Genomic DNA, 288,358 nt, shown 5'->3' on the forward strand with positions numbered 1-288,358 from the left:
AGGTTAATGAGTCAAGATTTACATGTTTTTATTCTGTCAAGGGTATGCAGAAAATAAAATGGTCTCCTTGGCTATTATACCATCGGCAAAGAAGACACATACCTACCATAAGAGTCAAAGAAAAATAATATTGAGTTCAAAAGGGAGAAAGAAGAGAGGAAGAGGAAGAGTAGAGAGGGGAGGCAGGGAGAGGGAGAGGGAGATAGAAGGGGGTGGCAAGTGAGGGAGAGGGGAGACAGAAGGGGGAGGGTAGGGAGGGGGTGGGAGAACATTCCATCCACGAAACGGGTTGAGGTATAAGCAAGATGTGGCAACGTCTCGCAAGACTGGTAGGGGAGGTGCAGGGGGAGGGAGGGGAGTGGAGAGAGTGGCGAGGGAAGGGAGGGAAGGGGTGGAGAGGGAGAGGAGAGTAAACGCGATGGGGAACAGCTGGTGTTACGTTTTTCCACGGGCATCTCAGGAAACTTGTGATTGCGTATTCTATTCCAGTTGACGCCAGAGTTTATTAAGCTGAGAGGGAGTCACTGGATCCTGAGAGCTTTAACCGACTACAAGGGATTAAATATTGATTCGGATCCTCCTTCTGATCACTGAATTGACAGAAGTATTGGTTTTTAATTCCTTCAGCCGTATGACGCATCTCGTTTTACTCTTGTTACCACCAGATGGCTTCCTTCAACTCAAAACAGACCTCTTGTAGTTAAGGGGCTCATATCTAACTTCATCAAGACTGAATATATTCGTCTGGCTGTAGCAGGGATAAGCAAACAGTTATATTATCGAACTGAATGGATTAATAGTGACAGAATTAACTCTCACAGGTTCCAGTCATTCACTCTTAACAGCAAACAGTCGTATGGCATGAGCTGCAAGCCTAGAATAATGAAGTTATTCTTATCGTGAGGGATGTAAATACAAGTTTAAATGTTCATTCAGGTATCCATAACCGTACAGAACATTACTCCCTACTTATAAATTACAAAAGATTTTATGTAAGAAATAAATTAAAGATATATTTTCCCAATCCAAATCACAGAAAACTTTTACGAGAGGATGCACGCTATACCAGAAGTCACGCCCATCTTCATCCTCATCATCCTCATCGTTTATTTCATTTACACAAGTGGTTTATTAACACTAAGGCTTCTGTCTCACTCTTGCCTAAAGAAAATCGTCTGGCATTAACTGGACTAAAGTACTAGAATTAAGCCAACCATGAGAGGATTAACAGTGACGATGTTAACTCGGCTTCCTATACCTAAATCGTCCTTTCTTAGATGCTGTAGAGTTTTTCCTACCATGTAAGGGTTAATGGTGACAGGAGCACTCACAGGCACTTCCCCACACGCCCACCTGAGGAAAAAAATAAAAAAATCCAGCATTAGATGATCAGGATACTTGAATAATTTGCCCTTTCCACAAGAGAACAATATTTTCACCGTAAATGTAGGTCTGTTCCTAGGTACTCATGTATTAAAAAAAAAAAAAAAAAAATGCTCGGTCCTCTCATGGTCGACATAACTCTACAGCCCGTATTCTTGTCGGTTAAGGAAGCTCCCTAACACCCCTTCCTTAGTGGTTTGTTTTTGGATATGGGTGGTTAATATCCTTCTTTACGTTATTTATGCAGAGTATGGTGATACTGGAAGAATTTACAGAACATACAGTAGAGGAGTACAGTAAGGTGTAATAATCAAAATAAATAACTCAGAAAAAGGTGTTAGGGAGCTTCCTTAGCCGACAAAAATACCGTCCCAGGACTGTATACCAACTAACGTCAGACTTACGTATTCAGCTTTGAGTCATACGAGCCTGAGAGTGTTAATACTGCCACCATCAACCCCGCCATGGTCTGAAGTCCTAGCAGTGCATTCCAGATAACACTGTTTTCGGGTGTGAGTGAAAAATCATGTTAATACTGTCAGCATATACGTTTCTTACAATTAGAACAACTCTAATATTCTGTTTCTGCTGATCCAAACGATATCATATTGCTCAGAATCAGTGCTAGACAATATTCGAGATAGGTCAGTGTATCGGGGGGGGGGGGTCATCACCTTTGACGGTGGCGTGCCTTCCAATGGGGGGCGGTGGGAAGCGAGTGGAGCCAGCAATTCATAGTCTCCTCCAGTAAAAATATTTTAAATCAGGACAAAATATGGCCTTATGCAAAGGGTAGTAGCACCAGAGCACCACTCGAAGGTTCAGGATGCAACATTCCTAACAACGTTCTTTAAAATCAAATACAGTATGTGTGGTGTGTGTCGTTTTCAGTCTCACCTAACTGAGAACCCTAAGCAAGCATATTTTTTAAGTTTCTTGCCAACGAGATGAAATAATTTGTTAATAAAGTCAGCGTATTTCAGGTGTTTCCACAGTATAAAGCCATACCACAGAATGAAGCAAGGATGGGTAAACATCGTCATATGATAAGTTTTGGGACAGTATTACGAATCTGTCAACTTGGGTCGTCTTCACAATGTGATGAACATCGTTAGCAGCACAGGTTAATTGCTGCGTCTCGTAACTTTCAAAATGAAAATAATAAATACCGGTATTACGTTTTAATTCACTTTCTGAATAATCGTCTGTGTCAGCGTTTCTTAACCTGGGGTGCTAGCACCCCCAAGGGGTGCTGAAATCAATTTTAGGGGGTGCTGGAGAATGCTGCATTAATGTTTTTTTTTTTTCCTTATTGGTGTTGCATAGTACTGGCATCCTTGATTTTTTTTTTTTTTTTTTGAGAATGTATAAAACAAACTGTTAGGCAGTACTTCATCTTACTTTAACCCTGCAGTAGTGTAGCAACTGTAGTCCCAGTAACTAGATGTAACGGGGTGCTGGCTGGACTGAGACCTTATTACAGGGGGTGTTGAGGTCGGAAAAGGTTAAGAAACGCTGGTCTGTGTTAAACCACTACATGTTTGGTGAAGCCATAAATTTCTTCAAAGCATCGTTCGTTGCGTTCACAAGACAGTGATTATGGTGCTTGAAAACGAGGTACAGTACTTCAGTGACAACCTCCATTAACCTCTTTTTAAGAAGAAGTCTCCTATTGAGGTAAGTAATCCTCGTCTGGTGGCAGCCCCCCCCTCCCCCCCCCAAAAAAAGACGTCACCTAGTAGACGTTAACACTTTGATTGCTAAGTTTTCTCTCATCTGAAGTAATATCGGTATCAAATTTAAGTAACCTTGTGAGTGTGAAATAATCCTTATATATATTGTTCCGGCTAGCGTCAGATATTTTCTTTTCAGAGAAATAATTGCATTTGGTTATATGGTTACCACCCAGCGTAATAAATGGTCTGCTGGGCTACAAGAAAGCAGTTGGCTTGTTATTTGATGTACTGTCACCTGAAGGCAGCACTAGTTCAGTGAGTGGAGTGACGACTTTACGAGAATGACAAACTTTATCTATATTCCAGGTAATACCAGGTGATTTTATTCAACTGATAGACATTCATCCTTCAAACGGTTCAGCTCATCTGCCCGAGAATGTCTTTATCATTATATTCTAGCTTACATCAGACAATTTCATGCATTTTAGCAGACCCTTCCCCAACAACCCTGCGCTCACCATAAAGAGTTAACGAGAATTTTAATTTACCTCCAGTTCGAAATTTCCTCCCAGTTGAATAAAATCCCATGACGAAAGCTAGAATAAAACAGGCAATACGTCAAGGTAGGCAAACTCCCCAGCAGTAACAACGTACCTCCATCGAATAACTTCTAACAGGTTTCCAAAAGACACCGCTGTCAACGAAAGCGTTATTGAAGCGGCACTGAAATACATATAAAAATTGTTACTCTGGTCTGCCACTCCCCTACACGGACCTCCTCATTTTCCCTCTCTCTATTAGCCAATTTTTTTTTTTCTTTCTTTTACCCATCAACACTAACCATGGGTGGGAGGCACTCATGCATCATCGCAACAATCATTTTTGCACGGATGACTTTTTAATTTTTTTTTACATCTTTAGAACAAACTCCGTAATAATCATGAAGCGAGTCAGCAAAGCCACAGTTCAGAACCTCAGAAATAAAGACGGATGCTGAAATTATGCTGTTTCTTCCGATCTTCCGCACTCCTTCCAGCGAGTCTCCGTTATCTGAGTGACGTCTAACGTTTTTCACGAATGAGGGCCGAGATGCTACCTTGACTTTCCTTGCCAAAAACTTATTGCTGGTGTCGTTATTCGTGGCCTACCGTATGTTATTATTATTATTAATATTATTATTATTATTATTATTATTATTATTATAATTTTTTAATCTTTTCATTAGTATTATTCTATCCCGAGACGATTTCATTCAGCCTGGGAAAGACTCTTCGAAATGGAGAGGTTATTTAGGCCTCTCTCCCTCCCTTCCATACTAAAATATAAATCATTGAATAAAGCCATTTAGCGGTAGCAAAAATAGAGTAAAAAATATATTATCGTGGTTTGTTCAGAAGGGGGATGCTTTTTTTTTTTTTTTTTTTTTTTTTTGCCACAGCCTCTAGATGTGAACCCGGTGGACTGCAGGTTGGATTTTTTTTTTTTTTTCAGTCCATTACCAGTTTTTTTTTTTCCCTCCAGTATTTCCAGGGAGAGTGATGGAGCAGAGAGACATTTGTATAACAGCTCCATCACATACAGGCGTCCCTCCCTAGCAAGGCAGAAGGGCGAGGAAAACTGGAAATATTAACAAGCCCAGGATCAATACGGAAATAAACTCTTGACCATTTCCCTTCTCGTAGCTCAGATTTGTTTGTCAAGAAATTACAAAGAAAGAATACAAAATCTTCTCATGTTTTACTTACAGATGGAGCAAACCCTTCTTAACACTTTAGCTGCCCACGATTACTGGATTTTAATCTGTATGAACTTTGCATACAATCCTGGGTCACGAAAAATCTCTCTCTCAGGAATAACATAATGGTCGAAAACACAGAACTTCAGATTTTTTGAGTTTACGACAAACACTTTCAGCAGCCAAAGAGTTAAATATATTCTTGCTGTTTCTGAGCTATATTATTTAACTTTGAAGGGATTTTTCTAAGTTTGGGGGTTAGATACAGCCTTCAATAACTCTTTCTATATAGGGTGTTCTCCTAAACTCAATAACATCGTCTAGGAGTAGGTAGAATTTAAGTATCATCGTGCTGAAAGAGTTAATATTTTAGTACAGGCTGGTTCGTATATAGTGCCCACCAATCTTGTGTTTCGTTTCAGTCTCCTATTGCTGGGGTGGGCAGATATTTTGGCTGCCTCGAGAAATTAATAAGCCCTCAAGCATTCAATGGACATGGAAATAAGGAATTATAATATTAAATTGGTTAGGAAATCGCTGGTAACGAAGACTGAACCATTGCCACAACACGAGAGAACTGGGATGCATATACACCACTCTGTAAATAAGAGTATCATTCCTACCTCAACATTAATTCCATCAGTAAACACAAGATGATATTAACACGCCATAGGAGGAAATGCACTGGCAAGGAAGAGAGGCTGGGAAAGCTTCTATGGCCATGAGAGCAGGGGAGGTTGATGATGATGGAAGGGTTGATGAAGATGATGTATTGTGATGAGGGTGATGTTGAGGATGATGTAGTGGGTGATGTAGTGGGTGATGTGGAAGGTGTAATGGGTGTTGTAAAGGGTGATGTAGTGGGTGATGCAGTGCGAGATGTAGAAGGTGATGTAGAGGGTGATGTAATGGGTGATTTAGTGGGTGATGTAGTGGATGATGTAGAGGGTGATGTAGTGGTGATGTAGAGGGTGATGTAGTGGATGATGTAGAGGGGATGAAGATCGAGAATGATGTGGGGAGGGTTATGATGTAAAAGTTTGTAATTGAGATCAGTGGTGTGTTCTAGGAAGAGGGGGTAGTTAATGAGTAGGGACAGAAATACCTGGAAGCCTCTCACAGGATGCGGCGTCGACAATAGATACAATGATAGAAAGACAAATAGGGATAGAGATAGATGGATGGAGATAGACAGAAAGACAGAGAGACAGACGTGTAAGAAGGGGTGGAGGGCAAAGGGAGATGAGGGTATTGGTCTGTAGGGATGAGGGTGGGGAGTAAGGGTGGGGGAGAGGGAGGGAGAAGAAGAGAAGGGGGAGAGGGATGGGGGGAACGGGCAGTTATGAAGCAAGGGACGGAGGAATGGGGTTTGGAGACAGGTAGAGAGGAAGATGGAAAGAGAGGGGGTAACAGAAAGTAAGGAGTGGGTATGGAGAGAGCGGAGAGAGGAGGAGAGTGGATGGAGAGGTAGCAGGAAAAGGGAAAGGGGGAAATGGTATGTGAGAAGGAGAAAGAGGAAGGGGGAGGTGGTAAGGGGAAGGAGGAATCAGGTAGGTTATGATGGGCGGGGGGGATGAGGGTTACCACACACCACCACCAACGCCACCACTACCACCACAGTCGTTACGTTTAAATCCCATCTTGCTCACTGCGCTATTTAATATATACAAATCCACCTCGATCTTCATTTCCTGTGATGTATATGAATTCGAAAGTCAATAGTTTACGTTTAGTCTTCAATATACCTTAAATAATAGTGTCATTCCTACAGAGAGATATAATAATAAATGGTGCACAGTGCTGCCTCTAGCGGCCAGGTAAGAAATCAATACGCACGTCCATATGAGGAACTCCCTACCACACCTAAAATTTTTTACAGATTCAAAGTCCTTCGTCAGTAAACGTGAATGTTATGCTCTTTCAAACTCTGTACAAAGTGGAGAACAAATTGTGCCATGAATTGGAACAGAGAGACTCCAACGACCTGTACAAAGTGAACACAAGTGGCAAGGGAAGCCAAGGTGGGGGGATTCAGACGCGGCTGAGTATATCAAACATCCAAGGCCTTATTTATGAAGAATCTTGGGAAATTTTCATAACAGAGAATTTTCCTACTAATCAATTATATCCGGGAATAGTTGTCTATGGTTGTATTTCTCACTTTATTGTTTATTCAACAAGCTTGTCTGAGGAGTGTTTAGTAGCTGCTTGAGTGGCGTTAAGAACATAAACATTTTTATTGCATACGCAACACAAGCACAATAAAGCTTCTGAATATAACGCCATGTCTTGTTGTTGTGGGAACTGGAGGTGGGTGGGGCGGGGCAGGGTTACCAAAGCTGCGGATTTCACGCCCAGTGTGGCTATATGAAATCCAAGGGGACAGTGACAGTGATTTTTGAGTACGTTATTGAGTGTGTATCAGGGATGGATCCAGGGGGGGGGATGGGGGGATGCATCCCCCCCACCGACCATGCATCTTTGAATAAAGAGGCAATTTCAACACTGAAATATCAGTATGTCGCGTCAAGTCTTTGGTTGAATCAGCGAATCAGACCCCCCCACCGAAAATTCCTGGATCCACCCCTGCTGTGTGTATGTAGTTGAATCTGTGCCATTGCAGCCTGATGGTGTACTCATGCAATTACTAGGTTCTTGCTTTCTCCAGACGATTTTATTCAGCATATAAAAGTTCCCTAGTAGTAAAACAGATATATAAATCCTCCAGTCTCCTCAGGTGAATAAAATCGTCTGGCTGTAGCAAGAATAATATAAATAACATTGTCGGAGATGTGAGGTAGTGGTGGTGGTGTAAAAAAAAAAAAATAACGTCGTAGGAGAGATGCGGCGGTGGTGGTGGTAGTAGTGGCATAGTAGTAGTTGTAGCACCAGAATCATCTAAATATGAACCCAGTAAACTGTAGGCTGAAATAGACCACCAACCTCCTCTCAGTAGACTGGGGGATGTGGGACGGTGGTGTAGCCAGGCAGTGGTTATGTCGGTGCCACCACGTGAAGGCGTCCCTCTTCAGCGCAGGAGTGAACATTCAGCTCCTCTAATTCGGTGACGCTTTTCCTGATTCTTGCCACCTTTAGTCGAGTTTATGCAGCTCAGGAAAGATATTTTGTCGAACTGTAAGGGTTAGACACAACATTCATTAACCCGTCACTTACTACGGGCCCTAAAATCAGTGTATATAACAATAATTAAATATAAGACTCACTTCAATGATGAACGTAACTCATCCCTGCCATATTGACTTCACTCCCAATTCTTTAACTTAGATGAAGTTTTATCTCAGTTTTGCAATAATATTGTTTTTTAAAAGTTGGAATTACAGCGAAAGGGAGATCTGAAATCTACCAATGCACTGTGAAGCATATGCAGTATACTCTCAAGTGTCTGGAGTTTATCAATTTTCTTCCGCTACTGAATGTTTCCTATTAATAAATCTACATGCAGAATATCTATTATGAATCTTCAGCATTTCTTATACATACAGTGAGTCAGTTGAAGCGATAAATGGTATCTTACTAAACGATAATATGCAGCTGCAAAATTCTTTATCAGCATCGTGATGTCTTTCAGCATATACTGTGCAGTACAAAAAATAATAAAGTTGGTACCCACTGCAGCAACAGCAGCAGTAGTAGTAATAGTAGTAGTAGTAGTAGTAGTAGCTCTAGTAGTAGCAGTAGTGGTAGTAGTAGTTTTAGTAGTGATTGTTGCTCTTGTATTAGTAACAGTAGTAATTGTTCTTATAGCAGTAGCTGTAGTAGTAGTAGTATAGTAATGGTAATGTAGTAGTAGTTGTTGTTGTAACATAAGTTCATCCAAAAAATAACTTGTAACTATTATATTACGCGCTGCAGCACTGGGCTACATTTGGGCTTGTTTAGGTTGATAACTGGGCTGGGATCTGATTGTCTCACCTGGCAACACTGGACAGTGGGAGGGAGGAGGGGAGGTGGGGCGCCTGGCAGGTAGACTGGCTGGTTAGTGCAGAGTTCGTCTCAGTGTGTATGGCAAGTATGTGCGGGGAGGCGGCGTTGCGCAGTGCAGGGTGAGGAAAGACGCGGATAATGCCTCGTGCAGTGTTGTGGTGTATGGTGGCTGTGGTGGGGGTAGGGGGCCAGTTCCGCAATGATCGTGACCAGGAATACTATCGCGACGACTACTATCGCTACGGCGACTATCGGAAGGACCAACCACCCCCGTACTCAACGCCTCCGTCCTTGCGCTCACAGTACAACAGCGGAGACACGTACTACGGCACGGACCGACGCTACGACACCCGATATGATGATCCCAGCAAAGTGCGCGGCTTCGATAATCGGTACGAGGACGAGAACTACCGGTACAGTGACGGGTATCAGGGAGGGTACTTGGGACGTGGACGGTACGATGCTAGAGGGCGTGAGAGGCCAGGGTACGACGGGCGGCACCCCTGGGATGAACACGATAGGAAGTGGGGTGTACTGGATACCTGGAGGCCCGACCTTCAAGGCCAGCTGAGGCCCTCCGAACAGCCAGGTAAGCCAGACACGTAGGAGAGAAATTAGATCACCTGGGTTTTGATCCACCTCTGGACCATATATATTAAGGATTCAGTTTGCAGATCCCCTACTCCCTTTTTTAACAGTTTGCAGATCTCTCGCTCCCTTTTTTAACTCAGTCCACATTAACTTGGCCTATAATTGCCATCTCTCTTGAATTCGAAGGTGTAGCAAGAGACTGGCCCTAAAATATACTGTACACCTAATCATCGCCAGAATACAGTCACAGGTCCGTCTTTTTCCTAGGTTAAGGACGCTTCCTAACGCCTCTTCCTAAGCGATTTATTTTGCTTTATTACACCTTGCCGTCCTCTTCTGTGTTACGTAAATCATTCTAATATCACCATACTTTGCATATATAACGCACGAAACGATAACAGCCAGCCGCATCCCCCCAAAATTAATCGGTATGGAAGAGGTGTTAGGGAGCTTCTTCTTTAACTGCCAAGAATATGAGTCCAGGTCATTACAAAATATATGAGTCGTAGTATTGCCTTATTTTATCACTGGGCTACCGGAAAATGCAGAAAACTTATTGAAAAAGTCCATCAATTTGCGGTGGACAAATTATACGATACCTAATTAACGTTTTAGGTGTATCAACATCGGAAAAACCAGGCGGGGAGGAACAGAGGGCTTGCCTTCCAAAATATCCAATCTTCAAGAGCATTTTCTCGGTAAATGAGTGCTTGAATCTCAGAAAAGGTACCAGGTCACAGATTCCCCTTTCTTTGATTTTCCTTGTACAGTTTGATGCTTTTTTCATTTATTATTATTATTTTTTTGAAGTTTTGCCAGCACAGAGAAGGATGCTGATGTACTTTAGGTTGCCGTAACCTACCTTTGTCTCCCAGCCCTGCCCTTGTTAATAATGAGTTTAACCTGTCGGCGAGGGAAGGAAATGCATAAACCTAATAGTACACGTGCTGATGAAATACAAAAAAACATCCTCCAAAATCGTCTTCTGAGGCTAAACTACATGACTTTTTTATCATCATTTTATCCTCTCTTCCTATCAGTTAACGGGGATGGGTAGGAATTAGAAACTACAAAAATATATAGGAAAATTATCAACAGTGTCTACAGAGAAATGGCCCACATGTATAATCCTTCGAAATTCTCGCCTCCACCCTTTTTTTTTTTTTAATGACGTTATGTACGCTGTGTTTGATGAAGTTACATTTTACTACATTATCATCTGCTCATCTACTGTCCTTTAAAAATAAAAGTTCATACCGGGTACCTATCAGCTTCGGTTTAGTATGCCATGGATCTGTTTAGTACTCTGCGTCATGTACTTAACATTCATATAATTATCATGCAAAAGTGGAAAATATCAATAATGTGATCTTTGGTGTACTTCATTTGCTATCCTGGGCAAATAGTTGTCATAATGAAGTACAACTAATAATTAACACGGGAACTCATAAAAGGTACTCAACCATTTCACTGAATAATAATTAATGCAGTCTAATTTTGCTCCCCAGTACTTGACTGAGTATAGCGGGTAAAGTCAGCTGCATGTCAGCTTACTGTCTACATTATTTTTTCTTAATTGTTAAATCTCCTTTAGAGTTTTCGATTTAAATGATAAATGACATTTCAGAATCACATAGGTACTGTCTGATCATAGTGGCAGATGTTTTACAAGACCAACCAGTTTTGTGTTACTCATATAACATTCATTCATATACAATAAGGTACGTACATATATCATCTAGGTTATTCATGTTCTTCATCTCCCTCCCTGTGCCCTGAAAGGAGGATGGCGGGCTGCAGAAGGGCAATTTTAGCTTCCACACCACTGGGTTCACATTTCAGATGAGTCTTGAGCGACAGCAACAACAACATAGCGTTCCGACAAGCTGTGGTTCACAAGGTTCTATTCCTGAGGCTAGGTTGGGTCTTTTCGCTCACGTAATGCCAGAAAAGGAAGAGCGACCGGTCATACTTGCTTTAACTGTGTGGACTGGGTAATCCCGCTCCGGGTTCTTACGTTCCTGACGAGGCAAGAGAGAGAGAGAGAGAGAGAGAGAGAGAGAGTAAACAAAATAACTATCCGATTTTAGCCAACCTATTTTTGAGAGTAGGTTAAAGATCAAGGTTGTAGGCTTAGGTCAAAGTCTGTCTGATGGAGATCAGGTTGAACAGCTTTTTCTAATTTAGGCCGAACTTGGGGGAAGAGTTAAGAGTGAGGCAAGAACAAAGTGCTTGGATAACACACACACACACACACACACACACACACACACACACACACACACACACACACACACACACACACACACACACACACACACACACACACACACACACACACACACACACACACACACACACACACACACACACACACACACACAAAGGAGCAGCTCATTTTAAATTGTAAGGCGTAATATTTTGCTTTAATCCTTTCATCTTTAGGACGTCATTCATATCTAATCCTTTCTACTGCCAGATAATTTTATTCCCCTTTAGAAAACACTCAAGTAATGGAGGGATCAGTGAAATAACGTACATAACACCTCTAGCTTGGAAAATATCTCGTGAATTAAGTAAGGTCTTTCATACACAGCTATAATAAAATAAAATATGGTACGTCATGGTAGTGAAGACGTTAATCAGTGACAAAATAGAAAATAAATTGGCTACAGTATTTCAAAAGTATTCGTCTCTGTATGTAATTTAAAGCAGCTGTCAATCCCATCTCAAAATAACCCCATGCTGTTACACTCATACACCTGACACACTTGGCAAGCAAAGGTCACTACAGCTCTTACCTATATATTTGAGCTTGATGGTCTAGTGTTAGTATGCCCCAGTCGGAATGACGGTCCCACCAACGTGTATGGGTTTGATCCACAAGAGACGGCTGTAGGTTCCCTTTCATACATAGCCAGGAAGGAGAGTAGGCTAATCTTCCACCCCTTATTGTACAACACTACACTAGCCTACTCTCAAATCCCTATCGAAGTATATAAAATGGGAATGGCTGTTATCCAATCCCATGCACCCAAATCCTACATTTCATTTGACATGGTCGTAACATAAATGCATCCAAGCTTCTCATTAAGTTCTGTGTTCCTGTCTCCACTTTCTCTTGCATTATTAACACAATGAACCCGAAAGCGTCGCACATATTTTATTCTTGATGCTACCATTCGTTTTTAGTCAGCCTCGTAGTGCACCCTAGTACTGAAGGAGTGAATGAAGGCTTAATCTAACCCATCCTCTTCAGACACTCTCTCCTGAGACGAAAGAAATCGTTCAGATGCACCAAGAATAATCTGAAACAGACATCTCCGTACAGACAGGCCTAAGCTTCCTCTCTCCTGTACCTCTCTTGTTTATCCATCAACCCCTTTCTTGATACTGGTCTTATTCTCTCATCAGTTATACTCAATAGTACCTTCATGTTCTCTTCATTTATCATGCATATCCATTTATTATGTTCTTATCCATCCCACTCCAATGACGGCCTTTTAAATTTAATTCTGCTGCTTTCCAACAGTTTTCCCTCAGCGCAGGAGAGAACTCTCCACCTGAAAAATAAATAGTTTTTGTTAACCATATAAAAACCAATGTTCCTAAGCTGCATAAAATCACCTGGAGGCGGCACGAATAGAACTATAAAAGGACGTCACAGTACTGAAGGTGTTAAGCAGTCCTATAACCTCCACCTTCACTCCCCCACCTAGACTCTCGTTCTCTGCACCCATCTCTCCACGCAGCTCAATAAACACTACACAAAAAAAGATAAAAATAAAGCTCATTCCTGCACCCGACCGTGACCTTTCTTCTTGTCCTTGGGCCGGTCAGTCTCTAGGGCAACGTTTCTTTCCTCCGCGTTCCTGTTCGTTCACCATTACAACTTGTGTCTGTATATAAATTAATCCACTCTCGGCTGTGAAGTGTTTGCTGGCTGTATTTTTATTATTTATTTATTTATTTATTTTTGCTCTCTCCATACAATTTGATTAAGCTCAGCACATATTTCTAAAATTGAAAGGCTTAGGTATATCTTTCAGTAATTCCCTCACTCGTGCACATCCTTCCAGAAGTAAATAAAACTGCTTCGTGGTTGCCATACGGAAATGAATAATACAACATCCAGCTCTCTAATGCAAGAGTTAACCATTTCTCCCATTCCTTCACGTATGCAACAGGTTAACTCTGGAACTGTCCCCCTCTGTATATCCTACTCCCTATGACCCCCAGTCTTTGTCCAGGCATCTCGAAACGAACGGATCTTGAATTTGGCTCCTTGTTATCTTGTTTCTGTTTTTCGTGGGGGGAACAGTCTTACGGGCTTCTGGCCTTTGGTTCCTTCTTCCTTGCATTAAAAAAAAAAAAAAGGAGAATATTTACGCCTACGACCTATGAGCCCCGGTGTTTAGGCTACGAACTGAGGCAACGCACAGACACTTTCAGATCTCCCGTCCGTCACTCACTTTCACTCTCCTCGCGGCTCGCTTGTCACCACGTCTCTCATTTTCGTTTCCATTCACGATCATGTAGCTGTAGGTGGATTGTCTTCACCTGGCTGAACCAGGTCACACTCATAATCTTAACACGAATCTTTAAGTTGAATAAAATCGTGTGGTATTAACAAGAATGAAGTTGAAAATAGGTCACTGAACTGGGAATGAAAGGGTTTGGCTGTGACAAATAATAATAATAAAAATAATTGAATGAATACATAAATACATAAATAAGTAAATAAATTTATAATAATAATTATAATGATAATAATAAAAGCATCAACAACAATACTACTACTACTACTACTACTACTACTACTACTACTACTATTCTGGAACTACTACTACTAACTACTACTACTACTACTACTAGTAATAATAATAATAACAATAATAATAATAACAATAATAATAATAATAAAATAACGTGGTAAGAAAGTTAACATCACAGGTTCCAATAACTCCCTAGCAGCTGAATAAAACCGTCTGGGTCGGGTTATGTATTTTTCCAGTTTCTTTCATCTACTCACAGACGATTTTCAGTATCCAAGGAAAGGCCTCGTACTGAAGGGGTTAATGAGGGCTGCATTTAACCTCCCTCCCCCAGGATCGAAAAGTCTCTCATAATGTGAATAAAATCGTCGGAAATAAAATAAAAAATAGACAATCACATAATTTAGGGCGTCAGTCCTGTGGATAATAATGTGGGATATTTTTCACTCCACCCAAAGTCCCGTATTTTCGTCGCTTCAGGAGGCTTACTATACTCTTTTCACTTCCGTTTGGCTTAAATTATCATCTCTTCTTCTTAATCCTGAGTTATAGTTTTAGATTAATACTAAAGTGTAATGCTAGTCACGAAGAGGTGCTATGGAGTGATATGGAGCCATAGTGCTGTCTTCTTTCTGCCAATGAGTTACACAAACGAGAAATAAGCTGTGCAAGGACGAAAATCTGGGCCAAGTTAAGGTTTGAATAATTTTTCTGCCCGCGGTAGGTCAGTATTCCCATCAGTGATAATTAGGCAGGTCAGCAGCAGAAAATGGCATACAAGAGATTATTGAAATGAAGTAAGCGAAAAACATCGTTAAGGTAAATATGCTAGGGAGCTACCTAAGGTGTCCACACACACACACACACACAATATATATATATATATATATATATATATATATATATATATATATATATATATATATATATATGCAGCGAGAGAAAGAGAGAGAGCAAAATAATAGTTGCACATGCACTCATGCACTCATCTGAGGCAATCAGCGATATAAAATAAGTACAGTTTTATATAAGTAAATAAATTAATAAATACGTAAAACGGTGTTAGGGTATTGAATACATAAATAAACAGAAAATGAAAGTGTGGTGTCCTACTAACCTTCATGAGTGAGCTTCAGAAATCTCACTATGGTGACACCGTTCTTTTTTGTTGTAGTCTTGCTGTTGGCAGACGATTTTATTCAGCTGAGGACAAAACCCGCGCAGAAAAATGTCTAGAACCTCTCTTCGTTAAAATATCTTAATTAAATGTAGCCTTGCAACCAATACTCGATTTTATTCAGGTCTGAAGCAAGTCCGAGTGGTGCAGGAGTGAAAATGAATGCTGTGTGTTGTGGTACTGTTTGTCTGCCTTGTAATTATAACCCAGTGTAATTTGCATCTCCAGTCTGTCATTTCTTTTCCTTTACCCAGCCTAACACCGAAAGATTTATATCGAACTTAAAATTGATCATTAGTAGTGAAGGGAGTAATTAACCTTCACCTTACCTCTCAAGTGGAAACATTTACTTTGGAGACAGCAAGAACAACATAAAAAAAAACGTCATAAGATATGAGGGGTTTATTTTATTCTTGCGATTATATTCAGATTTAGTGGTGAAGATGTGAGATGACGCCTTGTGCTGTGTTCTTGTCTGCTGTGTTTTTTTTGCTGTTTTTGTGTGCTGTGTTATTCCCTGCTATGTTATTATGTGATGTTATGGTGTTACGTTATTGTGCGCTGTGTTATTGTGTGCTGCGTATAGTAGTATGTTATTGTGTACCATGTTGTTGTACGTTGTCTTACTGTGTGCTGTGTTATGGCGTGCTGTGCAACTGTGTGCTGTGTTGAATGTATGTGTGTTGTGTTACTGTGTGCTGTTGTTGTGTATTGTGTTATTCTGTGCTGTGTGCCTCGTTAATGTGTGCTATATTATGTTCTGTGTTCTAGTGTGCTATGTTCTTGTGTGTTAATTATAAGCTGTGTTGTTGTGTGCTATGTTGCGTCCTGTGTTAATGTGTGCTATGTTATGTGCTCTGTTCTTGTGTGCTATGTTATGTGCTGTGTTCTTGTGTGCCATGTTGCGTGCTGTGTTAATGTGTGCTATGTTATGTGCTGTGTTCTTGTGTGCCATGTTGCGTGCTGTGTTAATGTGTGCCATGTTGCGTGCTGTATTAATGTGTGCTATGTTGCGTGCTATGTTAATGTGTGCTATGTTGTGTGCTGTGTTCTTTTATGTTATGGTGTGTTTGTGTTCTTGTGTGCTATGTTCCGTGCTGTACTAATGTGTGATTTTAATGTATGTATTATTGTATAGTGTGTTATTCTCTGCTATGTTATTGTGTGCTGTGTTAATGTGTGCAATACTTTTTGCTGTTATTGAGTGCTGTTAATGTGTATTGTGTTATTATGTGCTTGTTTTGTGTTATGTTATTGTGTCCTATGCTATTTTGTGTTGTTAGTGTGTGATATGCCACTGTGCTTCATTATTGTCTGGTGGTTTGTGTGCAGTATTACCGATTGTTGGGTTGTGTGCTGTGTTCTCTTATTCTGTACTACCTTATTGTGTACTGCGTTGTGTGCTATGTTAGGTAATTGTGTGCTTTGCTACTGTGTACTGTTTCCGTGTGCTAAGTTGCTGTGTTATATTCTTTTGGGCTACGAACTTGTGTGCTGTTTTGCGTGCTAATTCTGCAACCACCTCAGTCTTTGCCGTGAATGCCTCCCACTGTATTAGCTCACTCATGGTCGGGATAATTCTAGCCCAGTATTTCATTACAACGGAATTTAGACGATTTCCTTTAGCTTGGAACGAATACATGAGTTGATCGTGATTATAGTGACCATTAGCTCACAGGGTTGGGACATCTCAAGCGTTCTAATGCAGCTAACCTGAAATTATTATTATTGGTATTATTTTTAGTTTCCACCCGTTACATAGGTGGAGACTATGTATTGTTCTCGCTGGTATTATTATCATTCCCGCCTCAGAGTCTCGTGACGATTCCAGGAGAAGTGGAGACTGTGCAAGGAATCTGAAGGGCTCAGGTTATGTGTCCTGGCATGGGCACTTGCTGATAGAAAAAAAATCCAAATCCTTTACGTGCACCGGAAAGGCATGTTGGAATGAGTCTTATTTGTGAAGAAGTTGGTCGTGTCTACTAGAGATTTCGATTCGACCTGCACAAGGAATCTAAACGTCCCAGGTTATGTGTCCTGGTATGAGCCTTTGCTGATAGAAAAAAATTCCAAAACTCCCCCATGGGGTCAAAGTCATTGTAAGAAACAGTAGGTGACTACCCGCAGGACAGTTAGAGTTCTAGTTATTATTATTATTATTATTATTATTATTATTATTATTATTATTATTATTATTATTATTATTATTACTACTACTACTACTACTACTACTACCACCACCACTACCACCACCACCACCACTACTACAACAACTACTACTACTACTACTACTACTACTACTGCTACTACTACTGCTACTACTACTACTACTACCACTACTATTATTATTTTATTATTATTATTATTATTATTATTATTATTAGTATTAGTATTATTACTATTACTACTACTACTACTACTACTACTACTACTATTACTATTATTATTATTATTATCATTACTACTACTACTACTACTACTACTACTATACTACTACTGCTACTACTACTACTACTACTACTACTACCGTACTACTACTAAATCAACTATTACTACTACTGCTACTACTATTTATACGATTACTACTACTACTATTACTACTACAACTACTACTACTACAGTACTACTACTACATTTACTATTGCTACTACTACTATATCTACGATTACTACTACTACTATTACTACTACAACTACTACTACTACCGTACTACTACTACATTTACTATTACTACTACTACTGTTACTACTACTACAACTACTACTACAACTACTACTATTATTATTATTATTATTATTATTATTGTTGTTGTTGTTGTTGTTGTTGTTGTTGCAACGGTATTGTTGTCGTTGTTGTCGTTGTTGGTACGGTATTATATTATTATTATTATTATTGTTATTATTATTATTATTATTATTATTATTATTATTATTATTATTATTACTACTACTACTACTACCACTACTTCTACTGCTACTACTACTACTACTACTACTACAAGACGGGAGTGAGTATAAGAGCATGAGAGTGTTAGGCTACACACGACTCCCAACGTCCGTTAACACTCTCACACACTCATGACTCACTCTTGCCCACATATATTCATTTGACACTAGATGAAACAAGGGACTGGGGATGACGTGATCCTGAAAGTTAATGATGATAGTATTTGCACCCTCAGGATCTATCCAGCTATTGCCAGACGCCTCAATCCCGTAAGGGGTTGCCACAAACAAATCACCTCCATGTCGCCCTGGCCCCCGCCATTTCACTGCCCTGCTTCTAGTTTACACCCCCTCTCTCATAGACTGTCAGGATGTTGTGACTAATTCTCAGCTAAATAAAATCTGGGGTTAGTTGGAATGATATAGCAGAGTTTGCCTGATCTTGAAATTCACTGGCTATGCTCACTTGCAGCTGAAAATAAAGAACAAGGGAAGTTTTCTTGTGCGGTTGGGAAGCTTACTAATAATTCTTCCTTACTGGTTTATTTCTGACTCTGCTTCGTTACTATATTCCAGTGTGTCATTCATGCAGTGTTTGTTGATGTTAAAAAGATATAAGAAGGAAAATGGATAGTAATGCGTAGTTTGGAAAAGAAATCGTAAAGGGAGAGGTACTAGGCATGCGATGAGAAGAAGGGCCCAAGAGTTGTCGTATCATGAGAGAGTTAACTAGGCTGTCCCACACTGAACGACCTTGTCCAGTGTGAGTCATGCTTTTACACTACCACTGCACCTGCATCACGCTGACGACACGACAGTACTTCCCCTGTCCTGTCTTGCTCATAGTTTACCTCTTCAGTGCAAGTCCGTAATGTCATGGAACCAGGTGCGTGGCTCTGGGCTGGGTACAAAAGGAAGATGCGCGGATTTCTGTTCGGCATGCAACCTGTAATAGATGGATCCCCAGACGATGTACTTGTGCTAATGGTACACTGCAGTACTTGAGGCATTTTCAGTATGCGATATGGAGAGGTGTGGAGGATAGGCTGGAATGTCTCGATTGGAGCGACATCCACTTGGAATGCATGGAGTTTTGTCACTTAGGGCAGACGCTGAGCGTGGGAGGAGCCGAGGCTAGCTCCACTGACAGAATGTTAAGTGGATGGAAGGAATATAGAGAATGTTACTTCCGCCGACCACGACGTGGCCAAAGACACTAAGTACAAAACGTATGAGAAGTATTACAGTGTGTTATATCGCTGTGAAACCTTGTCAGAGAGAAGATATATAGATTGACTCACACACAAATGAGAATGTGAGATGCATGAATAGGATCTCAAGAAGTGACAGTTAAGAAGAGTGTGCTGCAAGAGAGATGTGGCAAAAGAATTGTGAGAGGTGATGCGAAGTGAAGCTTGAGGTTGTTTTGACAAATTGAGAGGAGGAAGGAGAATGACTTCCTGAGGAGGTTCAAAGGTGTAAATGGGAAGAGAATGGTGTCCAGAGGTAGACAGAGAAAGATGTGCTAAGAGGTCAGGTGTGGAGACCTCAAGTCTAAAGGACTGAACAGGGAAATGGCTGGTAGAATACGACACATGCAGACGCGACTTGGTGAAAGAATTTACTGTTGAGTCGATCGAAAAAGTAATGCCCAGAAGGAGTCTGATGATGTCCAAAATGATCATTATAGCACGGGATGTTCCGATCTGATTGATGCTTATCTTCTATACGTGCATATATTAATAGTACTGACTAGGAATGTCAAAAAAGCAATATGTATGGAATCCTTAAAAACTGTAATTTATCAATGTGGGAGAGAGTTATCTGGGAGTTTGAACTGAATATCGTTTCTTATAGTAACGTCACACTGTTTCGCGCGTAAATTTGCGCCTTTACGTTTTTCGTCGACCATACAGTACATAGGCTAGCATGGTCACTGTATCCATAAACGCGAATGTATATTTATCCCTGATGATTTTACTTAGGTTATGGGAGACTTAGAACTTGAGGGGTTAGCGGTTGTCATTATTAATCCCTTCAGTAGGAGAAGCCGTTCCAAACCTGAATTAAATCGTCTGGGGGTAGCAACTATAGCATGCAAAATTGTGTTATAGGCTGAAAGGGGTTATAGGATTATTTATCTTCTCCAAACTGACAAATGGTGAAAAAAAATGCTGAAGTTGCAGTACTTTTTCTTCTGCGTTACTACAAGCTCAATGGTTAAAAAAAAAAAAAAGAAAAAAAAAAAACAGCAACAAAACTACAGTTCAGATATTTAATGTAATTTTTGTAATATTATGTAGAGGAAGGTTTGTTCAATTACTTTCAGTTAACCCTCTACAGGTGGGGTGCTTCCTCACAACGAAGTATGTTTGGGCATCTCTAAATGAACAGATCTTGATTTTGGTTCTTTTGTTCAAGTTTCTTTGGGAGGAGCAACTATAAGCAGGTATTCACCCTTTGTTTACGCATAATACAAGGTTTCTTCAATGTGTGGGATTTTGAAGTGTATGAACTGTGTGTGTGTGTGTGTGTGTGTGTGTGTGTGTGTGTGTGTGTGTGTGTGTGTGTGTGTGTGTGTGTGTTAACTTAATAACGAATCAATAACCACACACTCGATCTCTAACCCTTGCCTCTCGTCTCCTGTAGGCCTGAACCTGCCCCTTGCGGACATCTTCGTCACAACAGACTCCGGGAAGGTTCAAGGGTTCTATGTGTACCTGTACGACAAGCCTGGAGTGCGGCCCCAGGAGCGCCCCGTGGCCAAGCCCATACACCAACAGCGGCACCTCATGAACGTGTCTGTGTTCCTGGGGGTGCCGTACGCTAGGCCCCCCATAGTCGAAGGCAGGTTCAAGGTAAGGCGATTTATTATTATTATTATTATCGTTATTGTATTATTTTTATTATTATTATTATTATTATTATTATTATCATCATCATCATCATCATCATCATCGTCATTATCATCATCATCGTCATTGCTCCTTTTATTACTGTCATTATTGTTTTATTAGTATTATTATTAATGAGTCTACTTTGTGGTTCGGGGTGTCATTCAGGTATACTGATTGGATATAGCGATGCCTGTAGGTAATTCTACACTAAATGACATGCCAAATGATTTCATGTACTCTAAGAAACCTGATGTATTGCATAACCTTCTACTTTGGGTAATAACCATACAGCCAAGTAATGGACGCCTTGTGGTCTAGTAAATCAAGTCCCTTCGATCAATAGCAGCCCACCTTAGTTTATTTTCAAGATGGGGTGGCTTGTAGCTCGTAAAGTGCCACTCGGGACAAGGGACTCTGCATATGGATTCAAGACAGATACAGTGGATGGTGCTATAAAGGCCCAGATACTAAACAGATGTCTATGTGTTTAGGCTGCATCAGAATTGGATGTAGTTGTGTCTGTATTTACATTAAAGCATGAATATGAGTAGGGTTGGCATAGGAGCAAAATTCAAGACTAAATGTGGATGCAAATTGGATTACTGAGGAATGTGTGTGAGGTTCAAAGAGTGGATAGGATATGAAATGGTCTGATGCGACGGAAATGTGAAATAATAAGGACTGTTGACAATATGGTAAGAGAGAGTGCGCTTTGATGGTGTGGTCATACGGAGAAAAGGAGAGAATGGATGCAGATAAGAAGGTGAAATGGGCATAGGTGAAAGAGTTTGTAGGTGGGAAGACGAGTGGTTGACAAAGAAGGTGGATGGATATGGTAAATTGCAGTTTGAGAGAATTAAATATGGAATATGATATCGTTAGGGAACTCAAAAGAGGTCGAGATGATTGGGTGAATTATGTACAGAGTAGCACTTGATAAGGGTTTGGCACATCTTTTTATATTTCATAGTCGACGGACTGACCCAGACTGACAATTGGACGGAATGTAAAGTCCATCAATAAGGAAAACTATTACCAAAAAGTCAAATGGCTAGGCATATGAGATGAAGCCAGGATTCAGCGGCTTGTATGATGTGTGTGAGTGAGTGTCTGGGTAGCCTATATACTTTTGTAAGCTCTCCAATCCCTGACTAACCCCATCCAAAGTTACCTTCTGTTTCAACAAATCATCATCCTACACATTATCTACATTTACTTTCAAACCGCGTTGCTCAGAGACGTCCACAAAACACCACCAATTTGTGAAGCTCCTGTTTACTATTAGCCTGCAACACATTATCACCTTAATATACTGCAATAGATGTGAGATACTCCATCCTTCACCAGTAATTACAACCCTCCACCATCTCTCCACAACTTGAGTATTAAATAGTCTGAAGTTAAGAAAAAATACTGATAACACGTAATGGAAGTGAGGAGCTGAAGAATAAAAAACGATTCGCCCACTGCACATGACCTTCACCTTCGATCACGAGACAATTTCCTGCACGTATTATTGCTTTGTATCCGGGGAAGGGAAGGAAGTGGGAAAGAGGAAGCTAACGTGGGTAAAGAATCATGGATCTTATTGTCTTGGGCTTGGAAGGTTTTGTCGCACCTGTTTCATTTTCTTTACATGGAGATCAGGAGTGAATGGAGAGTAATAGACTGACTAGAAGAGTATGTGAGAGTGAGGTGGATTGGAGAAGAAAGAGAGGGAGGTCTAGGAGGACGAGATGGAGAGGTAAGGAGCAGGAGTGTGTAAGGGCGGGTGGCGTATTGTGTGAGAGATTGGCGGGTAGTGTGACTGAGAGTGATATAGGTGGGACAGGGAGAGGAAGACGAAGAATTAGATGAGGAGATAAGGTGTGAGAGTATATAAGGGAGGGAGACGGCTAGTGGGAAGAGGAGTAGCATTTGAGTAGGGGAAAAATCGCATGGGGATTCTTTTGTCTAGGCCATCTCTCAAACGACGCAGTCAGGCAATAGATAGATCAATAGATGGATGCTATTTAAGTCAGTTTAGTACAGAGTTTGACTGTTTGCCATCATAGACGAGAATATTACCGTATCATGAGCAGAAAAAAAGAAAAAAACTGGAAAGGAAGACGCAATATTGAAAGCTTCCTAAGGTCACGAGACTTTGGGAAAACTCAAAATATACTAGGGTTCCTAAATGTATTATGCCACACAGTTTATCACTTTATACAATGAAGATTTACTAATGCGTTTGCACATATTAAACTCATTGTACTAACGTGTTGCTACCATTATAGGAGAATAAGGAAAATCCCTGTACAAACGCCTAATGCCCGTACGCAACTGTATGGGAAACACGCGGTATACTGTAGACAAACTTTACTCACCAGTCTAAAAAATAAAAGGAAGGAAAAGTTAAGTTTTGCGTGATAGCGGATATCCTGCGAGGACTGGAGGGGTTGTGGTGGTGAGGAAGCGGCAGGAAGTGGGAGGTGAGGGAGCTTTGTTTTACTCACTTCAGTGCTGGTGAGTGGGGGCGTCCACCATCCACTCACCTGATGTTGTGCTACCTCTTGTTAACTCTGTACTAGCCGATTGGTTTTCTGTATCCCAGGAAACCCTTTAACTATATAACCAAATGAACACCTGACGGTCTGGTAAGTTAAGCTTCAGCCGGACGTGGGAATAAGGGTTTTTGTCCGATTTTTTTTTTCATATAATGCCAGACATAGGTAGGCAAATGGTCACTCTCGTTATAAATGTCTGAACCAAGAACCCTAGCTCCGGGCCTCAACCCTCCTGATGTGGCAATAATGGACTGGACCTTTGCGTAGCGTCTCCTCTATCCCGTTCTGTTCGTTACCTAGAACTGAAAATAAGGACCTGGTTGTAAATTGACGTTGCAATCCGTATTCTGGGGAATGTTTGGGTGCTTTCCTTGTCATTCACACTACTTGCGTTTCTATCTTTATTCTTCAGAATGTAGAATTAGATCTCGTAGTCATAGTCTACTCTGTAACAAGCAGCCTCGAAAGGTCCATTTGGTCTGTTGCTGTTTGCTTTCCATTGTATTCCTTTGTATGTGTTTGTGATTATCCCCTAAAAAGAGAAAAACAATTGACCGTGCATGCTGGTTTAAACCCCGTCAATTGTTCCTTCAGCAGAAAGTAACATCCTCGCCAGCTAATTTTTCCTATGTCCCCTTCCTCCCTTCCAGCTTGGTTGCAAGTCCCCAGTATTTTGTTCTTCTCTTGGAAGGAACAGTTTTTGTAGGCTTATGGCCTTTGGTTCCTTCTTCCTAGCATAAAAAAAAAAAAATGGTGATTTCCCTGTCAGTCACACACACACACACACACACACACACACACACACACACACACACACACACACACACACACACACACACACACACACACACACACACACACACACACACACACACACACACACACACAGCCTCCAGACGTTTGTGTTCAACTTGGCGAGACACTTTTTCAACCACATTTATGGAACAACAGAGAATACAAGATGGAATTAGCCTGCATGCCGCGTCACATAGCACATCCAACAGCAAGACACAGAGGCCCATGAAAAGTAGCACAACTGAACGTTAAATGTTGCCCACTAGCCCTCATATTCACGATCCCCGATAAAAATATTGCCCTATGAGACTGAATGATTTCGTAGTTAAAAAGGAAATTAGTAAATGGTCAGGGTGAGAGAATCAGTATGTTTCAATCCATAATAAGTCGACTACAAGACCAGGCCAGTTCATTCAAAGAAGAGTGATAAGTCGATTTAACCCCTTCCTTTTATTTGCCAAGTACGAACCGAGAAGGGGTGTCTAATGAGAGCAGTGCATGTGAAAGTGGAGCTGTTTCATTGGCATCGCCCGTTTCTCTCAAGAGTCTGTTTATGTCATCACTGTGAACCGAGAGCATACGGGAAATATCGAAGTAAAGCCTAAGATAGTACTCATTTTAAATGTCCACCAAGGCTTAGATTACACTCAGAAATTCAGCACACATACAACACGGGCAGCTACAACAATGGTGCAGAGGCTAAATATGATACTGATTATCGTAAAAAAACAAACAAACTTGCAATCTAGAACAATGTCTTAACATAGCAAATAAGGTTATGTCGATATAACTAGTTTGAAATTAGGCAAAACCTTCCGCTCATTTCCCTTTCCTGGTCCTGTTAACTGAAAAAAAGAGTTTTCGTGGGAGAACAGCTCACGCACCGGCACAACGAGGCATGTCACTGGCCAGTCTCGCCTCAAAACTCTGAAACTCTGTAGCCTGCCTCCAAACCTCTTCACTCCTCTTACAGCAACATGAGACAGGGTGATGGAAGGGTGTCTGAGTAAGAAGCTTCATCCCATCAGACACCCAAGCAAAACCATGTGCAGGCCTCATGCGCACAACACCTGAAGTCTCGGTGTGTGGGTGGGATTGAGGCGGAGGCAGGCAGTGTGGGAACCTGGGTTGTCATGCAGAACACCCACAACTGCACCTGCTTGTGAACATTGATTAACTTGGAATTCGCACCAGCCAGAAAAAAAATACCTGCAATTTGTATTTTCACACAGAGATTTGCAGAATTTGTACGGTACGGTGTCTTTTTGTAATGGAGTATTTTTTTTCAACATATTTTTTCATACCCTATCTTTATGTAGTGTTTGAGTTTACACTTCAAATACCGTCACACATGGAGACCGCAATTTTACCGCTATTTTTAACCACACTGCCGGTCATTCCTGAGGCACTGTGTTAGGACTGGGAGGTTGCCGGCTGTAAGGATAGTGGCTTAGGACAGATAGTTTCCCCGCCCATATAAGGTTAGGAATGGTTAGAAGCGTTAGATGACAAATTTGAGATAGCAAGAACGAAGTGTAGAATACGATAATAATAGTGATGGACGAGGTAGTGGCAGGTGAGGGAGAGGTGTGTATAGCATTCTCTCTCTCTCACACACACACACACACACACACACACACACACACACACACACACACACACACACACACACACCATGCCTATTTTTTTCGACTTCATTGCGGTGTGTGGCCTGTATTAATTTTGACTGAGATTTTTAAATTTGCATATAATGGAGAAACCTGATGTGACAGAGAAATTGGCTAACTGGAGCATCACTAGTCAGTCACGCTTCTGTGAAATTTCCTAATATGATCAGTAATGTGTGTGTGTGTGTGTGTGTGTGTGTGTGTGTGTGTGTGTGTGTGTGTGTGTGTGTGTGTGTGTGTGTGTGGGTGTGGGTGTGTGTACTGCCCTAATCCTCCCACAGAGAATGACCTGCTGTGTTCTGTTATATCTAGGTCGCCTTTATATCCAGCCAGCCCGAGAATTGAACTCCGATTCTTTCAGTTGCAAGCTGGAGATGCTAACAGATGCATCACCAGCTCCCCCAAAAGTAAGTATAATAGGAGCAGAAAACATACAACGAGCGTGGATACAAACAGCATCGTTATTCTGACACGCCAGCATAAATTTATCATCAGAAGTCTGAAAACCAAGCTGAGTATATAACCCGTAGTGGAATAAGTTCGGTACACACAAGAGTTACGGGAGGAAATGATTTTATTTAGAGCATGACTGTGAACTCTGCATTATTAAGAGCAATTCTGGGTACAAATTATTGGCCCGCTGAACAATAAACCGAGCGGCAAAATAGTACCAAGGACGCTGTATACAATTCTTGGACGAGTGAGCATGCAAGGTCGTCCCGCCCAAGCTAGTTCAGATGTGTTCAGGTGCAGCTTTGTCCTCTGTGTGTTGCTGTCATAGTGTCTCGCTTCCACAGCCTCTTTGTCTGCAACGATAAGAATCCCCAACATAATAAGCTTCACTGGCTATTTATGGAGCACTTAGTATTCCATGGTATTCGTTCTAAGCTGATTTATGTGCATCCCAGCGAAAATAATTCCTAAAATGGTGACCTTCATTTGGGATAGACGGAGATCTCGAAGAAGAGAATTCCGAATATGGAAAGCTTCACTGTGGATATATGGATGGCACTAAGTATTCCAAGCTAACAGTTCTAGTGATAAATCGTGCTAATTGTTCGTGCACTCGCCAACATCACTGCCGAAAGCGACTGTCGCAGCGGAAACAGGGGAGTGAAGGCTTTTCCTGGTTAGCATCTTACCAAAAAGCAGCGACTATGTCAGCGGTCTCTAGCAGCAACCAAGACTCCTTATTTTATTCTGCCTATCACCAAACTATTTTATTTTGCTCAGGGAAGAATTATAGTGAAAAAGGTGACAAATAATATCAATCGTGGCTGACTGATCTCTGTAACGGAGGATGCAGGCTGGGCAAATGTAATCCTTATCAGAGTTCCGTAAAAGATCGTCAAAAAATGGTGCTTATTTACACTTTGGCGCTCTTATCTTTAACTCTGGATCAATTACGTCTCTGTTTTTCTTCAGGCTAATGTCAGACGATTTTAATAAATAAGGGAAGATCTAATTAAAGGATGGGGTTAAATGAAAGAAATATTGAACCCCTCCAGTTAAAAAAAAAAAGTCATTAAACAGAAATATAAAATACTGGAGGCAGGAAAAACCACACTAAAACATGTGTCAATATTAATACTTAGGGGAAAATGAGAGGAAGCAAAACACACACACACACATACACACACACACACACACACACACACACACACACACACACACACACACACACACACACACACACACACACACACACACACACACACACACACACACACACACACACACACCACAACGACCCTCATTACGACCATTAGGAGAGAAAAACAGGGAAACAATTGTGCTGGTAAAAGACGTGTAATTTTCAAAGTAAGAGGAAGTAAGGTGTGGGTCGCACTAGACGTCACCGTTGTCTGAAAACTTGATATTTGATTTTACCACGCAGAGACAAAAATCATTATAATATTAAAGGCAGAGACGTGGAGTGGAGCGACGGGGAATGTAAAGATACCTGAGTGAGAGGAAGTGCGAGCGGGTGCTAATGTGATTGCTTCAGATACATATTTGAATTCAATGCGGGGAAAAAAAAAATATTCAGAAATGTTTGGGCAGGCAAAAAAGAAAGAAAGAAAGAAAGAAATACCTGATATTCAAAGGTGCTGTGGGAGGAAGGACGCTGTGGGTAGATCTGATGTTACTGTGGTCTGTTAAACTGCACACTTGATTTTGCCATGAAAACAAAAAGTCATTGGAAACATTTGGGTGCGGTAAGTTTAACACACACACACACACACACACACACACACACACACACACACACACACACACACACACACACACACACACACACACACACACACACACACACACACACACACACACACACACACACACACACACACATTATCAAACTCTGACTTTCCAGACAGGGAAGGAATGAAGTTACAAAAACTGTCATTAGATATCTTGGCCAGTATTTACGATAGACAAACCTCCATTGCACACAGATACAGTTTTACTTGGTCGTGTTTTTCTGTTTTAATGTTCACTCTAGTTTGGCTGTGAGGGGTTTGGTAGCCGTGTCTGTGAAGCTGCAATATAGCCAACAAGTCCTGTACATACCTTAAGCTCGAGAAAGATTGTATTGGCACGAGATGGTTTGGTTCTGTAATGTTTTGTAGCTGTGTGGGTGATGATAAAGATATGAACAGCCAATCTTGTGCACAATTTAGCAAAGTTAGACAATGACTGTAGTGGTTCTGGAAGTGTTCGACAGCTGCATGAGTGACATTAATCGTTTCATGGTCGAAACTATCTATCTGTCTACCTATTGCCAGACGCCTTAATCCCGTTAGGGGTGGCCACAAACAAATCGCCTCCATGGGCGAAACAATTCCATTATTCTATTCCAGCTAACGCCAGACACTTTTTATCCAACATATATTTAGTTACTGGAGCCTAAGTGTTGAAAATATACAAAACAGTCTTATACACCTTAAGATGAAGAAAGTTTGTGAATATGGCTCAGCTGTTGGCGTGTCTGGTAATACAGTACCTCCCTTCCTGTGCATTGATTGTGTCTCGCTCCACACGTCTTCCCTCGCTCCCCTCTCACTCACTCCTCTGTTCTTACCCTCTCTCTCTTCCTAACTTCCCTCACTACTTCATAACTACTCCCCCCCCCCTCTCTCTGTTTATCTATCTATCTTTATCTATGTATTTACTAACTTCCTCCCTAAACACATGCCACTCTCAGAATTACTTTCCCACCTTCGTGTTATCTAACCATCCCCTTCCTTCTCCCATCTGTAAACTTCCTTATCGAAACTTTCCTTTTATCATCCCTTTCACTGCGTAATTATATTCTCATACGTACAAGCAAATAATAATAATAATAATAATAATAATAATAATAATAATAAAACTATCCATCTGTGCTTTATATTTTCAAACACAAGACGAAGGCTAGCCAATCACTAAATCACATGTACTGGTATTAACCCTATGTGATATTCCAGTTTTGGTGTTGGCAGTTGGTGTTATTCTACTCAGGTGTCAATTCATCCTTTGTGGTTATTTGGTAAACTGAATACCGAGTAGGGGAAGTAATATGGTAACGTAAATGATGCAGTGGCCGTGTTTTTGGTGTTGTTCTACTCCGGCCCCTCTAACCGAGCAAGCCTATCGACCACAAGCACGCAGCCGCTAACCTGTGCCAGACAGCGTCTCGCCAGGAAGCGCAGGGAAAACGGAGATATAGCCCCCAAGAAGATGAGCCGTGTATCGATGTTATGTATGTGTAGTTGTCTCAGCCCGAATTTTGACTAGCCTACTGTGGAAATGTGATTGAGTTCCCCGCCTGGGAGTGTTCTTAGCCACATTTAGTCAAGAAGTCAGAACAGTGGCCATGTATCCCAGTGCGATGGGCGAATAAACGACTACAGGCTTTCACTGAAATGATATAGTTTAGCATTAACCTCTTTCATCCGATTAAGTACATTAAACAGAGGATTTTCACTGGAGCGAAGTCAAGTGCTGAAGGGCTTAGGAACGCTCTCAGTTTATCCTTGTTGCAACGAAAAGCCTCCCAGATACTGAGGAAAACAGTCTTGAGATAGCAATAATAAACTGTAAAATGCCTTATCAGTCTGAAGCAGTTATTCTGAAGTACGAGAAGACGCACTGAAAGATACAGCATAATATCGCTCAGGCTACATTTCGTCGAAGGTGGGGGTTACTTTTCCATTTTCTCTTTGCTGCACCTTCACTCAGAAAGACCCCACATTCTTCCTCCCATAATGTATCAGTTTCAAGGATCCTGCATCATCATCATCATCACCATCATCATCGTCATCATCATCATCCCGTCCTTATTTTATCTGTAATTTATAATATCCTTCAGTTAATCGTCTTTCTTAGTGCATCTTGTAGTTCCTTTCTCATACTTATCTTCAGTCAGTACGACCCCTCTCTTTCCCTTCAGTCATCTTATTTCATTATTTCACTTTTTACTATGTGCTTTGTCGTTCCATTTACTGTATAGTTTCCTTTCCTACGCCTAACTTCACTCACTATGACCATCGTATCCTCTTTTAATCAGCTTATCTCACGCCTGTATCTTGTATTATCACCATCGTCATTCCAGCCCTATTTCGTACAGTGTGAGGTAGTTATGGGTCGTAAGGTACTCATACTTTGTCGTGAACTTAAGTTGTGTATAAAAAGACTGTTTGTGTATAAGATTGTTTGATTGAATCCTAACCCATTTGCGCCCAGTGTTCTCAGTATAGGACGGAACTGGGCATTTTCAGAAGTTAATAAAGAAGGGAACTCAGGGGTAGGGACCTATGAGCTTCGCGACTATGAGCCGATAGGTGGAGGGCAGTACACTTAGTACCCTTCCTGCACAATCCTTCACATGAGAACCCTGGGAGCTAATGGGCTAATTCATACAGCTACCAGTGACGTTACAGTTCAACTACTATTAATGTTAGAGACTTTTGAAACAGTGAACTCCTATGGGGACGTGATAATTAAATGAAACTGGTTAAATTTTTATACGAAGATACCACACACAGCCACATTAACACCTCCTACCACTGGGCTCTCCTACGTTCAGTAAAATCGTTTGGTAGCGTCAATAATAACTACTGAAGGGCGTCATTGTGTTAAAGAAAAATGTGAGGATATGTGTCCATGTGGGTGTGTGTCTCTGTTCGAGTATCCGGCCCACGTAGCCGTCTTTGCGGGTAACCACAATAGTGTATTTGGTGATGGTGGTGGTGTTGGTGGTGGTGGTGGTGAAGGTTGTTTTGTCCTTTGCATTCGAAGGTTGCAGAGCGAGAGTGGGAGAGACAGACCAGTTACTTTTGGTGGTGGTGTGTGGTGATGACAGTGGTAGTGTTGGTGGTTGTGATCATGGTGATGAAAGTTGTTCTCTCCTTTGCGTCTGAGGGTTTAAGAAGGTAGGGATGGATGGTGGTTAAGGTGGTGGTGATGGAGATGGTGATGGTGGTGATGACACAGTTTTGGTGATGGAGGTATGGTCGTGCTGATAATGCTAGTATTGTTCCAGTGATGATAGGGGTGGTGGTGACAACGTTAGTGATGAAAGCCTTTCTGTCTATCTAATGCAGTTTGTTGGTTTCAGTGGTGGTGGTTGTAAAATGAGTGGTGATGGAGGTAGTTGTGAAAATGATAGTAAGTATAGAGGTAGTGGTGGCACTGCGTGTTAGTAATGGTTATAGCGAGGTATTGATTTTAATGATTGTGTTAATCTTAATGGTAGTAGTGCTGGAGGTAGTGGTGGTGGTGATACTGACTGTATTAATGGTGTCAGTGGTAGTGGTGGTGGTACTGACTGTATTAATGGTGTCAGTGGTGGTGGTGGTGGTGGTGATACTGACTGTATTAATGGTGTCAGTGGTGGTGGTGGTGGTACTGGCTGTATTAATGGTGTCAGTGGTAGTGGTGGTGGTGGTACTGACTGTATTAATGGTGTCAGTGGTAGTGGTGGTGGTGGTACTGGCTGTATTAATGGTGTCAGTGGTGGTGGTGGTGGTGGTACTGACTGTATTAATGGTGTCAGTGGTAGTGGTGGTGGTGGTACTGGCTGTATTAATGGTGTCAGTGGTGGTGGTGGTGGTGGTTTTATTAGTAATGTCATTGGTAGTGATGTCAGTGGTAGCGGTGCCAGACGTTATACTTCGTAATAATTTTGCTAGGTAAGCATTTCACCCTAGACTGATTTTGATTTTAGTGCACATGTAGTGTTGCGAACACACACACACACACACACACACACACACACACACATATATATATATATATATATATATATATATATATATATATATATATATGTCATAAAGACTTTGTAGTTAATTGTAGAGAAGTATATGTTAGACTTGTGGTCGAGCGGCTTTTATATCTTGTAGTAGTTTCCCCACCAGATGTCATGTAGTGACGGGAGAGGTAAAGAATAGTATGGGACTATCTTTATTTGTCTTGGAAATATTAAACAGGTATAATAGTATAAGTCCTGGGTAGCTACCTCCCTGTCTCGCTATCTCTCTCTCTCTCTCTCTGTTCTCAAGCTAATCTCCGTCTCGACCTCTCTATAGGGTCGCTTGTCTCCTTCTGTCTAGCCTGTTCGGTGGCTAATCTAGGTCTGAGCTCTCTTTCCTAAATTCTGGTATAGCAGGGGTGTGTCACATGTGTTCCTCGTGGGTGGACTAGATCTTTCTCACGAGAGGACTGCTGACAGCTAACTGAATCATCTCCTTACTGGCCGCTGTCGTCAGCTTTCCCCCGTGTAAGCGTTTAGCGCTGCTCGCTTCTCGCAAACACAACACCTTCTCATCATTTGACTTCCTGCTTCTATCTGTCTCTCTATCTATCTATTTATCTATCTATCTAGTATGATTTGCAATTATAATATGGAGACCTACCACATTGCTCTGCCGCGCAAAATGGCGTACCATCGACATTTAATAGTCATAACATATTAATACATATTATATATACATTATAATGAACTTATAAGCTAATTAAGTGAAATACATAATATTGTAAAGTAACATAATTGTATGAATATTGTATACATATATTATTCATAGTAAATAGTGATTATTCAGTAATATTACATTTAAACAAGTTGTATACATATTTGAATAAATGCAATGGTTGTTGTATAACACTTGTAAGACGTGCATGTACAACAGACGTACGCATATAATTGTGCAATGGTAATACTGCTAGGTTATACATTACATATTTGAGTTATCACTTTAGTAATGTCTAATATTTCACCTAACTTGTATGATGATACTGGTAATATAGAATTGTGCTATAATTGTATGACTTATAATATTGTACTAACATTGTGGTACTACATAATTGTAACATTTTATGAATTGTTACCAAATATTGTGTTAATGCATAATTGTGTTGGCCTTATAATTGTAGTTACATAAAAGTTACATCTTGTTAATGCAACTGTTTTGTCGTTACATAATTGTTACATATCGTTTGTAGGTACATAATTGTTGTTAAAGTTACATAAAAGTTACATCTTGTTAATGCAACTGTTACATAATTGGCAAAGTGTAACATAATGCAATCGTTTGTCGTTACATAATTATAATATGGAGTAACATAATTGTAATAACTGCAGTCCTAACATATGCTGCGGTCGATGATAGTGATGATGTGTCGTGCCACTTGTATGTGGAGACAACAATTTGCTTTTTTTGTTTGTAGTTTATGTGGTATTTTGGCTTATGTAGTAACATTTACACTTATTTTCATTTGTTTGTTATGTGATCTTACTTTATTTCTCTTTTTTTCTTTCTTACTTTTCTTTCTGTCTTTTTTGTATGTATTGATTTTCTATAGTTTGTTTTTCTTTGCTTGTGTACACTTTTTTCCATTTTGTTCATGATTACATAATTACTGGCTAATTTTCCTTGGATACTTTTTCAAAGTTTAGTTTATATTGCACAGATAATATAAAATGATATTATATAGTCCCATATTTTGTTATTTTATATAAAAAAAAATATATATACATATATACAGTATTAACTATACACACTGACTTGTTGTTCACCTGTACCTATCGTGAGTAATATGTGTGTCAGCACTGTGTGGAAATCATTGTCTTCACGATTGTGTTGAAGATGTTCACTCTTGCTAACGGCATTTGTGTTGGCCATTTTTTTTTTTTTTTTTTTTTTTATAGTTTACCTTGTAACTTAATTTGTATGTTTCCACTAGGTAGCTTTAATTAATAAATGTTTAATACAGTTCTTTTAATTGCTCACTGAGTAACTGTGATGGTATATTTTCTTTATCGCTTGTAGATATAATAATGTATAGTTGTATGTATGAAACACGTATTTTATGTAGGTATGAATGGTAACACTCGTTGGTAGTAAATAAATGTTATAATAAATGAATGAATATATACAGTGTAGAATATTTATTGTTGGTGATTATTTAGTGTTTGAGTTATGGAGATAACTGAAGTAAGTATGTGTATTTAAACTGTAACTATACAGCACGTTTTATATGTTTGTGCAGAAGCTTATGGTCTATCACTGTGTATTGTATAAATGAAGTAACTATATAACTTACTAATTTTTACCGTGGTGGGAAATGGTGTGAGTGGTGGTGCAGGTGGTGTGTTGACTGACGTGGCGTCTGTTCAGCAAGCACGCATGATGACCTCAACTTCCCACACTGGTAGCTGTGGTGAGTGAATGAGTAGCGATGAGTAACTTGAGTGAAGACGGGTGAGTAAGACGAGTTGTGAATATGGACTTGATGTTTTGCTGTCTTGACCTCTTCACACCTGCGTAAGCGGTGGGGGTTGGGTGGATGTAGCAGAGAGAGGAGGGTGAGGTCTGGTGGTTATGAGTTGTGAGTCGTCTCTCACTCTTCGTTTGTTTGTTTGTTTGTTTGTATGTTTTCTTTCTTTCTTGATGTATTCTTGGTCCTTTTTTTCTTGTGATTTACTCGTTGTAGGATGAAGACCGCCGCTACTTGTAGGTGCGTGTAGAAGATTATACAGACGACGTAGAGTTGTTAATTGTAGTTGATTGTAGATGGCTGTAGTTGATTGTAGATGGCTGTAGTTGATTGTAGATGGCTGTAGACTTTGTAGAACTGAAGCTAACCTTGTAGTCTCGGTTGCTTTTGTAGAAATTTGCTTTTAATTCGGAGACGATGTCCGCAGATTTGCTGGTTTGTCGTTAAGCTACTTGCAAGGCGTCGAGTGATCTCTTGACCTCTGCATCAGCGTAATGATCTGGGAGACGGAGGGGGCAGGAGCTGATATTGTTGGTTGTTGTCAATCTTGATATTTTGTAGGAATTTAATGTTGATTCGTAGACGAGGTTCGTATACGTTCGCTGCTACCAAATGTCATAAAGACTAAATGTCATAAAGACTATGTATTTGCTTGTAGAGGCGTATATTTTAGACTTGTGGTCGAGCGGCTTTTATATCTTGTAGTAGTTTCCCCACCAGATGTCATGTAGTGACGGGAGAGGTAAAGAATAGTATGGGACTATCTTTATTTGTCTTGGAAATATTAAACAGGTATAATAGTATAAGTCCTGGGTAGCTACCTCCCTGTCTCGCTATCTCTCTCTCTCTCTCTGTTCTCAAGCTAATCTCCGTCTCGACCTCTCTATAGGGTCGCTTGTCTCCTTCTGTCTAGCCTGTTCGGTGGCTAATCTAGGTCTGAGCTCTCTTTCCTAAATTCTGGTATAGCAGGGGTGTGTCACATGTGTTCCTCGTGGGTGGACTAGATCTTTCTCACGAGAGGACTGCTGACAGCTAACTGAATCATCTCCTTACTGGCCGCTGTCGTCAGCTTTCCCCGTGTAAGCGTTTAGCGCTGCTTCCTCGCAAACACAACACCTTCTCATCATTTGACTTCCTGCTTCTATCTGTCTCTCTATCTATCTATTTATCTATCTATCTAGTATGATTTGCAATTATAATATGGAGACCTACCACATATATATACATATATATATATATATATATATATATATATATATATATATATATATTTTACGTGTCCGACTCTGGACAAAGGCTTCAGGGCCTATTTCTCGGGGGCAGTGACTCATCCCAAGGCCCAGTAGTCCTCCTACACCTCCACATGTCACCACTTCGGGTATCTCTCTCTCTCTCTCTCTCTCTCTCTCTCTCTCTCTATATATATATATATATATATATATATATATATATATATATGTGTGTGTGTGTGTGTGTGTGTGTGTGTGTGTGTGTGTGTGTGTGTGTGTGACTGTATGATTACAAGCCCAATGATTATAATCAGATCTTAGAAGAAAATGTATGCACATACTTCACATATTTATCTCTTCATCTTGAGGATATCGGCTTTATTCGATTTAGAACACCTTGTTATTGAAAGGATCGCGAGAGGGTACGTACAGCAGAGTAAAGCGGAACGTCTTTCTTGAATAAAAAAAAAAATAATAATCACGAGTGCAAGAATATGAAAAAACGTCCTCGTTGTGAAAGAATGAAATTTTTCCAGTTTAAATATTGCCATCATCATTATCATCGTCCTACCTCATCTTCTCACTATTTCAATCGGAAAGGTAGGATACAGAAGAAGGACAGAACACACAATGGCTTTATGGATTTATAAGAAATATATGTGTGTCTCGATGGTGGAAGAGGGATGTGGAGAGAGTGCTGAACAGAAGCCTTATGATCGGGGAGTTACCGCAGTGTGATGCAACTCTATCACGCCCTTCACCTTATGTTGACTCACTGCTCCTCATTCCTTCCTTTTCCTGTAATCCGTCTAAATACTTTCTCTTTATGCTCGCTGTTTGCTCTTTCCTAATTTCCTCCAGTCACTGCTATTCTCTCGCACCTCTCATTATTTCTGTAATTACATTTCCGTGTGTTTGCTGCTTTCTCTTTTTCCTACTTTCTCTGGTCATCATTTATTTTTCTTCTTATTCGCCACTTCCTCTTCTGAAAATTATCTAACTTATCTTCGTGTAACTCCTCAAAGCTCTTCATTTCCTGTCCACTTGATTCCTTTCCCTAAATCCTCTAATATTTTTTTAATTATTCCGTCTCCATACGTCCCTCATAAGCGACGCCGTTTATCGAACCTGATGCATTTTCTTCTGTTAAAAAAGTGCCCCTCCCCGTAAAACAAATAACTCAGAGTCAAATGACCACCCCCTACAGGATTATGGCGTCTGGCAATAGATAGATAGATAGAAATAAGTGATTGTTTATTGAACCTTAAACAATGAGACGCTGCTCCAGAGTTTAATATTTTTCATGATGGTGTAAAGAATATAATCATCCAGCTTTTTGTCGTTCCTTCAGAGTTAGCGAATATTGCTTTTAACGATTAAATGTCGAGTGACTAAATAACATTGTCCGATTTAGCATTGTCAATATGTTAACTGTTACTTTGTTTTTTTTTGGTAAAAAATGCTGTAATGAATTCAGTCCTTCAGTGAAATGCGAGACTGATTATAGATTAGTTAATGGCGATATTGCCTTACGGTTATTTCCTAGCATAAAATAAATAAACAAACTGATATTAGCTAGGAAAGTATGAAGGCATCGCAGTGAAAGCTAAAAATATATATTGTTTTTCCCCTCTTTACTACTAGGGACCTCTCGTAATCTGGAAATTGGAACAGTAAAATCATAGGCTTTTTGAACTGAAGGGGTTAATGGACATAGGCTGTAATGGGGAGACTCCCTTACTACTTCATTTTGTTGGAAAAAAAATTAATTGGTATTGAAAATGAAATATTATGAGACATCTTACTGAAAAATCTAATACTGTGTAACTTTAACAGGTGTGTGTGTGTGTGTGTGTGTGTGTGTGTGTGTGTGTGTGTGTGTGTGTGTGTGTGTGTGTGTCTTTTATTATGAAGTTATCTGTTACGAGTGACGGGTGTATTTATGATAGTGGGGAGTGAGATAGTCATACGAGATAATCTGCTACTCTGGTTAAGATCAAGGACGTGTTTGGATTAAGTCATTAACAGCACAGCTCAGAGGTATCAATGGAAACAAATGAAGGCGTACTGCTGTTATTGCACGAAGGCTAATCCTCGTGTGGAAAAGAAATGTTTCAGCAAGGAAAGACTATAAGCTATGAATAAATTAGACAGGCAAGGAAGATGGACAAACGTGGTGTGGAAATTGATGTGGTGGGAAAGGAAAATGTATTGAGGTCATTCGGCCATGTGATGCAGGCGAAGAGTGAAAGATTGAGTGTTTGGTATGTAAAAAGGATGCCTGCAAGGAGACGACGAAGAGCAAGGTAGAAAGTTCGAGGCCCATAGAGGGAAAGTTATCGCACCGTATCATCGTATCGTTGATAAAGGCTCCAATATGCTTGCACACGGCAGCTTTGGTCGCTTCATGGCCACTCTCCACGCTGCTCAATCTATGACATCCTCCCTGTTCAGTCCCATATCCCAGTGTCACACTCTATGACCTCGTCCCAGGTCTTTTTCGGTCTGCCTCTCGCAACACTACCGCCGACGTTCACACTTCTCACCTTCCGCACAGAGGAGAATATGAGAATGGAACGCCTGGAGAAGGTATCTAGGTTACCCCTCACAGGATGCAGAGTCAGGGCACTAGACACGTACGCAAACAGATGGACGGACAGACAGATAGACAGATAGGTAGGTAGATAAGTGCTGTTTGATATGGTTAGTGATTAATGGTACTAGATATGAAAGAGTGTGTAGAGTGAAGGTTGTGTTTGCTCCTAGAACTTCAGAAACATGGTAACTGCGGGTGGGTGAGTGGTGGTGGTGTGGTGGTGGTGATGGTGGTGGTGGTACTGCAACTATAAGGGCTTTAATTATAGTGAGGGTAGTGATGATGCTGGTAGTTGTATGCGGATGGTGGTAATGGTAATAGTGAGGTTATGGTTTGGTGTTGCTATTGTGGTGGTGGCAGTATTGTTGTTGGTGGTGGTGGTTATGGTAGTGGTAAGTGTTGAGGTGGTGGTTGTGGTAGTGGTGGTGGGTGTTGTGTGGTAGTGGTGTGTGTTGGTTTTAATAGTGTTTTAATAATGGTGGTTGTTGTGGCGGTGCTGGTGAGTGCTGTGTTGCTGGGTGTTGTGGTATGGTGGTGGGTGTTGTGGCGACAGTGGTAGGTGTTGTGGTATGGGTGGTGGTTGTTGTGGTATGGGTGGTGGGTGTTGTGGTATTGGGTGGTGAGTGTTGTGGTTTGGGTGGTGGGTGTTGTGGTATGGGTGGTGGGTGTTGTGGTATGGGTGGTGGGTGTTGTGGTTTGGGTGGTGGGTGTTGTGGTTTGGGTGGTGGTGTTGTGGTATGGGTGTTGGGTGTTGTGGTGGTAGTGGTGAGTGGTGTGGTTTGGGTGGTGGATGTTGTGGTATGGGTGTGTTGTGGTATGGGTGGTGGGTGATGTGGTATGGGTGTGTTGTGGTATGGGTGGTGGGTGATGTGGTATGGGTGTGTTGTGGTATGGGTGGTGGGTGTTGTGGTATGGGTGTGTTGTGGTATGGGTGGTGGGTGATGTGGTATGGGTGTGTTGTGGTATGGGTGGTGGGTGTTGTGGTATGGGTGTGTTGTGGTATGGGTGGTGGGTGTTGTGGTATGGGTGGTGGGTGTTGTGGTATGGGTGTGTTGTGGTATGGGTGGTGGGTGTTGTGGTATGGGTGTGTTGTGGTATGGGCGTGTTGTGGTAAGGGTGGTGGGTGTTGTGGTATGGGTGGTGGGTGTTGTGGTATGGGTGTGTTGTGGTATGGGTGGTGGGTGTTGTGGTATGGGTGTGTTGTGGTATGGGTGGTGGGTGTTGTGGTTTGGGTGGTAGTTGTCGGGGTATGGGTGGTGGGTGTTGTGGTGGCGGTGCTTCCTGTCTGTCGCCCAGGGGTCAGTAGGGGTGAGAGCAGCATCAGGTGACGGGGTGAGGGGAAGCGTGAGAGCACCGTGACAAAGAAACCTACCAGTCCGGAACAACGAGTGATGGTGGTGGTTGTGGTGGTAGTGCTGCTGGTGGTGGTGGTGATGCTGGTGGTGATGGTGGTGGCTGTGGTGGTAGTGCTGCTGGTGGTGGTGGTGATGCTGGTGGTGATGGTGGTGGCTGTGGTGGTAGTGCTGCTGGTGGTGGTGGTGATGCTGGTGGTGATGGTGGTGGTGCTGGTGGTGGTGGTGATACTGGTGGTGATGATGCTGGTGTGATGCTGGTGGTGGTGCTGGTGGTGGTGGTGCTGGTGGTGGTGGTGCTGGTGGTGGTGGTGCTGGTGGTGGTGGTGATGCTGGTGATGATGCTGATGGTGGTGGGGGTTTAGGCTGATGTTGGGTGATGGTGTTGATGATGCTGATGATAAAGTCAGCTTGTTTTTACCCAACTGAAGTGGGCCACTCCCTCAACTTGAACACTAACTCGTTGTTGCATAAAATTAGATGAGATGCGAAAGAGTCTCCTTGGTTACTTGCCAAATCGACACTCCAGTCTGCATAAACCTGGCTATGAACTGAGCTAAGAGGGTTTAACTAGCTTGTCGGGTCAGAATAAACGGGATGTAATGTTGGGTATGCTGTCGAGATGGTAGTGATTGTGGTGGTCGTGGTGGCAGTGGTTGGGTTGTGCTTTGGAGATGGTGGTGGTATAAAGCACACCAGAATACTGTATATTGTCCCTTGAGAATTAGCCTTCCTCCTCAGGTCACACACACTCTAGGCTGCCTTTCATTTTAACTTCCTTCTTCCTTATGTATTATGAAACTTATCTCTACATCAAATCCTTTATCAATACCCCTCTTATGTTCTCTTTTTTCTCTCGCTCGCTCGCTCGCTCGCTCGAGAGAGAGAGAGAGAGAGAGAGAGAGAGAGAGAGAGAGGGAGGGAGAGAGAGAGAGAGAGAGAGAGAGAGACAGACAGACAGAGAAATTTATTATAATGTTTATCGTGGATATTGTACAGAGTATAGTATAAATAAGAGGGTGAGAGCACTGAGTCAGGACAAGACACGATCTGATTCAGTCTGAAGTGTGTGTGCGTGTGTGTGTGTGTGTGTGTGTGTTTGTGTGTGTGTGTGTGTGTGTGTGTGTGTGTGTGTGTGTGTGTGTGTGTGTGTGTGTGTGTGTGTGTGTGTGTGTGTGCCCGTCACCCCACCAGCATTAGTGGACTGTAGCTGGAGCGATTTTGACGTCAAATCTCAGAGTTGGAGCATTTACCTTCAAACCAACTTGGACAGAGTAATGGTATAGTAGTAGTAGTAGTAGTAGTAGTAGTAGTGGTGGTGGTGGTGGTGGTGGTGGTGATGATGTCAGTGGTAGTGATAATGGTGATGTGCTTTGGCAGTGGTAGTTGTGATAGTTGTGGTAATGCTCGTGATGATAGTGGCAATGGTGAGGCTGTGCTTTGGTGATAGTAGCAGTAGTGATAGTAATGGTGACGGCAGTGGTGTTAATGGTGGTGAAGGTGATGATCGCTGTGATACTATGATGAGGTTAGGCTTTTTGGTGGTGCTGGTGGCTGACATGGATGCTGTAATTGTCTTTTGGTCGTGATAGTAATGGTGAGGTTGATGGTTGTGGTGGGGATGATGGTTGTGGTGTGAGTTTTAGAGGGCCTTGGGTGGTGGTGGTGGTGGTGACAAGAGTGGTGGGTGTTGTAGTGTGGTGGTGGGTGTTTCTGGTAGGCTTTGATCGTAGTGGTAGTGGTGGGTGTTGCGATGGTGGTAGTAGTGGTGGGTGTTGCGGTGGTGGTAGTAGTGGTGGGTGTTGCGATGGTGGTAGTAGTGGTGGGTGTTGCGGTGGTGGTGGTAGTGGTGGGTGTCGCGATGGTGGTGGTAATGATGGGTGTTGCGATGGTGGTGGGTGCTGCGATGGTGGTGGTGGCAGTGATGGGTGTTACGGTGGTGGTGGTAGTAGTGGTGGGTGTTGTGGTGGTGGTGGTAGTAGTGATGGGCGTTGCGATGGTGGTGGCAGTGGTGGTGGGTGCTGCGATGGTGGTGGTGGCAGTGATGGGTGTGCGGCGGTGGTGGTAGTAGTTGTGGGTGTTGTGGTGGTGGTGGTGGTAGTGGTGGGTGTTGCGGTGGTGCTGCTTCCTGCCTTGTGTCCGCGGGTCAGTAAGGGTGGGAGCAGCATCAGGTGGCAGGGAGAGGTGAGCCGTGAGCCCTGCCTAACAAAGCCATCCACCACGCTGCAAGAACTGGCAACACAGGATTATGACTCTGTGTTACCCCGCCAGATTCACGAACAAGCGAGTAATTCCTTCTCGTAACTCTCTCATGCTTCACCTTTGTTTTCTGGAACCCACTTCACTCTATCCTCAAGTGGGAAAATAATGAGAATGATGATAATAATGATCTGGGATTTATATTTTCAGAAGGAACAGGGGATATGAGGCGTATCTGTGTTTTCCTTTCTTTGTGCTTACGAAACAGAGAAGTTTACGAAAATCGTGCTCTTGTAACTTACGCCTTTTTTTCAGTAGGACGAACTAGGGACACGACGGGGATGTTTACCGCTCGCATGCTCGTCCTTCCTACACACACACACACACACACACACACACACACACATTATAATTTCCAGTCCTACATCTCACACAAGACTTGGGAGAATTTTGTATTTTATTGTCGTTCCTGGGAGAAAAAATCGCAGTTCTTGGAGGGCGTTGACCGCAAATCTGCATTGGAATCCTGGCCTTGCGGATTAGTGATGGAGAGGGAGAGAGTTCACACCCGTATTCTTTAACTTAATCTTCACTCATTCCTTTACCCCCTTTACTAACGCCGATCTCCCCTACGGTACGTAAAATATTCTAGCGGTTGAGAGAACACGTAAATAAAATAAGTAAAAAACAAATACCGGTAATGAAATAAAAATAACGTATAGCTAGACTGTTCCTTCGTGAGTCACATAGTTTTTATATTACTCCTACTGTCTACACAAGAACTGATTCGAATATGTAAATTAGAACACATTAATAGAGAAAAGAACTAGTAGGGGCTATAATAGAAAAGTTCCTCTTATTATATACAGAACAAAGTCATCTAAACTAGCAGGAATAACTACTACTACTACTACTACTACTACTACTACTACTACTACTACTGCTACTACTGCTACTACTACTACTGCTACTACTACTACTACTACTACTACTACTACTAATCCTTGGGTTGAAGGGGTTAAAAAAAATCTGGTCTCATTTCCAAACCTTCTCTCAAATGAAGGTTTCTTTTGAGCTGAAGAAAAACGTCTGGCAGTAGGAAGGAGAAAATGTTCAGCATCACTCTCTCTCTCTCTTTCTCTTTCTCTCTCTCTCTCTCTTTCTCTCTCTCTCTCTCTCTCTCTCTCTCTGTTAATAAGCCTACGAGAGGTTGTCAGATTGATGAGATGATATATAACATTCCTAAGCCCTTCACTACAGTACCATTAATAAGCTGAATAAAATCGTCTGATATCAGGAGGAAGCTTACGAATAATCTCCTCGAATCTATCTATCTATCTGTCTATAGCCCGAAGCCCTAATCCCGCAAAAGGTGGCCGCAGACAAAACGCCTCCCAGTCGTTCTGTCACCCACCATTAGACTGCCCTTCCCCCAACTCACTCCCCCCTCCCTCGCGTCCAAGAGGTTAAATAGAGTTGATTGTGTGCTTTAGTGAGTCAGGGATGTTTGGATTATCTAGGAATAATATCAGCACGCGATATCGTTCCTTTGTTGTGATCTCACCGCTTATTATGAACTACAATACTAATAGTCAAATATCGTAAAAATGAATTACTAATAGTCATATATCGTGCAAATGCATTACTAACAGTTATATATCGTAAAAATGCATTACGAAGTCATATATCGTATAAATGAGTGTGCGAAAAGGAAGGCAGGAAGGCAAATATACAACTTCTGAGGCCTTAAATGAAGAAAACTTGATCAAAAAGTTATCGGTGCATTCCGCGTGAACCAGTCTGGCAGTATAAACGATGGATACTGCATTATACAAGTCGATTTTGCTCCATGTTAATAGACTTCTTTTCATTACAGGATGAAAAATATCGCTTGCCCGAGACATTTTCTGCTTTACCTACAGGAAGGCTTGTTACTGTAATGCACATTCACGTCTTTGATGACTGTGAGCTGTATTGATCATATAAAATGTCATTGGGCACCTCTAGCGCAGTACTAATAACGAGAAAGAAAGAACTCTGGCCCCTCCTGGTTGCGTGTTGTTTTACTTGACGTGCAGTGAAGTTAGCCACGTCCTGTCCTCACAGCCGGACTAAAACTGACTTCGACAAATTTTGCGGCCGTGCTGACACCTCTGCACACAGTCTTAACATTTTCTTGGTCGCGTCTCCTCTAGCAGGCTTCTTCCAACACCTAGAAGATTATATTCGGCTGACAGTGACTTACAGGAACCTGAAAGTGTTAATGTTGTCGCTTCTTCCAACACCCAGAGGATTATATTCAGCTGACAGCGATTTATAGGAACCTGAAAGTGTTATTGCTGTCACCTCATAACTGTTTCTTGGATGAGACAACACTAAGTTTCGGTTTCAGCTAATACCTCAAAATTCCATTCAGATGTGTGTAAAGGATAGGCGTCCGACTGTGTTACGTGTATGGTTATCAGTGCTTTAGTTCCGTATAAGCAGTAGCAGCTTGGTAAATAACACGCCGTACTCGTATTTGGGCAATCAACACTGTACCCACGCTCAAAAAAGCACTGATGAACAAATAATCCTCTCAGTGTCAGGTCATCATTTGTACTTTATTCTTGCCACTGTCAGACAATTTCATTCAGCATAGGAGAACAACTATAGGTGAACTTGAAACAGCCACCCACAACAATGGTATTAACATGTCTCCAGATTGATAAGACATAGGATATTAAATTCAGTACAGCCTCAGACCAAGGATGAAAAGTATGTTGCTAATATATGGCATTATTCACACAGTGGTAGGTGGTGGCGACCATCATTCACTCACATGATGTAGTGCTGCCTACTTCTTCCTTAGCCTTTATCATTCTTTTTCTGTGCCTGCCCTCCTCTCTTCAGATCTCTTCCATCTTTCCTGTCACTTCTTATTGTTTTTCTTTCCTTACAGGTGGCTTCACATTGAGTGACAAGCCAAATGGTTTCCTGTAAGCCAAGAAACCATTTACAACGCTGGGAGGTAACCATATAACCAAATCATACGTGCTCCCTATGTGTCAGCAAGTGGGTTGATGGAGGGTTAGTGCCCCTCCCGTAAAACAAATAACTCAAAGTCAAATGGCCACCCCTTACGGTATTATGGCGTCTGGCAATAGATAGACAGATAGATTCACAGATTCCTTGAGCCTCGGAGGTACTTTTAGAACTGGAGATGGCGGATATCCTTCAGTAATTCCTCCGCTACAAGAGGTCTTATGTTAACTAAATATAATCGCCAGGATGCAGGAAATATAAAGCGATTAAAAAAAATGTCACCACAATGGGTAATACACACAGAGTAAAGGGGGAAAAAAAAAGGAAGGAAAAAACATGTCAGTGACCTTTTAAGTAACGGCCTCTTGTCGCCACTTCCACCACGTTTGTAATAACAGGAAGACGTGTGTGTGTGTGTGTGTGTGTGTGTGTGTGTGTGTGTGTGTGAGAGAGAGAGAGAGAGAGAGAGAGAGAGAGAGAGAGAGAGAGAGGTTCAATGTCAGCGTCTACATACAAATCAAACACTTAAGCATATTTTCAGTTCGAGGTTTGCAATGCATCATTCATACACAGGAAAGAAATAAGGCGAATAATTTCCAAAGCTCTTAGGTGTTTTAAAAGGTGTTAAAGGGACAAACGAGAATGATTATATCCACAAAAATGTCATTGCCTGCCCTGTGTATTATAGGATATTTTTTATCACTTACCCATCTCAGGTAATTACACAGGAACACAGAATAATATGCTTTGCGAACTTTGGTAACTTTCAAACACTCTGAAGTCGAAAATACATGTCAAAAAAAAAAAAAAAAAAAAAAAAATCGTAGCTTCCTTTGTAATTTTTTCCGTAGTCTACACACGGGCAAAATATAATGCATACTTAATTAACTCACCTGTAGTATCAACTAACAAATGACTGCTACTGGTACCACTACAGTAATCGAGAAATATTGCTAAGGAATGGGAGGTGCAGGCCATAGACTTCCCCTCCTCAAGTCTTACCCTCATTATAGCCGTCTGCGGTGATGATCCTTATGCAGCCAAAAGCATATGTGTAATTTAAATGAGAAATTAATGTCCACGCTTAATCATTTACTCTAATACAGGTTACAGGGGAGTATATTAGTGTTTTCAGTGCATGGATTATTTTGTAGTTAGAGTCACAGCCACTTTTTAATATTAGTCTGAGTAGAAAAACAACACTATTACCTTAGAGTTTCAAGAGGGTAGTTTCTTGGACTTAATATATCTCATGACTATTCCCACTCACATGAATTTTACATCCAGTCATTTTACAAACAGCAAAACCGTGAAAACCAGTCTCTACTAAGCTGTTTTATATCTGCTTACTGCGAGAGGTTTGCATCAGCTGAATTTAATCGTCTGGCCATACCCACATTATTCAGTAAGTCTTAATCACTGAACCTGTTAATATCAATATGATTTTAATATTCCACCACGAGATATTACTCTCCTTTGAACAGAATCGTCTTTGGCTTCAGTCACATTTTTAAGTGTGTCTCAGTTACAGAAAAAGATGCGTTTTAACTTTCCCGGCAGTAATTATGTTCAAAGTTTTCTTTTGGGTTTCTATACTTTCCGTTTGAGCCTGACTCCCATTCACTTACCGGAAGTGAGAGACAGTTCTGGATTTTTTTTCTTCACGACCTAAATATCACCTTTACAAACACCTGCTGTGGATTCTTTTACGAGCTTTATCATGGACAGTAATGACAATTCGTACAGTATAACGTCTGATTAGTTAGTGATACAACGTTCATCTGGCAAATACTGATGTTGGATATTTTTATATAAACGTTTATGAGATTTTTATTATGTTAATTAATGCCTTTCAACAGCATGAGACCTTATTAGGGTAGCTGAATAATACTGTGTTCACATGATAGTGCCGATTAAAGCCGCTTAATTGTTATGCAAAGTAATTTTATGTACGGCACACACATTCCTTTATGTCTGTTGTCTTCCTCCTTTTCTGTGTGACATTATCTCTCTTCCACCACCATACAGCATATCGCAGCAGACTATTGTATTTATATATTTTATAATGTGTTTTATAATCCGTTGGAAAAAAGAAGCAGAATGATGGTGATGATTTTATAATGCCTATAGCTGATACGGAGCTGAATCATACTATGTTTACATAACAGTGCGGCTCAAGGCAGGCGGATTATTATAGAGTGCTGAGGCGGCAAAGAGTATATCAGCTCAGCAGGTAAACAGTTTATCCGGGAAGAAATGCCGCCGCCTGTCACAGCAGCACTAGCGGTGACGTTACTGCTGATGCTGTGTGACGTGCGGGGCTTCCTATTGTTATACACTGGAGGATGTGAGGATGTTATTCACCCCACCCGCTGCATCAACACTGTAGTTCATCCACCTTAACATTCTCACGGGCAGGAGGCGGGACAGCTCTAACTTCACATTCAGACTAACGCCAAACGATTTTATTCAGCTGGGAGTAAGTGTAGGCGCCTGAAACTGCTAGTACTGTTACCATTACCGCTCTTACGGCTGGGACAACACTTCTTTTCTGTTCCTGCTAGCGCCAGACGGTTTTAGAAACTCTCGAGTGAATCACAGGAGCCTGTGGGTGTTGACTATACGGAGATTCTCGTCCATATGCAGCTAATCTCACGCAGTTCAGTGGCAGCATAGGATACCGATAACAGTTTCGTTTTACAGCCTTCGCATCGCAAGAGTACATTACAAACAACGTAATATAATATGACTGTTGTTACTACTTAGCATTCAAATTAGCAGTATGGCAAATTTAGGCCGGGTTAAAGTAGCAAGAGTATAGTGTACAGCTACTTAGATACAGTGATTAATTTCTGTATTGTCTTTGCTACTAAACGTATTACTTAACTTTGGAATGTATTGTGGGGTGATAAGTGAAACTGCCTTTAACCCTCCCAGTATAAAAAAGAAAAATCCATCTCAGACTGAAATAAATCATCTAGGGAAAGAAAAATATATTGAAAAAGACGCCAGCGTACTTCAGTGGACGATCGCACATTCCACCAAATTGTAATAAAGAAAGAAAAAATAATAATAATGAAACGAAGAACTGATACTGGCAGCGGTATCAGTTCCTTTACTCTTCTTTATTCCTTTGTGTTAGCAGGTTTAAAGAGTGGCATATGGAAGCACATACCTTCACTCACCTGATGTAGTGATATCTTCAGGTGGCTGCAGCGAATGACAGGCCAAATGGTTTCTTGCAGCTCAGAAAACCTTTAGTACGTTGGGTGGTAGCCATTACAACCAAGTGGACGCCGCTGATGTAGTGGATAAAAGCGCCTCAGTCGGATGTGGCCCATAAGAGTTTATATCCGAGGGTTGGTTGGAATTAATTGCTCACATAAAACCACTCAGGAAAGGACGACTGGTCACTCACCTTAAATATCATGACCACGTAGCCTAACCCCAAGTACTTCCCTCTTGACAAGGCAACAGATGACTGGATGACAAATAGAGAGAGAGAGAGAGAGAGAGAGAGAGAGAGAGAGACAGACAGACAGACAGACAGACAGACAGACAGACAAAGAGAATTGCATTTTTTACGAGAAGGAGGGGTGCGAATATTTGACACACACAAAATATCCTTTAATATATATTTTACTTTCTCATAACCATTCACTCATGAAGCTTCGCAAGGATCACAATGCAAAATAATGGACGAGTGAGGAACGCGCTGTGCAAGACATCAACAAAGCGAACATTTATCACAGGGGTGTCTGCTGGGCACTGGTGGAGCGTGGAGGATGACGGAAGGACAAACCAAGAGTGAGAGCGTTAGGAGAAACACTTGAGGTGCTTTGGCCATGTGGAGAGGATGGAGAGTGAGAGACTGACGAGAAGAGTGTATGTGAGTGAGGTGGAGGGGGAGAGTTGGAGGGGGAGGCCAAGGCTGAGACAGAGGGATGGAGTGGAGAGGTACATGAGAGAGGGGGGGTGAGCTGGGAGCAGGGCAGTGAAATGGCGAGGGACAGGGCGACATGGAGGCGACTTGTTTGTGGCCACCGCTTACGGGATTAAGGCGTCTGGCAATAGATAGATAGACAGAAAACTGGTATTTTCCATGTGTTTTTAATATGGGTTTATCTCTCCATGTGATTTTATTTACCATAACAACAGACTTTTCCAATTGGAGGAGGTAAATGGGGACTTCCCACTGTAACACGCCTACCCTATGGCGAATGTAGTAGCAGCAGCAGCAGTAGTAGTAGTAGTAGTAGTAATAGTAGTAGTTAGTAATGGTGATGGTGGTGGTGGTGATAGTGGTAATGGTAGTAGTAGTAGTGGTGGTATTTGTAATAGTAATAGTAGTATTAGTAGTAGTTGTAAAAACAGGTCCTCGAAGTGAAAGCGTTAAAACAAGTGATCTCAGAAGTGCCTTTAGTATCACATTGAGGGACAAATGGACAAATGAAAGGACCGGTGAAGAATATGGTATAGAGATTAATACTTTCGTCAAAATAGTAAGAAACGGTCGTGTTCGGGCAAGTGGTAAGAAGGGAAGGTTAGATACTGACTAGGAGAGTATAAGAGAGCGTGATGGTTGGGAGGAATAGGAGAGGGAGGCCATGACTGGGTGGAGCGAGGCTAAGGACAACGTGGGACGATAAGGAAGGAGGAATATAAAGGGAAAGGTGTGTTGTGGAAAGAGGGTTCGTGCCTGAGTACGGAGAGAAATGCCTAGTTATCCTTTTGGCCAAGCTACTCCTCTCAGGATGCGGCGACAGGCAATAGATAAATAGACAGAATGTTAGATTTATGGACGTAATGACAGATCGGTTGTCTGCCTGCATTCGTTTGGCAAGTATGGTGTGGTGGTCCTTTTGTCGAACACACAGCTCATATGATGCAGCGTCAGTGGATAGATTGATGAAATGGGAGATAGACAGTTAGACAGACAGACAAAAACAAACAGAGAAATAGATAGACAGATAGACTGATAGACTCTGCCCCTAGCTGTTTCCCAAGTGTGGTGTGGCGGTTTGAGCGAGACTGTATAAGACTGATGGCAGCATTATCACTCACGACCCTGTTATCATCAGCGATAACACGATAACAGCCGGACCCACCGCGTGTCTGACTCACAGTACTAGTATGACGCCTTACACCATTCACATATTTCAACTTAAGCCCTTCCGTCTGAGGACATATTTTAGATTTAACTCTTTCTACTCTCCAGCGACTTTTTATTTGGCTTAGGGAGAGAAATCAGGCTTTGAAAGGAGTTAGCGGAGACTATTTCAAACCCAATCAGTACACATGGTTTCTTCGAAGTTAACAAAATCGTCTAGAGTTATTAGGAATACGGTTAAAAAATGTCTCGGGAGGGGCGGACGAAATTTTCTGTGTCGAGTATTACTAACCTCAACTCCTTTATCACTAAGAGTAAGAATGACGGTTAAGGTTTGTCAAGAATGGCCTATACGCCAAGGATTCCCCAAAGTACCTCAGATTGTGTACCATGTGTTATTTTCATAGATAACGGCACACTACCAGGCTCGTGTATTTGGAAATGTGGAATATAATTACAAACATGAACTGACTGATAATATAAAGACTGTCAAATATCTTTAATTTTTCAAGCGCTACTTTCGTCATTTGAGAAATGGACATTAGTTTCAATTTGTCGCGTACCATGGCGAAAACTCAAATGGTTCACTATACTCTTTTCACCTTAGCTTGGCCTAAAATTGCCATCTCTCCACCATATATGGTGCGTCGTAGCAACTGAATAACAGAAGAACATAGCGCTTTCACGGGGCGTTCCAGAAAATGACAAAAAAAAGATTAAGAGTTTTCTTTCCACCTTCCGATTTAAGGTTTAAGCATACGGCCATACAACTGTAGGGGTTAAAAGTCTCAGTCAAGTGTATGGTAACTTTTATCTTTTTCAAGCCGAGGATCCCATTAATATTCTGCTGTTGCTATTACCACGCGATTTTAGACAGCTTAGGAGAGGTCGCTAGTAGTAAAGGAGTTAATAAAGGCTGCGTGTAACCTCCTTAGTTCAAAAATCTCTCTAAAATTGAATAAAATCACTTGGAGATAGCAAGAATTAAGATTAGAAGACATAGTATTGAGGGGGTGACATTACCAAATGAAGCCCCACCGATCAATGAATAACAAACGGTACCCTGTTTTCGTCACTATCTGATTGTCATTGATATCTGATACGGTAACACTTTTTCTGTCACCCATACACCACACTGTTCCGTAAGCCCTATTCCATACACAGTTCTCACGGTTATGGATGATCATGGGTCGTACTGATGAAGAATCTTAACCATTTTTTACGATAAGCATGTGTTCAGAGCAACTAAATATTTCTTTAATACATTTTTGCCGTGTTTTCCACAGAATTATTCACTCTGTTTTGGTCATGAAGTGTTTGGCAGCTGTATGAGTGAAATTAAGCGTAAACATACAATCTTCTGCACACCCTAAGCACAAGAGTGTTTGTGCATTCGATTCTAGCACAGTGATGCAATAACTTCTCACTCACCCCCTCCGTGCCTCGCTAACCCCCATCCGCTGTGCTCCATATTCTGCTGATTTATGTATCCTATTGTCATTCTCTCGCTCACTTTCTTCACCTGGACAGACTCCTTTTGTCACATCCAGGTCGTTCCTCATTATAATGCATGTACTGTACTTCCACACTCTCATACTCTCTCTTTTCTCACTTTCTCGACCAATTTGACCCTTCACAGCTCATTCCTCCTCAGCATTTTTTTTTTTCCCTCCATTTCCATTGTTTGTTCTTTTGTAATATGGTCCCACCTTTGCTTCACTATACCTTCACACACACACACACACACACACACACACACACACACACACACACACACACACACACACACACACACACACACACACATTCCTTTGGACAGGCCTAATTTTGTTGTCTCCATACTCCTCAGATGTTTTCTCCAATGCTATACTTCGCTTTAGACCTTAGAATTCCATCTCTTGACTACCCCTTAACTTAATTTCGCCCAGACCTCCTCCATTTAGGTCACTCTTCATTCCTGTATGTGTTGCCACTCTGCTGCGTCTCACTCCTTCACAATCACAGTAAATTTCCTCGTTTCACATAGTCTGCTAAACTAACAAATCTTTCCCTTAACCCCAGTTGTGTATAAGGCAGTAATGATTTAGCTCTCGATCTTCCGCTGTCCCTGCATGTCGCTAATCTACCCATCTCTCCTTTATTTTTCGGCTATTAAATCATCTCCTAACAGACAACAAATGCATTTCCTCAGCTGAGAATTACCCTGCCATTTAAGAGTGAAGAAAGCAGACCAACTTGTATTTCCTGTTCCGCTCACGCACGCACACAGGCAGACACAGACAACACGTAAGATGCATAACGGAACCCAGCCATCTCTGTTGACAAGGAAACAACATGCATTGCCGAGGTGCACGCTCCTGATTCTCTTGGGTGCACGTTTTTGTTCCTCTTAAGTGCACAATTTTGGTCCTCTACAGCACGTTTCTGGGCCTCTTGGATGGACGGTTTTGGTCCTCGTGAGCATACGTTCTCATCTTTTTTGGACCACGTTTTTGGTCCTCATGGGTGGACGTTGTTTGCTCTCTTGGATGCCCGTTTTTCAGCCCTCGAGTGCACACTTACGGTCCTCTTGGGTGTACATTTGGGTTCTCTTGGATGCACATTCTGGGTTCTCTTGGATCCGCATTTTGAGTTATCTTGGATGCACATTTTGGGTTCATTTGGATGTTCATTTTGGGTTATCTTGGGTGCGCATTTTGAGTTTTCGTGGATGCTCATTTTGGGTCCCGTTAGGTACACATTATAGGTCCTCTTGGATGCACATTTTGAGCCCTCTTGGAAGAGATATGCGTCTAAAAACAATCAGGAAACTAACATGCTGAAATTCAGTCACTAATTTTAACACCTGCGCGGGGACGCAGTTTTTATTTACATGCCGCTCCCTAGCAATTTGTCTGGCCGAGCATCATATTAGTGAAGGGTTTAATTTTAACTGAAGCTACTCTATTTAACTACTACTGCAATTCGAAGATTCTCCTGAAAAGAATAAATTTGAAGATGGCTAAAATAAAAACGAAGATGGCATTTTAATCGTAACTAAAACTTTTGACTCCAAATTTACGTCATGCATCTTACTGTCAGTGCAGAAACAAACGACAGGAATTTCTTTTGTGGTACGAACGCTGCTGTCATTATTCATGTGTTATGAAGCAACTCTTCGTTACTTCAAACAGCCTTGTAATTATTCCCAGTCACTCTTGAATATAGGAGCTCCGTTGCTATTCCTTAGCATTACATCAGATGGACATGGGAAACTGTTGAAACGGTTGCGATATCAGGTTTCGTAATGATTTTGAAGCAAGACTAGTTCCATATTTAGTTTACATAACACATCAAAAGAGGAGGAAACAAGTAAACAAGAGAGAGGTAGAAAGTAGGAAAAAGGTAGTAATGTAGAAAATAGGCCAGAGAAATATTGACACTGCAGAAAGCTACCTACAGTATTTTACCCTTGTGTGTGTGTGTGTGTGTGTGTGTGAGATAAAAGTCCACTTTGCCGTACAAGCCACGACACACTGAGCTGCCAAACACTCACTGAGGGTCGCTAAATTTACATCCATAAGGTGTGAGAAACAAGCCACATACAAAATCATTGAATAACATGAGTTGCGAGAATATTGCTAAAATTAGGCAAAGGTCACACACACGAGAAAGAAAAACTAAACTATCTCATATGTAGCTAATAAAATAAGCTAAACTGGCAACCCTTACACACACTGCTGATAAACTAAGCGAGTGCGGCCCATTCTTTATCTTATCTGTGTTAAATATGTATGATCGTCATTGGTTTCAGGTTGTGAAAGGAAAGAATGTAGGAACGTCCAAAAGCTGTGGTACACACTATCGTCGTATTCCCAGCTACAAATGGGCAGGATCCACTTTCCCCCTGTCTGTTCGGTAATTGCAGCTGAAAATATGAACCTTGACTATGGTGGTTGCGTGCTGTGTCCCATGGTAGTGTTTGGACTTTTTTTTTTTCTCCCTTGCCAGTTAATGCTTGAGAAAAAAGAGGGGAAGTGAATGAGAGTGTGGGGGAAAGGAGGGTTGCCAGTTGGTTGTGGAAGTGGGGTGTGGGAGGAGGGGGTGGGGGATTGAAGAGAGAGTGGAGGAGGGATAGGCCTTAAGATATTGTACATTACGGGTCTGTGGGAGATAGTGACTGCGTGCTTTCTCTTTCACTGACGCTTGAGAAAGGAGAGAGGAAGTGTTAGTAAGAGTGTAAGAGGCAGAAGACAGAAGATCGCAGGCTGGGTTGGGGTAAGGGGTGGATGAGGTACGGAGGTAGGTTGAGGTGTGGTGTAGCAGGCTGCGTCGTCAGATTATTCCGCATACGGAAGTGACAGTTGGTGGCAGCCTTACTTATAAACTTTCTGATGCTTGTATAAAGGACAGTTTGTTTATACTTTTACCTTCACTCATACAGCTACCCAACCCTTCAAGATCACAGTACAAAGAGTGTGTACGTAAAGAATTAAACACAGAATGACTCATTATTATTGGCAACTACTATGGGAAATGTTTATCAACTTATTTTTCTATAACTTGAGTATAAAATTGTATATACGTTCGCCGTAACTCAGATACCAAATAATCGCGACCAAATTAAACATCGTTAAAAATATTCATAAATGATTCATAATTTCTTTATAACTGCTATGGATACGTCGTTATCTTAAATACTGGTTACGTTACAGTATAGGTCTGTGGGAGGCCGTATAGAATGGAGAATGAAAGACTAAGAGGGTGTATGTAGGTGAAGTGGAGGGAGGGAGAGGGAGGGGGAGAAGCGAGGATGAGGTGAAGGGATGGAGTTGAGAGGTATATGAGGGAGGGGGGAGTGAGCTGGGGGGAGGGCAGTCAAATGATGGGTGACAGCGAATGGGAGGCGTATTGTCTGTGGTCACCCTTTGCGGGATTAGGGCGTCGGGCTGTAGATCGATGGATAGATTGTTACTTTATGAACACTGATCCTTCAGTGTTTTAAAGGACAGTGTCTCCAGCTAATTCGGGGTACAAAAAGATGTCAACTGCCCTTCACTGAACACACATGCACTTACCTCTCAAACTATCTCACTCATCTAAATATAATCGTCTGGTGTTAGGAGGAATGCAGCTGTAGTGTCCAGGTCATGAGAAAGTTAATGGGGACAGTATACTCTCTCAGGCTACTGTGACTCACTCTCTCGTGTGGCAGATGAAATACACAGTTGTCCCCATAATGAGGAGGTTAACTGACAGCATAATGTTAACTCTCCTTAGACCAATCTGATTCTGGTAAATCCTGTGAGCAAGGTACTTATATGGAGCACATTACGCCTGAAAAGCAACTGCAGTACTTTCATGTCCTCTACACACACACACACACACAAAGTAAATATTATCATCCTACCTACTTATTACTTCTTCGCTTTATAATATATATATATATATATATATATATATATATATATATATATATATATTGTATATATATATATATATATATATATATATATATATATATATATATATATATATATATGTGTGTGTGTGTGTGTGTGTGTGTGTGTGTGTGTGTGTATAATCTATGTATCTATCTACTTATCTATATATAATATAAACACAAGAAAATGAGAATGTTAGTCCGTCGTCTATAGAAATCGAGGGGGATGCATATAGAACTCTCTGAACAGCTGTAACAGGTGTAACTTTCGACGAATTTAAATGAGTATACTGTATTACAGTTGCTAAAATGGCCTTTCTGATGGCCAAGATTAGAACTAATTAGAATCTTGGGAACATGGCAGCCATTTACTGTAAGTTTTTTATTTCTATAGCCATATCATCATTGACAACAACGGGGTGGATGGGTAGATGAGGAATAGACTGTAGCACCAGTCGAGCAGGGCAGTACTCCCGAGGTGGATGGAAAGCTGATGACAGGGAGTGCTGGAGCTCCCGTTTCATCAGCCTTCAGGACTAGTTCCTGACCATCCCCCTTTGCTGAACTTTTTCAGTGTCTCAGTTACACAGAGAGTAGGCCAGCATGCTCTCCAGTACAAATTTCTCTATCTTCACCAAACTACATGCACAGTACACGCTATACTTCCTATTCAAAATTCACCAAAAATGGCATCGATTTATCAAGCCTCGGAGTCCCCAAGGGGGGGGACCATAAATGCCCCCACCATCCGCCCCTCTCCCGATGACGACTCGAGGTGCCTGGAACCACTGTCTGACTCTCTTCTTCTTCATTTCTGCAACATTCGCGGCCTTTCTTCTAACTTTCGCTCTGTTGAGCACCACCTCTCCTCCTCTAAACCTCACCTTCTTTTTCTAACGGAGACTCAGCTGTCTGAGGCAACTGACAACAAACCCTTTTCTGTATCCTCCTACTTTCTCTATACTCATTTCAAAGCCAAAGGTGGCTGTTGTGTATACATACGCAACGACTTATCTTGCTCTCGTGTTCCCGAACTTGATTCTTCTGAATTTTCCACACTCTGGCTTCGGCTTTCCTGTCATGCTCTGACTAAATATATCTGTGCTGTTTACTTATCCCCTAATTCTACTGACTATCAAAAATTCTTCGACTATCTTACTTCTACGATGGAACACATTCTGTCCATTTCTCCTTCCTCTGAAATCTCCATTCTTGGAGATTTCAATGTTCACCACCACCTTTGGCTCTCCTCTCCTTTCACGGATCCACCTGGTGAACAAGCCTACATCTTTTCTCTCCTTAATGACCTTGAGCAGCTTGTACAGCACCCTACCCGTATCCCTGACCGCCTTGGAGAGAGCTCCAACATACTTGACCTCTTCCTCACAACTAATCCTTCTGCTTACTCTGTTAATCTTTTCTCTCCGTTGGGCTCCTCCAATCACAACCTTATTACCTTAACCTGTCCTATCACTCTGGTACGGCCTGTGGACCCTCCAGGGAAACGTCGTCTGTGGCATTTTGGAGCCGCGGACTGGGAGGCCCTCAGGCAGTACTTCTTTGATTTTCCCTGGAATGATTATTGCTTCCATGGCTGTGAGCCATCTGAGTGTGCCTTGCGCATTACGGAGGTTATTCTCTCGGGCATGGAAGCATACATTCCTTTCTCATATCCTTTGACTAACGCAAGAAAGCCTTGGTTTAATCACGCTTGTTCTAATGCTGTCCGCAACAAAGAGAAGGCCTACAAAAGGTACCGGAGCCAACCCACCCCTGAATCACATCATCTTTACGTTTCTGCCCGGAATCGTGCTAAGTCTGTTCTTCACTCTACTAATAATAATTTCATCCATACTAAATGCTCTCAACTCTCCAACTCGAATTCTTCCTGCTCCTTCTGGCACCTTGCCAAAAATCTTTCTAACAACTTTACCTCATCATCCTTCCCTCTTCTTTTCTACTCTGATGGTTCTGTAGCTATTTCTTCTACTGATAAAGCAGATCTCTTCGCACAGACTTTCTCCTCCAATTCCACCTTAGACAATTCCGGTGCTGTTCCTCCATCACTTCCCCCCTCTGCCTTCCTCATGGCTGACATTAAAATTTCTTCAGTTGATGTATTTTCTGCCATCACTGGCCTCAGTACTAACAAGGCATATGGGCCTGATGGGGTCCCTCCTGTTGTTCTCAAGAACTGTGCTTCTGTGCTTTCACCCTGCCTAGGCAAACTCTTTCGCCTTTGTCTGTCAACTTGTATTGTACCTTTCCTTCTTGCTGGAAGTTTGCTCTCATTCAGCCAGTCCCAAAGAAGGGTGACCACTCCCAACCCTCCAACTATCGTCCAATTGTTTTAACATCCTGTATTTCAAAAGTTTTCGAGTCAATTCTTAATAGAAAGATTTTAAGGCATCTTTCCTATCACAACCTTCTTTCCGATCGTCAGTATGGGTTCCGTCAGGGACGCTCCACTGGCGATCTTATCACCTACCTTTCAGACTCCTGGTCATCCTCCTTTCGGGACTTTGGCGAAAGCTTTGCCACTGCACTTGACATCTCAAAGGCTTTCGATCGAGTCTGGCATAAATCTTTAATTTCCAAACTGCCTTCCTACGGTTTCTGTCCTTCTATCTGTGCCTTCATCGCTAGCTTCCTTTCTGGTCGTTCTATAGCCGCTGTTGTAGACGGCCATCGTTCTTCTCCTAGATCTATCAACAGTGGTGTTCCTTAGGGCTCTGTCCTATCACCAACTCTCTTCCTTTTATTCATCAATGATCTTCTAAGCTGTACATCTAACCCTATCCACTCATACGCTGATGACTCCACCCTTCACCTTTCCATTTGGTTCCCGCAACGCCCATCTCAACAGTTACTTCAACAAACAAGGGATGAGGCTATGGCACACCTAATGTCTGACTTGGCTCGTATCTCTGACTGGGGTAAAAATAATATGGTTGTCTTTAATGCATCTAAGACTCAGTTCTTACACCTATCAACCCGACAAAATCTTCCACAGGTATACCCACTAATGTTTAATAATATTCAGCTTAATCCTGCATCATCCTTGAACATGCTTGGGGTTTCCTTTACTCGGGACTTATCTTGGAAAGATCATATTACGTCTCTTGTACAATCTGCTTCCAAGAGATTGGGTGTGCTAAGCCGACTCCGCTCTTTCTTTACCCCTGCACAATTGTTGACTCTATACAGGGGTTTTATCCGCCCCTGTGTGGAGTACAACTCTCATGTGTGGGGAGGCTCCCCACATACAGCTCTTCTCGATAGGGTGGAGACAAAGGCTTTTCGTCTCATTAACTCTCCTCCTCTTACTGACTCCCTTCAACCTCTGTCTCTTCGCTGCACTGTTGCATCTTTATCTCTTTTCTATCGCTACTTTAATGGTCACTGCTCCTCTGAACTGTCTGCTTGCATTCCTCCACCTCTACGACAGGCGCGTAGCACCCATCTGGCAGCAAACTCTCATCCCTTTTCTGTCCAACTCTCTAATGCAAGAGTTAACCGTTACTCCCAGTCTTTCATTTATGCAACAGGTCAGCTCTGGAACTGTCTCCCTCTGTCTGTATTTCCTGCTGCCTATGATCTCCAGTCTTTCAAACGCAGTGTGTCCAGGCATCTCAAAATGATCGGATCTTGAATTTGGCTCTCTATTGTATTTTGTTTTTCTCCTGGAGGGAACTGTTACAACTGTTACTGCGGGCTCATGGCCTTTGGTTCCTTGCTCCTCGCATAAAAAAAAAAAAAAAAAAAGATGGACTGGTGGGTGGGATATGGTGGATGGAATGATTGAGGAGAGTTGGTGGGTAGGTGGGTAGTGGGATAATAGGCCCATGGTAGGAATAGATCCATGGAGAATATATTCCTGGGGATATGGGACCAATGAGGAACATAATTATGTTCAGTGGGTAAAAAGGGACTCCGGGGGTCTTCTCCAGCAGGAAGACCCAGGCATTGCTGGTATGCATGATCGTTGGTATTTGCTAAGGTAACGCGGGTACCCTTGTTAGTATATATATATATATATATATATATATATATATATATATATATATATATATATATATATATATATATATATATATATATATATATATATATATTACACGTTTTTAGTGCTCCCTGTTCTTAACCTACATTGTGTGAGGTATTATTATGAAGAAAAGTGGGGAACATCCAAAAATGCTGGAGTGTAACTGAAAGTGCCTGAGACAATGCCACATAATTATGAGACTTCCGGCCAAGTTCAATATACTTACAATAGAAGCAATAACAAACTACGCACTACTGGGCCAGGGAGTGTGGTGAATGTTATGACCTTGGCAAGCGACCAGGGCTGGCTGACTGGCAGTGTAAGGCCTATCCACCATCAGGTCATCATCTCTATACAAATTAAGTTACCCAAAGAATATTTCGATTCACAGTACTGAATGCAATATCGCCTGTGGAATGAGAATCCTTTTCTCGTGGACGCCAAGGAAAGGATCGCGAGGAGAGAGTGGTAAGCAAGTTGCAGGTGTCAGATTTCTGAACAGTTTTGGGTGTTCACTTGTTCCTCTTCCAGGAGACTCTAGGTTAAGTCAGAGTGAATTAGGCTGGACTAAATAAGCGTATTCATCGTGGGAAGGGAAAATTTAGCGCGGCTTGCTGATATAACCATGTGAAGATTATGCGTCCGTTTGATGTAGACGTGGCAACATCGCGTTCAGTCTATCGAGGTTGTACTTTCTCCTGGGTGGGTTCAGTGCAAACGTTTACTCGACCATGAAATGTGGACACTCCTTCCAAGCTTGCATCCCATCATCATCATCATCATCAACATCATCATCTAAAGAAGCGGAGAAGTAGTGTCATAATTTTTAAGAAGTAATGAAGTGGGAGAACTATCAACACATGGTCAGTGAAGTGGGACAAGCAAATATTTACACATTTTATGACTGGAATTCTGGTTCCACCTGACTACGCCCCTGTTCAATAGCACAGGAATTTAATAAGGATCTAATTGCAGTAGCTTACACTCGGGGCTTTTCCATCCAATACTGTTAGCAGGGGAGTGAATTTTGAACATTAGGACTGTTTGCGATTTATAACTCTCCCGTTTTGCGTCTTTTTTCAAGTCAGTTCGATTACTTTTTTTTTTTTTTTTTTTTTTTTTTTACTGCTACCACCAGACGGTTTTATTTAACAGGGAAGAACTTTACAACTACTGGGGTTAATGACTCAGATTCCTCGCACTTGAAGCTTCTTTAAAGATGAATAGAATCGTCAGGTGATAACAGTAATACATTAGAAAATACATCATCGGGGTCAAGACAACGAAAAAATGTGCGACAACTGCCATGTTCAGAAGGACGCAGGACAAAAATAATAAAACAAAGATAAAATGGATGAAGGAGGAATACTCTTACACTCAATGCAAACAGATTCGTAAACAAAGGAAGCACTAAATCAAAGAAATTACCAGTCGTTATTGAGTCAAGTGTTCAGATTATTTAAAACAATGGCAATAACCGGATATAGATAATAATCAGTATTTCCTACAGCCTATCAGGAAGACGAGCCGCCTACCAAGCATTTCCGAGACTATCACTTTAGTGTTCACTGCAGTTTGATTTCTTCTCTGAGATTTCCTGTACCTCTCATCTCGTTACAGTGGGAAACAGGGATGGGATAGGATGGTGATGATGATGATGATGATGCCCTTTCGGATCTTGTATTTTGTAACCTACCCAGCCCGCGCATGAGTGGGAAATTAGGTTATTATGATGATGATGATGACTTCCCGGATTTCCAGTTCCTACTTTAGTTCTGTATCTATCACCTTCATTTACTAGCGGGAAATAGGATGATGGTGACTATGATGATGATGATAACTGTTTGGATTCAGGAAACTTGCAGTATCCAGCAACAATTTGATTTACTTCATACAATGTGCGTGAGCCTAACAACAGTTCCGCAGTCAATTTGCAAGAGGCCTCCAACTGGATAAAATCGTCTGGTTGTAAAAGGCCTCCTTCAACAAGAGGTCTCTCCTAGCTGAATAAAATCGTCGGGCAGTTTCAAGTATAACGCATAAAAATACACAATGATCCTGAGGGTGTTCATGCTTCCACTGCGATGGTTGAACTTAGGCACTGTGTTCAGGCTTTAACACACGATTTCATTCAATTGAAGAGTATTTGGGCAGCTAGGGGGTTAATTAAACAGCACTCCGATCAAGCCTCCTACTCCGTGACATCACTAATAGTTTAGGACATTCGTACAGATCCATTGCCATACACTAACTAGCGAGACAATCAACAATGCCTTTCACAACCCAGTGGCGAGATATTCAGAGCCCAACACTACATTTCAGATTACGCAAGAGTTAGATTAAAAAGACTATCAGTGTCATTATCCTCAGATGTACGCACTGTATTTCCTGCAGGTCTACGCCAAAGGATTTAAATAAACTGCGTGGTGGTATGCGCCGTGACCTCTAAACTGCGGCCTGACCCGCCCACCCCGCCATCATCCTTTGACGCTTGTTGACCTACTTTACCCTCCTCCTCACCCACTTTCCTCACACCACTTGCGTTTTTCTGTCGAGCACTGCTGGTACTTGTCATTTTCCTACTACTGCTACTACTACTGCCAGCACCACCACCGCAAGTACTACTACTACTATTGCTACTACTACTGCTACTACTACTGCTACTACTACTACTACTACTACTACTAATTCTCCTTTAAACTGTTCTCGGGGTTCAAATGACACTGGATAGGTTACACAGAGAGACAGGATAAAAGCGTCGAGAGGCCAAAGTTGAAAGAACAGAAGTCAAGAGTGGAGTATGTGGAGTTAATGGAGAGACAGACCGATAAATAAGGAAATTCAGGAACGTTGTGGAGTCGAAGTGATGTTCTGGAAAGCGTTAGAAGTACACTGAATTAGTTTGGTCATGTGGAGAATGAAAGAAAGACAAGGAGAGTGTATGCTACTGAGGTGGAGGTGGAGGGGAAGAACGGGAGTAAGGTGGAGGAATAGAGAGGTATGAATGAGGGTGGTGTGCGTTGGAGGGAGGGCTGCCTGATCGCGGAGGAAAAGTGACATGGAGGTGATTTGTTGGTAGCCACGCCATCCGGGATTAAGGCATCGGACTATTGACAGACAGATGGAAATGTGATTTATTTTGGTATGGAGGACAAGGAGAAGGAAAGTGCCGTTTTTGCATATCACTTAATCCTCCACAGAGAGAGAGAGAGAGAGAGAGAGAGAGAGAGAGAGAAATCTTACAAGAACGTGATACCTGTTTTCTGCAGGAAGGAGGAGGAAAGAAAAACAAAGAAGTCGTGCGTGTATATCTTCCTGTAAAAATAAACAATAGTTATAATGTGGTAATGATTATATGTTTGAGATACCGCGTTCAGACTGGATACCTCCACCAGTCCGGCAGTTGCAGACTTGATTGTGGCTCCTTTATACTTATTTTACTTTTATCATCTTCGTTCCTGGTACGTACCGGGTTTGTAGTGGTCACATAAGCGGCTTGTTGTACTGGACTGGAAGAAACCCTGTTAATGGTGAAGTGCTGAGTAGGTCAAACTCTTTGTGTGATGACATTTTTTGTTTTATTCTTTCTACTCAGATCGTATTAAATGCCTCATATTGAAAAGGTAAATGAACGATATTTCTAACTTTTCCAGTCAGAAAATTTCGCCTAAGCTAAATAAAAGTGTCTGAAAGCAGCAAGAATATCTATCTATATTTATATACCTAGGCTGCTTCCCCCAAGGAAAGGGAGGTAGCCGAGACAGGACGACACACTCCCCATTTACTCATCCATTCAAACACATTCATTCGCATCTTAGCCCCAAAGGGGAGAACGGACAGATCCTCACCGCACCACACCGCACAAGGGTCAACCGCGCAATGCAATCAGTGACATCCGCAGCAGGGTCCGACAGCAGAGCTGGTTTACCCCTGCCACATCATAACAGACTCATCCCCTTACCCGTACCTGACCTGAAGAAGCTGATCAGACCAAATGCGGGAGAATATCCCCTCAGGGCTGCGTCATCACTTATTCACAATTTCTCTCCATTTATTTCTGTCACGCACAGCCATTCTTCCTCGCTCAACAGACATCCCTCTCGCATCCAGCGCTCTCTTCACACTGTCCATCCATCCTATTCGTGGTCTCCCTCTCAGCCTTACACCTCTCACATCAGATCTAGTTATCTTTTTCACCAATCGCTCATTATCCATTCTCTCCATATGCCCAAACCATCGCAACACCCTCTGCTCAACTCTACCAGCCATCTCCCGAACAACTCCAGTTCTCCTTCACACTTCATCATTCTGCACTCGATCCATACGCGTCACTCCACACATACTCCTCAGACACCTCATCTCCATTACATTCAAACTTTTCCTCTCTGCTACACCCATATTCCATGTTTCAGCCCCATATAATGCAGTCGGTACCACAACACCCTCATACAGCCCTCTCTTTACATCCATTCTAAGCGAACGACATCTAAACACTTTTTTCATTCCTCCCAGCACCTTTCCTACTTCATTTATTCTAAACTTCACTTCTGCATCTATTCTTCCATCCACAGCAACATGTGACCCTAGATATTTAAAACACTCTACCTCCTCAAGCAACTCGCCATTCAAAACTATATTCATCCCCCTACCATCTACCAACCTCGTACACTTCATCACTTTACTCTTATTCACATTTACTTTCAATTTCCTCCTTTCACACACCCTTCCAAACTCCTGTACCAACTGTCTCAATCTCTCCTCTGAATCAGCCACCAGTGCAGTATCATCTGCAAACAGCAGCTGCTTCAGATTCCACTCTCCACCATCAACATTCGCCAGACTCAGACCTCCACCCAAAACTCTTGCATTCATCTCCCGTACAACACCATCCATGTAAATATTAAACAACCAAGGCGACATCACACATCCCTGTCGCAGCCCCACTCTCACAGGAAACCAATCACCCACAGCATTTCTCACTCTTACTCTCTACTATTTACATAAAAACTTTTCACCCCTTTTAATAACCTACCATCAAGTCCATACAATCTTAAAACAGTCCACAAAGCCTCCCTATCAGTTCTATCATACGTTTTCTCTAAATCCATAAATGCCCAAAATACATCCTTGCCTTTCGCTAATACTTTTCACACTCTTGTCTCACCGCAAACACCTGATCCACGCATCCCCTCCCTCTCCTAAAGCCACACTGCTCATCACCAATCACTCCCTCTGTACCCTCTCTAACTCTCATAATTAACACTCTACCATACACCTTACCTACCACACTCAACAGACTTATACCCCTAAAGCTAGTACATTCATACTTATCACCCTTGCCTTTATAAAACGGGACCACACAAGCACTTGCCCAGTCAACTTGGCACCATACCTTTCACAAAGTACACATTCAACAATCTTATTAACCAGTCGACAATAGTCACTCCACCACCCTTCAGGCATTCCACAGCACACCCATCCATACCTGCAGCTTTCCCTGTTTTCATCTCCTTTACTGTCTTCTCCACTTCCTCCTTCGTGATCAATGAATCATTCAACTCTCCCAACACATTTATTCCTTGCACCCTTCCTTCCGCCACAATCTCAGCCACCCTTTCCTCCTCTACATTTAACAATCTTTCAAAATACTCTGCCCATCTCTTCCTTACTGCATCCATCTCAATTAACATCCTTCCATCCTCTGCTTTTACTCGTTCTTCCTTCCCAGACTCTCCCTTTCTCACCCTTTTCACCTCCTTCCAAAACATTTTCTTATTCTGTTGAAAATTCTCTGTCAGCCGCCTACCCCACCTCTCATCTGCTGCCACTTTAGCATCACGCACAGCCCTTCTCGCCCTATTCCTCTTTTCCTTATACCTTTCATATGACATCTCATCCTTCCTCTGCAGCCACACATCATATGCACGTCTCTTCTCAGCCACAGCCATACTTACTTCCTCGCACCACCATTCACTTTCTTTTCTTACACCACCACCCACACGTCTCACACCACACACCTCTTCTGCATGCCCCACCACAGCACTCTTAAATAACTGCCATTCCTCCTCCACACTGCCATTTTCCCGATCTTTCACTGCGTTCCACTCATCTTTCAATTTCTCCTGATACTCTATCTTTTTCTCTCTTTTATCCAACTCACTCACTTTCAAAACCTCCCTGCCACACCTAACCCTCCTAACTCTCACCCATCTCTTACCTACTCTTAACTTTCCCTCCACCAGGTAGTGGTCAGACATACCTCCACCCTCCCCTCTCAGAACTCTCACATCCAACAATCTTTCTATTACATTCCTAGACACAACCACATAGTCCATCAAAGCTCTATCAACAAACCTTCCACCCTCCTGTCTCACCCATGTATACTTATAAATATCTTTCTTCTCAAACAGCGTATTCCCAATCATATCTCTCGCTCAACACACATCGCTATCATTTGTTCCCCTATTTTCATTTATGCGAGGAAGAAGGAACCAAAGGCCATGAGCCCGCAATAACAGTTCCCTCCAAGAGAAAAACAAAATACAATGGAGAGCCAAATTCGAGATTACCGGATTTGGCCGCGGGCTGAGGCTGCCAATCAACACAGCAGCGTGAAGGTTAGATTCCGTAGACTAACACTGAATCTCTCATGTATGCGTTTTTTATAGTTAGACCAGAATGAGAAAATAAAGGGGGGTAAAAGACAAATGACTAGGTTTAATAATAATAATAATAACTAATGAATAACTCAGCGATAGACAATTTCTCCATCTTTTGCAGAGAATGAGCTACTTTTAACTGGACCTAAGTTTGCGTGTTTACATTTTTACTCTCTAGGAACACACCATGCATGGCCGCCTGTACGTCACGCCAGGGTTACCACACGCCTCACGCGACTAACGTAACGCTGCTTTGTACAGTTGTTACGCTGAGTGTCGTAAGGCACTGACTTGGAAGGTAATCACAAACACGTACTCGTCATCGCCTTTACATTAACCCTCACAATTTGATGACAGTATTGTTTATTTATATATTTATTTATTTTACTCGTGCTACTACCGGAGAAATTTATTCAGTTTAAGAACAACCTCTGCTAGTGAGAAAGCATATTGAAGGCTTTAGCTTTATTGTTTTGTCTCTAACTTAGCCTAAAATTGCAATCTCTCCATCTAGAATACTGAGATATAACACTAGAATAACCCTACACTATGATGCTAGTCACAAAGAAGTGCCATGGAAAGGACGTGCAGCCAAACCACTGTCTTTTTCTGCCACTGAGCTAGATGAATAGAGACGCAAATGGACGAAAATCTGGGCCAAGTTAAGGTGGAAATACTATTGTATGTCGACCTCGAAATATCTCCTAAACTGGATCAAGTGGTATATTGGCAGCAAGAATGAAATACAAAGTACGTCACTGTAGGTAAAGTGAGGAAATTAAGGTACAGTAAGGGCTGGAATTAGGAAGACGATCAATTCCTTTCCGTGATTATTTTTTGTTATTGGAGGAAGGACACGGGAAGGAGAGGGCAGACTTCCTATGCATCTTGTGCTTCCTGGTAAACCTAATCTGACAGCAAGAATGAAATACAAAGTACGTCACTGTAGGTAAAGGGAGGAAATTAAGGTACAGTAAGGGCTAGAACTAGGATAACGATCAATTTCCTTTTCGTGATTATTTTTTGTTATTGGAGGAAGGACACGGGAAGGAGAGGACAGACTTTTCCTATACGGTACTTCTTGTGCTTCCTGGTAAACCAAATCTGACCTAAGGAATGATGGTAAGTTTGTGTGGAAATAAAGGCTCGGGTTATTAGTTCCTTGACACCCGAAGCTTTGCCTGCCCCACTTCACTATGAATTATTTCCTTTTATGTTTATCTTTCTCCCTGCCAGACAATTTTAAGCAGTTTTGTAATGCAAGCACGTAGCGAGGGAGTCTATCTATCTATCTTTTGCCAGACGCCTCAGTTCCGTAAGGGGTGGCCACAAACAAATCGCCTCCATGTCGCCCTGTCCAATGCCATTTCACTGCCTTGGTCCCAGCTCACACATCCCTCTCTCATATACCTCTCCACTCCATCCCTTCATCTCATCCTCGGCCTCCCCCTCCCTCTCCCCCCCTCCACCTCACTCGCATACACTCACTTCGTTAATCTCTCGCTGTCCATCCTCTCCACATGGCCAAACCACCTCAGTATATTTCTCCTAACGCTTTCTATCACATCCACATCCACACCACAACGTTCCTTCACTTCCTCATTAGTCAGTCTCTCCACTTAACTCCAGATGTTCCTCTCAAATAACTCATTGCCACTGCGAGGGAGTCACTGAGATCTATATCTAACCTCTGTTGTTCGAAAAACTTGTTCAAAGCTTAATAAAATCATCCAGAGAAAGCGAGAAAAAAATAACATCATCAGAGTGAAGGAATAGTGAAGGCAGTATTTGACTCATCCCTTTCGAAATGTCTCCTAATTAAATAAAATAAGGCAAACGTTATTACAGTTAGTATGCCTGACAGACTGGCTGATTAATGATGCTTTAATTAAGGAAAAGTCATCGGATTAAAGACTAAGTAGCCATCAGAAATACAGTAAAGGCTTACAGTAGGAGTCGTTTCGTGAGACTGCAACCGCCTTACACGTCATCCCCTTTCCATTCACTACGATTACATTACTTTATTCTTGCTACATCCAGACGAACCTTTAAACTTTGATGTCTTGCAGTGAAGGGGTTAATGAAGCCTACATGTATATCTAATCCCTCTGTTTGGAAATGTCACTCTCACTTGAATGAATTAATCTGATGGTATAAACAATTTCTCTCCTTCAGTTTATTTTTTTCACTCTGTTCTTGCTATTTACAGATGACTTTAATAAGCTTACTGGAGACGTCTTGTAGTGAAGGGGTTAATGAGGCTCCCTAGCACGTCTTCCTTAGCGATTTATTTTTGGATATGGCTGGCTAATATCCTTTTGTATGTTCTTTATGCACAGTATGGCGATTTTTGGAGGTTTTATGTATCGCAGAAAATGACAAGAAGATGTAATACGCAAAATAAATCGCTTAAGAAAAGATGTTAGGGAGCTTCCTTAACCGACGAGAATACGATCTAATATAACTCCTTCAATTCGTAGTCTCTCCAAGGCAGAGTTATTACGTCTGGAGACAGCAAGAATAAATTTAAGACTACGTCGTAAGAGAAGGTGTTAAAATAAAATAAAGTCAGGATCATTAAATATTTTACACTTCAGAAACTCTCAAAATCAGCGTCTCATGACACCAAAATCCCTATGAATATAAAGAAGCTGTTTTTCATCACCGCACTAATTCGCCTAAAATTGCAGTACATTTTCTTGACACCTAAACCGACACTTTCCTCCCTGATGCATCGTAATCATCAATGGCCAGAGAAATATATCGAGTTTTTCTCAGCTTGTGAATATTAGCGAACAGAGGAGCGAGAGGCAGAAGTGGTGAAATATTAGACGAATTTTGTCCCCAAATGTACAGTGCATGGTCGCAAAGGACTAGTTGTGTACTTCTATGTACGGCTGTTCATGCTCAGTCTGACTTCCTGAAATTTAATGTTTTTTTTTTTTTTTTTTCACTATTACGTCTTCTCTGGTCGAATCATCATCATCAGACCAAAATTACTGGCTTACAAACTAGTATTATCAAATTAATGCTTGTCCTATGTTGGTAGAGACTGGACAAGCTTGAACCACATTATTCTGAATATGAAATGCATATAACCAGACATGATAGCCACGTAGAGAAAGCGATGGGAAACACTGTTAGCCTATCTTCCCCGACATCTGCTGTTACTCTTCCATTCGCTCCTTTGTTGTCACATTACTACCAATGCTCACATTTTCTTCCCTTCATTCACTTGAAATTGCAACCTCGTGCCTCTTCCACGTGCATTTTGTGTGTGTGCGCCTGCCAAGAAGGAGCAAAATAAACAAAACCTGGTATAATTTTGAAACAGGTAAAGCAAAGTGGTTTTACTGTGAGAGAGAACTGTTTCAAGACAACCATATTAGGACGTATGTATTATGAAATGGGCACGTTTGTTATGTTGTTTACAATTTACCGATCTATCTACTGCCAATTCGTAGATAGCCCGAGGAAAGAGGATGGCGGGGGAGGGGAGGTGACCGTGTCGAATGGTTAGTTAGGCTTTTCAGTGTATGCCTGCACAGAAATGAAGTACCTGAAGACTGACTGAATGCATGTATTGTGACTGTATGAAGGCAAGGGGAGGAAAGGAAATGTCCAAATGTTTGAGGTTTAATTCCACTGAGCATACCAACTAAATTTTGGTTGAGTATCCAAAATTTAGTGACTATGACTGGAGGAGGAGTGCAACGTCCAGATCACCACAATATACAAACAAGAAGGTTCAGGTTCGGCAAATGCTTGTACATTTCTGAATCTGGAAAAGGTAGCGACCTGATTGCAAGGCTTTGTGACACGTGTAGCAAAAAAAAAAAGAAAAAAAAAAAAAATGGTGGAAGGGTAAATTTTGAGAGTACGGAACAGCTACCAAATGAGTAGGGGAGCTGTGCGAGTGGAAAGTGAGGAGGACTATAGTCGCGGCGCACGACTCTGAGGTTGTCATTCTCGTACCCTGGCAACCTACCATTCAAAAGTGCGTCCGATTCCGTATCATATCATACACGAATCATATTATTATGCACAAATATATTATACACGAATATTATTATACACGTACATATTATACATGAATCACGTGCGTCTCATTTTATACATGAAATCAGACGCACTTTTCAATGGTAGGTTGCCAGGGCACGATAATAACAACCTCAGAGTCACGCGCCGCGACTGTAGTGATTTGACTTGAAGCTAGCGTTGTTTCGTGGATGTATGATGTCTTCATGGCTGTTTAACTTCAGTCAGTTCATGTACAGGCTGGTGAGGGAGGTAGATGTCACTGGAACAAGTTTAAGGGGTTTAGGGAGAGGGGAACGCTGCGGATGGCGTAGGTCTGGCCGTAGACTCAGAAGGTAAAATTCAGCGATTGGTGCATGAGCCTGAAACAGTTTATGAAAAAGAGGCAACTGAGTGTGAAAGTAGAGGAACAATATGAAGATTTAGAGAATGCGTTACAGAAACAGCACAGCGATATGAATGTAACCCTGCATGGGGAATATTTGTAGAAAGTGGACTGTTTGTGGGCTGAGTAGAGACAGCAGGAACAAAAGTCCTTGAAATAAGACGTATGGTGGAAGAAGAGGGGAAAGTAAATGAATCATTTATGAGTGTATGGAAGGAGAGGTCAGTGTCTGCTCTGGCGAAGATGGGTTTGTATGAAGGCACAGTGGGTCTAACCTCAGTGTAATGGTTCGTGAAAGCCTAAAAGTGCTGGGAATGAAACAATTGAAGTATATGGGACTGGAAGGGATAGTTTGAGTGAAGTGGGAAATGGCATAGTAAAAGAAAGGCAAGGAAGTGTACGCTGTACTGTATATTGGAATGGACTTACTATAGGCTTTGTTTAACTGGAATGGCCCCATAAAGATTTATAAAGAGAGTAGACAGATCGGTATGGTGGGTGAGAAGGTGAATGCTGAGAAGGAGGTGGCTGGATGGTGTGAAGGAGAGCTTGAATCTGAGAGGTCTGAGCGTCCAGGAGGGTGAAAGACTGTACGAACGAGACCGAGTTGGAAAGAAGTGATATATGGTGGATTCTCGCTGTCATAGATTTATAACAGGCAAGAACAGAATCACAGAACAGTCATTGGGGTCTGCTTGTGGACGTTGTTAGTTTGCTTCGCCTCAGTCCACTGTATGAAATGATTTGAGCGAATGTGGAGTGAATGATGTAATGTCGTTCTTTCTGGCGTCACCCCACCACATATGGTACATGGTGAAAGTACAAAGAAAAGGGAAATTCCGGATATTGGAACCTGGTCTCTCATACTGCCGTGATGCTCTTTTTATATTTATCAGTCCCTCTCCTCCAAACTCGGCAGTACAATGTAGAATGGAAGTGATATTTAATATTTTACTTTTTTTTTTTTTTTTTTTTTTTTTACACAATGATGGCATGGTGATCATCGCAATGTAGGCTGATCATTTACGAAAGGTTGTTTACGTTGTCGCAAAACTATAGATTATGGCATACCAATATGTGTTCCCTTACCCATCTTATCAAATTTTACTGTCATGTTTCTAGATTTAAAAAAAGCCCGTTTAGGCTATGACAGGCTAGCCAGCTCTGCAGATTTTGGAATACCTCTGACAAACTTTTTGAGTATGGTGACGGCATTAATATACATTCACTACCACTAGCTTAATAGACACACTTTGATCAGGAGAGGCCAAGTACAGCCTTCACTAACCCTTGAACTACGAGAGGACTCCTGTAACCTGAATAAAATAACTTGAACGAAGCAAGAATAATATAGGAAAAGACGTCAACATATTAAAAGGGCTTCGTCTGTTTTCGTAAGTAAAGAATTCATTTTTACGAAGGATGCTTAAATGATGGGAACCTCTTTAACGCCGGAACTATATATTTTATTTGTGACTGCTATTTTTCCTCGATGATTTTATTAAGCTAAGATGTGACTTTTCGAACTGGAGGGGTTAAATGAAGGCTTCAGCAAACCCTGCAATACCAGAGTTGAACGAAGTCGCTGAATAAAATCGTCTAAAATTTGATAATACGGCATCACTTGAGGTGGTAAAATTAGATTGACAAAAAGTACTGTATTTTATTGTGTTCCAAATTGAAGACCTGGACTAATATTCGTCTATATCTTCCCCACAGCCCCCACGACGTGTCCAGAACTGGTACAGTACGTGGCAGGCCCTGGACTACCAATCAGCCTGCCCACAGAACCTTAAGTACATCGGCGCCACCAACGGCATCAGAAACGGCATCCACGAGGACTGTCTCTACCTCAACATCTTCACTCCATCGGTACTGTATCATGTATCTCACACAGCGTAACATCAAATCGTGTCATAGCACCTCACACCACACCACACCACACCATCCTCCACCTCACTTCATCTGTATTCTAGGATGCACGCCGCACTACACCACATCACACCACACCACACCGTCCTCCACATCACTTTATCTGTATTCTAGGATGCACGCCGCATTACACCACACCACATCACATCACATCACAACATATACCATACCATCCTCCACATCTTCATTTCTTCGTATTCCAGGAAACACGCCACACTATACCACACCACATCCCATCACACTGCAGAATAACATATACCACACCATCCTCAGTATCTTCACTTCCTCGGAACTCTAGTCTGCACGCAACACCATCCCCACATTGCATTACACAACACCAGATAACACAACACCCCATCACACCACACTACTACACCACGCCACACTACACCTGTGACGACTCCACAAAACACCAAATTATAACTCCTTTATTTTGGTGACTTAACTTTTTCACTGCAATTTCTACTATTCTGTTCTGTCTAAAGTAGTATCATGTGCTTTGGAATTGAGAAGCTGTGGACTGCACTGGGTGAATTAATAATAAAGAAAAATAATGGTGCAGGAACAAAACTTAGGTCTATCTATCTATCTCTCTATAGCCCGACGCCCTAATCCCGCAAAGGGTGGCCGCAGATAAAACGTCTCCAAGTCGCTCTGTCACCCACCATTTGACTACCCTCCCCCCAACTCACCCCCCCCTCCCTCATATACCTCTCAACTCCATCCCTCCACTTCATCCTCAGTCTACCTCTCCCTCTACCTTCCTCCACCTCACCTACATACACCCTCTTAGTCAGTCTTTCATTCTCCATTGTCTTCACATGTCCAAACCACCTCAGTGTATTTCTCCTAATCTTCTCAACCACATCCACATCCACCCCACAGCGTTCCTTCACTTCTTCATTCGTCAACCTGTCCCTCCACGTCACTCCACATGCTCCTCTCAAGTAACTCATTTCCACTGCTCTCACTCTTGACTTGTTCCCCTCTTGCAAGGTCCATGCCTCGCTTCCATACGTCAGGATAGGGATCACAATACTATCATGCAGTGACTTCTTAACTTCCATACTCACCTCCCTATTTCTCATCACTGCTTTCAGTGTACCAACGACCTTCCTTCCCTGCTGTACCCTTTCATGCACTTCATACCCCAAAGTTCTATCCTTACTCATCACACTACCCAAGTACTTGAATGCACTCACATTCTCCATATCCTCACCATCCAACCTCACTGCACACTCTGTGACTTCATTCCTCTCAAACACCATAACTTTACTTTTGTTTACATGAACTTTCAGATTCCTCCTCCTACACACTGTCCCAAATTCATTCACCAAACCTTGCAACTCCCATTCATCTTCACTCAAAAGTACTGTATCATCAGCAAACAGCAACACCGGAAGCTTCCAAATCTCACCCTCATTCATTAGATCCACCCCCACATCCACTGCCCTACCCTGCACCTCCTTTACAACTCCATCCATGTATATATTAAACAGCCATGGAGACATCACACACCCCTGTTTCAGTCCCACATTGAGATCAAAGAACTCACTCAGCTCACCATCCACTCGCACCGTAACCCTAGCTCCCTCGTACATACTCTCCACAGCACTCTACAATTTCCCCTCCACTCCATATATTCTTAATACCTTCCACATACCTTGCCTATCTATTCTGTCATAAGCTTTCTCCAAGTCCATGAAGGCAGCATACACTTTCCTTCCCTTCTCTAGATACTTCTCCACTAAACATCTTAGAACAAATATCTGATCTACACACCCTTTTCCCTTCCTAAATCCCCCTTGTTCTTCTCCAACTAGCTCCTCTGTCATATGCCTAACCCTATCAATGAGTATTCTACCATATATTTTACCAGTCTCACTAAGTAGGCAAATACCCCTATGGTTACCACATACTTCTCTCTCTCCTTTTCCTTTGTATAAAGGAACAATTATACCTGATTTCCAGTCCTCTGGAACCCTTCCCTCTTCCCAAGCCAATCTACACAACTTCCATATCCACTCCACAACAATCTCACCCCCATACCTAAGCATTTCACCACACATTCCATCAATTCCTGGGGCCTTTCCCAACTTAATATTCTTCATCGCTTCCACTACTTCCGCCCTACTGATCTCTTCTTCTCCCAGCATTCCCCAACCACTTATACTCGCGTTGCTCTCACTCTCCACATTCAACAAATCCTCAAAGTGCTCCTTCCATCTCCTCAGTTAGGTAACTTAGGTAAATGTGCCAAAAACTGGACAGTAGAGTAGCTCAGGAAAGAATGGTGGCCGGTGGTATGAAGGCTTTAATACGTGAGAGATGTCTAATTGTGGAGGCTGCAAGAGGTTTGATTGAAGGTGTATTAATATCCATACGAACATTTTTCTGAGACTTTGATATGACATGAATGAAGAAAATGAGCAGTAAAAATAGTGGGAAAGGAACTGCTGAAAAACGTTTGTGGAGTGGATCGAGTGGTTAGTACATGGAATACAGTGATTCATGCAAGATGTGGCATAAGGATATTTGTTGATAATGGGTAGACTGTATGATCCTAATATTTAGGAGGGAATGGATATAGATAGGGAGATGGAACTGGCATATGTGAATGAGTCTGAAAGTGCCAAGGGGCGTGGTAGCCCAAAAAGAAGGCGAATGGATGTGGGAAATGAGCGTGAGAAAGCGAGGCCTAGAAGTCGATAAGGCTAAGAGACTGCTGGAGGATCGAGTCAGCTGGATAAACTGAGCACGGAAAAGAACACGACAGGAGCTTTGCATCCCTTAATAACTTGAAAATCGATGGAAGTACAATATTTGAGAGGTGTTTGTGGATCATGTATGGAATGAAATATATATAAAATGTGTGCAGAAGAGGCGTGTGAAGTGAAGTCAGGAATCCGGGGGCTGTTGTGTCAGTGATTAGTGGGTCCCATTCACTGGGCATGTTGCTGCGAGCTCTCTTCTTTTCGTACTTCCTCTTTTCGTGTTCCTAGATTTTACCTCACCCCATCTCAAGGGGGTTAAAGAATTCCCCACTTCTAATTAGGTTATATGAAGGATGATGATGATGATTAGGATGACGGTGATGATGTTTATAATAGTACATGACGATACATTTTGATTAGCATGGACCTCTCTCACTCGAGTAGGTAACATTAATCTTTCATCTCATATCGAAGAGGTATCTCCTTAGACAAGCAAATCTGGCAGGCGGTAGAAACAATAAAAAAGACGTCACGAAATGAAAGTTAAAGTGATTGATCCCAAGGGTGTCGTATTTTGATTAAGCTTGCCATCTCACGACTCATTTTTTTTCAGTTTAGGACAGACGTTTCTAAATGGAGTGGGTAGGGATAGTCTGGGTAAACGTGTACAGTAAAAAGGGTCGTTCTTGAGTAAAATTGTCTGGTTTCAGTAGAGATGGACTAGAAAAAAATACATCATCTTCGGACGATTTAAATAAGGAGAGATTTTTCGAACAAGTAGAATTCGAGTCTCAGTTAACTCCTTAAATAATAAACTTGAATAGCTAAAAATGTTGACTAAAATCGTTTGGTCTTCGGCTGACTGAAGTGTCAAAATCGTCAACATAGTGAAAGGATTGAAATATTGACTTGCACAACTGTAATATATAAGGCACATTGTGAAAATAACTTAAAATCTATAAATCAAACGTTACTGCAGTTTCTCACGCAAAAACGTCGACTCATTAAAATATTCTATTCACTTCAATTATTTTATGTTATTAAGAGTTGACGTTGCTAAGTTTATTTGCAAATACAGTGAATTATTTTATTACTGAATTACTGAGAAAGCTAGCGTTGTGCAGAAATTCACTCTGATGTAGAAGTTTGCTATTATTATTGTTATTTTTATTATTGTTATTATTATTATTATTATTATATTTGTTATTATTATTATTATTATTATCATATTGTGCATATTAATTTGAGTTAAGATACCTGTAGGCGATCATTAAGCAGCAGGAAGGACCTTTGTTGAAAAAAAAAAAAAAGATTAATGCAAACAATATCTAAAAATTATAGTCTAAAAACGTTCAAAATTCTCCCAAGCTACGTAATATCATACAGTATAGAGATAGGAAGAATATATAAAGTAAAATGCATCCCCTGCTTGAACGAGTTAATGACTAAATTCAGACGACTTCATTCTGCTGAGGGAAGTCTTTAGTTATAACTGGGTAATAACTATCTCTCTGAACAAGTTACATGCACTTAAAGAACATACTAAAGAACGGCTCATATATTTAGGTCTCGCAAAATCTCTTGTTACTAATTTTCCACAAGGCCCACTGCTGTGCCTACTACCCAGCCTATATCATCACTCCTCTCCTAAATAAGACTATCCTAGAGTGTATCCTGTATGGGCGGTGGGTTTTAGTGCACAGGCAGTGACGTGTAAGGCTCAGGCATTCATTAATTGCACTCTGAGTTGGTTTGGCCATGTGGAGAGAATGGGGAATGAGAGACTGACCAGAGAAATGTATGTGAGTGAGGCGGAGGGGGAGAGAGGGAGACCAAGAATGAGATCGAGGAATGTAATGGAGAAATATGTGAGAGAGGGGTGTGTGAATTGAAGGGAGGGCAGTCAAATGACAGACGCACAGAGTGACATGGAGGCGATTTGTCTGTGGCCACTCCTCACGGGATTGAAACGTTTGGCAAGATGGACAGCTCGATAGATAGAAAAGACTGCTGGACACAAGGAACCATACTGTTAAGTCTAATCCCATCTTCGAATTAAGACAAAGAAATTACACCCTCTCCTTTATTGCCATTTTTCGAAGCATTGAAAGACTCGAGGATAAGTTAAGTTAATTTTCCAGATCAGTCAAACATAGGGAACCACTCTCCTCCCGGTAGCGCTTGGCAAGACTGAAAAATTGTGTGTGATAGGAAGCTGTAAATCTTGAGACGTAACTGCACATTCTTCTCCAATCCCAGACCTCCATCAACCATGTCACCGAGTAAAGAATAACATGAATGAATGAAGACAAAGCAATAAGTAAATAAATGAAAAAATAAATGAAAAAACACAGCACGAACTTCATTTTTAAGAGAGGATTTCCACACAGTCTAATTCGGTTGTTTTTCTCCTTCACATTTATTATTTTGGTCTGGCAGCGGGAGTGAATGTGTCTGGGTGAGGTGACTGACGGGTGACGAGAAAGAAATCTAGTATCATGTTCATCCATTTTCTTATTGCCATTATAAATCATTCGACTAGATTTCGTGGGAGGTTTTTTTTTTTTTTTTTTTTTTTTTTTTTGCTGTACTGCCGTGATCTTAGGAGACTTCGTAACACATCTTCCTTAAAAATTTATTTGGAATACTCCTTCACGCTGTGGCACTGATATAACCGAGCAGCGCCACTACCCTGTAATACAGACGTCCCTCTTCTCGCCCCCTGCCCCTAGAAAGGAAGATGGCGGATTGCAGGTAAAGGGCAACTTCAGCCTGCAGTCCACTGGGTGTAGATAAGCCTGGGAACACAAAGGCGACAATCAACAACGCCAACATGTTATTTATATTTTCTGTCTGTCTATCTGTCTATTGCCAGCCTTAATCCTGCAAGAGGTGGACACAGACAAGTCGCCTCCATGTCGCCCTGTCCACCGCCATTTCATTGCCCTGTTCGCAGCTCACCCCCCTTTCTGATATACCTCTCCACTCCATCCCTCTATCTCTTCTTGGCCTCCGCCTCCCTCTCCCCCCTCCATCTCACTCACACACACTCTCCTCGTCAGTATCTCACTTTCCATCCTCTCCACGTGGCCAAACCACCTCAGTGTGTTTCTCCTAACGCTTCCTATCACATCCACATATTTTCTTAGGCACAAATTTCACACATAAAGTAAAAGGGTATGTTTACGAACCATATGCCAAAATAAACTAGCGAAGGGAAGACGTAACTGGATGCCCTAAGAAGAGAACGGATCATCACTCTCTGCTATTCTTTGACCAGACAAGTGAAATTATCCAATATTAACCAGTCAGCTTACCTTAGAGCTTCCATGCCTACGACACGTCACTCTGGACTGCCTGATTCTCCCATAAGTGGATCATGTAGTCTTGTGCGAGGCATAATTAGTTTCTTAAATCTTTATGAGTTCTTCGCGTGCTATATAAAATCGTCTGGGGCACTAAAAAAAAAAAAAAAAAAAGTAGTAAAAGAAGCGTTGATGGAATATTTTCAACCCAGTGTTCGCAAGTCCTTCAAAAGCAGCATGAAGTATTTTCAGTGTAATAATACTAGTAATACTAATAATAATAACAACTACATTAATAATAATAATAATAATGTAATAATAATAATAATAACTACATTGAAAGTAATAATAATAATAATAATGATAATAATAATAATACAACTGAGAGGATGAATGGCGTTTGTTTTACCCTCTCAATAAGAAACATAATTCCTGTGATAAATACAGCCATCCTCCCCATCCCAGTCACACCCTCACTTCTCGATCACTAGCATTCTTTCTCCGATTATTCCCTGGCAGTATCCATACATCTTGTCTTTAATTCATTAGTCTGTCAGTCTACTTGCATAATCACCTGGTTATATCTCGTCATCAACAGCATTATTATTATTATTATTGTTATTATTATTATTATTATTATTATTATTATTATTATTATTATTATTATAGAAGGTGTCAAGGAAAGAGTTGGAAGAGTGCTAATATTATAACTGTTACATAAATCTACAAAGAAAAGAAGAGAGGTAATAGAAAAATATGAAAGAAAGTATAATTCTGGAAGCGTAAAAACTACTGCATACGGAGATTTATGTGTACTGTATGCCTGTCTGTCTGTCATTTTATTCGTCAGTCAGTCAGCCAGTTGATCATTCTGTCTATCTATCTGTCTATCTGTCTATCCATCCTGTTATCTATCTGTGTTTATTCATTTCTCGATGCCGCATCCTGTGAGGTCTGGCGCTAACAAATGGGCTTCTAGGCACTTCACGCCCTGCTTAGTAACCACCCCTCCTCCCACGACACACCACGCTCCCTCATATACTCTCCTACCTCATCTCTCCGTTTCGTTCTAGGTCTTCCCCTCCTTCTACTAGCCACTGAACTCTTAAATTTCTCTTCGAACTCTCAGTTCCTCTCTTACCTTTCCATTACTGTACTTTGATCTATCCCATCTTTTTTTTCTCTCTCTCTCTCTCTCTCTCTCTCTCTCTCTCTCTCTCTCTCTCTCTCTCTCTCTCTCTCTCTCTCTCTCTCTCTCTCTCTCTTTCACGGCAGTTTTCCAAAGTACATAATACCTTCTACTCGTTCTTCCTCCTAAACTGAAGAAAATTGTTTGGTGGTAGCCATAATAACTACAAAAGAAAGAAAGGCTAAAGAGCATAATTACTGATGGTATTATCAGGACTCCATATTATAATTACGAATCATAATAAATAGATAGATAAATAGATAGATAGAGAGACAGATAGAAGCAGGGAGTCAGATGATGAGAAGGTATTGTGTCTGCGAGAATCGAGCAATGCTAAACATGCTTACACACTCTTAACTCAAGGAATGCTTATTAGGCACACGACAGCGCCTAGTGACCATACACACACATACACACATACTCACACACAGGCTTCTAGAACTTTCCACTCGCAAGGAACACACGTGATACAACCCCTGCTACACCAGAATTTAGGAAAGAGAGCTCAGAAGGAGACAGGCCTTAGAAGAGACAGGTCGCAGGGAGAAGGGCTTGGCAACTTGAGAGAGAGACAGAGAGAGCGAGACAGAGAGATAGCTAGCGGGACTGGACTCTATACTTCGCTGTGTGTGAGAGACTTGTTAATATTTCCAAGACAAATAAAAATAGTCCCATATTATTCTTTACCTCTCCTGTCATTGCATGACAAATGGGAAAGATTATCTACTTACAAAGCTACTCAAGTATAACAACCGCTCGTCCACAAGTCTAATATATATAACTTCTCTACAAGTAACTACAAAGTTTTTTTATGACAGTATTTTCTAATCTATCAACCTTCAAAGAAACTACCCTACCTAAAAAGAGCCACGCATAGCCTACAGTACATCTAGCCAGACTGTGATGCGGCCACTACCTTTCCCTGCAACAATACCAGCAAAAAATACTGTTCACAATCAATTCACTTTGCCCACACTGCAGTGCAACCCCTCACACCACAACACACTTTCTCATCCCATGCACCACACTATCACAACACAGACAATCCTTCAACATAACCTCAACAAAAGACCTCTGGGAGTGTCCAGTCGAAGTCACGGTCTACTGGGTTCACAACGAGATGAGCCTGGGATTACACCACCAACAAAAACAATAACACCACCACCACCACCACCACCAAGAACAACAACCACAAGAGTAGCAACAACAAGAACACTTCCTAACCCACTTAACCACCTTCAGTCCGGTGACGTGTTTTGTTGGCCTAATATTTCTCTTTCTGGACAACTGTGCATAGCCTCTGGACCCCTCTGGTGGTGACGGGGTATGCGAAGACTATATCCATCCTCAGCATTTCGTAAAAGCCTGTCCAAACCTAAGTGAAAATGTTTGGAGACAGCGCGAATGTGACAAATAATACCGCACTATACTGAAAGGGAATGTTTGTTTTTTACTATGATACGGTAAATATTTCCATCCTGTCATTAGATACCGTATATTTTTCAATCCTGTCACTAGATACCATATATTTTTCAGTCCTGTCACTACAAAAGAGCTTTATTGTTCGCTTTATTGTTACGCGGAAGAACACACACACCACAAAGCCAGCCAGGAGACAGGACGTGTGTGCTGGGCAATCCCCAGGTCCCGTCCTCCCCACTTACTGTTATTTAACCAGCCCATACCCCACTGACCGGGCTAATATATGGCCCGGCCTGCACTATATGTGCAGGGAATCTTTAAACAAACAAAAAACAACGCGGAAGAACGGCTCGCAGTCAGAGGAAAAACAGTAATGATTCTCCGTTATGTATTTAGTTCAGTGACGTTTTTCCAAAGGTATTCTTGCTGCCTCCAGACGATTTTGGACGGGGAATTCTTGGGGCTGCATTCTCACCGAGTAAGAGGGCTCCCAGCATCTCTTCCTTAAGCGATTTATTTTTGGATACGGCTAGTCAGTGTCATTGTAAGAGTTGCCTATGAAGGGTAAGGTGATAACAGGATGATTTAAATAACACAGATGAGGATGATAAAGTGTGGTAGGCAAAATAAATCACTTAGGAAGAGGTGTTAGGGAGCATGTGCAGCCGACGGCAGTGCGGGCCTTAGCGTCTGGGTTAGAAATTTATTTTAACCATCCTAATAAATTCATTTTTTTCCCCTAGGCCTAATAAAATTGTCTGGCCGTAGGAAGACTGAAATGAAAATACGTCCTTTGAGTGAAATGATTAAGCTGAATAAAATCGTCTGGCGGTGGCAAGGTTAACCCCTCCACTGCCAGGACCCCTTTGTTTTCCCATTTTCTTGGTGGCAGAGAAATGGTCTAATCCAGTTTAGGAAAGACCTCTCGTAGGGAAAGGCCAATGAAGCTACTGAGGAGTCTAAACACTTTCCCCTTGAGTCAGATGATGTATTTTATTTTCCATACTTGCCATTTCCAGATAACTGCAGTCGGCATTGGAGGTATTTGGAAATGGAGGAGTTAACTATAGGAATCATTATCCCCATGACAGTCAGAGGTCTTTCCGAAACTCAATAATACCCTCTTAGCAGGAAATTGAATAAAATACAAATTACGTCAGCGGAGTGAAGGGTAATAGAGGAGTCTGTCAGTGTCTTCTGTACACTCTCTCCAAATCCATACCTTTCTCGCATTATCCTACAAACTACTATGGAAACTCATTACGAGCGAGCGATGTTTATTCTCGGTTAAGTTTGGAAATGAGCAACCCGGTCCGACCCGACCCGACCGTCAGGCTAAGTAGAAGCTAATGGCCTTACTCCTATGTGAAATAGTGTTGAAGTTCTTTCTGCATGTGATACATTCATTCAGTAAATTTTGTTATCAACTAAAAAATCAGTCATAGAGGCGTAGGAACCCCTTGGAATTTCGAGTTTTCCAAGGTAGTGTTCGGCTCTAATCTGTGAACGCCTCAATTACGATATCCAATTAAAAAAAAAAAAAAAAAAAAAATTCTGCATCAACTCTAGCAGTTGGATATCGGAGATTCCGCCTGTAATTTTATATCAGAGGGAAATTTTGATAACGTGGCACTTGCTCGTTCGTCAGGCTCTCACAAAACGCACTTTACTGGTATTACTTTACTTACTTTTTACCCAAACTTGGCGGAGACTCTCGTTCCTTTGCATCCCATTTCACTTAACTCAGTAGCTCAGTAGCAGAACAAGACAATATTACGGCTATGCATCCATTCCATAGCACTTCGTTATGATGGGTACTTTTTCTTACATTATCCTCTGACAATATTACGGCTATGCATCCATTCCATAGCACTTCGTCATGATGGGTACTTTTTCTTACATTATCCTCTGACAATATTACGGCTATGCATCCATTCCATAGCACTTCTTCGTGACTGGCATTTATTCTTACATTAATCTCTAATTCCAACTCAGTACTAGAGACAGGGCAAGTTAACGTAAACAGAGTGTAGGTACTTTGAGGTGCATATTACTCTTTATCTGCCACTTTCTCTTAGAAATGTCAACTTTCCATCTTTTCTCACTTTTACATGGGATCGATGTGTCTGATCAGTCTTGGGGTCGCTGTGTCTGATCAATCTTGTCATACAGTTTGGTTTTGCGCCTCTTTCTTCGTCAGCTCTTTTCTCTCATCTTCACATTCGTCTGTTTATTATCAAGCAATACGAAGGACTTGGATGTAGAGACGGCTGTGTGTTGTCTTCTGGGTGGAATGATGGGTAATTTCCTTTTCCTATACGTTGATATGATTATGTTTTTGACCATTCCATGCTCGCAAAACACGGCCCGACCACATTTACAGCGGCTAATTCCTTCACTTCGACGATTTTTATTTTTGTATTTATGTACCAATGATTTTTTTTTTTTTTTTTTTTGTCAAGGCATTACTGGACGTTTATCATATTCAGCCGTGGTAGTGAAAGTATCGACTAACGCTACCCATAACTCTCCAAACCAGTCCCTCCTAAGCTTCTTAATAAAATCGTTTGGAGAAAAAGACGTTGCTGTAATGAAGCGATTAAGCACTAACACTTCGCTTCTACTCCTAAAGTTCAGTTCAGGATCATATTTTTTCTCATACCCCTCTTTCTTTCTTTTTCTGTAGTGGCAATCCTTACAATAGTTTAACGTTTTCTTTGTCAGGTAAGCGTGTTGTTAAAATCCTTACAGAGGTTAATGATTGCTTTGAGATGATGCTAAGTCAGGGATAACAGGTGCAATTAAGTATCCAAATATAGCCCAGTTTTTGTGGTATCAGTGCAGGAATATCAACACGAAATTGCCATCAATCATACGATACATCACATGCATTTTTGTTTATTTTGATCGAAGCCACTATCGGTAAGCTGTAAAGACATTTGGTAATCGGATTCGTAATAATTTTGTTTTTAGCTGCGTGTATCAAAAGCTAATATTCTTAATTTTAAAGCCATGATATGCACGATGGTAATAATCAGTCTGGTGATTTATGGCTTCATCTCAAACCTTTACAGGTATGAATTTCCACTGGTGTGACCCACTAAATTTGTCACAACTAGGTCCATGCAGTGACTGGTAGCAAGAGAATGTTTGTGGAAGTCTCTCCTTGTAAACATTTTGCGTTTCAAGTCAAATCCTTTTCCACTTCCATTCTCTTTTCAGTTATGTACAGTTGATTTCCTCCTGTTTAGAGCTTACCTCACGCGTCTCCTCCAGCACAGCACCTTATCTCCCATTCAGCGACACTTTAGAACTATTTGGATATATAGGGAACGTATGTACAGTCGGCCACAGGAAAAAGTGTACACAGGAAAAAATATATATAAATGCAAAAAAGTATAACATATTTACGACAATGTTTTTATAACAGGAAAGAACTCAGGATGTTTTTTTTTTTTCAGGGCAGTTATGTCACTTGAAAATTCCCAGACAAGGACTACAAATGTTTACTTATTCCTGAGGCCAGCTGTACCTGTTTCTGTAGCTAATCAGTTTTAGATAATTTATGCTAAAAACTCATGAAATCTTCTTTACTTCTTAAAAATCTAGACTATTCTTCTAAAACCAGTATACATCCACAGGTGTCCATCAACGTGAACGACCAGTACCCGGTGCTCTTCTACATCCACGGGGGTGACCTTGACCACGGCGCCAGCAACCAGTTTCCGGGGCACATGTTAGCAGCCTGGGGTGAGGTGGTCGTGGTCACCATCAACTACCGACTGGGGGCCCTAGGTAAGGCAAGGAGAGGACATTGCGGACATGGATTGACGCAAGTAAGGTGATGATAGACAGAATTCTGGGTCAGCAAATATATGAGGTATTGGAGGCAAGGATGTTTTTGTGTCGCAGTTGTGTCCCCAGGCTCATCTAAACTTGAACCCGTTGACTACAGGCTAAAGCTGCCCTTCTCCTGTAGCTCACCATCTTGTTTTTAGAAGGGGACAGTAAGGGTTAACCGTTACTTCCAGTCCTTCATTTATGCAACAGGTCAACTCTGGAACTGTCTCCATCTGTCTGTATTTCCTGCTTCCCATGATCTCCAGTCATTCAAACGCAGTGTATCCAGGCACCTCGAATTGAACGGATCTTGAATTTAGCTCTCTTTTGTATTGTTTTTGTTTTCTTGGAAGGAACGGTTTGCGGGTTCCTGGCCTTTGGTTCCTTCTTCCTTGCATAAAAAAAGGGAGTTGAGGGAAGTGTGTGCACTGTGTAACCAGGCAGTGGAGCCACCTGGTTATATCAGTGCCACCTCAAGAAGGCCTCCCTTTACAGCGCTCAGCAAGCAGGTTGACAGCATTACGTTGAAAAAAGATAGATGAGGTGACAGCGTAAGGAGGAGGATTGTGCACCACTCTGTGAGCTGAAGTAAGACAGAAACAAAAAACGTGAAGGGTATAAAAGAATTGAGAGAGAGAGAGAGAGAGAGAGAGAGAGAGAGAGAGGTATAACAACATTTAGCCTGCATTTCCCTCTGCTAAATCATGTGGTGCAGTCTGTTGGAAACGGGAGTAAATATATATAAACAGCAAAATAGGCCGAACCGGACCAAATCACCACACTCAATTTACTTATATTTCTTCTTGATCAAATATTGCCTATCAGTAAGCAAGATAGTGAAATTATTATCAGAAATAACCGCATTCATCGCTAGTTGTATTAATTCTGAGTAAATGGATATCAGGTTTTTCCATAGGTCACATAATTTTCCTGGTGTCTAGTGCAGGCAGAAATACAGGATGCAGGAAAATGGTCTGCCAAACTTATGTATTTTGCCTCATTCCTTAATAAGCACATGTATTTCTCATGGATTATGAAGGCAGTTCGATGGAAATTATAGATCCGCAAGCCCTCTACAATTTACGATGGAAGACCCGACGTACAACATATAATAACAATTGTTTTGGGAAGGGGAAATGAAATTGTCAATAATTTTTGTACGGTGGAAAATTAATAAGAAAAACAAATTAGTTCCTCATTACCCTCTACATCAGTGCATCCCAACTAGGGGTCCATGTTTAACAATATAAGCTGTATTGTCATTGTTATGTTCAGTGTTTGTCTGATCGTGGTAGGAAATCGCCCCTGCTGCAGTTTGGGATGGATGAGTTTCATGCTTAGATATCACTTCTCACTGCATTAGCTCATCACCTCCCTGTGTCTCTGTCTGTCTCTCTCGCTGTGTGTGTGTGTGTGTGTGTGTGTGTGTGTGTGTGTGTGTGTGTGTGTGTGTGTGTGTGTGTGTTGGCCTTTTATGGAGGTTTACAACTTAAAAGATCTGTTACAGTGTGATGTTGCTGTCCGGAATCTGAGTAAAAACATAGGCAATGCTACGCTGTTGCAACCTTCCATCTGACCAAGCACTCACCCCCAAACTCCCTGCACACCTAACCAAGCGCATAACGGCCCTCACCCCTCCCGCCCCCAATCTTTTCTTTTTAAAGGTGGGCTTAAGGAGAACGCAACCTGTGCCCTTTAGATTTCTTGGGTAGGTTGCATTAAGATCTCTGGATTTTTTTTTTTTTTGTCAACTTTTCATTATAAAAAAAACAAAACAAGACACAGCACTCTACTTATCAAAAGGCACCAGTTCACTCTGAGACACGTATCTCTGTGCAGTTTCATAATTGTATATTGAATACTTTCTGTGTTCTGGCCCGGAAACGAAATATGTATGCCTGTCCAGGCGCCCTGCCACCCAACTCTGTGGACGGACGCCTATTGATCTCAGTGATAACAACACCCTCCTCTGACTTCGTCAGGTGGTGGGTAAAAAACTAAATCCTCATATTATGTTAAGTCCTGAGTGGCAGTCTTCCCGCTCGTACCTTAAACTTATTAGTCTCCTGTTTTCCAGTTTCACGGATTCAAACAAAGTTACTTGGTGAATGAACTAGGTGGCAAGCCATTGAGGTCTGAGAAGGTGTGTTATGTCTTAGCAAATTCTGTTCCCAGCAGACACAGTCTGTTGTGTCTAGCTCGTTTTGGTTCTACCTAACGGACAAAACTGTGCTTGCTGTATTTATAGTACAAAAAGATTGCGTCCTTAAAATACATATTACAAATACATGATTTATAATGCTCGTGCATGACCTCAAAGGGACTAAGAAAAAATTTCAATAGGTTCCTGGCAATTCTATTTGTTTGTTGATTGGTGTGTGTTCTTGTATTTCTATTCTTGCGAGATTATTACTAACGCATTGTGGCAAAAAATTCTTATTATAAACAATTCACTTCAGATGTTTAAGTGCTAGAGCTGCCCAACATCTTCAGGGATTTTCCTAAATTTCTGTATAGTGAAAATGTTTATTTAATATTAAACTAATTATATTAGCAAAAATATCCGTGTGGCACTGATGCCATTTTATTCGGTCTTTCTAAAAAATTTGCAGCATACCATAATCAGTTCAGGGAAGAGACCTGGTAGTGTTGTGGCCAATAGTTGGCAGGATTTTGTCGGTGTTTGTAGTCACGCTTGTCAGTAGAGGGCACAGTTAATAAGCAAAATAGGTAATAGATGCCCCCTCTAAGGTATTGAACGTATTCAAACGAGCTTTTGATAAAAATGATATTAAGCATAGATGTTGTTCAAGTTCACCACATTCCACCGTAATTTCATCTTTTGTTGTGAATGAAGTTATCGGTGTTTTGTTTCTTGCTTTTGGTAAAAATCAAATAAGCACGTTGCGATGTGTGACTTGCACCAAAAGTATAATTTGCTCATCTTGCAAATCACGACAGTGGTAATAGATATCGTGAAACACAACCGGTCACAAATAATCTGTAAAAAATCGCTATTTGTAAACAATTTTCATGGCAGCACTGTATTTTTAAGGATGTCCAGTTAAATGAAGAACCTAGAATATCCTGCCTTAAGTTCAAAACTATGATAATTTTTGCAAATACTTATGGCATTCGTTGATAAAAAGTTTTGGTGAATATTGAGAAAGTTTATTTCACATGGCCAAATTAATTTTTCATGGGGATTTTTAAAAAGTATAATTCCTATCTTTAATTTCAATATTTCCACAAAACTGCAGATCAGACACTGCTCCAATACACCCCTACCCACCAGCAGGTCTGGGAAGCAAAAGCTGACTGAGTATAAACATTGAGGCATGTAATTACTTAGACGTGGCTTGAATAACGGTGGCGTATGTTATTACAACTCACAAGAACAGCTGCCCGCCTTGTTTGTCTGTGTGGAAGTGGGAACTGTTGCATGGGCTAATTTGCTGTGGACTTCGAGTTGGAGCTTCATAACTCAAGAACGCGTTTGTAAAAGTGGGAATGAGACAGAAGAAATTGGGAACCATTGCTCTACATAAGGAGGATTTACAGTTCCATCAATACTAAGAGTGAAACGATGAAGTACCACCTTCCGAGAGTGCGATGCATCTCCCCTCTCAAAAATATAAAATAAAATAAAAAATAAATAAATAATGACTACTTTCTCCTCCCCCAGACTGTGTAGTTCCAAGTCGAGATATGTTGACACGTACCAGCCAAAACTAGCACACACACACACACACACACACACACACACACACACACACACACACACACACACACACACACACACACACACACACACACACACACACACACACACACACACACACACACACACACACACACACACACACACACACACACACACACACACACACACACACACACAGCTTTGACGGGACAGAGAAGAGATGATGATGAAGGTTACAGAAGAGAACTCGATTCTTTGAAGATAATGAAATTCATATGTTACCCGATTCACCAACTTGTTTTCCTTTCACATTTTCCCTCTTTCATTAATAGTGCATCATTTACTCTCTTCTGTGGGACTGATAATCGGTATTACTATCTGTCTCTTTTGCAGTAATCCCATCCTTCTATTGGTACCCTTATGTATATTATCACAGGTGTTTTCAGTTCTCCTTCTATTGGTCCTCTTATGTACGTTTTCACAGGTGTTTTCAGTTCTCTGTGGAATATTCTTCCTCTGTCGTCACAATTTCATGTGTATGTTGTGTCCACCGACCACTTTTCCCAGTTTTCTCTTTGGTTCTTTCTTTCCCTGCATAATATGGATTTTATTTTAAGAATATCCCAAAAATATAATATCAACACCAGCTAACATGAATAATATAAAATGCCAGAATCCAGTCGAGAACCTTCCCCTCTTGTGCAACATATCTTTGTTAACGCGCAAAATACCTAAGCTTCTATTTTCGTTTACTAGTCACGAATACCACACCAGACAAGGTTTCATATTGTAAAGGGTTGAATATGGAGTTATTTAATATATGGCCAGTTTCACTAAAGACTCTGATGCGAAGTCTTTCCGTTTTATAACTGCCATTTCTCTGTTAATGGATCGTTTCTATCCCATTTATAATGAAATTATGACTGTTGGTTATGTAATTATTTTTACGTACACTTTTGCAGTATTGAATTGCGGCATTCAGTCAGTTTTCTGTGGTTCAGTAATCAAGTATCAGACTTGCAGATGACACTATAATTTAATAAACTATCAATTATGTTCACTTTAACTTCGCCATCTTGAATGTTCGGGTGTAACTAGCGATTAACACTAGAATAAAGTGCTAGTCACGAAGAAATGCAACGATAACGGTGTAGAGTCATAGGATTCACTTATTTGCCACTAAGCGACGGGAAATATGGTAAGTTAAGGTGGACTATCTATAATCAAAGAATACACCAGTATATGACATCATGTCTCATACGAGTACTGTACTTGTAGACAGCCCAAGCATGACACCACAAATTATCACATACCACTGTCCTTTATGTTACGTTGCATATATTTTCTTTCTAATCGTATGATCTTTGTAAAACACAGTTGGAAGTGTTAAATATTTTCCTTTCAGGAGTACAATATATATGATTAGATAGGCCGATCGCTGGATACAATACCGGCTCGTCGTCTTCGCAGGAAACGTAAAAAAACTGGCGATGTTGACCTCTTCAGTAATAAGACACACAGACAGTTCAGCCTGTCTCTTTTAGCAATAGACAGTTTTTATTCCGTATTAGTGAAGAGGCTAATGAAACTACGTCTAAACCCTCCACTATAATATATCTTTCCATAGCTGAGTAAAATTGTCTGGTGATTGAGTAGCCTACTATTAAAAAGTGTGACATTGGGCTTAAGGGGTTAACTTACATGGCAAAAAGGGCTGCTGGACATGGCTGTGAAGTGGGACCTGACTATTTTGGGTCGTACTTTAGGCGATGGTTGGGACTTTGAGAAAATTACTTAGCTCCCTTAATGACTTTAGTCGGTAGCTATGAACTGAGCCTCCTCCATCCTTCCTCCTCCTCCTTTTCCTCTTCCTTCTTCTTCATCTTCATCTTTATCATCATCTTCTTTTCGATCTTTTTTTTTTTTCCGAGACTGTGCAGTATGTGGTGTGATTATATATAAAGACCATAAATAAAGGACATGAGGAAAATTTTGATGGGAACAAAAACTGAATACCTCCTTCAATAATCCTCCTGTCCTAATCCAAATCCTTCCTTCACAGGGTTCCTTAGCACCGGTGACGTCAACTCCCCAGGTAACTACGGGCTGCTGGACATGGCGAGGGCTCTGGAGTGGGTGCACGACAACATCCGCTTCTTCAATGGCGACCGCAACAGGATCACGGTGATGGGACCAGAAGCAGGAGGGGCCATGGCTGGGTTACTGGCCGTCCTACCCCGCACCAAGGATTATGTGGCTCAGGTCATCTCCATGGTGAGTGACGTTTGTGTTTGTCTGCCTGTCTATCTGTCTATCTATCTATCTATCCACCTAGCTGTCTCTCTAACTGTATATCTATCTATCTATCTGCCTGTCTGTTTGTCGTCAAACTCCGTATTCCCAGAAGGGGTGGGTACAAAGGAATGGGCTTCATGTCACCCTGTCGTTTGCCATTAGTCTGCCCTTTCTTCAACTCACTCTCAGCCTACTTATGTACCTCTCCACTCCAACCTCCAAATCATCTTCAGTTTCTCCCTCCTCCTCCTCCCTCACACTTAACCTCACTCACTCTATGTCCAGTGACCGTATATTTTGTGGCTCACGGAGAATAATTCGTAACACTTCCTCCTGAGCGATTAATTTTTCAATGCTACACCTTATACTCTCTTGTATACACTTTCATCAGTATCAGATAAAACGATTATTGAGGTCTGTGAAAAAATAAATCGCTGAGGAAGAATCGTTTTGAACTCGCAGGAACCAACAAGAAATAAGGTCCAAAGTCCTCTCTTTTCATAAACTTAGGAGGCACCTAGCACGTTACCAGTAGCGATCTATAAGCGTTAGTATTTCCCGTATGTGGCCAATGCATTTAGGCAATGGACATAGTTTTTGTATATATTATAGGGCTATATCCGGGGTTAGAGTTCCAGGGTTAAAACTGAGAACATGGAGGTGAGGACAAGCCCCTTACTTCTCACGACATTTTCTGGCATGTGTGATAATGGTAGAACCTGCGAGTAGAACATGTAACCCCTATCAATCATTGCTGAGTGCACTGTAATATGGGATGCAGGCTAAGTACATCGACTAATCACAGCTTTTCCATAATTTACCATAAAAAATTAGGCTCTTCCTTACACCTCGACGGACACTGTTTAGTTACACGGCCGGTAGAGTTGCATATTTCTGTACCATATTAAAAAAAAATAAGCTATTGAAAAAGAAGTGCTCGGGACCACTTAAGTCTTTTCAATGTTGTCCCTAAGGTGGTATTATCGTCGTCCTAGGCTTTATCACCTCTTATGAATTTATTTTGCCCATTACACTTCATTACTACTGTATCTTTTACATCTTGCACATTATACATAAATTCTCTGTTGTATTATTCACCTCTTTTCATTGCCGACCAATACTGGGTGGTTCATAAATAGCGCTGCACGAGACACTCAGTTGCCGGTAACTTATTGAGTTGCGAGGGTTGTGCAGTCTGCTGGTGTGGGCGTGGATGTTGAATTGGTAAGGAAATAAGATAAACGATGCTTGACAGACTGATAACACCGAATGATCTTTTCCCGCAACATACGACAAATCTCCCTGCGGATTGGAAGGGGAGGGTTATATATGTACAACCCAGTATAACATAGACGGCAATATTAATGTGCAGAAAATGAATAATAACGAAGAAGTGCAAGCCAGCCATCTCAGCCTACGAGAATAAGAGTTTTAGGGTTAGGTTTGCGATCACTGGGTATTCTTTTATCTATCTATTGCCAGACGCCTTAATCCCGTAAGGGGTGGCCACAAACAAATCGCCTCCATGTCGCCCTGTCCCCCGCCATTTCATTGCCCTGCTCCCAGCTCACACCCTCCTCCCTCATATACCTCTCCACTCCATCCCTTCATCTTCTTTTATCTCTATGATTATTAAAATTTTCAGTAGCGGAATACACTGACGTCTCTGTCATTTTACTTCCACTAGACGACTCTGTTTGCTCATTTTATTTAGCTCTTGCATGGCGGGAGTTAGTAAAAGCCAAATCTAAGCCCTTCAGGTGGAAAGTTTCTTCTAAGGATTATAGTGTTCGTGTCGAAGAGGCAAAAATACCCCTACCCCCCTATATGTCTTATCTATCTATCTATCTATCAGAGAGAGAGAGAGAGAGAGAGAGAGAGAGGATCTAGGATTATTGGCCTAAGGAACAATTGTGCCAAATTACTGAAGAAGTAAAGGAATGTCGCCATATTGAAAAGGCAATTGGAAAACACTTGAAAGAAATGGATGAAGTTCTGATGCTGTCCATTTTTTGGTGAGAAACCTAATGACATACAAGTGATAAATACTGTATGACGTAGTAGGTAAAATTAATCGGTAAGGAAGAGGTTTTAGCATACTACAGTAAGGTCTTGAGGATAACACCGCTAACACCTCAAATTATCCTTCACAGTACACATACCAATATTCCTTTGCCCGTGACAGTAGTTGTATGTATTTATCAGCAAGGAACACATGTGTCTGGGTAAGAAGGTAACTGCCAGGTATAATTTTCTTTAATCTGGAAATTATTTCGTCATACTCTCCCAGCTCAGTAGCATAAAGGTAATTCTGGTTATGTGTAAATATCAAAATCTTTTCCATATAACCGGTACTGTATTAGGATGAAACAAGAGAATAGATTTTATACGTAGCAACGGAACTAATACTTTTACACACACACACAGTACTTCTTACTCCAAACTCTATATGCTTCCCACGGGTTTGTCTTTCCTCCTACAGAGCGGCTCTCCCCTGGCGGACTGGGCAGCTCTGGATGACGTGTATCGCGTCCAAAACACATCAAGAGTGTACGGCCTGGAGGTGGGCTGTACCGTGGAGACATCGTACAAACTACTTCAGTGCCTTAACAGACGTAGCTATGAAGAGCTGGCGTCAGCACCAATAAAGGTTGGTTCAAGTTACGCCACTGAACACGGTGATGTGCTTTTTATATTTTTCACTTCAGTCAAATCACCACCAACGACTATACTCAGCTTTATGAGAGATCCCAGTTAATAAATGGTTAAGTGAATGCTATATATAACCCTTCAAAAAGTTTCACTAATGTGAATTTATACGACCGGAGATAACAAAATAAAATAAGAAAAACATAAAGGGATTCAAGTGGTCTGAAAGGTAGACTGAGAAGTTTAACTAGTTAAGAGTGTGCCATGTGCAAAGGTGATTCTGTCATCCAGACATGGCTGGGGGGGCTTGGTACGCGGAAGTCTAGAGTATGTTGGCGAATTTTGTTAGTGGACGATATGATTAGCAAGGGAGGTGTTACACAGGCTAGAAAAATACTCAGAAGTGGCTGAAAAGAGCTTAGATAGCTGTTTCCCATATTTACAAGAAAACTACTCTGTATGTATAAAAAACAAGGGATATATGGTGGTACTTCGTGGCAGTGTTACATGGACGGTAAAAGACTTTAGTGAAATGAGCGTACTAAGTGAACTAATGCTTACAGGTAGGAAAAGGTGATATAGATATTCTGACAGGATATGTGAAAGTTACTCGGTGAACTGCTGTAGACCCGAAGGTGGAAGGGGGAGCCCGGGTGGATACACCAAACAAACGTGTGATGTGGTCCTAAAATGAGATCTCTGGGTTACGGCATTTGAATGTCGTGGGACACTGTGCAACCTCCTAAGTAACCATTAGATGAAAAGGGCTGATGCATGCAGGCTTGGAACATTGCCTCTCGTTGGTTACATATGCATGCGAGTATCAGACTGTAATAGAAAAATCGAGGCGTCAAATCAACACCCAAAACGTATATTTAAACAGTACGAAGGAAATAATAGGACATATGAATACCTGTGCACATGCATACATACTTTTAAATGCAAAGCATTATAGAAAAGTACAATCATACAAAGTTGTGCAAGCAAATGTCATTGTTCAGGGTAGAGATCAGAACAAGAATATGGTAAGTCATGACATATCATCCATGTCTGGCCATTTTCAAAAGACATTACCACAGTTTTGACAGCTGCAAGGTATCTTCTTCCGTGTTCTGTGCTAAAGATGACAGCTATTCTGCAGCAGTTAGTGAAACTTCGTATTTTCTCGAATGCTTCTGAACGTCATTATGTTGTCCTGGTGTTTTGGGCTGTCCATCAGTTTCTGGTGACAATGAGTTACTACCGAGCAGTCTTTCTTGGCTGAGCGGGCACCTGACCTGGAGTTGTGCCTCTTTAGAGTATCTTGCTGGACACTTTCAGACATGTGTAGCTCAGCAGTTGGTATGCCATCCTGCTGCATAAAGTCCAGGCATGAAAATACTGGTACTCTCCTTATTTTAATACCCTTGTAGGGTGTGGAGTTAGATGATAAGAATAGAAACTTTCATGCATTTAGCTAGTTGTCTACATGGATTTAGTTGTAATTATAAAGTTTGCCAGATATACGAGTGTGTATAGGGGCTTCAGAGATTGTCAGATATGTGTGAAAATGAGTAGCCTTCCTTTCAGTACAGTGTAACATGATGTATTTGGCTTGCCAGACCATAACCCACATGTGATTTAATCTTGGTAAGAATTAACACCACTTATCTTCATGCAACCTCATGAATAAGAAACTAATCCATATACATCATTCAGTCTTTTACTTCTCCTTCATGAGTGTAGAGGTTTAGGGCTAGGCTACGCAGTCCAGATATTTTAAAGGAGTGAGTAGTCGCTCTTCCCTGAGCGACATTATGTGTGCAATAAACCCCAGCCACTGTTTGGACTGAAACTCTTTTTGGCCACATTTGATTGGAGCACCCTAACTCTCTAGACCATAATCTGTACGCAAACTTCAGTACACCGGTTGAAGTGCCTTAACTCAGCAGACCTTCTGTTACAAAATTTCTTCCTACACATTACAGCCAGACATTGGAACCTTTGCGTGGGGTCCTGCCGTGGATGCCAACTTCACGGTGCCTGGTGATGAGTGGTATGAGGACTGGGAGGAGAAGGACTGGCGGGTGGTGCCGGAACTGCCCATCCACCTGTACGAACGCAACCACCACCACCCTAATCTTCGCTACCTCGCGGGGGTCAACAGGGATGCAGCTGCAAATATCGTCTGTGAGTTTTAATATAACATGGCCGTCAACTGTTCAAAGGAAAAATTATTTAGAAAAGTTGGAATATTTGGAAAAGCTGGATATTAGGAAGGTACAACAGTTCAGAACCGATTTTGAACGGTCTTGGAGCCTGTTCAGGTACAGACACGGCACATATGTGGTATATTATAGACTATACACATAAATTCTGTCTCTGTAAATGCCTGAAGAGAGTCCAAGTCAGGTCGAAACGGTTGTATCTTCCCAGTAAGCCTTTCCAAATGTGCATATAATTCTTTCATGTGTGTGAGTTGGCTTGGGATTGCTTTACTCTTTCATTTCAGTGAAGTATCGTTAAACTTGTCCTAGCTACCTTCAGACGATTATATTCAGCTTACGAGAGACCACTGGTACTGAAGTGATAAATGATTCTATATTCAACCTGTCCAATACAACAAATCTCTACGCTGAGTACAATTGTCTGGCGGTAGTAATAAAATAACAAAACTTTACTAGGTTGACGGAGATAAATTCTAGATCTAGAGAAGAGGTATGTTTATGAGGGTAATGCTTTTCCGTCCTTTAGTAACAGCGTAACTATTTGGCGATCCCACCTCCTGTCATTTGTGTTTTAAGTAACTTCAGACTTATTATTGTGCAAGAGGATTGGATATTATACCTGGGGTTTCTGGTCTTCTATGGTTCGTGTCCTAAGAGAGTTCAAAGAGTCTTATGTAGGATCTTCACACAGGATTTATTTTTTCAGTCTTAGGACGCATATAATATTTTTTCCTTGCTGTATCTAGATGATTGCTCTATGGAGGTGGTCTTATTCAGTTTAGGAGTGTTATTCAATTTGGACGGGGTACATAAAGATCTCTTCATCCCCGTTACAACTAGAGACTCTTTCCAAACTGAATATAATCACCTAGTAGCAACAGGTAGGAAATATGCTTACGGCAATCGAGTGACAGGGATAAGCATGGAAAAATAGGTATGAAAGATGTAATGAAGCCATAATTCCAACATTCCGGCTTCTTGTACTTAGCCTGCTCCTTCATCTACTGCACACCTTGATTATATATAAAAGAAAACACTACGAGAATGTCTTTTTAACATTTATTCTTGCTACTACCAGACAATCTTAATTAAGTAGAGTTCCTGTAGGAGCGAAAGGCTTTAGCGAAGACTACATCTAACCCCTAAAATTCTAAAGTCACTCCTATTTTGAAAGAAGGCCTCTGAAATAAGTACTGTACTACGTTAAAAAGAGTGATTAAGAAAAAAGAAGTAATTATCTGGCATCAGCACAGTGTAGGATGCACGCGAGAGGATTGTTTAGCTTTTGCCTGCTTTACATCAGGTCGGTGCTGTCATCAAGAGGTAAATAAGTGTCTTTAGTGCATGGAAGGTCTGTTTTTATTCTTTTCCCAGTTACTTACTTTACTTTCTGTCATATAAACACTGCCAGGAAGTATGGTCTCGTACAGCTTAAAAGATCTGGAATACGCTGGCTTAGAAATGGCTAATATGGATTGTCTGTTACAGTTTATCTTTCCGTGTTTTCCCGTCTTTGTCATCCCTAGCCTTCCCGTTCTTTTGCTCATTTTGTTACTCTTGCTTATTCTCTTACTCTCTTGCTTAATCATTCTTACTCTCTTGCTAACTCCCTTAACTCACTCTCTTACTTACTCTGTCGTTGCTCACAGACAAAGACAACCGACTTATCCAGAACGGCCATGTGGTGACGGAGGATTTCTTCAACGCCCGTGTGAAGGACTGGGTGAGGCAGTACAACTACTCCCTCAACCCTGACGGCGCCTACGATGCTATCAAGTGGATGTACACCTACGGACCCGACCCTCACAACGTCACACATATCCGTGAGGAGTATGTCAATGTGAGTACTTCTCGAATCAAAGACTGTCCCAGACACTAAAAGACGACGATGTGGAAAAGAGAGACAGGGGTGGATAGGATCTACGTTTATATGCTATCCATAAATTTGTCCACACAGAATCAATTGTTCTTAACGGGTATAAGTGTTTTAAACTCCCTGACTTATTTCATAGTTCATTCTTGCTACCATCAGAATACTTTGTGCAACTTAGAACATATTTCTGGTATTGAAGGAGGCTGCATGAAATCACTTGGAGGTAACCAGAATATAACTGAAGTAGGTCACCGAATTAATAAAGTTAATGATGTTCTTCATCTATAGTTAAATCCCTGGCAGACTGTTAACATATTCACTACTCAGGAATATTAATTACTTTATCACCCAGCCTTCAATCATATTTCACTTTAGTGTGGACTCCTGCGGTCTAAGGGTTAAAAATACTTACCACTTACCGTTTCACATCAGGTCTTAACAGTTTTGCTCTGGCCATCAGCTCACGATTTAATAAATATAAGTGTAGTTGGATCGTGCGCTAAGTGTCAAGGAGCAGTAACAACATGAACGTGACTTGTGAAATCCTCGCCAGGAAACGGTAACCTCAGGAAGAAAACAGAAAGGAAACAGAGACAAAAGCGCGTCCCAGAGGTTTACATAATTTTATCTAATGTCATACCAGAAAAAAAATGATGATCTATGAGATGTGATGAGGGGATCAGTAGAAGATCTATCTATCTATCTATCTATAGCCCGACGCCCTAATCCCGCAAAGGGTGGCCGCAGACAAAACGCCTCCAAGTCACTCTGTCACCCACCATTTGACTCCCCTCCCCCCAACTCACCCCCCCCTCCCTCATATACCTCTCAACTCCATCCCTCCACCTCATCCTCGGTCTACCCCTCCCTCTCCCTCCCTCCACCACACCAACATACACCCTCTTAGTCAGTCTTTCATTCTCCATTCTCTCCACATGTCCAAACCACCTCAGTGTATTTCTCCTAATCTTTTCAACCACATCCACATCTACCCCACAACGTTCCTTCACTTCTTCATTCGTCAACCTGTCCCTCCACGTCACTCCACATGCTCCTCTCAAGTAACTCATTTCCACTGCTCTCACTCTTGACTTGTTCCCCTCTTGCAAGGTCCACGCCTCGCTTCCATACGTCAGGGTAGGGATCACAATACCATCATGCAGTGACTTCTTAACTTCCATACTCACCTCCCTATTTCTCATCACTGCTTTCAGTGTACCAACAACCTTTCTTCCCTGCTGTACCCTTTCACGTACTTCAGTAGAAGATGCATGGAATAAATCTAGTACGGTACTATTGCATTTCGGTAGTGGATTTCTGAAAGTAAATAAAATGGCCTTTGGCTGTCCTTAGAAAAAATTTTGTAAAGTTAAAAAGTATCTAATTAGAATAAAAATATATGAGGAAGGTGCATTTCTTCTAGTAGTCGTAAACTCATATGACCCGCTAAATTATAGTGTGGAAACTAAGAGCGTAATAGAAGCTTGACTTCAAATAAATTAATGTGAATACAGGTGGAAATCATCTTGTCTGAAGCATAGGGTGTACAAACATACCTTGGGTGTGACAGAGTATAGACACACAGCTGTATAATAAAAACTGAGAGCAAAAAGGTGTGGGCAAGCTCGCTTTTTTTGACGGCAACTTATGATAGTGATAAAACATGTCTGAGCGTCCTCCATCATTACTGACAACACCCTGTATTGTGGGATGTAGGCTGACCACATTATCATTTACAGGTGCTCCATGTGTGAAAAATTAAGGGGTTTACTTACATATTCGCCTTCTTAGGTTAATAATAAGCTAATAACTATCTCAAGGACAAAACCAACCATTCCAGTTTAAACTTTTCTGGTATGAACTTGGCAGATTCTCTATAGTCAAGTAAAAGAAAATTGAAAAAAGAAACGGATTCTGCTCTAAGGAAACAGAGTTCTAGCACTAGTGCATGCCTAAAAAGAGTCCTAACACCAGTTGTCATACAAACATTTTATCATCTGCCTTTTACTAAAGTCGGTTTATTTGTAACAGATGGAACTGGACATCTTCCATAACTTGAATATTACAGTTGTTGTTACGCAGCCTTGGTCTGTCTGGCTGAGCAGACTCATCGACCGAATGAAGGCAACCGCTTCTGCAGGGCCATCCCGTGCAGTGAAATGGTGTTCCCTTGTGGTTGACTGCGACTCGCCACAGCAAGGCACGGGGTAGAAAGTGGAGGTTTGGTTCCCTTATGGAAACCCCATTTGCGTCTCTCCACCCAGTTAACAGAGGCACCATAGCTGGCTTCACATCATTTTGGTATTTGGTCATATGGTTACCACTCAATAGTGTAAATGGTTTCTTGGGTTATAGGAAACCATTAGGCTTGTTGCTCAGCACAGAGCCTCATGAAGTGAAAAGATGAGTAATAAAAAGTGGCGGGAAGGATGGGAGAAACAGGAAGAGAGGGAATGCAGACACAGAAACGGAATGATAAAGCTGAAGGCAAATTGGGCAACATTATATGACGTGAGTGTACGCGTATGATGGTCGCTGCCACCTACCACAAAGTAATACATCACCGGATAAGCCTTTGTTATGAAGGTGGAATGAGTCTTCTTGGCTACCAGTCATATTGCCCCTCTAATACGGGTACACCTGATCATCACTGAGTTGAAAGGTGTTATTGAAAGGCGTCACTGATCTTTGCTACGTTAGAAAAACACACTGTAGTAAACAAGGAGTTTAATTCCATGCAAGCTACTTAATAGGCCTGTAATATTTCTTGCAACAGCGGCTTACTATTTGTTGCTGGAGTGTCCCATTTCCGAAATAAAAACAGACTGACTTTAGTAATCATACGTACAGCATATAGTAAGAAGAGAAGGGCTTAGAATTAAAATCTATCAGTGAACGAGTTATTAAATTAGACAGTTAAATATTATCGTCACAATCTTCCTTTAGGATACGACACGCGACAGTCAAACTTCCCGTCCAGGTCCCCAACTGTATAGTCAAACAAACAACTATCTTCCTAGTTTCGTCTGAAGAAAATTTACAACTGGTCAAAATACATTAAAAACCCCATCTTTACTAGTGCGTGTTGCAGGTTGTTCGATTTTTCCCGCTAGGTATGCGTCAGACTTTGGGGAGATATGTGTCCTCAAACCTCTATTATTTCTCGGCCTTCTCCCTCAGATGCTGTCGGACGCACTCTACAAGTCCCCAGTGGATCAGCTTGTCAAGGTCCTGGTCAACACAACCTCGAAACGCGGCGTCCCGACCTACTACTACCTCCTCAACACAACAGTGGAGGCGCTGAAGTTCCCATTTTGGCGAGAGGTACTGTAATGTGATATGAAACTGTGTGGATTTCTGTGTATATTTATTCAGAGCCAGAAGCCTTATTCCTGGGGGTGGAGGACATCAACAGAGCGCCTCCATGCTGTCCTGTCCTCCACATCTCACACATTTGTCGTTTATATATGTCTTCATCCCATCCCTCCACTTCATCATCTTCGGTCTCCCACTCTCCCTCTCCTCTTCCACCTCACTCACATCCATTATCACATACGCTGGCAGTGCTCATTATAAGTCAAAGATATGTTTAAAAAGAGTATAAATTTTTCCTACATCTGGGACAATAATTTCAGGCGAACAGGCACGTATATAGTAGTGGAAAGGGACGAGGAAATTTTCTGTAGTACCTTTCACAGCAATGACGTCTTTGGTATTTTATTTGCACTATCTCCACACTTTTATTCTCTCTCTCTCTCTCTCTCTCTCTCTCTCTCTCTCTCTCTCCCTCTCTCTCTTTCTTGATGTAGCCATTAATCTATTCCCTGTTAGACTGCTCTTCCAAGGTGAATAAAGAAATATGAGGAATTTTTGGAAATGGAGGAAGTTAGATACACGCTTCAGTAACTCTTTCACTGCCAAGTTGTTCTCCCAGGCTCAATAAAATGGTCGGTCAGTAGCAAAGTGTATTATAGAAATTATGACATAGGGTTTATAGAAAAAAAAGAGCATCAGAAGAGGCGACGTAGTGCGAGGTCTGCAATACAATCACGGTCTAAAGTTGGCAAACGGTCCCCTGCCAGCACTGTGTCTTTCCTCCCTTATTTCTTATCGCCCACGAACGTCAGAAAGTAGCCTTCTCGCCCATACACGTTTGGTTTGTCGTGTGCTTCATATTACTGTCACACAAAAGTATTTCATGTAACATCTTCTACTGCCACGGACGACATGGAAGTGTGTGCTACAATATCACAGCTTTTTCCACACAACTGGCACAGCAAGCCGGGGGAACTGGCAAACCTGCTGTATTGCTAGGAATGGAATAATAGACTGCCTAATTTCTTGAATTTGATATAAAGGAACTTCAAAAAGACAATTATTGAATGATCACTCACTGTTATATGAAGTGTTTGAGTATGTAACCGTGAATCTCAAAGGTTTGCATGATGAGTAGGGGAACGCGTGGCCCGTTTTCGCTGGGCGCTTTGTTGATAGTTCTTCTACGTTTTCTTTCCCTGTTTCTGCAACAGAGCCACCTGTTTAGTTAATTAACATGATATTTAAGTTAGAATTATAGGAATAAAGGTTTGGTTTTATTAATTAATTCCTGACTGACAAATGAGGAAGTGAAGGAGCGTTGTGGTGAGGTTGTGGATGTGATAGGAAGCGTTAGGAGAAACACATTGAGGTGATTTGGCCATGTGGAGAGAATGGAGAGCGAGAGACTGACGAGAAGAGTGTATGTGAGTGAGGTGGAGGGAGAGAAGGGAAGGTTAAGGATGAGATGGAGGGATGGAGTGAAGAGGTATATGAGAGAGGAGGGTGTGAGCTGGGAGCAGGGCTGTGAAGTGGTAGGGGACAGGGCGACATGGAGATGATTTGTTTGTGGTCACCCCTTGCGGGATTAAAGCGTCGGGTAGTAGATAGATAGACAATCCTCTGACAATAATCGGTAATTAGGTTCTAATGGAATAAACCCAAATTTTAATTGCACTATCCATTAACATCAGATGAGAAGATTTTAATAGCAGTGGAAAGAATCTGCTGGAAAGAGTGAATTATTGCCAATATGATATTAAGTACTTGAGTCTTGATCCTGACCGTACTACTAAAATATTACTGTCATTATTATTATTATTATTATTATTATTATTATTATTATTATTATTATTATATTATTATTATTATTATTATTATTATTATTATTATTATTGTTGTTGTTGTTTTATAGTTCTACAGTGATTATGCTTCTAGTGTACCTTCATGTCTCACGATCTGATAATTAACAATTTTCCCTGAAACTGAAGTATTATTCCAGCTTTAGATGTCCTTTTTTTTTTTTTTTTTTTTAACTTCATTAAAACGCAGAATATGCAGTTCGTGAAGCTTCGTTTTTCTGATCAGTTACTGAATGTTTACAAAACTGGGAGATCCCGTTCTTATAAAACTACATTAATTCCTTGATCTCATAATATGGCTTGGACAGCATAAAGTTTTGATATATATATATATAGTGTTGAACTGAATTACGACACGGAAAAATCTCACAACTGTATTTAACCTTTCTTTCTTATAAACATACTCGTTGGCTGATACGGCTTCTCTTACACTCTTAGTACCATGGCATAATTTAATAGGTCTTTCTTGCTAATACCACACGATCTGATTCAGCTTAGGACGCACCTTTTTTACGATGGGATTAATATATGGTAAACAATATAACCCCTAGAATTCGAAAGGTGTCTTCTAGGTTTGAGAGAATCTTCGGGTAGTTACAAGAAAAATATATACAAAAGGTCACTGTACGTAAGATGGTTAACTTCACATGATCGGAACAAATCTAGTATTCCATTTCAACTAATGCCAGACAGTTTTATTCAGCCGAGAGTGTCATAGGAGCCAGAGAGTGTTAATACTGTCACCATTAACCTTCTCAAGACCAGGGCAACTCTAGTATTTCAGTCCAGGTAATGCTAACGATTTTTTAAAAGTGGGTGTAAATCACGGAGGTTTTAGGTGTTAATCTTTTTCATCTGTTGGCAAATTCCATGCCTGTGAGTGAGGTGGAGGGGGAGAGAGGGAGGGGAAGGCCAAGGATGAGATGGAGGGATGGAGTGGAGAGGTATATGAGAGAGGGGGGTGTGAGCTGGAACCAGGGCAGTGAAATGGCAGAGGACAGGGCAACATGGAGGCGATTTGTTGCTGGCCAGCCTTTACGGGATTACGGCGTCTGGCAATAGATAGATAGATAGCATTTGTGAAAGCTATATGTAACCTTTCAAGCCCAAAAAGTTTTTCCTACAGAGAATAAACTTGCCTAATAATAGCAAGAATTAAAACATACATTATACCGACGGGCTGAAAGAGACGAGAATCTGTATCAACAAACTTCCTCAGATTCCAGTGCGAAAAAGCCCCTCTGAAGCTGAATTGAAATGTGTGGTTGTAGCAAGAATCACGTAAAGGAAGATTTCACCACATTAAATTAGTTAATGTTTAAGCACTCTCTCATTTCTCCGTGTCCCTCTCAGATTCCCAACAGCATCGAGTACTACTTCATCAGCGGCGCACCCTTCATGGACCCCGACTTCTATCCCGAGAACGTGCGTGTGTCGAGGGAGCAGTGGGGCGAGGGTGACCGCAACATCTCCGAGTTCATGATGCGCACCATTGCAAACTTCGCCAGATGGGGGTGAGTTAGTGGGAGAAAAGGGTCAAAATAGAGGCTTTTGTGTATTTTAGTTATGGTTAAGTTAGCGTGGGAATAACATAGGTACAGGGGGCTACATATAGTCGGGATGAGTCTGTGTTGGGAGTAAGGTGGGAATATGGGCTTAAGTGTTTTAGTCAAGGGTGGGTTAGTGTGGGAATGGTATAAGACTAGGGCATTACATTAGTCAGGAGTGTTAGTGTAGGGGACTGGATGGGAAGAGGAGTTTACCTGCTATTGTCAGGGTGGGTTAGTGTGGGAATGGGGTGGAAATAGTGGCTTACATGCTTTTTTCTGGGGTGCGTTAGTGTGGGAATATGAGAATTGGGCTTTAGTGTGGGGTGTTACAGTGGAGGATAGGATGGGAAGAGGGGATACATAAATTAGCTGAAGGTGAGTTTGTGTGGGAATAGGATGCGAATTGAGGCTCACATTTTACTTAGAAGGAAGAATTATATCCACATACTCAGTGTTTATTGTGAAGATACAACTTGGACCCCATAACTCAGATACATTACGTGATATGTAAGGTCCATGTTGGGCTGAAACTGTTGCATTTTCACAATTAGCACACTTGCATTAAATGGGTATAACTCCTCCATTTGAAGCCACATGCTTTACTCAGGTACAGGGTAATAGCCATAAGTTCACTCGTTTGTGGCTGTTTGTTTGCCAAGCTATAATGCATTTGTCCATCAGTCTATCATTTTATCAAGGTGCTGTAGCCCACTCGTCTAGCGATGCATTTGCCCGAGTTCTGACTGGAGCCTATGCAGTGAAGGATATTTAGAGTCAGTGATAGTAGTATCTCCTTTCATATGTTTGCGTATGTTCACATCCATTCGGTTCTACCAGTGACACATACATATACAGACTAACCTTCAGAAATATAGCCACTATAACAATTTGAGACTGTCCTCTTCCCCTTCCGTGCTTTGCCAGCATGAGGAATGATTATTTTTAGCAATCACCTTCCATCCTAGAAAGTACGCTTCTACAGTGAACCTAATGTGGGTTGGTACTGATAAAGGTACAGATATCATCGCCAGATACCATCACCTGAAAACTTATCTGGAGTTGTTATTAAAAAAAAAAAAGAAAAAAAGTCTGCTTTATTGCCATAGTTCGTTCCCTTTAATCCTGAATTATGCTTCACATCGTCTCTTCAGTTTCTGTCTGTTTCATTCTTAAGCTGCCCCACTTCCTTCTCCTTCCGTCAGTACTAACTGTGATCACTTATTTACCTTGAATAATTTACCATGAATAATTAAATCTTCATTTGCGCTAAATCATCAAAATTATGTTAAGTACAACCTTTGTGAAAGTTTTACATTCACTTTCACACCTTACTTTCTTATGTAGTGTGTGTACCAGCAATACAGAAACAAATTCTAACATTAAGCAGGTCTATAATATATCTTAAACTGTTTATTTTAATGGCATTTGGGGAACGAAATTGCTGAAGGCTAAGCTGGACTGGGTAGAACATTGCAAGTAAGTATAGAAACTCTCGTGCAGAAGTTCTTCCAATATTTCCTCTCATTTCCGTCTGATTTTTCTCTCCTGACTTATTTTCCGAAGTTCAGAGAGGCTTGGCATTTGTCTTTGCCCACAGCTGATGCTTTTTGGTTTTATGTCATGCGTGTATCCCATGTGTGTCGTAAACGCAGCGATTATGAGGAGTTTTGTCCGTATTATATTTCTTCACACAGTTGGGTACGTCAGGGTTAGATAATTTCAAAGGATAAGAAATTTGGGGGGAGGGGGAAGGGTGAGAATGTCCCCAAAACTTCCGGTAAGCAGTATCTTATTTACTTTAATTGTCATATACTGAACGAGAATCTCTAAAGTCGTTGATATTTAGGCCAATAACATGATTCCGGAGGCATATTTCGGTATGCGAGTCTACCATTTACTGAACATAATAATAGACATTTTATCGAGAGCAGAAATCTGAAATGGACAGCTGACATTTATTCCCCGTCCTCGCCTTCTAATATTCTTCATCAGTCATCCATCCTAATGTGCATATGAGTGAACCTGTCTGTCTTCTTATTACTGCTCTGCTTTGTCAGCAATAGTTACTTTTACCTGTACAGTATTTCCATTCTTAAGTTATGAGTACTTGACGAATTGTGCCCATTCCTACTTGGTTTTCAGTGACATCGTTTCACAGTTATGGGGATGCATTAACTGGTAAATAAATATTTTAAATGTAGAAACTGGGCCACAGTATTTTATACAATTTAGTATACTGTTATCAAACTTCTTTATTCACGTCCTTTATTTTATCAAAAGCCTTTTACATGTATACTGATCACTTCTCCAGTGAAAGTGGTATTCCTTAGTTCTGTGAATCAGCTGCCCTTCAAGAACAGTAAAATGGGGCTTGAACGTGTATAGTAGAAATGCACACCCACGGCTGACGTGTCCGCTACAGTACATCAGTCAGTCATCCAAGCAGTCAGTCAGCCATATGACGCCTTGCTTTCACTTAAAGAAGTTCCTAAAATAAGGCTATGGTACAGTTGATGTTTGGTATGGATTGGAAGCCATCTCAAATGTTCAAGTCAGCCAATTCCCTCCCAGCAGTGATTGAAAACTATTTCAAAAAGGAACTCGGACGTGTGTAATAACATCTGTAAAAATGATTCTTAGTTTAGATTTTGAGTTTTTACTAATGGCTAAATTTTTCTACCTGAGAGTGATGATTGTTTGGCGAATTACTAAACTTGTAGCCACATTTCATTCTAATAGTTCTCACTTTCCCTGGATCGATGGCAATCACCTATCTCATACCTAAATACAAGCATATAATGTTTAAATTTGGTGACAGTACTAATTGCTCATGAACTCTCATGAAACTTTGGCATATATTGCTATATAACAAGGAAAATAACATGGAGGTTTTGAATCATGTTTAATTGAAGTTACACAGGCAAGCTTCGTAACACTGAAATGGCATGAATTGCGAAAGAGTATAAGGAAGTTTTAGACAAATATCTTGGGGAATAAAGAAGAAAATGCTTACCTGGGCAAATGGCAATTAACAAGCATGACAGATACAAGCACAAATGTGTTCCCACAAACAGCGCAGGTCATTTGTGTTATATGCATAAAGATCACGTACTTGAATTACTGTACACGAGTCTTATATCATCCTACCTAATATTTCGTAGATAATAACGAGTAACATCTGTACATAACTTATACATATAGTTATTGTCGACCATATCTCTCAAATGAATATCTTTAACAAATGTAAACAATCTAAATTACTCTTCAGGTTACGTCATTTTGCATAATTTTTCTTATATATCATGTAACTTATCACGTATATGGTAAATCTACTTCTTATGTCACAAATGGACGTCTTTATTAGGTGTATGCAGTATTTTTCATATGTAGGTGATGTGGAGTAAAAGGATCAGAAGTTTTTGAACAAACTGGTATTGTAAACTAAGGGACAGTGGCATGTCAACTTCCTAGATAGCAGTGGTTTGTTATTTTAGTTACATTAAGTTTTTGTCTATCCATTACGCAGGTGTGGGTTTGGGGTCTAACGGGGAGGGGCAGCCTTTGCGATCTCCTCCTCGCTTCCTCTTATTGCAATGAAAGTGAAATAGGCATTATTATTTATTTTGTGAATGTAGATTACTCACCAAAAAGAATATTGAAGACTGTATGAACACTGTATATTTCCACTCGACAGCAACCCGACCCAAACTCAAGTGCAGATCCTGAAGGTGAACTGGGAGGCTGTGGAGGAGGGTCTGCTGAAGTACCTTAGCATCAACACCACCTTCAACACGTCCATGCACTACAACCCACGCCAGCCTTACTACACCTTCTGGTCCACCTACATCCCACAGGTGGTGAGGGAGTGGGTGCCAACTGTCCCACCACCTATCAATGTGAGTACGCCTAGAGCTTGCTATTCTGTATCGCTCATGAAAATTATAATGAGAGACTGGAGAACCTCATCACAGTACATTTAGGTCTTGTGATGAGTTTGGCTGGGTTTAGAGTACTGTACAAATCCCAGCAATACTTGAATTATCCATACAAAGTACTGTACAGGTAAACATGTACCGCGCACGACTTACGCTCAGCCGAAGAAAATCGTCTGGTGTCATCTGGAAAAGAATAATTGGATTGCGTTGATTGTGAGGGTTAATAACAATGACTCGGTTGGTGGCAGAAGCTTTACTGTGCTGGAAATTGTCCACTCTCTGAACCGTCGTGTACAGACAGGCTCACAAATATTTTTCATGGAGCTAAAGAGATGACGAAATATTAATATCAGCATTATCTAAATAATTATCAGCAATATATTTTTCTTCTACTTCCTAATTAGGTGTCGTAAGCCACATATTCTGCCGGTCAGTAGAACTAAAGACCTCAGAAGATAACCACTACATTAAGCTGCTTTATATAAGGTAATGAAAAAAGCATCATCTCCATTGCCAGACGTAACTGAACAATCGGCTGTAATCACAGTAAAGTATATAGGAACAGATGCGTCTACAAGTAATTTAGTCGTTATACAAATTAATGTATTTTCACACCATGGATAAACTGAAACCATAACGTATTTTGTGATATTTGTATGACCTCCTCGATTTTTAGACACTGGAAGCTTATTGTCATATTCATAGTTTTCTGTGTGAGTATTAGAATTTGCAGGAATTGGGTGAAAACTGGAAGGAACTCTTTTTATTCGATAAAAATTGTTTTGTACTGGAATTATTTTGTTGCATGTTACAGTGATTTTGGTAAAGCAGGGGCAGATGTTTTGCCGTAATTACCAGAAACACCCAACTCACTTTCAGACAATGGAGTTTCGCTGTATTAGTTTTTTGGAACATCCGCTCCCCCTTTCATAATCCTTCATTAAAGTTCTTCATACACACACATGAATGGTTTCTCAGACCTTCATACCTGGCTGAGATGACTGGCTTAATGAGAGCTAAGTGTCAAATAAATAAAAGTACAATATTGCCGACATGTTGCCCCTCAGCACAACAAATATGGGGTTCTGCCCAGATGAACAAAAAGCCCGTTCGTCAATGGCGTGGCTTACTTGAGTTCCACCATAAAATAACTATGTCGATGGGGTAAGGGGAGTTAAGGGGAGTTAACGCAATAGATGTGCTAAGCAATGGGTGGGACGGCTGAAATCATGAGGGCTGGTGGGGATGGGGCAGGAAAGATACCCTGTGAAAGTGGGTGTTGTGGCACTAGGGGTTAAAAATTATTTACTATTCTCCAAGAGCGAAGGTGCTGGAGGGTAAAGAAGTGGGTGTGAGAAAAAATGAGATTTCAGCTAGAACTGTGGTGTAGGTTGGGAGGTGGCATTAGAGCATACCCTATGAAAATGAATGCTGTAGGATTAATGGCCTGAATATGATTTCACGGTATTCAACAACAATAATAACATCAGCAAGACAAACTCGTGTTGCTCTCTTAAGCCAATCGTCTTGCAAGGCAGGCGAAACTATATAGCTGTAACTGCCATTTGATAGAGTAGATAACTGCTTTATTCACAGTGATAACTATTGCCTGCAGCCAATGACTGCAAATTAATTTTTCCTTATCATAAAATACCAGCCATCCCAAAGAATAGTGCTACTTCATTTCATCATTCACTCGGTATATTCTTCATTCATCTCTGGTACTGGAATATTTCTAGTGTGAATGAGGGTACAGTGACAAAGCACCCTCCTCCATGCAGATGATGGATCTCTCTGTTTGAGTAAGTGGAGGAATACTACACTTAAAAGTATGGTAGCAGCCAGTGATACCCTAAAACGTTTAGTGTTTTCTGAACTAGTATGTGAAAGCATCCTTTTTGCTCGATGTTAACAATGTATACATTTTTTCTGCATTCACTTAACACCTGCACATTTTGCATCAACACACAAAGAAAGGATTTTAATAATGACATTGAAAAATAAAGGGAGCGTCCTAAGTTTCATCAATGATGCCAGCAGATGCCCATATTTGATAATATTTATTATGTAAATGCAAGGTCAACGAATTAGCTCTATGTTTGGTATAGGCTACAGTATATGTCATCTCAGTTTATCTTCTGAAGCATAAAGTAATATTTTGTACATTCCCTTCGTTTTCTGGAATAATGGAATATCTGGAACCTGGCAGCTTCATAAACAAGACTCATCTAATAATTGGCCAACATACTTAAACAAAAGAAATCCTGCTGGCAAATGTAGGAGACTTTAACGTGACCCGGAGTGGTTTGATTTCTTTAGTAGCTGATGCCTCTTATTCTGATCAAGATGGATAAGATTCTTACTTCAGGTGGTGTTTGGAAATGAAACTATAAAACCAAGTTATAAACGATTTTCTCTGTTTATCCTGGCAGAACGCTGCTTTGCTTTACTGAATCCTTACGTGAATCTTTTGCACTTCGGTACTCTCAGTCAGTATGCTAATTTGTCCAGTTTCATCACAACTGCCTTACCTTCAGCCGTGGACGCAGATGAGCCAGCCTATAGTGGCCGCGTTCTATGGCACAGTGGCGGCGTGTGTGGTGCTGCTGGTGATACTACTCGTCTGCTGCGGCCTCTGGAAGTCAGCGAAGAGGTAGGCGCCAAAATGTTCTTGTTCACTTCCAAGTGTTTTGCTCAGATTCTTGTGTGGGTTTTAATTCCTATTTTAAATGCCTTTTGTTTTAGTATACATGGGTTTATGTAGACAGTGCAGTTTCATTGACACAAAGACGAGAAAACAGTTCAGTGAGTTAAGATCTTTATATAAAATTTTCAGACACGTTGATAGAACGTTTATTCTGAAACATTCCAGGTAAGAAAAACTTATAAATTTTCCTTAATCCATGTTCTCGCCTTTGTCTAAGAAGTATATATATATATATATATATATATATATATATATATATATATATATATATATATATATATATATATATATATATATATATATATATATATGATGTGATGCTATTTTGACGTGTAGTTATGCTGTGTGGTGTCCCATGCATTATTTTTCTGACATGCTGAACTTGAGAATGAGTGTGTAGTGCTGACAAACTGAGTTTTCCCTGCGTTTCAATTTTCTGCTTAACTGGAGTTAGAGGCAAATGAATGTCTTGTTTGTCGCTGAACAATATGTGTGTGTGTGTGTGTGTGTGTGTGTGTGTGTGTGTGTGTGTGTGTGTGCTCTTAAAACAGTAGCGGGTTTCAATAAAATGATTAATTAAGGGAATTTGTACATTTCTAAAAATCTAAGTAATAATGCTCTTGGCATACAGACACTAGTACAGTGAGAGTCGCCTTCATATGAGAAAGATTGACACATAGAAGCATATCCAGTATAAAGCCTTCAAGATGAAACGAATGAAATGAATGATGGAACTGTTCATGATGCAGGCTAGACATTCGAGCAAGGCATATATTTTTTCTCGTTCAGTGGATTTTGATGATTATTTCAAGTGCCACAACTATAATATGGTGCTCTGTAGGTAGCCAGTGTCATACAACATCCAATGAAATATAAAATCTGGGAGAATAACATCTATTGTAATATTACTAAATGCTGGGCACTGTTTGCTCAAGCGATCTATAAAATATTTCTGGTGTACTCATGAATTTACAGTTTTTAAAGCATTTCCAACACATAACCTCCAAGGACTGCAAAGAACCTCTTGAGTGAACCTGATGCTTCTCGTCACTGGATAACTTAATCATCAACAGCCTGAGTCCGTGACCGTGGCATACAGTCAGGGCATATGTTCGCCTCTTGCGTCTTCCTCTTTTCACTTCCTTCTGCTGCATAATACCTTTAAAGCTTAGAGATGCTTGGTGCGTTTTTTATGCCCATATATGATTCTCTTAGATATTATGCTGTAGGGAGGACAGTGACTGACATGCCGCTAGTGTGAAGAAACACACTGGAAGAGTAGAACTTTTCCACTTACATTACATTATGAAGAAATCAGGAAAAAATTCTGACTCTTGACAGCTATATATACAATACATATTCATCAACTTGCGGCTCTTTTGTATATTAACTCTTTGAAGTTATAATTAACTACTGTTAGCTGTCTCGACTGTCTTCAGGGTTGGCTCAGTATTTGATGCAAATGATTCGTCTTTAAAATGTATGAGTGATTTCAGTACCCTGTTTCATATCTATTTACCAGTTTATCTGATTTCAGTACCCTGTTTCATTTTTATTTATCAATCTATCTATCTATATTATCTGTCTACCTATCTATCTATCTATCCATCTACCCATTCATCATCTATCTGTCTATCTATGTATCTATCTGTCTATCTATATTCAATATACCGGTATATATCGTTTCTTTACGTTTCTTTTATAAAGGCTCCCACATGTTCGCATTTGTTGACCTTGGCCACCTACTATCGCCTCTTCACGCTACTTGATCTCTGACACCCTCCCTATTCAGTCCCATATTCTTGAGGTCACACTTCATGGCTCGTCCCAGCTCTTTTTTTAATCTGCCTCTCTCAATAGTACCCTCGACGTTCACACCCATCCCCTTCTGCACTTGGTTAACATCTTCCAGTGTCTCAGCATGCTCGAACCATCTTTCACCACAACACCAGTACACTCAAGTTCCATCCTTCCTTTCAACTGTTCAGTCGCAATCCTAACCTCCCGCCCCCAGGACGTACTACGTATCATTCTAATCATTATCATTTCTCTACGTTTGAGCCTGTATCCACTACCTTTACTGTCCAGGTCTCAGTAACGTACAGCATTACACTCCTAACACATGCTGCAGACAGTGACCCCTCAGCACGAAGGGAGAGCCCTCTCATTGTCTGGAGAGGCAATATCTCCCTCCCTGACGTCTCCAACTAATCCTTATCCTACTGTTTAACTATCTGTCTGTCTATCTATCTATCTATATCTGTCTGTCTATCAGTCAGTCAATCTATCTATCTATCTACCTATCTATCTATCTATCTATCTATCTATATAAGGAGCCTCTGTGGTACAGTGGTAGAGTGTGCATTTTCATACATGGGCGGATGAGAGTTCGAGCCCCGCCAGGGTAATAAACTTTGGGAGCGTTCTTCCGGCCACGTACTGCTTTGGCGGACATAAAGGGTGCTGTGGCTGAACCAGTGTCGCATACTATAAAGTATGCTTGCACCCAGTCGGCTTGCGCAGGCCGATTACACTTGGTTCACAGACTACACACACACATCCGAAGCCACTCCAACACCACATTCACACTTACAAGCACTTCTCACCCTACATACAATCTCTACCAGACAGCCTAAGCCACTTGGTAGAGATACATAGGCTGTATCGTCCGCACTTCGGTCAGGATAGGCCGGTCCCGCAGTGGACACTCAAACGGCTGATGATGATGACGATGGCTGTATATACGGTGATCAGAATATCAATAGATTTTTGCACATTGCACAATGTTATTTTTTTTTATTTTTTCCAGCTCAGGAAGATCATAAATTTTCTTAAAATTGTTCGTATCACTGTTGCCTAACAGGTGTTCCTTAAATTATGCTACTGTGGGACACATTTGTCTCTGTTGATGTCATGTATATGTAGAACCAGTAGTCGCTTTGTAGTACCATACTGAATTTGTATTATACTTCTGATTCTCTAGTTGTAGTTGCTTCACACATGCATCAATAACATCTTTTAGTTTAATCATTTTTTTTTCTTGTTTCCTTTAATGCTTCCTCTTCTTCCCGCTAAAGAATGCTTTGTTAGTGTTATGTGCATAGCTTTTTTCATTTTAGCGTGATATTACTGCATCCTTCTACATACTAGTGCTGTAGAATTTTAATATATTTGTAATGCTATATTACTGGTACCAAGTGAATAAACACGGAAATCAAGCGTGTATAAAGTCTATTAAATAACAGTTTTTTGTCTCAGCTTCAGGCATTTTAAATTTACTTTACCAGGTAAAGCAATGAACAAAAAGGATAAAAAAATAATTAACTAACTCACTAATACTACTAAGCCCTTACACAGATGCATGTACAATAACAAATGGAAAGATAAAAGTAATCATATTATCTGAGCATAAAACAGATGAGGATGAAATCAAGTAAATAAATGAAAAATTTTGTTTGCCACCGCACGTGTATGGTGGTGCAGCCAGCGAAACAAGGCTCTAGGGGACCTGGTGTATTACCGGCGGGCCACGGACACCCTCAGCTCTGGACTAGGGGATAAAGGGGGAGGCGGCCCCACGCCCTCACGCCGTCCCCCCGCCCAGGGCCACACAACCCCTGCCGCCAATGTCTAGCCCAGACCCACCCTTCTCCACCAGACTAACACTCAGTTTGCTAGACAGGTTTTTGGTTTGACTTTTTCAGTTCTTTTATTCTGCAATTAACAAATACGTTGCATTTGGGATATTTCAGGAAACTTGAATTTCAGTGTTTTTTCATGTATAATCGTTTGCATCACTCTTAAACTAGTAAAGATCTTTCTGTGCATTATCTCCTGCAATAACCCAATGCTGCTTTTTAAACCCTTTATGAGTTCTGTAGTGAAAATTATAAGGTTTTATTGAGTTGCAAATTCTCAGATCTCAGTTTGCTGCATGATGGCACTAATATACCCACTCACTTCCATGGCTCTCGTACTCTTGCATGGAAATCTTAAGGGAACATATTTTATTTGCCTGCCAACTATCACTCTATATATGCTCTATTCAGCCTCACTGAATTGAGTCTCCTTCATTCCTTCATATGAAAATTACTTCCTTCTTCAAAGAGAGGAGTAGGACACATAAGCAGATCCATTGGGTATATAGAAAGAGGAAAGGTCATATTACTCTGAAAATCTTGGTTTTCCCCAATTACCTTCCTTAATACTGTATACACTTAGGTATCGGAGTACAACAAATATAATTTCTCATGTTTCACAAAGGAGGAATATATTATTGTGTCAGGGAGCAAATATGTAAAATTGCTGAAGTTTTACCTTTGCTTCTGTAGCGCATAAGAATAACCCCTTATGGGATTAAGGTGTCTCGCTGTAGGTAGATGGTATACATGTTATCCATAGTTGCAGTGTGAGCCGCCCTACTCGTCAGTGTATGTTTCATGCGAGTATGAATCCATGTATACTATGGCTTTAGTGTATGAGGAGGTAAATGTGTGCCTGATGGTGCATAAAATGAGTGTACTATTTCAAATATACAAGTATTACAACATTCTTACACTTACTGGTACAGTTGGCTCAGTTAAGTCGCGGACCGTTGCATATGTATGGCAGAGACACTGACCTGACTGGTGTATCGGTGATCCTTACTGATGAATGCTATTACTGTATCAACCACCAAGGCATTACTCTGCATCTGGGGAGAATGTTTACAATGCTGAAAGACCAGTTGCCAAACCTTATAACACATATCCGCAAATTAACTATGTCAACTGTATACGAGTGTAAGGAATAGTAGTTGGTGCATTGCATGAAAGTGACTCGTAAGGTATGTATATTTATACATTACCATTGATATACACAGGCAGAGAAACAAAGCGCTGGATGACCTGGAGTACTACAGCACGGACCAGCTGACTCCTGGTGATGACTACAAGGTGAGAGACTACCTGGACAGGCTGTCTAATCAACCCTCGCGCCCAGTCACCCCCGCCACCGTCACCACCGACGCTCAGGATCCTAGTGAGGCTGGTACACTAAAACTGGTTGGCCGTGACCAGTACCGACCAGGCCAAAATGACACTGGGATGACTAAGTCTGTTGACCAGCTGCATCACCCAACACACCAGGCTGCTCCAGTCCAAGCACCCACCCTCTCACGGTCCAGTGATAATATTTTACAGACATACCAGCGATCTTATGAAATGTCAGATGCAGGGCCACAGTTGAATGGCGGCCACACAACACAATTCCGACCCATCACGCCAACCTCAATGGTTCAGTCAGAGCCCGGCAGCCGACGACCTACTCAGGACTACACCATGACCAGGCCACCTGGAAGTGATGGCCAGCGGTCTACTGGGGATATCCCGGCCAAATTTCCAGGTAGTGATGGCCAGCGGTCCACTAAGGATGTCCAGCCAAAGGCCCCTGTTCCAGCTGTGAGGACGTCTGTGGCCACCATCACCTCCACCACTGGACTCCTCAACACTGAGTTGTAAGCACCCAGTCTCACTCACACCGCTCACCTCGCATGCACACGGCACTCCCTTGCCACCCACTTCTTCACTGCCACACACAGTGTCGACTGGCTAATGTTTCCACTGAGGACAAATTATGTTTGATTCTTGTAGCCGTTTTATGCAGTAACACATAATGGCTGTTTACCATACATTATGGTAACCACCATAAATAATTAACTGTTGGTGCAATAGTTTATTAATCATTTACTGCTACAACAGGATATAATATGATCTTTGCCATTCCTTTTAGTGTTATTACTAGCAGTATGACAGACCTGGCATCACATGAATAATATGTTTAAAAAATGGGTTCACTGTCAAAGATAGAAATAAAAGCAGGTCCATGAACTGGCAGAAATAATCTTAATCCTTTAAGCAAAATGATAAGTAGTGTGACAGTCGTTTTATTACACTACAGCTGAAATGGCGTTGAGGAGTGACGAGTGGAATGGTGATTGGCCCTTCAGTTAACTGCTGAATATTTACGCATTATGAGAAGAAAACCTGGAATATTCCTATGCTTTTTTTTTCTTGTGTTGTCATAAACACTGAGGTGTCAAAGATTAAAAAGAAAAAATCAGATATAATTATTTTGTTGCCGTAGTGCCAAAATTCTTTGCGAGGAAAGAAAAAGAAGAGTGTACATAATGTGAATATTGTCTTTCAGTGAATGGAGAGTCTGTGCATGTGCACGAGTAAGGATGAGGTTAAAAAACAAACACAAGTACCTGTTACTTAAGGCATTTCTCGACAGTGTTTAGACAAGGAAGCCTCTTGGACTTCTGACACTGAAAAAGTTGCTTGTAAACCGTGATTGTGTTCAGTCTCATGTAAGGCATCCCGGAATGGGGTTTGTGTCAGCTGAACAAATATGCAGTGTATGGCTGTCTTGCATGAATGGGGCAACCTCTCACATATATAAAGTACTTCATTGTATTATTTTACCATATTTGCGCCAAGGAGGAGTCTTCACTTTGTGGCGCTGTGCACCTTGGGTGGAGCAGCTGCGGCATCCATCCAGAATCCAGACATCCTCATATTTCCCTGCACTTTGCCGTGGAAGTGACCGTAGTCCGACCCTGGTAGGGGCGCTGTCAACCACAAGTGGGCGCCAGTTCCATCCATGGTGTATGTACTGTACAGTAGACTACCTCTAGGCCAGGCCTACAGAAGTAGTTGTTTACCTGTGGTCAAAGGGTCTGCTCGGCTAGATAGACTGGAGTTAAGCAACAACAGCGACAACACCAACTTCATTGACGGTTTCATTCAGTGATTAGTATTTAGCTCTAGTGTTATCTTTCTCCATCACACTTTGACCCTCCCTTTCGATGACATATTATTGTTTATCATTGCTATCTCCAGTTGATTATGTTCATGACTGGATAGACGTGTCAAACTGCAAGGGTGAGATACAACTATTATTAACTCCGTCACTGCAAGACGCCTTCCCTTAGCTGAATAGAAAAGAACATCTGGTGATAGTCTGACAGAAGTGAAAAAAAAGAAAAAAGTCATTGGATTGTTTGGGTTAACGAATGATGGAGTCGACTTCCCACCATTTATAAGTGAAGGACTGTAGACTGCCCTGTGTTGATTATAGACTGTTCTGTGTGGAAGGAAAGCAGATAATTTAATAAGCAGGATAGGAAGTCCCATGATTTATCGGTATTTAAATTTTTCTAGACATGTTTAATAGTTCTTGTAATCATATTCAGTTAGTCGTACTTATTAACCAGAGAAAGCATTTCCTTAACCCATTTTAACTTTTAACAGTTACTTGCTCAAGTCAATGCAGTGAGAAAGAAATAATGTACCATGCCTATGTAGCCTGGCTTTAACTCACCAAGTGCAAGTGATACAAGAGTAAGAGGCTATCTAGTGCCTTCTCCTTAGATGTATAAGCTAGTTTACATATCACATGTTATTACTCTCTTGCATAAAATTTGTTTGTAATGCCCATATATTTAAAGAAGGCCATACAAGAGATAATTAACGGACCATATGCACACACAAACTGAAAAGGCAAAGGTGTTAGGGACCAATCTTGATTTAGGAGAATGCAGACAGACCTCAAGTAATGCCACTTTGCAATCAAACCGATATATTCAACTGTGATCATGCCTCACCCAGTCACAAAGATAAAAACTGTTTTATATTATACTGTCACAAATTAACGTAGCATAAATTATACCCACAAAGGAAGTTTCTACTGAAAAACTTTATTTACCATATTCATACGTGATTATGTTCTACTTAAGCAATTCACAACACTGTTGTATAAAGATAAGTAGTATCACTTTTATCACTTCTAAGAACTTCTAAAGCATTTGGCTATCCAGAAAGTATACAGGAAAGATGTAGTATTAGGAAACACCTTTACTTTCTTGATTTACACGACATAGTTAGAAAATGTAGGAACTCTATTTAGAATAAAGATTAGGACTTTAATATTATGATGATCTCTTGATACACAATGACAGCGAGTTGTTAAGTTTTATTAACAAATAATGTTGATCTTGCAGCCAGCAAAGCAAATTTCTTAGCAGTATTAAGAGTTGGTAGAATTTCTTTCTTATTATATTCTTTTCTCTGGTGCTACTGTGAGTCCTTTGTCCAGGCAACTGTTAGATTTTTATCCTAGATTTGACAAGGTTGGATCCCTGCTTTGTTCCTCCACTATTTAGACCATTCTCAATATAACCCTAGTGACTGAAAGACTGTCACAAAATCACTGCTGTGTGTGCACCTGTTTGTCCTCGTAAGATCCCGGTGAAACAGTCGCAAATGAAAGACACTAATCATACAACTTAATTTAAATAGTGTAGTTGATAACAAAGATGCACCAAGAAGTTTCACGTATGCAACCAGTTGTGTATATACACTTCCGTATAACTAAGCTTCATCACTAATAAGTACAGAAATTTTGCTTTAAATTATGATAAATTACGAAATCTAATTAAAATCGAACATAGTTTACAAAGAATCAGACGCCAGAATGTAATAATTGACGAGCGTACATGAAACTAAAGATATATTTATTGTGGATTGGGTGGTATGCTTATGCCTTAAGTCACAAAGTGGAACACAAACTCCTAATTTTTCAGTGGTTAGTAATGGAATGCCTGTGGTTATTATTACGTGTGATCATCCCACATCCTACATTACGAGTGCAGTCAGCAATGAGATGGATAGGCCGCGCATGTTGCTCTTTGGTGGCTTGCATCAGAAATTAGCGTCAAATGATTGGAGTTTGACGTCTTCTCTTTTGCAGTTTAAGGTTTAAGCATACACCAGGACTGTTATGTTACTGTATGTCAGATGCGTTTATTATGTCACTTTAAGAAAGATTTGTTTGGTTTTAAAGGATTACTCTTCTTTAGCTTTAAACAGTGACAAGATTAGAATGATACATATAATTACGATTAAAGATGTTGTCTTTGCTGTGAAAAATATGGTTGACAGGTGACAAATGATTTTTTATATCTTAATTATAGTTTAACTCGTGTACAATTTTATACATATAATAAGTTCAGGCATCTCTCAAAGTTTAACCTACATATATATTACTTTTCCGTTTTCTTTTCTTTTCCACCAACTTCGAATATAAAACAGCGAACCCCTTCAGCTCGAATACGTCACTTACTCCTATTTCATTTTTTTTCTACCTTCAGACAATCGAGTGCGTCACACTCATATTGCATTTTTTTTTTTTTTTTTTGTTAACCTTTGGACAGTCCTGTTTAGCAATGGGAAAGAAAGGCCGTAAAGGAGTCGATGAAGACTTCCTGATGCCTTCATTAACTCTTTCACTGCCACTGGGCTACCCTAAGCTGAATAAAATTGATATCAGGGACAGTAAGTCAAATAAAAATGTCACCCTACAGATTGGGTTAAACCAGATTAACACGCCTGTAATGCTGTGTTTTACTTGCCTTTCCATTCAAGCTTATTTGAAGCCTGGATGGCCACAGTGTCATCAATGAATTATGAATTATTAAACATCAGTGAGTAAAAAATGGATACTACTGTCCACAAAAGAGGATGAACACTGCATCATTTTTATTGGTTTTGAGTAAGTCCTTGTTTTATTTGGTAATGACTTTTTCGACGCTTGTTTTTGCTCTTAAGCCCACAGAAAATTCACACTTATTTATTTATTTATTTATTTTTTTTACCAAACTTCAAATGGATGCTTTCCTTGTCAGCCAAGTCAGTACCACAAGAAAGAAGGAGGAGCAGGCCACATTACCTCCTGTTCACAAATGGAAGCCCATAGTGATTATCTGCCATTAATGAACTTTGTATATTTAGGAATAAATGTAGTTTAGTTAACAATCCAGTGGTACCAATAAGGACGACGTGCTAGTTCCCTCCATTTCACAGCACCCAACTGTACGGAGAATGTTGTGATATTCTGTAACACATTTCTGACGTACAATGTGGACCACATACAAAAAATGAACATAAATATCAAACAAGTTGTATTAGGTCCACAAGCGTTGGATGGACACCCTTAGTTTACACACACACACACACACGTCTGTTTAGTCAGAAAGAGACATCCATTAGTGAGGACGTTTAAAGCAACCTCCAATAGTCCGGTGGTGGCATTTTATTTTTTTTGTCATATTCTGGCAATTTGCAGGAGACATTTTTCACTTTCCGAAGCGAAGAAGTCAGATATAGCAACATTTAATTCCCTTAATAAGATAGGCCTTCCTTAAGTTTAATAAATTCGTGTCGGATCAGCCATAATATACCAAGAGGGACACAGTACAGGTTCAGGGGGTTAATTCTCCTGGCATGGCTTACTGGTGTTTTTCTACTTCATTCTCCTTGTTTTTTATTCACCACGATGTCTTCTGCCCGGTGACATGTTTTATTTGGTCACTCGTCCTACTTCCAGATGATTTTGCTATCTTTTGGGGAAGCCTCTTGTATTAAAGCAAATGAATGAATGTCAGATCTAACCCCTCTAGTTCGAAAAGTCTCTCCAGAAATAAATAATATAGATTTGTAGTGGCAACAGTGCAACCAAAGTACGTCATGGTAGTGAAGGGCTCAAAAAAGGACGTGTGGGAGTGAAGGGGTTCGGCTAAAAATTGCAATGCGCCTAACACCAGCATTTTAACACTTCTCTTTCAGTGCTAAAAATGAATTACTTTCACCTTTATACCTCACTGTAGGACGCTGTAATGCAAGTAAGTTATACTAGACAGAGTGAAAACCTAGTAGTATCATACTTAGCGATTGTGTAGTGTTATAAAATTACAAAAAATACTTAATCGGTGTACTTATATTAAGAAGACTTTAAGTGGATAAAGAAAAGTATTTAAAATGTAAGATGATAGAAAACTATAGTGTGATTTGCAGTACGTGCCTTTGTAAATAGCCCTTTTCTGCATTTTTGTAAATAAATTTTTCATAAGAAAGTGAGTTATCATTAACACTGTTGGTTATGATTCACTGATGAAGTATACATCAGAAAATATGCTGTTTGAATACATACATATATATATATATATATATATATATATATATATATATATATATATATATATATATATATATATATATATATATATATATATATATATATATATATATATATATATATATATATATATATATATATATATATATATATATATATATATATATCCAGACGCCTTAATCCCGAAAGGGGTGACCACAAACAAATTGCCTCCATGTCGCCCTGCTCCCGGCTCACATCCCCCCTCTCTCATATACCTCTCAGCTTCAACCCTCCATCTCATCCTTGGCCTCTCCCACGCTCTCCCCCCGTCCACCTCACTCACATACACTCTCCTCGTCAGTCTCTCGTTCTCCATCCTCTCGACGTGGCCAAACCACCTCAGTGTGTTTCTCCTAACCCGTCCTATCACATCCACATCCACACCACAACGCTCCATCACTTCCTCATTTGTCAGTCTGTCTCTCCATGTGACTCCACAGCCTCCTCTCTAATAACTCATTTCCACTGCACTCACTATTGACTTCTGTCCCTCCAACAAGGTCCAAGCTTCACTTCCATACGTTAGAATTGGTATCACAATACTGTCATGTAGAAACTTTTTCACTTCCATGCTCAGGTCCCTGTTTCTTATCACTGCTTCCAAGGAACCAGCAACCTTTCTTCCTTGTTGTACACTTTCAAACACTTCACCCTCTAAACTTCCATCCTTACTCATCACACTATCGAAGTACTTACGCGCACTCACAATTTCCATTTCCTCCTCATCCTACCTCACTGTACAGTCTCTGACTTAACATCTTTCGAAGACCATGTGTGTGTGTGTGTGTGTGTGTGTGTGTGTGTGTGTGTGTGTGTGTGTGTGTGTGTGTGTTTAAATGAGAACGGAGAAAAGAATCGTGTATGAATGTTTGTGATGCGGGTTCTCTTGCCTCTATCGGAGAGGTTTGCGCCCAGTCAGCAGGAAGAACGTGAAGCGAAGGGTGATGGTCGTGTCTTCCACTCCCGTCTTCACGTCTAGAGTCTCCATCACCCTGAGAAGCCAGAACATACTTTTAACAAGGGCAAAAAGACCCTGATGATTTAAAAACAACACCATTCTTTAGCAAAGCACCAATATTTTCCTGCATCGCATTTTCTCAACTAATTTCACACTCTTGAACTCCTTACTCATCAATATAATTATTACAATGTCTATAAAGTTATATTTTAGGGGCATCGCCTAAAGCACCTTTAAAATTAAGTTCATATAAGTTCTATAGGACTTGTTTACAGTATTTTCTTTCTTTCTTTCTTTCTTTTTTTTTTTCGATACGACATATGTATCCTTTCAATATTACTGTCCAATTTTTTTCAGTATCTTTACGCAAGCATGCTCTCTCTCTCTCTCTCTCTCTCTCTCTCTCTCTCTCTCTCTCTCTCTCTCTCTCAATAATCGTGGATTCGTCCAACTCTAATACACACAAACCTAACCTAACATAAACCTATCGTAGACCAGACCAAGGCAGAATTCGAACTAATCTGAACTTAATTTCATAGGTTAATTGGTAAGCTGGGTTCCAGGTGGACTTTATCAGGACTCGGTCGTTGCCAAAAACAGCTTCGTCAGAACGTATGAGAAGACTGTGGAGATATATCGAAGAAATGATAAGTCCGGGTATAAAAGAAAAAGTAAGGGAAACACGAAAAAATGAAGAAATACTGCAAGTTCAATACAGTAGCTTTTATTGGTGATGTTCCTAAAGGATACTGTACATCTGCTCAGTCAATATGCTTGCTTTGATTTCCTTTACTTTGTTTTGATCAAGCAACAGCATCAGTGACGACTTGTAGGCAGTATTCTTGCTTGGTTAAGAAATTTCGTACACCTCTTCCTTAGTAATTCACTTTCCCACAACGCACATTGCTGACTCGTACTTTCTTTGGCTTTGGACGCTCTGTAGCACCATTTCCTTTGCGATTTATTTTGTGTATTTTACCCTGATAGCTTCTTGTATGATATATAATTTTAACATCAACATGGTTGGCATCAGTAACAAAGATGTTAATATTAAGGTGTATGTAAATAACGGTAAATAAAATGTTGCGAAATATCCCTAATCAAGGAAATGTAGTCTTTAATATCCTCCATGATATGACTTAAACAGATCTGCGTAGTTACTAACAAGATACAAATAACATATAAGAAAATACGGAAAATAATAGCAAAGGAAAAAGTATTACAAAGTTTCGTATGACAAGAATTCGGCCCTAAGTAGATCTCTCTCTAGTGCTCAAGCTGAAGTGAGGCAGGTAAACAATGACGAAGTGCTAGACCGAAGTAACTATCAACACCATCGTCTTTACCATTCCAGATCCTCATTTTCCACCCATTACGGCGTAAAGAGGGGGTACAGAATCCAGAACCAGGGACAGGCAGCCACAGAAGGTTAAATACTGAAGTTCTGTACTTTTTGTAACTCTAAACGAACCCCCTTTCTTCCATTTTAATGAGGCGATACCTGGATAAATTTGTTCAACATAGAAAGGATATCCTGAAGTGAGATGGTGAATGAAAGTTATGTCTAATCTCGCCACAAATAAAAGTTTATGCTAAGCTCAATAAAATCGTCAGGTGATGGCAAAAATGTATGGAAAATGACTTTCTCGGATGAAAAGGTTAACACTTCGCTTTATCTTCTCTTTTCCCCCAGCTGACCTGCAGTGTATTATAAATTTCTCTTCTTTCGTTGCACTATATCCATTTACTATCACACCATAAAAGTGTTATGCTGACGTGTCCATTTATCTAAACACACACACACACACACACACACACACACACACACACACACACACACACACACACACACACACACACACAGTTACTTAAAGTTAAGCGAATCTCTATGGACATTTTTCATCACCTCACTAAATTATAATCCAATAACATCAAAAGCTAAAAATTACGAATTGTTGCTCACTGCCTATTGTCTTACGTTTGGTAATTTCTCGCCACATAAACCTGTACATTCTTCTTAGTATTTTTCATGGTACGTTGAGCTGGTTCAGTTTACACAACATTACATCGAATTGCATATACTCATAGGTGTTTACTTTGTCGTCTATAAATTTCTCCCTACCTGTTTCAAATTACCACTTAGTACTTCTCTTTTCCACATAATAAAGGCAGAAAGAAGAAAAGAAAATGTCCAGTATAAAAATTTCATTTGTGTTGCAACGACGCACTTCATTCTGTCATATATTGCTCTGTCACAACTCAAACTGCCACACATCACACTGCCACAGCTGGCACTGCCTCGCCTCCCAGTCACTCTTTACACTGCCACGCCCCACACTGACATATCAAACACTGCCACACTCCGCACTGCCCTCACGTTGCCACACCTCACACTGCCACACCCCACACTGCTCCACCTTTCACTGCCAAATTTCTTATTATCACATCCCACACTGTCACACCTCACACTGCCCCTGCCCACACTGACACACCTCAAAATGCCACGCCTGACACTACTACACCCCACACTGCCACACCCCACATGCCACGTCTCTCACTGCCACACCACACATGCTACGTTTCACACAGCATACCACACAATGACGCTTCACATTGCCACACCCACACTACCACTTTACACTGTCACATCCTACTCTGACATGCCTCACAGACACACCTCCAACTGTCATCATTCACAAAATCACCCTAAATTCATACTTCACACTGCCACACCCTACATTCACAACCCCCACTTATAAATCTTACGGTCACATTTCACACTGACATCCTTGACATGCTATACCTCACACTGCCACACACTTCGCTTCTCCCAGTGCACACAGATTTCCAATACTTTACATCAGAATCCATTAAAAGCGTGTTCGATCCTTTGACCCACCCTGTATAGTATCCAACACTTTATACTACACTTAAGAAATCCCACAGTCATCAAGGAACTATCTGTATCATCTTAATCCGCATTTTAATCTCTGCTACTCACCACCTCCACATTTACTTCCTCTACTGCAGCCGTACGTTTCATCTTTTGTTACTCACGTGAAAATTATGTTCACTTTCTGCTGCATCAATCTTCCGTTACAGCTTCAGTTACTCACCTCTGTCACTTCAGTCCCACGTTCCCACGTTCACTCTTGCTTCTCCAATTTCATGCCCACCTCCACTGCTACTTCCGTCTTGCATTCTACCTTCGTCTACTTCAGTCACACCTTCACCGCTGCTCCTTCAGTCTCACGTCCATCTCCACTACTTCCGTCTCATGTTCCACCTTCAGCTACTTCAGTCACACGTTCATCTCTACTCCTTCAATCTCACGTTACACTTTCTGTCATTTCAATCTCACGCTCCACTTTCTGGTATTTCAATCACTCGTTCACCTTTGCTCCTTGAGTGTCACGTCGCCTTCTATAGGTTTAAGTCTCCTGTTCCACCTCTTGCTGCATCGTTCCCAATTTCCCCCTTATACTGTTCGCTTCCCCCATCTCAGTCTGACTCTCTCACCTCTGCAAGAAGCCATCCAGCAGTGTCTGAGCCGCCTGGTCGCCATTCTTCTGGTGGTAGCTGTGGAAGGCTGACCAACTCGTGATGTAACCACCCAACTCCTGCACCGTCACCTCCTTGTCCACGTGATGGCAGTTCTCTCTAAGTGGAGGAGGATTTTATTAATGTCTCTCAATTGTAGTGCTGGAGAGGGACGCTTTACTTGGTGTCCTCAGATTATCTATCACATCCTTTGCGTGGTTATACAAAAGTCTGTCAACTCCCTCCCTGCCTCTGAAGGCAGATGATGGGCTGCTGGAGAAGGGCAGTATCAGCCTGCAGTCCACCGGGATCACATTTCCAATGAATTTAGAGCTAGAACTACTAACTACTACTACCAACTGCATGAGGATCCTTAACGTTGCCTAACTGTTAACAAGATTTTAACACACCAGTTGGATATATGAGAATTTATCAGTGCAAGTGACGACTTAAGGTTATTTTGAGTCGTTCTTGATACTTCTGAATACTTAATGAATCTTGAAATATTTCCATTGCCAGTGCCGGCCTAAATTTATATAAATAGGTTCACAATGCTATACACGTCGTCAGGCAACTTGTCTCCTAAGCCCCACCCCCTTCATGACGTCGTGGCCTCAAGTCTATGGCCTGCCACTCTACGGACGGGGGGCGAGGGGGCGGGGCTTCAAAGACAAGTAGCCTGGAAGCAGGTATAATGACCACCCTCTTTACATGTTTATTAATGGTATCCCAGTGCTACTTACAGTCTATTTTCTCAGTGCGAGTGACGAACAAAATGTATACTGAAACATTCCCAAAGCTAGTGACAACATAAATTTATACATGTTTAAGCCGTCACTACGTTATATCCACTTTATCTGGGCTCAAAGTTGCCATATCTTCAACGTGAATACTGAGCTGGAAAAAATAACACTGAGTATATGATGCTGTCACGATGTTCGTGCATGGAAAGGATTTAAAGCCAAAGCATTGTCTTATATCGTCACTGAGCTACGGGAAATTTATCGGTTATCCAATTAATTTTTACCCCATCAGGAGCACAGGTGCCAGGGGTTGAGCTGCTTTGTCCATACACTTAAGACAAGGGTACACAGTTGCTCAACCCTAAATGATATTATGGGGGCAATAAAATCCTGCCAGTTCTCTGATGTAAATCCTTATAGGCCACGGCCAGCTAAATTGTCTCAACCCACCAGACCATCATGCGTTTTAGTTTTAATGTGTCCGACTCTGGTCATAGGCTTCAGAGCCTATTCACAAGGCCCAGTAGTCCTCGTACATACCATACACCTCCACATGTTAGCTTCAGCCCTAACACCCATCGTCTATAGTGAATACATGCCAGAGCTGTCTAATGCAGGACTGGTGTATTGGTATTAGCGGGGGTATTTTTACGACATGTTGGCAGGTCTTCCAGTGGATCAGTAAAATCTAATTTTTATGAAATTTAAATCCTTAAACTGTTCCCTGTCCCGGTCGTAATTCGAACCTGGGTCCATTAGGGCTGCGGCCACCTCTATACCGATTCAGCTGCAGGAAGACGAAGATCTTGGCCAAATTGTAAGAAGTGCAACTTTGGGATCGCGTTCCATGGAACCTTTGCATTCGTATTCGTAATTCATGCAAGATAATATATACAATTCTGTAATCTTGAATGACCAACTGCTACTATGCTCTTGACCTCACTTGCAAACACAGCTAGAATGCCTATGATCTAGAGGCTGTATTATTGAAACTGAGAATGCTATGGTATGGTAAATCCTTCAACTTATTAAGACTTTATAAGTATTTGCTGATGATAGAAAATGTCTGACCTTGTCTTTTACACCCTATAATGGACAGTGGAGGCTTATTACATGCAACAATTACAGGTTTTCTTAAATAAATTTCTAAAATTAGAGACTTGCTGACACACTAGCGCACTCAGCTAAATAACACTGTAGATAATGCTGTGTTGTGCTCACCTGTGGAAATCCGGGTATGGGATGACGAACTTGGGATCCTTGTACTGCTCCTCCACGTGTTCAATGCCACCGCCCCAGTACTGTCCCAGGTCATTGCTGAACAACTGACAACAGCCAAATGCATTAGAAGTACAGTATGCTACATTTCAACCTAAGATAGCATCGGTTTTCAGCAGAGGTCTAGCTACAGATCGCGGCATTCATGTATCACTGTTACAATTCTTGGCCATTTTATCTGATAAATGTACGGCCTGTTCAGTTATGCTACTCCCACGGACAAACATGTGAATATATGAAAAGTGTTAGGTGCATTTTGAAGAGGAGGTCTAGCTATACTTTTGAACACTGATGCATCGCTGTTACAGTTCTTCGACATGGTAACTAACAACTGTCAACCATGCTCATTTATGATGCTGCCCCGGACAAACTCGTGAACCCACTGAGAGGTCTGGTGCACTGACTGCCAGACCTGCGCTACACACCACACCTGGGTTGCGGTGCACCAGCCGTCTCACCACGGTACGAGAAGGAACTTTCGAGAGTGAGTGTTGGGAGTGAAGGGTGGGCAGTTTGTCGCGACCCCGCTCACGGTTGGAACTATTTGGAGTGGTGGGTCTCTCTGGTGACATCTGACTAAGTGGTTTAGATTCTGTTAATGTTCACGATAAGAACAACTTTACTTACAAGTAAACTTTTCATTGTATTTGTAGATATTAATTATGGTTTGAATAACAATAGATTACGAAAGAAATATTTACTTCAAAATCATCACCATGTCCACTAAGTCATATGTTTTCGCATAATGAAAATAAAGAAAATTACGGAATTAGAGTGCCTGTGTTGAAGATTTGTTTACAGTCATTTTCTCGCTAAGACCATTCTTCTGTGCTCCTTGCTCCTGGGAACAACCCTTCATCTCACCTCCTCAAAGACCTCCAGAGTGATTGCCTATCCCATTTCGTCTTCAAAATTAGAGGAAATCAGGGGGAACTTGAACTGGAAAGCACACGGTTTGTTGTGGTCCTCCTTGAGTGGGAAGGCACACTCGTTGTGGTTCTTCGATGCGGATCATATATTTGTTACACTTTCATAATATTAAAGAAACCTCTGTTTATAATTATCAGTTAAAGATATTATTTCAAGAATCTATGAATATTGTCATCAGTGGTGCAATAATCACAGACTTACGACGGTATCCTTCCGCTTATTATGTTTAAAATACATGGTGCCTAAAGTGGAGGCCAATTCATGCCTCAAGTATTTGGTGATTACATCGCTACCCCCACTTCCCCAAGACCGATCTTTAGCGCTAAGCCTGGTGCAACGCAGCCCTGATGCTGTCCTTGTTTCAGATGTAGTATCGGAAATAAAAGTATTTTCAGTAGTCCTGCTTATCTCTCCACAAACTATGAAAATCAGTGTGGTGAATCCTTAGCAGATGACACTGATGACACTGACCTGTAACCAAGACACTATTGTCAGTTGTTACAGATTCAGTACACTGACATTCGTAGTTCATGGGGAGAAAAAATTATGACAGACGTCAGGAATATTGATGCAGACAACTGTAGGCTACAGCTACTCGTAGGCCTCAGTACTAATCAAGTCACTGTTACATCTCTTTCAGCATAAGCATCAAAAGTACAGTTACGGACGAGAATATTGCTCCAGTTTTTAGTCGAACGCTCACGAACTGCGACACAGAATTATGAAAAGTTTGTTAGCCTCCGAAGGTCGCATTACTGTGTTCATTGTCTCGTAATTTATTGAACCAAAGTGTGTCAGTATTTATGGCCGCATCTCTATACGTACTGTACAGGCCACACAGTTTCCCCAGGTCACTGCTATATATCTGCCACCAGAAGCATACGCATCAGAAGTACTGTCACAATCAAAAGGTCGTCTGCACTTCTCTATCAAATTGTGGAGATGGAAGGTCTTATAAAAAATACTTTTATGTACTTTATGAAGCACACAAGAGAGGAGTATGAGGCGGGAGGACTCTCTTCGACGTTCGATGACGAATGACGAATACGGAAGGGTGGATTTAAAGTTGTTAGGAGATTGTCGGATTTTTTTTTTTTTTTGCTGGTACGTGCTTGCCCAAGTACTGCAGCAATTCATTACTGTATATCTACTACCACAAGCAAATGCCTTAAGTTACTTTGGAGCGCGACCAACTAAAACTTATACTAGATCCTGATTCCATTTCACAATAGCTACATAACAGTGGAATAGAAAATTACGCTACAGTCAAAGTTATGCTCAGGTTTGTACAACTTACATCCTCCATGATCTTGGAGAAGCTGTCGGCGTGGGTGGGGTGGAGCAGTCGAGGGTACATGTATCCGTACAGGGCCAGTATGCCTCCTGTTGGTAGCACGACTTGAGTGAGTACGGTGCTGCACGACTGTGAGATGTGGCTAGTGTATTACCATCAGAAGGAATAAAACACACACCACCCTATCATCCTTAATATATGTGGAAAATGAGTTGTCTTAAGGAGGTCAAAGGAAGGAAACATTTCTAGTAAAATATCTGACAGAGAACAGTTTTAAAATTCACACACCCTTCAACACGGTGGCGACTTTTCGGTATTTTCTTCATTCTGCTGCTGGAGGATTTTGCTGAGCTTAGGGGGGCCATATTAAAGGGCTAACTGAAGGCCATATCGAATCTCTCAGTTTCGAAATCTCTCCCAAGGTCAGTAGTCGCCCTGTGGTATCAAGAACTGGGGATAAAGGGAATCAACCAAATGAAAGGGTCAAACTGACTTAGAGAGAGGCTTTAAAATACTGCCTATAGACTTTAGACAGTCAGTTCTCGTTAAATCTCCTTTTCTCTCCAGACTGCAATACGTAGCCATAGAATTTACAGCCAGTGTCTCTATTTCAGTTACGACTCACCAGGAACTAATACCCTGTCCACCTCCTTGTAAAACTTTGGCAGATCGAACCAGTGGCAGGCCTGACCAGCCGTCACCAGCTGCAGCGAGGAGTCACGGAAGGGCAGACTCTCAGCGCCACTGACTCTGTTGAACAAAATGCTTTACAGTCAAAAATAGGTGGTGGAGGGGGACGCTTCTACATGGTGGCACTAATATAAACAATATCTGGTTATACACACGTCCACGATTCCCTACATTTTTCCCGAGAGGATGGTGCACTGCAGAAGGAAGGGGGTTTCAGTCTGGAGCCACGACAGTAACAGCAACAGTCACAAATAGCATACAGGAGGCAACGTGACTCACTGACAAGGAAGGCACCTCAAAACCTACCGCCATACTACCATACGCCACCGTCACATTACAAATTCAGGTCCCTATTGCAGTTATAGATGCGAGTGGACTGAGGCAAAGTTTTCCAAGCTGAAAGTTATGTGGTCGGCTTGTGAATCGAATCCATGCATTTCTTTCTATATGAAGCTCTCGCGATCAGAAATCCTAATTGACAGGAAACAGTAACAATAGTAGACAGCAGAGTGTGTAGAAAGGAAGTACGGAGTGAGGCCGACACTAACGCTACTTTAGGATGCCGTTCATATCTACCAGTTGTGTAAATAAGCAAGATCTGCAGCTAAATAGTGCAAACTCTCTTTCTTATCCTGTTAAATATTCCAAAGTACAGAATGAAAGAGACTGAATAATTTATGGGTGAAAAGGGAAGGTAGAATTATTATACTGTACTGCAAATTATATGCAAATTATATGAAATGATAAAAAATGGCTGGTGCAGAGACTCATCAGATACTGTGCAATGATCGAGAATGAGAAAATAAGCATAAAAAAATGAAAAGTCAGTAATTTCGGAAAAGGACATTACATTATCTTATATACTTTTTTTTTTAAGAGTCGAACCAATAAGAATACAAAGGATGTAATTACTGATGGCTATAATTTAGAAGGGACATTGTAATTACTGTTATCTAATATTTTGCAGTGAAGAATGAGGCTAAAAACAGTGAATGTAAGTATTTTGCTAAACAGACTTAAAGTTTATGGAGGAATAAAAATTACTTTCACGCAAAACATTCAGAAGTAATCGCCGAATGCTTAAAAAAATGTGGCATTCCACATCTGTGTGATCGACGCACTGCACATGCCAATGCATGACTTTTGAAAAAAAAGAAAAGGAAAAAAAAAAAAGAAAAGGAGAGCATTTGTAGTCCTAATTTTTATAGGTTTTTGATCTCATGTTAATGACTGACTGACTTACTTCATGCAGCAGTTTCGATAACAGCAAATTTGGAAATAAGATTTAATATCCATATGACACACACACACGCACACACATTACCTATCTATCTATCAATCTATCTATTCTTTTACTGTTCACTCACTTGAAGGCCACGCCAGAAGCAGTACTAAACCGGACAGGCTCAGTTATCTGGCCGAGAACAATAATACTATAACAATAATATTACCATCTCCTTGTAGGCTCACTTGAATGTCACGTTGGGCGTAGTGTTGAGCCGGACAGCCTCGGTGATCTGTGCGGGAGATATGTCCAGCCCAGTGACGTGCGTGAAATGCCGGGCCAACACCTGGGTGCTCTGACCCGACCCACACCCGACATCTGCTGCTCCTTCCAGTTCACCCGAATACTGCCCACAATAAGGTAAGTGCAGTCAGAGACAAAAATTCGCTTACTGTTCTACTACGACTATTTCACACTCACGTATCCCTCACTTTCCTCCCACATGCATCATAAGAATTACCTATGGACAGAGAAATGTACGAAGCCTTTCAGCTACGTATTACTAAATGGCAGAGGAAAAATGAAATATCAGTTTCAGGAGAATCAGAATCAGTGTAATCATCCATTAGTACACCCAGTTATTGTGGAAGCTGTGGAGTGCCTCGTCTCTAGCAACATCTATGTTTAGTTCCTAACGAACTACCTGGAAACACAAAAAATATCTACTGTATTTCCTTATCTGTCTGTCTATCTATCAATCTATGTCTATCTCTATCTCTCTATCTACTGTATAGCCAGACGCCTTAATCCCGGAAAGTTGTAACAAACGAATGGCTTCCATGTCACCCTGTCCTCCACCATCGGCTGCCCTATATCCAGTTCAGCTCCATCCCTCTAACTTATCCTCGGTCTACTTCATCCTCTCCCTCGTCACTCACATAAACTTTCCTGATTAATTTCTCATCCTTCGTTCTCTCTACATGGCCAAACCATCTCAAGGTATTTCTCCCATGCCTTCCAGCACATCCACAGTATCACCACAAAGCTCCTTCACTTCTTTATTTTCCTGACTGTCTCTCCACGTAACTCCATATGCTCCTCCCAGGTATCCCACATCCACTTCCCTCACTTATGGCTTGTGTCCTTCCAACAGAGTCCAAGCTTCACTTCCATACGTTAGAGTGGCAATCACAATATGTTATGCAGTGCCTTTTTTTTTTTTCCCCCACTTCCATACTCACTTCCCTATTCCTTATTTTTGCTCTGAATGGACCTGCAATTCCATCATCTGAAAATTTTGGATATTACCGTTAAACGTCCACAATAGCGGTTCCTGTGTATCTACAATCAAAATGAACCCGAAAGCATACCTATACATAATTCCATTGCTATACTTTTCCTTTTTGCCTGGTCAGAATTAGGGAATGAGAGTTGAGCGTCTTTCTACAATCCCCAAAATTAGTTTCTGTAGTACCGATTAATTAAGGCTTTGTCTATGGCCATGCAAAATCTCGGTTTTATATCTTTAAAATGTGCGCTCTCCAAGTGCTGCTGTTTTCCTTTCTTCGGGCCAAATGCCTATATTCAACACTGTAGCTTGAACACTGGCTGTGCAAAGCTGACAGACAAACAGTTAGATAGTGTCAACGGTTTAGATGTTATAAATCTTCTACCTTCTCCTTGAGCGTGTCCAGGATGCGCTGTGTGAGTGAGGGTGGAGGCTGTGGACGGAACTTGGCGTAGGCGGCGGCGTGGGCTGGACGCTCGAAGAACCGACTCGACATGACTACTCTGGGTGACCTGAAATGACGTCTTGTTGCATTAACTCAGTGACTCAGGCAATGTAATTTTCTGGCTTATTTTTCCTACTTCAGGCAATATTATTCTGCTTAGGAAGGACTACTGGCAGGCAGTGGATTAATAAAGACTGTATCTGTCTTGTTCGAAAAGACTAAAGACAAAATGGAAAATGACAAGAGGACACAAAAAAAGATTCTGATTTTGCTTACCTATACTCCTGACTAAGCTGTAAAAAAAAGAAAAAAGAAAAAAGAAAAAAAGAAATTTCATTTTTTGGAAGTTAGTTTCTGAATTATAATTATATCACGATATAATTAGGAGAAGATAACCAAGAACTGAGTCAGCTGTATACTTGGAATAACACTTCAGGCACTTATGTCCTCTGAATGCTCGGTGTTTGCATGATGTTAAGGCCAAACGTAGGCTTTTTAACCTTAATATTTTTTGCAGCAACTATGATATTTTATAGTAATTAGCAGACTACCCTAGTAATGAAGGGATTAATTAAGGCTTCATGTTTTTCCCCCAGTACGGAAGCACACTTCGAAACTGAGTAACTGTCTGGAGGTTGCAAAAATAAATAAGTAAAAAAATAAATGCGTCACCGGACCAAAGGGACGATGGCTACTTTCTCCCACATGAACACGAAAACAACGCTTCTTTACAAACAGTCACGGGCAGCATGGCACCACAAGACATGACAGCAAAACACAAAAAAGCCACTGGAGAACAAATAGGTGTAAGAGGATATCTGTTTTAAAAGTATGCTACCTCCTACCCTTTCAGAAATCTTATCATTCAGTCACTCCCGTCACTTTCTCAGTCCTGTCTTGCCTACCTCTCAGCCCGCTGCTCTGGTGGGGCAGGTGTATGTCTCCATGTGCAAATTCACACGCAAGCCGCTATTTTTTTTACGACAATTTCTGAAGACCGGGCAGTAACAGAATATGACTGATTTCTCGTTATCCTGAATGGAGTCTGTGATGTGAGATGAAGGATAATAAAATCTAATAACCACTAATGATTATAGTCACCTCATAAACGACTGATTAAAACAGGAAACCTGTAGTTCCCCTTACGATTTAAATCTTGAGGCTACACTCTACAATGCAGTCCCTCGCGTTTGGAGTCTGGTTTTGAGACGAGCTATATTTTAAAGCCTAGAAATCTTGTTCGGTAATTCTAAGTTACTGAAGTTGTTTTGTAGCGTGTCTGCCTCAAAGTTATCCATCCAGTCAAATAGTTACAAGCAAATACAGAATTACCACATTGCTTGAAGCTTGAAGTCTCCTTGTAAACACGGGACTGGGGGCACTGTACGTCGTGCTAATTCACCTAAATCGCACCACGAACACTTATGTAACCCGTAGGCCAACTCAGAAGGGTACAGATTCCCTCTTCCCTATTGCAGCACATCAATTATCTTTAGCTGAGAGCGAGGAGCCCGCTAGGATAACTGAAACAACAGCATACATAATAAGTTAGAGATTTTCTGCACTGCACTTATTTATTTATTTATTTATTTACTTTTATTAGATGAAAGAGCACCTCTACGATCTAATCTGCCCGTCAGTCACTCGGGATTTTCGGAAGAGAGATGTTCCACTTCCGTAAACTTTTGCGAAGTTTCATATAAGGTAGCTATGAATTCGCACCTGTTTAGCGCTTCCGTATCGATTTATTTAGAGTTTTTTTTTTTATCCATTCAGTTCAGGCCTTGACACTGACGAATGATGTTGCTGGAAGCCAGACAACAGTGAGGAGAATGGCGAGTAAACATAAACTGGCAGAGATCGAGTGAAATTAGTATCGTTGACACGGTTGAGCAATGATACGATGAAGGTCTAATGACAGTATCTTATTTGAAACGTGGCTCTCAACCTGGGGGCTTGAGAACCTGGAGAAAAAAATGTGTGTGTGTGTGTGTGTGTGTGTGTGTGTGTTATATTTAGTACTCATATTCTGTCTGTTTTAGTTCTCGGCGCATTCTTTTCCTTGCTCTGTGTAATACGTTGCTTTCTTCCCTTCATGACTGTCGCTTGTCCCCTTCTTGCTTTACCTTCTCTCTAATCTGGTTGTTTCGAGAGAAAATTAAAGATACTGTCTGTACTGCAGTGAGGATGAAAGCATATGTACACTCTCAATCCATAATCTCTGACCCACCTCAGTGGCAGTGAGTCTTAAATTAGGGTTCTTTCTAGACGCCGTGTGAAGGGTGGCAAGGTACAAAAGAACACACATTGCACTGAGGAGAGATTCGAACAGCCTTGATTCGCGGGGTGGGTCAGTTGATGAATACCCGTTGCTCATTCGCAACTATATTGAAAGAGTATATGTATTCTATATATATTCCAGAAGTACACATATGTAGCCAAAAATAAAAGAAAACAGAAATGTATGGTAATATAATCCTGGTATTTCTAAATAAGGATTCGCACGAATTCGTGAAGACGAAGGAATGACATACGGAAACGGAGTTAATCTCCACACCAGAGGATGCGGCCAGACGACAGTGTGCACTAATCTTTTCTTACGGTAAGTTTGATTCTCACACATTTTACTCATCTAGACAAATATGTCATTGGTATGGAATAATGCAGAGATATGTCATGCACGAATGTCAGTAATGAGAAAAATATTACGAAAATAATAATCTTACATTTCTCCCAGCTACTCGTACTCACCTGTCTGCTTGCTTGCCTTCGTATTCCTGTCACCTATCTACCCAAGAGTTTGTGAGTTTTATTATATAGCTCAAGATTGCTGTTGGTTGGGTTATAAATACGCTTACATAGTAAACCCACAACTCTATATGTTTATATAATACCGATCATACGAATTGTGTTGGTCACTGAACGCAACAGCAAATATGACCATTATCTAATCATGAAATGCCGAATAAGTATTCCATATTTTAATATCAGCATCTTCTGTGTTGTGTGCTGGTGCTTCACTTCTCACCGCCTCTTTACCTGCGTGGCCGTTGGTCACCCCCAAGGTTTGAATGGTTAGCTTCTAACGAGTGAACTTGAGAGTTGTTTTTTTTTGTTTCACCTTTAGGTCTATAGTAATATGTCTGTATCTGACAATACACCATATTTTCAGCTTTTGAGAACTGCTTTTGTATGGGATGTTGTCATTGTTTAATACGTTGATTAGAAAGGCACAAGGAAAAGCAAAATATTGATGTTTTTGTAAACATTACATATATATATATATATATATATATATATATATATATATATATATATATATATATATATATATATATATATATATATATATATATATACCTAGGCTGCTTTCCCCAAGGAAAGGGAGGTAACCGAGACAGGACGACAAACTCCCCATTTACTCATCCATTCAAACACATTCATTCGCATCTTAGCCCCAAAGGGGAGAAGGGACAGATCCTCACCAAACCACACTGCACGAGGGTCAACTGCGCAGTGCAATCATTGACATCGGCAGCACGACCCGACAGCAGAGCTGATTTACCCCTGCCACATCATAATAGACCCATCTCCTTACACACAAATATATATATATATATATATATATATATATATATATATATATATATATATATATATATAGACAGATATATATATATATATTTTTTTATTCGAGGAAAAAGGAACCAAAGGCCATGAGCCCGCAGTAACAGTTCCCTCCAAGAAAAAAACAAAATACAATAGAGAGCCAAATTCAAGATCCGATCATTTTGAGATGCCTGGACACACTGCGTTTGAAAGACTGGAGATCATAGGCAGCAGGAAATACAGACAGAGGGAGACGGTTCCAGAGCTGACCTGTTGCATAAATGAAAGACTGGGAGTAACGGTTAACTCTTGCATTAGAGAGTTGGACAGAAGAGGGATGAGAGTTTGCTGCCAGACGGGTGCTACGCGCCCGTCGTAAAGGTGGAGGAATGCAAGCAGACAGTTCAGAGGAGCAGTGACCATTAAAGTAGCGATAGAAAAGAGATAAAGATGCAACAGAGAGGCGAAGAGACAGAGGTTGAAGGGAGTCAGTAAGAGGAGGAGAGTTAATGAGACGAAAAGACTTTGACTCCACCCTATTGAGAAGAGCTGTATGTGGGGAGCCTCCCCACACATGAGAGTTGTACTCCACACAGGGGCAGATCCTAACGGACCCAGGTTCGAATCCCGGCTGGGGCAGGGAACAGTTTAAGGATTTGAATTTCATAAATCGGGCTTTACTGATCTACCAGAAGACCAGCCGACATGTCGTAAAAATACCCCCGCTAATACCAATACACCAGTCCTGTATGAGACAGCCCTAGCATGTATTCAATATGGACGGTGGGTGTTAGCGCCGAAGTGGTGACATGTAGAGGTGTATGGTATGTAGGAGGACTGCTGGGCCTTGATAGCAGGCTGTGAAGCCTATGCCCAGAGTCGGACACATAATATATATATATATATATATATATATATATATATATATATATATATATATTGGATTGAGGAGTTATGTCCATGATTTAGACTAGAATGTTTCATAATTACTTAGTTGATGGTTAATGAATTAGACACTGATTCTTTATTAAATTTGGCATATGAGATTATATCCGATATATAGTATAATAAATCACTTTTCCACAATTATAGATATGGAAGTCAGGCCACGTGTTCGTACCCAGCCACTGAGGACACGAGCAAATCGACCAGTGGTCATGACGAACAAGACCTTGATAGTTGGTTATCACAAGGCTGGGAAGAGAATAAGAGAGATAAGTCGATTAATGGGGATCTCTACTGTAGAGCGACAGTGCGGCTGTGGTTTAGGAGATACGAGGAAGAGGGGCACGTGTCAACCAGACCTAGACCAGGACGACCACGTGTCACCACTCGTGATGAGGATGAAAGGCTACAGAGGGTAGTAGAGAGAAACCCATTGACAACAGCTGTCAACCTGACTAGGGAAGCACGCCTACAATGTCACGTAGTAACCACCAGGCGGCGCTTGTGTTAGGCAGGGTTGCGCTGCTATATTCCTGCCTGCAAAGAAACTCTGACGAAAACAAACAAGCCCGTCTCAGGTTTGCTCAGACCTATGCGAATATGGGAGCATATTTCTTGAAAGCGGTTATGTTTAGTGACGAGAAATGTTTCTCGTCTGTGTCTGCTCAAGGTCGCCAGTGTTGGAGATTGAAAAATACAAGATTCTCGCCAGGAAACCTCACACAAAGGACGAGAAGCGGGAGGGTCACAATTTCCCTTTATGGCTGGATGTGGTGGGGTGGTCCAGTGAACTTGTGACCATGGAAGGCCACCTTGATTCCTAGCAATATAAAAATATACTAGAGACCTCCTTCCTACCCTCTGTGCCAGCCTACGCTATCCCTGAGCCCCAGCCTATATACTTTGTGCAGGATAGATCACCCATACACACAAGTCATATAGTCAGGAATTGGTTGATCCCCATCCAGAAAAAAAATTGAATGATTGGCCATCTAAAGGTTGCGACTGCAACCCAATAGAAAACTTTTAGGCACTGATGGTGCAAGAGTGGGAGGTAGAGGAAAAGACAAAAGAAGCAGTAGAGAAGAAGGCCAGGGAAGTGTGGGAAGGGATCAGGCGTCGAGTGCATATTTACAGTAAACTTGTTGATTCTCTTCCTACAAGGCTACAGGAGGTTACTGAAGCAGGAGGTGGTTGGACCAGGTTGTAAGTTTTGAAAGTAATAAGGAAATGGAAAAATGATTATGTGCTATCACATGTAATATAACTTTACGTAATTAACGTGGGTGACAATTACATCTATGTTTTCCAGCTGCATGTTTGTATTATATTTGTGTGTAACTTTTGCTCTTTATCAGTTATGTCTGTAAACTGTAATGCACCATGGTTGACATGGAATTTGTCACCTATCTGACTATAATAATCAGATATAAAATATGTAATGAATGTTTCAATAAATATATTGCCTTATCGTAATCTCTAATTGTAATCTATGTATTTCTTACTTATCCCAGTTTCTTTCTCCCTAGCTACCCCTTAAACACCTCCACCATGGCTAGCAGTTCACCAACGTAGCCTCTCAGGCCTACCAACATTACTCAACAGATTGTCATGTGATATCTTCAACTTCAAACTCTATAATCTTTACTACACTGTCCGCGTCCAGTTTAGGTTTATAAAATATAATAATAGCAAAATGTGGGATGGAAGGTTAGCAACATTATACAGAGGAATAATGAACCTATAAAAAACGGTGACAAGCCTTCGACTGTGAACCTCTCGGGGCTGATCAGTACAACTCCTCAGTTAGCAGGGCAGATAAGGCAATGGTAACCTTCTTGATATTCTGGTATTCACTTTCCAATATGCACAATTAAACCAAGAAATATGTTTATTCTGTAAAATAGCATTTGATAATGTGAAAAATTATATGACATAAGTGCGTCTATAATTTACAAAGTGGTTCAGAACATAACTTATATTTTTTATTGTAACAGTCAGATGTTACAGGATATACTTTCCTGTATTTTGTCCCCATGCATTATTTCTAAAAACTTTTGGTAAAGACCTCCAAATATATTTTCAACTTGTCCATCCAGTGGATCAAATACTATGTTCGAACCTCTCCTGCTGAATGTTGCGTGAGTTCGTTCGTACGTCTTCGCACTGCACACGTCGTCTAGAAAGACCCCTGATTCCACACCCCTTGCCACTGAGGTGGGTTAGAAAGTATGGATTGAGACTGTACAGGCGACATGGAGTCAAGGGGGAAGGAAGCTGAGCAAAGGGGTTTGATTATCCACCAAAACATTTGGATCACCAAGGAAGAATTTTGATATCAAATAACATACAATAAACCAAGGACTTCAAACGTGGCGATAACTGGACATGACACTATGATTCGAGAAAGGATTATACGTGGAAACTTTACAAACCGTGGTGGCAGCTTGTTATCTCTAAAACAAGTAGCTTACCCTTAAATCTTATTTTCATTTATACTCGCTGCTTGTACTTTCATTTTCTTTCACGAAGTTCAGGCTTAACTATACCAAACCTAGTGTGGGGCTAACACTAAGGGAAAAAAAAAAAATCTTTGTGTACAGTGATATGGTTGGTATCATGTAAGGCTCTCATTATTGAAGGCTGAGACTATGCAGATTCTAGTCCCTCTGCAGACAGGGATTTTTCAGCGAATCCATCTTCTCTTCCGTCTCATCGTTAGCTGTCACCTGTCACTTCGTAAATGACTCTTAGGTCCGTTAGGCCTTCATTAACTATATTCACCTGGGTTTTAGGGCTGATTGGTTGGTGAAAATTCAGGAGCCATGTTGAAGAGCAGCAAAGCCTGTTTTAACGATATTCACAACACCAGTCTGTTCCCTGTCCCAACCTGGGTATCGAACTAGGTCCTCACTGACAGCAGATCACTTCAGCCACTTGACACCATCTACCTAGATGGTGTTTGGCAGAGATGGATTTTTTTTTTTTTTTTTTTATGCAGCCGACACAGGTGAATTCAAACATATTGGTTATGAAGTGCCTTCCATTCCGCCAACGAAGTTTGAGGTTGATTCACCTATGTTTGTCTGCATGTCTGCCTGTCTATTTGTCCAGACAATATCTCCAAAAGTTCTCAATGAAGTTCAATGAAATTTTGTGGAACGGTGGGCCATGGGCTATGGAAGAAGTGAATAAATTTTGGTTTGGATCCGGATCCGGATCCCGAGTATCCCGCACAATATCTCGAAAAGGCCTCAGAGAATTTAAATGAAATTTTGTGGAGGGATGGGCCATGGGCCAAGCAAGAAGTAATTACATTTTGGGTTGGCTCTTGTTCCGGATCCTATTTAATGGCGATGTCACTGACGGAGGCATGCGTTCTCTGGGTGCTTTCTGGTTAATGCTGTATTACAATCTGCACTTACTGGTGATTTCTATTGCAGGAGTCTTCTCAAAATTTAGTACTTAGGCCAAACACTTCGAAAACTGTCCTGAATGATTAAGATATATTCGTAGTAAAGGGTGGGACATTAATTTTGTGTATAACTCTTACTGTACATACCTTAAATTTTCTTTTTTAGATTTTTCTTCGATAATATTCCATCATAAATCATCGCTCGCCATAACCCCCACACAACCCATCAGCACAAAGTGCACATGCGCGAGGATGGTTACACTGACGTTTCGGGGAAATTGTATTTCGGCGGATCACCCGAATTATCTAGCAGTGCGTTGCCCGCGTTCAGGTTAACAAAAGTTTCCAAAATGGTTTATTCTCCAAACATCATTTTCATACGAACAATAAATGACAGAAATTACTTGTATATTACTTATGCGGAGCCTACTTTTTACTTGGTCGTCACCCTGGGTCAGAGTTATTACAATATACTTTCTGAGAGATATGTTTCCAGGCACATGTCTCAGGAAATAAAAGTTCAATAATCAACTGACTACATTCTGAAACTGGTACTACATTACTACGTTGCTATTCATTCCTACCACTTGTATAATGTTGTGCCATGTTAAGGGTATTACATGTAGGAGCAGTGAAGATATTATCGGGGTTGCTATCTATAACGTGTGGGTGAAGTATGGAACCATGGTGGCTAAGTGGTAGCGCCATTGTCTCCCCATCAGCGTGTGCCCTGAATCAGAAGTTAGGCACCCAAAATTGCATAGGATATTTAATGTGGGAACTGGTAGTATGTCCTCTCATATGCGAGCATTATGTTTGCACCCTGTTGATTCCTACCGATGATGCATACAAATAGATACCCACACACATAACCAGTACAACACTTCCACTTTCACATACACTAATCACACTACAGCCATCCTTACCCGATTCGACCATTGCAAGTATGTGGACGTGTTAATTCTGGCATTCATATAACCTCAGAGGAGACGGTCCGGTGGTACAATGGACCTTACACGGACTGATCCAGAAAAAGATACAGAATAAGCCTAGTGAAAGAGAGGCACTGTGACTTATTTCCATCCCTCAAAATTTTCACGTCAACAGTGAAAAAATTGAACTTACGTCCTCTGCCAAGCTCAGTGCCAGGTTCAATCGCAAGGACGATAGATTATGCATTACTACGTATTACTGTCAACGCAAAGGTTTGGAGAAGCCCCAAATTTTTACGAAAGTTTCTGAAACATATGATGATAGAACATGCATGACTTCCCTTTGTCACTACCGACGAAACTTACTATGAAATGCAGGTTGTGATAATTTACAACTGCAGGTGTTAAATGAAGGCTCTACTCACACCTTCGCGCTCCCGAACTAAACACGACCCTCAGAGTAGAGTACCTGCGTGTGGGTGAGTGTTGGTGAGAGTGAGAGTGTGTGCGTCAAGGGAGCGGTTGTGTGTTGTACAGTCTACTATGAAAGTCTGTACACTTGTCCTGTTTCTCTTCAGTTGCTTCATAGACGCCTGAATGCGACACAGTGGACTGAGGTGCATATATTATAATCTACTGTATGTGTGCCTTTGTCCAATAAGTTTCATTCAGTCATCAATAACATAAGGGAGGAGAGAGGTAGGAGAGGCGAACGTACTTTTGCAGATACTGTTCAGTACCCCCATCACCCCGCCTCACCATTACGCAGCGGGTTTTCAAGGTTATCTGTCCTCTCCTCCCACCTGTCTTGTAATCGCCAATACCTGATAACACAGCCTCATTACTTAAGCACTTACTTGCGACACCCAGATAGCAAAACTGAGCAATAAAAGGGAGCTGTCATGCTAAAATTATCATAGACAAGGAATTATTGTGCAATGACCCTTTAGCCCACGGATTTCTTTGCACTTTTTATTTTCTTTACCAGAAGGATTATAGTAAATACTACTTTGTTTAGGTTAATGTCAGATGACTTTGTAAAACTTAGAGATTCTTTGGGCTGAAAGGGTTACAGTCGTAGCACAAGTCTCCCGTGACCTCTGCATTACAAGGACATATTTAATATTTCCTTCTACCCAAAGCAAGGCAAAAAGCAGAACAATTCCATAGGAATATACAGCTAAATTTCTATTAACAAAAGGCTCTGAACAACGATAAAGATAATAATGCCAAACAACGCAAAATGCTCTTGGCTTATCGTACATATTTTTCACTTTTAATCATACGTAAAGAACCACACACAGTCCTGACAAACAAATCGGTAACCTGTTCTAAATCCTACACAGAGCAATAGCCACAGTCTTATACATTCACAGTGGCAGCAGGAGGGAACTAAAAACCTTGCAAAAAGGGTGGAATACCTCAGCGAACAGAACATCATCGACTGCAGATGTCCATTGAAACGCACTCCTCACATGATTGTCAGGCGCGGCAAGTGTTTTGATGTAGGTGCCAAAGTACCCTAAATGATGAGCAACCTGTCATTGTTTAATATACATCATTTGTCCATCTATATTAAGATCAACTTAAGTTGTCGTGAAAAACTGACACCTGTAAAGCTAATAAAGTACAAAATCAGAAACGGAAAAAAAGAAAAGGAAAGAAGAATCCTAACACGCTGATCAATCCCATCTCCCTCAAGAAAGCCATCAATTAATTTGTCATAACAGGATCATTAACACCCAAGATGTTGCAAAGGGAGTTTCTAAGTAAAGCACATTCATGATTAATTCTGCTGCAGCCTAAGGCATATCGGACAAATGCCACGATTTTACAGGCTTCACAGGTTGTGGAAATTGTTTTTAATATAAGCTACCATGTAAGTGATGAATGTAAGAGCTAATCCTCAGTTTTGGTGATATTGTCTCTTACACGTTACTGAGATGGCTGTCAGTTGTCCAGCTGCCAAATAGCAATTTCTAGTCACAAGTTAAGTTCTGTTCGTTCGTCTCACCACAAATTACTTTCTTCCTATAGAGAGACTCGACAGTAGATTACAAGGAACAACCCAAGCCTCCTTAAATTCTTCATCAGATATTACAAGCAAGTCAGCCTCCTCACTGCTGTAGACACAACAATGACAGGCACCCACATCAACGAGGAGAACTTATTGTGAGAATATAAGTTTATTAATGATGGGTTCTAGATCTCAGTGGACAAGTTTTACAAGAATTGATTGTCCAAAGGGCTGATTTGGGACCCATGACGGGAAATTAAGGACGTAACCTATTGCTTTATCTATGGCAAAAAAATCAAATAAACACAAACGTAAAAATAGGTCACCGTAAACTAAAGCCACATTCTGTTGACCACACATTAGAACACTCACATCTTTTTGACTTGGAGTAATCAGTATAAAATCTGGGGATTCCATATGATGCCTCATGATTTTAGAGAACAAGTGGGGAATTTTCGCTTCCGGTACACTGATCTAAGGTGCAGGGAGCCTAGAACTGTCAACTGAGAAATAGAGTGGCTTCAGAGGCGCTATATTTTACGTAACTGAGGTCTGCACAAAGTTTCTTGAAAGTAAGTGGAGGCATAAAGCAGGTAGTAGAAGAAACCCCGTCAGAAGATGTTGGTGCCGCAGGAAGGTGAAGACTAACATCAGATTATCTGAATATCATACTTCCATAATGCAAAAGTTGGCCACATTGGAACCAGGGGGGAGGTAAATTTGCTTACACTTCCCTACTAACTACCTGCACACACGTTACTATAAGGATTCTCTGTTGGTTCTCCAGATGGTACCAGACTGGCATTTAATGACATTTAATAGTTTATTACAACCAGCAAGCATGTTATTAATGTTGGATTCAAATTTTTTTTGTCAAAATACAAATACAAGATTTAACAGAAATGGAGAAAAGTGCCAGTTGATTCTCCAAAGTTATGCAGAAATTAGATAGTGTGCATTAAGGAAAGTAAATACTACACATATATAATGGGATGGAAGACTTCAGCTCCCAATAGAAGGCTCACCGGCGGACAGAGTGAATAACTGCTTGCATCCATCCCTCCAAATATTATATCTTCCGAGAGCAGTACCATATTGCCCCATCATCAAGTTAAGATTTCTTGGGATGGAGGCTGAGGACAGAGTATCACTGCTTGTATTATTTAACAAAACTGGGTGATGCACACTGCTCTGAGGCATCGGTTTTTGTGGGCTAATCTGACAGAAAAGCTCACTCCCTCAGAAAGTTGGAAACAAGAGCAATAACAATAGAGCTTGGATGAAATACTGTGCTCTTATAATGTTATAGTTTTTATGAATGTCCAAAAACACATTTCATGGTTGAGAAACGCCTCTGAAGTACCGTGCTCCAAAGTCATTTAAATATCTCGTAAATTCCTGGACATATGAAAGCCGCACTGCTGCTTATTGCACTCCAGTTTGCGAAGCGGAAGCGAGTGTTAAGTTTTGGTTAACGTGTGTGTGTGTGTGTGTGTGTGTGTGTGTGTGTTCAATCCCAGCTAAAGTCAAACGATTTTATTCAGCTGAGTTGCAAGTCACTGGAGACTGAGAAAATTGATACATTCACCATTAACCTTCTTAATGGTTGAGACAACTTGCATTCTATTTTCTCTAGTGCCACAAAATAATATTTAGTTGAAATCGGTAGAGAGGAGGCCTGCAGTCCCAATGGACCCAGGTTCGAATCTCGGCTGGAGCAGGGAACAGTTTAAGGATTTGAATAATTAAAGCAGACTTTACTGATCTACCATAAGACCCGCAGACATGTTGTAAAAATACCCCCGCTAATACCAATACACCAGTCCTGTATGAAACAGCCCTATCATGTATTCAGTACGGACGGTGGGTGTTAGTGTCGAAGTGGTGACATGCGAAGGTGAATGGTGTGTAGGAGGACTACTAAAGCCCTGTCCACACGAGCGGGCAATGCCCGCGGGCACAAGCGAGCAGTTTGCCTGTTGATAGGCTCACCGCTTGTGCCCGCGGGCAAGTGCGTAATTGCCACGGGCAATTTACGCATTTGCCCGCGGGCACAAGCGGTGAGCCCGTCAACAGGCAAACTGATCGCTTGTGCCCGCGGGCATTGCCCGCTCGTGTGGACAGGGCTTAAGGCTTTGGAAACGGGCTGTGAAGCCTATGCTCAGAATCAGGGACATAAAATAATTATACATAGTTTTGGGAAGGCATGTTGTGGTGAAGGGGTAAGTGTTTGCTAAATTCTCCACTTCGAAAAGTTTCACGAAATCTGAGAAATTCGCCTGGAGACAGCAAGAATAAAACTGAAGATTAATAACTGGTTAGAAAGGGTACGTGTGTGCTGGAAGACGGCAAGATAAGCTCTATCACCTGTGAACCAAGTGAATGTAACATCGACTCTGGGTAACTCAAATGAAGCAGCTTGGAACCACACTACACTGACCCAAGTATCATGCTCCACACACACACACACACACACACACACACACACACACACACACACACACACACACCTACAACGCCATCCATGTTCTGAATTTCACAGAGTAAAAGTGTGTCGCAGTATATACATTTCATAAAACTTTTCATTGAAGCCATTGCAACAGATCATCAAAGAGAGTGAAAGACACATTACACACTTCCATATAGGTTGTGCTTATCACTTATCAGGCTCGTAAATAACAGCAAGATTTTCTCTCTTAGGATGAGGACACACTTGCTCCAAATATGTGATCGACTGGAGGAAACGAGGCTCAGGGTTCCGTACACCGTTCAGGCTCAGATATTGTTGCTGCTTTAACCAGGTGTCTCGTTTCGTCCTGTCGATCACATGTGACAGGAAAATGTGGCTGCACCCTTACAGGTTATATGGTTTAGCTCTAATGCTTTTCAACTGGCATTTTCATAGTTAGAATTGACCTACACAACCGTTTTCCTTTCCAAAACCTCCTTGTTCACCTCTGTACTCTTCTCAGTAATTTCCTCCGCTCGTCCAAAGTCAGACTTCAATACATAACAACGGTTGCTGATCATATTTGAGGAAAAGATTTGGATTTAACTAACACTGATTGTATGTTTTATGCCCCTTGTGTAGACCATAGACGTTAATCGTAGCCTTCTTTTCTGTTCTTCCTCTTCAGTGCGCTTTTCCTGGGATGTTCAACGGATTATTCCTCTATAGTTACTACGTTCTTCTTTGGTGTCTATCATTATATAAAGAAACACAATTTTTTTTTTCTTTTTTTTTTTACGTGTCCGACTCTGGGCAAAGGCTTCAGGGCCTATTCCCAAGTTCCAGTAGTACTCCTTGGGGTCCAGTAGTCCTCCTACATCTCCACACGTCACCACTTGGGCGCTAACACCCACCATCCATATTGAATACATGCTAGGGCTGTCTCATACAGGACTGGTGTATTGGTATTAGCGGGGGTACTTTTATGACATGTCGGCGGGTCATCTGGTAGATCAGAAAAGTCTGCTTTTTAAGAAACTCAAATCCTTAAACTGTTCCCTGTCCCAGCCAAGATTAATTGCTCAATATTATTTGCTCAATATTATTCATACAGAAAGTACCCCAATATTTTTTTTTTTTTTTTTTTTTTTTACGTCCAAAACTGTAGACGTAAGTTCGAAATATTCGCCTGTAACTTATTTATGTAAACACCAGTAATTATTATATTAGTGTAGCATAAAGATGGAATTTTATATGACAAATTTTGAAATATACACAACTTAGATTTGCTAACAAATTATGAACAGTAACAGCGTTCACTGATAAATTAAATCACCAGGGAAAGGGTACATTTTTATAGGATTTGTACAGTCACGAACCTAAATTTAATAGTTCTGTTGTCTTTGCTTCACATTTACGGCAAATCCATTATTTTCTCCTCTGAAGCATCATATCAGGAAGTCATGTATAGGCAGTAAAATGTATCAGTCCTCCCTGAACTCTGGAATACTAGCAAGCAGACCAGCAGACGAAAACAAGAAGTGTATGAGATGAAATAATATCTGTATCTATCTATTGCCAGACACCTCAATCCCTTATACGGGGTGGCCACAAACAAATCGCCTCCACGTCACCCTGTCCCCCGCCATTTCACTGCCCTGCCCCCAATTTACACTCCATTCTCTCATTTACCTCTCCACTCCATCCCTCCATCTCATCCTTGGCCTTCCCCTCCCTCTCTCCCCCTCCACCTCACTCTCATACACTCTACTCGTCAGTCTCTCACTCTCCATCCTCTCCACATGGCCAAACCACCTCAGTGAGTTTCTCCTAATGCTTCCTATCACATCCACATCCACACCTCAACGCTCCTTCACATCTTCATTTGTCAGTCTTTCTCTCCATGTGACTCCACAGGCTCCTCTCAAATAACTCACCTCCATTGCTCTCACTCTTGACTTGTGTCCCTCCAACAACGTGCAAGCTTCACTTCCACACGTCAGAGTTGGTATCACAATACTGTCATATAATAACTTTTCACTTCCATGTTCACTTCCCTGTCTCATATCATTGCCTTCAAGGAACTAGCAACCTTTCTTTCTTGATGTACCCTTTCAAGCACTTCACCCTCCAAACTTCCATCCTTACTCATCACACTACCCAAGTATTTAAACGTACTCACATTTTCCATTTCCTCTTCATCCAGCCTCACTGTACATTCACTGACTTCACTTCTCTCAAAGACCATAACTTTACTCTTCCCTACATTCACCTTTAAATTCCGTTTCTTACACACTCTTCGAAACTCATCCACTAAGCCTCGCAGCTCCCTTTCGTCTTCATTTAACAACACAGTATCATCTGCAAACAACAGTACAGTGAGTTTCCAAACACTGCCCTCTCTCATTAGAGCTACCCCAACATCCACTGCCCTACCTTGTATCTCTTTTATAACCCCATCCATATACACATTTAACAACCATGGAGACATGACACATCCCTGTTTCAACCCAACCCTTAAAATGAAAAACTCACTCAGTTCACTATCCACACGCACTGCAGCCTTAGCACCCTCGTACATACTCTTCACAGCATTCAACAACTTCCCATCTATTTCATATATTCTTAATACTTTCCACAATCCTTGTCTATCCACCCTCTCATATGCTTTCTCCAAATCCATGAAAGCCGCATACAACTTCTTTCCCTTCTCTAGACACTTTTCCACTAAAGATCTAAGAATGAATATCTGATCAACACAACCTCTTCCCTTCCTAAAGCCTCCCTGTTCTTCTCCATCTAATTCCTCTGTTATTTCCCTAACTCTGTCAATAAGTATCCTTCCGTATACTTTTCCTATTAGAGTAAGAAGACAAATGCTCCTATGATTACCACACACTTCTTTTTGCCCTTTCCCTTTGTACAAGGGAATAATTATACCTGACTTCCAATCATCCGGGACTTTATCTTCCTCCCAGGCCAATCTGCACATCATCCACATCCATTCCACTACTATCTCTCCCCCATGCTTCAGCATTCCACCACACACTCCATCAATTCCTGGGGCTTTTCCCATTTTGACTTTCTTCAATGCTTCCACAACGTCCATCCTACTGATTCCTTCCTGTCTTCTCACCTCCCTCCTTCCCCCAGCCATTCCCCAGCCACTTATACTCGCATTACTTTCATTCTCTATGTTCAGCAATTCATTAAAGGGTTCTCTCCATCTGCTCACTTTTTCTCCCTTCTTAACTAGCAATCTCCCATATTTATCTTTCACTCCCCTACTAACTTCATTGCCACCCTGTCTTACTCTCTTTACCTCTTTCCAGAACATTTTCTTTTTCTTACATTCCCTCCACTTTGCACTCAAATTCCTTCCAAATATGCGAAATAATATGCGAAGTTTTATCCTTGTAAAATCCACGTCTTCCCCCCCAACACTGGGTATATAATTTTGTTCATGACATTTGCCTTTCTTTGTGTTGTTCTTTATTTTTATCTCTGCTGCCCTTTCAGATTTGAGTCTGTTTATTGCAAATGACTGACATGTAAAAAGATCTGCGAAATTCTAAACCCCAAAATTTCTAGTAACACGTCACGTAGGTCTAATTAGTCTGTATCCCAGTTTAGCGAGGCAAAAATGTTGGACATATTTCTATCATCGTTATAATATGGTCAAATACAGATGCTTGTTCAGGCCTTCTCATTCTCCGTTTTAATAATGTAATGTTGACTTCTTTCCTGCCTCTTGTGTCTGGTGACTTCATCCTCCTGTTTTTTATCCCGCTAACATGTAATTTCTGTCTTTATGTTACCTGGGAGAACTAGGAGCACTAAAGAATTCCTCCACCTTTCAGTTACCTTGCCATCCTCACCCATCACGTCCCCATTTACATTTCTAACTTCCACAACAGCGCCACTTCTTCAGGCTCTAACCTTTATATCATTTTGTCTTATCATTACCCGATATTTCTTTCATAGGACCGGCTATGGGCGTAAACAGGACAATCCATTTCCTGAGGTCCAGCAGTTCAGCGTGTCACTCATCATCACATGCCACCACTTCGGCACTTACACTCGCCCCCCCGTATTGAATGTAGGCTAAGGCTGTCTTTGATGAATGTTGTGATGCATTAGCGAGAGTTTTTATTGCTTGTCGCTGGGTCTTTGTGGAATATCAGCTAGATTGGTGCCATCACGGGAAGGCTTCTCTCCCCAACCTCCCACTGCAGCGGCGTAGTCAGAAAGATCACAAAGGAGGGGGGGGGGAGATGTCTATAGATTCTTGAAAAGGTGGTGGGACGTGAGCGAAGCGAGCCTCTACACCTTTGGGGTCTGGGGGGAGGGGCACTGTGAGTCTCCCCAGGAAAATTTTTGAAAATTAAGTACTTCTAGGGGCTTTCTGAGGCCTATGAAGGTATGTATTAGAATATTTAGATGATAACTCATTATAGTGGAAATGGCGAAAAATAGAGGAAGAAAATGATATTGGATTAAAAAAGCCTTTTTAATGATCCTTATGGAATAAAAGAACAATATTGCATCTGGGAGTCTCATGTGCATTTTCCTCGCCTCTGAGAACATAATAATCTTAGCTAAGTTAGTTGGAACCTGGAAATGTCAAAATTAATCTGACAAAAGGTGATACGTTAACAAAAACATATTATTGTGTTCTAAAGGAGAGCAATATATTTCTATATATTTCACAAATCTCTTGGTACCTCAAGACTCAAGTATCATATAACATTTTAAGAACCACTTCCATAGTCCACACATCATCTATAATTATAAATGTGCCATGCTACTGGAATTCTACCTACTAAACTAAAAAGGTAAGCCTTTAGAATATGCTAAATTACTTAAACTTGTCTGTTCAGGATATTCAGTTGGCATACATACTGTACTGTAACACATAACAAACTCCAACAGTTTTGTTCATTTTCTTTTCCCCAAATGTGAAAACAAAATTTACCTGATGCTTAATTTGTCTCTCACAGCTTACAATTAAAATCATTCATTTTCTGCGAGATTCATTCTGCACATTGCTTAAAAATTGCAGAAGAAACCTTGCGCATAAAATATAGCCCTGGAAGAACGAACAACCTTTCACTATTATTCCTCAGAAGACACTGAACTGAGGTAATTCTGAACCTTAAAAGAATAAAGCTGTAAGCAGAGGCGTGGACGCGTTCTGAATCTCGCAGAAAACGAATGATATAGTTTTTCGCTGACTCACCACGATTTTCTCTCTCTCTCTCTCTCTCTCTCTCTCGTAATTTATTTATTTATTTATTTATTTTTAAAGATTTATTATTTTAGCCCCATGCGATTTCAAGACCCTCAAGGGGGGGGGAGTGGCAGCCTCCTCCGCCCTCCCCCCCCCACTTCGCTACGCCCCTGATCTCTCCCTCTACCCCTCCCTCTGTTCCTCCCCTCCAGTCTCTCCTCTGCTCCCTAAAGGCCGGTTCACACGAGCAAAATCTCAGTCTTTTTTTTCGCCGATTTGCGAGAAAAAAATGCCGATTTTCGGCAAGTCTACCGGAAAGGTGATCAAACGTACGGGGACTGAGTGGCAGGAACGCGGCAACAGTGTTTACAAACAAAGATGGACCGCCGTACTCGTACCAAGTGTGCAGCCCTTGCACTTGCACTTTCTCTACTTCAAGATGAGCCGTCACGCATCTGGACTCGTTCGTGGCTGTCTAGGAGAAAAGAAGAGAGTGTGTATTACAGGCTGGTGAGGGAGCTCAGCTTGGAGGATCCCCAAACTTTAAATGAGTGGATCCGTCTTAACAAGACCCAGTACCATCACTTGCTGGGGCTTGTGACACCCTTCATCGAAAAACAAAATATGCAGATGAGGGAAGCTGTGACTGCTGGAGAACGTCTGATGATCACTCTGAGATATTTAGCTACAGGTAAGTGTATGTGTTGCAGTTAAGTTGATGACCACCCACAATTTCTACCATACAGTTTCGGTTTTTCAATCTGTTGTTGATATGATTCATTCACTTATGACCTCCAGTTATGATGGAAATTTAAAAAATAAAAAAAAATTGTGAAGGTTATGACCACCCTCTACAGTATGAGCTTAATTCTTTACAGAGATTTTTGTTCTGTCTCAGCGAGGGTTAGGTTCAGTTCAATAGGTTTAGTTACTGAACAAATAGTTTTCTGTCAGTTTGTGTGTGTGTGCTTTTCAACCACAGTACCTGCATTATTATTTTTGGTTTAAGTGCTGCTTGTGCACTGTCCATAAACAAATATTGCCAGTTAGCAAAGATCAGAATAGACTACAGGTAAGGAAGGTTCCAACAGGTAAAGTAAGGTTAGGTTAGGTATTCACGCAACGCTAATAATTTTTTATCCTATATTTTTCTCAGGTAAGTCACAGAAGTCCTTGGCGATGCAGTTCCGGATCAGCAGGAACCTTGTCTGCGCCATCATCCCAGAGGTTTGCCGGGCCATCTACACAGTGCTGAAGCCAACCTATTTGAAGATGCCAAGCACAGAGGAGGAATGGCGCAAGATAGCACATGATTACTTTACACAGTGGAACTTTCCCATGTGCATTGGAGCGTTAGATGGGAAGAGAGTTCTACTTGAAAAACCATCAAATTCAGGTTCAGAGTACTACGACTACAAGGGTCATTTTAGTTTAATAACGTTAGCCTTAGTGGATGCTGATTACAAGTTCATTTATGTCGATATAGGTGCATGTGGCAGGGCCAGTGATGGAGTATGGGACAGATGCTCTCTGAAGGAGGCAGTGGAATCAAGAGACAATGGGGCGATTCCACAGTAGTTTTCGTTTGTTTGCTTCCTCCCCAACCACACTTAATAACTACATTTTTTCCAAAAAGTTCAGTATCCACTTTCACTACCCCTGTCAAATGGTTAGATAATTAAGATTGCTACATAGTTTAGTCACCAAAATCATCATATAATTCAGTCATAAGTCATTTACACAGTTCAGTTTCTTTTGTTTGGGTGCTTGCAAACCACTACAAACAACTGTGGAATCGGCCCAATGTCCTACAAATTCCTCAGCAAGGAAACATTCCTTTTTCTGACAAGCAGTGCCCGTACGTCATTGTAGGAGACGATGCCTTTCCTTTAAAAACATATTTAATGAAACCTTACCCAGGAAGGAATCAGTCGGTAGAGGCAAGGATTTTCAATTACCGTCTTTCCCGTGCAAGGAGGACATCTGAAAACGCTTTTGGGATTCTCTCAGCCCGTTTCCAGGTGTTCAGAACTCCAATAAGAACATCTTCAACAAAAGCGAAGGATGTAACCCTTGCTGCTGTAGCCTTACACAACTACTTGAGAATAAGCTCAAGAGATGCATATGCACCTCAAGAAATAGTTGACACAGATCATCATTGATAAGGGAAGGCTTCTGGAAGGGCAGTGGCGTCAGCATCCTCTTGGTGGAATGGAAAGACTTCCAATAGTTGCCAGAGGCCATTCCACCGATGCTAAAGAAGTTAGAGAAAGGTTGAAGTTATATTTCAACCAGGAAGGGCAGGTTCCATGGCAAAACACTATGTGCAACATGCACTAGTGCAGGTTGCATATGATGTCATGTTAACAAGAGGTGCCAAATCTCTGATCATGCACTTTTCCTCACAATATTCATCCAGCCAGCTCAATCTCTTGTCAGTTCCCTAGCCTCACCAACTTGCAAATCTCTCTTCCTCACACACTTATCCACCATATCTCTCGACCTTCTCCTTGGCCAACCGCGCCTCCTCACTCCTTCAGATTCGCTCAGATCTACCTTTTGCACCACTCCATTGTTATCCATTGTTTCCACATGACCATACCATCTCGGTACACTCTCTTTGATTCTGGTGTCCACCAACTTCCTCACTCCACACCTTTAACGAATCACATTATTTCGTATCCTATCCACTCTGTATTCCACATACATTCCTTAACTTAACAGACAACTGTAAAGAATGAATGAAGGATATTTATCTGATTTTATAATACAATGTATTTTATTATGGAAAAATAAATGAATGATTTACACAAAATCAGTTCCTCTTCCTTCTGAGTATGAGTGACAAATTAGTGGCAAGGCAAATGGTTTCCTGTCCACCAAGAAACCATTCCATATGTTGGATGGTAACCATATATCACAATTATGGCACTTGATGGTTTAGGGGGTAATTATGGGCAATCGGAATGAGCCTGTGCAGGTTTATATACAAGGGAATGGTGGGGTTTATTGCTCATGTAATGCCATGGGGTAACACATGATTGGATGATGATGCAGATTAATGCACTGCATCTATAACAAAAGTTCCTTATTTAAAATCCTTCATAGCGCTAGCAGCCTGCATCACCTGTAATCCATATGCTATGTGGTGTTCATATGGAATGTCACGAAAACAATGGTCAATAAATATTGCTACCGAGTCACTCATATTTTTTGGCTGCTGAGGTTCTTGCGCTTTTGTTTCGTTGGCCAAAGTGATTAATGAATCAATTGCACGTGACAATTGTTGTGATTTATTCTTCTTGCCTAAGGTGCTCGCTGACCCAGGTGTGGATAACTTCCGCTTGGCTGGAGTACTAGATGACCTGGGTGCAGAGCTCTCAGGCACTGGCAGTCCTTGTTCCTTTGACGAAGTCGAAGAAGACTGTGATGTTGATGCTGCTGGAGAAGATGTTGCAGCTGGAACTGCTGGTGAGGATGCTGCAGTTGTTGGTGAGGATGCTGCAGATGCTGGTGAGGATACTGCAGTTGCTGGTGATCGATACGATTCTGCAGGCGACGGAGCTGCACTTACTGCTGACAGCCATGTCGAAATGTCACCGTCCGGTTCAACAACAACAGTGTTGTCCCTTGGGTTGACCTCAATGGTTGCTACAACATCTTCCTGCCAAAAAAAAGATGTCAAATATTAGTGATGAGCTTATGCAATACCCTGACAAAATGGAAAAGAAGAGCCTGTCAAAGTAATGCAAATCATGATGTCTATGTGAAAGTGTTAATTCACAGCATAACTGTACTGTATAGTATCTGCGATTCAAAAAGTTTGGTCCAAGCCTATTATACCAACCATATCAAACAGCAAAGACACTATTTCACTGAGTCAGCACTGACAGTGTTGGCACTTTAGTTGAGTCAAATATTAGTTATCAGCCTATGCAATACCCTGACCAAATCGAAATGATAAAAGAACCTATCCAAGTAATCCAAATCATAACATAATTTCTCTGCAGAAGTGTTACTTCACAACCTAAGTTTACCGTATAGTATATGCAATTCAAAAAGTTTCGTCCAAGCCTGTTGTACCAACCGTATCCAACACCAAAGAGGAGACTTCGCTGTCAGAGTCAGCATTTACAATGTTGTCACCTGGGTTCGCATCCAAAGTTTCCACAGTGTTTACCTACAAAAAGATGTCAGATATTAGTAATGAGAAAAAGCCATAACCAGACAATACGGAAATAACAAAGCCAATGAAAAAAAAGGGAAATCATAACATAATTTCCATGTGACAGTGAAAAAAAAAAAAAAAAAAAAACATTACTGTACTGTACAGTTCTGTATATGAAATTAGACAATTTAGGTCCAAGCTATGTATAGGGACTGATTCAGAACAGTACTGCATATGCAGTTCAATAATTTGTATTCCAACCTTATGTCTAGGGGCTGAACAAGGACATAAACATATATGAAATAATCGATCAAATTCCGAATAAGCCTACAGCATTCTTGTACCCCTATCGGTGTAAATACAATGTGAAGCAACTTCAATAAAGAAAAATATGGCAAATTGTTGAAGCAAGTAGGTACATGCTTATGACAGTGTGACTATGGATACTATACTACTAACCCTCTCCTGATTATGCATGGACCAGCTGGGCTCTGAAGAGAACTCACACACATCGGCGAGGAACAGGAGGTAGGGAAACAACTCCCACTTCACTTCCACCTTCCCTTCAGAGCCACTCGGTGCAGTCCGGTGGCTGCTGTACTCTTTCATAAAATATGACTTCAAGTACTTAAATTTCTGCCGTACATGATCTGTAATAGGAATGAAACAGATTTGTAAGAATTATCACCTCTCTTATGGGACAGTGATGAAGTTTAAGGCCACCACCTTCAATGTTATGTTAGCTTTAGTTAGGTTAATTTTCAATGGTTATTTTAGTACATTTATTTTATAAAGCTTTTTACTATTGTAAAATATATTTTAGTGAGGTACAGGCCTAGGCCTCAATCAGAAACTGTATATTAATCATTGGAGTGAAGGTCTGGATCACTGGAATCACATTAAAACCAGTGGGTAAACATTTAATGGAAAGCCCATAGATTGGCATGAACTTAAAAATAACCCTTTTATAGCTTTGTAGGCTTAATTCTTAAAGTAATTCCACTCTGCACGCTTAACCTGGCTTAGCTTAAATGGAACAGGACTAGACCTAACTTTGGATTTTGGGGATGTGTATCCAGGTGCCTCTTGTTAGGTAAAGGCATGCTACAATAATTTTAGGTAAGGTAGAGTGAGCTGACGATTGAGGCTATTATAAATTGTTATAGAAATATATGAAGAGAAGGCTTACCTCCAGTCAAATTTAAAGCTGAAAACTGTGACCTTAAAGTAAGGGCCACATCCATAAAAGTCTGCCGCCGAATCTTCGTTTTCAGGTACAGTGGATCTCTAGGGTGCCAAATATGTCTGTGTACTTGAATCAGCTCACACGCTACAAGCATCTCCCTGGACCATGTAACTTCGGCAGGCATGATGGATAAACTTGTGTTGGCCACGCGTGATGAAGTCGAAATGGTGGTACTGTAAACACACAAAGCTGTCGTATTCGTCTTCGTTCCCAGAGCTTTGCCTTGTTCGGTGCTTCCATTTTAATCGGCCCGGCAACTTTCCTCCGATTCCGGCAAAAAAAGACCGACATGTCGGTCTCTCCATACAGCGAAAAAAGTTGCTGGAATTTCTACCGGGAAGCAAATTCCAGCAAAAAACGACCGAGATTTTGCTCCTGTGAACCGGCCTTAACGCTCTCCTTCCCTCAACTAGTTACCCTCCCCCCCTCCCTCTATCTTTACCGTCTCCCCTTTCCTCCTTTTTTCTCTCGTTGTCTTCCCGATCGCTTATCTCCTTCGCTTTCGCCAGCTTCATTCATTATTCTACGGCGCCAACATCCCTGTTTACACGGTATTTCTTTAGTATTGACAACCCACGTAAAAAACACCCAATATATACTCCCAATTTCAGGGTGACCATAAACTCCGGAAGCAAACAGTTCAAGAGGAAAAATATAATACTGGTAGATATCTTCATACCAACACCTCGGTTAAGGCTATTAAAAACCACCTTGACTTTCGAAGCATGCGTTGATCGACACCTCGGTACGGGTTATGAGCTTCAGTGACTCATGGAATGCAAACAGCGCTGACATTGCTTTACGTTGATGGAATATATGTTGAGTAACTAAGCAGTGGGAAATGAATGAGAATGGAGTAGATGTGTGATTCAACTATACGTCTCACGCAGATTTTGATAAACTGCGGGGAGGAGGTGTGTACGATTGGTCATAGTACTGAAATGGTAATTCTGATAACGCATGTTCGAATCCAAGTGTATTTACCCTGCTGTAAAAAAAACACCCTTGCTGTTGTCATTACTTCATACTGCATAACATCGTACCAGTTCACGAAATTCTTGGGGATGCAGCAATCACGCTACCACTTTTAGCATGTACGAGTACTGTATGTATTTTAAGTGGGGCAAGGGAACTCACGTTGTTAGAGCACCACGAAAACAGGTATTACTGGGTCTTTAGGAACGGACTGATCTGAGTATATATAGAGTTTGATACATAGGAAAGTGTGCGTGACTGGCTTACATAATATAAACCCATATCTCCATGACTTTACATGCATGCCAAGGAGAGGTAGAAGAGCCTGTAAGAGTGTGATGGGGAGAAGAATGGGGAAGACATATTGAATGGGGTGTAGATCGGGAGTAACAAAGAAATATAAAGCTAATGCCAGACCCTAAGACCTCCTGTACCTCGGGAGTGTCATGAATAACGGAGGGAGGGAGGACGGGAAAAGAATGAGAAATGGGGCGAGAACATGGCGAGGGGAGGGGGATGATGACGATAAACCATGGTTGTAGTAGTGTTGATATTGACTCTAAATATCATGCTATCTCGAATAATAAAGGAGTACGGTGCACCAAGCATGCTGGCATCTTTAAAAAAGTGAATGTGTAGCAACAGAGGTTGATGGAGAGACGATATGGGAAACAGGTAAAAATGGGAGGAAGAGAGGGAGGAGGAGGAGGGATAACAAGCTGGGGGAGGGAAGGAGGTAGAGGGGAGGAGACAGAGATGAGGGGAGGACAAAGAGGGGGGAGGAGGACAGAGGGAGGAATAGGGGAGAGAAATAAACACCAGGAGTATAGCATATTTTCATACTGCATTTTCATAGCATAAGTTTATTGCACTCTGCATTTCAGATGATTATTACTTGCATTACATAGAGAATATGATGTTCCGAGCATATCCACGAATGCTAAACATAAACATTGACCATGGAAATGTATTTGTGTCGGCTCTTCTCCATACAGTATTGCCAGACACTCAGGCTCATATCATATCTGCTGGCCTAACGCGAAAATATGCGGTCGAATGTACAATCATATGAAGATGAATACAGAATCAGTTTCGTGATATTATTGAAAGGGTAGCAGTATATAGCAAACCTAAGGATATGGAGTTGAGAGAGAGAGAGAGAGAGAGAGAGGCAAGAATCCATTTCCAGCTTGTCAATTGTTCTAGTTCACTTACACGCACATACAAACATTTCCTTGTTCTCTATTCCAGCTCTTTGTGAATTCGTCGGTCACAGTGATTCATGCTACGCGGAGCAGTGCGTCATTAATTTGGCAACGGAGCGACGGAACAGCAAGTTTTCTAGTAGCTGGAGGAACAAAATGGAGTAACATTAATATGAGACAGCGTGGTGAAGCAGATGTTAGCGAATGCCCGTGATTTTCGGCGTTGCTAAGTTTGGCCAAGTAGCAGATAACTGGTGAAACCTAAGTGTGAACATTTCAGGGCTTATTCAGGAGGGTTTATCTTTTCCGATGAACCTATCTTCTTTTTTTTCACAAATCCTAAAACATTAAGGTATTTTTTTTTTTTTTTTTTTTTTTTTGAGATTGCGATGTACTGCCCTTGATTTGCCTATGGCCATCCACTCACTTCATTACAACAGCACCCAGTACATACAGCCACTAATCCGCTGCATCCAACAATGCACCTTCTTTCCTTATAAAACTATGGATGTTTTATTTTGCAAGGACGTAAGGGTTGGAGGCTGCGTCCTCTCTCCCACACGTAGTTCTTATGACGCCTATCACCCAGTTGGACCTATATTTTTACACAGTACGAACGTTCATTCTTTTACGCTGAAGACTGTGGATATTAAATTACGTCACAGATTCCCAAACTTCGGTCGCTTGTCTACCCCTTGAATTTACGTATCATGAACCGCACACCCAGGCACGAAATTTGGTCTTACTGATGTAGAAAACAGAGAATCCAAGACCACATATGATGCCGCGATAAATGTTAACCCTTCTGTTTGATTAGCACGACTTTATTAGTGTGTTCCAGAATGCCAGACGATTTTATTTAGCAGAATGGATTACTGGAGCTTGAGGACTTGAATACTGTCATTATTAACCCTGTTGTGGTAGGGACTATGCTCTCTTACTGTATTGCGTCTCATGCCAGATTTTTTATTCAGCAGAGTGAGTCACAGCAGTCGATGTGTTCAAAAATTTTATGGTCATATTGTCAACTAGGAGGCTTGACAGGCTAATCTAAGACCAGAATTAAGTTACTGGCGGAATTTCGTGAGCATCCCTAGCAAAAGTACCTTTGACAAAATCTATAAATATCCTTTGCACACAGGCAGGGAGTTAGCGCATACCCAGAGTGAACGGTTTACACGTGAACATTTCGTCGTCTTCTATTCCTATAGAGGAAGTCTGTAAAACTACACATAATATCTTGGCTCACGGAATATGTAAACTGAAAGAAGTCATTAATGAAAATAGCAACACAGCCAGTGAAAATGACTCACTCTCATACCTCCTGAAATTCTCTTTGCGTACCCCGAGGGGAAGACCTGAATTTGGCGATCCAGTATAGAGAGTTGCGCCATCTCCCCGAACTCCAAAGTGCAGAACCTGTGACGCATGCAGCCAGACTGAACCTGTGAATATATATCCATACAAAATTCCTTTCCTGTAATTTGCGACATGCAGATACTTTTACGCCGGGTCGGGCTTACGAGTCGGGGCGTTATCCATTCCTCCGAACCCCTATGTGCAGTTTCTGTGGTGTCGGCTAATTGCTTGGCTTTGCTCATGGCCTGTCGAAATTCCGTGTTTTACCTGTTTTTATTCCTGATAACGGTAGGTAAACTCCTCCACCACCGAAACCCACAGGCTGTCCGTTTAGTGCTCGCGTCACTCTTCCGGGTCATGTCAATACCTGTGCAAATATTCAGAGCTGTAGCTTGAAAATTGTGGCCGCGAATACTGGGCAAAGAGACAGACATTGTGAGTTATTATATCTGCATCCCTTGCTCTGAGCCTGGATTCACGAACAACTTACAACCAGTTCATTTCGTCACTCATTTTTTGATGTGCAGGCGAACAAGAGATACGGGATGTTTCAACGCTTCCTGTCCCTTGTCTTCCCTGCAGAAAACAAAGTAGCTTATGATAATTTTCTTGTAACTATTGTGTATTTTTCCAGATAGAAGGAAACTTGGAATATGCTACATTATCCATGCAAAAAATAATCATATAAGGAAAGTTCTGCGAAAAAGTGCATTAATTAATTATTTTTTTTTACTTATTTTATTATTGCAAAGTTCTAATGTTTCTCCACAATATAACTGGACGATATAATTTACGGACTCTTATAGAGCTCAAGGAAGAGAAACGTGAGGGAAACAGACTTTGCCCATGAATCTGACCGGCTCGAGAACCAATATCCGAGTTTTCTTGCAGCAGGATGGATGTGCTATCATTGAACCACCTCAGGTAAATTAGGAGAGGCAGGTGATTGTGTGAGTCCTGGCACACACACACACACACACACACACACACACACACACATGGGAATAAGAGTTACAGAGGGTGCAGAGGTGGCATATTTGACAGGCAACTGAAAGACCGTAAATTCAGTTCTTTCGCCGGTCAGACCATCGAGCTAAGTCTATTTCGCTCTTGTCAGTGTCTCGTCAGCAGTTTAATTGATGACCTGGATGTAAAACGGTTGCTGTGAGTCATGTTCTAGGGGAAGGTGTGGACTCAGCACAAATCGAGTACCTCACTTAATGACAGTTTGTGTAGTCGCTAGGCATTTGTTATTATTATTATTATTATTATTATTATTATTGCTGTTTTTTTATAATTATGATGAAGATGATGATGATGATGATGATGATGATTAATAATTAAATAATTAATTTTATTATTAATTATTTATTGTAACTTTTCTTACCGTATATTATTGTTGTTGTGACTATTGTTTATTATTATTATTATTATTATTATTGATATTATTATTATCACTTTTTTTTGGTGGGGGTAGAATATTCAACCCCCTCATTCTCTTTCCTGCAATACCCAATAAATACAGTAGTTGTGGGAAGCAGCTGATCGCATGTTTCTTGGTGAATCTATCCCCTGCTTGACATTTACCATCCCCTCACCTGATTATAATGGCTCCATATTTAAGTTTATGCCACAAGTTTTGCCTGCTTCACCATTGTATAAAACTGGGACAATGAAATATCCATGTGTTGTGTCGGAGTTTGTGCTGGGCTCGTCCAGGTGTTCCAGGAAATATTTAGACACCGGACAAGCTCCTCAAAACTGCCAGACGTAGTAAATAATTCTGTCAAAAATGCTTCATTAAAGGTCAGTGTATTTGTATATGAGTGAGACATTGAAATATCAGTGTACTGTGTTCGCCTTTGCCAGGTCTTCAGGATAATATTATGAACCCGAGGAGCTCCTTAAAAGTGAAAGGCATATACAGTATATATATCATCTCATCTCATCAGCCGTTTGAGTGTCCACTGCAGGATCGACCTCTCCTGACCGAAGTGGGGACGATACAGCCAATGTATCTCTACCAGGTGGCTTAGGCTGTCTGGTAGAGATTGTATGTAGGGTGAGAAGTGCTTGTAAGTGTAATTGTAGTGTTGGAGTGGCTTTGGATGTGTGTGTAGTCTGTAAACCAAGTGTAATCGACCCACGCAAGCAGACTGGGTGCAAGCATACTTTACAGTATGTGACACTGGTTCAACCACAGCACCCCTGGTCTCCGCCAAAGCAGGACGTGGCATAAAGAACGTTCCCGAAGTTTATTACCCTGGCGGGGAGCGAACCCTCGTTCTTCAGTGTACGAAAACGCACACTTTACCACTGCACCACAAAAGCCTCATATATATATTATCATCATCATCATCATCAGCCGTTTGAGTATCCACTGCAGGACCGGCCTATCCCAACCGAAGTGAGCACGATACAGCCAATATATTTCTACCAAGTGGCATAGGCTGTCTGGTACAAATTGTATGTAGGGTGAGAAGTGCTTGTAAGTGTAATTGTAGTGTTGGAGTGGATTTGGATATGTGTGTAGTCTGTAAACCAAGTATAATCGGCCCGTGCAAGCCGACTGGATGCAAGCATACTTTATAGTAAGCGACACTGGTTCAACCACAATGTCACGGGGTTTTTAAAATAAATGCAAATGTTAAAACGATAATTGTTCAACAATATTGAAGAGCAGGGACAATGATTGTCTTGCTACATCAAGCAATGATTACTTTACGCTGGCTTACTTCGCACGATTCTCTAAGAACGAGAATTTATAAACTTTCTCAACAGTACACAGCAGAGACTAATCACTCAATTGCTGTTTATTAGTACTGTTAGCCTCTGGAGAAAGTTACTTCACCCCTGACAATAAATAACTAATACTATTAATAATATCAGGTTCTTGCTGATGCTTAACTCCTAGAAAGCACAACGGATTTTAAGCTTAATTGTGGAGAAATGAAACAAGAGTTTACATTACATTAAGCTCAAGAAAAAGAACTGTTAAATTTATTGATTACAAAATAAACTTAACGTTACATTTCAAAATCAAATTAATGAGATCGCACTCACTCACTCAAAAGCTAAATTCTTACGCCTAGGAAAAAACACCTTAACTAAACTCTTAAGTCTAGGAAAACGAAAAGAAATACTGGTCAATGAATGCGGTGTATCACCAACGAAGGGTGGGAGTCTGGAGAACTGTAGTCTAGTGGAGTCTGGGTGCTAGCTGACCTCTCATCTCACACTGCTGGAGCACAGAACCTCTCTCCGTCACAACAAACACTGGACTCAATAAACTCGTAGGAAAAAGGGAGCGCTAGGGCCGCATTTTTTTAACGGCTAGAGTGAGCGAAACGCGCCCAAAACAAATAGCTCAGCGGAAGCGCTAATGTCTCACACAAAGACGATCACTTATGACACTGAAAAATTGATTTGAAAGGACTCCCGCCGATGAGCGGTTAACTGAACGATAACCTGGGATTCCACTTGAGTTCGCGGTTTCCCACAAAAGCCAATGTCACTAGCCGACTCGTGACACACAGCACCCCTTGTGTCCGCCAATGCAGTACGTGGCCGGGTGAACGCTCCCAAAGTTTATTACCCTGGCAGGGCGCGAACCCTGGTTTACCCGTGTACGAAACACACACTGTACCACTGTACCACTGAGGCTTTTCCATATATATATATATATAGAGAGAGAGAGAGAGAGAGAGAGATTGAGAGAGATAGGTAGATGGATAGATAGATAGATAGATATATTGATAGATAGACAGATAGGTAGATAGACTGATAGATAGACAGATAGGTAGACAGATTGCTCCTAAAGCTATCTGAACTGTAAAGTAATTATAATTTATAGATTATAACTGTTCTTCTTTAACATAAACGGTGCGTTTAGCTAAAGTTGCAAACATTCTTTCCTACACTACTGTAAACGATTTTCTTGTACCAGCTTTGCCATGATTGTGTCTGGTCACATGCCTCAAATCATTCTTTGTTGGAGTGGAGGGAGGTAAACAAAGTTGGCAAAATACAGGTACAGTATTTTCACTACACCCTGGATGGGATGACAAGCATGAAAAAGTTGCAAGAAAAATTAATAAATATCTATAGATTTTTAGTGATATTACAAGAGTTTCCTGGCCCCCTCGGACCATTCATCACTTATCCAAATTAGAGACGTCTTTGAATCACAACTGCTCAAATGAAAACCGTTTCTGAACAAGTACCACCACCACCACCATCATATTCACAGCTACCATCACCGCTACCACTATCATATTCACAACTACCACCACCTCCACCTTCATCATCACAGCTGCCACTAATGCCACCACCAACACCACCACAGCTACCACCACCACCATCATTACCATATTTACCACCACCACCACCATCATCATCATCACAACTACCTCTACCACCACCATCACAACCACCACAGCTACCACCATCATCATTATCACAGCTGCCTCCACCATCACCACAGCTACCACCACCGCTACCACCACCATTACGATCACCACCATCACCATCACAGCTACCACTAACACCACCACCACTATCCTCACTACCACGACCACCACAATCATCACAGTTACCACTCCCAGCACCACCACCACTATCATCATCGTCACAGCTACCACCAACAACATAACAGCTACTACCACCATCGCCATCATCACTACTACCACTACTACCACCACCACCACCATCACCACAGCTACAACCATTTTCTTCTGAACAAAATTGTCTATTCTTAGCCTCACTAAAATAACAGAGATAGGACTGTAGATGTGTAACCCCCCCTTTCTCTCTCTCTCTCTCTCTCTCTCTCTCTCTCTCTCTCAAATCGCACGAAACTTCACGGAAATGCCCCACCCCTTCTTGCACATGCTTGTATTGTAACACCTATGGGGACAATTATTAGGGTCCTTAACAACCCTTCAGAAAAAATTAATCGACTTTTAATTGAAGCTCGCCCATTTGGGATCCAGTTCCACCCATCCTCTTAAGTTCCATCAAAATACTTTCTTCAGTTTTGCCTGTGCTACACACACACACACACACACACACACACACACACACACACACACACACACACAGGACTGTAGTTATCATATACGCACTGAACATATGTAAGTTTACCCTTTTTAGTACAATTTTTCAGTTCAGATTCCAGTTTTCTCACTTGATGTAAATAATTATTCATGTAAAAGTGACTATGTCTCCATAAATTTGTAAAAGGTCATTATAAAAGCGGTCGCATAGAGCCATTTCTTCTGTATGATAACTTTATATAATTTTGATTCAGTACGATTATCATTACGTTTATTGGCTCTAAATGTTGCTGTACAGTATGAAGTATTGCATGATCAGTGGAAGCAGCACTAAAAATTTCTTATTTTACGTGTTTCGTTCTTATTGGCTGATGATTGTGTCTCCCCCTGTGGCGGGAGGGACACAATCTGGCAGCACTATGGGGTGGTACTACTACTCTGCGGCCAGGTTGTGTTAGTAAGAATACTGCCACCGTATTCCCTGCGTGTCGTAAAAGGCGACTAAAAGCGGCGGGGTGAGGGGACTAGGGACCCCCTCCTCTGTATTTTTAGTTCCTAAAAAGTGACAGGCCAGAGAAAGGGATGGGGGATGGAGTTATCCCCGTACCCTGAAGATTGGGTCTATGAATGTGCGTGTATGTAGTACAATTGAGGCTAAAAGGGAGGAGATTGGGAGAATGTTTGTGAGAAGAAAGTTGGATGTGTTAGCTTTGAGTGAAACGAAGATGAAAGGGAAGGGTGAGTCTGTGTTTGGAAGTGTGAATGGAAGATTGTCAGGTGTTAATAGAAGAAGGGCAAGAGAAGGTGTGGCCTTGTTAGTGCGTCCGGAAGTACAGCAGTGTGTGATTGAATGGAAGGAGGTGTCATCGAGACTGATGTGGGTGAAAGCGAAATTTGAACGTGAGTTGTGGGTGTTTGTGAGTGCATATGGGCCTGGTAGTGAAAGGGATGAAGAAGAGAGGGAGTCCTTCTGGAATGATGTTGATGAGTGTCTGCAGAGTTTTGGAGCGAATGTGAATGTGGTAATGATGGGAGATCTGAATGCTAGAATGGGAAATGTAGCAGTTGAAGGTGCAGTTGGTATGTATGGTGTGCCTGGAAGAAATGAAAATGGGGAACGAATGATAGGGATGTGTGTTGAGCGAGAGTTGGTGATTGGAAATACGCTGTCCGAGAAGAAAGATATTTACAAGTATACATGGGTGAGACAGGAGTGTGGAATGGTTGTGGATAAAGCATTGATGGACTTTGTGGTTGTGTCTAGGAATGTAATAGGAAGATTGTTGGATGTGAGGGTTCTGAGAAAGGAGGGTGGAGGTATGTCTGACCACTACCTGGTGGAGGGAAAGTTAAGAGTAGGTAAGAGATGGGTGAGAGCTAGGAGGGTTTGGTGTGGGAGGGAGGTTTTGAAAGTGAGTGAGTTGGATAAAAGAGAGAAAATGATTGAGTATCAGGAGAAATTGAAGATGAGTGGAACGCAGTGAAAGATCATGAAAATGGCAGTATGGAGGAGGAATGGCAGTTGCTCGTAAGAGTGCTGTTGTGGGGTATGCAGAAGAGGTGTGTCGTGTGAGACGTGTGGGTGGTGGTGTAATAAAAGGAAGTGAATGGTGGTGCGAGGAAGTAAGTATGTCTGTGGCTGAGAAGAGACGTGCATATGAAGTGTGGCTGCAGAGGAAGGATGAGGTGTCATATGAGAGATATAATGAAAGGAGGAATAGGGCGAGAAGGGCTGCGCGTGATGCTAAAGTGGCAGCAGATGAAAGGTGGGGTAGGTGACCGACTGAGAATTTTCAACAGAATAAGAAATATTCTGGAAGGAGGTGAAAAGAGTGCGAAAGGGAGAGTCTGGGAAGGAAGAGCGAGTAAAAGCAGAGGATGGAAGGATGTTAATTGAGATGGATGCAGTAAGGAAGAGATGGGCAGAGTATTTTGAAAGACTGTTAAATGTAGAGGAGGAGGAAAGGGTGGCTGAGATTGTGGCGGATGGAAGGGTGTAAGGAATAAATGTGTTGGGAGAGTTGAATGATTCTTTGATCAGAAAGGAAGAAGTGGAGAAGGCAGTAAAGGAGATGAAAACAGGGAAAGCTGCAGGTATGGATGGGTGTGCTGTAGAATGCCTGAAGGGTGGTGGAGTGACTATTGTTGACTGGTTAGTAAGATTGTTGAATGTGTGCTTTGTGAAAGGTATGGTGCCAATTGACTAGGCAAGTGCTTGTGTGGTCCCGTTGTATAAAGGCAAGGGTGATAAGTATGAATGTACTAGCTTTAGGGGTATAAGTCTGTTGAGTGTTGTAGGTAAGGTGTATGGTAGAGTGTTAATTATGAGAGTTAGAGAGGGTACAGAGGGAGTGATGAGCAGTGTGGCTTTAGGAGAAGGAGGGGATGCGTGGATCCAGGTGTTTGCTGTGAGACAAGTGTGTGAAAAGTATTTAGCGAAAGGCAAGGATGTGTTTTGGGCATTCATGGATTTAGAGAAAGCGTATGATAAAATTGATAGGGATGCTTTGTGGACTGTTTTAAGATTGTATGGACTTGATGGTAGCTTACTAAGAGGGGTGAAAAGTTTTTATGTAAATAGTAGAGAGTGTGTAAGAGTGGGAAATGCTGTGAGTGATTGGTTTTCCATGAGAGTGGGGCTGCACGGGGATGTGTGATGTCGCCTTGGTTGTTTAATATTTATATGGATGGTGTTGTAAGAGAGGTGAATGCAAGAGTGTTAGGTGGAGGTCTGAGTCTGGTGAATGTTGATGGTGGAGAGTGGAATCTGAAGCAGCTGCTGTTTGCAGATGATATTGCACTGGTGGCTGATTCAGAGGGGTGATTGAGACAGTTGGTAGAGGAGTTTGGAAGGGTGTGTGAAAGGAGGAAATTGAAAGTAAATGAGAATAAGAGTAAAGTGATGAAGTGTACAAGGTTGGTAGATGGTAGGGGGATGAATATAGTTTTGAATGGCGAGTTGCTTGAAGAGGTAGAGTATTTTAAATATCTAGGGTCATATGTTGCTGTGGATGGATGAATAGATGCAGAAGTGAAGTTTAGAATGAATGAAGTAGGTAAGGTGCTGGGAGGAATGAAAAAAGTGTTTAGATGTCGTTTGCTTAGAATGGATGTAAAGGGAAGGCTGTATAAGGGTGTTGTGGTACCGACTGCATTATATGGGGCTGAAACATGGAATATGGGTGTAGCACAGAGGAAAAGTTTGAATGTGATGGAGATGAGGTGTCTGAGGAGTATGTGTGGAGTGACGCATATGGATCGAGTGCGAAATGTTGAAGTGCGAAGGAGAACTGGAGTTGTTCGGGAGATGGCTGGTAGAGTTGAGCAGAGGGTGTTGCGATGGTTTAGGCATATGGAGAGAATGGAAAATGAGCAATTGGTGAAAAAGATAACTAGATCTGATGTGAGAGGTGTAAGGCTGAGAGGGAGACCACGAATGGGATGGATGGACAGTGTGAAGAGAGCGTTGGATGCGAGAAGGATGTCTGTTGAGCAAGGAAGAGTGGCTGTGCGTGACAGACTTAAATGGAGAGAAACTGCGAATGAATAAATGATGACACAGCTCTGAGGAGATATTCTCCCGCATTTGGTCTGATCAGCTAGTCAGGTCTGGTGTGGGTAAGGGGATGGGTCTATTATGATGTGGCAGGGGTAAACCAGCTCTGCTGTCGGGCCCTGCTGCGGATGTCACTGATTGCACTGCGCAGTTGACCCTCATGCGGTGTGATGCGGTGAGGATCTGTCCGTTCTCCCCTTTGGGACTAAGATGCGAATGAATGTGTTTGAATGGATGAGTAAATTGGGAGTGTGTCGTCCTGTCTCGGCTACCTCCCTTTCCTTGGGGGAAGCAGCCCAGGTATATAGAAAGATAGATCACTGGTTGTTCTGTCTTATCTTTATTTATATGAGTGGCAGAGAATCTGGCATTATTTTATTTCTAATTTATGACTTAGAGGACGCTGCCCATACAATATAAGAAAAAAATAATATTGCAAATCATGTGACATACTCATATCATCACAGGATACAACAGTCCACTATATGAATGCTGTTAAGACATCCTGGAAGAACAGACGTATATGGAAGACAATTTACTAATCTTCGGAAATGATCAAGACACGTCAGTGCATCACACTAATTGAAGCATACCCAGGGATAACTCTGCAGAATTATTATTATCATGTGAAGGGAGGATGCACTGGTCACTCCCTCTCTATTAGCTATCACAGAAGCAAATTATAGTACCAAATATTTCTTACTGCCATCAGGGCTTTCTTAACGCCTCATTTTCAGCGACTTATTCTGTTCATTACACCATAATTATCCTCTTGTATATTACCGACGCAAACTGTCAATATTGAGCACATGTAGGGTGGTCTGTAAATAGCACTCCACTAGGAATTCATCTGATGTTACCTTATGTGTTTCAGGGACGGCTCAGTCTGCTGGTGTGGGCGTGGATGTGGCAGTGGGAATAAGAAATGAATAAATGACAAACTGCTGGCGGAGTGGAAGAGGAGCATTCTATACGGACCATCGTGTATTCCTAACAAAAAGAGAAAGTCACGTGTGCAATGGAAAATAAATCGCTAAGGAAGAGACTCTACGCAGTCTCTTGTGCTAACAAGATTATGGCTACAAAAAAAATGGAAATGAAGGTGACATCATAATGGTTTACGATCGCTGACTTCTTTATTTCCTTCCTCCTTTCTTTCTTTCTTTCTTTTTTTCCTTGAGGGGGGGGGGGATATGTGCCAAAATATTAAATCTAGTTACCATCAAGCTTTTTCAATTCAGTGATCTATATTATATTTTACTACTATCTACAGACGACGTATTCACCCCAGAACTTGGAATGCAGGTGTTAGATATAGCCACTGAGCTCTGTAGTATGGAGAGGCTTTCTCAGGGGTAGCACTGCGTAATTTACGTAGCCGCCACCAGGGCGTCGCTGGTGTAGCGGCAGCCATGTTACACCACGCCTGATGCCCGCGTTTTTGTACTGAGCTGCTCTGTGGGTTTTTGAAAGCAGCTGATGATTCCGGACAATATAGTGCCATGGTCCACTGTGCAGCTTACGGATATAAAAATGGACACAGGAATTCATCGAAGAGCGATGGCGTTACATTTCACAGGTAAGAAATATATCTTGTTGCTAATTCTATAACATTAATGCCCCCTGGGCTGGAACGGGAAGATGCCTCCCCAGTATCCCCGTTTTATACTCATTGGCTAAATGTACCCGATATAATTCATTGAACTAGGCAGACAAAAATCATAATCCACATATGTTTTTGTATTATAAGGCACTAGGGTATCTTTATTAATAACCAAAGCTTAGTTCAAATAAAGTATTTGAATATGAATTTGAGTGCTGGTGTTCCAATATGGCGGCCAAAATCACACGCTCCCGGCGGAGACAGCCTCGCCATACTATAGAGCTCAGTGGATATAGCCTTCATGAACTCTAATACCGGAAATTTTCCATAAACTATAAAGAATCATTTGTTAGTAACAAGGATGAAATAAAGTACATGCCATCAGAGTGAAATAATACCTTTTTCCTTGCTGAGACTTGTGTATACAAACTCGTACACAAGCTACTTCTCATAGACTAGACATTTTTCACTGTATGATTTTTTGTTATTTTTAGAGTACCTGTTTCCAGTAGTATTATCTCGTACTGACTGACAGCTTGAGATACGAATCCAGAATTGAGTACTGGGGGCTGCACCCACAACCAAGCCAGAAGGAAGCAGAGGAGATACTGGCTCCGGGACTGTCGTTTCTGCCAGGATTATTCTTTATGTCAGACAGGTTCAGAAGATTGCGCCAGAACCATTAGCTCAACTCCTTATGCCAAAAACTAATTCGGTTGAGATAGTTAGGGATGGTTAACCTTTCATTGTTACAGCCTGAAAGAGAGGAAACTTCCGGAAGAAAGTTGAAAGCTGAGAGAAGTTGTCAGCACCGAAGCACAATTATTATCAGCAAGAGAAAGGACATTATCAGGATCAGTAAATAGAGTGTTAATGCAAAACAAATATCAAAACACTGTCGAAGTCAGAGCCAGGGCAGGGTCAAGCTTACCTTCGATTTCCTCTTGTAACTCAAATTTGTTTTGCAGAAAGTCCAGCAGAAGTGCCGACTTTTACGTCTCTTGTTCTTCCTGCAGAATTAAGTCTTGTTTACGAAAGGATCGTTACAATGAACTGTTTACTTGCATTTGTTGTAAGGAGAGTGCACAAAATCACCACTGATACTGTTTCAAAGAAAGCCTGTGATGAGTGCCATGGTAGTGTTGGATATTCGGTATTTTTCTTCTCCAACTGTGCCTTCAATATCCTACTGATTCCTCTCTTGTCTCGTCTTAAATAGCGTGTGTGGGATCCGAAGCGCCTTTTTTTTTTTTTTCTTCGTCTTCTTAGAAATAGCATGTAAATATTGATACTTTGCTTTCTTACTACAGTTCGCTTCACACAGGTTAGGAATTACGTTCGCTTATGTCTATTACATTTTGCTTCTTTATTGATTTAACCCCTTCAGTCCGACACCCTATTACATAGATCCTCCCTGAGCGAGAGTGGGTGTTATGCTTTGAGCTGTGTGTGTGTGTGTGTGTGTGCAAATTAACTCAGTTTATACCCGAGTTTAAGAGAACTTGGTGGAAGGTGTTGAGGAACAACCCATAATGAGTCATTATTCTGGGAAATAACAGGTCAAAGGTCAAGGTCACCGGGCTGCGAAATTTTTTTTCCTGCCCAGTTCCGTCACTTTGCACATATGGCAACGTTGCCCTGTGTTTAGTTTGGCAACGCCGCGCAGCAGTGAGCCATCATCACAATTATTTACCTTATTTATGCTTGACTATAAATATAATACCTGACTATCTATATTTTACATGGATTGAAAGAATAATAGAGACATAGAGGTCATATAGTTTTCGCTGCCTTAGCTTAAATAAATATAAAAAGGGGCCATACCACTGTCTTTACTTCGTCACTCGTCTGCTGAGAGAGAGAGAGAGAGAGAGAGAGAGAGAGAGAGAGAGAGAGAGAGAGAGAGATTGAAACAGTATAAAATAATAACATGCAGGGTCATCAATAAAAAGTGAGTATGCAAGGAAGATACTCTCTACACTGCTAAAATTAGTTATATGTTGATTTAATGAAAATGCGGTACGTCTTAGGGGTGGTACATGACTGCTCGTTGAGAACACTTATCAGTAACATATGTTGTAGGCCTATACTACTTTCCCTGTCATTTCTTGTCATTGCTCCCAGACGTACGATTCAATCAGCTGTGTTTACAATCGGCAATGGCGCATCACAGTGAGTTTATTTTTTTTAATTCCTTGTTTCTCTTGATTTACTTAATTTGCACACAATGGTCTATAATGTCTCATGTCTGACCCAATGCCTGTCATCAGCACATGGGAAATAGCATATGGTGCCTGGTGCTGTGTAATATTTAATAAAGATTATACCGTAACAAATAAAGCTTTGCATTTCATCAAATACGTTAATCTAGCAACACCAATTTAAACGATATTTATCCAGTTTGAACCAAACTTGGTGGAAGGGATGAGGGTAAGGCAACAGTTAAGCGATTTAGTTTTAAGAGCAATTTATCATAAGCCAAGGTCACAGAACAAGGTCAAATTTCGACCTGTGTATGTGCCTGTTAACAAAACAACTCAACTAGTTATTATCCGATTTTAACCAAGCTGGGTGGAAGGGTTGAGGGGCACCCAAGGAATAAATGTATTATTTATTAGAACAATAGGTCGTGGGTTTAAGTCGCACTGTATGGTCAACTTAAAAAGTTTTCTTCTGCGATTTAGACTAAACATTTGGATAGTTTGAGGATATGGTAAGAATAGAAAGATTCGAATTTTCAGAAGAATCAGTCAAACGTCAAGGGCAAAGGAAAGGTTAAATGCCAATTTCATAGGCATAGTCAACTCAAACAGCTTGAATTTTATTGGAACCAAACTTGGAGGAAGTGTTACGGGTCAGCCAAGAATGGAGGGATTCAATTTTGAGAAGAGTAAGTTAAATTCAAGGTCGCAGGTCAAGGAAGGCGGGAAGGGAGGCAGCTGAAGTGTGGGAGTGGATCCAAAGATAAGCCTGTATCTCTAGCAGGCTGGTTGAATTCTTGGCCAGTCTTCTAAATGACGGTATTGACACCAGGAGGCGAGGTGGATAAAATACAGAATGTTATTTTGGAGTGAAAGTAACGTAATGTCATGTAACAACAAAATTAGTCTCTGCTGACATTACAAACCCACGTATAGGTATTTACACCTGAGCGTGGAGAGCTGTATCTCTTCCGTTTCTTTCTTCATTCTTCCAAACTCTTGCTCAAATTGGCTCCATTCCATTATTTCTTCACCAGTTCACTTCAAACTACGCACAATTGTTCTTTGGCCTAATAGTCCCAGACGCCCCTTTTCATTTTCTTTATTAAGACTTTTCAACGTGGTTTGTGGGGTCAAATGTCAAACAATACACACCCGCAAACTTTGAGATTAAATGTTTTTATATGCTCATCAGTCATAGCGACAATCTGCAAAGAACCATGTCGCTGAACTGCTGTTGTGTGAAAACGATCTTGCATTAGCCTCGGAGTGTTGCAGTCTTATTATTAATTTCATGTCATATTTACGGTTAGGTCTAAAGAATATGATGCCTAAGTTGTGTGTAGTATAGTATACTCGCATTATAATAAATACAGCTCTTACGATATCCTTGTGAGTAATCAAAGGACGCTAATGACTAGATTCATTGTCAAAACAACTTGCCTAAAATGTAACCCAAACACCACCGTTGTTCATAACTATCATTCCCTGCCATATATGATCCATAAGCACTATAATCCACCATCAGCTCCACAAATCTATAGCATTCGAACTTGTGGTTTCAAAATAGATGAATTCCGTTTTAGTGAAGAGATAGGTAGAAATCAGTTTAGCAGTACAGTAGTGGACGAATGAAATAAGTTATCTAGTGAAGTAGTTGCTGCCCCTTCCACTGAGAGTTTCAAACAGAGGAGAGGTAAACATATGACAAGTAATGGCTGGATATAAAAAAAATTTCCTGGTCACTGATTCATCTGGTCTCCTTTTCACTTTGCATTACTATAGTCTCTTCTCCTCTCGCACTTTTATATAAAAATTTCACTCCAGTTTTTCTATACCGCGTGATGTTCCTTCTCACCTTTTCCTGCCGGTTTCGGTTGGAGTGTTTGGTGAGGGGTGGGGGGGAAGCCTTCTGCTTTGCTATTGTTGTCGTATTCTAGTGCTTTAGACACACTCTCGTATGAGCTGCCCAACTTACTTACTGCAGTTATCCTGACTCCTTATGTTCTTATCAAGCTTTCGGTAGATGCAAGAATAAAGTTTAGAAATATTTAATCCAACTGAAGTGGCTAGTTGTTTGGAGAATCACACACACACACACACACACACACACACACACACACACTGTTACGGAACAGAGAAAGATAATGTACACTTTCAGTGAGAATGCTAAAAATCACTACTGTCCCGTAAAGTTCCAGGTTCAAAACAAAAGAGTTAGGTAAAATTACAAGTTAAAGTTTAATGCTTAAATTAACAACAAAACATTCAGGACTCATAAGGATAATGTAATGGCAAATAAACAGGTTAAATATATGGTTAACTGCAATAGCCTCTATTAACACGAAATTAGCAAGAGTAAATTTATCTAAGTCAGCCCTGATAAAATGAGATACCAGATAATACTCAGTGAATGCCAGATAAATAATTACAGATACAAACTATTATCAAAAATGACTGACACAAAGAACCCCACATGAATTACAAAAACTTCACTAGGCCTACAAATTAAACTTATGCTATACAGTACAAGAAAAAATGCAACAACAGTTATACTCAAATTACACACAGCTGCTAGATGGTTGGAGACTTCTTGAGCACTCACAATAATAATATCTGTACAGGGGAGGACAGAGATGTGAACAAAATGAGGAGCAGATCTAAGTGGCCATGATGCAGAGACTGAGCTCATTATATAGGAGCCAGGAGAGCTTGATACAACTTGTAATAAGGACGCGCAAATGAAGCCATGGGGACATTGAGTTGACAATCCCGCTCTGGACAACAGAGAGAACGACTTACTCTACTATAACGGTAGAAGGGGGGGACTGAGGCAGAACACGCTCGTGATCAAACATGCAGCATACTGAGCGTTAAAATTACACAAAGGATGATGAAATCATAGGCTATGTAACACCTCCCCACAAAGAAAAAGAAATTTACAAAGGAAATTTCTTATTACTCTAAAACAATCTGTCTAAAGTCTAGATAAGCAATCTGCAAAAACATTTTCTTTTCCCTTGACATGTTGTATGTCTAATGAATACTCCTGAAGAAGTAGACTCCATCTTGTCAATCTCTGATTTTTATCTTTAAACTTACTAAGGAATTTCAGTGGGTTGTGATCGGTATAAATGACTATGGGGTCAAAACCAGAACACAAATAAAATGAAAACTGCTGTAAACCCAAAATCAAGGCCAAAAGCTCTTTCTCAATAGTGGAGTAGTTCTTTTGAGGTGGAGTGAACTTCTTACTGTAATAAGATACAGGATGTTCAATACCCTGATCATCCTCTTGCAGAAAAACAGCCCCAGCTCCTGTATCACTTGCATCAACAGCCATCTTAAAAGGCTTAGCAAAATTTGGAGTAGCGAGCACTGGCTGACTTAATAGAATAGCTTTAAGTTTGTTGAAAGAGGATTCACAGTTATCGGTCCAGACAAATTTAACTCCCTTTTTCAGTAGGTCTGTAAGTGGTGATACAAGAATAGAAAAGTTAAGAACAAATCTCCTGTAATAACCTACCATTCCCAAAAATCTTTGTAGCTCTTTCCTACTTTTAGGTCTGGGAAGATCACTTATTACCTGAACCTTAGCTCCTGGTGGTGCAACATGTCCATCACCAATTACATACCCAAGGTACTGAACTTTAGCTTGACCAAACTCACACTTTGATAAATTAGCTACAAGATTAGCATGAACTAAACGGTCAAGAAATTTACTGACATGGCATAGGTGATCTTTCCAGTTGTCACTGAAGATTAATACATCATCAATATAAACAACACACCCTGCCAAACCCTCTGTTACAACATTCATGAGCTTCTGAAATGTGGCTGGTGCATTCTTCATACCATACGGCATTACAGAACATGCAAAAGCCTTTCCTAGTGTTACAAAACATGAGATCTCCCTAGCACGTTCAGTCATAGGTACTTGCCAGTATCCCTTTAACAAATCAAACTTACTTATGTACCTAGCCTTTCCGATCTTGTCTATGCAATCTTCCACACGAGGGAGAGGGTAAGTGTCTGTTTTAGTTATCTGATTAACACGTCTGTAGTCAATACAAAGCCTCTGTGACCCACCTGGCTTAGGGACTAGAGTGACAGGAGAACTCCACTCGCTCTGACAGGGCTCAATCATCTTGTGGTCCAACAGGTAGCCAAGCTCCTGCTGGATAAGAGGAACTTTCACTGGGTTCACACGGTAAGGAGGCAATTTAATTGGCTTTGCGTCTCCAACATCGACATCATGCATCAACACAGTGGTTCTTCCTGGAGTGGCACGGAACACTTGCGGGTACTCCTGCAGTAATGCCGAAAACTCTTGCCTTTCCTTGGGAGGTAGATGAGAAAGCTTAGTCTGGAGATCATTCATGATATCAGGATTCTTCCCCAAACTATCACTCAGGCTCATACTGCATGGGAGAACTTCACTTGTAGACTCGGGTGGAACAGCTACAGTGCAGACTGGATTATTTTCGTCCCGCCTGTGATATAACTTTAGCATGTTGATGTGACATAGTTGCTTGCTCTTTCTACGATCTGGTGTGGCGATGACATAGCTGACATCACTGAGTCTCTTCTCCACGAAATAAGGGCCACTAAACTTGGCTTGAAGAGGTTGCCCATGAACTGGTAGCAGAATCAAAACCTGATCTCCTGGCTGAAAGTGGCGTAACCTGGACTTCTTGTCATACCAAGTCTTCATCTTCTCCTGAGCAGCTCCTAAATTCTCTCTCGCCAGCTGTAAAGCAGTGGACAGCCGTTCTTTGAACTTCATCACATACTCCAGCAGGTTGACTTCATCTTCCTCCGACAGCCAGCATTCCTTGAGTAACTTAAGAGGTCCTCTTACTTCATGGCCAAACAGTAGTTCAAAAGGTGAGAAGCCCAGTGATTCATTTGGAGATTCTCTTGCAGCAAACACAACGAATGGAAGACCTTTATCCCAGTCTTTCTGATGTTCCAAACAGTATTTCTTGAGCATCGATTTGAGTGTTTGATGATATCTCTCCAACGCTCCTTGGGTCTGGGGATGGTAAGCTGAAGACGTGATCTGGGTGATGCCCAACTCTTTCAGAGACTGCTTGAAAACGTTTGACATGAAATTACTCCCCCGGTCTGACTGTACCTCCTTAGGCAGACCAAACTTTGTGAAGAACCCCAGCATTTCCTTAACCACGTTCTTTGCTGAGATGTTTCTAAGTGGAATGGCTTCAGGATAACGAGTAGCCATGTCAATCATGGTCAACACATAAGAAAATCCTGAAGAAGTCTTAGGAAGAGGGCCCACAATATCCACCAACACACGGGTGAAAGGCGCCTCAAAAGGAGGAATGGGAACTAGAGGTGCAACCTTTTCGGTCTGATTACACTTCCCCACAACTTGACAGGTGTGACAAGACTTACAATACCAGGAAACATCCCTGAAGATACCTGGCCAGTAGAAGTGTTTCAAAATGTGTGCCACAGTCTTCCTCACTCCAAGGTGTCCTGCCAAACTGGAATCATGAGCCACTCTAGTGATATCCTGCCTACAAACACGAGGGATGACAACTTGATGTACAACCTCCCATTCACAGTCGGCTGATGCTGTTGGGGGTCTCCACTTCCTCATAAGTACTCCTGACTTTACATAATAACAAGTAGAAGCACCAGCTGACTCTTCCTCACTGCAAGCAGAGTTAGCTAGACCTTTCAACTCAGGGTCAGCAACCTGCAACTCAACCAACTCTTGACGAGACAAATTATCAACACTACGGGGTACTGCCTCATCTGGTGAGTGGTCCAAATTAGCAAGAAAAGTGTCAGCTAGGATAACATCATCATCATCATTATCCTCTAAATCACCAGTAACTTTAGACTTAGCCCTAGTGACAGCACATGCAGGAAACACATCTGGGACATCACAATCCTGGGTCGCAGCCACTGGCTCACTAGACAACTGAGGAGCTGGACACACTTGACTTCCACCAATATCATTTCCTAGTAAGAAAGTTACACCTGACATTGGGAGTGTCTCAACCAACCCAACCATAACAGAACCATTAACAAAACCAGACTCTAAATTCACTCTGCACAGAGGAACAGAGAAGTAATTATTCCCTACACCTTGTAAGATTACAGTTTCATCAGAGGAATTAACATTAGAGCCTAGAACACTGGTCAGCATAAGGGATTGGCAAGCACCTGTATCACAATATATATGAACTGATTTCCTGTCATTACTGTCCAGAGGACTGACAAAACCATCAGACAGGAAATTAGCACATGAACTCTTGAGAGTGTCACCCACGTTACTGCTCAAAAGAGGAGCTCCATCATGAGAATTTAAGTTACCCCTCAAAGCAGGTTCAGTTAACTCAGTTAAAGAATTCTGGGAACTCTCAAGAGTGGACACTAGACCAATTGACTGAATATTTAAAGACTCCTTTTTGTTCACATCACGCTGTCTCCTGAAACATCTCTCCGTAGTATGACCAAGCTTAATACAATAAGTACATTTACTTTTCTGAAATCTAGAGGTGAAGCTGGTATTTACTTCCTGAGAAACATCATCCTTATTCTCTTTCCTGTTACCTGTACTCTGAGTAGAGGCAACGTACTTACTCTCAGCTTTCCCTTTTTCTCTAGAATATCTCTTGTGAGTGAGAACATACTCATCAGCTAAAACTGCAGCATCAGACAAATTATCTATTCTTTTCTCATCAAGATATAGGCTTACATCTTTATAAATACACCTCTTGAAATCCTCCAGCAAAATCATCTGCTTAAATTTACCAAAATCAGAATCCACATTCTTAGAATTTAACCACTGCTCTAACAGATCTTCTTTGATTTTTGCATACTCAACATGGGATTGCTTATCTTGCTTGTAAGTTGTCCTAAATTTTACTCTATAAGCTTCAGGGACAAGCTCATAGGCCTTAAAAATCAAGCTCTTAACTACATCATAATTATCAGACTGATCCTGAGGCAAAGATGCATAAGTTACTTGAGCTTTACCGGTGAGAACAGTTTGAAGGAGTACTGGCCAATACTCCTTAGGCCAATTAAAACCTGTAGCTACCCTCTCAAACAACTGAAAATACTTTGTTAAATCAGATTCATTAAAAGGAGGGACAAGTTTAACATTTTTAGCCACATCAAAATCATCAGAGCTAGATGATCCAGTTCCACCTTGTTTCATGCGATACTCATGGTCTGCCTGAATCCTAGCAAGTTCAACTTGTGCCTGTATCTGTGCCTCCTGAATCCGAGCCTGAGATTCCGCCTCCTTAGCCTGAGACTCAGCCTGCTTAGCATTTGCCTGAAATTCAGCTTCTTTAGCACGAGCCTCCTGCAGAGCTAGCTGTAACTTAGCTAATTCAATCTGCCTTTGCTCATTTGGAGGAGTTACATTAAACAAGCTTTTATTAATCATGCCAACAATTTGATCTTTAGAATGATGAGAGTGAACTGCAAATTCCCAATTGTTGAGCAACAAGCTTAAGTTCATTCTTTGTTCTGTTTTCTATATCACACACTGTTTGCACATTTGACAAAAAATCTTTGGCTTCATGAAGTGTAGAAATAGTAGCCATCATGAATATATCACAGTCACAAAATATCAAACAATATCCTTATGATAATATCCTGAATATCCTGATATGAGGTCGCCAAATTTATGTTACGGAACAGAGAAAGATAATGTACACTTTCAGTGAGAATGCTAAAAATCACTACTGTCCCGTAAAGTTCCAGGTTCAAAACAAAAGAGTTAGGTAAAATTACAAGTTAAAGTTTAATGCTTAAATTAACAACAAAACATTCAGGACTCATAAGGATAATGTAATGGCAAATAAACAGGTTAAATATATGGTTAACTGCAATAGCCTCTATTAACACGAAATTAGCAAGAGTAAATTTATCTAAGTCAGCCCTGATAAAATGAGATACCAGATAATACTCAGTGAATGCCAGATAAATAATTACAGATACAAACTATTATCAAAAATGACTGACACAAAGAACCCCACATGAATTACAAAAACTTCACTAGGCCCTACAAATTAAACTTATGCTATACAGTACAAGAAAAAATGCAACAACAGTTATACTCAAATTACACACAGCTGCTAGATGGTTGGAGACTTCTTGAGCACTCACAATAATAATATCTGTACAGGGGAGGACAGAGATGTGAACAAAATGAGGAGCAGATCTAAGTGGCCATGATGCAGAGACTGAGCTCATTATATAGGAGCCAGGAGAGCTTGATACAACTTGTAATAAGGACGCGCAAATGAAGCCATGGGGACATTGAGTTGACAATCCCGCTCTGGACAACAGAGAGAACGACTTACTCTACTATAACGGTAGAAGGGGGGGACTGAGGCAGAACACGCTCGTGATCAAACATGCAGCATACTGAGCGTTAAAATTACACAAAGGATGATGAAATCATAGGCTATGTAACAACACACACACACACACACACACACACACACACACACACACACACACACACACACACACACAGTGGGTTAAAGGCGCTGCAGTCTAGAGATGGAATGAGAGGAAAGAAGTGTGTCCATCTTTATGCCTACCTACTTCACAAGGGGCACTTAGGCATATAGTTAACATCAAATATAGTGTACCATTACTTGTATCCGCCCTATTCATACGTATTAACCTATCTACCTGCAGTCGCCACGTGCTCTAGCCACACCTGTCTGCCCCTAGAAGTTCCTCCCCAGACACAAGCAAGATTAACTGTCCATTAGATCCCTAGGAAAAGGTTAAGCTGGATTAAACTCACCAGCTCTTGGACATACCTTGTGGGCGGACACACCTCTGCGTAATAAAGCCCAATATAAACACAGAGGCCTAGACCAGAGACTCACTTCACTCAGTCCCTCACTCATGCACACATCAACTTGTCCTTGCCCCTCTCACAGTATTTCCTACCCTGTACCATGCTGCCTGTTCCAACTTATCGTTAATATAGAAACCATTCCTCTAGTTCTGAGTATTTCATGTTGCCCTTTGTGATAGAACTAGAACTCGCAACACAAATATCCCACAGAACAAAATCCACAGAGGCAGGTTCATATTTGGGTTGCCATTATTGTTCTGTTGGGAGACGGGGGCAAGGAAAAAACAAAATGAGTCCACCAGTCCAACCGGCCTGAGAGAGAGAGAGAGAGAGAGAGAGAGAGAGAGAGAGAGAGAGAGAGAGAGAGAGAGAGAGACTGAAGTGGAACTCATTATGCGTAGTTCGTTCGCCCTAACTTGATGGAAATTTTCTCACTTTTGCCTCGTATTTCCCGCAGCTCAGTGACAGAATAGGACAGTACTAGGGTTCTTCATTATTTCCATGTGACTTCTTCGTGACTAGCATCGTCTTCTAGTGTTGTTACGTCCCGGCATTCAAGATGGACTGAGGTAATTTTTAGTCGAAATAAAATAGACTATAACAACCAATATCTCAGAGTGAGGAGAAATGATCGAAGCTTTCATCCCTCAGTGGAAAATTTCAGGCTGATGATGATGATGATGATGATAATGATGATAATGATAAGGGTATTGATGATGATGATGTTGATAATGATGATGAATTTGATGATGATGATAAGGGTGTTGATGGTGATGATGATGGTGTTGACAATGATGATGATGATGATGAAGTTGTTGATGATGATGATGAGGGTGTTGATGATGATGATGAAATTGTTGGTGATTATAATAAGGGTGTTGATGATGATGATAAAGTTGTTGATGATGATAATGAGGGTGATAATGATTCATGAGTAACATACATAACAAATTTCTAGAGCAAGATTAGGTAGAGCGAGCGAGAATTAACACTGAAGAAATCGTTCCACCTCATTCCTTACAAAATATTACTCCAGAACTGAGCAAAGTCATTAAGCAGAAGCCAAAATAAAGTTCACATGTTGTCATCATTGGGGGAAGGCTGAGGAATGGGTAGGAATGATAGGGGAGTAAATATTTAATGGAGGGCGAGGGGTGGCGCTGCTCTGGATGAAGAGGAGGAGACAGGGGGAGAGCGAGAGAGGGGTAGATGAGAGAGGGAGAGACAGGAAGGGGAGAGAGGGAGGGAGGGAGGGAGACAGAATGGTGTGAGGGAGGTAGAGAGACGCAGAGATGAGAGGGGGAGGGAGGAAGCACAGGGGTGGTAGGGAGAAACAGGGATGAGAATGAAGGAGGGAGACCTAAAGGGGTAGGAGGGAGGAAGACACAAGGATGAGAGGGAACAGGGATGAGAGGGAGGGATGGAGACAAAGAGGTGAGAGAGAGACACACACACATTGATGAGAAGGAGAGAGGGAGGAAGGGAAACACATTGAGAAGAAGGATGGGAGCAAAGAAGAGAGACACAGGCGTGGGAGGGAGGGAAGGAGGAAGGCACAGGGATGGGAGTATGAAGGGAGTATTACCTCAATGGATGGGATTGAGGAAAGGAAGGATACAGTGGAAAGAAAGGGATGTTGATGGGAGGGAGCTGAGGTGAAGTGGCAGGGGATGCTCACCCGCCGATTAACACCCTCAACCCTACATTTGCATTGTCAATTAGTTCAGTCCATCCAGTACCACTCTCAGACTCCAATAGTTCACTCTCAGATCAGCTAAATAGTCCGGCGCTAGTTGGAATAGCATGATAGAGCTGTCCCGATCATGAGACGGCTTATGGCTACAGTACGGACACTCTCAGGTACCCATGACTTCCTCTCAGCTGAATAAAATCGTCCGGCGTTTGCTGGAATAGAGTATTAGGTCGCAACGCCTTTGAGATTGATAATGTTGACCCTTTTGACATTCTTGGGATCTTACACTATCATCATAATCGTCTAGTGTTGGCTGGAAGAGAATATCGAAGTTGTCCCGTCCATAGGAAAGATACAGTATAATATAGGAGAATATCTTGCTATATGACAAGAAAAGGGGTAAACTGAGACGCATGGCCGTGGTGTGGGCAAAGAAGTCTTCCTAAGTCTTCTTCCTTACCAGCATTTTTTAACATTGGACATTAACGCTCTCTTGGACAGTGTGTTATATATGCAGGTTGTATCGATGATGAAATGATATAAATAACACACTGAAGAAAATAAACACTCAGCGTCGGAAAACTCGAATATCCTGTTTCCGCCAACTCGAAAATACTCTATTCAGTTAAGAGTGAATATCTGAGTCATCTAGTGTTAATGTTTTCACCAAAAGCTATTTCACGATCGAGAGCAACTGTAGTATTTTGTTTCAGCTAACGCCAGACGATCTTTTTCCAGCTGAGGGTGAGTGCTTGAGCCTGAGAGTGTTCATATCTTCACCGTAAACCCTCTCATGGGCAAGGCGACTCTAGAATTAGTTAACACCAAAAGATACTTAGTTATGGGAGGCCAGGAGCAGTAATATTTAAATGCCTTTCATTTATCTTATTAACGTAAAGATAAACAGCATAAAAATCAGAAAATATATCTCTTCATATGCGGGAAAACTTATGCTTACTGTTAGGGGTGTTGGGAGGGACGCCTGCGTGTGGTGGCACCAATATAGCCTGGCTGCTCCTCTGTCCAATTATACAAGCGTCCCTCAGTTCTCATCTCGTAAATGTAGGATGGTGGACTGCAGGATACAGGCAACTTCAGCCTGCGGTCAACTGGGTTCACGTTTCAAATGGGGTAGGGGTTACAACAACAACAACAACAACTACTACTACTACTACTACTACTACTACTACTACTACTACTACTACTACTACTACTACTACTACTACTGCTACTACTATTACTACTACTACTACTACTGCTGTTATTACTACTATTACTACCACCACATTCTTTTGGGCATAGGTGGGTTTCTAGCACGACTTCTCTACCAATATATTGCTTCATACTGCATGTGTGTATTCTTGTAAGTTAATTATACACGAAGTATCCAGCCACCGAAGATATAAATAACGTAACAGGAATCTACAACTACTATCTACTGCCAGACGCCATAATCCCATAAGGGGTGGCCATTGGACTCTGAGTTATTTGTTTTACGGGAAGGGGCACTAACCCTCCACCAACCCACTTGTTGACACGTAGGGAGCACCTACGGTTTGGTTATTGGTTACCACCCAGCGCTGTAAATGGTTTCTTGGCTTACAGGAAACCATTTGGCTTGTCACTCAATGTAAAACCATCTGTAAAGGAAAGAAAAGCAAAAAGAAGTGACAGGAAAGATGGGAGAAATAGGAGAGGAGGGCAGACACAGAAAAAGAATGATAAAGGCTAAGGAAGAAGTAGGCAGCATACATCAAGTGAGTGGATGAAGGTCGCCACCAGGAATCACTGATATATAATAGGCAAAAATAAATAACCATGGAAGCAAGTACTTTACTTCTTTCATCCTTACTTATTCCAGATTTTCTTCCTTTTGCAGTTTATTTTAGGTAGCTCAGTGACACAGGAAGAAAATGCTAAGGCTCTATATCCTTTTTATAGCGCTTCTTCGTGACTAGCATCATAATCTTAGGTGAATTTCTTTTTACAACTCAGCTTTCAAGATAGAGAAATATCAGTTTCAATACAAGATAAGGTGATGAGAAATATAGTAAGCTTTTTAACAGCAGGATATATAGGCATACCTGTGTTGGGTTAGACATCCACCTGCTACCTCTTCCTTATCAGCTTATTTTGCTTTCTACAGCTTATTTTTCTTTCCACAGCTTATTAGTCTACGGCCATTTGTCGATCTTATTAATCTTCCCATTGTGGACAGAACTCAAGCATCCTATTCAAGCTTACACCAGACGAGTATATTCAGCTGGGAGGGAGTTTTAGGAACCTATGAGCTAATGCTGTCGCCATTACTCCTCTCAAGGTTAAGACAGATCTAGTATTTCGTTCCATTTATCGCTAGATGACCTTATTTAGCCGAATGGGTCGTAGGAGATGGAGCTAATATGGTCATCAATATCATAACAACACTTCAGGAAATAATATAAACCTAAACACCTTGAAATTATTTAAGGATAATTTTAATAAAGAAAAACTTCCCCCAACCATTGCCTCCTAGAAGCAGAGTCATAAAGGGACCTTGTGGTCAAGATCACAAATCTTATGCATTTCACCTTAGGTCATCACACTCTATAAGTTCACCAAGTATGGTGGCTCTAACTTAATCCTTCAGGAAAAATTAGGTGATATCCAGAATCTCCGGAATAGTCCCAATTTTTGACCCCAGTTGATCTCAGAGAATAATCAACTGTTTGGAACTATTCTCCCTTCCGGCCTGTGTCCGCCTTAAGGCTATTTATAGTAAAATTTCAGCTACCTTGCCTAAGTGGTTCTTGAGATAGCATGGCTGACTCATTTTTCTGTGTTTTGGATATCTGGAGATCCACTTGACGGATTGCCACCATATATGGCCAAAAGAAGTGGACAGCTGTTAGACTAAGCTGACCAAACTTGAAATCTCTTGGCCAAATAGCCTTTGAAATATAGCAGTTTTAATGTAAGTAATAAAATAATAATAATTCAAAAACAATAATAATAATCACCATCATCATCATCATCATCATCATCATCATCATCATCTAATCCAGTGTTATCCCCCTGAGAAGCGTAAGAGCCCGGGCGAGGCAAGATGGTCCTGACATTTAAGATGAGAGTGGCCAGCCTCACTCATCCCTGAGTGGCATAATGCGAGAAATAAACCCCAACCTCCCCTTGGATATAACACTGCACAGGCTCAGTCCGACTGGAGCACCTAAATTACCCACTAAACCGCAAGGCGCCATAATTTGGTTATATGGTTACCACCCAGCGTAGTAAATGGTTTTCTGGTGTACAGGAAACCATTTGGCTTATCACTCAGTGTAGCGTCACTCATACACAGAAGGAAGAGATAAGAATGAATGAAACACAGAAGAGGAAGGAAGGAAAAGGGAAAGAAGAGAGGAAAGGGCAGTCACTCAAGACCAGCACTATATCGAGTGAGTGGATGGTGAGCGTCCCCATCTACCACTAATGTAATAATAATAATAATAATAATAATAATAATAATAATAATATTAATAACAATAATAATAATAATAATAATAATAATAATAATAATAATAATAATAAAAATATTAAAAATAGTAGTAGTAGTAGTAGTAGCAGTAGTAGCAGTAGTAGTAGCAGCAGTAGTAATAGTGGCAGTAGTAGTAGTAGTAGTAGTACTAGTAGTAGCAGCAGCAGTAGTAATAGTAATAGTAGTAGTAGTAGTAGTAGTAGTACTAGTAGTAGCAGCAGCAGTAGTAATAGTAATAGTAGTAGTAGTAGTAGTAGTAGTAGTAGTAGTAGTAGTAATAATAATAATAATAATAATAATAATAATAATAATAATAATAATAAAACAAGAAAACTTCCCACAGCGAAATGGGAAGTTTCAATAAAATAAATAAAAAAGTAACAGAAGCGGCAAACACACACACACACACACACACACACACACACACACACACACACACACACGCACACACAAGAATACGACTCTGGCCCGGATTCTCATCGATCAAGGCCGCTCCCTTAGCGATTTATTTTAGATACGGCTGGTTAACATCCTTTTGCACGTTATCTGTACAGAGTATGGCGATATTAGAATGATTTATGTAACACGGAGATGGACAGTAAGGTGTAATAAGCAAAATAAGTTGCCTAGGGAAAGGTGTTGGGAAGCGTCCCGACGAGATTACTAGTCCCAGTGTCGCAGGCCTTAGCACCTTTTCTTTAGCGATTTATTCATGTATGTGTCGCGTTAATAGTCTCTTGTATGTTATCTATGCAATCTATAGAGGTTTTTGAAAGAGGCAGGTAACAGGAAAGTAAAATTGGGAGCGCTATGAAAAATAAATCGGTATTCTGCTCGTTTTTTTTTTTTTTAACATCGCCTTATTATATATATATTTTTTCGTCTGAGGAGACTAGACCACTCAGAGAAGATGAATAATTACCCGTGGTTGCGAGAAATTGAATAAGTCTTGGTTATTAGGTAGCAGTGAGTCTCCTTGGTTACTAGTCAAAATTATCTTCCCGTCTGACTACATCTGGCCATTATCTGAGCTGAAAGAGGCTAGGGATTGTGGTCAGGTGAGATTAAACTGACTATAGTGTATTTTGCAAAACATTAATATTCTCTTGCTTATCTCTTATGAGGAAGAAAATGGGGTTAGAGAGGCAAAAATGAATTAAGACAAAATTGGGACGTAATAGGCAAAATAAATCGCTAAGAAAGAAGTGTTAACCGAATCGACGAAAATTATGGCCTATTATTTAAAAATCGAGACAGTATTAATCCTTACTATGCAAAAATAAATCGCTAAAAAGTACTACAGAACCGACGAGAATCTTGGCCCAGGATTTAACACCCAAGGAAAAATTAAGGCGTAATATGTAAAATAAATTGTTAAAAAAGAGGCGCCAGGGAAGCGAGGCGACTCCGTGCCGTGGTGACAGTGGCGAGCGGCGCGCCTACGCAGGTGGCGGCGAGGGCGGGGGATGAGCCTCTCGGTGATCTTGGTGTCCTGACATAAAGCAACACCAAAGTTATCGTGCGCTGGCCTCCCCTCCCGCGTGTTTAACCACAAGACATCAATAATTGAGCGGGAAAGCTGCGCGCCGCTGCTGCTACACATTCGCACCCCCTTCCCTACGTCCCCCATCCTCCTCCCTTTTTTTCTTTCTTTTCACCGCGGGCAAACTTGATCGATTGGATGACATGTAAGTTTAACCAATGTAATGACTCCAATTAGGGTGTGGGTAGGGCGGAGTGTGGTGAGGGGCGAGGGAGGGGAAGGCCTAACGCGCATGCGGACGGGAGTGGAGGGGGAGACGACTCGGGACATCCTAGCGAGGGAAAATCAAAGAGCAGAAGCCGCTGACGCACCAAGCCGCGCAGTCTACGGATGATTCGCGCGCGGTTGTACTCCCTCTCATTACAGTCTGTCTATCGTACTTCCTGCATCTACTCCATCGTTGTAATTACTCATGTATCAAGCTCCGGGCTGACGCTGTTTTAATACTTCTTCGCCCACACCGGTTACTCCCGAAGAGTATTTTTTTTTTTCTCCTTCAGCGATCCTTATAATAGGAAATGTGACGTAGCGTGCGCAAGATGAAGTACTGAGAGTGCGATACTGTTACACGCCCTCTTGACTGACCAGTGAGGCTTCAGTAGGACTCTCCACGCAGCCCGAATTTCACGCCAAAACACAGAGGTGAGTAGAACTATGCCGTGTAGAGTTTTCCAACTCGTTTCCATTGGTCACACTCCTCCTTTGCGATGCCCTAACATACCTCAGGCATTATAAGCTTCTTGTATACTGTTTGATTTTGTTTTTGTCAATATTTCGTTACATGACTCACAAGGGAGGTACGCTAAAACATGCCCCCATTGTCATTTCACAAATCCAAGTTCCTGTATCAGTTGTAGGTACGAGGAGAGTGAGGTAAAGGGACCATCTCCAAAGGGGTCCGTAATTTCAGGTGACAATTTTTAATTGAAAAATTTTGCTTAGAACCATAACATATACTTTTTTTTCCCCTTTTGCTGACTGCAAGAAATACGTAGAGCAGTACAACCTACTATTAATTTGATAAATAATGTGCTTCCTATTCATTTCTAAAACAGGGGGATGCTTTCAACTGACTATTAGCAGTTAAAAATTCATCCAGTCCTGCCCTTATAAGAATTATCAGAAAAATAACTAGTAGTCGTAGTGTATGTAAAACAAGATTATTTTCGCACATTCCGGTGATTCACATTATCTGCATAAAAATGATCATCCAGAGAATTACGTGAAGCCTCTTTGTGTTACTGTACATGAGTACCAAGAGATTATCCGGGATAAACTTACGCCAATTTCTGTCTGTATATATATATATATATATATATATATATATATATATATATATATATATATATATAAAGTTAATAGTGGCTCTAATAAAGCGCGTGTCGTGTAAAACAATGAATATGTGAATTGTTTGTGTTATTTGAATATTTGGTGAGCGTGATGCCGGCCGCCATTTTACTAAACACGAGAACCCAAGCAAGAAGTCTTCCTCCCTCACCCTCACCCTCTGTCTCACCCACACCCTCATCCCCACCCTCACTCTCATCCACACCCTCACCCTCACACTGAGCCTCATCCTCGACTCTCACCATAACCTAACCCTCACCCTCACCTTAACCCTCACTCCCACCCTTACCCCCACCCACCCCGCCCTCACTCTCACCCTCACTCCCTTAAATCCACCCACTTCACCCTCACTCTCACCCTTACCCTCACCCGCCTCACCCTCAGCCTCAGTGTTCATGCAGTCCTCTATGGTACTGACGGACCTGGAAGTTTATGTACACGAATGTATGGTGGAGATAATAATGAAACACTGGTCATTCTTTGTATACATTTGAAGTGAATACATGAAAGTAAAATACAGTATATGTATTTATGACACAACATTCATTACATAAAGAACAGAAAATCGTTTTGTTTTTTCTTTTATGGACGTCTCCCATGTTTTTTAGAGATTATATAAAGAAATCTGATTTAGATAAGACAATAATCACAACTGTTTTGAAGAATGTGCCTTTTTAAAATAATTCCCGGATATGGAGGAAGAGTAGCATTTAACTTTAATGTCTGTGGCTTTTTCTCACCTTCCTTGATATCTACGGACGATTTTAGACAGATTATTGGAACCACAGGGGTAAGAGACAGCCTGTACTAGCCCCTCCCATACCACAGAATTATCCCAAGTCCAATACAGTCATCTAAAGAGCAGCAAGAATAAGCAATAAACAAAGAAATTAGGAACTAGTGGAGCTAAACTGAAGTGAAATATTGTACGTCTATTTTCAGAGTTGTAAAGACGTTTGATAGTGTTCAGCATTTAAAATTTCTTCCTTTTTCTTGACCTTTTCCACCCCGGGTTTTATTGGGAAGGAGGTTTCACCCTTGCACTCTGCTGATGTTGTTATTCTTCTCTCATTTCGGCCCATAGACAATGTTATATAATTCAGGGGAGACTTTCGACATGGAGGGATTACGTGTAGCCTTCGTTAATTCCTTTACGATTAGGAAGCAAAATCCGTCTAAATGAAATCGTTTGAAAGACAGTTAATAAGACTTAGGAAAAACGTCACTGGATTGAAGGCGTTTAGGTAATAGATAGATAGACAGATAGGTAGATAGGTAGATAGATAGACAGACAGATAGATAGTGACAGTAAAAAAGGCATTGTGATTAATTTCATAACAGTAGTAGTAGTAGTAGTAGTAGCGGTAGCAATAGTTGCAGCAGTACCAGATGCAGCAGCAGTAGTAATAGTAGCAGAAGTATTAGGAGCATCAGCAGCAGTAGTATTAGTATTAGTAGTCGTAGTAGTAGTAGTAGTAGCAGCAGTAGTAGTAGTAGTAGTAATAGTAGTAGTAGTAGTAGTAGTTGTTGTTGTTGTAATAATAATAATAACAAAAATAACTCGACCAATAGTGAGGTAGCCGTAGATCCTGAATGGAGCCTCACCGTTTTATTATGATTAGCTTTCACGATACGCCACCAGATGGAACCCTCTTCGATGTTAGCCCCTTTGGTCCCGTGACGTGTTATATTGATGTACTCTTGATACCTCCAGACGATTTTATTCAGCTTTATTATCGCCTCTCGCAGTAAAAGAGGTAAATGAAGACTTATCTCACTTCCCTAGTTCAAAAAGTGCCTCCAGAGCAAACCAAAACAGTAGCGTCATCAGGATTCGACTGATAAAGAGGCAAGATGGAGCCAAGTCTTATTCTGCAAAGGTTTCTTGCTGCACATTTTCCACGTATTAAATAAGTTCGAATTTCAAATCTGGGGGACGGGGGTCCAAGGGCTTGACTAGAGGGCAGTTCCCTCCCCCCCCAGGCCCCCCGTACACTGGGCTAAAATATTCCGGAGATTGCTTGAATAACATGAAAATTATGCCATCGGAGAGAAGGAGTGCAAATGGCTTTAATTACTATATTCTTGTTGATGCCAGACGAGATTATTCAACTTACAAATGGCCTTAAATCGTCTAGGAATTAACCTCTTCAGGACATCCGCCTTGTATACATTATTCTTCCTTTCTCCAGACGATTTGGTTCAGCGTAAGAGAACAGCTGCACAGCGAAGGGATAAGGAAGGCCACATGTAACTTATAGAGTTTGAAATGGCTCTCGTAAGCTGAGGAAAATGGTTTGGCAATTAGCAAGAGCATGAGGGAGGGGGGAGTGAGTTGCGGGGAGGGCAGTCGAATGTTGGGTGACAGAGCGACTTGGAGGCGTTTCGTCTGCGGCCACCCTTTGCGGGATTAGGGCGTCGGGCTATAGATTGATAGATAGATAGATGATTAAGATGGTAAACGACACAGACAACTACATTTTTCCCCTTTCCACCTTTCAAAAGCTTCTATTAAACTTTCTGTGTAATTAAACTCGTCAGATTCCTTGTTTTATAAAGGTGATGGTGCTAATTTGCCACCTTAACCCGAGCCTGTCAGTAGCTTTATAATCCTGCTACTCCTGGGTGATTTTATTCAGCTTTGGGGAGATTTTGTGACCTGGTAGGATTAAACATAACCTTCATTAACCCTCTCGTACCCGTGCGCTCTCGTAACTGAATAAAATCGTCTGGAGCCAGTAAAAATCAATCTATCAATCAGTCAAATAAATAAATCGACACCATATGTTTAACTCCTCGTGTCAGGTGAAGAATTTATTTTTTTTTATTTCGCCCCTGTTTGCTTGTGTGTTTGTTAGTTTGTTTGTCGGTTAGCAGGATTACTCAAAAACTAAAAGGGAGATTTGGACTAAATTTGGTGGGTAGATAGCCCATGTCCCAGGGAACAATCGATTAACTTTTGGGACCGAAACGTATTGCATTACAGATTCTGGATCCGGAAAACACTTTCTGCGAAACCCAAATCAGTGACGAGAAAACCTAACCCATTATGAAGACTGGTTTGGAAATTACGTTGTCCTTGTCGGAGAGATGCGCTCCACTGAGTGCTCCTCTAGTTTATTTATTTATTTTTTTTTCTACTCCTGACGATTGTGTTAATTTTGGAGAAATAATTTGTCGCAAGGGAGTTTGAACGAAACTCAGATTTACCTTTCATTACATTATTTTTCTTTTTCCTGTAAGCTGAATCAAAAAGTCTCAAGGTAGAAAGACTTAATTGTATTAACTCGTACCTCAGCGGATTGAAGGGTTATGAGAAGACTTGTAATAATATAAAGAACAAGGAACTCTGGAACTGTCTCCCTCTGTCTGTATTTCCTACTTCCTATGATCTCCAGCCTTTCAAGCGCAGTGTGTCCAGACATCTCGAAATTAATGGATCTTGAATTTGGCTCTCTTTTGTATTGTTTTTGTTTTTGTTTCTTGGAGGGAACGGTTTGCGGGCTCAGCTTTTGGTTCCTTCTTCCTCGCATTAAAAAAAAAAAAAAAAAAAAAAAGATAAATGAAGAGGTGATAGGGTGAGTTAGGGATGTGAAGAGCTCTGTTAACACTCCCAGGTTTCTTTGACTTACTTGCACCTGAATAAAACCGTCTGACGGCAGCTGGAAATGAATACCGAAGCTGACACGATCATGAAAAAGTGAATGGCAACAGAATCAGCTCCCAGGCTCCTAGACTTCACTCTCAGCTGAATAAAATCATCTAGAGTCGTCTTGGTCATGAGGGAGTTAAAGTAATTTGTACTGGGATAAAAAGCTACCGTGAGAAAAGTGAAGAAATGACAGCATGCATTTCTTATTTATGGTAGGAATTTGTTAGTGTCTCTTGCCGTGTATAAACAATTTCGCTCACTTTACTGGGGCATCCATGAGACGATTTTGCTCAGCTGGGGTGATCTCAAGGAGCCAGAGGGTTGAAAATGACCTCGAGTAACTTCTGGACTGCTTTGAATCCCCCCATCAGAATAAAAATGGTTTGTATTTAGCCTGCATATAAAAAAACGCAACTAAAGTAAAGAAAGGATTAAATTAGGAAGCAGTGATAGACGTTGTTTCTCTTCCCTTAGGCACGAGGTGTCTCTTAGAAAAAAATCATCTGGAGGTGGCAAGGATAAAAAAGAAATCGCCATTGTACTGAAAGAGTCATCCACTTCACTCTGACGGGATTGTATATAATAATTACGTATTCTGTTATTTCAAGCACCAGACGATTTTGCTCAGTATAGAAATTTTCGACTACGTATCCTATTATAATGATCATTGCTAGGGTGTTAATATCGATAAGGCCAAGAATTACTCCCTTCACTACGCTGACGTGTATGATATTTAGTTCTATCTGCCTCCAGACGATTTTATTCAGCTGGGAGAAATCTTGAGAAATGGTGGGGATAGATTTAGTCTCCATTGGTCCCTTCAGGATGGGGGGTTTCTTCACCACTTTGCACCGGGGACGCTTTCTGAACGACTTACTAGTTCCAGACGATTTTCTTCAGCTGTGGCAAGTAGTGAAGGGATTAATGAAGGCTACACCTAATCCTTCCCACTCACAAATCTCCCAATTTCCGTAGAAAGGACAAACTGAAAATACACGACGCTGGATTCAAGGGATTTAGACGGATAGAGGAAAAGTTGGATATTTGATAGAACGATAAATAAATAAATACATACATACTTGCACAAATACATACGTTCATACATTCATACATACATGATTTTATACATACATACTTTCATATATACATGCATAAGTAAATATAAAAAAAAAAATACTCGTCCTCGTGATAAAGATATTAAGCTGAAAATAATGTAAAGTCAACTCGAATTTATCTTTGACTAATACATACATTCATACATACATACATACATACATACATACATACATACATGCTTTTATACATACATAATTTCATACATACATGCATAAATAAATATATAAATAAATACTCGTCCCCGTGCTAAAAAGGTGTTACGATAAAAATAGTGTGAAGTCAACTCGAATTTTTTGTGACCGCATCGTGCTTAACCCCTTCACTTCAAGGACTTAGAGAGAGAGAGAGAGAGAGAGAGAGAGAGAGAGAGAGAGAGAGAGAGAGAGAGAGAGAGAGAGAGAGACGCCTTCATGTGGTGGCACCGATATAACCAGACGGCTCCACTGCCTGGTTATTCAGCGTCCTTCACCTACTTCCCTATCCCCAGAAAGGAGGATGATGGACCCTAGGATGTGGGCAACCTGGGTCTGCCGTCTGCTGGGTTCACGTTTCATATGAGCCTGGGGTCAAAACAACAACAACAACAACATCAACAACTACTACTACTACTACTACTACTATTATTACTACTACTACTACTAGTACTACCATTACTAGAAAAACGATAACTAACTAATACTACTGCTACTACTACTACTACTACTACTGCTACTACTACTACTACTACTGCTACAACTACTGTTACTACTACAACTACTGCTACTACTACTACTACTACTACTACTATTGCTACTACGACTACTGTTACTAGAAAAACAACAACAACAACAAGAACTACTACTACTACTACCACTACTACTACTGCTTCTACTACAACTACTGCTGTTACTACTACGACTACTGGTACTAGAAAAACAACAACAACAACAACAACAACAACTGCTACTACTACTACTACTACTGCTACTACTACTACTACTACTACTACTACTACTACTATCACTGCTTCTGCTACTACTACTACGTTGACTTACAGTATAACCCTTTCTTTCCTCTTTAAGACTTTTTTTATTCAACTCAAGAATGATCTCTCTTACTAAGGCGTTTACTAATACCAATGTCTAAATCCACCACTGCGAAAAATCTCTCTGAAGCCAAAGAAAATAATGTAGAGATGAAAAATACAGCACTGGACTGAAGAGGCAAATATTCTGAATCACGAAGAGAGCCAGGCATCTGATTTCTGAGGGATGATTATGTAAAGCCAGTGGTCATGAAATCCTACCAGCCTTCAGTCCAAATTAGAGTACGGTGAGTAACGATATGGATGTTAAATGTCTCCTGTCTTTAGAGATTTTTACCCATACTGGTTATCTGCCTCAATGATCAGACAAACATAATTCTGTCTGTCTGCCTATCTATCAGTCTATCTACCTACTTATCTGTCTATCTATCTGTCTATCTTTTTATCTATCTACATACCTCCAGACACCTTTATCCTATGAGGAGTGACCACAGACAAAACACCATGTCACACTATCCCACGTCATCAGACTGCCATCTCTCGAACTCACACACTCTGTCTCATACCTCTCCAGCCCATCCCTCCTCCTCATCCTCAGTCTCCCTCTCCACCTCACTCACAGGTACTCTTCTAGTCAGTCTCTCATTCCCCATCCTCTCTTCTTTAAAATCTAATTCGTGTTCTTCAGAAATATTGTCGAAGTTGGTTTAACGTTCCCTCTCTTGTCTTGAGGTTTGAGACATTAATTACGATGACAATTATCTTTTTTCTTTCCTTTTTTATTTCTGTCTTTTCTCTCTCATCCATTCTCTCTTTCTCTAGTTTCTTTTCTTCTTTCTTTCTTTACTTTCTTTTCTTTCATTTTTTCTTTCTTTGCATTCTTTTCCTTCTTTGTCTTTTTTATCTTTATTTTCTTTTTCCTTTCTTTTCTGCTTTCTTTCTCTCTTCTTTTTCTTCCTTTCTTCCTTTTTACTTTCTTTTTTCTTTCTTACTTTCTTTTCTTTCATAATTTCTTTCTTTACATTTTCTCTCTTTCTTCTACTTTCAGGATTGATTTTAAACAATGGGAGAATTCTTGAGGTGATTTTTTTTTTATGTGTCCGACTTTGGGCATAGACTCAACAACCCCTTCCCTGAGGCCCGATAGTCCTCCTCTACGTACTATACACCTCCCTATACCACCAAGGGCTAATGAAGGCTGTATCTGAACCCTGTTGTGCGAAATGCCTCTCCAAAAATAAACTAGAAGATTGAAGGAAAAAAACACACATGACATCACGTAATTGGTGTTTTAATTGGGGGTTTAATTACACACACACACACACACACACACACACACACACACACACACACACACATACACACAAATGGGCAGTGCTACTTTTACCACTTCAGTCCGCTCTCTCTCTCTCTCTCTCTCTCTCTCCAAACAAACCTGTGGGTAATGCTACTTTCACTATTTCAGTCCGAGGAAATTCTCTCTCTCTCTCTCTCTCTCTCTCTCTCTCTCTCTCTCTCTCTCTCTCTCTCTCTCTCCAAACATATGGGTATTGCAACCTTCACCACTTCACTCCTAGGAAATTCTCTCTCTCTCTCTCTCTCTCTCTCTCAAGATTTCTTCAGCCCATGAGAGGCCTGCCTGCTGGAGGAGTGAGATGTAGTCCATATACTCGTCCTTTTGCGGTTTATTTTCACGTAACTAATTGTACTGGAACTCTACAACCTTCCCATGGCACTTCTTTGTGACTAGTACGACATATGAGTACTAATCCCTCATTATTACTCAGCATTCAGGTTGGGGAAATGGCGATTTTGGGCCAAGTTAGAGTAAAATGAGTATAGTGTCTGTGAATAGAATCGTGTGACGGCAGGATGAACGTAACAGACATGGCGTCCTTGGGCTGAAGGGATTATAATCTTTACTTAGGGGGAAGCATTAACATTTTAGTGACTGGGTGGAGGAGAGGAGGGGGAGACCAAGGATGAAATGGAGGGATGCAGTGAAAATTCTCGTACGAATGTATATATATACTTTTTGCACACACACACACACACACACACACACACACACACACACACATATATATATATACACACACACACACACACACACACACACACACACACACACACACACACACACACACACATATATATACACACACACACACACACACACACACACACACACACACACACACACACACACACACACACACACACACACACACACACACGCGCGCGCGCGCGCGCGCGCGCATGCATGCATGCATGCATATATATATATATATATATATATATATATATATATATATATGTGTGTGTGTGTGTGTATATGTGTGTGTGTGTGTGTGTGTATGTGTGTGTGTGTGTGTGTGTGTGTGTGTGTGTTCTTGAAACCCCTCTTTTTATCCGTCTCAATGGACATAGCATGTAACAGGCGAAATTTTACAGATCATTCCTAATCTGGAACAAATATTTTCGATTAAGCCCCTGCAGAATCATACTTTTCTCCCCCCGTCCTCCCTTCTCTCTTTGCATTTTGAGCCGAGGATGAGGAAACCTCCCGCAAAGGCTCCTGGCCTTTGGTTCTTTCTTCCTTGCATAAATAAAAAAAACTTGGATGCGCCTTTACACACACAATCTCACCTAAGCCAGTCTTTCATCAACACAGCATTCCACTTCGTTCACGTAATATATAACCTACTACATAGATTTGTACCTTAATTTAGCCCTAAATTTTGTCCTTTCGCAGCTCATTTCACATAGCTCAGTGGCAGAAAAAGACAGTGTTACGGCCCTTCATCCTTTTCATAGTAACTTCATGACTAGCGGTATATTGCACTGTATATGATAATCTTTCCCCTGAACTCGGCATTCAAAATGGAGAGGCAGAGATATTAGGCCAAGTAAAAGTGAAAAAGGTATGGTCTGGCATGTGTATTTATTTCCCTTATAGCTAATGCGGTCTTCTCACAGTTCATTCCAGGTCCATCTACTGATCTTTTAATTATTGGGACAACTCTAGCATCTTAGTCTAAATGATAGCAGACAATTATCTACGGTTGATAGTGAGTCATAGGAGCCTGTTCTAGATAACGCCAGACGATTTTGTTAAACTGATAGTGAGTCATGGGTGTCTGAGTGTTACTTCTCTTCTTTTCTCTGCCTTTTCACTCTTATATTCTTTTATTACACGCCATTCTGATTCCCTATTCATTTCACGCTATAGAGCTTTATCCCTTTCAGCCATACCATTCAGTGTTGATCGTATGCCAACGTACTCTCTAACACGACCCTACCTATATGCTGTACTCCTGCTCAATCCTCCAATATCCCATCCATTCTACCTCTCATCACGCACGTGTAATAGGCAATTTACCCCTCGTTCTCACCTCCCCTACATCACCCCACCCCCACACCCCCATTCCACACACAACCTCCGCTCTCTCGTTATCATTTGTTCCTTTCGGTACGTTGGCTCAAAGTTCAGAGGAAAATATTTACCTTTTCCACTTCTTACTTCTCTCCGTTAGCTAAAATTCCTAAGCTGAGAGGGGTTTGGTATGTTTATCTGGTGGTAGAAAATTCTCTTTGATATGATGTGTCAGGGAGGATAGGGATGGATATACGTTTAGTGTGATTTACTGTCAACATAGTGGAATGGTAGCCGAAATTCTTACCCTAATTGCACACTAGGACCACAGGATTTAGGAATATTATCTCCCTGTCAGATCCCTTATATAACTTAGGCACGGCATATTCTTTCCTAACATCACTGTAGTTTTTCAGAGGACAATCATTATGTTTTTCATAGGCTATCCTGTGTAAGAAGAATTTATGTGAAGCAGAAGACGAGAAGTAAGGCAGTGTAAAGTGTGGCAGTGTTAGGTGCGCTCTTGGTGTGTGTAAGGTATTGAAGTATGAGATCAGGCTGTGTGAGGTTAAAAAGTACGCAGTGTGAGCTGGGATAGTGCGAAGTGTGACTGTGTGAGATGTGGCAGTGGGTGAATGACGTGAAGCAGTTCTGGGTGAGAGTGAGTTGTGTCACTGTAAGGTGTGGTAGTGTGAGGTGAGTCAGTGTGAGGCACGACTGTCAGTATGTGAGGTGACGCAGTGTGAAGTGTGTCAGTGTGAGGAGTGGCATTATAAGGTGAGAAAGTATAATATGTGGCAGTGTGATGCTCTACTGAGTGAATGGGGTGAAACAATGGGAGGCGGGGGCAGTATGAAGCGCAATTGACAGTGTGTGAGATGGGGCAATGAGATAAGAGGCAGTATAGGTTTTGCAGTGGGTGGTAGTGTCTGCTGCTGCTCAGTGATTTGTATATTTTCCAGTGTATTTCTTAATAGGAGGTTGGACAAGAGCCGTATATGGTAAGGAAAGTACTTTTGATTCAAATGTATATAAAGGCGGTTCATTGTTGCATCATCATTACCATCCTACCTCTGTTTTTCAGGAACAAATCAGATGGAAATCTAGGGCATGGCTGATCTCTTTTATGTTCAGTGGGAAATGCTGTGTAAGGGGGTTATAATAATTATGGTGATGTAAGCACGGCGAGGCACATGACAAGGGTGGCACTTTGTTTACATACTAGTGGACAAGCATTATGAGCCACATACTTGTTGGATTGTTGGCCTGAGATATAATGCTTGAGAAATTTCGAGAGACTGAGTAGTCAGTAAACAGCCAATAAGCAGTTGTATGGCCCACATTATTAGACACAATACAGTGCTTATCCCTGAATGTCACTTACTGAGTTGCTGTACTTTCACGAAGAATAGGATCGATGACTAATGGGGAGAGATCGGTGAGGGAAACGAGTAGACCTCCACCCAGGCCAGATTTCAGTCAGGATGAAACCCCTGAGGGCCACCCCCCTGGGGTCCTGGTCGAAGCCATTAGGCGCGGCCATAGTCTTTACCCAGGGACACGAATTTTTTGAACAGTGGTAGAGCTTCAATCGGGTCAGGTTATATGCAGAGTAGGACTCCCGACGGCCGACTCTCCAAGGGGAAAGGAATTTCTCGGCCAAAACCATAATGTACAGCCATAGGTTTTAACCTAGGAACACGAAATTTTGATAATGGTGGAATGGTGGTCATTCGTTTTAGGCATGGTAGGACCCTCGGCGGCCACTCTTCACGAGGGGAGGGGGTGCGGGATTCCTGCCCACGGTCGTTAGGCATGGCCATATATACAGTATATAGATAGATAAATAGATAGATACTGATATATATCTTTAAGCCACACGATATTTATCATGGTGGCAAGCCTTAAGTTGGGACCAGGTTTTAGGCAGGGTGGGCTGGCCTCCCCGACCCAAGCCAAAGCCATTATGAACAGCCATAGCTTTGATGGTATACTGTACCTCGGAACAGTATACTTCACTCAGGCCAGATTTTAGGCAGGATGTGGCCTTCCAGGATGTTACCCCGGGAATCCAGCCCAGAGTCGGTATGTTCGACCAAAGCTATTAACCACGAAATTTGCATACTGGTAGACGTCCACCCCGGCCACATTTTAGGCAGAATGGAACCCCCAAGAGCAGCTGCCTCCTCGACAGCGCTATATATTTTCTGTAAAACTAGAAATACGAAATTTCACACAATGGTAGACCTGCAACCGGACCAAAGTTCAGCTAGCGTGGGACCCACGGGGGTCGCCCCGTCCCTGTAAATAATAATTTCTTTCTTCCTACAATGCTGCAGGAGTGGGTGCGTCTATCAAAGGTGTCCTCGTGATGCATGCTTTCTGGTTCCTTAGATGTCTCATCAGGTATATATTAAAGTTAAATATGATGATGATGATAAAGATGAGACTGATGATGATGATGATGATGATTGTGTAGCCGAACCCATCACACGCATCTGCAAAATAAGAGCAAGAACCACTGTAAACATTAATCACTTACAACGCCAGCGAATGCCTCATGTTCCATATAAATGAAAATACAGGCCGTGTAGCCCTCCAGGGACGCAGCACAGCAAAAGAGGAGAGGCTAGAAATTGTCCTGGGTAAAGTGTCAGTTGGCGCGAGGGTGAGGGAAGGATGGAGTGAGTTATGTGCGGAGGAATACAAGGGAAGGGCGCGGCAATGGCAGGGGAGCCTGGCAAATACTGACGCACTACATGCAAAGGCGGGAGAATATTGCACGCACTGATGCATTCGAGCAGCGGCGAGGGGTGAATTATTGCGAAAATTTGACGCACTTGCAACACAGAAGGGAGCGTCAGGGTAGCAATGTGAACCCTGGACATACGGCTCCACTGTCCATGAAGAAGGATGAAGGTTTGGCAGAAATAACATACAAGATGTAGCCAGGGACAAAAGTTCGCCTAGTATTTCACTCCGCCAGTTTAGTACTTAGGTTATGTCAGTCATTTATTACCTGACATAATTTTATCATATTAAAAAATCATCTTTTGCTAGGCACATATTTCCAGCTTCTCTCAGCTTGGGAATATTAGCCAACTTCTTCCGTAAAACTGCAGAAGTGACGTATTAAATGAAACTTGGTCCCCGACTCTACACTATCGCTAAAAAGACGTGACGCTGTAAAAATAATAAACATGGGAGGTATACCACACTCGGGAACAATATTTCGGCTAGCACATCATTTCTTATACTTCTCATTTCCCTTTGCAGGCTAGTATTCCTAAGGAGAAAGACGCTTGTTATGGTCCTCTCCCCATGGATGCTGCTGCTTGGTAATGACGCGTCAGGGAGGAAAGCAACAAACATATCTGTGTGAAGCAGACGCAGAGGTATAGCAGGCCAATTACTGTCACTGACAATGCATTCTACCAACGCTGAGTAGAGTTATGATACAGTAGCAATTCGTAGTTTCTAGCCCACTCTGATCAGAAGACGAGTTGAATCCAGGAGTGTTTCGGCACAACAGTTCACCCCGGCAGCGAAAAGACACAGCCTGCACCCCTGGAATCGCCTCGCTTTCCGATCAGAGTGAGCCAGGAACTGTAGATCACGACTGTGCTCTCCAGCACAGGAAGGGCAAAAGTGGAACAGACATAAGCAGGCGTAACATTTGATTACTGTATATCACATGAAGTTCAGCAATGTTACGCTCGAAATACACAGGCACAAGAATATTTCCGATGAACTCCTAAAGCTTTTAGTCCGTCAACTTAGTATATTGGCTCAGTCTTACTACATTCAGGCAAGGTTATTAAACTTAGAAAAGCATCCTTGTAGGTAAAGGACTAATGGGGGTTAAACTCAGCTTCTTCTGTTTGATAAGCTTTTCCCAAGCTGAATACAGTCATTTGGAGATATTGGAATTAGAATAGAAAATGCAGTACTCAGGTTTAAGAGGGTAACGGGGGGGGGGGGTAGTTTCGACGAAGCTGGGCGTTAATTTTAAAAAGGAGAGTTAGGGCGTTCAAGTGGTGAGAGGTAGAAGGAATTGTGTGAACTCTTGGCTAATGAGAAAAAGTAAATGAATCTCAGTACAGGGATTTTGTTATTGCATTTAAGGGATTCAGTCCATTTTAGCTGTCGAGTTTATCAACGTGTTTGGTGTTCGATTGAATTCTTGGACTTATGAGAACTAAATGATATGCAGTACAAATTCTGGTGTTGCATTCAAGGAGAAGAAAAAGAAGGCTTGGATTCGTGCCCATCGACTGCAACAAGGGTCATTCATGTAGACGTCTAAATATGATGAGTCTTAATCTTCCCTAAGAATAAAGCTACTCAGGTCCCGATTTGTAGTGCTAAATGAATAGGGACGAGGGGAAAACGTCGTGAGTCCACCAGCCTGACCGGTCCAAGAATAGAACTAGGATTCTTCTCACTACGACATCCAGTCTTTTAAACTCTTTTATTTATTTATTTTTTTTTAATTCATGACATCTCTAAACGAATGAAACTTATGTTTGTCTGTCACATGTTTAGTATTTCCTGAAAAGATTTTTTTTTTCGGACTTCCAGCCTTTGGTTCTTTCTTCTTTATATTACAAAATGCACAACTGGCTTACCCACATTTTTTGGGATTCACTGCGAATTAGTTTCTAAAAAAAATTTTTCAACAAATCTTGAAATTTTAAGTTCGTGACGCCCCGAAGTGGTCTAATGGTCAAAGGGGCGTATCAATAACCCCTTCAGCTCAAGATTATTTCATATATTTTATTCTTGCTACTGTCAGGCGATTTTACCCACCCTATAACCGACTTCTAAACTAGAGGGGATAGTTACACCCTTCCTAGTACGAGAGGTCTTTCATGAGTTGGGTAAAATTGTCTGGTGGTAGACTGATAAAAAAGTATTAATATTATCACAGTGATGGTGTTCAACCCGAGTGATGCACAGTTTAAACTACACCTTACCGTTCTCTCGTCTGTCGTTTATTTCTTTGTTATATAGTGATGTCAAGACACCACCAGACGATTTTATATGACTTGTGAAAAAGATCTCTTGTACTGAAGCACATTAATGAAGGCTGTATAAAGTTCAAAAAAGGTTTAAAGAGAATGTAATCGTGTGGAAAGAGCAAAAAAAATGTAACACACACACACACACACACACACACACACACACACACACACACACACACACACACACACACACACACACATCAAGTTGAGGGGGTAACGTCTTCACCCTAAGGAAACAGAATGCAAAACACACTATAAAATACCAATGTCCCAGATACAGAAATAAACTGGTTGGAAATGGGTGATAGAAAGCCTCCCAAGCCGACAAGAAGGCATCCTAAGAGTGGAGGTGATAGCGACTGTGGAGGCTGCGAAGACAATGGAGGTGGCGGTGATGACGTGGGCGAGGCGAGGGGAGATGAGGGGAGGCGAGGGATGAGGGGAGGCGAGGGCAGGTGACAGTGAGGGATGAGGCTATGAGGTGCAAGAGGGTGGGTGGAAAGTGTGTTCAAACAGTGTGACAGAGAGCCGCGTTCTTGTGAGTTTCAGAGCCTCTGAAGCACATGATCCTTAGCGATTTATCTTACCATTAATTTCTTCATTCCGGCAGTGTTTCCTCTTGCTTTGTTCTTGCTGTGTCCAGACGATTTTCTTCAACTGAGGAGACTTTCTAGTACATCATCCATAGAGAAATATCTTTGCATGTTACACCTTGCTCTTCTGAGGCAGTTCGCGTTTAGCTCAGCTTTAGTCTTGCTGTCTCTGGACGATTTTTTTGCAGTTTAAGGAAGAATTTTTGATCTGGACAAAAGCTAAGCCTCCATTAACCTGTTCCTTACTAGAAGTCCTTCATTAGGTGAATAATAATCCTCTGATGGTAGCTAGAATAAAATAGAATACACGTCAAATGAGTACAGGAATAAATATAGTCTTTACTCTCCCTCGGTCGTCTCACTTCTCATATTTAAATTAACGTCAGGTGATTCTATTCAATTAGACTTATTACAGGTGTCTGAAAATTGTTATTACCGTTACCTTTTATCCTCTCATGGCTGGGACAATTCTAGTATTCTGCTCCCGCTAATTCCAGACGAGTTTATTCTGTAGTGAGTCATGAAAGCCTCTCTCTCTCTCTCTCTCTCTCCTAATTGTTTGCCTTGACACGTTTCTCTTTCAAACTACTTTTTTTCCCCCCACTTCTTTAAGTTTCTTGTTGTTCTATATTTCTTTCTAGCCTCTTTAATTTTTTTTTCATTATGTCACATTCTCACGTGACTCACTCTCAGATGAATAAAACCACCTGGCTTTACCTGGCACAGAATACCAGAGTTCTTTCGACTATTATTATTATTATTATTATTATTATTATTATTATTATTATTATTGTATTTTGACATGCTGATAATCCTGTCACTTTTCAGCCTTCTCGTACGTATATTTTCCTCTTATTTTCATTAGTCGTTTTTATTTTTCAGTTATGGTATTGTCGTTCTCACTCCCTCTTAGTTTCCATGTGTTTTTATTTACGTTCAGCCTTTTTTATATTCATTAACTCAGCCCCCTACGACTCACTCTTAGATGGACAGATCAGTTTGGCGTTAGCTGGAATAGAATACTTAATGGGAGGGTTAATGGTGATAGTATTAACGCCTTCAGTCTTCAGCTACTCATTCAGTTTAATAAATTTGCCAGGCGTTTGATGGAAAGGAGTATCAGAACTAGAGTTTTTCCGACCATGAGGGAGTTCACCAATCGACAGCGCTTTCCTTTTCTTCCTCTTCGTCTACCTCCATTTCTTGCTCTGTGGCCAAATTCTTCCCTTCCTCCTTCGCTTCCTTACTGTATATCTCTCTATATTCTTTGTTCCCTTACTCTTCTGCTCTGTCTTGATGTCCTTCCCTCGTTTTTTCCCCTTCCTTTACTCTCTTTCTCTGTATGGTCTTCCCTTCCTCTTTTTCTTTAGTCTCTTGCCATCTCTACCTCCTTCTTCCTCTTTTCCTGATTCTACTCCCTTCCTTTCCTCCTTTTCTTCCTTGCTCTCTCCTTTCTTTCTGTCTTTGTCTCCTTGCTGTGTCTCAGTATATCGCCAATCATTCCTCCTTTTCTTCCTTACCGTCTCCTTCTTCTACTCTCCCATTACTTTCTTTATCACTTTCCTATCGTCCTTTTCTTCCTTACTTTGTCTCAGTCTATTTTCTTGCGAGTACATACCTCCTCTCTTCCTTAATCTGTCTCTATCTCTTTCTCTTCTTTACTATCTTTCTGTCTCTACTTCCTTCCCTTCCCGCTTCCCTTCCTTAAAATCTTGCTCTTTGTATTTCCTTACATCCTACGTCCCTTTCTCCTTCTCTCTTTATATTATTGTTTCGTCTTTGTCTCTGTCATTGTCTCTGTCTCCTTCGCTTCCCCCTCCAGCTCCCTTCTCTGTCTCTCTACCTCTTTTCTCTCCGGACACTTCCCCTCCTAGTCTTTCCTTCAACTCTTCTCTCTGGAAATGGGTCGTTTTCTCGTTGCTTTAGGAGACTTCTGAACACCTCCTTCGCAGCAATAAATTCTGCGTATTGCACCGTAATATCCGCTCGTATGTTACTGATCCAAACGGTGTCGATATGAAAAAGATACAAATAACATGCAATAGGATGGTAAGGCGCAATAAGCCAACTATATCCCAAAGGAAGAGATGTTACGGAGTTCTGTATGCCATTCAGAATACGGATCATCATCATCATCATCATCATCATCATCATCATCATCATCATCATCATCACCACCACCATCATTGAGACCTTCCTGCCTAAGAATGGAATGAGGTAGGATCCAGAAACAAAGACAGAAAGAAAGTGGGAGAAGTATCAGTAACATGGCCAATGAAGTAGGCCAGACACACACGTCATTTTAAGCTAGGAATAGTCTTTAAGGGACGGGCCTTCCCAGTAACCGTATACTGGTGTCTGTGTCATTTTCTCCGTGGATGCGTTTCACATGCGCCTGCTAAAGAAATCGGACCGTCGACCATCAAGTTAGACTAGACAGGGGGCACCTTTGATAGCCGCACTCACCCCTATAGTATTTTTAGGGAAAAGGAATAATAATGTACTAGTTAAGCACTTCGGTGACACCTTTTTGGTTCACAGGCGTTCTCAGTACAGCTAACTACCTATACTCATTTATTTATTTATATATCTATTTTTTAATTGAGGCGAAGATGCACTTGACAGGTTGGTGATGATTGGCTGAATGCAACATGTCCGAATAACATTTACTAACCCAAATTTCCTCCTCAGATATATATTGTCAATTAATAATGCTAACGAGTAAAGAGATTATGAAGTAACGTTGCATCCAGCCAATCATTACCAACCTGTCAAGTGCATCTTCACCTCGATAAAAAAAAAGCTGAGTAGTGTTCTGCCTTGCCCTCTGTGTCCAGCTTATGGCTGGACGCGGGTTCATGATCGATTAGATGCACACCACATACACCTCAGACACCCCAGACTCATATTCTAGTGTTTTGCCCCACCCTTCTGTATCATATTTACGGCTGAGCTTGCAAGACGCAGGTAGGCGGTCGACTACACACACACACACACACACACACACACACACACACACACACACACACACACACACACACACACACACACACATTAAAAACACCCCAGACACATCCCTGAAAGTCCTTAACACCTCCCTCCTCTCTCATAAGGCCTTGACCCCCATCCTTCGAAAAGGTACAAGGACTCGGCGAATGAGTGAGTGACACAGTTGGGAACACACACTGAATTCGGCCGATCCTCTCTTTGTACGGAAAACAGGAATTTCAACCTTTTATCCAGTTGTGAAAGGTGGATGGACAATGTTTCTACCTCCGTCTCGACAAATGGTTTCTCTACTGGTTAAAAAAAAAATAATCTGGAGGTTACATGATTAAAGGAAGAAAATACTTTATAGGACTGAAAGGTTAAAATCAGTCACTGTTCATCAAGACGTGTCCTCACCCCTTTTTCTGGCCTATAATCTATCTAAGAAACTGAATTTTGGGAACCCTTCTAATTAGCATGCTTTAGTAACACCATCAGAATCCTATACCCGCTCTCAGCAAAACAAAATCGTCTGGCGTTAGTCGCAATATAATACAAGAGTTGTGCAGATCATGAGCTAATTTGAACTGTATTACCACTTTCGGTCTCCTAGAATTCACCGTCTTCTGAATAAAACTGTCTGAGGTTAGCTGGATAAAGTACATTGGATGAGTCAACCATGAGAAGGTTAATATATTCGTAGTCGCGTTTAGCCTTCTTAGCTCCTGTTTCTTGCCTCATAAAAATGCTGCTTTCCATCCTGAAGCCCTACGGTACTGTATACTGCATGATCCCTTCCTGTTGTTTCACGTATTATGCACGCCACTTTTGCTGTTTTCTTACTGTCTTACACTGGGCATAGATTTAACAACCCGTTCCCTAAGATCCAGCAGTCCTTATGTATAACATCCCTTCACATGTCACCACTTCGTCTCCAGTACAGCTGTCCTTACTGAATACATGCTTGGGCTTCTTCATTCAGGGCTGAAGTAATGGCAGGTATTGGCGGAAGTATGCTGATGACATTATAGGTTTTCTGGAAGCTCAGTACGATATGATTTAACGAAATTTAAATAAACTTCCCCGCCCATGGTTGGATCGAACACTCGTCCTTTCATACAACAGACCACTTCTCCAAGCACTTGACCACCTATCTCGCTCTACCATCTGACTCTCCCTTGTGTCCTCTCTCTCTCCCCATCCAGCCCTCCTCCCCTTCGTTACTGAGCTCTCTTCCCTCCCAGCCTTTCATTTCCCACCATTTTCCTTCCTACTTATCGTTTCCGTCTACTTTACCTTCATCCCTCCCTTCCTACCCATCCTCTCCGTCTACTTTACCTTCATCCCTCTCTCTTTCTTTACTTCTCACTCTCGCATTTCCACATGAGTATTTGCTGCACTGAATGGATTTGAAGAGAGCGCTTATAATGTTCGAAGTAGTAAGAATCACGTAAATAACCAGGTCTGAATGTCGGACGAGTGTACACTGCAACACACACACACACACACACACACACACCATGTCGTCAGAGAGAATAACATAGGTCTGTAGTTCTTTTCACACTGCTTCGAAACTGTTTCAGAACTTAATAAACCCTTAGACCAACCAATAGTACTGACGCGCGTTGGAAGGAGCGTCTTCTCCCCTCATTAGCCCGGAACATTGGATGTGTAATAATAATACTAACACCTGTATGAAGAGCTGTATAAAGGCATTGGTGATCAGATGCTCCCTTACGCTGTGGAAGCTGTGCCAGATGCCAATAAGACCCTACTAATACAATCATCTACAATTAAACTGGGCGGAATTACAGCGCGTTAGTTCAGAACCCAGGGAATGTCAAGGAATTTCTTTTATCAGTCATTTTATATGTAATCCTATGTCCGTATCATACCTATAATAAATTGTCTGCGATTTACCGGAGACTTGTGAGAAAGATTTTTTTTTTTTTTTCATGAGACAGCGATATGAAGTACACACCAGAGAGATAAGAGAAGGAAAGTCGCTCGGGGAAGGATGAGGAGTATGGAGATCAGAATGTAAACAAACGAGTAATAGTGAGAAGGAACTGTCGGCGAACTTCTGCTTGTAATTGTACTTGTAGAGTGTGTACGACCATTTTGCTGTGTGTGTGTGTGTGTGTGTGTGTGTGTGTGTGTGTGTGTGTGTGTGTGTGTGTAAGCGACACCCGTTACTCCCATATTGATTTTTAGTTTTGTTGCTCCAGACTCCTCTCCCCCTCAAACCCCCCTTTTTACCACCCTTCCTCCTTCCCTCCCTTTATCCTCCCTCATATTCTCCCTTCTCCCTCTTCTCGCTTAGGCTCCCTTCTGTTTATAGTCTACCTTCCTCCCGTCCTTACTTCCATCTTCAGCATCCTTTCCTTTCTCCCTTTTCTCTTCCCTCTTCTCCTTTTTACTTTCCTCTTTCCCTTCCTCCCTCCCTAGTCGTCTCACCCTCCCTCTCCGTTCTCCCTCCCTCCTTCCCTTACTCCCTCCTTCCCTGTTTCTCCTCACCCTCTTTCCTTTCTCCCAGTTCAATTTTCCTCCCTTCCTCACTTCTTCTTCCCTCCCTTCTTCCCTCTCTGTCTTTCTTCCTCTGTCGTGTTCTTTTTGCATTTCTCATCCCTCTCTCTCTCTCTGTCTCTCTCTCTCTCTCTCTCCTTGGAAATCCCTTGCTCCTCTCCCCTTCCTTACTGCCTTTCCCTTCTCCTCTTTCTCCTTTCCTCCATTCCTTTCCTTCCTTCCTTCCTTCTCTTCCTCCCTCCTTTCCTTGTCGTTTCTCCCCTCCACCTTCCTACCTCTCCCCCCTTCTCTCTTTTAACCTCCCCTCCCTCCAGTCCTTCCACCTTTTCTCCCTTCTATTTTCGTCTTATCCTCCTCCTCTCCCTTTCATTCCTCCCTCCTCCTGTTCCTTCCTTCCTTCTCTCCTTCACCCCCCTCTTTCTCTTCTCTCTCCCTCCCTTCCTCCCACCTCTCTCCCCTCGTCACTCCTCTTGTGTCCCTCTCACTCGCCTCTCCCTTCCTCATTGCCAATTTAGCCTGCAACTTTCCTCTTTTTCTTTCTTTTTTTCACCTTTACTTTCATTTAATCTCTCTCTCTCTCTCTCTCTCTCTCTCTCTCTCTCTCTCATGTGGCTCCGTGACCATCTCTACCCTTTAGTAAGCTGAACTTTAACTTTTCCACTTCTTCTGCCCTGCCTCTCCTCCTCTTTTTAGCATTTTCATTACGCCATCAGGATTTCTTTCAATATTTTTAGGGCTATAGACACATTTAGGATTTGATCTGTCTCCCATCAGCTAATTCTATTCTTCTTTTGAATTTAGTTTATTTATGTATTTATTTCAAACTCCTGAAAGGGTAAGGGTGAAGTTCGCACAGTTGGGGATAAAAGCTGGCTTAATATTTCACCTCTTCTGCTTTTAACATTCCACTGATGGCTAATATTCCTAAGCTGTGAGAGATTGAGGCTCGATATGATTCACTTCCCTTTATGATTCTCTCTGATATCCTGTCTTATGGAGGAAAGTGACCTAAATGTCATAAGTAGGCGCAGTGTAATAGTCGGCGAACATCTGCCCTAGACTCAACTTCGAACTCTAAGCCCTTTCAGACTTAGGGTGTGTGTGTGTGTGTGTGTGTGTGTGTGTGTGTGTGTGTGTTTTGACTGTCATTCACCCTATACTTTTTCCTTATACCTTTTCGTCTTCCTTTTATTGTCCTCATTCATTCAGTCGCAAAGGCAAATTTCCCAACTCTAAAAGAATTCGGCAGTTCATTTCCAGGAGATCCTGCGTTAGGTTACTATGCTAGGATTATACTAGGTCTGATTTAGGTAAGTTAGATTAGGTTAGCTTATGTAAGACTGGTTTAGGTCAGAGGTGAATTTAGTAATCGTGACAATTCTGAGGGTAATCTTTTTTGTGGTGTTGAAATGGATTACAGCACAAATATATGTCCTGGGAGAAGGTAACTACGTCTCTTTTCTTGAATTATCTCCAAGTTGCTTTGATATTTCTGAAACCTTTGAAGCTGTCCTTAAAAAGTCAGTTTGAAAGACATCTTCGCCCCTAAAATACTTGCCTCTTTATGCAGCAATTGGTGTACTTTGGTATATTATTGAGGGGGACGCTGGAAGAATTTGTTCAGCTGAGAGGAACCCTTGTGATCAAAGACTTTAAGAATATTTCAATACCGGTAAATCTTTCTCTTTTAGTAGTACGCTTAGGAGCATTAATTAGGCTAACAGACGATTTTTTCAAGCAAGAGAAGTCCTAACAATCAAAGCGTAAAGAACGTTAGTATAACTTAGGTGCGTGACTTTCAGTTGGTAGTCTTATTTTGCTTCCTTGAAACTCCTGGTTATTGTCCTTTCGGTATTTAGGTGAAATTTTTGCTTTTGTACTAAACATAATGAACTTTACACAGGTATACATATTCTTTTAAGTTTCCAGAATGCCCTTACGTGTTCTACAATTCCATCTGCGAATTTTATCTCAAATTTCCCGTTTCAAACTACAGTAACTCTTGAATATGTCTTCACTGTTATTGCACTAAAAATTTCAGCAGTGGTGTTCTCAAAAATAAAAAGGCAAGAAAAGGCGATAACTCCACAGGTTGTTTGGCTTACGATAGACTATGCTCATCCCAGTTCGTTTCTTGCGTGCCATGCTTTCAAAGGCAGAAATGCAGCACTGGTATGGTCACATTTTAACATTCATTTTCTATCCATCTGTCCAGTACTACAGAAGACCGATACTCTCTGGCGTTCATGCACACTGTGGGTCACATTATAGCTGGGGTAAGAAGAACTGGTACTGCGTGGCGAATTGGTGATTATGGTAAATGTATTTCAAGCATTAGTAATATTCTGTTTTGCAATGTTAGTAGCTGTGTTAGAAAACCATGTGGGTAGTTGAAAATTATTATATGAGGTTTTACGGTCAATGAAAGGAGATTATAAACACACACACACACACACACACACACACACACACACACACACACACACACACACACACAAAACAATTCTACCAAGTCTGACAGCATTATTATCGCCCGCCTTTAGCAAGGCGGAGCGATAATGTTTTTGCCAGCGTCTGTGAGTGTGTGTGTGTGTGTGTGTGTGTGTGTGTGTGTGTGTGTGTGTGTGTGTGTGTGTGCGTGTATGTGTGTGTGTGTGTGTGTGTGTGTGTGTGTGTGTGTGTGTGTGTGTGTGTGTGTGTGTGTGTGTGTGTGTGTGTGTTCCCAACATATCTCGAAAAGTTGTGGACGAATTTTCACCAAACCTTCGGGAAATAGCAACTATGTGGAAGTGCAAACGCCTATTACTTCTGGTGTGGATTTGATCAATGATGGCCGAATGCAAGCCGTTATATGTTTTTTAATATGGACTGTTTTTTGCGAAGCGCGGTGACTGAATTCCGAAGAGTTTTGCGAATTTTCTTCAATTTTATTTTGTAGGTAATTTGTACTTTATCCAACGACATATTTTGGCGGGCGATTAGCATTCGGCCCCCGAATACTTTTGTTTAATTTAATTTGTAGGTGAAAGCAGCCGCTTTCTCTCTCTCTCTCTCTCTCTCTCTCTCTCTGATAACTTTAGTTTTACTCAGGTTTATCTTTAGCCCTACTTCGAGACTTTCTCTATTTAGGCCATTGAACATTTCTTGCAATGTCTCTGCTGCTTCGAGATCAGGACAATGCCATTTGCAGATCTTAAATGGTGTAAGTATTCTCAGTCTATGTTTACTCTTTTGTCCTCCCATTATAGATTTCTGAATATAATGATTTGGTAATACTTTACCTCCACTGCCGCACACCATTCTCAGTTTATTATTATTTTTTTTCTGAGTCTTTCTTTAATTGTAGCAGTTCCGTCTTCACATATGTTTTCGAGCAGTTTTCAATGTTCTCGTTTACTCATTGTTCTCGCAATAAATTTATGATTGCAGTGTGCTCCACTGAGTAGAAAACCTTTTGGTAATCAGCAAAGCCTAAGCACAGTGGTTTATTATATTCTGTAGTTTTCTCAATTAACTGATTCATTGTGTGTAGATAATCAGTTGTCGGATACTCGTTTCGGAATCCTGCCTGTACACGAGGTTGTTTCTCTTCCCAATTTGTTGTTATTCTGTTCATAATGACTTTGGTGAAGAGTTTGTAAAGAAATGATAATTAGCTAATAGGTCGACAGTTACTAAGATCTTTTGAGTAGCCGTTCTTGTAAAGCAAAATAACCATTGCATTGCACCATGTTTTGGGAATGTTTTTCTTCTTTATACATTGGATAAGTGGGCGAACCGTTTTTGAACTTCTACTCCTCCATTCGACAGAAAACCTGCAACTATTCCATATTGTCCTGTGGGCTTTCCTCTTTTCATACTTGTAAGAGAAAAATGTACTTCATTTGGAGGTATATCTGGCATTTCACTTGTCAATTGAAAAGTTTGCTATTAGTAACCTACAACTGTCTTTGATGTATAAAGTTCTTTGTAAAATTTCTCAGCGCTCTTCACCATCTCTCTGTGCTTAATGACTTCATTTTTGTTGCTTTCCTACTGCCATTTTACTTCGACCTGTTTCAGATTTTTTCCTTTTTTGATGGTTTCTTTGATATGATTCATGTTTCTTCTTCGTTTTTCTTCTCTCTGCCTCTTGTTGATAAGCTTATTTAATTTGCTTTTTCTGTATCATCTTTCTTTGTATTTACTTTCATCTCTTTTCTTCTTTCCATAAGCTCGAGGGTTGTTTTTGAATATTTGTTGGCTTTGGTTGTATTAGCTTTCCCTACTGCCTATGCTGATTCCCTTAAAACCTAGCCTTTCATTCAACTCATCAGTGTCACACTCAGCATAACTTCGAGCCTAAAATCTGTTCATTATTTCTAACTTAAAGGCTGCTTTGTTTTCCCATACTTTTACTGGACATACCTTTTTATTTTTAATCCACTCCTTTCTTTCACTTCTGAAACTGAGTCTGGCAATACAACCTACCATTCTGTGGTCACTTCCTATGTTACTTTGTTGGTAGCTATGACATTAGTGATCGTGTTGATCTTATCTGCTTCTCCAATTGGTGTTGTCCAGGACCATTTTCTCCCTGTTCCTTTGTGGAAGAATGTATTCTTTATTCTCATATTATACATTTCAGCAAAATTTACCACCATTTCACCCCTGTCATTCCTCTATCCTACCCTGAATTTTCCCATACTTAATACTTCGTTTTTCGATTTGTCCAGGATTTTTTTTTTTTACTTCATCATCACCATCATCATCATCATCATCATCATCATCATCGTCGTCGTCGTCGTCGTGACCTTGTTTCCCACCGAAGGGTAGGATAAGGTGTTGATTCAGAAATTAGGAAGGACAAAGTGCGAAAGTGTGGGAATTACCAGTATCAACAGTGTGCCTAATGAAGAAAGCCACAAAGTGCGAAAGTGTGGGAATAATCAATATCAACGTCGTGCCTAGTGAAATGATCCACAAAATCTTTCTTACATCCTTCAGGTCCTAGATATCCTGATTCCATCCTACAGTCTTGCCATCTGCACACATGCATTTGTTAGATGAGGGAGCATCTCTAGGTGTAGCCCTGTTCATCGGTCTTTAACGTAGGAACATAAGAAGTGAGGATAACTGCAGCAGTCCAACTGGCCCATGCTAGGTAACTTGTGCAACAGTGATTAAACTTCTAGAATAAAACAAGGATAGGAAAGAGAAAGGCTCTCCCCCACCAAATCTTCCAGCCGAAACCGGCAGGAAAAGATGAGAAGGAACACCACGCAGTATAGAAAAAAGGAGTTGACATTATATAGGAAAGTGCGAAAGAAGAAAAGAGACTATCTGGTGAAACCTGGAAAGGAAAAAAAATAATTAGCACACGTTATTAGGAGACTTTTTTTTTCTTTATAGTCAACCCTTACTAGTCACATGCTTATCTAGCCTATGCTTGAAACTATCCAATCGAAGGGGCAGCAACTACTTTACTAGGTAGCTTATTCCATTCGTTCACTACTCTATTGTCAAATCAGTTTCTACCTATTTCCTTACTAAAACGGAATTTCTTGTTTTAAATCATTACTTCTAGTTCTGTCCTATATGCTCACCTTAAGTACCTTGCTAATATCTTCCTTATTTATTTGCTTCATCCACTTCAACACCTCAATTAAGTCTTCCCTAACTCTACGCCTTTCTAGTGAGTGCAAATTTAGTCTGTTCAGTCTGTCTTCATATGAAAGGTCCCGAACATCATGTACCATTTTTGTCACTTCTCTGTACATTTTCTAACGTATTTATATCCATTCTATTGTACGGACACCAAAACTGCACTGCATAATGTGAATGTGGCCTTACTATGCTAGATAAAGTTGCAGTATTACTTCAGGCGTCCTGTTGCTCGAGCTTCGTGAAATAAATTCTAGGATCCTAGTTGCTTTATTTCCCACATTAACGCTGCTGCCTTGGCTTGTGTGCTTTGCTAACCATGACTCCTAGATCTCTCGCATTCCGATTTTTTTATTTCTTCATTATCTAAGTTGTATTTAGTATCTTCCAATGGTCTTCCCCACATGAAGTACTTTACATTTTTCCACGTTAAATTCCAATTGCCAGTATTTAGACCAATTGTACAATATGTCGAGGTCAATTTGTAAGTTAAGGCAGTCGTCAAATGAGTTACCGATAGGCCATATTTTTGTGTCATCAGCAAATTTGCTAATACTGCTAGTGATTCCTAAGTCTATATCATTTATATACGGTACATACAGGAAATGAAATGGGACCTAGTACTGATCCCTGTGGTACACCGCTAGTTACTAATCCCCAATCTGATTTAGTACTATTCACAAAAACTCTGCTTTCGTCCCTTCAGCAAGGACTGTATCCATTTTAAGATGTCAACGTCAGTGCCATGTGCTCGAACCTTCTTAACGAATTGTTCCATTCCTGAAAAACTTCATTGACTCAAACCCGCACCACATCACAACACACCACACCACGCCACACTACACGACACTTCAGCGACTTTAGCGAATCCACACCACACCGCACCACACAGAATGACATTGCCACACACACCACCACCCCCCTCCACATCTTCCCACGCCACGATATACCAGCACAATGCTCTGAAGCTCCCGTATCTAGTATGTTTGTACTTTGCAGTGCTGTCTTTCTGCGGATTAGCCATTTTCTATTTTATTTCATCTTGCCCTGTTAACTGCACTCACCTCTTGTTTTTTTCCAGTTCCCTTCTCGTCCTCTGCTTCTGGCATTACTTTATTATTTTCAATTACTTCCTTATCTGCCCCATACATCCCTCTCCCCCCACTTGTTCATCCCTTTCTCCCTCTGCCTCTCTCTTTCCCTCCCTACTCACCCTCCTTTCTCCCTCCTGTCCCTCTCTTTCCCTCCCTCCACACCTTCCTCTCCCTTTCCCACCCTCCCCAGAGTTCCCTCATAATGTTGGTGAAATCTGAGTCGGGTTGTAAAGCTTACATCGATTGGCGAGTGTGGAGGCTTGGAAGTGTGGGCAGGATGGTGGTAATGTTGCCACTCCACCATATTCCCGAAGGCAGGGCACTCCTCGCACCACTTCTTTCACTTTGAATGCTAGAATTTCTTTCGACTGAACCAAATCATCTCTTGTTAATCTAAATATTTCTAGGTGTACCATTACCAGATAAAAGATTTTGAGGTTTCTCAATTGAGGGTTATTTATTTATTTTGCTCATTACACCTTAGTATCCTGTTGCCTGTTGTTGATGCAAATTTTTTCGATATCAGACACATATTAATGACGTGCAAGAGATCTTTAAGGAGTACGTTTTATGTAAAATTATTCTCCGAGAAAGAGGTGGTACGAAATCTACACCAGACTGCAGGCCGTTGAAGTGGTGAGCGTGTTAAGTGTGTTAGATATCCAATGTTAACTTCAGGTTCCTATGGCTCACTCTCAGTTGAATAAAACTCTTTGGCATCAGCTGTAATCAAACATAACAGTTGTGTTGATCATGACAAGGTTACTGGTGAATTCATTAACACCCTCAGGCTTCTATTCTCCCTCTCAGCGGAACAAAAATCATCTGAAGTTTGCTGGAACAGAAAAATAGAGAAGGTGAGACCGTGAGGGGGTATGCAAGAATGAATTTACAGTTCACTCACTATTGTACATACGGGATACTCTAATTTACTACAGATTTCCCATACAACAGGCACGGTTAGTTAGGAGAAGCTGGCTCATCAGATTCATAGATGGAGATTGATCATTAATATATACGTTTCCTGCCATGTACAACAGACTTAATGGCAAAACAGAATGTTAAAACAAAGCTGCTCATAACGAAGACTTCCTAAACTATCCGGAGCATGGATGGGAAAACACAGGTATGCTATTACAGATAACGGCAGACGATTTCATTCAGCTGGGAGTGAGTCATGCAGGCCTGAGAGTATTAAGAGTACTATCACAATAAACCCTTTCATTTTCAGAATAAATCTAGTTTTCTTTTTTTATCTGACATCAGGCTATTTTGCATCAGTAATTGACCTGGGAGCCTTAGAGTATTAACTGATGATGCTGGCTGATTGACTTGCATTATTTCCAAGAATGTTATTAACTATATCGACAAAGTAAAGATGATCAGCTGTCAGTAATAGGGTAGTGGTATGGTGTTTGTTATCATGAATATGGAGGAATTCACAATAATCTGTTAAGTTTAATTTGATCTATAAGTATCATCTCTGTATCTTTATTATATATCATTTGAAGACATATTTGCCTTTAAAAAATACAGACAACTACAACGCTAATTGTGAAGCCATTGATCACGAGGGTAAAAACATGCTTTTGATCGCTCATACACCCACAGCATAAAGTGGAGATACACAGGGTTTGGTGGGAGAGGGAAATAGCAGGCAATGTTGCTTTGAAGGATGGGAGTACGAAATACTTAAGTAAAAAAGGTATGGTAGGAGGTGTAATTCCTAAGACTGTGTGAGGCGGTAAGTTAGGGTCATTGTTTGTCGCTTTCACTTTTATCTTTATAAGACTATTATTGCATTCACAAGGCTATGGGTATTTGAACACCACATATAAGATTTTTATTTTACTGTTATCACAGTATTTCGGTTTAAGCCTTTACCTGCGGAAGTGTTTTTGGAACTGAATGATACTGTCTGCAGTTAACAGTACTATAAAATTAAGTTGTTATTTATTGACCGCATCGTAATTAAGAACCATCTCATTGTGGTAGCTTACTCTGAGATAAATAATATATAACAAAAGTCGAATTATAGTACAAACTTCATGTGCAAAAGCATAATTATTAAAAGTAAGTAGAATCACTCAGCGCAACAGCCTCACACACTAACTGGTCCAGTGGCTGAATATAATTATGACTTCATCCTGTGACATTAACCTGCGATGGAGTCCCCTGAAAATGGAATCACTTCATCGTTGCTTAAGCTTTAACCCTTCCACCAAGTTCGGTATAAAAAAAAAAAAAAAAAAAAAAAAAAAAAATGAGCGGAGCGTCCCCAGAGACCTTTTCCTTATTACCTTTCCCTCTGGTCTTGACTCCTGTTTGCTTTCAGAATCGAATCTCTTTATTCTTCCGGTAACATGGACCCATCACAAAGTTGGCAAAAAAATAAAATAAAATAAAATAAAACCCAGGTAATTTCCTTTTACCACGCGACCGTGACTTTGACCTAACGTTTTCAAAAATAATAGGCCAACCATGTGTGTGATCCTCAACCTAACCACCAAAATTAGATACTAACAAGATCAAAACTATTCATTTTGCTTATACACACGTCTAATTTTGCACTTGTGCTGTGGCGTGGACCTTTGAATGATTGTTCTTAAAACTGAGTCCCTTCTTTCTTGGCTAACCCTTAACACTTCCACTAAGTTTGATTCAAATCAGGTCAAAATTGAGATGGCCTTCGCCTGTGACCTTGGCCTTTGACCTTTCCTTGTGATCTTGACCTTTTACTGATTCTTCTCAAATCACATCCCTCTATCCTTGTCTTATTATGAGCCCATCCACGAGATTTGGTTTAAATAGGACAAAAACAGTTTAGGCTGACCTTGCCGTGTGTCCTTGACATTTGACCTATTACTATAAAAACAGGTCACCCCTTTAGGCGATCTATCAACACATTCACCAAATCTGGCCCCCCCAAAAGATCGAACCCATACAGGTATTTTATTCACATCCAGACGCATGGGTTGAACTTCTACCTTGCCCTGTTTCCTTGACCTCTGACTGTCCCCAAAACTGAAATACTTCATTCTTGCCTAATCCTCAGCCCGTTCCCTAAGTTTGTTCTAAAAATTATTAAATCTGTTTAGGATGACTTTGCTAGGCCATAGTTTGAGCTATGTCTGTGACCTTGGCCTTTGATCAATTGTAAAAAGGAAAAATTATGTTTACGCACAAAATGTCCCTTAATTCTTCTCCGAGTTTGGTTACAATCTGCACACACACACACACACACACACACACACACGTTAGGTTCCACGTACAGCTGTAAACATGTCCACGAATGGCATACATACATTGCACTCCCTTGCCTTTTTTACTGTTTACCCAATACTACATAAGAAAACTTTGATGTCAGTGAGACGGTTGCATGTTGTATGTCAGAGGAATATTCTGACTTAGCAAAAAACTTATTGTCTGTCTGAATGACCTTCGCATTGTCGATAGCCATTAAGTCTAAACCATTTTCATCATCCCCTACAGAATCTTTTCAGTTGGTCGACCTATTTTTTCTCAGTCTTGCTGCACTCAAGCTCTAGGAAAGAAACCAGATTGTGAAAAGATTATAGAAGATGGTTTCCCCAAATTAACAAAATTGTCTGAACGTAGGAAGAATAACCTAAAAAAATAAATAAATAAATAAGTCAGCAGTTTCCAGTGTATCCAAGATCACTCAAATATTTCCCTTCTTCACAAACTGCAAATATTTTCCTTCTTCTTCACAAACTGCAAATATTACCCGAGCCATACAACCAGCCATTCCCTCGATTAAGCCCTCACTTCATGTAGCCACAATTATCCCCCCACGCCACCACAACCAACGCAACCACCAACTGGCGACTCTGCACTTAATGGTTTCTGATGCGACGCGTGACCGTGAAGTCCGCAGTCAGAGAGGGGGAGCGAAACTAAGAACCCCGCGACGCTATGTAGTATGTCATTATTGCTACTTAGCAGTCGCTCTACTTCGTGTCTCAATCTAGCACTTTTGCATGTTGTTACCTTCATTACTTGAGAGAGAGAGAGAGAGAGAGAGAGAGAGAGAGAAAGAGAGAGAGAACGGGTGCACCTGTGTCATTATCTCTACTAAGCAATCTCTCTGCATCGTGTCTCAATCTAGCGCTTTTTTCCCACCCTCGTCTCCTGTCGCGGTAGCTATATAAGAGAGAGAGAGAGAGAGAGAGATCGCGTGTCCCTGAGTTACTCTCTCTCTATTTAGGACTCCACTTCGTGTCCCAAACTAATTCTTTTTTCTCGCTTTTACCTTCTGTTACTTTCGTCATTTCTTTGAGAGAGAGAGAGAGAGAGTTCGTGTTTGTAGGTACTTGTTAGGACTGCTGTGTGCTTAGAGTAGGTTTTTCTCACTCTAACCTTCTGTTATCGCCATGAATCCTTGGCTGAGTAGCGTGGTCTCAGATTTGTTATGTAAAAAGTAAGAACCTAAGGATGAGAGCCTGTAAATTTGTCCTCACAAGAGAACAGAAAAATCCACATACCTGTCCCTATTGTGTCTGAGCGCCTAGAGGTCATAAGCAGTGGGAAAGACAGTGAGGGAGATATTCCCAGAGATGACCAGGTGCTTATATGAAAACTAAAGCGTACCAGCCAACTTATTCATCAGTAAGTTGCACAGAAAAAGGGCGAAAGTGTGTTGCTAAATGGGTGTTGCGTGCTTGCCGTTACGAGGGTTATGGAAACAGTGTTCAGAAGGACAGTGAGCAAAATATTTTTAGTAGATGAGAGAGCGAGATGCAACAATGTGACGAATAGAGACTGCGTGAGGAGAGTTAGTAAGAGATGGAGAGTTCACGTGACAAAAAAAACTTTCACTCCACCCTGTTCAGAATTAATTTCCTGTACCAAGTCAAGTGATCAGGGTTAAATAATGCACGCGGTCGGTTTAGCACACCTAACCTATGCGAAACTCTGTTAGGTAGGAGATGCAATGTGATTTTTTCCAAGACAGATTCCTACCTGCCTCACTCCTCTCATCTCTGTTGCATTACAAAAGAGGACAGGGATGTTTACGTCAAAGGATGACACGTATAGAAGTTAACTCTTAAGGTTCTCTGATTCGCTCGCTGAATAAAAACTTCTGTTGATTACTGGAATAAAATACTAAGGCTTAAATTGTCCTCCCCCTTCCCCCGCCCAGGAGTGTTAATGATGACTGTATTAACTATCTCAGTCTCGTAGAAACTCACTGACAGATACACAAAACCATCTGCTTTAAAAAAAATACTAGAACTGTCTTGACCATGCGAGGGCTTATACTCATATGTAAAGGGGACATCCATAGAGCGGAGATGGGGCAGTGTTACTCTCTTCCAGTAGTATGTATCACAAATAATTAGCCTATCACTCAGACGAAAGACAAGTTTGTGGAGGGAATAAAAAATAATTGAGCACCTCAAGAAAGATGACTTTTAGCTTGAAAGTCTTCATAAGAAGCAGATTATCCTGCAGAAATCTTAACCTATCCGAATCACGAAGTAAAGCTATTCACATCCATGACTCAGGGGTACAGTACAGGTGCTCGCTCATGTCGTACATGTGCAATCCGGCCACTACAGTACTTACATAATTATATACATTATCGAGGTATGAAATTGTAATCTTGACGCTAAACAGGTCAGATTAGAAAATCGGTATTGTTTTACGTGAAATATGAAAAAAAAAAAAAAAAATGTTTTCGACTGTGCAAAAGGTTTATATACATTGAAAGTCAAAGCAGTAGGAGGCGTGACTAGCGAAATGGGAGTATGAAATCGGGAAAGTATAAAATATCGAAATATGGCAGTTGGAGAAACACGGGGGAAAAAAAGATGAACTACTGAACATAAGGTGTACTGTATAAAGTCTGCATCAATTTCTTAGGGCTACACAGTCTTTAACTTGGCAGTCCATTGATGGGTCTTTACAGCAGCTTTTTGCAAAGGAAAGGTGAATACGTTAGCCTTTAGCATGAAGCCGAAGATTCCAAGCACATACTAGAGAGCAGCAAAGTTAGAAAAGGTTATGCTGCTCATAATTATGCACTTATTACTGACATATCTTGAGGACTATGGAACGAAATCATTAATTTTTGTGTGCAGCCAAAAAAAAAAAAAATGTTAACTCACCTGGAGTCTAGAAGTTCATTAACCTTTTCAGTGCGATTACACATTTTCTCACATTATTTTTGCTGTAATAGATGATTTTACTCAGTTCAGGACAGATCTCTAGCAGTGAAGGTGTTAAGGGAGGGTACATCTCACCCCTTCAGCTCGAGGAACCTCTCTAAATGTTAATAAAATGTCTGGTGGGAACAGTTATAAAACGTATGATACATTATTTGATTGAATTTGTTAAATGAGTCTCAGGATACAGCGATCCAAGGTTGTATCTAAGGGCACGTCCACACCAAATACTTGCTGGCTTGAGAGGGCGTGGGAAGAAGTTTTGCATCATTGGAACTCATATAGGTTATCACATTGGACGTGGGAGGGCAAGGGCGAGAACTTTAATGGGTTACACTGACCAAAAACTCCGCTCACGTCTGCACGCACATGGTGTGGACGGGCCTTACTCTGGCTGTCTTACTCCTGAGGCAAGGGTGTATGTGGCTGGATGCGAGCACTCGAACGGTCATCACGCTCCTTGTGACGAAATCCACACGATCATCCTACAGCAAAAAGACATGTTTAGTTGTACAGTCATCCGCCACAAGTTCTTGTCATCATCTACTCCTCCTCCCTCTCCCTCATTGGAGAGAGAGAGAGAGAGAGAGAGAGAGAGAGAGAGAGAGAGAGAGAGAGAGAGAGAGAGAGAGAGAGAGAGAGAGAGATAGAGGTTTAGGAATAATGCCTGTCCTGTGCACATGGGTCATTATAGACAATATTTATTTTTAAGTCTTATTCTTCCCATAGCATACAAACAACCGTCAAATTTACATCCAGGTCCCCAGTGTAGTGCGTGGTGGACAGGGACATGAGAAAACAGACTTTGTCCAACAGTCTGACTGGCAAGAGAATCAAACTCGAAGTAACCTCTGCATCACTGACACGTCTCTACCCCTCTCCCAGATATACAGGAAGTCGAACTGGGGTTTTACACTGAACGATGACATTGTTGGCTGTACGGAACTTTCTATAGCCTACTCTGTTCACATTAACTAGGCGTAAAATTGGCATCTCCTCATCGTGAATGCGGGGCTTTAACAAGAGAATAACACTAGAATTAGCGGTAGTCACGATGAAATGCTATAGAAAGGTGTAGAGCCGTAGTACTGTCTTATTCTGCCTTTGATCTACGGGAAATAAGCTTCATAATGACGCGAATCTCCGCCATGTGAAAATGAATGAATTACCGGTATAACGTTTACAAGGGCCTTCGCCAGCTGTTCTTTGTCCAGTTTAAAAGAGCTTCGAACTACCCCTCCTCAGCACCGGACAGTAAATCTTAGTCCAGTCTGTAACATTAGCTATTGCCTCCCTTCTGCAGCAGTAGAAGCGGAGGATGAGCTGGAATATCATTAGTGTACAGCCAGAACCAAAATTTCACAGACTCCCCTCTCCCGGCGGTGGCAATGGAAGGCATTACATGAACCATTTTTACGTGATAGCAATATGAATCGCACAATAAAAAAGGTGTGAGAAGGAAGGGTACTCTCTTTGTGGTTGGGGAGGAAAGAGAAATATGGAAAGCTGGACACAGTGCTTGAAGAGAATTATCGGGGAACTTTTGCTCACGCTTGTATCATAATTGGAGGCTAATTTTCCTCACCTGCTTATTTATGAGTCATGCGGTGCGGTCACTCCCTGGCAAGCACGTGTCACTGCAATTGGGTTAATGGCACAGCACTTCATAATCATCCACACCTTTTTTGCCCACTCCAGGATGGGGTGAGTTAGGCTCCAGAGAACTAGAGAAAAATAATAGGAGAAAGTAACCAAAAGTCTGCCCAACTGCATAGGCCCCCTCTCTCATTCACTCATAACGCCCTTAATCTATCTATCTATCAATCTACTGCCAGACTCCTCAATCCCGTAAGGGATGGCCACAAACAAATCGCCTCCATGTCACCCTATCCCCCGTCATTTCACTTCCCCGCTCCCAGCTCACACCTCCCTCTCTCATACACCTCGCCACCCCATCCCTCCATCTCCAACGCCCTTCATCACAAGATATAATTATTCCATCGTAGTCCGTCACTCACTACTATCCCAGCCCATCCCGTACGCTCGCTTCCGTCCACGCCACCCAGTTCTGAAACACCGAAATCAGCCAATATACCGATGAAGTTGATTTCTGGCGGATAGGCGTGACCTGGAGCGATTTTTATTAACCTCAGTCTGATGGCCTTGTGGAGACGTGAACGGATTGAAGTGCTTGAACTGCCATATCCCCCAAAGCGACTGCACTACCTGGGCTTATTTTTGGCTTTCCCAGGACATAACCAAATCGATTAGTGTTGATCAAAATCGAATCCAAGAGGACCTACATATCCCTAATTAGTACTGAATTGCTCTACTTACTGAACCAGAATACTCAGAGTGGATCTAAGGTGACCTGAATGGATGAGAATGGACTTAAATCAATTTGATTCGGTGTAAGGTTGATCAGACCTGAAACGATATGAACTGACAAGAATGAGTCTGGTTGAATGTAAAATACCTGAATGGCCATATATGACCTAAATGGGCCTAACTGGGGAGGTGTGGTAGGATGTGGTAGAGTGTGGTGGTGTGGTGTAGTGGAATAGTGTAGTGTGATGTGATATGATGTGGTGTGGCAGTGTGGTGTGTTGGTATATGGGGTGGTGGTGTGGTGAGATAGTGTGTCAGTGTGGTTTAGTGGTGTGGTTTAATAGCATTGTGTCGCAGTGCAATTTGATGTCATGGTTTGGTGGTATGGTGTGGTGTGGTGAGGTTTCGTGGTATGTGTAGTGTGGTTAGATGGTGAGGTGTGGTGGTGTTGTAAGGTTTGGTGAGTTGGTGTGATGATACATTGGTGTGGTGAGGCATGGTGTGTGAGTGTGTTTGTGGTTGATGTGGTGTGGTAGTGTGCTGGAGTGTGGTGTTATGATGAGGTGTGGTGTGGTGATGTGGTGTGGTGGTATGTGTGTTTGGTGGTGTGGTTTGATGTGGATTTATGTAGTATTGTAGGGAGGTGAAGTGGTGTGGTGTTTTTGTATTATTGGTGGTGGTGTGTGGTGGTGCGGCAGTGTGGTGTGGTGGCGTACTGTGGCAAGTTGTGTGGGGTGTGGTGGCGTTTAATGTGGTGTGGTGTGGTAGTGTGATTATTCTGTACGTAGTCATGTGTGTGATGTGGTGTGGTAGTGTAGTTATTATGTACGTCGTGTGTGTGGTGTGGTGTAGTGTGGTGTGGTGGTGTGGCGTGTTGACCTGCTAATGTCAGGGCGTCACTTGGGTATCGATGCTGTGATGGCATAATGGACCCCGGCAGGGATAATGAAGGTTTCGCATGTTACACGTTTTGGTTACCTCAGCAGTTTACAAAGTGTGTGTCAGTATAAGAACGATTGTTGAAGCAGTTTCCAAGAAGCAACAATTGGTAAAGAATATAAAAACTAAGGTGTATGATGATAATTCCTTACTTAGAATTTTTGTCGTTGTACTTGCAGGCAAATCGTGTTTTAACCCTATTCTCGATGGGAAAAATATCACAAAATCGTTCTGCTTTAGTTCAGATAAAATCCCATTTGTATCTTAACCACTACAAGGATTAATAACCAAATCATGTGCATTACTTGTAAAAAATATGAGGCTCTGACATATTTTTGCTCCAAAGCTATGAGTATTAATTATCGCATTAACTTCATCTTTGTACAGTACCTCTTTTTCAAGATATTTGGTGATGTTCCTGCGAAGTCGTTAGCAAATGCATAATAATCAGAACTATAATCGTGATGTTAACCGCACCATCACCTGGTCACAACCGTCGTCTTTATGACGCTATAAAACCTGGCCTGTGAAATGCAGCCCCGCGGTGTTGAGGCAGCCCACAGCCCCCCCCCCCCGTCAGACCCCCACCCACTAAACAAGACACTGCTCACCACCTCCACCATCTTTAATCCTCACTTTGATCTTTTTTTTTAAATGTGCTCGACTCTGGGCATAGGCTTCACAGCCTGCTACCAAGGCCCAGTAGTCCTCCTACATACCATACACCTTTACATGTCAAGACTTCGGCGCTAGCATCCACCGTCTATACTGAATACATGCTAGGGCTGTCTCATACAGGACTGGTGTATTGGTATTAGCGGGGGTGTTTTTACAACATGTCGGCGGGTCTTCTGGTAGATCGCCAAAGTCTGCTTGACATGAAATTCAAATCCTTAAACTGTTCCCAGCCCCAGCGGGGATTTGAACCTGGGTCCGGTAGGACTGCAGGCCACCTCTCTATCGATTGAACCACCGCCTCCCCCATTTCATTTCAATCTGGCCACCACTGAAGGATATTAGTCAGGTAAAAGAAGAGGTCTGTCAATTTAAAACATATCTCCTTGGCTGGATAAAATAGCGTAGTATATATATATATATATATATATATATATATATATATATATATATATATATATATATATATATATATATATATACTGTATATATATATATATAAGACCTATGCGGGAAGGACTGAATACCAGACGATTTGTCTTCAGCTGGGCAAGGATTTAAGAATTTGCTGCCTTATGATTTTATAATAATAATAATAATAATAATCATCATCATAATAATAATAATTATTATGATTATTATTATTAGCTTAATACTACAGAGCTGTTTAATCGAGTTTCCCCAGATAAACTCATCTATGTAGTGCCGTCGTTCTGCACCAACGAAGAAGGCTGAGACCAATCAAAACTTTCTCTTTCTTCTCCAAACTCCAGTCTATTCACACCTATAGTTAATTAAGACACCTGGTTTTATGAGGAGAAGGGTGCAAGTTGTAGTTCAGAGGAATATTGCTGTGTTTTCCTTGTCAGTTATGCTTGTAAGTATTTGCTTTTGCCTCCTGTCAGCAATGTAGTGCTCGAATATGTTGGGTTAATTCTCCACACTTTATATGGAAGTTCGCCTCGCTATCATCCAATTCTTCTCTGTACCCCTGCCTTCCTTCCAACTTAGTGGCAGGTCTTACAGTATTAATAGCGTGTTTATTCTGGGCTGACGAGGATCCTAAACACTATGACCTTAGTTGATGACCAGGTGGAATCAAACTGGTGGGTCAGTTGGACTAGTAACCAAGGAGATCCATTTCTATCTCAGCTGGGTGCTTTCCTAGTTTGTTATGCTCCTCTTATTTTGCCGATGCATCTAAGAAGAAGCCTGAAACAAGTATTTCTGACCATTTCTCTCACTCTCGTCCATCATTCACTCTCACACACTCTCGCCTCCAGCCGCGCTCAATACACTGTTGACGGGGGGCTTGTTAAAGGGGGGTAGGGGCCGGAGAGGGGGGGAAGGAGGAGGGGAGAAGGAGGGGGAGAGGGGCAGTGTCAGACGAGAGGGGAAAATGAAGTCAAAGGTGAAATAGGGATGGACAGAAGAGCGAAGAATGTGGGGAATGTCATTGTGGAGATGTTAAATGGTGATATTGAGAGAGAGAGAGAGAGAGAGAGAGAGAGAGAGAGAGAGAGAGAGAGAGAGAGAGAGAGAAGTAAAAGTAGAGGAAAAAGTTGTTGATGTGGTTACCCCAAAGTGGTATGGGAAGAGAAGAGGCAGAGGGAAGGGAACAGAGGGAAGGAGGGAAAGAATAGGGTGGGAGGGAGGAGGGGAGGGAGGGAGGAAGGATCAGGAGGGAGGGAGGGAGGGACGGAGGGAGGAAGGATCAGGAGGGAAGGAGGGGAAGACCAAGAAAGGAGGGAAAAATGACAAAGAGGAAAAGCGAACATACAGACACGAAAAAAAAGAGTGAGTATAGGAAGGCTAAAAGGTTTGAGAGAGAGAGAGAGAGAGAGAGAGAGAGAGAGAGAGAGAGAGAGAGAGAGAGAGAGAGAGAGAGAGAGAGAGGAAATGGGAAGAGTAGGGAGGGGATGGAAGGATGCAAACTGATAGCATTGAGGGAGGGATATGGGAAGGAAGGGAGGGGGTGCGGGAGAGATGGAGGGAAGGACAGAGGGGGGAGGGAATTCAAAATGGGGGAGGAGGGAGTGGCGGTGGGAGGGAGAGAGAGGGTTGAGGAAAAGCAGGGAGGGAGAGAGGGAGGGGAGGGTGAAGGAAAAGTAGGAGGGAGGGAGACAGAGGATGAGAGAGGAGGAGGAAAGAGGGAAGATAAGGGGCTGAGGGGAGAGGAAAACGCGGGGGGAGGGAGGAGAAGGGAGGGAGGGAGGGAGGGAGGGAGAGAGACAGGGAGACCGGATGGAAGGGGAAGTTTGGGTCCCCTCAATCTGACCACTAATAAGGATTGGATAAAAGAGGGAGGGAGGGAGGATGAGAGGGTGGCAAGAGGAGGGGATAAAAGGGAGGGAGGGAGGGAGATAGGAAGGGAGATGTTGTTGTTGTTGTTATGTTGTTATTACACCGACAGCCGTATTTTCTTTAGTTTTTAAGTCATTTTATCTCCTTTTCCTTAGTCGTTTTATATAATACTCTAAAGCTCATTCTGTCTTGTGTTCGTACCGGTATATATTTTACATCAGAACCTCTCTCACCCCACCTGCAGGTAGGAAAAATGAGACGGGATAGCTGATGATGATGATGATGATGATGATGATGATGATGATGGTCATGATGGTGATTTTGCACTGACACAGAATCCAAAAATAACACACAAAATATTCTTTTCGTGGAATACCTACGAATAAATCGGGAAAGAATAAGTGCCTCAAAACCTCCCAAGCCGACGGAAATTCGAACCTTGAAGGGTGGGGTACTGAACTGAGTGATAATTGATTGTAAGCTAACTGTTGTTAATACGAGGGTTTACAGTTTAGTGGGAAAAAATGGTCAGGCGACAGAAAGAAAAAAAATGTCATCGAATTGAAGTGGTAACTGTAGACTATAAACCTTTAACTTTTGGGAGGAGAGGACAGCCATGGGGGTATTAGTGGTACAAAGTGATTCCCGATTTAATAACAAGTAATTTGCTATGAAAAATTGTTACGTATATAAATTACTTAAGATCCTTTATACATACTTTCTCAGAACAACACCTGTGCAATTTGTCACTTTCTGGGGCGAGTGGCTCTGTAATGTACTGAGTCTATTCTGTGTAGGCATTAATAAAAGTCCATGACCTTTTTATGACCTTTTTCTACGACAAAAAAGTCTGTATCGCAGTTACCTATTTTCCAGGTTGTGTGTGTGTGTGTGTGTGTGTGTGTGTGTGTGTGTGTGTGTGTGTGTGTGTGTGTGTGTGTGTGTAAAATTCATTTGTTTCCGAACACTGCTTCACTAAGTTTCAAAAGACATTGCTCACGATCTTCTCATTTATTGAAGGAATATTTTATTTAAGTCAATATTTATTTTGAAAGCTGAAAAGTCGGCGATAAATGTTTTCCAAATATTTCACCTCTTATATTTCCTAGTTTCCTCAGCTGGCTAATATTCTTAAGCTGAGAGAAGCCTATCGTGTTTCCCCTCCCCATAAATGACTGCTTACTAACACTTCTTCTTTAGCGATTTATTTCGCATGCCACACTTCACTAGTCTCTTGTTGCACATTTATTAGTTTTTATTATCGACAGGGATTACGTCCAAAGGATAAAAAAAAAAAAAAAACAGTTATTGAAATGACACAAGTAGAAATAAACTAGTAAGGAAAATGTGTTAGGGAGCTTCCAAGTGACCCCCTGAGATGGTGCGTCGAGGAGGTAGGTGACGTACGTGCCAAAAATGTGACGTAGACGCACTAGAAGAGGGAGAGAAAAGACGTAAGTAACCTGAACGTGAAAATTGACGCAGAGGAATATGAGGCGAACTTTTGTCTTCGGCTGTACATTGAGGAGGGCCAAAGGAAACTGCTTCTCACTACCAGGAGTCAAATTTGGGTTATTATTATTATTACTATTATTATTATTATTTTTTTTTTGTGGAGGCAATTGGACCGGTAATTTGAGCGTGATTGACGTCTCTCTTCCCTCCATTCCCCCTCCTCTCTCTCTCTCTCTCTCTCTCTCTCTCTCTCCCCTCCCTTAATCTTTGCGCTTCGCCACATATCCGGTTTTACACACCTCTCTGTACTATTGATTTATTTTTTCATTTTCTCATCCGTTCCCCCTTCTCTCTCTCTCTCTCTCTCTCTCTCTGAGTTTGTGTGTGTGTGTGTGTGTGTGTGTGTGTGTGTGTGTGTGTGTGTGTTGTGTGTGTGTTTCTGACGAGCTATCTTTCCGTTTTGTCTGTCTCTTTATCTACAATTCTGTCTGTCGGTCTCTTTATGTGTGTATGTATGTATGTATGTATGCCTGTAGATTCCTTGATTGCATGTTTTTTTTTTTCCCGTACTCAAGGGTATCACACTCTACCAACAGCACACTTTGCGATCTGCGTAACACATATTTTCAAGGAAAGTGCATTTTAAAGATCTTCCTGAAGTAACTCACGGGAAACGAATGATAAAACCCAGTGATGCTGTTATCTGGATTTAACATATATTTCAGATCTTAAAGAGGTCCCATAATTTAAAAGTACACATTCCTTATTATAGGTTTGTAGGCGATAGTGGGCTAACTTGAACCAAACAGTTAGGTAGCAGCAAGCATCCGGATATAAACAAATGAGAAAGTTTGTCTGTCACTCTGTCCATCTGTCCTTTATGTAAATCGAGGGGGATGCTTGTAGAGTTCTTTAAACAGCTCTGGCGGGTGTAACTTTCTTCGACGAATTTAGATGTATACAATACAGTTGCTACAGTGGCGCTCTTCATGGACAAGATTAGAATTGGTCAGAAATAATCAAGTCAACGTGGTGGAAACACGATATCAAAGTACTCTGCGGTGGGTAAGCAGGGTTGGTGGGTGGGTCGGTAGTGGGACAATAGGTAGGTTCATGGTAAGAATAGGTCCACGGGTAGATCCCTGGGGAAATGAACCCAAGGAGGAACATAGGTTCAGTGAGTAAAATGTGACTTTTCCTATATGGAGAGTGGCCATCAAGGATCCCAGGTAATGTATGCACGATCATATGGTTTTACTCGGGCAACGCTGGATACCCCTGCAAATAAAGTGTACTAAAAGTAATTATCTTCCTCTGCTCATTGGTACTGCATCATGCCTCCTGATATGCACTTTAATATGTGGGTGGTAACCATTTAACTAAAAAACAGGGTTACGTGAAGCCTGCTATGGTGCCCCTGTTAAATGAGTGGAGAGATGCTAATGTGGCGTCCATCCAGGAACCAAATATTCTCACTTCCCCGTGCATCGCTGTGACGAGGCGCTGGCTGTCGCGGGGGCCGTTGAAAGTTGATGGGTCTGCTAGGCAGGACAGACGGGGGTCACTCAACGACAGCAGCAGCCTCTTTAAGTGGAGGTCATTTTTATTTTGTTCTTGCTACCTTCAACCTCACCTAGTCCTTAGGTGGGAAAAGAGATGATGATGATAACGACTGTGTTTAACTTAGGAGACTCTTTCGGATTGATCAGGTTGTCAATAGTGTTCACATACTGGTCCTTCTTATATCGAACTAAAACGTCTGAAAGAAGCAAGACTAAACCTATACCATATATCATCTACTTATAGGCTTTAACTGATAGGACATACACTCCTTACTTCTGTTACTGACCTCCCTTCTCGCGGGAGTGTCCAGGATTATAGCATCTTTATCGATAGATACCCTTACTATTTTCACCATAAAACACACACACACACACACACACACACACACACACACACACACACACACACACACACACACACACACATCCCCTTCCCCCCCCTCTCTCTCTCTTTCTCTCCTTCATCTTGTTTTTTTTTTTTTTGGTTCCTCCACACCCTGCCACACGACGGCCAGCGTGTAAACAATTCAGCATTAGGTCCTCATTGCAAGGTTCGTCTCAGGGTACAAAAATATTACATGAATAACAGAGGAGCCAGTGCATGATTCTTGTAGGCCACAGGTGCCAGGTGTTTCTTTCTCCGACTTTGTTATTACGGAGTTGTCTGCACTGAATTTAATGTACCCCTTCATGTTTGTTCGAGGAAATATTCTGCTCTACTAGAAAGACCTTTCATATTTTGAATATAATGGTACCTAAGTCTTTATCAAATTAAATACACTATCGTAACAAATATTTCATGTCGTTCAATGAAATTTAATTATTATCGCCTGCCTTTAGATGGGGGGATGATAATATTTTTTGCCTGCCTCAGTGTGTGTGTGTGTGTGTGTGTGTGTGTGTGTGTGTGTGTGTGTGTGTGTGTGTGTGTGTTCCCATTATATCTCACGAACGGCTCGAGCTATCAACATGAAACCTTCAGGGTATCAAAATATGGCCAAAATCTTGACCGAGTTCGAAAATGGACACGCGGGGTCAAGGTCAAGGTCACCAGAGTGCCTGCCAAAGGTCAACTATTTTTCATTGGCCTCCTTTGGCACCATTATATCTCATGAAAGACTTCTGTCAATATGAAACCTTCAAAGTATCAAGATATGGCCTAAATCTTGGACTTGGCCAAAAGTATATTCTGGCCGGAGATTTGCATTCGGCTCCACATTGCTTTTCTTTACTTTGTAATAACGGTTATTTTTGTTAGAAAGACCTTTGAAGAAGCATAGCAGTGTTTACATAACATGATATTCGTTGTATATAAGTGCCACTAAGATTTACCCTTTAAAAACTCCAAATTCATATCTGCCGCCACGACGGGCAACCCTGATTTCAATTAAATAATGTGATGTTTTGACTAATTAACCGATGCTTCATGATATGTTTTCAGTTAATGGTACAAGCATATCGCAAGAAATTTTTCCAGAACTCTCGCCGATTTTCTGCACTATAACACTGCATATTCTCCAGATATGAAGTACTTGCCTGCTGTTTGTGAAAGGAGTATCTCATAACAGTGTCATACAGCAGAGCGATTGAGATTCCTCTTTCGATTTCCCTCACTAAGTTCTTCAGTTTTCTCAGAATCAGATATTTGTTGTCTTCACCTTCTGGAGAGACGAATGTAGACACCGAGCTTCTTCATTAATGAAAGGCCATTCAGACTGCCAGCTTTAATCCCTTCTGCTTAGGAGAGATTTAGTGTGTTCATGGTAAGATATTGTGACATCTTTGTGTTATCTGGCTTTGTTATGGCCAGACGATTATTTTTCCTACTGATATTAGGCTAAATCAGATTTTTAAAGACCCTTTGAACTGAGTGAATGAGTGGCGCTGACGAGAGCCTGCCGGTGGTGGCGTTGAACATTCTGAGTGGAGATGAGCAGGTGCGGTGTCCACTCGGAAGCCAAACTCCTCCTTATTTCCCAGCTCGGCGTCGTGGAGAAGGCCCCTGGTCCGACCCTGGCAAGGAGCTGCTTCCGCAAAGGGGCGCTGGCTCCCTGCCCAGTGTATGTACTGTACTGTACCCACAAGCGGTCCCACAAAAGCAGTTGCTTGCTTGTGGTCGACGGGTTTGCTCGGCTAAACAGACCGGGATAAAACAGAAACAACTAGTAACCGGGTTAGAAACAGCCTCCATTATCTCTTTATTATGATGACTTTTTCCGTTTGAAAAATACTTAATACAGCCATGAGTATGAAAGGATAAGAGTTGTAGATAACAGGAGAGATGACAGCAGCCTTGAGTGTGTTTACATGGTAAGGTTATATAGAAACAATATATAAAGAAAGAGTGAAACGGGTATATGAGCAAAAGCATGAAGGTGGGAAGAAGCGTTGTGCATCAAGAAGAGGGTGGATGAAAATAAGTGAATGTGTGTGAAAAGAGGTATGGAAATTGGACAGGCCAGGGAAATGTCAGAAGACGGAGTTTATTGAGTGAGGAATGAACGGAGTACATGACAAGGGTTTGGCATCTCTCTCTCTCTCTCTCTCTCTCTCTCTCTCTCCTGTATGTTACCTACTTTTCGACCTCTCCCTTTTCCGACAAAGTACTATTGTCAATTGTTTTATCCACTCTATTCCCCTTTCCACTTCTCATGCATCAGTTACTCTTTTACTCCCAATTTTTTTTTTTTTTTTTTTTTTCTGGTGGGATTCGGAGGCTCTCTCGCATCTCGTCCTTACTCGCTTCATTCCTTGTATGTGACATTTCTACTTTTATTTTTTATTTATTATTTTTTTATAGAACGACTTACCATTATTGACACTCTGCTGCTTCGTTGTATCACTCAACTAAATAAAATGATCTGACGTTAGCCTGAAAACGATATCAAATGCATCCCCACCAAAAGAGAGGGATAAAAAGACGTAATCATTATGACCATTACCATCATCCAATTTTCTGTTTAAAGGTCGGGAAAGTTCTAGATATGACAAGAGATCACAAAATTTTGACACAAAGTTGATAGCGTGACCAGAGAAATGGCCCAAATATCCAAATAATAAAAGCCTGCAAACTTCTCAGTGCCACCTCAAAGGCCAAACATACACCCAAAAATGAGCTTCGTGGTGCGTCGGGGAAAGGTATCGTTACGTCAGCTTCCAAGTAAACATTCTCAGTTCCCCATGAATCACGCCCATGAGGGGATAAATGGCGATGAAATTAAAATCAAGGCCCCTATGACTTACAGCTAAAAGAAATGGAGTACTAGGATTGAACCGACTATGAAGGGGCTGGGAAAGGGTGGAAAATGCTAAATATATCCCAAGAATAGATGTTAGCTCTCAAGCCATCCTGATTACGGCCTTTCTCGTGTGCCACCTTTCCATCACTGTTACTTTAAACTGAAGAGTCACACCCACTTATGGAAAATTATTAATCCAGATGACACAACAGCTTCGGATTGATTTAGACCGTCTTCTGGTTATGAGTGAAGACGGAACGAGTGGGTGAATAGATTTAGCTGAAATAAACTTACCCCTATAAACTATGAAAAGGTCATTTCACAAGATACCCGGTTCCTTCTTAAACTTAAGGAGAGGAACCTGAAGACCTCCCATTTCGCATTTGTACATCTTTTCAGTTGTATTTATTTCTTGAAGTTGTATTTATGACTATGGACTGCACATTGGCCATGCGGCAGAGATCCACTATGGATTAAAAAGTTGAAGATGGGAAGTTTTTCTGCATTCACCTTCCTTGTATATTTAACGAGGTGAGGGGGAGAGAGAAGGTATGGGGGAGGGAGGATGGAGGGAGAGAAGCAGCAGGCTTTGAGGTATGAAATGAGAGGGTCGGAAGGGAGGGAGAGGAAGAAAGACAGGTGAGGGATATGTGAAATTAAGAGAAACGACATCAGTACTAAAATGACAGTGGCAGAAAAAAAAAGGAAGACAAAAAGGTGAAAGCCTGACAAGCAAAGGACGTATAACATATAACTGGTATTTTCATTTTATTTTTTTGTTTCTGACCCCTTCGAGTAAACTCTCTCTCTCTCTCTCTCTCTCTCTCTCTCTCTCTCTCTCTCTCTCTTATCCTTTTCCACTTTTCATCACTATTTTCTTTCTCCCTCCTTCGAGTCAGTCCATTTCCTCTTTACCATCCATACAACCACTCCTCCCCCACTCCAGTCCCTTCCCATAGCCTGAACACTTGCCGGTAATACCAAACATTTAATTAACTTCCCTCATGCGTGAAATTGCCTATCTCACTCTGTCACTCTCTCTCTCTCTCTCTCTCTCTCTCTCTCCTATGGCTCTCACTTTCCTCTCTTATGTCTCTCACTTCCATAACTTGTTGCAGCTTTCACATAATTTGTAAGGTGTTTTAAAATCCCTTCAGTAAACACATGATCGAAAAACTGTAACATTCGGTTAGGGCTAATACCAGACGATTTTGCTCGGCTGACAGGGAGAAATAGGATATTGACTTAACAACTTCATAGTTTTCAGTCATCTCACAATATATATATATAGGTCAAATTGAAAAGTAAACTGTCCAGAAATATGCTACACTTTTTTAACTTTAAGCTTGTCTAAAACGGCTTTCCTTCCATCTTGAATTTTGAGCTATAGGAAAGGATTGATACAAGAATTCAATGCTGGTCACGAAAATGTCTCGATGGATGTCTTTTTGTATTACAGAGTTGCGGGAAATAACCAGCAAAAGGACGATATCGCAGAAATTCTACTAAATGTGACAATACAGGGAACTAAAACAACAGTCCACTCATTCCTCACCATCAACTCTCTCTGTCCTCGTCCTCTCCACTCCCATTTAACTGTTCTCGTCCTCGTCACCACCACCTCCCTCTGTCCTCGTCACCACCACCTTCCTCTGTTCTCGTCACCACCACCTTCCTCTGTCCTCGTCACTAAACCTCCCTCTGTCACCAACTCCTCAGTGCTTCCAATTCCTTCGTCACTATCATTACACTGTTTCTACTGTCCTCGTCACCACCGCCTTCCTCCTCCTCTTTCAGCGTCACCATTCTCTCTCTCTCTCTCTCTCTCTCTCTCTCTCTCTGCAGAATACCACAATTACTCTCATCACTTTTTCACTTCCTCATTGCCCCAGTCGAGTCAATTAAATGTCTTTGTGTTCACCAAGCTATTTGCCTCAGATCTTAGACCGTGGATTGTGATAAGGTTAATCTCTCTCTCTCTCTCTCTCTCACACACACACACACACACACACACACACACACACACACACAATTTTCGTATTCCTTCATTATTAGAGAGAGAGAAAGAGAGAGAGAGAGAGAGAGAGAGAGAGAGAGAGAGAGAGAGAGAGAGAGTAAACACTTTCAGGATCATACGACTTTAAGGTGAAGGTAGTAGACTGACATTAGCTGGAAGAGAATACTAGAACTGTCCAGGCCATGAAAAGATAACATTCAGTTTCGCAATCTTACCTGAAGAAAATCGATGAAAGATATGAGGAAAATAAATGAAATGGCGTCATCGTAGCGAATGGCGTAAAAAAAAAAAAAAATCGAGGCAAGGAAGAGGTGGAAGTGAAAGGGACACAGACAGACAGACAGACAGGTAAAGAGGTATCGATAGGTAGGTTGATAGACTAGCAGACAGACATACTTGAAAACAGATGAGTAGGTAGATTGATAGAGTCATAGGTACAGAGGCAGTTAAATGGAAGACAGATGGGTAGACAAAGAGACAGACAAATAGACTGGTGGATGGACAGATAGAGGGAATGGTGACAGTGTAGGAAACATGACAAAAAGTGTAACGCAAGAAGACGTATAGCAAGCATGATAAGGGACGCATCAGTATACTGCAAGAACTGCCATCAAGTCGAAAGGAAGTTGCAAGATTGAGGACGATTAGATAATGAAGGAAAGAGGTTTAAGAAGGAAGGAGTGTTGGAAATAAACCCAATATGTTCGTGCAATATTTGTGGACAAGAGGACAATCACAAACACATAAAGGAATAACTGCAAAAGATTGAAACTAAAAAAAGAAAAAAAAATGGTGTTTAAAAGAATAAGTGTAAGCTTTGGCAGCAGATGATTTGAGAGAGAGAGAGAGAGAGAGAGAGAGAGAGAGAGAGAGAGAGAGATTAGCACCACGATAAGGGACGAGAGCGAAAAGTGACAGGTGGTGTGAGATAATGAATTAAAGATAAGAGATATAATGGTAATTGGACTAACGAGTATATGTATAACGGGTATATTGTTACATCATTCATTCAGGTGGTGCATTATTATACTATATTATTATTGCTACAGGATGATTTTGCCCAATTTATAAATGTTTCTGTACGTGAAGGGGTCGGTTAGGGCTGCTTCTACACCTATCAGAACGAAAAGTCTCCTGGGTTAAATAATACAGTCTGAAAGCAGCAAGAATAAAAAAGAAAAAATCCCTATTGATCTCTGAGGTTCAAGCACCTAACCTCAAAATGGAAAGCAACTCTGCAACTGAATGTTTATGTCTGTGAAGTCAGGAATCCGGGGCCTTGCATGGCGAATGAATGGGAGTGTGACCCACTTAACTTGCCAGACTGGTTAGGTTCTCGTTCTACAAAGTAATTTCTTCCTCTCTGGCCCCCAACCTCACTCTAGCCTAGGGTGGGGAAAAGAGGTCTGGATGATGATGAATTAAAACACATGACAAAAGTATACAGCGCTCAAAGAGCGCTTACCTCTGCCAATGCCTCTACCAGACAACTTCCATCACCAACAAAATTTAGTAAACTCTTCATTGGGCCGTGACTCACATGTCCACAAAATATCACTGAAATCCATCAGTAACTTTTTGAGATATTTTGTTAAAAAAAAAAGAAAAAGAAGAAGTCCTGAACCAAGACTCGAACTCAGATCACCAGGAAAATTTAATAAGCTCGTCTTTGGCCCATGACTCACATATCTACAAAATTTTGTTGAAATCTATGTATAACTTTGAATCTTGTGGAAAAACCGACAGACAGAGATGAACGCACAATCTCCTCATACCTCCCTTGGTGGAGGTAAAAAAATAATGTCTTTCTCCCACTCCTAATTAAGTTCTGTAATGTGGCATGCAGCTGAATCATTTCCATTCTTCACAGACGTTTGTAAAATGATCTACGCAACTTAGGAGATAAACTTTTCGCATCCTCAGTTTTCATATGATGGCCGGAAGGTACTGCATTTACATTAACTTCTGTATAAAATTAACAACGTCTTTTTCTTGCAGGTAAAATGCCGGTAGGGTGAAGGTCTACAGTCTGCATGATCAGTACGATATCTGTTCTCTGAAATACCTAGGTAAGTGGGACAGTGTGTTTTATCAAGGGAAAGCAGCATTTGAGGTATAGGAGAAAATATTGATATCACTGTCATCATCCTAAACTTATTACCTACTTATTATGAATGAGGTGAAACAGGTTCCCGAAACAAGGAAGAAAGCACCAAGCCGGAAGACCCACTATCAGCAGGCACACACATTCACACAACTTCTGATATCGTAGTTCTACCTCACAGGCCTAACCTTGGGCACATAAATGGTGTTTCGTATTTTCTTTAAAAGGACTCTTAATAACATTCAAAATATCGACGACGAGTAAGCCAGAGTGTGAGAGCTAAAGAGAGAAAGTAGTGAAGAAGAGTAATAAGAAATATCAATTAAAAGGGCTCATGGGTGAAGCAGTAGTAATGTGCAAACTAGAGCCGAAAGTGATGAGGGGGAAAAAGTAAGGGCAACTAAGTGACGAACATAGCTAACAAGGAAACACCAAAACAAACATTCCCACAGACTACGGGACGCAATCATCGGTTTTAAAAAATCAGGTCCCTTTTTCATTCCTGGGTGTGAACATTTTTGTGTAGAGAGACCCTTCCCAAAGGTCTTGTGATCGACCTGAGAATTGAACCCGGGACCTTTCTGTTGCAGGCCCAAACGATGATGAAGGGTAAATGATGACCTGTGTGGAGAGAGAGAGAGAGAGAGAGAGAGAGAGAGAGAGAGAGATACATCGTGAGTCAATATGTCTTTTTATATGTTGAGCAAACACACACACACACACACACACACACACACACACACACACACACACACACACACACAGCGGGAACTCATTACAATACCCTTCCCCTTTCGAGTATTCAGGCAATAAAATAAATGAGGGGATGCAGAGGGAGACTTGATTTTGTAATGACACCGGGAGTAAGAGCTCATGACCCAGACGAGATGCACTGATTTACCAGCTTTTAAACCCTTCGATAACTTATTCAGCGTTCCCACAAGTTCTATCTATCTATTGCCAGACGCCATAATCCCGTACAGGGTGACCACAAACATATCGCCTCCACGTCGCCCTGTCTCCCGCCATTTCACTGCCCTGCTCCCAACTCCCACCAGATCAGATCGAGAATTCCCTAGTACACGGATGAAAACTTCCTAGATTGGACCAAAATACCCATGATCTATTTTCCATATATATAATGTTGAAATAGAAGTCTTATTGTGGTTTTCAGTATTTTTATGGTTTTATTCTTTCTTCATTAATATCAACTATTTGGTTAAACAGTACATTTGTAGCAGAAACAAACATTCCTTTTTTTTTCTTCTTTTTTTTAACTAAACAAACCACTATATAAGTCTTTCCAGTATTATAATATCCGCCTACTGTCTGCGGATTATGATTGGTCAGGAGTTCAAAATAGCTAACCTCAGTAGCCAATGCAAACTGTAGCTATACCATATAAATCAGCTAACAATCCTTTTCATGTTTTGAAGAGATTTTGTCTCCAAGACCTAATGTTGGTGTATGAACCAGCCACACTTGAATTCCCTAGTTATTCCCCATAAGTACTCAAAATTCCCTAGAAATTCCCCCCAAACCCATTTCCCTAGACTTGTCCCTAAATGCGTCTTATATTTCCCAGTCCGGGGACAAATTATCCACAGTTGGGAACGCTGGACTAATTCATTACTGCTGCTTCGGTGGTGGAGAGGAACGCCCTTATGTGGTGGCACCGATCTAGCTGGCGGATCCACTGCCTAGTTATATAAAATCGTCAAATATCCCACCCTGTCCCCCGAAAAGAGGATGGTGGACTGCCAATGAAGGGTAACTCCAATCTACAGTGTACTAGGTTCGTGTTTCTGATGATTCTGGGAGTATAATAACAACTGCTGTATCCTTTGCACTCTAACCTGGCCTTAAAATGCAGGTTGAAGGATGAACAGCCACAGTATTGTCTTTTTCTGCCCTGGAGCTGCCTGAAATAAACTGCAAAAGAACAAAATGTTGGGCCGGGGATGGGATACTCAACATAGGAGTATTTACGAGCGATTTCCCGTCGTAACTTAATAGATGTTTTTACAAGAAGAAATAGACGTCGGAAGATTTTGTACTTTGCCTGAAGACCATCATGCAGAAAACAGTTATAACCTGTCGTAATTTTCGTCTCCTAAGATTTATTTTTTAAGTTGCAACAGGAGACAGAGGGAGAAGCGACAGCCTCCTTGTCCTTCCTGTAGACCAAAACCCGACTAACGACAGGGAACTCATCGTAAGTGCGTTTGTGTATCTCTATCCAGGATGAGGTAAAACGATGATATTTCTGTGGCATTTTCCAGACGGGCTACGAGACTTCTGGTACTGACCCCTCCACTTGGATGGCATATTTGAATTCTTTTCTTAGTAGCTGTGAGTTACTTCTTTCGGCTTAAGAGATTTTTTGAGTTGGAGGGTTTTGATATGACCTACAATTTATCCATTGACTATCAGAGACCCTTTTACAACTGAATAAGGTCTTCTACAGGCAGCGAGGATGGGATAAAAGAATATATTATGCGATCAAAGGCGTTAATCCTTTCACCCTATGATGTTTTCTGTCAGGCTATTCTCGCTTCTTCCAAACGATATAAAACAACTTCGAAGAGCCACCTAGTAGTGAAAGAGCTAACGAACGCTACACTTAAACCCTCGAAAAGTGTAACCTTAAAATAAATCATCCAAAAATAACAATAGAAAAAAAAATAACGTCCCTGGGCTGGAGAGATTAAAGGAATCAATAAAAGCAGATCAGTATTAAATGTTATCGTAGCGAAAAATCTATCCTTGTGAAACAAAATCGTATGTAAGTAGGAAGATTATAAAAATGACGTCCTCAAACTGGATAATAATAATAATAATAATAATAATAATAATAATAATAATAATAATGAAAGGACAATGACGACCTTCAATACCTTGACATTACTATTATTTTTTTTTTTCATTTGGGTCGTGATTTCCATTCATGATTATATTCAACTTAAAAGAGTCCTCTCGAACTGGTGTGTTGGATACTGCCTTCATGGACGCTGCCACCATGAGGGCTCCCTCCAAGGCAAAGTATAATCGTCTAATGGCAGTGTGATTCTTTAAGACTGAAAGTACTTCAAATCAGAAGGAAAAAGTCAAGCATTATTACAAAATGGGAGACTGAACTGAGTGTACCATTAATATGTAACTTTCGTATATCTGGCAATTTAGCCGAGACATTACCAAGACAGACGTGGTACAGAATTATATCTATCTATCTATCTATCTATAGCTCGACGCCCTAATCCCGCAAAGGGTGGCCGCAGACAAAACGCCTCCAAGTCACTCTGTCACCCACCATTTGACTCCCCTCCCCCCAACTCACCCCCCCCTCCCTCATATACCTCTCAACTCCATCCCTCCACCTCATCCTCGGTCTACCCCTCCCTCTCCCCCCCTCCACCTCACCTACATACACCCTCTTAGTCAGTCTTTCATTCTCCATCCTCTCCACATGTCCAAACCACCTCAGTGTATTATATACAAGATGAAAATAACATAAAGTATGAAAGAATGGCATCTTCAAAGCACTGTATGATGAAAGTATGACTCCATTTTAAGGATTTTTACTGTAAGCGCAAAGTTATATTGAATAATGTTATACAAATACTGTGTGATGGGATAAAGTAGTGTGGAAATGTGCGTTTATAAGGGCGCGTCCACACGTGTGCTGGTACAAGTACTGGTAACATGTAAACAACACAATAACGAAAAATTTGCAAACATGCTCGGTACAGCGGCGTCCAGATAATTTTGGAAACATTATAAGTCTCATCTGCCTCATATGGACACACTTATCATCTCTGCTGCCAGTAGCTTCGATGATACACTGAAACATGTTTGCATACATCTGTCCAAATACTGCAACATACATGTATCCAAACATGTTGTCAGCTGTGCTTGCAACACAAGTTCGACGGCGCATGTGGACATACCCTAAGACGAACTGAAATGTGTGTCAGCTCGGGATGATATCTAGAGGGGGAATGCGTTGATTGCTTGGCAGCTGGCTAGTTGTCTGCCCGTCTCAACAACTGTCTCAACTCGTTGTGAGTCGTTCATATCTCTGTGTTGGGCTTCGAGAAACCAGTGGGATTCTCATAGACTCGTTACTTGGTTCTGAAAAACCAGTGAGCTGCTCATATCTCATTTTATTTTATTTTTTCCGAGAAACATTTACTTACTGTCTTAATCAAGTCCTTAGAAGGCAGTATGACATTAAATATAGATTTAACATATATACAGAAAGTACAGCAAGAAAATATTATATCCTAAATGACAATTAAGACATTTGTTAATACAGCGATCTGTAATCATTCTGCTAGATATAATTTATATCGTACATATATCAACTGGTTATTAACTATATTCCTATAAAATTTTAGCTAAATTACAATAACATACTGTAAATCCGCAATAGACAGCAAGAACATTAGGAGACAAATCACGATCAAGGGGTTAAGAGGAGACGCAGTAACTGGATGGAAATATTGAAGGAGTTAAAAATATTACTGGTGTGCCATCCTATACACAACCACACCTCACAGCCACACTCCAGACGCCACACTTCAGACATATATTTCCCACACCGCATAATACCACACCACTCCTTTACATTGCCACACCTTGCAGTCACCTTACATGCTGCTACGCCTAGTGTCTCTAAATGCAAAGACAGTGTGTGAATGCAAATTTACACAGCTAACCTGAACACAGAACTGGTTTAGATCCGGGGAAGAGTGAGGCAATATAAGAGACTAAGGTAAAGGGAGCAGATTTGAGAGAGAGAGAGAGAGAGAGAGATAATGGAGAAATGAATTCCCCGAGCTAGGCAACTAAGGCCATATAGCCCCGCTGGGGTTACAGGAGGGAGCTACCCCTCCCGGCAACGGTAGCCCCGGGCGAGGCTCGAACTTGCGACCTCCCGATCACAAGCTCAGCGCACTACCACTGTGCTACCGCGCCCCCTAGAAAGAGAGAGAGAGAGAGAGAGAGAGAAACTCATCATTACGGAGAGCGACAACTGCATAATATTCCTAACTGGGACAGAGATGGTTCCTGTCAGCAGCACTATTGCCTCACATCATCACAGCCACCACCGCCTCACTCCGACACACTCACTCTTGTTCCATTGGCAGAAGAAGCAAGAATAAAATAACAGGTAAATAAATCACACGGCACCATATCAAAGGTTTAGAGAATGCAGCGTAGAGCCGTAACCTCCTTGTCGTAGCGGAGTCGTAGCAGTTCTTCCTTAGTGATATATATATATATATATATATATATATATATATATATATATATATATATATATATATTTCATATGTGACATCTTAATATTCTCCTCTGTGTTTTAGGATATCTTAAAATTCTCCTATTGTTCTTACGTATCTTCTTAGTGTTAATATAAAATGCATCATTAACTTGCAAATAGGCTTCGATGACAGTAAATTTTTGCTTCCTCCAGGTGAAAATATTTAGCTTAGAACACACAGGTAGTGAGTGAATTAATGAAGGCTATATCTGACCCACACTCCAGGTCGAAAAATCGTTTTGATTTTGGCATGCATAAATCAGATGTTACCGTATCGAAGGAGTTGGCCATGGCGTGTCGAGTCATATTCTCTGTGGCACTCCAAAAATGTACCAGTTCTTCCTCAGCATTTTTTTTTAATCACATCTTTACCACTTTGATACGATCTTTTTCATGTAAGACAAACCCATTTATGCAAAACCGGAGAACAACTATATATTTTGACCAGCGTTCAAGCCCCTAATGTCTTTATTCAGCTGAGATTAACCCACGGAGGCCAAAGAATTAAACAAGTGCTCGTGGGCCTTTCAGGCCTCTCGCACTTGCTCCTGCGGAGGGCTCTCGCGCTGCTATATTTTAGTTATACCTGTGGGCAAAAAATCTACGGAGATCGTATGCCGGGCGCCTGGAGCAGCGTTTTTTGGTCAAAATGTGATCGCTCATTAAATATAGTAAAAGTTTTTCAATCGTGATGGGACCAAGTTTTTTCACAATAGCGAATTTTTTTTGCGAATTTTGTGCCAGTTTTGGTGCGATTTGAATGTGTAGTCTCGGCTGCCCAAAACACACACACACAGACACACACACACACACACAGACACACGCCTACTGCTATAGTATATTAGATAATGATGATAACTGCAGAAATGTCAATCTAGAACATCTGACAAGAGGAAAAAGCAAGAACAGGGACATGAGACTGTGAAGTTTGATTTCCTGTCTGTCTATAGCCAAACGCCTTAATCCTCTGAGGGTTGGCCACAAACAAATCACCTTCATGTGGCCCTGTCTCCTACCATTACGCTGCCTTCCCCCCACTCACACCTCTCTCTCATATACTTCTCCACTCCATCCCTCCATCTCATCCTCGGTCTCCCCCTCCCTCATTTTTTTTACCCACTATTTTACTGATCACAACAACGAGACCCAATTAACGGCAGTGACCTACCAACCAGTCATTTGGTATTGCTAACGTTGCATCAATTTTCTTATATATTACGCCACTCTTCCATCTTTTGATACTTGTTGCATCAAAATCAAATAAAATGATCTTGCCAAAATAAGTAAATGAATAAAAGTTCTCATTATTAAAGTACGATTATCTTCTATCACACTTTCAAGGATAAACAGGACAAGCGCAGAGAGAGAGAGAGAGAGAGAGAGCATTGTGCGTGGGCAGGAGTTACAGCGATGAGTTAAGGGAAGAGAGTGCCTTGAGTGAATCTATAAGAGAGAAGTAAAGAGAGTAATAAAGAGATAACTGTGTGAAAGAGATAAAGAGCGACTGAGAGAGCAAGAAGGTGAGTGACAGCGAAAGAGAGGAGGGGAAAAAAAAAAGTGCTTGTGAGCGGGCGATAAGAAGAGTGATTTACCTTAATTTAGAGTGAGAGAGAGAGAGAGAGAGAGACTGAAAATGAAAGCGTGCAAGCGACAGCAAGGGAAAAAAGAAGAGAAAGACTGACAGAGAAAATGTGAAAATAAGAAATAAAAGAAAGCACTGAGGATGTGTGAGCTGGAGAAATGGGTGCTAGTTAAGGAGAGCCAGGGATGAAGAATGTATGTGAGGAGGAGAGAGTGAGAGCAAAGGGTAAAGAGACAGACTTAGAGTGAAGGTGTGTGTGTGTGTGTGTGTGTGTGTGTGTGTGTGTGTGTGTGTGTGTGTGTGTGTGTGTGTGAGAGAGAGAGAGAGAGAGGAGTGTGTAGGAGTGAGAGCTGTCATAACCCAGCCTGACAGCCTCCTCAAAGTCGCAATACAGCACATTAATGACGCTCTGATGGCTCCTGTCACCGCTGCCACCACCACCCCTGCCACCACCACCCCTGCCACCATCACCGCTGCCACCACCAACCCTGCCACCACCACCATCCCTGCCACCACTACCACCCCTGCCACCAGTACCATCCCTGCCACTACACCTGCTGTCATTTCCAACATCAGTGTCACCAGTTCAGCTCATTGATGACTCTCTGATGGCTATACCTTTGTCACCTCTTTCATCACTGCCACCACCGCGAGCACATCCTGCCATCATTTCCGCCACCACTACCATCACCACCGCTCCCAGCCACCGCCACCACTACAACGTGACACCATCATCCCCTACTTCCACCACCCTCTTTCACCACCACGACCACCACCTATGACACCATCACCCTTACTGCCACCACCATTATCCTCTACCACCACCACCACCATCACCATCACCACCCTCACTACCACTGCCACCACTTCCCTGTTGCCCCTTCCATCACTTCCACCACCACCCTGTTATCACTGCCACCACCATCTACAACCAAACCCTGCCACCACCACACCTGCTACCACTGCCACCACCACATCCCACCACTACTGCCACCATCACCTTTACAAACAACACTTCCTATCCCCATTTCCACCACTACCCTACCACCATTCCCATCCACCTCTACCATCAACACCCACATCGCTGCCACCACTATCAACAACTCGAAGACGCTGATGGATCCCGTGACAACCTCCAGCTCCTCGTGCCACCACTTCTGCTAACATCCCTGCCAACATCACCACCCCTGTCACCAGCACCAGCACCACCACTTAATTCCAGTACCAACATGACTGCCACCACTACCAACACAATGACACATTGATGACTCCTGACAGCACTGCCACCACTCCCACCTCCATTTCCAACACCACTGCTTCTGCCACCACCACAACCCCTGCCAACACTAACCACTAACCACAACTTCTCCCACCATCCTTGCTAGCACTTCCACCCCCCCCCCTTCCCTCTGCCACCATCCTTACCACAAATTCCAACACGAGAGAGAGAGAGAGAGAGAGAGAGAGAGAGAGAGGTTTAAGAGGGCGGGTTATAGAGTAATTTGTGAGGTCGAAGAGGGGTCATAGCCATCACACTCTCCCTCTCTCCTTTCTTCCCTCTTCCCTCGTCTGTTTCCTCCTTCTCTCCTCTTATCTCTCCCTGCCACCTCTCGTTTCTCCTTCCTTCCTCTCGTCTGTGCTTCTCTTCTTTCCTCTTTCCTTCGCACTTCCTTCACTCCTTCCATTCTCTTCTACTTTTTCCCTCTCATTTCTTATTTTCTTCCCTCCCCTTCTTTCCTTCTTCCTTCCTTCTCCTTCCTCCTTACCTCTCTTCTTATTTTCCTCTCTTTTTCTCTCACATTTCCCCCTTTCTTTCTTCTCTCCATTCCCTCTCTTTACTCTTTCTCAGTACCTTTTATCTCATCATATTTCCATTCTTTTTTCCGTCCTCCCATTCGTCTTCTTTTCTTTGATATCTCATTTTTTTTTTTAAACTTCCTTTTTCGTCCTTCTTCTCCTTTATTTCCTTTATCCATTAGTGTTTATTTTCTCTTTCCCTTTTCCCCTCTGTGCGTTTAAGTTGAAGACCCTCTCACACTTTTATCATCTCTTCCTCTCCCTCCTCTTGATGACTGTTCTCTCTCTCTCTCTCTCTCTCTCTCTCTCTCTCTCTCTCTAACTTAATCATCTGTAACTGGAGTACAATTCTTCCTGTTGATACTAATGCTCATTTGTGCTGTGCTGTGTGTGTGTGTGTGTGTGTGTGTGTGTGTGCGTGTGTGTGTGTGTGTGTGTGTGTGTGTGTGTGTGTGTGTGTGTGTGTGTGTGTGTGTGTGTGTGTGTGTGTGTGTGTGGTGTAACTCTGTCTGTCTGTCTGTCTGTCTGTCTCTGTCTCTGTCTCTGTCTCTGCCTCTGTCTCTGTCTCTGTCTGTCTGTCTGTCTCTCTCTCTCTCTCTCTCTCTCTCTCTCTCTCTCTCTTTCCCTACCTACCTATCTACCTATATTATTTCTGAAGCCTCCAAACGGTTTTAGTTATATTACAAGAGTTTTTTCCATCCTCATTAAGATTAACAAGACAAGGAACACCAACGATAGCCGCATCCACCACCCCAACCGTACCACTACCTCAACGTATCACCTAAACACTCCCTGGACACACCATAAGATGCTCGCCTCGTGTACAGTCGGCATCAAAAATCCTGTCGCCTCTCCTGCTTTTCTGGAAATCAGTATGGCGAATCCGCAGCAACTGATACTCATGGCACTATTTAGCTACAGGTCAGTGTCATCAGGGGCAATTTCCTCGGTTAGACAGCGCGGATTTTCATAGTTCATGGAGAGAGATGCAGGAAACAGAACTTGTAATGGTGACTATACCTCAGACACACCCCAGACGCACTCCTATGAGGCGGGAAAAATTGACGACAGTGAAATTGCGAAGCTCGTAAATCTCAACACTTGCAGTTTCGCAGATTGATTTCGTCCTTCTAAAAAGTTCAGTGGCTCAATGAGTGAGTGAGCGACACAGTTAGGGGCACACACTGAATTTGGCTGCCCCTGTGGATGCTACAGAACAGTCTCCGGTAACTCTTCCACGATGCAAGACAACTAATACTACTTTTACCATCGCCAGTTAACAATATTCGGCCTTTCCCATTAACGGAGATGACGTAATTTGTTTTCATTTTGTTCCTGCTGCTTTGGAAGATTTTTATTTAGCTGAAGAGAGACTGATTTAACTATGAGGGTTAGACAGAGCCTCTATTAGCCCCTTCACTCCACGACAAATCTCTAAACTGAATATTATCATCTGGTAGTGGCAAATGGAAATGTAGCAAAAGTACAATTATCAGTCATATTTATGGGGTTAGGCGTGTTTTTCCACCCTCAGAGGATTTAAAAGAGAATAACTGCCTTAGTTTAAAATGCTCGGAAAGGAAGAAGGCCTAGATTAATGTCTATCTACTGCACGAAGGTCATGAAAGCAGACAGCTACTTCTCATTAAGCCATTGTGATCAAGTGCCTCCGTAGTGGCCCAAGTATTCACCTCGATAGTGCCAGAGTTCGTATCCTGTTGCGGTCAGGTGGCGCCACACAACTCAGGTGTTCATTAGCCGTTTGTGGAGTGGTAGGTAATGTGAGTATCTAGGCTCGTATTCTAGCAGGTTAAGGAGGCTCTCTAACCTCTTCCTTAGCGATTTATTTTTGGATATCGATCGTTAATATCCTTGTGTACGCAATTATTGGAAGGTTTTGTTTAACACAGAAGAGGAGAGTAATGTGTAGTGAACATAATAAATCGCCCAGGAAAAGGAGTTAGGGAGCTTTTTTAACCGACGAGAACAAGGACTCTGTGTTAAAACGTAGGGGATGTAGCTGCCCTAACTTGGACGATGCAGTGGCCTTGTGGTATTGATAATGAGGGAATAAACCACCACAGGCTCACGGGCCGCGGATAAGCACTTCATGATGTCTGTCCTCTCCTTTGCTTTTTATCTTTACTTTTCCCTTAGAATACGACATATAGTTGTCGGTTTACATTATTACCCAAGTTGAGGCTAGAGGATTTTAGTCAGCCAAGAGAATTCGCTATCAGTAAGTGAGGTGCGAAATGAACGGATCTTGAATTTGGCTCTCTTTGGTATTTTTTTTTTTCTTGGAAGGAATGGTTTGCGGGCTCCTGGCCTTTGGTTCCTTCTTCCTTGCATTAAAAAAAAAAATACAGTATTCCTAGAGGCGACAGTCGCCTGGTAGAGCAGCGGACTATTAAGCGAGAAGGCACAAAATCTATCCCAAACGAAGGCAAGGAGCGGTTGGGGGATATGATGTTCTACGTCTTAACTGACCTTACACAAGAGCTGAGAGTCTTAAAACAGCTCCACTAACACTGTCACATCCGTTGTGCACGAAACATACCCTAGCATGTTGACTCTTCGGTATGTGTGGCCATGTGTGTGTGTGATCTGAAGATGTTCGACGACATCTGTTACACGTTGGACTAGGAAGACTGCTGGGTTTCGGGAACGGGTAGTAGTGTTTAATAAACAAATAAGGAAACAAATAAACAAACGAAGAGACAGACAGATAGATAGATAGATAAAGAGACGGATAGATACATAACCCCACCACAAGCGTTCCATGCGATTTCGCCAAAAGAAGTCCGGCTTTGACAGAGGATAAACCGTAGTTATCTGAGTAAAACTGTTAATTAAAACGGATGGTAACCTCTTTGACGATGTTCCCTGGATATTATTTTTGTTGACTCCTGACCTCTGCTTTCATCTTGGGGGTAACTTTTCGAACTGGAGTTGTTAGAGAAGGCCCTCATTAACCTGTTCTCCACCAGGGGCTGTCCAGTGGTGAGTAAATGTTTCTGAAAAAATAAAAATAAATAAAACAGATTACCATAGAAAACAATCTCAGAATTAGAGTATTCCTGCAAAACTGTAAAATGTGGTAATGATCTCTTCAGTACCATGATATTTGTTAGTCTTTCTTCCACCTGACTAGTATATCCAGCCTAGGGAAGGCTTGTGCTATACTGTACCTGGAACATAGTCTATTATTCCCTCTTGTGCGATGTCGTCTTAACTCTTTCTGGTTCTTGTCGCCCACCCTCAGCTGAATAAAGGTGTTTGGGACTGACTGAAAATACAAAACTCTAGAGTTGTCCCTATCACCATGGGAGGGATAGCTGTGGCAGTATTAACACTCTCAGGCTCCTACGCTCTCAGCTGAATAAAATCGTCTGGTGTTTGGTGGAACTGAAAACTAGAATTGCCCCAGCTGTGACGTGTTTTATATGCCATTGCTACTACCATAAAACTATTTCCTTTTAATTCAATGAAGACCTTATATAGTACAGGGGTAAAAATTGTCTTCTTAACGTCTCTAGAAAGTATATATATTTTTTCTTTTGTTCTTGCTATCATCAGACAATTATGTATCTTGGAAAAGTCCTAACGTAACTAAGCGTTTTTCTTTATAGTTTCTTATGACCTCACGTAACCGAACCATTTATTAACTTAAGATAAACCTAACATAGTGAATGGGGTAAAAACAGCCTCCAATAACCACACTGATCTGATGCTAGATATCTATACCTATATCTGTCTATTTGCCTATTAAACTATCTATCTTTCTATCTATCTATATTTATCTGTCTATCTATCTGTCTATCTATCTATCTCACTTTGTAAAACTATCGTAGCGAGCGCATGAGAGACATCCTCCTCATCACCGGTCTCATACGTGAAATCTTTGTTTATTTTTCCTTCCAATCGACATTTTTTTAGTTAGTGATCTGTCGCAGGTAGAGTCTTAGAAAGTTTCCATTACCGTCTCCAGCTGGATGACTTTATCTTGTTTTTGTTACTACCAGATGCAGTTTAAGGACATCTCGAAATTGCAATATCAGTCACATTTTCCATAAGCACTCAAGTATGATGACATTTGGCTGGGAATTAATGTTACTGCTACCAGGCGATTTTATCCAGCTTAAGAAATACCTCTCGTAATAATGGCTATAAAAAGTGTGGCCGAAAACATTGGTAGAGATGGAAAGCAAATGATTCGTAAAAACTGCAGTAGAAATTTAAGATAGAAGTGTTAAAATAATACCGTCCATCCATCCATCGTCCAATTCTTTTTTGTCCCATCAGGAGCGTAGGACCTCTGGGCTAGGATACTCAGGCCTTGATAAGTCGAAGGCAGTAATAACGTGTGGTGGTGGTGTACTGTGTGGTGGGGATGATGTGGTGGTGTGATGGTGGTGTGTGCGGTGGTCTGATGATGATGTGGTTATGTGGTCGTAGCGTGATTGTGGGGGTGGTGGCATGGTTATGGTATGGTATGGTGGTGTGGTGCCTGTGTGTGTCCTGGTACTGATGTGGTGTGGTAGGGTATAGTGTGGTTGTGGTGTGGTAAAGTGGTGTAGTAAGGCGTGGCGGTGTGTGGCAGCCGGGGGAGGCACTTAGCTTGTTGCTATTGATCTGCTGGCCCACCGTCCTCTCTCACTACCTCCCTCCCTCCCTCTCACTCTCTCCCTTCCTCCTTCCCTCCCTCCTCCCTCTCACTCTCGCCCTTCCTCCTCCTCCCCCCACCCTCCCTCTTATTCTGTCCCTCCCTTTTACTGTGTCTCTCAATCCCTCCCTCCCTCCCTGCCTACTTCCCACCCTCCTCTTCACTCTCCATGGGTCCTCCCAAACCTCCCTCCCTCTCACTTATTTTCCCCTTCCTCTTATTTTGTTTCACTCTTTTACTGTGTCTATCATTCTCAATCCCTCTCCACCTCCTATTCACTTTCTCTTCCTCCCTCACGTTCACGCACTTTCTCCCAACGTCACTCTCATTCCTTTCCTCCCTTCTATTCATTCACTCTCCTTCATTTCCTAACAACCATCCATCTTTTCTCTTTTCTCTCATTCTGTATTTCTTCATAACCAGGTCTCATTCACAGTCCTTCCATTCCTTCTTAAACTCTCTCTCTACCTTCTTCTCGCTCACTTTCTCCCTCCCTCCCTCCCTCCTTCTCACTCGCTCCCCACTCTCAATCTCACTCACTCTCTCTCCTCCATCTCAAGCACTCTCTCCATAGCTCTCTCACTCCCTCCCTCTCCCCACCCCAACCTCTCTCCCTCTCATTCCTTTCCTCCCTCTTACTGTGTCTCTTTCTCTCTTTTCCCCCCTTCTCTCTCTCTCTCTCTCTTCTCTCCCTTTACGCTTCTTTCTCATCTTCAGTAATTCTTCTGTTTAGGGTCGTTTTTTGTATGTCTCCCTAACTCTTCTTTGTCGTTCTCTTGTCGCCACTCTCTCTCTCTCTTTCTCTCTCCCAGGCTACTTCTTTCTCCCCTCCCGCCTCCTTAACACAACAATCCTTCCTCTCCCTCTCTCTCTCTCCCCCTTCCTCCCTCCCTCCCTCCCCAACACAGCACAACAGACCTCTCCCTCCTTCCCCTCCCCCCCCTCGTTCCTCTTTACCATTGTACCCAACCTCTCTCTCTCTCTCTCTCTCTCTCTCTCTGTTTTATCGCCTTTTACCTCCTCTGCGCTGTCTCTCTCTCTCTCTCTCTCTCTCTCTCTCTCTCTCCGTCTGTCTGTCTGTCTGTCTCTGTCTCTGTCTCTGTCTGTTTGTCTGTTTGTCTGTCTCTGTCTCTGTCTCCGTCTCTCTCTCTCTCTCTCTCTCTCTCTCTCTCTCTCTGTCACAGTTCGTCTCCCTCTCCGTCTGTCTGTCTGTCTGTCTGTCTCTGTCTGTTTGTCTGTTTGTCTGTTTGTCTGTCTCTGTCTCTGTCTGTCTGTCTGTCTGTCTGTCTGTCTCTCTCTCTCTCTCTCTCTCTCTCCCCTGGCCCAGAATTTAGTGCCTACCTTAACAACTCTCAACCTTCCCTTTGTCTCCACGTAACAGCACTTCATTTACTACTGTCTGTATGGATTGGTATGTTAAGGTTATGAGTGACAGACGTTAAGTAGATAAGAAATATTAACACAGAGTCCTTTGCGTTAACTTGCAGCTGAATAAAAGGATCTTGCGTTAAGTGGAGTCGTAGTAGTAGTAGTAGTAGTAGTTGCAGTAGTAGTAGTAGTAGTAGTAGTAGTAGTAGTAGCAGCAGTGGTGGTGGTGGTGGTTGTGGTGGTGGAAGTAGTAGTAGTAGTAGTAGTAGTAGTAGTAGTAGTGGTGGTGGTGGTGGTGGTGGTGGTAGTAGTAGTAGTAGTAGTTGTAATAGTAATAGTAGTAGTAGCCGTAACGGAAGTAGTAGTAGTAGTAGTAGTAGTAGCAGCAGTAGTAGTATTAGCTGTTGTAGCAGTATAACGGAATAGTTCTGACCATGAAAGGGTTAATGATGACAATATTAACACTCTCAGGCTCTCGCAATCAGTATAAAAAAATACAATCAGTTAAATTTAATACGATAATATTAATGGTGTTGATGTGGATGTGATAGGAAGCGTTATGAGGAACACACTGAGGTGGTTTGGCCATGTGGAGAGGATGGAGGGTGAAAGACTGACGAAGAGAGTGTATGTGAGTGAGGTGGAGGGGGAAAGAGGGAGGGGGAGGCCGAGGATGAGATGGAGAGATGGGGTGGAGAAGTATATGAGAGAGGGGGGTGTGAGTTGGGAGCAGGGGAGTGAAATGGCGGGGGACAGGGCGACTTGGAGGCGATTTGTTTGTGACCACCCCAAACGGGATTGAGGCGTCTGGCAATAGATAGATAGATAGATAGATAATACGGATAATTACGATCAGGCAAAAATTGCCTTACCCATCGTCTCAAGGATCATTTAACTTCCTATTAGGGCATCACTGTGGTCTGTTCACCCTTACTTGGCCCAAAATTACCATATCTCCATCTTGTATGCTGAGTTATAGCAAGAGGCGAAGACTGGAATATGTTGCTAGTCGCGAAGAGGTGCCATGGAAAGAATGTACAGCCTTAGTACTGTCTTGTTCTGCCAGTGATCAGTAGGAGGAGATGAACACTAGAATTTGGTGCTAGTCACGAAGAAGTGCCATGGGAATGATTGGGAGAGGGAAATGACTGCAAAACTGTGAGCATTATATTAGGTTTAGTTGACTGAATCCTACTGTCCTCCTACTTAGCCCACCACGTCCCTTCATCCACACACACACACACACACACACACACACACACACACACACACACACACACACACACACACACGCACACACACACACACACACACACACACACACACACACACACACACACACACACACACACACACACACACACACTCACACACACACACACACACACACACACACACACACACACACACACACATTTTTTTAATATTAAGTCCTTCTCGTAGCTCAGGCTTTGATATCTAGGAAGAACAAGAGACATAGGAAGTTTTCGCGTTCCGTTTCCTGTCTTTTCGTGCAGATAAGTAAATGAACGAATAAATAAATAAATAAATGTCTCGATAATTTTCTCTTCATAAGTAAGATATGTTTAAGAAAGGAGCACCTGGGAAGACAGCACTTTATTTTTTATCCTCCCCTCCCCCCAAAAAAATGAGAATTGATAGTTAAAATGTCTGCTTATCTAACTACTGTGTTCACTCTGTACTCTTATAGATGGAGGGTTTAGAAAGGGTTCTGTAGACGAGCTGGCGTTTAGCGATAGGGACACCAGAAAAACAGTTCTGAAGTCCATGTTAACCTCTGACTTTTAACAGGTCAAATATTTAGTCTTTTCAGTACGAGCAGCTGATATGTAGTTCTATCACTGCTCCCTCCGAAGAACTGAAACTGAAACATCTCTGAGAAGGCTTCTGGTACTGAAGGGACTATGGAGGCTGTCTCTAGCTCATCCAGTTTAAAAGGTCTCTCGAAGTCTGACTAAAACCGTCTGGAAGTAGCAAAGAATAAACTCTGTAAGATGTCGTTGGTATAAAGGGATTGGTTAATGAAGAGAGTTTGTTTGTCAGGTTGAAGATTCCCTCGATTTATTGTCATTTAGTTTCATCTCGAAATTAGTGTTCTAAGGTGTGTCTTGCATTCCTCCTCAAGACATACAGAATCACATTCGAAGTGACTTTGATGAATTTCTAACACCACTTCATTTGCGATTTATTCTGTTTTTTTCCTGTATCTTTGTATGTATTTGATGCAGACTATGTGCCTATCAAAACGGTACAAGGATCATGAAAGAGAATATTAAGGTGTGGTATGCAAAATAAATCGCTTAATAATAGGCACCACGAAGCCACCCGTGTCACTTAAAATGCAAGCCATAGTAAATGCAAGCCTATCAAATAATGTGACTGATTCTTGGTACTCCCAGACGTCAGTTTTTGGTTCAGAAGTTAGATCTATCATTCATTATTATTCATCCTTCATCAGGCTTATCCCTCAATAGATGTGTCCTTCAATAGATGTAACAGTTATTTTATGTATCCTGCTCTGTTTCCCCCATTACATGTATCCTTCTTATGTATTCCTCGTCCTCTGTTAATTGCTTCATGTTGAGGTGTTCCAAGCTGAGAAAAATCGTGTGCCAGCAGCAAGATTACGTGAGATTTGACGTACTCAGCCTTAAAGGGTTAACTACGTGAAATAAATGGGAATAGCTTCATGGCGTCACGATCCCTCTCTCTCTCTCTCTCTCTCTCTCTCTCTCTAGGTGTTTCTTGGGTTAATTGTGAGTGAAAAATACTCTATCAACACGGGGCCAATTCTCAGCGGGTACGGAGCTCCAGTTACTGACAATTCTATGAACGAGTCTTTCTCATTAACGCCATAAGGTACTCAGTAATTGTAGCCCCCTAACTGTTAAGAATTACTCCTCTGTTGATATTGCAATTTTCACTCAATATTAGCACTCGATTCGCCTCCTAAACATAGTACATCAAGTCCCAGGAGCAGATTTCCATTCGGTATACCATTTTTCCTTTTATTTTTTCCTGGATCATCACCCACTTTTTTTAGCTCTAGCTTAACTTAAAACTACCTTAACCTAACTTAACCTAGCAGATTAATTTAAGTACACACCTTTTACTCTAACTTGGCCTAAAATTGCCATCCCTTCATCTTGAATGCCGTGTTCTAGCAAATAAATTAGCACTAGAATATGAGGCTAGGCAAGAAGTGTTGTGGAAAGGATTTGGAGTTATAGTATTGTCTTTTCCCCTAAGCTGTGATATAAAGGGTTCTCTCTCTCTCTCTCTCTCTCTCTCTCTCTCTCTCTCTCTCTCTCTCTCTCTCTCTCTCTCTCAAAACTGAATAAATGATCTGGTGTTAACGTCTCCTTAGCGATTTATTTGTGCGTGTGGCTGGTTAATATCCTTTATACACTATTTATACGGAGTGTGGCGATACTGGAAGGATTTATGTAACACAGAAGAGGACGGTAAGGTGAACTAAACAAAACAAATCGCCTAGGAAAAGGTGTTAAGGAGCTTCATCCGCCGAGAATACAGGCCAAGGGGTTAATTAAAGCTCTATCAACCCCTCCCCAGCTTGACATGTCTCGTGAGCTGAATAGAATCGTCTGAAGATGGCAAGGTCAAGGGAAAAAAAGAAAAAGCCATTGAGTTGAAGTGATTAAATGGACATAAAATACTGAGATACTTTATTACAGAGTCCATTGTGTCAGTCAAGCTTTTAACACACACACACACACACACACACACACACACACACACACACACACACACACACACACACACATTCTCGTAGGTTGTGGAAGCTCCCTAACGCCTCTTCCTAATCGATTTATTTTGCTTATTACACCTTACACTCTCTCTCTCTCTCTCTCTCTCTCTCTCACACACACACACACACACACACACACACACACACACACTTATGCTCGTCGGTTGTGGAAGCTTTCTAACACCTCTTCCTAAGCGAATTATTTTTCTTACCACACCTTACTACCCTCCTGTGTGTTGCATAAATCCATCTAATATCACCATCTGCATAAATAAAGTAGAAAAGGATAGCCGTATCCTAAAATAAATCGCTAAGGAAGAGGTGCTAGGGAGCCTTCTTAAGTGACGAAAATGCGAACCTGAGTCTCCAGTGACCCATTCCCAGATTTAAAAAAAAAAAAAAAAGAAAAAAGAAAAAAAAGAAGAAAGATTAAAGACTTCAATTGTCACCTTAAACATTTTTCTTTTCATATATGAGGGAGGGGGGTGTGAGTTGGAAGCAAGGCAGTGAAATGGCAGGGGACAAGGCGACGTGGAGGCGATTTGTTTGTGGCCACCCCATAAGGGATTAAGGCGTCTGGCAATAGATAGATAGATGACTCACTCTCACTTGGGTAAAATCGTTTGGCATTGGTGAAAATATATCACTAGAGTTTTCCCCACCATGAGAGAGTTAATAGGGGCAGTTTTGACACACAGATTCATAATTACGCTTTCTCAGGTCAATAAAATCGTTTGGTATTGGCGGAAAGAGGCTACTAGAGTTCTTCTGAGCATGAGAGAGTTAATGGTGACAGCTCTAACACTCAGTCACTCATGGCTCCCCCCCCTCCCCCCAGCTGCATGAAATGGTCTGATGTGAACTGAAATAGCATACCTGAGTTGTTCCGATCATGAAGAAGTTGGAGAGCTAAGTATTTACATTCTCAGGCTTCTATGACTACCTCCAGCCGGCAGGAATTGGGTATCGGAACTGTCCCTACCGTGAGAGGGCTAAGGTAATAATTATTGTTCGGTAATCACAACAGCTCAAAGGTAAACGGCAATGAATAGAATCGTTGCTAAAAGTCGACAAATAATATAATTCATAACATCATCATCATCATCATCCGGATCTCCTTTCCCACCCAAGGGCAGGGTGAGGAGTAGCGATGTCCAGACAGCCCAATTTTGCCCAATCCAGTGGGCCACGCTTCCATTCACTCATCATTCAAACCCCCGGAATCCTGGCTCTACCGGATACGCCAACAACATTCACCACGTTCTGTAGCTTCACATAAACGTATCCGATAGAGGCAATAATGCATAACACCAACAAAAACGAACTTTGAAGCAGTCCTTCTTTATTACTCCATCCTTAAATTGATCCATCAGGAGCGTAGGAGACCGAGGATAGGCTACATAGTCCAGATATATAAGCCCAATGAACAGTCACTCTTCCCTCAACGGCATGGTGAGCAAAAAACCCTACTAGCCTTTAGATGCATACCCTTATGATTCATATTCGCTTGGAACGCCGTAACCCACTAAACCACCAGGCGTCCATCAGGCTATATGGTTACCACCCAGCGTTGTAAATGAATAGGAAAGAAGTGAAAGCAATACGTATCAGTTATTACAGGATGGGCAAAAGTAAGGAGACGGAGAAAGAGAAGAGTTGTATGTCGGAAGATAACTTAAACAAGAAGAAGAAAGTAAGCAAGACTGAAAACGAAGCACAGGGAACGAAGAGGTGTAATGAGGAAGAGAAATTTTGTACAGAGAAATGTTAAAGGCACGCTAAAAGGAGAAGTTAGTCTACTGAAGGAAAGAAACTGTTGAAATGAATGGAGATGTGCAAGGAAGAGTAAGACAAGAAGAAGAAAAATAGGAGGAAGTAGAGAAGAAGAAGAAGAAGAAGAAGAAGAAGAAGAAGAAGAACAAGAAGGAGAAGAAGAACAAGAAGAAGAAGAAGAAGAGAGGCAGGAGGAGGAGGAGGAGGAGGAGGAGGAGGAACAGATCGAGGACGACGACGAGGAAAATGACGAGGAGAAGGAGGAGGAAAAAGATGAGAAGTAGAAGTGAGGAGACAGAGACCTGCTGTAAAAGAACAAAGGAATGTAGAAGGAAGACGAAGAGAGAGAAAAAGAGACGTGAGGGGGAGGAGGAGGAGGACGAGGAGGAGGAAGAGGAGGAGGAGGAGAAACAAAATGACTGTAGAGATAAAGAGGAATATAAAGAGAATACCAGGCGTGAGAGAGGAAGATGAGGATGGGGATGAGGAGGAGGAGGGGGAGGAGGAGGAAGAGGAGGAGGAGGAGGAGGAGGAGGAGTAAGGAGAAAGAGAATTGTATGAGTTAAAACACAAAATAAAGAGTAAAACAGAGAGAGAAAAAGAGGAAGAGGAGAAAGCCATAGAGACGTAAAGAGAAAGGAAGTGTCTATAAGAGTACTGTAAGAATGAGAGCAAGACAGAGAGAGAGAGAAAGAAGAGGAGGAGGAGGAGGAGGAGGAAGAGGAGGAGGAGGAGGAGGAGGAGAACGAGGACGAGGAGGTATAGGCAGGCAGAGGCAGGCAGGCAGCTTTAACTTGTGGGGCGACACGGGGGAGAAGAAGGACTTGCCTCTCTGCCTGTGTGTGTGTGTGTGTGTGTGTGTGTGTGTGTGTGTGTATGTCCGTCTTTTCTTTGTCCGTCTTTTTTCTCGTCTGTCTCTCCTGTCTGCTGTTTCCTCTCTATGTCCGAGCTTTTTTCTCTCTGTCTCTTTGTGAGTGTATGTGTGTCTGCCTTTGTCTGTCTGTAACCTTATATTCTCTGCCTTTTTTCTGTCTGTCTCTTCAGTCTGCCTTTATTCTCTCTCTCTCTCTCTCTCTCTCTCTCTCTCTCTCTCTCTCTCTCTCTCAGTGTGAACGTGTCGGCCTCTGTCTGTCTGTAGCCCATATTTTCTTTGTATTTTTTCTGTTTATTTTTTCTCCTTTCTCTGTCTGTCTCTGTCTGTCTGTCTGTCTGTCTGTCTGTCTCTCTCTCTCTCTCTCTCTCTGCCTCTGAGTGTGTGCGTCTGTCTCTCTGTCTCTTTTCTTTGTCTGGCGTTCCTTTCTTGGCTTGAATCTCAGTCTGTGTTGCTCTGTCTGCCTGTACTTATTGTATCTCTCTTTTTGTCTGTACTCTCTCTCTCTCTCTCTCTCTCTCTCTCTCTCTCTCGTGTGTGTGTGTGTGTGTGTGTGTGTGTGTGTGTGTGTGTGTGTGCGTGTGTGTGTGTATAATTGTCTGTTGCCCTCCTTATTTCCCCTTTTTCTCTGTCCGTCTCATCTGCTGACGTTTTCCTCTCTGACTGTTTTGATGTCTGTGTCGCTGTCTCATCCTCTGTCTGCCCCTCTCTCTGTTTGCACTCTTTCAGTCGGCCTCTTGTCTTTCTTCCTATTTCTCTGCTCGGCTCTCCTGTCTACTCTGTCTGTTTCCCTGCATTTTCTTTGTCGGCCTACATATACTCATTTGTCCTTGTGTGTTGTTTCTTTTCCCCTTTGTATCTCTGTCTCTCTGCCTAAACATCTCTTCTCTTTGTCTTCGCCTGCCTCTTCTGTAGATGTTTTTCTCTCTATCTGTAGGCCTTTTCGTCTGTCTGTCTGTGCCTGTTTCTTAATACGTCTCGAACTATTATGCGTTTCTTTATATCACGTCATCCTCATTTCTTTGTTTATTTCTAGGCCTGTCTTTCTACCTACGAAGGGCTTTGGTTTCATTATCTTTATTTTGTTTGCTTCTATTCCTTCCCCATCCTTTCTCTCTCTCTCTCTGCCTGTATTTATCTGTTAACCTGCCTTCTCTGTCAGCCTGCCTCTTCACTTCGTCTCTTTCTTTGGCTGTCTCTCCGTCTGCCTGCGCTTGCTCTGTCTTTCACTTGTTCTTCGCCTGCTTCTGTCTTTCTGTCTCTTACTTTGCCTTGTTCTATGTCAATCTCTGTATTTTCTGTCTTGCTACTTGTATATTATCTGTCCGTCTCTCTATGTGTAAAATTGTAAACCACTTTTTCCTGTCTGTTTGCCCTTTCTTTACCCTTTTCTCTGTCTGTCTGTCTGTCTGCCTCCGTCGTTGTCATCTTTTTTTTTCTTCTCTTCCTGCGTTTTTTAATCTGACATGCATCTTTCTTTGTCTGTCCGAGCTTATTGCATCTGTCTTTCCGTCTGCCTGTCTTTTCCATTGCTTCTTATTCGCTGTCCGTCTGCACTTTTCTCTGCCTGTCTGCTTTGGCTGCGTTTCTGTTTTGACCACATACACCTTTATTTCTGTGTCTCTCTGTTTGCATTGTTTGTGTCTCTGCTATTGTGTACATTTTTCTTCTTTTCCACCTCAATAGTTGCATTTTTGTCTCCCTCCCTCACTCTCACTACTTAATTTTGTTTTATTTCTCTCTCTCTCTCTCTCTCTCTCTCTCTCTGCGTGTTGCCCATCTCTGCTTTTTTCTTTGAGATTTCCCTGCCTGTCTCTTCCCTCTACTTTTTCTATCTGCATTTTCCTCCTTCATTTTATACATGCGTCTTCTTCAACCCTTTTCCGTCTCCTTGCATTATTCTCATCCAGTCTACTTATATTTTCCCGTTATTGTCTCTGTCTGTTGGTATTTCCTACTCTGAGGGGAGGTGGAGTGGGTAGAGCGGTTGACTGAGAACTGCGGTCGCTGGTTCGATGCCGGTTATTGCACAGAGGAGATTGTAGATATGATTTCTATACCACCATGCTTACTGTACTTCCCATGGCCCCGGCTGCACGATAGAGAAATATCTTACCTACCTGCACTCCCTGTATAATTGAGTGGGGCCTAAAAATGCTATCTCTGCTCTTGAAGGCTGTGACCAAGAGATTAACACTAGCAACAAAGGAGTACTCCGCAAAAGATGTAGAGCCATAAAGCTAATTCTCTTAGTAAGCTACAGGAGATGAGCTGTAAAGACAATTTCCACCTAACTAAACTGTAAAAAATGTAAAGAAAAAGAAGGCCAGAACACCAGAATCTGAATGTCATATCCCCATCACATCATAATGGATAAGATGGGTAACACTGCCCAAAATCCACGTTGACTTATGGGGACCAGTTTTTTGTTGGTGTGTCGTAGGTGGAAATTAATGAAGACGGTATAGTGCTGATAATTGTTATCCTACGAACGCACCTAATTTTCTGACGTTAATTAAATCGTCTAATGATAAGAAGGAAAAACTAGCTATCGTATAAATGGTGTCGCTAGAATGTCGCTTACCCCATTTTGGTCGAGAAAAATGATCTGGAGGTATCAGAAATAAAATGAAAAGGCAGTAATACCAGTGAAAAGTATTAGTAATCCTATGAGAACAATTAGGTATCAAATCTGCTGAATAAAATCGTCTGGTGATAACAAAACGAGAATGAAAAACGAAAAGGACATGGTACAGAATAATATAACAGTATCTTGACCCTCTCACAATAAGGTATCTCCGCTTAAGCTGTATAGATTAATCTGGCATAGCGAAAAGAAAATGAAAAGAACGTCGTGGTACTGAAAACTATTTGTATCCCCCCCCCAAAAAAAAAAAACTTCCTTCTAACAGTTCCTGGCTCCTCTGATGCACTCTCAGCTGCATAAAATCGCTTGGCGTCAGATGGATTTGAATACTGTACTAGAGTTGTCCCGTCCATGGGAGGGTTAATGGCACCAGTATTAAAACTCCCAGGTTCCCATCGCTAATCTTCAGGTGGAGTGGAAATCTAGAGTTGCCCCGACCATGAGTGAGTTAAAGTATGATCACTGATGAAAAAATAAAAAAATAAAAAAGAGAAAACGTCGCCACACTAAAAGAGGTAAATGATCACGAGATGAGGGTGTGGGTGTTGAGGAAGGTGGGGGGGGGGTCGGAGGGGGAAGGGGACGTTTAAAGTGGGGAGAAAGAAGAGGAGGGGAGGGGACAAGGGAGAAGGGAGGAGGGAAGGGGGAGGGGGAGAGAGACAGGAGGGGGGAAGGGGGGATGGTGAATAAGAAGGCCGAAGGGAGGAGGGAGGAGAGAAAATGGGAAGGGGATAAAGGAGCACGAGATAGGGAGGGGGAGGAAGAGGAGAGAAGTGGGATGGGGAGGGAGGAGTGAGAAAGGAGAGAGGGAGGGGGTGAAAGGAGGCTGGTGGGGTTGGAGGGAGAAAGGGAAAGGGGGGAGGGGGGGTCAGGACAGCGAGGATCGTGTCTTACAAGTTGTCAACACTCATTCCAGCCCCGCCCATCCCTCCCTCCTCTGTCCCTCCCCGTCTTTCTCACTCTCACTTTTTTCCATCCTTGATCTCTCTCTCTCTCTCTCTCCCTCTCTCTCTCAATTCTTCCCCACAATTTCTAATACCTCTCGCCTTTCTACCACTCACACTTATCACTTCTTTCTTCATGCCACATTTTCCTCCTTCACCACGCATTTATCACACTGATTACCTCCGCCAAGGAGGTTATGTTTTACCCCGCCTTGGTTTGTCTGTCTGTTTGTTTGTCTGTCTGTTAACGGGATTATTCAAAAAGTTATGAACGGATTTTGATGAAATTTTGTGGAACTGTGGGCTATGGTCCAAGGAATAAATATGTAAATTTTGGGCCGGATCCTGATCGGGATCCCGAGTATCCAGCACAATATTTCCAAAAGTTCTCAATAAATTTCAACGAAATTTTGTTGATCGGTGCTCCATGGACCAAGAAAGAATTTATTATATTTGGGGGCGGATCCGAATCCGGATCCTATATCCACGGATCTGTAAACAGGATCGCTCAAAAAGTTATGAATGGATTTTGATGAAATTCTGTGGATGGGTGGGCCATGGGTCAAGGAAGAAATGATTAAATTTTGGACCGGATCGGGAGTATCCCGCACAATATCTCCAAAAGCTCAAAATGAATTTCAATGAAATTTTGTGGAAAGGTGGGTCATGAACCAAGAGAGAACTGATTAAATTTTGGGGAGGTTCCGGATCCGGATCCTATTTCCACGGATCCGGATACAGATCCTTTTCAATGGTAATGGCATTGGCGGAGGCATGCTTCTCTGAGGCTTTCTAGTTTCTCTCTGGGTAGTTGATCTCTCAACACCTGTAGTCTGTAGCTTACTCTTGATGCAATAAGGCGATTTTACCCTGCTTCGTAGAGCACATACTAGAGAGATAGTTTAAAAAGTGTACAAGAGTTTTATATAATCGCCCGGAGTTGACACACACACACACACACACACACACACACACACACACACACACACACACACACACACACACAGTCTTCATCGCTTAGAACTAAGAGAGGAGATGCAGCCTTCATTAACTTCCTCATTACAAAGTGGCACTCCTAAGCAAATGAGAGAGAGAGAGAGAGAGAGAGAGAGAGAGAGAGAGAGAGAGAGAGAGAGAGAGAGAGAGAGAGAGAGAGAGAGAGAGAGAGAGAGAGATAGGGAGAGAGAGAGAGAGAGAGAGAGAGAGAGAGAGAGAGAGAGAGAGAGAGAGAGAGAGAGAGAGAGAGAGAGAGAGAGAGAGAGCAAAATGAAGAGGCTGATGGAAATTCTTCTTGTAGCCACTGTCTTGCTCTTTGACCTTCTCACTCTGGCGACCGTCATTACTGCTTTATTCGTGCTGCCTCCAGAAGATTTTATTCAGCTTAGTCTCTCAGTAAAGGGGTTAATAAAGACCATATGTTACCCCTTCCTTTCGAATAGTCTTTCCCTAGCTGAATACAGTTTTTGGGATGTAGGAAAGGCTATAGCTGCAAAATACGACATCCAATTGCTCAAGTCAACCCGTTAGCTGCGAACTACCTTCTTTGCATTTTATTTCGTCTGACAGAAGGTTTTACTAGGCTCAAGAAAAATTTGAGACACCACAAAAAAATGCATTCATATTACAGTCAAGAATAAAAAGCTTTGTATCTTTATTCCAATTTACCACATAACATCAGATACAAAAATAAATAAATATATCAAACATTGTAGTCTGTTTTCATTCCACTGCTGTACAATATTCACATGACCCTATCAGCCAAAGGATGTGGGTTTTCAGTGTTTTCTAATTATCCTCTGATGATTTTATTTCGCTTCAAATAGTCTATTGAAATTAAGATGTTAGATAAAGCCTTCATCAACGCTTCCCATGAGAGAGGCTTATCATCTTGAATATTATAATTGGTGGCAGCCTGATTATTGCGAAAAATACATGATCGACTTGATGGGACTGACACTTTGAACTCGAGATGTCGTTTGTAGTTTTTTTGACTGCTTTTTCCAGACAGTTTTATTCAGATAAGGAGAGCACCCTAATAGCAAGGGGTTAATGAGAGTATTATCTAACCTCCACAGCTCTGAAAGCACAGTAGGAAGTTCATTTAATGTCTATGAAAGTGGCAAAATTTAATAAAAACTATGATCTCCTTGTGACAGGATTAAATTTCAGAATAAATGAGAGGAAAAAATTAGTATGATAGGTTACAGAGGAATAATGATTTATTTATTTATCCATTTATTATTTATCATTCTTTTACCGTCTTATACTATCTATGCCTTTCCTCTCATCTATAACCAACCATTTATTTATCGTCTTCCGCACTACCTCGTAATGTTAGCCTTACCTTTACTACCATCTCTCTCATTGCTATTTTTTCCTTACAGTTTATCAGCAATATTTTTACTTTCTTTGAATAGTCTATCTTTTGTATCTTTTAATATTAACTAATCTTTTACTATTTTATATTGGCCATCCTTTACTATCCTGCCATTATATCAACATCCACTCATTACTCCGTCAGATTCAACGCTAGATTTCTAATATTGTTCATACTTGTTTTTCTTTTTTTTACTTCAATTTTACTTCACAGAATACACCAACACCACAACATCTGAAGGGTTGGCCTGCCGCCCGAACAGATGCTAGACTGACCTCACCCTGGGGCAGAGAACATTTTTTTTATAGTTATTAAAACGACACTTAACAGACATCATCACGACCCACCGACATGTAGCAAGAACATGCCTGCCAATTCCATCACACCAGTCTTGAGTGGAACGGTCTCAGAGGTATTCAGCATGAACGGTAGGTACTAGAGCCAAAGTGGTGATATGTGAAGGTGTGGAACGCCATCTGTTGCACGCAGAGTTTCTACTTAGTGTCATGAGCAGTGTAGCTTATGTTCAAAGTTATAGCAACACCACCACCACCAACATTAATAATCATACCGTAATAATAATAATATATAATAATGATAATAATAATAATATACTTCAATCTATATTTTGACATTTCCATCATCCACGACTATCACATTCTTCATCTTCAGTCCCTCCACATCCCGCTCTCTCTATGCTTAAAAACATACAGTAACAATTTTCACTCCTAATTTCGACGGTTCTATCATCCTTGACTATCACTCTCTCCTTCATCTCCAACGCCTCCACACTCACTATCTCTCTCCCTGTATCTCACTATCTCTCTAGCGCCATTCCTCTCTTACCTTTGCTTGCTCTCTCTCCCGGTTCGTCTCTTTCTCGTTCTCTCGTTGATATGTGTAAAATATTGACTGAGGACTTCCAGGTAACTCGAGTCTCTCTCTCTCTCTCTCTCTCTCTCTCTCTCTCTCTCTCTCTCTCTCTCTTTCCAGGGCTGGGAATGTCGTGAAGAAATACTGATTACGTAATGAGTCTTAAATGTTGAAATTTGCCATTTCAATCAGAGGACGTCATTTCCTATCCCTAAAGTCCAATCCTGTATTTATAATTTTAATCGCACTATTTCTAGACAGTTTTTATTCACGCCGGAGAGACTTTAGACTGGAGAGGATCGATAAAGCCTACATTTATCCTTAACTTCCTATGGTCCTCTAGGATTAGACACAATAATTTGGTAGTAGCCTAATGGAGAATACGTTGCGACATGGAGGGGTTCCAATATTTCACTTGCTGCTGCCAGAGAATTTTCTTCACATTAGGTTATGCTTCTGGTAGTAAAGGGATTTCTGAATTGTACAACTACTGCCTCCTGGAAAAGAAAAAAAAAATGTTGTAATGAACGCTAAGGCTTAGTTTAGAAATTTGAAATATTTTTTACATGAATAAAAATTAATCTTTTCAAATATTCCCAGCTTCTCTAATTCCGCTCTTTATACTGCCGAAAGTAAAAATATGTTTTAACTGTTCAACTGTTCCTTTCCAATATTGTCATGCTCTGTACACACTACAGCACTTCACAACAGGTATTGCCAAAAACATACCAGAATATTGATTGATGACTGCGACATTGAGAGTATGTATAACTATAATCGCGGCACGCGACTCTGAGGTTGTTGTTATCGTGCACTGGCAACCTACCAATCAAACGTGTGTCTGATTTCGTGTATAATATGAGATGCATGTGATTCGTGTATAATATGTTCGTGCATAATAATATTCGTGTATAATATATTCGTGCATAATAATATGATTGGTGTATAATATTATACGAAATCGAACGCACTTTTGTATGATGGGTTGCCAGGATACGATAATGACAACTCCGAATCGTGCGCCTCGACTATAGATGCTCCCCCCCTCCCTCAGGGGCGAATCACACCAGCCGCGAACCGATACATACTGTATCTAGCGCTGCTCGGAATATGACCTTGACCTTGACCTACGTTCACCAATTTCGAACTCGTCCGGGATTTTGATCCTTACTACACACCTGTAAAATTTTGTGATGATATCTTGAGCGGTTGCGAAGTTATCGTGCTAACTGACACCCAGACACAGACAGACACACAGACAAACAGACATTGAAAACAATACCAGCATCGCCATCGCAGCTGGTAATGAGCAAGGGTGGCTGTTTTACAGTGGAAATACAGTGCTTCTAGCAGAGTAGGCAATTTCCAAAATGAATTTATCCAAACTGGGAGGGAATGTAGCTGTAAATTTACACACGAAAATACTATTCTCGATACGGCAGTGGCGATTGATGATGGCTGGATGGTATCAGACCCAAGTAGATATGATATGTGCAGGTGTAGTCATGAAGAAAAGTTCACCTACTATTCCATCTATTTACTTCACCCTTTGGCCATGTCCGTCACTTTCTTTCCAGCAACATCTAATCAAAGAGAATTGTCTATAACCAGAGAAACTTACCAGGCCTCTCACAGGTTTAGAACATTAGCCAGCAGAGGGACGAGAGACGCACAGTAGTAGTGAAACGGTAGGTGAACTTTTATCCCTGACTGTACAGCCGTGCGCAAAATTTCGTTGACGCATCTCTGCCGGTCGTGGCGATGGAAGGCGCAACATGAACTGTTCTTTCGAGACAGCAGTATGGAGGACACAACAAAAGGGTATAAGAAAAAATGGTGTTCTCTGCTGCATGGGGAGTAATGAGAAATATGGAAGGCAGGACAAAATGCTGGTAGATAATTGTTAGTGAACTTTTACTCAAGACTGTACGTAAAGAGGTGTTAAGATTCCTTAGAAATATATGAATGATGGATTGGCAATGTATTTTGAAAATTTACGAATTCGCGTAGCTTACGTTTATCACAATGGTTTGCAATATTTGCCAACGAAGTTTCACTGATTTTGCTTTAATAGTCTGCCAGTAATGAACTTAACATCCTTTTTAAATTTTAGCATTGATTTTCAGCAAGACTACAATATTTAAAACAGTGGTAGTAGTCGTAACCATGGGCACATCTGAATTTGTAACCAGTTGACTACAAGACGAAGTTGCCATACTTTCGAGTTCACCATCTACCTTTTGGTGGACATGGAGGAGACTGAGAAACTTATTGTATACTCAGGCAGCTCCACCGCCCGGTTATATCGGTGCCACCACGTGAAGGCCTCTTTCTTCCACAGCACGTCAGTAATATGTATATTAGTAAGGCACTTTCCATACTGTATTATCAATCAGATAAATAGTATTATCCAGACTTTGATATCCTCAGTATAAATGCATTTCAGACCGAATATGGTGCTAATCTTAAGCACACACCACAAAGCCAGCCAGGAGACAAGACGTGTGTGCTGGGCAATCCCCAGGTCCTGTCCTCCCCCCTTACTGTTTTTTAACCAGCCCATACCCCACTGACCGGGCTAATGTATGGCCCGGCCTGCACTATAGGTGCAGGGAATCTTTGAACGAACGAACGCTAATCTTAAACTAAACACAGGATTTTTTTTTTTCATTCACCCATAAATGCCGGATGCCAAACACTGAGTGAGGCCGTGGGTAAAATCAGCCACATTTTTCCTGAGGTTGGCTATATCGTGAGAGAATACTGATCAGGGCATAATGAGCCTCAGGTGGTCCAATTAACCTGGGTCGTTCTTTATCGCCTGTTGATTTTTTACTTATATATTATTCTCTCTATTATGAGACTTCCGTGTCATCAGATGTGGCTGTGTGTTAGTGGCTCAGCTGCTTCATTCGTAACCTTTAGCTGACATACATGCTCAGGATCCTTTGATTCATTCTTAACTAAATACAGTAGTTTAGCATTAGCTGGAATGAAATATTGGAGTTGCCCTGCCAGGAGACAATTATGGTGAAGGTAATAAGTCTCGTAGGATCTTGCGATAAACCCTCAGTTGAATATACTTGTCTTGTGAAAAAACAAACTACAGAAGACACGACCACGGTAGAGTAAAAGATCCGACATAACTACGCAAAGTGTCAGTTTCTAAAATTAGTTTGGTTATATAGATTTGCCCCATTGATTACAGACTATCATTAATACTGACTGTCTTACTTCTGTTATTTTTAATGATCGTGTCTTCTCCTCCCACCTTCTTTTCTTCTTGCTCTCCATATTATTATTATTATTATTATTATTATTATTATTATTATTATTATTATTATTATTATTACTGCAACTACAACTAGGCCTACTATTACCACCACCACCACCACTACTACTGCTACTGTTACAACAACAACAACTACTACTATTACTATTACTACTACTACAACTACTACTACTACTACTACTGCAGCTACAACTAGGCCTACTATTACCACCACCACCACCATTACTACTACTGTTACAACAACAACAACTACTACTACTACTACTAGTACTACTTAATAATAATGATACTACTACTACAACTACTACTACTATTAATTAATATTAAATATTTTTTGTGTCCAACTGTGTACAGTACATATAATAATCCCTTCTCTGAGGTTCAGCCCTCCTACGTGCCACACACTTTCACATGGCACAACTTCAGCACCAATACCTACCTACCATTCTGATTACATGCTAAAATTCGGGATTGGCTTAGTAGTATTAGTGGGGTGTTATTATGGCGCGTCGATGAATTTGGGGGAATATTGAAAAAAAAAAAAAACAGTTTAAACGATATTCAGTTAATTGAGCTTTTTCCTGCCTTAGGGGATCGAATTCCTGCTCTTTCGGACAGAAGTCACCGCCACTAACGATTGAACCACCATCCTCCATCAAGTGTTGTATTTGCCCATCCTTTTCACTTTTGGGTCGTCAGCTCCTTGTTCATCTTGTAAGTTTCTCTTCTGCAGTAGATATTATTTTCCCAGTCCAGTCCAGTCCAGCCCGTTCCAACAAATCCATCAACCAAGTATAGTCCTTTATATCCTAGTCTTGCTTCCAGTAGACGACTAATGTAAGAGAGACTTATCTGAGTTAAGTAAATCCCTCATTGATCCCTTCATTATGTGACATCTTCCCTAACTTTAACAGAATCGTCAGGAGGAGGCAAGAAAGAAACACAGAATACATAATTGGAATGATGTGATATACTGTATTACCGTCCTCATCTACCATACACTTCCACCCCATTTTAATTGCACTCTGGTTCATTGGTCCACTTTTCTATCCACGTAACTCCACATGCACCCCTGAAACTCTGTGGTCTGCTAAAAGTGACTTCTGTTCATTTAGCAATCTTTACATCTCTCTTGGCTCAGTCAGTGTAGCAACCACAACACTGACATACAAGGACCTCAACTTTTTATTTTTTATTTTTATTTTTTCACTGCAAACTCTGGCACTGATTTTAAGGCAACTGACGCGTTTCTCCTTAGCTCTTTTTTGTAGGGTGTTTAGTCGGAAGGGGAGAAGCCTGATCAAGAAGGTACAGTAGATGAAATATGAAAGAGTGAGAGAGAATAGGCTAGTAAGGTGGTATGCGTTTCATGATGTTTGTGTTAGTGCTCGTCCACACGTGTACTCGAACATGTGTTGACAACGCAGCTGGCAACATGTTTGGATACATCTATGCAGCAGTATTTGGACAGATGTTTGTAAACATGTTACAGTGCAGCTTCGAACCTGCTGGCAGCAGAGGTGATGGGATAAGTGTGTCCATACGAGGCAGCTGAGACTTCGTCATGATATTGCCAACATGATCTGGTCGCTGCTGTTCCCAACATGTTTGCAACTTGTTCGTTATTGTGTTGTGTACATGTTGCCAGCACTTGTTCAAGCACACGTGTGGACGCGCGCTTAGGGCTGACTGTATTTTGTTGTATTTTCTATTCTCTCAGCTTAATGCTGTGTGTGTGTGTGTGTGTGTGTGTGTGTGTGTGTTCTCTGTTTTTGGACGAGATTTTCCTATCGTAATCTAAAAACTTTGCGCATAATGATAACGTGTTGTGGTGATTCTCTACAGTTTTGGGGCGCCGGTGTCTGTTGGATCCTCCCACTTTCTTTAAGGGAAGTCTTCGTTTAATTTATTCTTTCCATTTTTGGACGATTTTCTTCAGTTCAGGGGAGAAGTATCAAGTCGTTGGGCTTAGGAAGTCCTTCAACATATCCTATAACTCTGATTTTTTTTTTTTTTTACTTGAATAAAATTGTCTGCTGGAAGTCTTAGTAAATTGAAAAATACTTCTTTGTGGTGAATGGCACAATGTTCGTCCTGCACTCCTCACTGAACATCTGTCCTTACAGTACACCTTGAGTCGCAGTCTAGGTGGATTTGGATATATGGATATTTCGTAACGACCCTTCTTGTATATTATTTAGGCAAATCATGTCGCAGTCAAACAAAATATAATAAATAAATTAATTTTAAAAAATCAGTAAAATAGGGAATGGTAAGGTGCACTACCGGTACGCAATATATATATATATATATATATATATATATATATATATATATATATATATATATATATACAGTATAGCCGAGGAAGAGGTGTTAACGAAGTTTCCTATCCCACATAAAACACAGGCCGTAGTGTCAGCGGTGTCGGTGCCTCTCTCAAATACCAAGACGCTGACGTTTTACAGAAATAATTCATCTTTACTCACATACGCTTCTAATGTTCTTATAATTCTTTAAACCATCCTCTTCCTTGTCCTTTGAGCTCCTTAACTACCAGTACATAATTTAGCCGCATAATGTAAAACTAGAAAGACATCACAACTCCCTGTTTCAGATTCACCTTCAGAGAGACATCCAGAATAAACTTTCCATCAACTTTGGCAACTACTTTTGTTGATATTAAACTACTCTGATCAGCTATACATATACTCCAGCTAACACCAAACGATTTTATGTACCAAAGAGCTAGTCCAAGAAGCCTGTGACAGTAATACTCTCACTATTAAGCCTGTCATGATCGGATAACTCCTGTATTCTATGTCAGCAAACACCAGATGAATTTGATAGTGGCGCTTAAGACACTGTGAGTGCTAAATTTCTACATAATATTTCAGAACACTATTTCCCGCTCCTTGTGTCAAAGTACAGTACCTTCAGTAATATAAATCCGTCTATCCTATGAAAACCATCTCTCGACTACAAATCTATTAATACTTCAAATAACGTGCTATTCTTCTGATAGCCCTCGGGTACTCTTCTCTGTTTATTAATATGGTCCACACGCCCTCTCGTTCTAAATTCATCTTGTTCTCTAATACTTAAGCACTTTATAAACCTCTCTCTCTCTCTCTCTCTCTCTCTCTCTCTCTCTCTCTCTCTCTCCATGTCGTCCCCATTTGTGCCTCTACACTTCCTTACTAGCCTACATTAACCAGGGGTCAGCTTGTCCACATTAACGTCTCGGAGCTTAACTTTATTTCGTATCATATTTCTTGTAGCTCAGAATTGAATGATACCAGGGTCCTACATTCTTTCTAAAGCACACAGTCATGTCTAACACCTCTTTTTTGCTTCAATTTCTTACTATTGCTCAGCATCCAAGAGGGAGAAATAAAGTTACATGGAGTATAGTATCAAGCTCTACAGTTCTCAGTCTCCCTTCCGATCTCCCATACCTTTATACACCTGTTCAATAATGTACCTTCCCCTCACTCGTTCAGCACGGGAGAGCCGTTGGTGTAATGGTTAGCACGCCCAGCCCGCACATGGAATAACCAGCTGTCGGTTCCAGGGCCGGTGAGACTCCTGGACAAAGTTTGCTTCTGCTTCGTCCCTCTCCACCCTTAGTACAACTGGGGACCTGGATGGAAGTGTGATTGTTGCACGTCTTTTTATTAGGGGAAGCTGTGTTTAGTACTAGATGAGGGTCTGCCTAATGACTCTCATGTAGTCGAGAACATTAATCTTCCTCCTCCTCCTTCTCCTCCTCTTTCTTCTTTTCCTTTTCTTCTTCTTCCTAATCCTAAGCCTAAGCCTAAGCCTAAACCTAATCCTCCTCCTCTTCCTTCTTCTTCTCTTCCTCTTCTTCTTCCTCCTTCTTCTCGTCCTCCTCCTCATAATCCTAATCTTAGTCCTAAGCCTAAGCCTAATCCTCCACTTCTTCCTTCTTCTTCTTCTTTTCTTTTTCTTCTTCTTCCTCCTGTTCTTCCCCTTCTTCTTCTTCTTCCTCTTCACCCCTCCCTCTTCTTCTTCTTCTTCTTCTTCCTCCTCCTCCTCGTTCACCTTCTTCTTTTTCTTCCTCCTCCTCCTCCTAATCCTAAACCTCCTCCTCCGTCTTTCTTTCTTTTTTCTTCTTCATTAAGCACCTTTCCCTCTTCCTGTGCAGTCCTAAAATATTTATAGTTAATTCATTATATATTCCTTCCCACCACACTCCATCATGTCACATAATCATAGTCCCACCAAGAGTCTTTCTCACCTCCATTTTCTTTAGGACAGCGTCATTACCTCATTTCTAACTGCATTTTACACTCTTATTCTTCATTCTAGTCCTGTTATTCCCAAAAATGTTATCAAAGCCAAAATTTCACTGCTAATATTCAACATCTTATTAAAATCCTCTCATCCTTTCATCATTTTTCGCTCGCCAACACGTCAACTTTATTTTAAATTCCGTTTTCCTTCACATTTTTCATCGCCCACTACTCTCACTCTCTTTTCTGAATATTTTTGTGATTTTTGTCGACTTCGTTCCCAGTTTCCCACCAAATTTTCACTCTGTCCAGATCTGGTTGTCTCTCCCTTATCAAACACGCTTATTCTTTCAATCCGATGACTTAATACTCTCATTTATTCTCTTCTTGTAGCTGCCAGACATCTCCACTCAGCTTAAGATTTTTTGAAGAACTAGAGGGTTGGATATAACTTTCACTAACACCTGTAATACGAGAGGTCCTTCGTAAATTGAATAAAATCGTTTGTAGAGAGCAAAAACAACTCATATGCCTTTGCAGTGTAATAGTTTCTCTTCTTTGCTTCGTAACTTTTCCTCGTCTTTCTAAACCCTGATCACCTCTGCATCTAAACCCCTTCCTCTAGTAAATCATTGAAATTCTATTCTGTCTGCTGCTGGGCGATTTTATGCAGCCTGAAAGAGCACCCAGATATGTATGGGGTTACTGAGGATTACATTTGAATTCATCTGTTCATAAATTATACCCAAAGCTGAACTGAATCGTGTGGAGACAGCCAGAGTGAAATAATGAATGCGTCATTTTCCTTAACGACTAGCCTAGGTATGTACTATCGTCTGATCAGGAGGTTTCGTAACACCTCTTCCTTAACGATTTACTTTCCAAACTACTCAATAATATCCCCTGATTTGCTTCTTATGTCTTTTCAGTATCGACACAGATTGCATGACACACAGGAATGTAGTGGCGGAGCAGAATCAGAAATAAATCGGTAAGGAAGTGGTGTTATGAAGCTTCCTAACCGTACTAGATTACCTCCTTTAATGTCACGTGGTTATTTGACATCCTCGGTCACGCTTTCACTGCTTTAGTCCGGAAATATGTCTTACTTTTTTCCTCCTACCGCACATGTGTGGAACGTGTTCAGGCTACTAGCTTACTGATATAATTTTGCTAGGAAAAAAATAAAAATAAATAAAAGACCCGTGCCATTCCACTTGCCCGATGTAAATGCACACTTTAAGATATAAGTGCGCATCCACACGTGTGCTCGAACAAGTGCTGGCAACATGTAAGCAACATAGTAACGAACACGCTGCAAACATGTTGGGAACAGCAGCTTCCAGACCATGTTGGCAACATTATGATGAAGTCTCAGCTGCATGGTATGGACACACTTATCCCATCACCTCTGCTGCCAGTGTTCGAAGCTGCACTGAAACATGTTTGCATACATCTGTCCAAATACTTCTGCTTTCATGTCCCCGAACATGTTGCCTGCCGTGTTGCCAACATATGTTCGAGAGCACGTGTGGACGTCTCTTAACAAAGCCACTGGAGTAACACCTATTACTTTTCCATAGGCTTTTCAGCGACATGCGTAGGTTTGCTGTAACTTTAGTATTTTCGGAAAGAATGTAGTTTTGGCGCATAATCTGACGCTTTGGGGCTTTGTTTTCAGCAATATGATAGTGAACTTTGAGGCAGAGTTTTCAAGTAACATCCATTGCATGTTTAGACGCATTCCAACGATGTGGGTAGATCCGCTGTTGCTTTAATAGTTTCCATATAATCCACTTTTGGTGCCCAGTTTAGCGGTTTTGGCTTTTTCTAACAATACGGTGACAAATTTTAAGAGAAGTCACTCAGGTAATACCAGCTGCGTTTCAATAAGCTTTCCAAACTGTGAGTACATACGCTGCGGTTTTAACAGGGTCCGTGACAACTAGCACCCAACTGCACAAACATTGCAAAGAAGTCATCGATTTGAAGGAATGATTGTAAACTCTTCGTTACCTCATTTCATCCTTTCCTCGCTCTCCTCTCCTTTTTTTTCTTTTCTTCTTCTTCCTCTTATTTAGCATCAACTTTGAGCCAAACCTCTTTGACCTTCTTGTGGTCGGGACAACTCCAGTACTCTGCTCCAGGTAATGCCACGCGTTTTTATTCAGTTGAGAGATAGTGCTGGGAGCCTGAGAGTGTTATTACTGTTACCATTAACCCTCTTATGGTCGGGACACTTCGGTTTTCCTATTTCAGCTAACACCAGATGATTTGTCCAGCTGAGAGTCTAAGTATAAATTATGTTTACCTTTACATTTCCTTCTTAGTTTCCTTCCCTCATTTGTTCTTCCATAATCATCCTCTCTTTCTTGAACCTGTTTCAATGATATATTTGTATGTTTTTCATTTTCACACATACTTCCCTCTTTCACTCTTTTTCTTCTTTTCCTCTACCCTCCCTCCTCTTTGTATCCTTTCTTATTCTTTTCCAGTCATCCTCACTCTCTTCGATTAATTTCTTCTTAGTTCCTTCTATCCCTAGTCCATTCTTTTCCTCTTATTAAACTTTCCTTCCTCTCCACCTCCCTCCCTCCCTCCCTCCTTTCCAACTTTTTTTTCTTTCTAACCTATATCCCTCCCTCTTCCATTCTTTGTCTTCTTCCTCCTTCTTTCCCCAATCCATCCTTTTTCTTATTCTCAAACCTTTACTTCCTCTCTACCTCCCTTCGTTCCTCCTTCCTTCCTCCTTTTGTTCCTTTCTAACCTCCCTCCCTCCCTCCTCGTTTCCTTCGTTCCTAACCAAAATGCATCTACATCCCCTCCTAATAGCCGCTTGTAATTCCCTAATGTTACCACCATCCCGTAGACAAATGGGTGATCCGCTCCACACACACACAAACACACACTAGGTTCATTTTTTCAATCGTAAATTCCACACTGACCTTCCCTGAGTCTTGGAGGGTGACTGAGAGGGTGTGGCTCCACTGCCAAGTTGGCTGGTGAGGAGTAGACAGTAGAATCGGACGTCTTATGGGTCAGGAACGAGGAAAAGGTGGAACGGGTAGAGAGGTAGGTTTGGAACGGAAGAAAAAGGTGGGAGAGAGGTAGGGAGATTGGAAACACGAAACAAAAAAGGGAAAGACGTAGGAAGGAGACTAAAAAAAAAGAGGGGGAGGAGGGAGGGAGGAGAGAGGTTAGGAAAAAAATGCAAGGAGGGAGCAAGGGAGATTAGTAAGCAACAAAAGAAGAAAGGAAGGAAAAGGGGAGGATGGGTGGAAGAAAGAGATATACGAAAACAAATCATTCGGGGTGATTATCTTGCCATGCTCAGTACGTAGGTTAGAACATCAAGAGCTGACTGGGGAAATTTATCAGTCTTGTAATGATACCAAGAAAAATAATACTGATCAATTGCCCTTAACCCCTTCAACCCGCGGATTTCTTTTTGTAACTTATTGCTGCTGCTGCCAATCTCCGAATACAAAATAAGTTAATAGAGTGAAATGGCGGGGGACAGGGCGACTTGGAGGCGATTTGTTTGTGGCCACCCCAAACGGGATTGAGGCGTCTGGCAATAGATAGATAGATAGGCTGTTCCCCTATCTCCACGTCGCAAAAATCTCTCCTAAGATGAATAAAACCATCTGATCTCAGCAAATATAACCACGTGAGAAGGGATGATGAAAATAGCATGATTTTTTTTTCTCCTAGCTCCTCTCCGTCCTTACCTTCCTCTCTCAGTTTTTTTTATATTTCTCCTTCCTCCCTCCCTCCCTCACTCCTTCTCCGTGCGCCAATTAACCTAGCGACCCTGACCTTTGTGCTGGGGAGAGACAAAGTTAGTGAGGGTGAGGAAGGGGGGAGAGAGAGGGGGAGTGGGTACAGGGGAGGGAGAAAGGAGGGATCATGGAGGAATAGGGAGAGAGGAGGAGGGAGGTAGCAATAAGATGAGAGAGTCAAGAAACGAAGAAGAGGAAGGAAGGGAGGATTAGGAATATAAGGAAGGATGGAAGAATAGGGAGAGAGGATGACGAAAGGAGGATGAGAGGAATAAGGAGAGAGGAGGAAAGAAGGTGGGAGGCAAGGAGAAATTGTGAGAAAAAGGGAGGGAGGGGAGGAGGAATGAAATAAAAGATTAAAGCTTGACCTGAAAGATGAGATACTACAAAGACCTAATACAGATAAGGAAGGATAAATACAGCTTAAACTACGATAACGTCTTCTATATTCTATACTCGTTCCTATGTCTTTCTTAGACTTAATTACAGACTATGAAATGACTCCAGCATTACCAGTGAAAGATCAGAGTTTGCATCTAACCCAATTATTTCTAAAGAGACAATGATAGCCATGTTCGCAGTTCCGTAAAATCCATTGCAATTTTTACTTACTCTGTTGATATTACCACAAGTCTTATAATAATTCTCTTGCGTAATACACCTTTAACACCATCTTCCTTATCATCATACCAGCTCTGTTTCGCACTAATACATGGGGTGGGAGGAATTCAGAAACATTTATAAGAAAACACAAAAGTAGGAGGACGACCAACAGACTTTCCAAAGAAATGGGCAGCACGTCCGTTCACTCATCATTCAAAACTTCGAAATTCTCGGCTCTATCACACACACACACACACACACACACACACACACACACACACACACACACACACACACACAAACCTTCGAGACGTTCTGCTGAGGCCTCCTTACCAAAACCTCTGTCTGGTACAGTACTAACGCCTTCATTGCGCCAACTAATTCCCACACACTGGTACAATTAACCTCTTCACTCTGATAACGTCTTATATTTTATTCTTGCTCCTATTAGAACGTTTTAGTCAGCTTATGGAAGGCGACTTGCAGTGAATAGGTTAATGAAGGCAATATCTACACCTCCTCTTTCTATACGTTTTTGGAGCTAAGTAAAATAGTGTTCAGGTAGGGGGAATGAAGTGGAAAATACGCCATGGAGTTATAGAGGTTAATCACAGTCAAGGTAAATAAAATCTGCTTTAAATAATGCGAATAGAATAAAGAGTACATCATCAGAATTTAATGTAGTTCATACCAAAGACTAAAGAGAAAAGCCATCATATAATTCCATTCTAGTTTTGTTCATTGCTCCATTCCATACGATTTTTGTTCATACTGTCTATCTATCTTTTGCCAAACCCCTTAATCCCGTAAGGGGTGGCCACAAACAAATCGCTTCCATGTCGCCCTCTCCCCCGCCATTTCACTGCCCTGCTCCCAGCTCACACCCCCACTCCTCATATACCTCTTCACTCCATCCCTCCATCTCATCCTTGGCCTCCCCCTCCCTCTGTACTAATTTTACTACAGTTATATACCACAGTTAGCTCTTTACGCTTCTTAAATCCTCGGCGTCTCTCTTGAGCTTAACAAATTGCTTAAAGTTGATCACAGTGAAATATAAAACACATTCTCTGGCTGAGGGGGTTCATTCTGGCATCACCTTTACGAAGACTCTCTCTCTCTCTCTCTCTCTCTCTCTCTCTCTCTCTCTCTCTCTCTCTCTCTCTCTCTCTCTCTCTCTCTCTCTCTCATCTTAAAAGAGAAACAAAATAATTAGTTTCGAGAAAAAATGATCTCTCAGTTTAATAGTAGTTGTAGTAGTAGTAGTAGTAGTAGTAGTAGTTGTTGTTGTTGTTGTTGTTGTTGTTGTAACACGAGGCTCATCTCAGTGTGAACCCAGTGGACTGAAGGCTACAGTTCCCTTCTCTTGCAGTTCACTATCGTCCTTTCGGGGGATAGGGAGGGAGAGGAGGGATGTGTTTATAACCAGGTAGTGGAGTCACCCAGCTGTATTGACGCCATCACGTGCGCGCGCCAATCTCCAACACCAATTTCGTCCGTAGCTTCTCCAAACGATTTTATTCATCTTCGTGTTTTTTAGTCAAGGAAAATTAGCTGTATCTAATCTCTCAAACTGAAAAGTCTCTCCCAAGCCAAATATGTGTGTGTGTGTGTAATTATAATTCACCGGGTCGATCAGGATCACTTGATGGTCGTGATCGTCAGCTTTTACCCTCCCGGAAGGGAGCTGAGAGCTCATATAGTCCGATCTAAGGGCAAGGCTGTGACCTTCACACACGCACACACCCGTCCCCTTGCTCAAGGGGGACAGTAACCACTCACTTCGTCAGTGAAACTTTTCGCAACCTGAGCGAGGCGCGAACTCCCGTCCACCAGTTGGCAAGCGAGAGCGTTACCGCTGCACCAGCGAGCGTGTGTGTGTGTGTGTGTGTGTGTGTGTGTGTGGCGGCAAGGATATGTTTAAAATCGTAATGAAAGGGACAGAAAAATTAAAAAGGTTGACTGATGGATGGAAATGAACTTGGCTTTCCATATCTATATCGAAAAAAAAAAAAAAATCTATTTACGGACGATTTTATTCAGCTCAGCAAAACCTTATCGAGTGAAGCGGTTAGCTAAAGCCTTCATTTTTTCACTTCACGCTTTTCAGGAGGTAAAATCGTGTGTGGGTTACAAGAATAAACAGAAATAAAACGTCACTGCACTGAACGATCTATGAGGTATTAGAAAAAGCATAGGCGAGGGGAACATTTCTTATCTCTTCAGAGCGAGGAGGTAATTTATATTCTATTACTGATGCATCCTAAGTATTACACTCAGATCAAGAGAGCTATTAGCCTGTAAGTGTCTGTTTTATGGATATATCAAACACTTGCGGTTCGAAAGGTCTGTGCGTGGTAAATAAACGCGCTTGAAGATGCAAGACTGAGATGAAAACAAGAGATTAATAATACAATATTCATGTTTTTTCTCTCGCTCTGATAACCTCCGTTCTTATTTTCCTGATACCACTAGTCTTTATTATTTAATTTTTGGAAACCAACTTAGCCGCTCAAGGTGAAGGAGGTAGATGCTAATTCTTTGTAATTCATTTATAAAGATGATGCTGTTTTGTGCTGCGTTCTTCCACATGATTTCATGCAGTACAGGGGAGGCATCTCGCAGTGAAGGGGTTAAAAACACTCTCCAGTACCGTGACATTTAATATTTAACTCTTGTCACCACCAGTCAGTCTATTTACTCTAACATGAAAGCCTCGTAGAGAAAGATTTAATTACTTCAGCGCAAGAGATGTCTCGAAGCTGAAGAAAATAATCTGGCGGTGGCAAGAGTACATAAAGTCACTGAGAGAAGGGGTTTCCTGCGATTTCTAACTCTCTCACGTTTCTGTCAGCAGTTCATCCGCTGTATAGTTCACTCAGTAAGTCTATGTTTAACACCATCAAAATCACTGAATCGCTTTGAGTTCGCAAGTACAGGATGATTGACTGTTTCTTCTTCCGATGATCCACGCAACTTCCCATCGTATCTAATTAAGACTTATTACTTCCTGAGGCACAGCGAGGACTCTTACCAGCTCCTCCTCGGCTACGGTCACTGCCATCACCAAGAATCAAGGGTGAAAATGACGTGATGCACCGAAGAGATGCATACAGATTTTCTAACAATATTTATTTACCATGTTCGGTCTCTCCAAGGACGAATATATTTGTCTGGAATTAGCTACAGTAAATTAGTAAGATGTTCTAAGACTGAAGGAATGAAAATATACCTATCTATAATGTATATCTGTCTATTAATGCATATCTACCTATCTATCTATTTATATGGAGAGAGAGAGAGAGAGAGAGAGAGAGAGAGAGAGAGAGAGAGAGAGAGAGAGAGAGAGAGAATCACAACACTATCCCCATTGAAAGTCAGACGTAGCAAGTCAGCACTTACATACTGCAGACTATTAACACAAACCTAGCACAGCGGATTAATATGTCTTTAGGTAACTGGCGCTTATTCTGAACAGCCTCATTAAAGATGGAATTCAAACTCATCAATACGACAGCAGCATTCCTTTTTATACATTTGCTACCATAATTCACATACAGTAGATTCACCTTAAGGAAAGTTACCGCAGACTGTTCCTAAATCCTTCACTCACAGCCACCTCTGTTAGCCTGAGAAAAAAAAGTCTATCTATCTATCTATTGCCAGACGCCATAATCCCGTAAGGGGTGGCCATTTGACTTTGAGTTATTTGTTTTACAGGGAGGGGAACTAACCCTCCACCAACCCACTTGTTGACACGTAGGGAGCACGTATGATTTTGTTATATGGTTACCACCCAGCGTTGTAAATGGTTTCTTGGCTTATAGGAAACCATTTGGCTTGTCATTCAATGTAAAGCTACCTGTAAAGGAAAGAAAAGCAATAAGAAGTGACAGGAAAGATGGGAGAAATAGGAAGAGAGGAGGGCAGGCACTGAAAAAGAATGATAAAGGCTAAGGAAGATGTAGGCAGCACTACATCAAGTGAGTGGATGATGGTCGCCACCACCACCTCTCATTAACAAGAAAAATTACACCTCAGGGTAGTTAAGGGGAAACATTCATTCCTCTCTGAGAACTGACCTGAAACACTACCTATATACGTATATAACACTACATGTGCAAATTGTGCTTCTCTCTCTCTCTCTCTCTCGCTTCTTAATAATATATCTTTAAACACGTAAATTGCGGAGTGGTCCATCTCCCCCCGCTAGTGACATTACCCCTCTTGGGTGACTTGTCGCCGGAGTTAAGTGGACTCATCATTTATTCACCACCCAACCCGCCCCTTACCCCCCCCCTCTTTCTCTCTCTCTCTCTCTCTCTCTCTCTCTCTCTCTCTCTCTCTCTCTCTCTCTCGCTGCGTTTATTTTATTTTCTACATTTATCAAGCTTCCTCTTTCTCTTGGTCTGTCTGCTTCACTGTCTGTCTGTAAGTATGTCTGTCTGCGGATGTCTGCTCCCTCTGTCTATTTTTCTGCCTATCTATCTATCTCTTTATCTGCGTGCATTTATCTGTCTATCTGTCCATCTGTCTGTCTATCTATGTGTCTGTCTATTCATCTGTCTATCAATCTATTTACCGTTGTCTATCTCTAGCTACCTTTCTATCTGTCTATCTTTGAGTAAACTTTGCCTTCTCTTTAACACTCAAGTTCCCGCGGCTCACTTTCAGCTAAGCAGTGTCAGTTGAAATAGAATACTAGAGCTGTACCCGACCGTGAGAGGGTTAATGACGGCAGTATCAACACTCACAGCAGATAGGATAAAATACAAAAGAAGAAACGTCCAAAAGAGAATTAACTAAGACTCGCCTCTCTCTCTCTCTCTCTCTCTCTCTCTCTCTCTCTCTCTCTCTGGCAGCCTCACCGATTTAGACAGTCTGCGTCCAGCCCTCCATTACGGCAAAAATTAGAAACCCTAAGTATTGGCGTCTAGTCGTGACATGCTTGGCCACATGTCAAGTTAGCTCTGCTCTTTTACTTCCTGCTGCTCTCGTCTTTGTGTGTGTGTGTGTGTGTGTGTGTGTGTGTGTGTGTGTGTGTGTGTGCAGCTCCCGTCTTTCTGTGGGTCTGTGGGTGTGTTTTATTGTTTACATATGTTATTCAGTTTATCGTGGACCTCCATCCCCCTTACCTTCTTTTTCTGAAGGGATATAGAACAACCTCAGTGAATCCCTAAATTCCGGTATCAGATTATTGTCTCTCACTTATGCAACTGCCAAACAACTTTATTTAGTTCAGGAAGGACCTCTTTTCCGTCACAGCGTAAAGTTTATGGTTATTCTTTTCCTAGCTTGTTTGATAATGAGTTACGAGTGGCCTGAATCACTAATATAGCATAAAACACAGCAACTTGTCACTTAAATGCTTGTCGCTTGTTATAATGAGACAGATTATAACTGAGAATCAGCCTCTTTTAGCGGAAATTCATACTGAGTGTATCGAAAATATTCTTAGCTTTGTTTACGGTATGATGTTGATTCTGGTGATAACATTTTCTCTAGTATATTTACTGATGAAGCTTCTGTGTGGCTAGACTGAGGTATATTGTATAAAGCTGAGCAGACTAGCAATTTGGAATCTAGCCCCCGTTATCTCTGCCACTCGTTACCCCCGACACTTGGAAAAGTTCCCCAAATTTTCCAACAATCAGTCGTTCCCTTGCGTCTGTAAATGTTTCACGAGACGCAGACAGGCCAAACCACACGGGAACAAATTAAGGAAAAACCAAAATTATTTACACGAGGTAATAGGCGGGGAAGTTTGGGGTGGAGAGTTTAGTAATGCAGAACGTTGTCCGTCCATCTGTCAGGGGCTTGGCGGGTCTGACGAACCAACACCCGCGTCCTCACTGCTTCCAAACTCTCTCACCTGTAATTTGCTCTGGGCTGTGAAAATAGATTTATGAAAACTTTCTAATGGTTTGTGTGTTTGTGTGTGTGTGTGTGTGTGTGTGTGTGTGTGTGTGTGTGTGGAAGGGAGTAAAAACAAGAGTGAATGGAGGCGGGATATACATGGAGATGTGTCTCAGCTGCATGAAATGACAGTGTTCAGGCGATCTGTGACAGACATTTGTCCGTCATTAGAGTCTGCTGACGTCTGTGCTCCCACTCACAAAATATACCCTCTCAGAATCTCAGGGGCTAGTGGGCTTAGGAGGCTCCCAAACACCTTGGTCTCGGTTTTTTAAAATAAATACACCCAGGTTTTCTCTTTTATGCTATATATTTATTTTTTTACAGATAGATTGCATAAATACCGATCCAGTAAATGAAACGATAAAACAGCCGTATGTAGGAATGAGCTGGTAAGGAAGAGGTGTTTACAAAGCTTTCCATACAGCTCTTGTTTAGTGTTTGATTTCTGAATTTCACACATTATATTTCCTTGTATTTATATCCTTCTGATAAGGACATACGTTCAATAATAAAACAGACATAAAACTATTTATCATAAGCAGAAAGAAAAACACTCGGAGAAGGCATACTCCAATAAAAGAAAGCACCATCACCTTTTTCACGTGTTTCATCCCTTTCACCTTTGCCCCTTTTTGTCAAAAATGCAGTCACTTGTTCCTCTGGTAGTTTTCACTCATTTGTACAGACATGTTGCAGTTCCATCTATTGTTTTTTTTTTTTTTTTTTTTTCCATATTCATGCTAACAGCCAAACAGACAGACAAGAAGCAGAACAAAATTTATAACCTCATTTGGGAAGGTATTAATAATTAAGGAAGAGGTTA

General features: G+C 41.4%; 3 protein-coding genes across 3 annotated transcripts in view; 2 read left to right on the top strand and 1 right to left on the bottom strand.

The window, feature by feature from the left end:
* The first annotated feature begins 8,877 nt into the window (after positions 1-8,877).
* Positions 8,878-116,950, top strand: Gli (carboxyl ester lipase-like protein Gli). Its single transcript, XM_080277499.1, has 13 exons — positions 8,878-9,328; positions 20,877-21,085; positions 72,674-72,826; positions 85,158-85,311; positions 91,122-91,333; positions 93,837-94,004; positions 95,971-96,172; positions 97,860-98,050; positions 101,264-101,407; positions 104,614-104,774; positions 108,505-108,706; positions 111,283-111,398; positions 116,314-116,950. Exons 1-13 carry the CDS (start codon positions 8,878-8,880, stop codon positions 116,948-116,950), a joined length of 3,000 nt encoding a protein of 999 aa, XP_080133625.1.
* A 6,445-nt stretch (positions 116,951-123,395) lies between these two features.
* LOC145406317 (putative methyltransferase DDB_G0268948) lies at positions 123,396-134,961 on the bottom strand. The gene is made up of 7 exons (XM_080277481.1): positions 134,839-134,961; positions 133,411-133,571; positions 131,876-132,000; positions 131,254-131,339; positions 128,970-129,073; positions 126,985-127,125; positions 123,396-123,499 (listed from the first exon to the last, which is right to left on the bottom strand). Exons 1-7 carry the CDS (start codon positions 134,947-134,949, stop codon positions 123,400-123,402), a joined length of 828 nt encoding a protein of 275 aa, XP_080133607.1. The 5' UTR covers positions 134,950-134,961; the 3' UTR covers positions 123,396-123,399.
* A 55,824-nt stretch (positions 134,962-190,785) lies between these two features.
* LOC145406287 (uncharacterized) overlaps positions 190,786-288,358 on the top strand; it is a 109,192-nt gene continuing 11,619 nt past the window's right edge. Inside the window, exon 1 of the mRNA XM_080277446.1 lies at positions 190,786-191,117. The gene's annotated coding sequence lies outside the window, so the exon portion shown is untranslated. The remainder of the gene's footprint in view (positions 191,118-288,358) is intronic.

The sequence above is a fragment of the Coenobita brevimanus genome, chromosome 70, assembly GCF_032717465.1.
Source record: "Coenobita brevimanus isolate Jiangsu-jjx chromosome 70, ASM3271746v2, whole genome shotgun sequence".
Lineage (NCBI taxonomy): Eukaryota > Metazoa > Arthropoda > Malacostraca > Decapoda > Coenobitidae > Coenobita > Coenobita brevimanus.

Excerpts from the sequence above, each read along its gene's own strand:
- Gli (XM_080277499.1), top strand. The coding sequence starts at position 8,878 with ATGCCTCGTGCAGTGTTGTGGTGTATGGTGGCTGTGGTGGGGGTAGGG. Across the intron at positions 21,086-72,673 it reads TAGTCGAAGGCAGGTTCAAG|CCCCCACGACGTGTCCAGAA; the intron begins GTAAGGCGATTT and ends TCTTCCCCACAG. Across the intron at positions 104,775-108,504 it reads GCAAACTTCGCCAGATGGGG|CAACCCGACCCAAACTCAAG; the intron begins GTGAGTTAGTGG and ends TCCACTCGACAG.
- LOC145406317 (XM_080277481.1), bottom strand. The coding sequence starts at position 134,949 with ATGTCGAGTCGGTTCTTCGAGCGTCCAGCCCACGCCGCCGCCTACGCC. Across the intron at positions 132,001-133,410 it reads ACGCCCAACGTGACATTCAA|AGTCAGTGGCGCTGAGAGTC; the intron begins GTGAGCCTACAA and ends TTTGTTCAACAG. Across the intron at positions 131,340-131,875 it reads GGACAGGGTATTAGTTCCTG|GAGGCATACTGGCCCTGTAC; the intron begins GTGAGTCGTAAC and ends TGCTACCAACAG.